The sequence below is a fragment of the Wyeomyia smithii genome, chromosome 3, assembly GCF_029784165.1.
Source record: "Wyeomyia smithii strain HCP4-BCI-WySm-NY-G18 chromosome 3, ASM2978416v1, whole genome shotgun sequence".
Classification (NCBI taxonomy): domain Eukaryota; kingdom Metazoa; phylum Arthropoda; class Insecta; order Diptera; family Culicidae; genus Wyeomyia; species Wyeomyia smithii.
This window is the reverse complement of record NC_073696.1, coordinates 274,829,662-275,071,700: the sequence shown is the minus strand read 5'-3', so window position 1 is coordinate 275,071,700 and position 242,039 is coordinate 274,829,662. Positions and strand designations below refer to the sequence as shown.

Here is a 242,039-nt window from a genome sequence, read left to right as displayed (position 1 = left end):
CGAGAATGACCTTCTGGTACCTCGTATGCCCCTTGTGTCACGTTGGTCGAAACACTCTCTGTCCTCCTTGATGGCGATGCTGATAGGCATCATGCCGGACAAGACACAGATTGCATCGTATGACACCGTACGATACGCACTCGCAACTCTCAGGCACATGAGCCTGTAGGTACTTTCCAGTTTACCACGGTAACTGTTAGTACCTAGCGCTCTGGACCACACTGGCCCACCATACCTAAGTATGGACGAAACCACGCTGGCAAGAAGTCTTCGCTTGCTGCCATAAACCGCTGAGCTATTGGACATCATACGAGATAGTGCTGCAATAGCCGATGAGGCCCTCTTACAGGCATAGTCGACGTGACTCCCGAACGTGAGCTTGTCGTCCACCATAACCCCCAAGAGCTTCAGGGATCGCTTCGAGGTGATGGTGCAGTCTCCGACTCTGACCACCGCCTGTTGCTCCGATTTACGGTTGTTCACAACCGTGACCTCCGTCTTATGATGCGCGAGCTCCAGTTTCCTGGAGCGCATCCAGTCTTCGACCTTGCGTATACAGTGCGCGGCCGTCAACTCGACCTCCTCGATAGACTCGCCGTAAACCTCCAGCGTTATGTCGTCTGCAAAGCCGACGATCACAACCCCTACAGGGAACTTGAGTTTCAACACTTCGTCATACATGACATTCCACAACACCGGGCCCAGGATAGAACCTTGCGGAGCTCCTGCGGTAATTGGGACGCACTTCTGACCCTCCTCCGTGTCGTAAACAAGTACTCGATTCTGGAAATAATTTTCCAGAATCTTGTACAGCGACACCGGTACATGGATGCTCCTGAGCGCGAGCGCTATGGAGTCCCAACTGGCACTATTGAACGCATTCTTCACGTCGAGCGTGACGATTGCGCAGTAGCGTATTCCCCTTCTCTTGCGCTGGATTGCTACTTCCGCCGTCTTGATGACGGAAGAGATTGCGTCCAGCGTGGACCTGCCCCTCCGGAAGCCGAACTGGTTACTTGCCAGACCGTGTACACCCTCCGTGTACCTCACCAGTCTGTTGAGGATGATCCTCTCAAGCACCTTGCCCACGGTGTCCAGTAGGCAGATAGGCCTATACGCCGATGGGTCCCCTGGCGGTTTCCCAGCCTTCGGCAATAAGACCAGTCTCTGCCGCTTCCACCTGTCCGGAAAGAGACAGTCATCCAGGCACCTCTGCATGACTGCCCTGAACAGCCCGGGGGCCGTTTTTATCGCCAGGCTGATCGCCAGGTTAAGGATACCATCCGGTCCCGGTGCCTTGCTCACCTTTAGGGATTTGGCGATCACGATGAGTTCCTCATTCGTAACCCTTGCCTCCTCCCCTGCCTCGACACGGCTATCGTCGCTCACGGATTGGATGCTCGGCAGGTTGGCCGACCATCTCTGGTCTATGTCTGAGATACTGGAACGTCGGACGTGAGACTCGACCGCCGGAGGCCAAGGACTTGGCTCGTGGCGTGGAAAGAGTCCCTCGATGATACGCTCCAGCATCGCTGGTGATCGCTCTGCAGGCGCCAGCGCGCCTTTAGTCTTGGCCATTACGATCCTGTGGGCGTCACCCCACGGATTTGTATTGGCACTCGCACATAGCCTATCGAAGCAGGCCCTCTTGCTGGCCTTTATCGCACTCTTTAGCGTCGATCTTGCTAAACTGAATGCTGCGCGGCGCTCTGTCCTCTCTTCTTCGTTTCGCGCACGCTGCATCCTCCGTCTTGCACGGAGGCACGCACTGCGAAGGTCGGCTATCGCGTCCGTCCACCAGTAAACCGGTGGCTTTCCATTCCTAGGTTGGCGAGTCCTAGGCATGGTGGCGTCGCACGCTCGCGATAGCATAGCAACTAGTTGGTCAGCAGTCGGGCGGAGCCAACTGCCCCCCTCGCGCTCCCTTCTCATTGCCTCTTCGAATACCTCGGCATCAAAGTGCGATGTCTTCCACCCGCGAACGGTCGGAGTGTTGGCTCTACCCGTCGCTTGCCGCCTCTCGTTGTTGTCTACACTATAACAGACCGCGTGGTGGTCGCTATTAGTGTAGCCATCGTCTACCCTCCAGTTCTTGATCAGTCCTGGGCTGGAGAACGTCACGTCGATGATCGACTCCGCACCATTCCTGTTAAATGTACTTTTGTTCCCAACGTTGGCCTGATCTAGGTTGAGCTTTGGAAAAGCCCCCAGCAGGATCTGGCCCCTCTGGTTCGTGAAGCGACTTCCTCACTCAACAGCCCAAGCGTTGAAGTCGCCCCCCACCACCAACGGCGTTAGGCCCGTTAGCTCCATGGATAGGAGGTCGACCATCTGGGTGAACCTTTCGGTAGACCAACGTGGCGGAGCATAGCAACTGCAGTAGAACACTCCGTTCACCTTAGCAACTACGTACCCTTCTTCTGAGGTTGAGACAACCCCCTGAACCGGGAACTTGCTCGTCGTACATATGGCCGCCAAACTGGACTCATCCGCAACCCAATTACCGTTTCCGGGAGGGATGCGGTAGGGATCCGATATGACGGCGATGTCCGACAACGACTCAGTGGCTGCTTGGTGTAGCAGCTGCTGAGCCGCGAAGCAATGGTTCAGGTTCAGTTGCGTCACCCTTACGCCCGTGGTTTCGCAGCCGGCTTACCGGAACATACCATGCACTTGAGAGACTCCACACAGTCCTTTGCTTTATGGCCTGCACCTCCACATCGCCTGCACAGCTGGCTCCTATCGGGCCCCTTGCAGGTCCAGGACTTATGTCCGCCCTCAAAGCACCGGAAGCAAATGTCTGGTTGTTGTAGTATGCCCAGAGGACATACAGACCAGCCGACCTTCAACTTGCCCTCTTTCAGGGCCAGGTTAGCGTCCGCCGACGGTAGTCGGAAGTAGCTATCTGGGTCCCCGCCGGACCTTTGCGGAGGCGGATTGACTCCTTAGCCATCTCCACCCCGCACTTCGCTTTTAGGGCTTGTGCAATGTCGCACCCCTCAGTGATTTCGTCCAGGTTTTTAAGCTGGAGAGTCACTTCTGAGGTGAGTGCCCGCACTTGCACCTCCTTCCCTAGGACCTTTTCAGCTACCGTTGTTCTTGGCGTCCTTCCGGAGCTCAAGTATCATCTCGCCAGTGCGAGATCGGCGGATACTCCGCACATCCGCCCCCAGATCCTTGAGCTGGGTTTCCCCCCTCATCTTCTTCAAGACTTCTGAGTACTTCGACCCATCCGTCTTGAGTATGAGGGCATCACCCCTACTCCGCGCCTTTTTGACCTTTTTTGGTCCTCTGGCCGCTCCGCCATCATGTCGCGTCGCACCTTCCCGACGCTTCCTACCCTCTACGGTAGTCCAAGGGTTGCCCGTAGCCTCCACCTGTGCCTTTTCCGCGGTGGACCTTGAACCGGTTGGCGTGTGTTCCCGTGGGAGTAGCACGACCAATCGTTTCTTGGTGTTCCCGGGGGCCGTTTCCCCCGGGGACTGCCTCGTTCGCTTAGCGACCTGCCCCGTGGAGCAGACCGACGCGAACGAGGGGGCGTCTGTCTGCACCTCTTTAGATGCAGTCACCCTCCCGGTCCTGGCCGCTTTCTCGGCCGCCTTCACCCGAGCTACGAGTTCTTCGTGCTCCTTTCTGGCTTCATCAATGGTGCTCCAAAGCAGGAGGAGGCTCTGCTTCAGGTCGCCAGCGATGTTTCGCCTGTTCGCCAAGAACTCGATTATGGCATCGAGTTGTTCAGACAGCACCGCCACTCTTGGCCACGTGTCCATACACCTTTCGACGGCCTTGACTAGCAAGGGACCGTCTACCGAGATGTCTGGTGTGGACACCGACGGATTCGCCGTTTTTCCACCTCCAGACTTCGCCGCATCCGTCTCCGCCTTCTTCTGCGGAGACCGCTGGATGCCACCTCTTGCGAAGGGATTTTGTCCATGGTGGAGTAGTCGCCTATGTGGTCCCATGGTGGTCTATGCCGAAGCAGTGAGGTGTCAAATAAACTATTTAAAAACTAAAACCCAAAATTGACTGAATGCTTTCCTTCTCGCCCAGGTTGACTGACTTTTTCTGAATTTATGTTAAGTAAACAACATCACTTGAACCGTTCACAACTCGACTACATCGTCCAGACTTGATATCTTGCCGAAGTGATACGGCAACTCTTTGCGATAGACCGTCGGAGACGGATCGGGCATGATCTTGGGCTTGCGTGTCTCTTCCATGGAAGCCATACTTGTGAAAGACACGCGAACCACTTTCCAAAGCACTAGGTTGAAGGCCAACATCAACCCGCAAAAGCCCCCTGAAATGAAAGGATACGGAATATCATTTACCCTCCAGGTGTCTGGTTAGTTTGTTATCTACAGGAGATTTGGTTAGATACTATTAACATAATTAAGCAATCACAATGATTACTCACAGTACTGCCACTTGGCGATCACACGATAGGTGACCTTGTTGCTGCCAACGGCAATCGTAATCGCAGCGGTTACACTTACTAGAATCCCAAGAAAATCCGTAACCATATAGAGGGCAAATAACTCTTGCCGATTACGGAGTGACCCAACCAGCAAACCGAGACAGTTAACAACGTATATAACCGCTAGAGTAGTACCGATAAACAGGACTTCGCACGCATCGCATGTCAAACAATGCCTGAGTCACACCTGAAAATTTATTGGCATCCGATGGGAAGCTAAGTTGGTCCATGTTCTCTCCATTGACATTGTTTGGAGTGTAATTATACGCCTGATCGGTAGTGTTCAACTCGAGAATAGTGTTCTCCTCTTCGGGATAGAATAGACCCACCACCATAATGACCAGCTGCGGCGAGAAGGCGAGGCAAAGAAAAATCGATGTGGCTGAATGTTTTGTCGGAAAACAGTTCGGGGTACAGTTCTACTAACCAGTTTATAGATGGCAATCCCGATGACGTTATTACGATTTTGAGAGGTATGACGATTTCGCGAATCTTATCGATTAAACGCTTTTCTTTTTCTTCTGTCATTTTCAAGGCCTGATTGTTCTTTAACTTGGTTTGGTTCAAAACAACACTTTTTTTTCTAGCAACTGTTAAATGAGATAAAAGTTAACCTTCTGAAGTCACAGTAAGGACTTCATTTAGGCGTCGCAAAAGCTGTAGCAATGAATGGAACACGATTTTGGGAGAGCAGAGCATTTCGCACGTGCTACGGTATCGTACCAATTGTTGGATACAGTTAGGTATGAAGCAGAAATATATTTGAAACGGAGCGTCGTTCAATTTTGCTGAAAAGTAACTATTATTATTAAAGATCTTTTTCTTTTTCGTACGAAAGCGAAATATTACTAACCCTTTTCTCTGCCCATTTCATCTACTACAAACTCAGTACCAACATTAGACGATTCCATCAATTCTCGCTGTTTCCCTCTTCAAGGACGAATTAGATTTGTTGCGGAACCTAGGTCAAGCATGGTTTCAATAACTTAAAACTGACTGAAGCGTACACCTCTCTAACTTGGATTTGACGTAAGAAAATTATTCTGTCAGTTGTGGATCATCCATCTTGTAAACCGCATTGGTACTTTCCAACAAAAGCCTCAGTCTAAAAAACCTGGTGCGGGAGAACTTTTTGTACCCGACCTCGGCTAGCGTACTTCCTGGATGGCTGCAACTTTCACATTTTGTTTTTATTGTTACTTAAGAGATGTCTGTGCGTTGCCTATTACACGCATTTATGCCAAGCTACAACAAAGGCTCGCCGTCTCCATCCTTTTTTTTTTTCATTCGATGGAGGTGCTGGGTGTTCTACACTAAACATATTTCATGTACTACCTGGTCATCGCAGTCAACTGTGTACCTACAGGGCAATTCCGGTGTTAGCGCTACGATCCGATTGGCCTGGCAGAGAGCGTAGCAATTCCAGAGGTGTCACACGAATGGATAAGTCACGACACATCACTAATCACTAAACACGTGGCTTTGACAGGTCTTTAGAATTGGGTTTTTGACGTAGGACTACGTCTAACCGCACTATATTGAGATACATTCTGAGAAAACTAAAAACCAAGGTGTAACGCCGGAATGAAAGATTTCAAACGGTAATACTTGTGTAACCACATGATGGATTACAATGATCAATATGTCGTTGGATTGATAAAATGATGGACATTTTTGTGATACTTCAGTGATCATTATTACTTAATTGTTCAACAGTGAAAATTAGTGAAAACTTTCAAGATCGAATTTCCCCTACAATGAACCAATCACGTGCGCGCATGCCTGGCACAGACTTCATGAGTAGACACAAACCATGGCGCATGTAAACGTAAAATTGATTCTTGAAATGCCACGTCGTGATTGATTTTTTGTTACGCTTTCGGACATTTTAAACAACTATTCCATTTGAAATACAGCTTCGAAAAAGTATGAATATCCTTGGTTGGATGAAATTGAATTAACTATTCTTATACATTTTTCAAAAGTCTTGAAAAAGACTGTTTCTGAACTGCTTGATAAAGTTGTGTGCTGGGCTTCGGCAGATTCCTTCGCTGCAGCAAATTTGTTTACTACAAGTACTGCCCTTCCAAGCATAGTTGTCCCAGCGTGCATAAGTTTTTTTGTAGAACATGGGACTACTATGATTGGAACGGCAGAGTAGCCTTTCGACAGCCCATCACTTTCATCACAACTATTTTTCTCCGTCTCCAGTGTTAGCGCTAGAATCAGTCAAATGATTAGAGTTCGTTGTCTAATCCGAACAGGAACATCCAGCGTTCCACTAGCTCCAAACAGAAATGCTGCGACCGCGACGCGCACAGGTCTAGCTCAAAATGCGAAATGACTGAACGCGCGGACGGTTCTTTTCCTTTTATACTCGCACACTGGCAACTGATAAGCTCCGCCCGGTTTAATTTTTCTTTCATTTCCTTAGCTGCATATGTTCCCGCAATCACACGCAATGAGAAATTATCTCAAGCAATCTGCGGCGGGACAAATGAATTCAATTTAAGTTTTGATTTATGACGGCTTGCCACTGCTCGTCAGAACCCCCAGAAACGATTTTAAAACACTAATAGCCATGAAATTCGATTTTGATCTTACATTACAACAGTATTGCTGCCGGTTGAAACAAGCTAGCGCACCGTTTCTGAAGCAAAACGAACCTGTTATTAAAATCAATGATTTGAGCATGTAAAAATCAAAGATGTGGTAATTCTAGTTTTCTTTCCTCTTGCTCACTGTGTTGTGTGTCAATGAACGATTACTCGGAGTAGTCCTACGTCAATAATGCGGTTGTGTGTCTGATTTAACCTTCTACTTTTTACGACAAAGTTAGGGTAGATCTGCTTAATATAGACCACTTCCTTTAGGGGACCACCTAAACTTCTTACACCAAATAACACATTATAAATATACTTATTATGATTTGAGCCGTTGCGAACGAGAGTGGTCTAAAGACCATTTTTTTTTTCGAAAATGAGTTTTTTGCATATTCCGCATCTACACAAAAAACTGTACTAGGGAGATCAAAAATGTTTCAAAAAATCAAACTTCAAAGGTGATTTCTACCATGTTGAAATTGCGTCCGAAACAGAATGGCCATTCTGTTTCGGAACAGAGTGGTCTATGTACATAAATCGGTGTAATACTATCATGTAACACGTAACATGTCGCATATCACATGTGATAAGTAACATGTCACTTGTTCTGTACATGTCACACGTAATATGTAACATGTTACACGTAATGTAACACGAAAAATGTAACATATAAAATATTATGTAATATGTAACATTTTGTGTTACATGTAATGTTACACGTGACATCTTACATGTGACATGCTATATGTACCATATAACCTGTGACACTTGCCATTTTGTACGAGTTACCGTCATTTTTTTTGTCTTTTACCAGGTTTGTTGACATAGACCACTCTGTTCCGAAACGATTCAAGGATTCCAGTGAATACTTAAGTTACGAACGCGATTGAGAAGCTAAAAGCCCAACAACAACAAATCGCAGCAACCCTGGCTGCGATGGAAGTTTAACAACAACAATAACAACAACAACAACGTGCTACGATTATTCGCACCCCGCGAGTTGTATCGAGAGCAAGTACAGTTGAAGCCACCTGTAATTCTTGCGTTAAATGCTTTGCCACGCCAACCAACCCGGCGCGATCATCAATAACAAAACCTTCCACTCTGCAGCAGAACTCAGCGTACTACCTATCGATGCGATAGCACCGAGAGTGCCGATTTAGCAGAATGGGCATAATGACCCTTGGACAGCTACGACGACGACGACGGCGACGACGACAATCGCGAGCAGTGTAACATTTTATAAGTAAAATAAATCATTATTGTTTTAACTCGTAAACGTAGTAGGTCGTCCTCACGTCAATCCGAACATTAATTGTTGCAAGCTTATAACTGGCGCAGTCGGTTTAAGAACTGTGTTTGATTTCGTTCACGTGTGTTTGTTCCTGTCAGCAGTGCTTCTCCGAGGGAATATCGGAATCGCCAAGGACGCCATCGACGGTTTATCGAAGGATTGAGGACAAACCCGTAGAGACGACACCAAACACAATCACTACCTCCAACTCAGACGAGAGAACATCGTCTTTTTGTAAGTAATTTTTTTTCTTAACTAAAACTAGTTTTACCCTAATCAGTGCTAGAATTAAAACCGAGTGTGTATCAATTGCGCGTGTGCGGTTGTGAATAAATAAATCAGCCAGAAATAGTAACGAAAGTTTCTAATTTTTCTACACTAAATCCGAAATCCGAGAATCCGAGTAATGCTCGATATCAACCAAATTTGACGCAAAACCAATACGGGGCAGCAAGACGTCAAGTTGTAGCAAATAGGCCATATTTCCAACAACAACCACCAGTTAATAACGTCCCCGTACCGAAATTATTTAACCCAAATAATCAGTCCGGATCACGGTTCCCTCCCATTAAGCAGGAAAAAGCACTTCCTCCCAATTCTCGTCAGACTAAATCAAACTATTATAATAATAACCCACAAATAAATATGCATTGCGAATATTTTAATCCACAACATGAAGAATACACAGAAGAAGAAAATAAACCAGAGTATCTCGGAGAAGAGCTAAATTTTCCTCCGGAATTAGAGCAACAAGAGATGAATGAGTTTTCTTCCTTACCTGGAGATTCTCTCCAAATCCAGTCCTCCGCTTAAGCTTCTGATCGATACAGGAGCTAACCAAAATTATATTTCCCCAGAGTTCGTACCCCTAAAATCAGTGCGACTGGGTCCCTCTCACAAAGTTAAAAATTTAATTGGCTCTTACTAAGGCTGTGCGAGATTTCGAATGATTTCGTATAATTTCGCAAAACTCGAAATTTTCCGAAATTTCGCGAAATTTCGGTTTCGCGAGATTACCGGAAAGTTTCGTTGAATTTCGCTAAACTCCGCCTAAAATTTCGCGAAATTAAACTTCTAATTTCGACGAGTACGAAATTTCGCGAAATTTCGGACCAAATTTCCGATGCGCATTATTACATTATTTTCTGGGTTGTGCTCGTTGCGACCATAAATTTAATTGAATAAATCTCAACAGATATTTGGTTTACTGATAAAAGTCAGATATAGAAGACGAAAAGACCACGTGGTCTTTTTTCTGACTTATAATTTATTATTGCCACCAAGAATATAGCTTTCGCATTTTTTTTTTTTTTTGATTAATAAATTTATTTGACACGACTTGATAATTCATAAATGTCACGGAAAGTTTGCGATTTGTCAGCAATTATGGCATTTACTTCTACAGAATAATAATTCTATTTTGCAATGCGTCAGGGTTTGTGACATTTTCCTGGAAGTATATTTCAATACTCAACGATCGGCAAAAAAATCAACGCCTTGGTCTTAAAAACAATATATATGACCTGGATGCTCGTGAACAGAAGGAAGAAAGAAAGATGTTTATATTTTGTTCGACATTCAAAAGCCATTGTACAATTTATCGTAGATGATCAAACTGTTCAAACAAATTTTATTTATTTTTATACTCAACAACAAATTGTATTGAAAATGATTCTGAATATACTCAACAGAATAGCGTATATTAATTACTTTCAGGTAAGGAAATCATTATAGGGTATCGAACGTCTTCGTCAGTGGTTTTCTTCGGCAGTTTTTCTGCAGCGATCTTATTTAAAAGGGGGCCGAAGAAAACTACTGACGAAGACGTTCGATACCCTATTTGTTAAAGACAGTGAAATATTATTAAAAATTAAACAACCATTATCTTTTTTTTATTTTTGTTTTTGAGAAAATGATATTACCGAAAATTCTATTTACAATTTGCGCAATTACTAATAATCAGTTTTCTTTGACCTTCATTTTTTTATAAATTTTTCATACTTTATTGTACATATATTTGTAGAATGAGATCATAAATCAATTCTTTTATGAAAATCAGAATGAGTAACATTTTGCTCTTCGGAGTTTCTGATTGTTTTTACTTAGACATGGCGTTTCCTTTTACTTTATTTATCTTTATTTGTTCTGGAAAATTTAGGATAACAGGCCTATCCACAATTAGTATTAAAATACAATAAAAATAAAAACAACGAGATTTGAAGAATATTTAATTATTCAGTTACGGTAATAAAATAGTACATTTTTGAAAGGCCCGTTCGTCATACATTTTAGGCAAAAAATTATAAAAAAAATTATCCGTATTGCGAACAGGAACAGTCTGATTAGAATTGCTTTTTCAAAGTTTTTACCAAACATGTATAATCAGACTATTTTTCGTTAGGGCACTTGGCAAATAAAAAGACCACCTGGTTAAAGTTGGAGGGGGACTGGGGGAGGGGGCTTTCCAAACGACCACGGGGGGGAGGGGGGTAGTGGGAATAAAAGGGATCAAAATATCACCACGTAGTTTAGGAATGGCCCCAAATGCATTTTATTATTTTTGGTATCGCTGAAACTAACAGGTCATTTTTTTAGGACAAAATTATTTTCTACAACTTTACCAGAGACACTAGTTATGCCAGTCAAACAAATCGATTTAGCTGAAAAAATATTTCTAATCTCCAATAGAGCACTCTGTGTATAATTGAAATATTTTTACAACCGAAACAGTTTGTTTGATTGGCATAGTGTCTCTGGCAAAGTTGTAGATAAAAATATTGTCCTTCCAAAAATAAACACGCTGTGAAAAAACAAAATTGTTTTGAAAAAATATAACTTTTTTTCTTTATATCTTCATCGCTGCGGTATTTTTCCTGTAATTTTTATACAAAAAAAAAATAGATTTTTTGAAGAATAAGCTTTTTCATATTAGTTTTAATATTTCTCTTACATTTAAAATAAATGAATTTTTTAGTGTTCTTTTATCGGAGAGATAAAATTACTATCGAAAACTTTGCCGAAGACGTCAAACTGATCAAAACACTTTTGGCTCTGAAAATATTTGTAATCACAATAATCCTCCCAAAATAGCATTTTAAATAGCTTCTCAGCCTATAGAAACATCTATGCAAAGTTTGGGCCAAACCAAAAATGACAAAAAATATTGAAACTGGACATTTTTTGTCGAACTGCTCAGTTAAAAATCTACTTTAACTCATTTAAAAAACTGCGCAAAAATATTGACAACTTCAAAGTTTACAGAATAGTTAACTTAAAGTTTGTTTTCCTCGAATTGATGAAGATGTCACTTGGTCTAATCTGACTAAACGGCGTCAAAAAAAAAATTCAATAACACTGGTCGACAAAAGCGAAAAAAAGTTTCCCTAAAGCTCAAAATGGTTGTCCTTTTTTCTCCGTGTTGGGTATTTTCGTCACTGCGACCATTTTTTTTTTTAATAGGGGGGGGGAATGTTTGTTATGATTTATTTATGTACTAATATCTATTCAGAATTATTATTGTGTGTTCTGCCACAAATGGTGACATTTCAACAACATGCAATTGAGGATTGCAACGATTTTTGTCGGAATTTGTTGATAATTTGGCTTGACATATTTTCTAATGTTTCTACATTAGTGAGCTTATGTAGCTCGTTCGTGCTAAACCAGGGAGGACGCTTCAAAATCATTTTCAAAAGTTTATTCTTAATCCTTTGATCGTCACTGCGACCAATTTTTTGATATTTTGTGACATACATGGTTGCTTAGGGAAAAACGCAGTCAAGTCTTTGAAAAAGTTATCTTTGCTAGGGACACCAAAACTCACAGGAATGGTTGACAATCTACCTACCATCTCTCATGTTTTCCAGTTTGAGCTCTAAGACAAAACTTGGATTTTGAATAATGAAAGTGCTATGAAAGAAGGATTACTATTTTAAACATAGTTTCATTCAAACCAAAAGAATCAGTTCAGAAGTTTATTAAATCATTATTTACAAAGATATTTCAAGTGTGTACTTTAAATCATTTGTATCTATCGCGCTTTTTTTACCTGCAATATAATTAATATAAATGAATAGGTATAACCTTCAAGATTATAGTTTTCCATTTTTGATATTCCCGTCATTGCACATAAGACGGTCCCTATATAAAAGAGTGGCCAAAATTACCAAAATGCGAATTTCCTATTCAGGATGTTTTGAGCACATGATTTTGTAGTATTTTATCTATACTTTCATAATTTTTGAATGAAATCTTGATACAAAAAACGGTTCATGTTGAAAAATGCCTTCAAAGTTACCTATTTCAGAAACGGAGAAAAATAGTTTTTCTGAATATTTTGGAATATATAAAAACCTACTAAAGCTATCATGATATGTTCACATATGATTGAAAGCTTATTAAATTAATTCCCTAAAACAAAATGGGTAATGGATTTCAACCCTACAGAGTCAGTCGCAAGCCACATTGAAAATATGCGTAATTTTCCTAATTTTGACCATCAAAAACATTAAATGTAAGCACGTGTAAGCACAGCACCTGATAGTGTGTCTGAGAGCCCTACTTGTGCTCTTAAGAATATGTGTTTAAAACTTGCGGAAAATTTGCGTTTTGGTAGAAAAAGATGATTAAAAATTTTCCATTTTTTTGCAATTTTTGAATTTTTGGGTGATTTATTAACAAAGTTTTTCGTATATTAGAGCAATTTGGTACAAAACACACATGAAATTATTAGATTAATTGGTTCATTTTTCTGAATATTTTGGAATATATAAAAACCTACTAAAGCTATCATGATATGTTCACATATGATTGAAAGCTTATTAAATTAATTCCCTAAAACAAAATGGGTAATGGATTTCAACCCTACAGAGTCAGTCGCAAGCCACATTGAAAATATGCGTAATTTTCCTAATTTTGACCATCAAAAACATTAAATGTAAGCACGTGTAAGCACAGCACCTGATAGTGTGTCTGAGAGCCCTACTTGTGCTCTTAAGAATATGTGTTTAAAACTTGCGGAAAATTTGCGTTTTGGTAGAAAAAGATGATTAAAAATTTTCCATTTTTTTGCAATTTTTGAATTTTTGGGTGATTTATTAACAAAGTTTTTCGTATATTAGAGCAATTTGGTACAAAACACACATGAAATTATTAGATTAATTGGTTCATTAGAATATACGTTGTTTAAAACATATGTTAAAAGTTTGAGTAAAATTTGGGTTTTTGTAGAAAAAGGTAATTTAAAATTTTTAATTTTCTATGTAATTTTTTGGAGTTTTATGAAGACTTATCAACGTATGTCATAGCAATTAGGTTCAAAAATATACTGGAAAAACTTAGTTTGATTATTCAGTTGTACACACTTAAGTAAAAAAATATTTTTTTCATTTTGTTAGAAAAAAAATGGTTAATATTAGCAATAAATTGGTTTTCGCGTGTATCGATGTTTTTTTACCAACCCAAAGTTTTTTTCTGAAATTTATTTTGTTTACCCATTACAACATCGCTGAAACAGGTACTAGACGAAGCAAATATTTGCTATTTTTCAATACAGATTTTATTTGCAAATAAAATCGTACCGAAAATAGCAAATATTTGCGTCGTCTAATACCTGCTTAAGAGACTTAGCGATTATTCATGTGAACTTAACCTTAACCTTAACCTTACTTAACCGAATATAAAAATGAATTATTATCCCAAAAATGATTCCCAGTGTTTGTTTTATGAAAACACGGCCATGAAACACCACACGCAAACTTCTCTCACCATACACAAATATAACTGCCAGATCTAAACAAATGGTTTGAGCTTGCATTTGGGCATTTACTCGCCAGTTAGGCCGTTTACATACTGGCGCGTCCTGCGTTGCGGAGACGGTTCGCCTTGCCGTGAGTTAATGTACAGCGCTAAGCAGAGCTGTACATTAACCCACGGCAAGGCGAACCGTCTCCGCAACGCAGGACGCGCCAGTATGTAAACGGCCTTACAGCCGAAGTAGAAGCTGTGTACCGGATATGTCGGCATACAGCATAAACAAATGGAGGTTCTCATGGTCGAACTTTACAACACTGCAGTCAGGTGTTTCATACACGAAATTGCATTGAGTTAACCGTCAATCTCACAACTACTCCCACGCATAAACCCGCAATCTCACAAATATTATCATACTCTTGAATCATGCGGCTCATATGTCTTTTATGGCTGACTGATTCTAGTTCATTCCTTTGAGTCGGTCTGATTGCTTGTGTATGTGGAGGAAACAAGGTTTTATGTGTGCTTTATAGTTCTGAAGTTTTATTCAAGTGTTTTACGAAGAAGCGAGCTTGTCTAACGAGGAAGTTCATAAGATCGATTTAGTGAGTTTGTTCATACAACCTAGAACAGAAAATGTTATAAATGATTGCATTTAATTGATCAAGCACCGTTTTAAAACAGTTTTTAACAAACAAGATCATAGAGAATTGTATCAACATTTGCTGGCTCTACAATCGAGATTTGCTAAATCGTTTCGTCTTCAGTAGTTTTGTTTGAATTGAATTGCTTTACAACTTTACTGAAAAAACCATATCTCTTGAATGCTCCTATCAAAAGTTAAATTCGTGCGCAATCTCTGCGGACAAATCGCGAACTAACTCTCAAAGCCATAAGAAGCGTTTTACTATTATGTGCATCTTTGCTGAAAACAGTAATCGTTTATCTCGTTCCACAAACGAGTTATTTACGTTTATTCGAAAACCAAGACATTTGCCTTATTTTACGTGGTTCATAAACAGCCCCATGTCAGTACAAAACTTTTTTTTATATGTTATAATCATCTGCAATGGAAAACCAACAATTTGGCACAAAAAAATGAATTTTGGCCGGAAATTTCAATTTTCCGACCATTGTGCATTGTCGGTTTTTCGATATCTGATACCTACGTTACTCTTCGTCACCAGGTAAGCATCTTGTGATTCAAATCATTGGGTTGCTATGTTTTAGAAACATTTTTTATATTTTTCGAAATTTCGCGAAATTTCGCGAAATTTGGAGACCAATTTCGTTTCGTCTCGAGAACTCGAAATCCACCTTGATTTCGTTTCGACTAATTTGGCGAAACCGAAATTAAGGGTTAATTTCGTTTCGTTTCGTTTCGACACCAGAAAAGCCAGTTTCGCACACCCTTAGCTCTTACAATATAGAACAGTACACACTCTTCAACCCTTTTTCTAAACAATGTAAGGACGTTGCCTGTCAAAAATTCTACTTATTCAAATTCCACAGGTTCTTTGACGGCCTAATTGGTATGCAAACCCTACACGAGTTAGGATGCATCGTGGACGCATCAATTAATAGTATCATATTGGACAACACCGTCATACCTCTAAAAAAAAGTTTCCCGATACGTTACAGTTGAATTTTCAAGAATCATCACCCAATATTTTTGTTCCGTCTGGATTATACAGCATCGAGCAAGGTAAAGCGAACTTGCTTTTTGTCAATGTGAACCGGGAACCCACAATAGCAACCATCGACTATGGAAGCATATTGGCCGAGGTAAACAATTTCGAGAGAGTAACTTTTCCATCTAAATATCCTTCCGAAGCAACCAAAGTAATTTGGCGGATTGAAGACGAGGTGCGATCTGATCACTTGAACGTAGAGGAACGCTCTAAATTAATCCAGATACTCCGAAAATTTCCCAAGGTTTACGTTTAAACATTCGATAAATACTTGTGATGAAATACCAATATATACTGAAAATTATAGATACCCTTTCATACACAAGGAAGAAGTGCAGAAACAAATCAGCAAAATGCTTAGCCAAAGCATCATCAGACCGAGTACATCGCCGTGGGCTTCCCCCATATGGATTGTACCGAAAAAGGCCGATGCATCAGGCAAGCAAAAGTGGCGGCTGGTCGTCGACTATAGGAAGTTGAATGCCAAAACTGTAGACGATAAATATCCTCTGCCGAATATTACAGGAATATTGGATAAATTGGGCAAGTGCCAATATTTTAGTACATTAGACCTAGCCTCTGGCTTCCATCAAATTGAAGTGAACCCCAGAGATGTACCGAAAACTGCATTTCAAGTTGAACATGGCTTATACGAATACCTGCGTATGCCATTCGGTCTTAAGAACGCACCGGCTACCTTCCAGCGTGTTATGGACCATGTGCTCAGAGAGCTTATTGGAAAATGTTGTCTAATTTACATGGACGACATTATTGTTTTTTCAACCTCCCTCCAGGAGCACATTGAGAATTTAGAAAAAATTTTAAAAGCTTTCGAAAAGGTGAATCTTAAATTACAACTTGACAAATGCGAGTTTCTCAAGAAAGAAGTCGCTTTTTTAGGCCACATAGTCACAGACCAGGGTGTTAAACCAAACTCCGATAAAATTGAAAGTATTAAAAAATGGCCCTTGCCAAAAAATCAAAAAGAACTCAAAGGATTTCTTGGAATTCTGGGATACTATCGGAGGTTTATCCGCGATTTTGCCAAGATTACTAAGCCCCTTACAGCTCAACTACGTAAAGGAGAAGTGGTCGAGCATACACCATTATTCGTTAAAACTTTTGAGAAGCGCAAGGAATTGCTCACGCAAAGCGACATCCTCCAATATCCTGATTTCAATTCACCTTTCGTCTTAACCACAGATGCAAGTAATTTTGCCCTCGGAGCAGTTCTATCCCAAGGCAGTGTAGGAAGAGACAGACCAGTTGCTTTTGCGTCTAGAACACTAACTAAGACCGAGGAGAGGTATTCCGCCATAGAAAAAGAGCTTCTGGCGATTGTCTGGGCGACGCAGTACTTCCGACCCTACTTGTTTGGAAGGAAATTTACCTTATATACAGATCACCAGCCACTAACCTATGCACTGAACCTGAAGTCGCCTAACACCAGGTTGGTTAAGTGGAGATTGAGGCTTCTAGAATACGATTTCGAAATCAAGCATCGCCCAGGGAAGCAAAACGTGGTAGCTGATGCCCTTTCCAGAATTACCCACGAGGTTAACGCGAACGAAGAGGATTCTACGGACGAGAATTCCTTGTATTCCGCCAACTCAGATCCGCCGAACCTCATTGAATGTACTGAGAGACCATTAAATTTTTGACGTTGACTAACGTCTATATCGAAGTTAGGCCCCTGAATTTGAAAATCTAGTAATTCAACCAGGGAAAACCAGAGAAAAGTGGTCAGGTTTTGAGCGCTTATTTTGCAGTCATCTATAATCAGGTTTTCGAGGTTTTGGCATCAATCGATCAGAAATTCTTTTACGGTTAAATTTATGTAACAAAAACAAACTATTGTTTGAGATACACTATTGAAAAATTGGTAATTAATATCGATTGTCTAAATCATACCGCGCAGCCAATCACTACCTCTCTTCCCAAGCACAGTCGACACTAACGGATACAATCGATCTGACTTTGTTGTTATTGTTGTTGTCACTTTCTGTTTCCGATGTTTATGCTGCTGCTAGCGGAAAAAACCTTGCAAATATGCATCTTTTTGTTGGTGTTAATTTTACGACAGCGGCCGGCGCCCCATCATTCTGATTCCAAAACCGCACCAGTGACATGCGGACGCTAGGTGATAGCAGCTGAAAGGAGGAAATACAAAATAGTACCGATCATCTCGTGCCGGTTTCACCCGTAATGCTGGTGGCTTTAGTAGTAAATGGCTATTGAAAAACACTTAAATGGCTGGAGTTCTGGACGGACTAACCAGGAAACTATAATCGGCAACTGGCACCTTTTGGTGCCTCGAAATTTTGGTACAAAAGCGGCTAATTGAATTTTCTGTTTTACCAAGTGCTGCTGCTAGCGGAAAAAACCTTGCAAAAATGCATGTTTGTGTTGGTGTTAATATTACGACAGCGGCCGGCGCAGCTTTCAAGAAACATTTGTCTCTACCATTCCATCATCTATGTAGCCCCTCCTTCTTTCTAATTATCTGACGAAACCTTGGTATAAAACGTATCGTTCGAACATTTCACCCCATCAGTTTCATTATTAAACCGTACCGGATACATACGGACGCTAGGTGTTAGCAGCTAAAAGGAGGAAAAACAAAATAGTTCCGGTCATCTCGTGCCGGTTTCACCTGTTATGCTGGTGGCTGTTAGTAATAAATAGCTACTGCGAAATACTAAAATGGCTGGAATTCTGGACGGACTACCAGTAAACGAGAATAATCGGCAACTGGTACCTTTTGGTGCCTCGCAGTTTTATAATAGAAGCGGTTAGTTGAATTTTCTGTTTAACAAAATGCTGCTGCTAGCGGAAAAAACCTTGCAAAAATGCATGTTTGTGTTGATGTTAATTTCACGACAGCGTTAGCAGCTGAAAGGAGGAAAGACAAAATAGTACCGGTCATCTCGTGCCGGTTTCACCCGTTATGCTGGTGGCTGTTGGTAATAAATAGCTACTGCAAAATACTAAAATGGCTGGACTTCTGGACGGACTAACCAGTAAACGAGAATAATCGGCAACTGGTACCTTTTGGTGCCTCGAAATTTTGTTACAGAAGTTTTGTAAAAGAAGCGTTGCAATTCCCTCTACTATTTGCTTCAATGGAATATTTTCTTTTATAAGAATACGGTAGTCAACGTCATGCGGTCGTGTCTTGAATACCACCCTCCTACTTTTTTTTTTCATAACCAAATTATTCTCAAAATAGGAGAGGATGAGTCAGAAGTATTCGAAACTGTTTTCCCAAAGGTTTATCGTCGAACAATAACTAAACTTCACTTCGAAGTCCCTGCCCTAATTAAGATATTCAAAGACCACATGGATACAAAAAAAACAAAATTGCATAATGTGTCCCGAAACAATGTTAACTTCAGTTCAAGAAGTCTATAGAGATTACTTCAGTAGATACAGAATATTTCGAGCAAAAATATCTCGGAGCATATTAATCGATATCCCTGACGAAGTTGAACTGAACCTACTAATTGAACAAACCCATGAAACTTCACATCGGGGAATCAAAGAAAATCAAGCAGAAATTCTGGGAAGGTATTATTTTCCCAGAATGAAAGCAAAAATTAGAAAATATGTGCTTTTGTGTGAGACGTGTAACAAAATAAAATACGAAAGGAAGCCCTATCGCATCCGACTAGGGGAGACGCCTATTCCTAAGAAACCATTGGAAATTGTCCATATGGACGCTTTCATATCACAGCCGTGTATATTTCTCTCAGCTGTCGATAAATTCTCAAGGTTTGGAACTTTAATCCCTGTTAAATCCAGGTCTATTCCGGATATAAGAAGAGCGCTTATCAAATACCTGTCACTTTATGGGCAACCAGGTTTAATCGTTTCCGATAATGAACCAGCCCTAAAATCAATTGAAGTTCGTGAAATGCTAAATGACTTGAACATCCAACAGTATTTCACACCAGTGAATAATAGCGAGACAAATGGTATAGTTGAACGTTTTCATTCAACTTTGATCGAAATCTTTCGGTGTAATAGGCCAAAGTATGACTATCTCTCTCTTAAAGAAATGTTCCAACTAGCCTGCACACTGTACAATAATGCTATCCATTCGTCTATCAATTTGAAACCACGTGAAGCATTTTTTGGAGTCAAAGACGGAGAGGAGAGACCTCTCGACCAAATTGAGTTAATAAGAGTCCGTAATGAATTTTATGATAAAATTACTGCCACTAACAAAGAAACACAGGTTAAACAGCACATGTATCACAATTCTACAAGAGAAGACCCACCAGTTCTCGAAGAAGATCAACCTATTCTCGTTAAGTGCCAAGGTATCAAATCGAAACGGAGGGATCGATTCGAACTGAAAATTGTAGATAACGATGGACACCAAACGCTCCACGACCAGGACGGGAAAAAGATTCATAAATCAAACCTACACCGGATTAGGAATTAATATTCTCTATTATTCTTTTCAGACATTGAAACCGCAAACCAGTTACGATATACCGTTCTCACTCTATATCATACAACTGGCTAACATAAAAGATGAAGAGATATCACACAGATCATCTCACTTCAATGGTAGACAAACCTAACTCTCTGGAACGGAATAATAATAATAAAAAAAAAATGGTTGTGCCCTATAATAATACCTTCTCCTCTTACCATTTTAGGTTAAAAAGTAAACTTTACATTGGCAGCTTGCTACCCTACGTCTAAGTACTTTTACACGTCTGTTACATCGAGCCTAATACAACTCTCACCTTCAGATACCTTTGAATGCCTAGATATAAAAAAAAGTAAATTACCATTGTATGTAGATTTAATAAACAAAACGAATGACTAACTCCAACTAACACTAATCAAAATATTAAAAGCAAATTTATGATCGTATCCTTTGATTTAATCAATCAAAATTAGACGCTCACGAACGAAAGCAATTATACGTTTTAAATTACAGGAAAATGCTACGAAGCTTACTGAAAACATGGTTCCTCTTGTCGATTCCAGTATACTGTAGTTCAGAATTAGATATTGTTAACCTTCATAATAACCCAATCGTTCTTACCAAACAAAACAACTGTAAATTACAAACCGGAACCATTAAAATTATTCATCCAATCAATCTACATCAAATCGAAGAGAGCATAGAACTACTGACTACAAAATTTTATACACAACTAACCCCAACTAACCCAATGAACGAGGTCGTTAAATATCGGATCAAGAAGCTGTATTCATCCCTCTACGCGTTGAAACCGCAACAAACGCATCGACACAAGAGATGGGACTCATTAGGCGCTGCGTGGAAGTGGATTGCCGGATCGCCCGATGCACAAGATCTACAGATCATTAACTCTACAATGAATGATATCATCGATCAAAATAACCAGCAATACAGAGTTAACGAAAACATCAACAACCGGATTTCGAAACTGACGCAAGCAATCAATCAAATAGCCAGCGCTCTAAACCCCCAGAATGGATTGGACGTTATGCAAGCAATTACCACAATGTTGAACATGGACGTCATTAATGAACTCCTCGACAATATCCAGGAAGCAATCACCCTCAGCAGAATTTCCGTTATTAACAACAACCGCTCTTCAATACCAAGGAGTGAAGATAAATTTTCCGGACGAAGCCCTACAGTTTGTTACTCCAAAAATTGCCGTGAAAGAAGGAGACTTGTTGTACATACTCCATGTTCCAGAATTGAAAAACGCAACAACTACAATTGTGAGGATATACCCGCTGATCGTAAATAATCAAATGATAAAATCGTACCCAAGCCACATTATACGGCGTGGGCCAAAACTTTTCGAAACAGATAAGCCCGAAGACTTCGTACAGAGATCATTCCACACTAAAGAATTCGAAGATAAATGTATTAGACCACTAATACTGGGAAAACAATCACATTGTACCTCAGTTCACAAAAATGAAACTACCCAACAGCTAATAAACGAAAACACCTTATCAATTTCAAACGCTAAAAATCACACACTAGAATCCAATTGTGGACCCGATAATAGAACCATCACTGACAATTTTATCATCAAGTTCGCGAACTGTACGGTTAAATTCAATAACCATAAATTTCATAATTCGGAAACCATGGTGGATACATAAATCCTGCATGGAGCATTCCACAATATTTTGATCGATTGGACCATTCAAAACCAACCTAATATAAAGGAAATCCCCGACACAGCCATCAACAATAGAAGGAAGTTAGACCACGTTTATTTGCAACAAAGTAGCCTTCGCTTCAATCTATGGATAACGTTTGGAGGAATATCTCTTTCGACAGCGATTTGCTTCATTATAATAATCCTCATTCTGAGAAACATCAATCCTTGCCTAATGTTCAATTTTAGGAAAAAGCAGCAACCAAATGTCGACCCGGGACGGCTCGAACTTGAGGAGGGGGTAGTTACGAACGCGATTGAGAAGCTGAAAGCCCAACAACAACAAATCGCAGCAACCCTGGCTGCGATGGAAGTTTAACAACAACAACGTGCTACGATTATTCGCACCCCGCGAGTTGTATCGAGAGCAAGTACAGTTGAAGCCACCTGTAATTCTTGCGTTAAATGCTTTGCCACGCCAACCAACCCGGCGCGATCATCAATAACAAAACCTTCCACTCTGCAGCAGAACTCAGCGTACTACCTATCGATGCGATAGCACCGAGAGTGCCGATTTAGCAGAATGGGCATAATGACCCTTGGACAGCTACGACGACGACGACGGCGACGACGACAATCGCGAGCAGTGTAACATTTTATAAGTAAAATAAATCATTATTGTTTTAACTCGTAAACGTAGTAGGTCGTCCTCACGTCAATCCGAACATTAATTGTTGCAAGCTTATAACTCATATATGAAGTCAGAATGGTCTATGTACATTGGTGAGATAAAATCGCAAAGAAACTGTTAATTTTATGTATCCAAATGTTAAACCACTTCATAACCTTTATATTAGAACATTTTGTTTGAAAGAATCCGTTGAACAGAATTTTATTCAGAGATTTTTCGAAAATTGCTTCTCCTGAACAATTTGCTCGATGGCACATAGACCACTCTGGTTCGCAACGGCTCATTTGTGCTTTGACAACTTCAATAATGTTCTTCATTAGAAATGTTGCAACAGACGTTTACTATAATATTCTTCATTAAAGTTGTATAAAATGTCATTTAATAACAGCTACCTGGTTTGCCATGGTATGTTAACGTTTTCATAGGAATGGGCTTTACCAAAAACTGTAATGGCATCTCACTTTTCAAGCGAAACTGATCAGATTTTTGATGAACGGGTAGGATAATAGTGTCTTTAAAAAATAAGAAATAAATTTTACTAGAAAAAACACTTAAAATATTGAAAAAATAGTGGCCCAAATAAGGGTGAATATAATATTGTTTTCCTTATTTTGACATGCTTCATTTCGAGCAAGAGCAAGAGCTATCATCGATATAACGCCGCGAATCATAGTTACCATAGTAACCATAAATTTGTTATGATCGTGTTATTGTACAAAATTGCTGCTAAAATGGTAAAAACGCCGAAAATTGGTAAAAAATATAATGAAGCATCTGTTGCTGAGTGTCTTCAAGCAATTAAAAGTGGTGTTTCGACTAGAGAAGCTTGCAGGCGCTACAATGTTCCACGATCCACCGTAATGTTCCGTGCAAGCAGAAAGTGGTCAGGAAAACCACGAAGAGGTAAACCAACTGCATTGACTGCCTCGGAAGAGGATTCAATTGTTCGTTGGATAACTCGGATGGCACGTAAAGGATTCCCTATTACGAAAACTACAAGACTTATCTCAGAAAACCCTAGTCATTCGGACTGCAAGATGGAAACCGGTATGTTGACACAATAGTAAACTTTTATGTTGTTCAATGCTATTGCAATATTCCTTGCGACATTTTTCTCACTAACGTGACTCCCGTAATAGGACTTCATTCACTTCACTCTGCTTTCACCGTGAAGTGACTCCCGTAATGGTACTGTAGATTCATTGAACGCCATCCAATACTCTCAGTGCGTAAGCCATAGTTAGTTTCATCAGCGGTAGCTACGGCTCAAATTAGGAAACTGTTGTGGTCCAAATGAGGAAACGGTGGCCCATTAAAGGAAACTGAAGCGATGATTTATTTCTTTTATTACAAGAAAATAGAGGTATTCACCTTCATTCTTGTTTACGTTCGTATCCAACATTCGTACGAAAGTATGGATTCGAATGAGTTCGGAAATGCCATTCTTGTATTCGTACAAAGACCATACGAATCCATTCGTATCGCATACGAATGCGATACGTATGCGAAACGGGTGGATGTCTATACAAAGAAGGTTGGTGTCTAGACTTAAGGGTTAGAAAAGGTTTGAACATAAGGAGGGAGATGTCAAGTGTGTCAAGCCGGTTGAGCGAGGCTCCTGACGGCAAACCATTTTTTAATTGGATAAAAAATAAATATGTTTTTATAATAGTTTGCATAATGAAAAGGTCTTTTTTTGAAAAACATTGACAGTTAACGTATGCATAAAATGTAAGATAAACGCGGCTACAAAAATTATCATTTCCGGAATGAAATTTATTTGGCGAAATATGAAATTGGAACCAAATTTACGAACTCCGATGCAAAAACATAAGCACGTCAAGGGCCAGCATGATGCGATAAAATTTCTGTTTACATTTTTTGTGCAGTTTGGATTGTATTTTGTAGGCAGTTTATTCTGCTTAATTCTGGTAAATATGTTATAATTGAACGTGTCCTCAGGTGAAAGCCGATAGATTTGAATTGTGATTCGGCAGGAGTGATAGTTTTTTCTTATATAGGCGACTAATATGCATGGCCGATAAGAAAATCATCCTGGTCTACAAGCGGCCTGAATAGCAGGTAAGTTTGTTAATGGAAATGATTACTTCCACTAGCCGAAACTGAAACAGATACCGATTTTGTTGCAAATTATGGTGGCGAACCAGCCTGTGACTGAAAGCCACCTTAATAAAGTTGAAAAAAAGTTGCAAATTTGTGTGCTGCTGTTTTTAAGAGTTTTTTTTTGTTACAGAACAAACAGGTCGAACCTACAGACGACGACATTCTTCATCTAGATTCAGGTCCAGATCGCAATCTCGACGTCGCACAACGTATGGCAAAGATGGGTCAAATGTTAGCGATGATGTGAATGATCTCATGATGGCTTGGTTGCTGCTGCTGCTACTCGAAAAGCCACGCAAATGGCAAGTACAAACAGCGCGGAACAACAGGACAAAAAAGATGACATTACTGCACGGGTATGTTGTATCTATTTGTTAGTAATTTAAACGTTACTCATTTTTATTTAAATTTTGACCGTTTCAGTTATTCTTGGAAAGTGCTTCAAGACATCCTGGATCAGGCCAGAACTGAAGCTGATGCCGATATTCTTGCGAACTTGTGTGCAGCTAGTGTCACGGCCGGTGGTAGTCTGGCTGTCTCTACCCCAAAAAGGGCCTAGTGAACGAAGTTGTGTCCTAGTGGATTGATGTGTGATTGTAGCGAATAGGGCTTTATTACAGAAGAGTCGACTCGACTCGCCCATGTATTTCAAATTAGGCAAGTTGCTCTTAGAAGTTACTGTAATATGGCCCTATGATGTGAGAATTCTCGTCATGTACTTTGTGAGTAGAAGATGATGAAAAATAAAATACAGTTGCTAAACCATATTACTTGAAGCTTTCCGCTCTTTTAAGTTAACTCCTGTCCGTAAACTCTATTGTATTATATATATATATATATATATATATATATATATATATATATATATATATATATATATATATATATATATATATATATATATATATATATATATATATATATATATATATATATATATATACATACATATATGCCCTTTTTCAAGTATTTAGGCTTTGAATATATGGAACATTGCCAGTTTTTTTTATTAAGAAGGTGTCTAAGCTTTTTCGCCGTCTCAGGAAACTCATTCAAGCGCGGTTCAGTTTACTCTTGAAGAGGGCAAGTTAACAGATATTTCACGCTCTATTATCTTTGCGCCCGAGATGACTATTTCAATACTACGGTTTCAATGACCACATGTTGTAAGAGTGAAGGGTTTGTATGTGTCTCGTGATGGCCCTCTGCTTAGAACAGTGGTTCCGGGGTCCGCGGCCGGCAAGGGGGTCGCGAGGCTCATCTAGGGGGGGCGCGAAGCTCTTGGTAAATTTGACAGGTAATTAAATCATCTTTCTTGGTATCTCTGTGAAAGCGGATTTTCAACTCTTCTGCGTATTAGAACCGAGGCGTGAAACAAATTAGGCTTGCAGGACGATATGAGATTGGAAAACGCAGTCTCATATTGCAAAATTTGTATAAGAAATTCTTTTGGGGGGCCTCGAAGCTCCTTGTGTTTAGCAAAAGGGGGCCGCAGAGCCAAAAAGGTTTGGTTGGAGACTTCGTTCGCGTTTTTTCTTCACTCCAATAGTTTTTCAAGCGCATAATTCATCATATCACAAAACCAATCTGTTATAATTTTTGCTTTTAGTCCAATTGCCAAAAATTTGCGTTTGGCGTACGGTTTGTTGTATGTAATAATTTTAAGCTATCATGTTTAACGAGGTGACACCCGCGAAAATTATATACATTTTTTCGTATTGGTTGCAAGATAATTATAAGCAACCTGGGGGGTGTCACTTAGTCAAGCCAAGTCAAGTCCTTTTGATACTTGTGGATGATGCAGAGGATTTCTCGGTTTCTAGTAGCAACTAGTGTTAAACTGATACTTCTGAAACCCGCGGTTTTATTTTCACATATAAAGATCGGCGGTTGTTGCACACTAAAATTGGTTTGCAACTCCCAGGTATATTTTTAAGGTTCCTTGTGCAATTAGAGCTGATCCTGGTTAATCGCGGGCAGCGCTCGAGCAATCAATATGCTTCGCTATGCTAGTTAATTAAGATGCTTGTCCGAAGGTGGTGCTCATTTACATTAGTGAATGATTACCACATTTGAACAAGCAGCAAAAAATAAACTAGCATAGCCTTGCATTGTTGTCGTTATTGTTGTTGTAGTGCCAAAACGCCGTTCAATGAAATCATCATGCGTCTCCGTTGGAAAGTCACTGCATGATGGAGTCGCACCTGATACCAATAAACAATTTTGTTGATTTATAGCCTAGTAGGCGGATTTTAGCTGAATTTTAGCTTAATATGTATATGGATGTAATTAGTGGCACTAAAAATTAGCTAAACTACTAAACTAAACTGAAAACGATTTTTATGTAAAATTTCCTGAGGAATCCAAATAAATCAAACGGTAGGGTCTCCTGGGTCTGGAATCCTTCAAAACGGAGAAATTCGGTTGGGATAATGATTTACGCCGTTATTGTTGTTTAAAGTCCAGTTTGGAATTTTTCCTTGAAAGGCCCATTCATTACCATCAATTTGATGTCGAAAAAGTTAAAATCGATCAAACGGGTCAAAAGTTACAAATTTTTGAAAATTGCAAATTTTTAAAAAAGTTGATTTTTTGAGCCATTTTATTTCAGTAAGTGCCATACTAAGGACCAAATAAAAATCAGTTTTCAACTTCGTAGACTACACACATTTACTTTATATGTACTATATAAATGTGGTTTGGTAAATCATTTTAATGTTTATAAAGCATCTTTATCTCGATTTTTCATGAGGATGGTTCAGTTTTGAGGGTCGAATTGGGTTGAAATTTTGTACAGGTCATTTCTTTAAATTCGATTATGGAATTATTCAAACATGTCATTGCCACCCCAATATATATATGCATCAGGAGAATATTATTTTTCAATGCATGACACTAACAGAAGACGTCATTGATTTTAATTCGACAAATTAGATAGAACAAATGAAGCGTTGATAGTTATCTGAACATGAAGAAATGAGAAACAAAAAAGGTTGAAATTTTAAAAAATGAGAAAATTTATTAGACAGAACGGTTTATTTGATAGTCTTCGACATGTCGTCCAAAAAAAATATAAATCGTGAGAAAAAATAAAATGTTAGGGAAAGAAGACAAACCATTTAATTAAATTAATTAAATTTAATTACCTAAAAAAATCCGCCTTTTTTAAATCTTTTCTATAACAAAAACTACACACTTTTAGCTAAACAACGATAGTTGACTGAACTAAAGAAATAAAAAATAATTTTTTTTTTCTCTACAGAACTAATTTTTTTTTTTGAGATGGCAAAATTATTATCTACAGCTTCATCGAAAACACTATATGGAAAACGAACCTGTTTTGACTCTGAAAATATTTTTATCATTAATTGATAGGTCCTCGGGTCAGTCAATTGGATTCATATGTTCATTCTGTTAACGAGAAATCTAACTTTAGGGGTATTTCCTCAGTCGACTTCCTAATGACTATTGTAATATTTGAAGACTATTATAGTCATTAAGAAGTCGGGTTAGGAAAAAAGTCAAAACGGTTTTTTTAATCGTCATAGTGTGTAAAAAATTAAAAGAGTTTTTTTTCTGACAAATTTTTATATTTACATTTTTTTAACTTGTTGGTTACTGTTCTCGAGTGAGTAGTTTTTCAATGTCATATAGTGTAATATTGTCCTAATGTAAATCAATTTGTACGTAAAATGTGAAATATATTTTAGGCCCTGATGATGGTCCCATAGAAGGACCGAAACGTTGGTGATGAGCAGATAGAAATCAACGCAATTCATTAGACTGCAAGCCGAAATATAAATCCCTTAAATAATACATCAATTCCAGTCGAAAACTTAAGTTACTATTTGATGATAAAATTTGCAAATATCTGGGGGTGGGGTGTTTTGTTATAAAGCTACGTGATTATCTAAAGGAAGGGTCTTGATTTTGTGACGAAATGCTACGATGGGGGAAGGGGGAGAGTAAAAAAACCTAGAAAAGCTGCGTCATTTATGGATGTTCCCTAACACCATGAATGAAATTATTCTCGAAATTGTTGAAATTGGAAAAAGAATCTAAAGCTTAACTTTTTTTATACACGGACTAATGGCTGACAATCCCACAAAACTAACCGTCACAGTCGACAAATAGATCTCAAAATTCCCCTCAAAAAAACTTCTTTTATTTCTCCATTCTGATTTTTTTGTCAAAAAATTTTGTTTTCATTATTTATGGATCAGTTGCTTGATTTATTGGACAGTACTTTGAAAACTTTATTACTAATAACTGAGATAAGATAAAAAAGGCCTCGTGCAAATGTATTCAAAAACACAAAAGAAAAAAAAATGAAGCTGAAAGAAACAAATTTAAACTATTAATTTTGACATATTTCAGTATTTTTGTACCATTTTTCAATATTCTACAAGCATTATGACGCGTTCGTTCTACCGAACAGTTATTTGATACGTGATCTCGATTTGTGACACGTGATCTCTGGATGCCAATCAAACTTCAAATTCCTTTAGCAGTAGGAATCGAAAGTTTCGTCGTCTCGAAAGAAATCCCCATGCAAAGTTTTAACTCAATCGGACTTCGGGAAGTCGTCCTTTATAGCGGTGAAAGTTTCACCTTACCACTCTCATGCAGAGTCACAAACCAACACTATTCATTTGTAAAAAACGTAATGTTCGTGTGTATCCTGAATATTTTAAAATTTCAAAAAAATCATATGTTTTTATTCACACATTGGCCTACTGTGCGGTAGAACGAACAGTAAAAAACTCGGTTGTGGAAAATTGGGAAGAAGTTTTTTCACTTTTTTTTCTTGATTACAACAATACAACAATACTACAGTCATACCTCGATATAAGGCAACCTCGATATAACGTAACTCGATATAACGTAACTTTTTAAATTGAAATTGAAAATAAATGATACAGCAACTGTTTTGGGCTATAAATTGCTTCAAAAAAATGTTTGTAGTATGTTTTGGAACCAATGCGAAAATTGTCCAAAATGGGCATAAGGAAGGTTTAAAAATACTAATAGGTGATGGAAAATATGTTTTCACGCATTCTTCAGTAACAATTCAGTCTTGCATCAATTAAAAAAAAATTGTTTGCTTGTTGAAATTTTCTCTAAATGGGCATAAGAAAGGTTTGAAAATACTGATAGGTGATGTAAAATAGGTTTTCGCGCATCTGTAAGTAACAACCAACAGTCTTGCATCAATTAACAAAACTTTTTTTTGCTTGTTGAAAATTTTCCTGAATGGGCATGAGAATGGTTTGAAAATACTGATAGGTGATGGTAAATAGGTTTTCACGCATCTTTGTGACCTCTTGTATCAATCGAAAAAAATATTTTTTTTGCTTCTGAAAATATTTCTAAATGGGCGTGAGAAAGGTTTAAAAATACTGATAGGTTATGGAAAATAGGTTTTCGCGCATCTTTGAGTAACCATTAACAATCTTGCATAAATTGAAAAAAAAATGTTTTGCTTCGATATAACGTCATGAAAATAAAAATAAAGTTGCCTTATATCGAGGTATGACTGTAGTACATAACGGATTAATTTTAAGTTTCTCAAAAATAAAATTTAAAAGAAAAACAACTTTTATCTTCGTAAATAGAAAGAGTATTTATTAAGAATTTTGTTAGTCAAAAATGACACATGAGCTTTTTTTAAGTTATTCAAACGTGAGTAAAGTTTAATTTAAACCAAGAATGGTCGATATTCGACGTTAGCTCATTTGGCATAGTTTTCATCTTATATACTAAGCGCTGTTATATTATGCTCTATGAAAAATATGCTCTATACAAGCAGAATAATGGTTGATAGCCATAGTGGCCGGTAGTTGCTACTTCGGAGGCCTCAACGATAATTGTTCATCCAGTTGCTTTAGTGGCGCCGACCACTACCAGAGCCGCCACCACCACTGTTATCGATAAAATTGTTCCACGATTTTCAATTTGATTGGTAACCAAGTCGTAAAAGTCGTTATTTTAAAAAATTGTCTTCGACAATGCCGTTCATGGGTGGTGGTCCTTTTATGAATATGAACAAACTGTGATTGGCATGGTGGGTGGCACGTTAGATGGCATACTGTTTTTCACCTGCAAAAACAACACATGAAACAGCAATAAGATATGTATTATGACAATCAAATACCGTCTGTAATTATTTTGTATCCTTATCAAAATCAAAGCCCTGTCTGTCTGTCAGTCAACACCCAACTAACGAATGGCAGGTTTCGTCAGCAAACCAAACAAGCCGAAATATCCTCACAATTTTTTGAGAATTGTAACAATTAGCGGTACATTCCGCTGTAATCAGCTCCTACGGCACTGGCCCCCATAAAACGTTGATATTGGTGTGATCGACGAACTTGGAGGTATTTCAACCGGTGGATCTAAAATGCAAATGTTTTAGTTAAAAGAAAGTAGTTTTTTTTCTATCAAGTTAACCTTTTTGTAATAATTTCGGTGTCGCCAACGGTCCTGCATCCTGATCACTGAAATAGGTCTTTTTGCTCATTAGACCTGCCTTGTAAATTTTAATAAGCCATCGTCAATCAGTGATGCAACAACTTTGCTTGTTCGTTGGGTTAAACGTATAAACATTCGCCGTTTTCGTGGGGGAATAATCTAGTATGACGTTTCAACTAAGTTTACTGGCTTAAAGGATATTGCTGATAGCACTAACAAAACGATTCAAATATCCGGCAACGATTTCAGCAAATTTTTTCATCACTCAACCCTTCACTAGAAAAGAAACTTTGTCCAATTTATCCGATTTTCTTCACACGAAATAACCAAAACAACTCGCGGCGATGGCGATTCACAACTTTCGATTGCCTTTTCATTTTAGCAAATCGAGTAGCACAAAAGTTTTTTATTTAACAGTTCACTAAAAAACAAATCTTCTTCGGCTTATTCGATTAAAAAAGAAAAACAATTTACATAAAACAGCAGAAAAACGAGAAAAAACTACCGGCGCCGGCGATTCGTAAAGCGATACGTACAGCGATTCGCAACTTTTGACTGACGTTTACGAACGAGAGCAAAAAGAATACGGATACGCATACGTACGTAAACAAGAATGACACGTTCGTACGAAAGCAACGATGTTCGAAAGCTCGAATTGGTTAGAACGAATCGGATTCGTATGTGTTCGTATCGCATTCGTACGCCGCTGCTGCTTTCGTACGAAAGCGATACGGCCGTAAACAAGAATAAGGGTGATTATCTTGTTGTTTCTCATGCAAAAAAGATGATAAACATGTTACTTCATGTTTATACATAATGAAATACTTAATTTAGTTTAGATATTTCGGCTTTTTCTTGCAAAATTTGCAGCTCGGCTACTAAGTGGTCCATTAAAGGCAGTTATACCCTATCTAGGCACTGCCTACTGCACGCACTTGTACCTTGCTGCCATGAAGGCTGGGCGACTCCATCATTTTTTTTCATTCGATGGAGGCGCATGGTGTTTCATCATCATACGCACCAGTGCAAGAGATTACAAGATAAAAAGGCTGAGAGAAGAGGGTGAATAAAAACAAAACTAAACTACTTGGTAGTAATATTGCTTGTTTTGTTTTATTCTTCAACTAGTCCTACGGTTTTTGTTTTTCATGTTGCTGTCTTCTGTTCACTCAACTTGGACCGTGCGTGAATCGCGGAGAATTAGCACTGATGCTGATGCTGTTACCTATTTTTGATAGTTTTCTTTTTTTTTGTCAAAGTTTCGGTAGTCCTTTTTTCCGTTTTGCTGTCGTAAGAACATGTTGCCTTAAAAGGTTCTCCAGTGTGTAAAGTTCATGTGCAGTCTATTTAGTATTTGTATTTTTTTTTGTTTCGCTTTTTACTTTGTTCGGTAAATTCTATAATGTTCAGAGCGACTCCGCGTGTGTGCTAATTACAGCTTTGCCATGCTTACAATACGATGCAGATTTTTGTTGTTTTTTTTTTTTTTTGTTTCGAAATTTTATTTACCCGATTCGAGTGTTACATTATGAGTAGATGAGTATGTGTTTGTGTGTGTATTTTGTTATAACTTTCTTATACACGAGGTGGTGTAACTTTGAAGCGTAAAGGTAATACGTTTTCCAGTAGTTTAAGGGTTTGTTCGTTTAGAATTATTGTTTAGTTTATTTGTTTCTAAGCAGAGGATATTTTAGTTTACTGTTCTTGTTAACATTTCGTAGCTCTCTAAATAATTAGGTTGTTTTTTTCTTCTCTATATTTAACAGGTTAGTTCTACAAGTGAGTGTGAGTGGTATTCAATGCGTTGCGTTCGCCAATAGATAACCTACCATGTACGTGTACGTGTGTAAATATACATCTGGAAGACTATATAACAATAGATTATAGATGAAACAGCAGTTGGTTAGTTCTCGAGGAGAACTCTGTATTACGTGAAATATCTGCAACAGCAAAGAACCTAGGGAAACAAATTTCCTAAATACTACTAACAACGAGGCGCTAAAACGAAGGCTACTAGTGTTTACTGTTTTTTTTTTGTGATACAATAGTTCACTGTGTTGAGATTTGGCACATCTAAGTCGTTCGAAATGTGCATCTATGATGCACAAACAATTTGTTTTTTATTTTATGTTTTTCTTTCGAATAGTTTTCTACGATGTGTCTTCATTGAACTTAGTTGTTCGCTAAATGTGCTAAATGTAACTCCTAGTGAGATCAACATCAAAATCGTTTCTGACTAGTGCACTTTTCTCAGAAAGATACTCCCTAGGTTTAGGCAACAGGCGTAGTTAGGCGCAATGATTTGATGAACATCTGACTTATCTAGATAAGTTATGGTATTTTATACTCAGTACTGATTCGTTAGCTTTAGAAGTGAATATGATTGTTCAGCGCATGATAAATCGGCGAAAACTTTCTCTTTCTTCCTGCTAGATTCGAAACTCAGAAGCGGCTTTCAAAGAAAAAGAAAATAAAACAACCAAAACGTCAAATCAATAAATGATATTCTCTATATTACTTACTATTATGATTCAGTAAGACGACTTGCTGCTTTCCGACATGCTTAAAAACGAACAAATTCCCTTAACAGTGAGTACACTGATGGTTAATTTTTTTTTTCTTAGAAACTTAACCTCAACTTTGAAATCGAACCCTGCTCTCACACATCTGCCCGCGGCTTAACATAAATCCCTAACAAATACTAACATACCTGTCTAGCAACGATAGCCGCAAACGCGCGTGCGTTAGACGGCAATTAGAATATAAACAAAATGAAGTAAAAAAACAAAACAAAATTTACACAAATTTAAGCAAACGTTTAAACCTTACACCGAAAAAGCAAAATAAACAATGCTTGGCTTGCTTCGGTTTCTGACTATGATAACTATTTTTATTCCAAGCGCGGCTTCGCGTCAACGACGCGTTAGTTTTTTGATTTATTGTTAACGTACAGCATCCACTAACCACTAAACTTTAAACTAAATCATGCTTGCTTCCGTCTTACTACTCTTCACTGTAAATGTGTGTTGCGTGTGTGTGTTTTTTCCAGATTATCATTTGTTTTTTTTTTCTAAGCTTCTACTCACATCTTACCCAAACTCTTACATCCGTTTTCACCCTTTTACAATAGATAGCATGTAGAAAAAAATCGTTCTATAGTTCTAGTAAAAATCATAGGCGCGAGTGACTAAGTTCATTTTCTATGAATTTTTCTGTTTTCTGTTTTTTCAATTATTAGCGTTATCCACTGACAACGGTCGTAACCTAACGGCTAAACTAAACAAAGGGACTCGTAATCCACACTCTATAATAGAAAAAACAAAACGCAAAACACTAGCTCTATCTAATGTTTTTCCTTTGTCTTTACACTAACGGCTTAAATAAATAATAACTTTTTCAACAGAAAAAAAATGCAATTTTGGTTTGTTTGAAGTGTACAAAAAACTAGTTCTGCAAAATTCTATTATTTCTTTTTTGCTTTCTCATCTTCCATCGGTAGAATGTCAACAATGTTGGAATTTTCAGTGCCAAACTTTGTGGTAAGTTTTAAATATTTTCTACAAGGACATCTAAACCAAAGCCGTCGCGATTTCCTTTTTTCCTCCGACTGAAATATGCTTCGTTTTTTGTTTCGGCTTCCTCATTCCTCCCTGCACAATTTTATTTAGTTTTTTTTTTTACAAACATTGGGGATTTCAGCAAACTAGACTATGAAGTTGGCAAACCCATCTCCGATTTTTGTGAAACTTTGGGAGTTTGGTGACATTGGAAATTTAAGCATTTTTTCAAGAGCAAAATCTAAATTTTTTACTCTAAAGCTATGGAATCTATGAAAATTGATAATTCGATTTAGAGTGCCACCAACTGTAGCCAAACTAACAAAGTTTCATGTTAGAGGGCAGCAACCAACGGTTAGCTGGATTGGCGTAAAATCCCTTTCACAACGCAGGATTCAAGCTTAGGAAATAAATGAGTTATAATTTCATGTCGTACTGTCGAGTTCAAGCGAAAAGTTTCCTGTACTATAAACGTCCAAACGTCTAATGTGAAAAAAAATGGCTTCCTGGAAGTGTGATCCGAGTAGCCACTTTTAAACACGAAACACATTTGAACGAAAGGGAATTCTACGACTCAACTGACTCAGTTATCCCCCGTAGCTTCAACCAGGCTTTAGCCCCGTGGTATCTCTACTGCTCGGTACCGACCGCACCTTGCGACTCCCGGGACGATGCGTCGAGGCCGGAGCGTCGCCTTTCGGCACTATATTACCGTACCCAGGAGGCCTTCTTCTTGAACTTTTTCAGCATCCTAGCCGACGAGGGTTTGCTCTTCTTTGGCGGCGACGGCGACGAATACTGGCTCAGATCATCCGGCATGTAGTAGTTTCGGAACGGTGGCTGAGCCGGCTGACTAGCGACCACGCTGCTGTAGCCCGACGGAGGCGTACTCTCTGTGGACGCTTGCTGGTACGGTGACTGGTGACCGGAATCGTACGGCGTCGATGCAGGTCTTTTCAGCGATGACGACGGCGTTCCGGACTGACTGGTGGTAGATGAGGCATAATCGGTAATACCGGCCAGATTGAGTAGCGCATCAACACCGGCCTGACGACGCTGCTCTTCCAGATCATCCGCTGCCGGCAGGTTTTGGCTGTTCACATAAAAGACACAATCAGTAACATATGTGTCATTATTAATGGAAACTCTTCGAACCAACCTTTCCTCACTGCTCTCGTAGGCAGCATCGGATAAAGTTCCATTGCTGATATTGTCACTGTTGGCTTGACTCGAGCGACCACTAGCTCCGGATGTTTGGATGCCACCACCTGCTGAGTAGGTATGATCTTCGCTTGGCGAAGTAGTAATTACCGGTGGAGTTCTACAAAATCAACAACGGTTAACAAAAAATCCACAACTAGAATGCAATAAAACCTACCCATTCTGGAATCCCTCGGTGAAAATTTTTGGTCCGTGCTTCAGTGCCAACATGGCAGTCGCTGCATTAACATCATCGATCGTGTCTGCACTCCAGTCGCGACCAGCCGCGTCATTTGTCTGAACGCCCGACGCAGCACCCACAAAGACAGCACTAGCTATTGCTTCAGGCGGAGGAGGTCCACCGTGAGGGTGATGAAGATAAGTCACGTGGTAGGGTCCGTGGACCGAGGAAGGCTGCGGTAGATCGCCATCATAGTCTATTGGCGTCGATGATCGACTGAAGTCATCTCCATCCAGATCCGGATGTTGCAAACCATGCAGATGATGCGCATGAGCTCCATTCTGAGCCTCCCCTGGGGCTAAACGACTAGCGAGGTATGGAAAGTTGTCCTGCCGGAATAAGCCAAATGTCATACCCCAACCATAATCTTTACTGTAAATAAACGTACCTTGGAATAGCTACTGCCAACACTACTGGTGGGACTATCCGTAGATCGTTGATGCTGCTGCTGTTGTTGCGCTTGCATCGCCTTATAGGTTGTCTTATCAATTCCCGATCCAGAGTGGAAAGGTGACCGCGACAGAGCCTGAATCAAATTGGGCCGGTACTGGGGCTCCACCATCCACAGGGATCCTTTTCCCAGGTTCTGCAAAGACGAGTCCTATTTCAATTGCAGGGAATTTGAAAATCCATTTCGAAACAAATACAATCAGAAACCTACCGCCGCTTTTTCCACCTTCTGGAAACACTTGTTCAGGGACAAGTTATGCCGCACGCTGTTCTTCCACCCGGTCGGTGCCGTTTTGAAGTACGGAAAGTGATGCACAATCCAGGCGTAGATTTCCTTTACCGGGAGTGCCTTTTGCTGACAGTTTTCGATCGCCATAAAAATCAGTGAACTGAATCGAATTGAGAAAAAAGGTAAATTAACACCTCTTTGAAGCATTTTCCGTATTCAATAACTTACCTAAAACTGAACGGTGGCTTACTGTGGACGTGAACCTGCGGATCGTATGGCACGTTGGTCGGATGTTTCGACTTTGGAGGTGATAGTTTTGCGGGTGAATGTTGACCACTGCCGACGGATGTTGGCTGCGGGGACGAAAGCGATGGCGGCGGCACCAGTGGATAAATACCGGTCATGCTCCCGCTGCCGTTCATATGCTGGGGCGAAAGTGGCGGAGATGACGGGGGCTTCATGGTGGTCAGCGTTCCGTAGTTACTGCTGTAGTCGTCGTTGCCGGCGTTCGTCGGTGAAACAGCCAGCTGATAACCATTCTTGACTGGTGCCGAAGGATACGGGCGATCTTCGACGATTTCACCTTCTTCGTATTTGATTGCACTAGGGGAAGAAGAGGAGCTCCGCTATAAAATAGGTGTTTGGGAAGAATAATTTGTGGACTAACCTTGGCTGCTGTTTAATCGGGGTAACGTAGGAGTTGCTGACCTTTTTGAGCTGTTTTACGTGCTCCTCTCGCAGGTACTTCTTGTGAAAGTGCTGATGAGGCGTACTATTGCCACTGTTGCTTCCGCTGTGAGCCACTGGTGGGGCAACTTGGCCAGAGGAGCCAGCCGGCGAAGGTGCAGAGTTGTACAGTGACGAACTGGACGACGGAGGTGAAGAAGAGGACGCACAGGAAACCGTCGATGAGGGTGATTTCAGCTCTTTCTCTTCACCGCTGATAACCGGGTATTCGACGATGGTTTCGCCACTGATTGTGGTGATGGTTCGCGCATTTCCGTGGCCCAATTGGAACGTGTGGTGACTGGTAGCGGTCGTTCCGGCCGGAGCTGTTCGTGCAACGGGATGGATTGTTTCCGTGCAGTAGACGCCTATGCTCTGAAAGGTGAAGAAATACAATCATTTTTTGGTACGATGAAAGTGAAGCCACAACTAACCTGATCGGATGACGAGTTAGCGGAGGACGTATTGTCCTCCGAGACACTAGAATCTTCGACAAAATCACTGGTCGGAGAGAGGTGACCGCCAACCTGGCGGCTGGGGCTGTCCGGTAAAGAAACGGGAACTTTTGATAGGTTTATACCTGCAAGAGAGAGTGGTTTGTTTCTTAGTATTTTATTTTGTTTAAGATAAATTTTTATCTAGATTTAGATAAATAACAAAAACGGCATTGATTGAATCGGTAATACTTCTTCTTCTTCTTCTTCTTCTTCTTCTTCTTATTCTTGAATACTAGAGCTGAGGTGACTCGTGCTATTCTGTTTTATTTGAAACAGACTTCGCAGCCAACTGTTACACTAACACTAACATTCTCTCCCAAGCCGGGGTTCGAAAATACGACGACTATCTTGTTAGGCCAGCAACGTACCTCGAGGCCAGCTGCGAGATAACTTGAAGACTTGAAACTGACTTGAAACCAGGCTTCGAAATGGTCACGGTAGAACCACTTTTCATTGCGATAATCGTCTTTTTCTTACTCTGACGCTACCAAGGCTCGCTGTCTGAATACATTCTTAAACAAAAATGTCGAATGAGTATCGCCATCACGACGTTATTTTCCTAAAACGTATTTTGACATTTTTTCTAGAAATGAGAATTACGCACGTTGAGTGCGTGTATTCTGGAGATTATTTATATCATTGATCTTGTAATAATATTTCTCAACATAAATGAACGAAGTAGACAGAAAAAGGCCGAAATAACATCGCTAAAAGATTGACAGTGTGCATCTCTTCGATACGCGAGTGTCGTTTGACTATCCTTCTCTTTCTGTGAGCTGAGCGGCGATGGTTTGGTTATTTAACATTTACGAGCGAAAGCCGACAGTGACGCACGCTAAGGAAGCGAGATCAAATGAAAATGGTGACCGTTTACAAGCCTGCTTGAAACTAACTATGTACAAAACGTTGTCAATGTTTGTGCAGTTCGGAACAGTTAGAATAACACGGTGCTTCCACAGACCGTTATTATAAAAAAAATGCACCAAAGAATCTGAGTACGCCATTCGATTCGTTATGACGTCCAGAATCTCTCGTCAAAATTTCAAAATCATCGTACGGCACATTTTTGAGTAATGCCCTATTGAGGGTCGTAAAGTACAAAAAAGTGATATTAACACGACGAATTACTCAATGTAAAGCACGGTTTTCAGCCATAATTTCATGAAACAACTTCCAAAATAGTTTCTACACATTCCAAGTATTATATTTTAAGACGTTTACAATTGGTGGAAAGATTTATTTCAAAATCCCAAAGTGCACAGTGGTCTAAATTCGAAAAATTGTGATCGTTCTAGATTTGACTATGAAAAATTGATTTTATGTACTCAATGTCTTCAGCAAAATTGTTTCATAGAACAAGGCCTTACTTTTGGCGTTTTTGGTTTTTCGATCAATCCACCTAACAGTTAGATAAATAAAATATTTTTCTAATTTCCAATATACCGGATTGCTTCCTTCAGCAAAGTTGTGGAAAATTTTATAATAAAAACAATTGCTGAATACTGCGATGTCCTATCTGTACGTTGAACACGACAAAATAGAGTTTTTTGCGGAACACCCCTCCTTAAAATCAGTTTTTTGTCTATAATTTCGTCTGTAGTGGTCAAAACAATGCTAAATGTTCTAAGAATTTATGCATTCAACTAAGTTTTCTTCAAGACTTTGTAAAATTTATTGTTTTGACAACAGGACAGGATCATATACCTTGCAATAGAAAACATACTATTTGGCCTATACAAGAGCCTGTTTCAGCCGGATCCGCTCATAATAGTTCTAGACAGCGACAACAGCAGTCGTCCTTCCTTAGCAGCAGCACTAGCCCTGTGGTTGGTCACCAGGTCTCAGGAGCAGCGCGGTTTTTCTCAGCGTGTGTCGCCAGACAGCCATTATTCCCCCCGTGTTGGGGCAGCATGAAGATTGCCATCAGGAAATCCAATTTCGGAAATCAAAATGCCTTTTTCAAGGCAAATAAACAAGTCATTGAAAGTTAATAGTTTTTGTCAACGCAAGCAAGCATTCTGTGTTGCATCCTAGCAATTCAAATTTGTCGCACCCGTCTAATTTACTGAATGTGAAATAGCTTCCACAGTGCATGTTGTCCGTGTATCTTAATTCCACCAATGTTAGGGCAGCTCAAAGGTTGGAATTAGCAACCGATTTTGAACCGCAACATGCTTTTTTCAAGGCAAATAAAAAAATAATTGAAGGTTAATAATTTTCTGGCATCAACACAAGCAGACATTCTGTGCGGGATGCAATCAAATTCTGTTGTAGTTGTCTAATTTTCACTTTATTTAGTAAACTCCCCACTGTAACGGCAGCGCAAACGCTGCGATCAGCATAACCGACATTGAATAATAAATTGCCCTGTTAGAACGCATTCACAAAAGCAGTTAGTTCGACTATGCAGAGCTAATATGAAGTCGATTCAATCAATCAGTATAAACAGAACTTCGTCGTCTCCCAGCTGCCAAGTTGCAACATGATGCAACACGCAACAGCGAGCAAACGAAATCGCTTGATGTTACAAACCGCAATAAGATACGGGTTAAAACCGTTGCGTGTGTGAGAGCACCATCGGTGTTTATTCGCTGGATACACTATCTACTGTCTAATGAACGCAATAATCTGCTTACAAGCGACACGGGAACGGGAACATTTTCTTCAACAAAGCTGCGCAACACGACACAGAACATGTTGTTTTGTTGCTTCAATGAGAGTGCTATCGGTCCGGCTCGACAAGAAATCATTTTTGTGCATCCGTGCTACGAAACTGAGGAAAAACTTTAGAAACTGAAAAAAGAGGTGGAGCTTATCAAATGATCGCTCTGAGCCGGAATGAAGTCACACATATTTTTCAAGTTGTGTCATTCCACCACCTACGAAAAATAATTCATTCCTATTTTCATCCCTATATAAGAGCCTGTTTCAGCCGGAGTCGCTCATAATAGTTCTAGACTGCGACAACACCAGTCGTCCTTCCTTAGCAGCAGCACTAGCCCTGTGGTTGGTCACCACGTCTCAGGAGCAGCGCGGTTTTTCTCAGCGTGTGTCGCCAGACAGCCATTATTCCCCCCGTGTTGGGGCAGCATGAAGATTGCCATCAGGAAATCCAATTTTGGAAATCAAAATGCCTTTTTGAAGGCAAATAAACAAGTCATTGAAAGTTAATAATTTTATTCAACGCAAGCAAGTATTCTGTGTTGCATCCTAGCAATTTAAATTTGTCGCACCCGTCTTATTTACTGAATGTGAAATAGCTTCCACAGTGCATGTTGTCCGTGTATCTTAATTCCCCCAATGTTAGGGCAGCTCAAAGGTTGTAATTAGCAACCGATTTTGAACCGCAAAATGCTTTTTTCAAGGCAAATAAAAAAATAATTGAAGGGTAATAATTTTCTGGCATCAACACAAGCAGACATTCTGTGCGGGATGCAATCAAATTCTGTTGTAGTTGTTCAATTTTTACTTTATTTAGTAATCCCCCCACTGTAGGGGCAGCGCAAAGGCTGCGATCAGCATGACCAACTTTGAATAACAAACGGTTAACGTTTATTCACTAAAAATTCATCCAATTCAAAACAGGTTTTGTCTGAGTACAATAATTTGCACAAAAAGACATTAAAAATTTTACCGCATTATTAGACGCGTTTCTCCAGTCATGCCTCGTGAACGTGAAGGTTCCCTATCACAGACATAGATTTCGTGCTCCAGCACGTTACAACACGTGGAAATCGTCTTTTTACTAGTCCTGCCCATAATTCAAAAATTGGCTAATATGCCATTTTTACCAAAATCGAGAAAACAGTTTCTCGTGATGGTACACACCCTAAACAAGGTCCCTACGGAAGCCGATTGTCAAAAAATGCATTTGGGAAGGCAGCAAACGTGAAACAATTTTGGCTAATATCCAGAATAATTGAGAATTTGGCCAAGATCTAATATCCAATTTGAACCTGTGGCATGTTCACGAACCAGTGTATTATTACTGAACTGTGTTTCTTCTAACTTTCGAAAGTGTGTTGTAGCTTGGTGGTTACTGGCGACAGGTGAGCGATCGTAAGGCCATTGCATCAAATTTGACTTTTTCACGAAGAATATTTGATGCTACAAGAATTTATTTGTTGTACTGCGAAACCCAATGATCAAAACGTGTGACTGTTTCCTTCTGTCATAAACCTTAACATTTAAAAAAATGATAATTAGCTCTTTGATTAGGAGTATTATTAATAAAGATAAGATTCAGATTTCATTTTGTATTTGATGAGAAAAAATAGGAAAGTGGATTGTGAGATTACCATGAATAATAATATTTTCGTTATATTATTATATTGCCGCACGTAACAATTGTCTCGTCGTCCTTTTCATCCTCACTTGTGCTTCCGTGTTGTTTTATTGAATTTAAAACCATTTGCATCACCAACGAGTACGATATAATTCACATCGTATGGATATTAGCCGAATTGCACACCGTTTTGTCAACTGACCTTTCGTTTATAATTGAAAAAAAAAACGGCTACTGTGTTAAAAATATGTGGCGGATGGAATTTTTCTACAGATTTCTCTGTTTCAACTCAACGGCAAGGGTCCAGCATATATGAAGGGTGACATACTCAATAAAAAAGTTGTCATGAGCAGTCAAAATATGTTGTACCGATAAAAAACTTTCAAAGGCGTTTTTCTCGATTTGATGCCTACGGCATATTAGCCAATTTTTGAATTATGGGCAGTAGTGCAACATTTCTTGGAAGTGTTTTATTATTCTCGGGTAAGAGACTACGAGTGCATTTATTGCATTTATTGAGAAATCCATCGGAAGTGTATTCAGTGCTATGTCTAAATATATGAACGCCAAATACAGGCGTGATGCTCGGAAACGCGCGAAGGACCAGCATGGGGGAAGTTCATCGAAGAAACCAAGTATCAGTACGGAGGTCAATTTAAAAGCAGCCAGAGGTAACACGTGTCCAACCTCTGGTTGGGACGCTGGAGAAGGGCCTTCTACTAGTGGTAGTAGAAATCGAACCATTTTTAGGACAACCAAACAAATGAATTGAAGATTTAATATTTTCTTGTTCTGAGCTTTAACCAAAAGTTAATTGTCTTAATTTGAATTCACATGTACATATAACTCTGACTGTTGAAACTTGTTTGCGCCGCAAAGAGTTTGTACTTTTCCTGTTCAGTGAGGTCGTATTTATATGTGCAAACTGAAATTGAGTAGTACTTCAACTTCGTTTGCACAGAATTTTCAATACTGCCAATGAGCGGTCAACATTTATTTACTAGGAAAAATGACTGACACGCAAGCAGCCGGGTTATCTTTCTTGTAGAAGTATTCCACTTCAACCTTGCGGTCGTGGCTTTGCACACAACCTTCCTGTGATTTTTTTATAATAACGGTCTGTGGGAGCACCGTGATATACCTATTTGGGAACTACAACAAAACAAAACCGACAGTAATTCGAAAAATAAGCTGTGCAGATCAAAGTATGCTTTGCTACTAACTTACTAATCTAACCGGCTCTTATCATCAATTGACATGTCTGTAAATAGTTTGAAACAAACTTCTTTAGGACGGATATGGTCATTCCCTTCGACAATCGTGGAATGCTGTTCACAGGTGTCGCTACTGAGTTGCAGTCAGTCATCTTAAAACGTTTAAGAAATTCATCGATGTAACGCTGTTGATCCAAAATTACTGCATCTTCATCACAGGGGATCCGCATGCCCAAAATTTGTTTCGCTTCTCCGAGATATTTCATGTGAAATCTTGCCTTCAATTGTCTTTTCACGGACTCTACCCATTTTGGCTGGTTGTAGAACACCAGAAAATCATCAACGTAAACAGCAACAATAATCAATAATGCCGTCATCACAATTTCGTAGTACACGCACGGATCGAAACTGCAGCTTTAAGGCGCTGCACCGATCCGTCGGCGTTTGTTTTCAACTTATAAACCCATTTGCATTTCAGCGCCATTCGCCCTAGAGGAAACTCAGTTAAGTCCCAGGTTTTGTTGTTTTTCAAGGACCCGAATTCTGCTACCATCGCTTTCTGCCACGACTGTTAATCGCCGCAGCCTATTGCCTCTTCAAATGACTGGGGCTTGTAAATTTCCTGTTTTCACGGGATGTTTTAAAGAAAATAATCGCTGCGCCTGACCACATTGTGTGGATCCTTTTTTTGCGGAGGGATCGCTGGAGCTGGAGAAGACACCGTCACCACGATATCGTTTTTTGCTGCCGAAACCGACTATGGCAGCACCTTCGGTATCACCAAACGTGCTGTCGAGATCCGACTCGTCATCGCGGCTGTTATTGTTTAGCGTAGCGGATGCAGAAGTCACGGCTTCTTGATCGACTGGACTACAGCACTCTTACTGTACCCAATCCTCAACCAACTCAGCTGATTCGTTCGCAATCGATGACATCTCGGCTGGTATCCGACAAAAAACCCTGATTCGGATTTCACATCACATTTCTCCCTTTTGACTTTAGGGACATGACACATTACCTTTGCGCCGAATACTCGCAGCTCAAAAAGGTCCACCAAATACTGTCACTGGAGTCACAGTTAACCTCTTCGTCGGGGATCGGTTGATCAAAAATCCAGCAGTCGGACTCCGTTACACTACTGATTTTCACGTCATGGGGGATTTTGGCCTTAACTGCATCCGTGATAATCTTGGTCCCAGACGCCTTGAGGCCCATAATCATAGGCTCGTACCAATTTCAGAGAGCTTGTGACTGGTCAACATCAGCTGACTTCCCAAGTAACACGGTTAGTCTTTAATAAGTTTAGGTAATTGCTATATAACGAATCTCGTCACTATAACAATAACGTATAAACTTGTATACAACTTGTTAACAACTCAAAAAGCGCAAGGGGCGGAGCCAATATAAAACATATATTAAACTTCCAATGAATTGTTCACACGACTTATATAAAACAACTTTATAACGACTACAACCACCACTCTTACATTTCCAGTACCAACAAATGGTGGCCTGTTATTAATAGGTCATAAACAAATTGCACAAATGAGTTGAAATTTCACTCGCTGATGATTGTTTCTAATACATACAAAACAGATGACGCACGAAAATAATCATGGCTCTTCATTTGAGAAATTATCAAGACAATTCATTGATAGAATAGGGTGTTGGTATAGTGATTAAATACAATAAATCTACGTGCGATTTCAGATTTGTCGTGAATATTTGCCTTGTACTTCGTTAAAATTTACAATATGATAGTAATCAATATCTTTTTTTTTTTAAATTTGAAATAAAGAAAAAGTAACAGATGAATTCTAGAGAAATGAGCCTCAGGTATATATTTTCGATAGGATTATATTATGAAACGTGCCTTTAGCACAGAAAAATGGTGTTGTATATTATTTTAGCACGCCGCTTGCGCTAACGAGGCAGCCATGTTGATTATTAGCATTCGTTGAATGGGTACACCGATTGCCCAAAGATTTTGTCCGTTATATGACCACTATCTATAAAGTTTATTTCGGTAAAAATATTGCAAAATAATTGAAAAAAATGAACATTGAAACATCAAGGTGAACTAAGATGTCATGCACTATGTACTAATTATTTGAACTTTCTTACTCTTTTAGCAAACCACGCGAGGAGTAATTTCTGCCACAATTTGGAGATGGAGCGAGGCTATATAAAGCTAATACAATCAATAAAAAAATCGCCTTCACCATCTTGATTATTGTAGTAGAAAAAATAATGTAAAAACTCTTAACTAAACCACGCATTGAGTAATATGTTTTGAAACTTAAGTTAAACAGAAATATTTAAACATTGATCTGAGGTTATTAACGATGATCAAAATAATAATAATAAAACCGAAGATCGTTGAGCAAGACAAAAAAAAAGATTGAAACAAATCATGGCCGATCAAATCAAACAATTTTCTTGTTTTAAGTAAATTGAATGATAAATTCATTGATTATAATTTACTGTCAAATTTATTATTTATGTTTAATCAAACAAAAATTCCCTGGGTGTTTAAATATTTTATATAATTTTGAATATTATAACAGTATTTTTGATCTGCACTGTATTTGATGAAGAAGAAATAGTTCACACCATAAAATCACATTTACAACTGATTTAAAACTGAACAACAACTTTTGCGGCCATTTTTCAATTTTGTCTCCACTCTACGTTTTGCTGTCAAACACACATTCACCACTGTTGTCTCTCTTGCATTCTCAAGAAAAAAAAACGAGTTATAAACATGTTATACATCAGTTTTTACAGCAAATCGTAATGTATTTACTACTTCAACTTGTTATTTCGATTTAAAACATCATTCCGATTTAAAACATCAATGCTAGTGAATTAAAACCCAATGTTTTTCCTGCAACTTATTTATGACTTATTTATAACTTTACCCTTTCATTTTTTTCGTAAAAGATGTTGCATGTGTTACTTGGGTTACGTACTCCTCCATAGAACTGCACTCGAACAAGCCGAATACTGGTCAGTTTCCGCAACAAGCCAATTCTTCTGGTCATCCCGTCATCCTGGAATGCATTTTTCAAGTGCTCTCATGTCACTTATGCCGTTTCAGCACCTTGAACCAGACTTTGTCTCGTGTAACAGCGTCCCAAGTGCCTTCTCGAATCAAGAGCATCTTGGTGGCAAACGCCCACGTAGTTTTCCCGTCAACGAAGTCGTTCCGTCGCTGGTAACGTAATTCCACCTGCCGCACGAAACCTGGACCCAGTCCTTCCACCATCCTGTCTTCGGTTAGCATTTCTGTTATTACCAATTTCATTCAGCGACATTTTTGAAAAATATCTTGAGTTTCTCAACTTCTCACAGTGTGTGAAAAAATTTTCGCTTTTGTTATTTCAGTTACTACGCAGATTTAGGTCATTATGGAGCTAGCGTGGCTGTGCCCATAACCTAATAGAAACACGTTTAGTTTGCAGCAACTCTTAGCCTGTATTACACTCTTTGACCAGAAGGTCAAATATTTGACCATTAGACAAAGAGTGTACTACAGGCTTTAGAGTGAAGTAGTTTATTAAAAAACAAAGTCATGGCTTACTACTAACAGATTAAAAAATGCTAGAGTAAGCTCCTATATTGAAACTTAAAATGAATTCGGGTGCACCAGCGAGTTGTCGGCGAATTAGCTTATATTTAATTAATCTACAGCCAACTCCCCGTATCTGAATATTCTATATTTTGATATATCCTCTTAACTTGATAGTTCCGTTTCAAAATAACATGCACTCACAATCTTGTAGGGGAACTGCTCCATTATTCATCTCAGCCCGTATATTCATCTCATTCAACATGTAAACACAATTGAAAACACACAGTGCGTCTTGAACTGTCCTACAGATCAGACGTTTTTTCGGTTGCTTGTGGACTGGTCTTTGACTGCCTATAGCTTCAAAGTTTGTGTTTTGTCAGTGTGTCTTTTAAAGACTACCTGAAAGTTATCTCCCATCAGTCTTTCTCAAGACTACCTACTTTTAAATTTAACATTTGTTTTAACTTTTTTCGTATCACCTGAAATGGCTGGACGGAAAAAGAAACCTCGCATCGCTGCGGGGAGGAAAAGAGAGGCATCTCTTTCTGACACTTCGAGTGTCTGTAGTGACAATCCTTTTGATATTTTGCCTGAGCAAGAAGCTGGTGAAATGGAAGTTACCAATAATGAAACTATACAAAATATAAAATCTTTAAAAAAGGAGAAAGTTCCACCTATTGTGGTAACTATTTCTTCTGAATTTAATATATTCAAAAAGGAACTTTCAACGTTTGTTTCTGACGTTAAAGTTACCTATCAAATTGGCCGAAGAGGTGAATGCCGCTTATTAGCCGACTCAGTAAAGGGTCGTGATCGTCTTGTTCAGTATTTAACTGACAAGATGTACAAATTTTTTACATATGACACCAAGAACGCCAAGCCGTTCAAGGTTGTCTTGAAAGGTCTCACCAACGATCAAACCGTTGATGAGATCAAACTTACTTTAACAGAATTACTTGGCATAGCCCCTACCCAAGTAATTCTAATGAAACAAAAATCACGAGCCGAAAACAGTCAGAGAACTGGAATTTCCCTTGTTAATTATTTAATTCATTTTAACCGCAATGAGGTTAACAACTTAAAATTTTTTGAAAAAGCACATGCATTGTATAATGTGCGTGTAAAGTGGGAAATTTATAGGAAGTATGGCGGAGGTGAAAAGCATATCACCCAATGCCGTACTTGCCAACGTTATGGCCATGGTTCCAAATTCTGTAACATGGACCAAAAATGTCTTAATTGTGGAGACTCTTCTCACAAAAAGGACACATGTCCTGTGAAAGAGAGTAAAAATTTTCGCTGTGCGAATTGTAACGGCAACCATATGTAAAATTTTTATCAATGCCCAGTCCGTTTAGCAATTGTTAAGGCAAGGCAAGGTAAACAAAATTCAATTTCTCAATTAAAACCAACTTCAAAACAAAATTCTCCAAGCGTACCAGTGACGCATAGTTTACCTACTCCTTTGCATACCCGTTTAACTTATGCACAGGTTACAGGTAGTTCGAACATTATACCGCCTAGTGTTGGTAGTTCGAAAATGACCGTTAATATGGGTAAGCAAAACACGCTAGAAAATAATTGTACACCTATTACTCCAGCTAATATTGCTGCCGAAAATATTTTTTCTAATGTCAACTGCCTGGGGCCTATTACGGCAGGTAAACTTTCTTTTTTGCAACAGACAATGTTCGATCTTATGAACGCCATGTTTAAGGCAAAATCAATGTTTGAAGCCATTCAAATAGGCACAAATTATACTATTTAAATTGTTTCTAATTTAAAATTTAGCAATGATTTTAAATAAAACAATTAAAATATTAAATTGGAATGCTCGCTCATTGAAGGCCAATGAGAATGAGCTTTTTAACTTTTTAACAGTAAATAATGTGCATATTGCAATTATTACTGAAACATTTTTGAAACCTAACATAAAATTAAAATATGATCCCAATTACGTGGTTCATAGATATGATAGGATTCAGGGTTCCGGCGGTGGAGTTGCAATTGTTATTCATCGCCGAATCAAACATCGTGCTCTTCCCCATCTTGAGACGAAAGTTATTGAAACTTTGGGAATTGAAGTTTAAACTGAACTTGGGATTTTATTTATTGCCGCAGCATATTTACCATTTCAATGCACACGCGAACACAAAAATTATTTTAAAGGTGATTTACAAAAACTCACCAGAAATCGTTCGAAATTTTTCATAATCGGCGATTTTAACGCTAAACATCGTTCATGGAATAATTCTCAAAGTAATTCCAATGGCAAAATTTTATTCAATGATTGTTCTTCAGCATACTATTCTATTTTGTCTCCGAATAGTCCTACATGCTTTTCTTCTGTAAGAAACCCTTCAACAATTGATTTGGTGCTAACAGATCAAAGTCATGTATGTAGTGATTTGATCACACATGCTGACTTTGATTCTGACCATCTTCCAATAACTTTTTCTTTATCACATGAATCAGTTTTAAACCCTATGAGCTCTGTTTTTAATTATAACAAGGCTAATTGGGAAAGATACAAAACTCATATTGAGAGAAATTTCAATAATGAGCTTGATTTGCAAAACGAAGTGAATATTGATTCCGCTTTGGAAGCATTAAAATGTGCAATTGTTGATGCCAGGAATTATTCTGTTCCAAAGGCTCAAGTGAAATTTGATTCATCAATAATCGACGAAAATCTTCAACTTCGTTTGAAAAATGTCCGCAGACGTCAATATCAACGTTCTCGTGACCCTGTTTTCAAAACTATTTATAAAGATTTACAGAAAGAGATTAAACATAGATTTACTCTTCTGAGAAATCAAAATTTTGAGACTAAAGTTGAAAAATTAAAACCATATTCAAAACCATTTTGGAAGCTGTCGAAGATTCTTAAGAAACCTTCAAAGCCTATTCCAGTTTTAAAAGATGGTGAACGTTTTCTTGTATCCAATGAACAAAAGGCTCAAAGACTTGCTCAGCAGTTTGAGAGTGTTCATAACTCAAATTTGAATTTTGTGAGTCCAATTGAAAATGAAGTCACACGTCAATTTGATTTAATTTCTTCCCAGAATTTTTTACCTGCAGAAATAATTGAAACTAACTTGAATGAGATTAAATCAATTATTAAAAATTTCAAAAATATGAAAGCACCTGGTGACGATGGAATCTTTAATATACTAATCAAACATCTCCCTGAGAGCACAATGGAATTTTTAGTGAAAATTTTCAATTGCTGCTTCAAAATTGCATATTTTCCCAAATTATGGAAAAATGCAAAAATTACTCCCATTTTAAAACCGGATAAGAACCCAGCTGAAGTTTCAAGTTATCGACCAATCAGTTTGCTTTCTTCAATAAGTAAACTGTTTGAGAGAATTATTCTTAACAGAATGATGTCACACATCAACGAAAATTCAATTTTTGCAAATGAACAGTTTGGATTTCGCCATGGGCATTCCACAACTCATCAATTGCTCAGAGTTACTAATATGATACGAGCTAACAAATCTGAAGGTTATTCCACTGGAGCTGCTCTTTTAGACATAGAAAAAGCATTCGACAGTGTTTGGCATAAAGGTTTGATTGCGAAATTGCAAACTTTTAATTTTCCAATTTTCCTAAGCAAAATTTTAAAAAATTATCTTACTGATCGAACTCTGCAGGTTGTCTATCAGAATTCAAAATCTGATAGATTTCCTGTCAGAGCAGGTGTACCTCAAGGTTCAGTCTTGGGTCCAGTCCTGTACAACATATTCACTTCAGATCTCCCTGATTTGCCTCCAGGATGCACAAAGTCATTGTTCGGCGATGACACAAGCATTTCCGTAAAAGGAAAAAGTCTTCGTGTCATATGCAGTCGATTGCAGAAAAGTTTAGATATTTTTTCTTCCTACTTGCAAAAGTGGAAAATCTCTCCCAATGCTTCTAAAACTCAAATGATAATTTTTCCGCATAAGCCTAGGGCTTCTTTCCTCAAGCCAAACAATAATCACGTTGTCAAGATGAATGGGGTTATTTTGAGTTGGTCCGACAAGGTTAAGTACTTGGGACTAATTTATGATAAAAAACTTATTTTCAAAGAGCGCATTGAGAGTATACAAGCCAAGTGCATAAAATATACGAGATGTTTATATCCTCTCATTAACAGGAATTCTAAACTTTGTTTAAAGAACAAACTTTTGATTTACAAACAAATTTTTAGACCAGCAATGCTTTATGCTGTACCGATCTGGTCAAGTTGCTGTTCAACAAGGAAGAAAACGCTCCAAAGGATTCAGAATAAAATTCTGAAAATGATTTTGAAGCGTCCTCCTTGGTTTGGTTCACTCGAATTACATAGACTTACTGGTGTTGAACCATTAGAAGCTATGTCAAATAAAATTATTAACAACTTTCGACAAAAATCGTTGCAATCCTCAATTGCTACGATAAGCTCTCTTTATAGCCAATGAGTTAGCAATTAAGTTAGTTGTAAGTTTACTTCCCCTTTTCTGACAAGTAGGTTTAAATCCCTACGAATGATAAGTCCTAATTGCGAAAGCAAACAAATCCTAACAATTAAAATTACAAATTTCTAACAGTGTTGAGAAGTCACCATTTGTGATTGGACACACATACTCATTATTTACTAATATTTATCATAAATACTTAAGCTACTAACAAATCCCCCCTTAAAAAAAAAAAAAAAAAAAAAAAAAAACAATTGAAAACAGGAAAAAAACACATATTTTCTTCTTAAACTAATCTGCTAATTCATGAAATGGATTCTTCTTAGTTCACTTTAGACTCCTCATAAAGTATAATCCTCAAAAAATCACTTAGAAGCACTAAATTTGATATAATAGTCAGGCATCTGCACTCGAAAACTCATTTATTTCAATCATCTACATCAGAAAACAAAATTCGCGCATTGTTCTGTACGGCTACAACGGGAGTCGTTCAGTAGCCAACCAAAGTTTTTTTCATCAATAGCGGACCATTTTTTATTTTAATCACTAAACAAAATCACTCACAACACTAAGAATACTTTAATCTTTGAAATGTTCACCTCAAATTTCCTAAAACAAGCTTGAATTAGCAGAAATATATGAGATAAATTTCTGCAATTCCTAAATTTCAACTGTATGTATTTTCATCTGTTTTCACTGCGTTGAAGAAAATCAAGAGTTGCCAAATCAGTTTCTGTTAATACGAAAAAATCATACTGAAAATGTTGAATTATTCCGACATAATTGAATTAAATCTACAGCACTGTAGTGGTTACCTAGGTTACCAATTTTTCACGTAAACAACTGCAGCGGATATCTAGGTAACGTACTACGACGGGCTGCGGCTACGTTCATTCATGATAATGTGATTCATTCATGATTAACAGTGAGATGGATATAGGGGCATTGTGAGATGAATAATTAAGCAGTGATTCAAGTTTTGAGATGGATATGGAAGCGTTGTGAAAAATGGTTTGTTTTACGAAATTCAGGATAAATCTAGCTAATTTCACTAAATATACAATGCTAAACGATTTCATAAGGGCACATAAGCATATTTAGTCGGCTTAATGAGATGAATAATGGAGCAGTTCCCCTATCTCGAAATTTCGAAAACATTAGGAAACATAGTAAGCTTTTGCTATGAAATTTTTCTCTCGATATCTCGAAGAGTCATTTCTCGAAGCACTGTGTCGACCATAACCAAGGACAAAGATAAATAGCTTTAGAAGAAACATGTGGAAGGACGGCAAGTAGGAGCGATGCATGAAGGTGTTCGTAGGCAAAACTGGAAGCCGTAAGGTTTCTTTGTAGGGTGTGTTACTTTTAGGACAAGCTCATGACTTTACTCGAGACCTCGGAGTTTCAAATTCAAGGGACGTTTGGGGTGGCTGAATAGATTCACTAATCGTCAAAAACTTTCTTTCAAGAAGCTTTGCGAGAAAAGTGACAGTGCCAAATATATGCCGAACATTGTCGCCTTCTTAATGCTATAGTTTTTAAGATATTCAAAAAAATCTAATGTTTTAGATTAGTCCAATATAAAACTTTGTATCCCCAAACCAAGAAGAGATAGCAGAATAGTGTAATTTTGGCCAGGTTTTTGTTCTATGTACTCTTATGTGCGATAACACACTTTAATGAGAAGTTGTGACATCAACAGCAACTTGAGATCAACATTAGAAAACTAGAACAAAATTGCTCTGATAACCGTACATCATCGGTCATTACCGCTTGGTTTTCCCGATTAGTAAGAAAATTTTACCATTACTTCTTAACGACAACCTCCAACAGAGATAGACTTGAAACTGTTACCACTGTTCTGACCGATTTTCGTTCGTGTAAACGATTGCCACTAGCTTCGTTTCAATCGCCAGAACAAAGAGCAATACAGCACGACAAACACGGCTGGAGTGTATGTTTATATGTTTACCATAGCCATTATCATCATCATCACAGCTCGCACCGATTCGGCCGCAGTAATATGTGCGATCATAAATAAACCGTGACAAGAGAAGCCACTCCGCTAATAGATCAATAATGGCCAAATAGTTTTGCTCCCTTCTCTTTGCTGCTCGCTTTGTTCGTTCTCACCGATTGACTGTTATACTTTATGTATGCATATAACTGGCTGTTGCCAGTCATCATCATCGACCGCAACACACAACAACCATCCGGCGGTGGATCCTTGACAACAAACGACAAAGTCATTGACTGACTGCACACGGCCGGCACGGTTGTTGGGTGTCTCCCAACGGACAGAAGAACCATCCGACAAGAAAGTCTACCGTGCGGCCAACAACCTTTGTCTATTTCGGCCGCGTAAACCAGAGAAACAATCTGCTCGGGAAACTATTTTCGCAATGGCACGCATCACGCTGCGTTGCAAGGCATTCAACGAATAAACAAAAATATATACAACAAAAGTACCACTTTACTTTTCGCTGCAGAATCCAAATCGTAGCCGCACCGGCTTCTGGCAGTTGGCAGATTTGAATCTGCCTGCATACGCTCTGCATTGTACGGTGGTCGCCATTTTACAGTAAAAATAAATCAAAATAGGAACACATTCCTACGCTCTGCAGCGGTTTGCATTCTGATGCGTACTCGTTTAAGTACACACGATGTTTACTTGCCCGTCTGGGACAGACTCGACAGTGGAAAGTGACTCGGTACTTACCTTTGAGAAGATTCTTGTCGTGCAGCCACGTGAGCGGCGTCAGTTCCTCGTCTGCGTTGACAACAACCCCAGCGCCGCTGGCCGTTAGCACCGTCGTTGTGCCATTCCGCAGTGGATGATGATGGCTGTTATGCTGATGGTTATGATTACTTCCGCCGTAGCTGTGACCAATGATGTGACCGCTACCGGGTCCGCCAGTGACTCCACCGCCGCCGCTACCTCCGTTGCTAGTGATGATCACGTTATTATTCAGCAGATCGTGCTCGGCGCTGCTCATGTCCATCTGTTCGGTAGCGAGCAGGACAATGTTACCGACACCGTTCATGCCGTCGGTGGTCGCTGTGATTTGGAAGGTAACGAGAAACAAGACAATTTGGTTAGTGAAAGTTAGAATTTATACATTGCTAGTTCTAGTTTGGTAAGTCAACCGAAAATGTTTTTCTTATCATTTAGTTCTCTTGTTTATTTAGCAGAGGTTGCGATCTCATGAATCACTTTCATTATAATGGAGCCACTTTAGTAACGTGTTCGGCAAACACTATCACACGATGTGTCAAACATTTTGGGTTTAGGTTGACCTCATCGGTCAGTTCACATTTTCCCAGAACGTTTAAAGAAGAAACATGCTGATTGTTATTCACACGTCATCCAACAATATTATAAGTTAAATTTTCTCCAAGCATTATTTATTTATAAATATTGAGTAATCTTTAGTCTTCAAGCTGGAAATTGAGAAACCTAACCTCACTTTTTTGACAGTTCACGGAGCTTTTATGATCCGTACTTGTGAAACTTTTTTTTAATACCTAACTTCCCTGCTCCCTGTATATTAAAACCGAACTTTCTCTTTGTCTTTTTATATGTCGTATTCATTTTCAACTCATACATGTTCTCATACTGTTTTCAAAGCTGCAAAAACGTGATCGTAATTATTTTGACCCAGAAAAAAAGATTTGAGAACCGTCGTGTCTTATAAAAAGTTGTTCCATTAATTATTCTCCATGCTATAGAAGTTTAAACGTTGTGAACACTTAACAGTGAGAAATGACTTCACTTTAACTATTCTCATTTTGGAATATAAAAATCCACTATGTTTAGCACAGTTGTAGCCCATCTCAAAAGAAACAACTTTGTTGAAGACATTATACTTCTATATATCTATTTGAATAGAGTTTTGTTTTTTTATTGTTTTTTGTTTTCTATAGATTACCCCTAAAAATCTTTTTTTTAATTTAACTTTGTATAGTTATTTTCTACAATTTTTCAATGTTCTACGATATTGTTTGCTCTAACGACACATACAATTTCTTTGAAGGAGGTTCATTTTTATTTCACAAATTCCTTTGGTTATTTCTCGAAATAATACACTAATTTAAACTAAATAATATTTACTCAAAAAAATATTTTAGAGAGGTAGCGCCTTCAGCAAAGTTGTTTCATTAATCATTCTTCATTTAGAAGTTGCAGTTTCGTGATTAAACAATCTAAAACTGAGAAATGGATTTTATTCTCCACATTTTTGCACATAAAAATTTACATTGTTCAGCGAAGTTGTAGCACATTATATAAGAAACAGCATTGTCGAAGGCATCATACTTCTCTCTGCCAATCAAAATTAACAATTGTGGTGTTTTCTTTAAAATGCCCCATAAAATCATGTAATCAATATATCGTGATTTCCTAAAATTTTTCGATGTTTTACAAAGTTGTTTGCTATAATAAAACACAAACGTTTTCCGAAGAAAGTTTTTTTTTATATTAATTTAGTTATTGAAGAGTTTTATTAAAATAATGCACTAATTTACATTCAGATATCTACACCGAGAGAATGCCAGAGTCAGCGAGAGACAAATGTCTATATCTGGATGGAACGATGTTTTACTTACGCTTTATTACAGAAATGGTTTTGTCTGCAGATACTTGTAGATTATGTAGATATCTGTTAGTAAATTAGTGCATTATTTCAATGAAATTCGTCAATAACCAAAGAAATATGAGAGATAAAAATAAACTTTATTTTATGAAATTGTTTGTTTTGTCATAACAAACATCATTGTAGAACCTTGAAAAATTGTAGAAAATCACTACTAAATGTGATATTGGAAAAATTGATTTTTAGTGGCAATGTATAGAAAACTTCACAAAAGTCTATTCAAATAGGCAAATAGGAGTATGGTATCTTCGACTAAGCTGTTTCTCATGGAATGTGCTACAATTATGCCGAAATTCACTTCGAATTTCTATATGCAAAAATGAAAAAAGTTAAATTGGATTAATCACAAAATTGCAACTTCTCTAAAATGGAGAATAATTCTTTGCTGAACTTTGCTGAAGGCACTACGACTCCAAAACCTATTTTGCTTGGTCAAATTAATTTCGTATTAGCTTTGAAAACAGTGTGACATGGTTTATTTACTCATAAGCCTTGTTCCGGATATTTTTCTAAATAATTTTCATATGGCCCATTATATATGACCAAAATAAGGAAATGATCCCAAATTGAGCTCAGAATGGCCAAAATCGCCTTCTAAAGGCCAGAAAAGGCCGAAAAAGAAAATTATCCCAAATTGAGCTCAGAATGGCCAAAATTGCCTTCTAAAGGCCAGAAAAGGCCGAAAAGAAAATGATCTCAAATTGAGCTCAGAATGACCAAAATCGCCTTCTAAAAGCCAGAAAAGGCCAAAAAAGAAAATGATCCCAAATTGAGCTCAGAATGGCCAAAATCGCCTTCTAAAAGCTAGAAAAGGCCGAAAAAGAAAATGATCCCAAATTGAGCTCAGAATGGTCGAAATCGCCTTCTAAAGGCCAGAAAAGCCCAAATAAGAAAATGATTCCAAATTTAGCTCAGAATGGCCAAACTCGCCTTCTAAAGGCCAGAAAAGGCCGAAAAAGAAAATGATCCCAAATTGAGCTCAGAATGGCCAAAATCGCCTTCTAAAAGCCAGAAGAGGCCGAAAAAGAAAATGATCCAAAATTGAGCTCAGAATGGCCAAAATCGCCTTCTAAAGGCCAGAAAAGGCCGAAAAAGAAAATGATCCCAAATTGAGCTCAGAATGGCCAAAATCGCCTTCTAAAGGCCAGAAAAGGCCGAAAAAGAAAATGATCCCAAATTGAGCTCAGAATGGCCAAAATCGCCTTCTAAAAGCCAGAAAAGGCCGAAAAAGAAAACGATCCCAAATTGAGCTCATAATGGCCGAAATCGCCTTCTAAAGGCCAGAAAAGGCCGAAAAAGAAAATGATCCCGAATTGAGCTCAGAATGGCCAAAATCGCCTTCTAAAGGCCAGAAAAGGCCGAAAAAGAAAATGATCCCAAATTGAGCACATAATGGCCGAAATCGCCTTCGAAAGGCCAGAAAAGACCGAAAAAGAGAATAATTCCAAATTAAGCTCAGAATGGCCAAAATCGCCTTCTAAAGGCCAGAAAAGGCCAAAAAAGAAAATAATCCCAATTGAGCTCAGAAGGGCCAAAATCGCCTTATAAAGGCCAAAAAAGAAAATGATCCCAAATTGAGCTCAGAATGGCCAAAATCGCCTTCTAAAAGCCATAAAAGGCCGAAAAAGAAAATGATCCCAAATTGAGCTCAGAATGGTCGAAATCGCATTCTAAAGGCCAGAAAAGGCCAAAAAAGAAAATGATCCCAATTTGAGCTCAGATTGGCCAAAATCGCCTTTTAAAGGCCAGAAAAGGCCAGAATAGAAAATGATTCCAAATTTAGCTCAGATTGGCCAAACTCGCCTTCTAAAAGCCAGAAAAGGCCGAAAAAGAAAATGATCCCAAATTGAGCTCAGAATGGTCGAAATCGCCTTCTAAAGGCCAGAAAAGGCCAAAAAGAAAATGATCCCAATTTGAGCTCAGATTGGCCAAAATCGCCTTCTAAAGGCCAGAAAAGGCCAGAATAGAAAATGATTCCAAATTTAGCTCAGATTGGCCAAACTCGCCTTCTAAAGGCCAGAAAAGGCCGAAAAAGAAAATGATCCCAAATTGAGCACAGAATGGCCAAAATCGCCTTCTAAAGGCCAGAAAAGGCCGAAAAAGAAAATGATATCAAATTAAGCTCAGAATGGCCAGAATCGCCTTCTAAAGGCCAGAAAAGGCCGAAAAAGGAAATGATCCCAAATTGAGCTCAGAATGGCCAAAATCGCCTTCTAAAAGCCAGAAAAGGCCGAAAAAGAAAACGATCCGAAATTGAGCTCATAATGGCCGAAAGCGCCTTCGAAAAGCCAGAAAAGGCCGAAAAAGAAAATGATTCCAAATTTAGCTCAGAATGGCCAAAATCGCCTTCTAAAGGCCAGAAAAGGCCAAAAAAGAAAATAATCCTAAATTGAGCTCAGAATGGTCGAAATCGCCTTCTAAATGCCAAAAAAGAAAATGATCCCAAATTGAGCTCAGAATGGCCAAAATCGCCTTCTAAAGGCCAGAAAAGGCCGAAAAAGAAAATGATCCCAAATTGAGCTCAGAATGGCCAAAATTGCCTTCTAAAGGCCAGAAAAGGCCGAAAAAGAAAATGATCTCAAATTGAGCTCAGAATGGCCAAAATCGCCTTCTAAAAGCCAGAAAAGGCCGAAAAAGAAAATGATCCCAAATTGAGCTCAGAATGGCCAAAATCGCCTTCTAAAAGCCAGAAAAAGCCGAAAAAGAAAATGATCCAAAATTGAGCTCAGAATGGCCAAAATCGCCTTCTAAAGGCCAGAAAAGGCCGAAAAAAAAAATGATCCCAAATTGAGCTCAGAATGGCCAAAATCGCCTTCTAAAGGCCAGAAAAGGCCGAAAAAGAAAATGATCCCGAATTGAGCTCAGAATGGCCAAAATCGCCTTCTAAAGGCCAGAAAAGGCCGAAAAAGAAAATGATCCCAAATTGAGCTCATAATGGCCGAAATCGCCTTCGAAAGGCCAGAAAAGGCCGAAAAAGAGAATAATTCCAAATTAAGCTCAGAATGGCAAAAATCGCCTTCTAAAGGCCAGAAAAGGCCAAAAAAGAAAATAATCCCAATTGAGCTCAGAATGGCCAAAATCGCCTTCTAAAGGACAAATAAGAAAATGATCCCAAATTGAGCTCAGAATGGTCAAAATCGCCTTCTAAAAGCCAGAAAAAGCCGAAAAAGAAAATGATCCAAAAGTTGAGCTCAGAATGGCCAAAATCGCCTTCTAAAGGCCAGAAAAGGCCGAAAAAGAAAATGATCCCAAATTGAGCTCAGAATGGCCAAAATCGCCTTCTAAAAGCCAGAAAAAGCCGAAAAAGAAAATGATCCAAAATTGAGCTCAGAATGGCCAAAATCGCCTTCTAAAGGCCAGAAAAGGCCGAAAAAGAAAATGATCCCAAATTGAGCTCAGAATGGCCAAAATCGCCTTCTAAAGGCCAGAAAAGGCCGAAAAAGAAAATGATCCCGAATTGAGCTCAGAATGGCCAAAATCGCCTTCTAAAGGCCAGAAAAGGCCGAAAAAGAAAATGATCCCAAATTGAGCTCAGAATGGCCAAAATCGCCTTCTAAAAGCTAGAAAAGGCCGAAAAAGAAAATGATCCCAAATTGAGCTCAGAATGGTCGAAATCGCCTTCTAAAGGCCAGAAAAGGCCAAAAAAGAAAATGATCCCAATTTGAGCTCAGATTGACCAAAATCGCCTTCTAGTGGCCAAAAAAGAAAATGATTCCAAATTTAGCTCAGAATGGCCAAACTCATCTTCTAAAGAAAAGGCCGAAAAAGAAAATGATCCCAAATTGAGCTCAGAATGGCCAAAATCGCCTTCTAAAAGCCAGAAAAGGCCGAAAAAGAAAATGATCCAAAATTGAGCTCAGAATGGCCAAAATCGCCTTCTAAAGGCCAGAAAAGGCCGAAAATGAAAATGATCCCAAATTGAGCTCAGAATGGCCAAACTCGCCTTCTAAAGGCCAGAAAAGGCCGAAAAAGAAAATGATCCCAAATTGAGCTCAGAATGGCCAAAATCGCCTTCTAAAGGCCAGAAAAGGCCGAAAAAGAAAATGATCCCCATTGAGCTCAGAATGGTCGAAATCGCCTTCTAAAGGCCAGAAAAGGCCAAAAAAGAAAATAATCCCAAATTGAGCTCAGAATGGTCGAAATCGCCTTCTAAAGGCCAGAAAAGGCCGAAATAGAAAATGATTCCAAATTTAGCTCAGATTGGCCAAACTCGCCTTCTAAAGGCCAGAAAAGGCCGAAAAAGAAAATGATCCCAAATTGAGCACAGAATGGCCAAAATCGCCTTCTAAAGGCCAGAAAAGGCCGAAAAAGAAAATGATATCAAATTAAGCTCAGAATGGCCAGAATCGCCTTCTCAAGGCCAGAAAAGGCCGAAAAAGGAAATGATCTCAAATTGAGCTCAGAATGGCCAAAACTGCCTTCTAAAGGCCAGAAAAGGCCGAAAAAGAAAATGATCTCAAATTGAGCTCAGAATGGCCAAACTCGCCTTCTAAAAGCCAGAAAAGGCCGGAAAAGAAAATGATCCCAAATTGAGCTCAGAATGGCCAAAATCGCCTTCTAAAAGCCAGAAAAGGCCGGAAAAGAAAATGATCCCAAATTGAGCTCAGAATGGCCAAAATCGCCTTCTAAAGGCCAGAAAAGGCCGAAAAAGAAAATGATCCCCATTGAGCTCAGAATGGTCGAAATCGCCTTCTAAAGGCCAGAAAAGGCCAAAAAAGAAAATGATCCCAATTTGAGCTCAGGTTGGCCAAAATCGCCTTTTAAAGGCCAGAAAAGGCCAGAATAGAAAATGATTCCAAATTTAGCTCAGATTGGCCAAAATCGCCTTCTAAAAGCCAGAAAAGGCCGGAAAAGAAAATGATCCCAAATTGAGCTCAGAATGGCCAAAATCGCCTTCTAAAGGCCAGAAAAGGCCGAAAAAGAAAATGATCCCCATTGAGCTCAGAATGGTCGAAATCGCCTTCTAAAGGCCAGAAAAGGCCAAAAAAGAAAATGATCCCAATTTGAGCTCAGGTTGGCCAAAATCGCCTTTTAAAGGCCAGAAAAGGCCAGAATAGAAAATGATTCCAAATTTAGCTCAGATTGGCCAAACTCGCCTTCTAAAAGCCAGAAAAGGCCGAAAAAGAAAATGATCCCAAATTGAGCTCAGAATGGTCGAAATCGCCTTTTAAAGGCCAGAAAAGGCCAAAAAAGAAAATGATCCCAATTTGAGCTCAGATTGGCCAAAATCGCCTTCTAAAGGCCAGAAAAGGCCAGAATAGAAAATGATTCCAAATTTAGCTCAGATTGGCCAAACTCGCCTTCTAAAGGCCAGAAAAGGCCGAAAAAGAAAATGATCCCGAATTGAGCTCAGAATGGCCAAAATCGCCTTATAAAGGCCAGAAAAGGCCGAAAAAGAGAATAATTCCAAATTAAGCTCAGAATGGCCAAAATCGCCTTCTAAAGGCCAGAAAAGGCCAAAGAAGAAAATAATCCCAATTGAGCTCAGAATGGCCAAAATCGCCTTCTAAAGGCCAAAAAAGAAAATGATCCCAAATTGAGCTCAGAATGGCCAAAATCGCCTTCTAAAGGACAAATAGGAAAATGATCCCAAAAGCTCAGAATGGTCAAAATCGCCTTTCAAAGGCCAGAAAAGGCCGAAAAAGAAAATGATCCCAAATTGAGCTCAGAATGGCCAAAATCGCCTTCTAAAAGCTAGAAAAGGCCGAAAAAGGAGATGATCTCAAATTGAGCTCAGAATGGCCAAAACTGCCTTCTAAAGGCCAGAAAAGGCCGAAAAAGAAAATGATCTCAAATTGAGCTCAGAATGGCCAAACTCGCCTTCTAAAAGCCAGAAAAGGCCGGAAAAGAAAATGATCCCAAATTGAGCTCAGAATGGCCAAAATCGCCTTCTAAAAGCCAGAAAAGGCCGGAAAAGAAAATGATCCCAAATTGAGCTCAGAATGGCCAAAATCGCCTTCTAAAGGCCAGAAAAGGCCGAAAAAGAAAATGATCCCCATTGAGCTCAGAATGGTCGAAATCGCCTTCTAAAGGCCAGAAAAGGCCAAAAAAGAAAATGATCCCAATTTGAGCTCAGGTTGGCCAAAATCGCCTTTTAAAGGCCAGAAAAGGCCAGAATAGAAAATGATTCCAAATTTAGCTCAGATTGGCCAAACTCGCCTTCTAAAGGCCAGAAAAGGCCGAAAAAGAAAATGATCCCCATTGAGCTCAGAATGGTCGAAATCGCCTTCTAAAGGCCAGAAAAGGCCAAAAAAGAAAATAATCCCAAATTGAGCTCAGAATGGTCGAAATCGCCTTCTAAAGGCCAGAAAAGGCCGAAATAGAAAATGATTCCAAATTTAGCTCAGATTGGCCAAACTCGCCTTCTAAAGGCCAGAAAAGGCCGAAAAAGAAAATGATCCCAAATTGAGCACAGAATGGCCAAAATCGCCTTCTAAAGGCCAGAAAAGGCCGAAAAAGAAAATGATATCAAATTAAGCTCAGAATGGCCAGAATCGCCTTCTCAAGGCCAGAAAAGGCCGAAAAAGGAAATGATCTCAAATTGAACTCAAAATGGCCAAAACTGCCTTCTAAAGGCCAGAAAAGGCCAAAAAAGAAAATGATCCCAATTTGAGCTCAGATTGGCCAAAATCGCCTTCTAAAAGCTAGAAAAGGCCGAAAAAGGAGATGATCTCAAATTGAGCTCAGAATGGCCAAAACTGCCTTCTAAAGGCCAGAAAAGGCCGAAAAAGAAAATGATCCCAAATTGAGCTCAGAATGGTCGAAATCGCCTTCTACAGGCCAGAAAAGGCCAAAAAAGAAAATGATCCCAATTTGAGCTCAGATTGGCCATAATCGCCTTCTAAAGGCCAGAAAAGGCCAAAATAGAAAATGATTCCAAATTTAGCTCAGATTGGCCAAACTCGCCTTCTAAAGGCCAGAAAAGGCCGAAAAAAAATGATCCCAAATTGAGCACAGAATGGCCAAAATCGCCTTCTAAAGGCCAGAAAAGGCCGAAAAAGAAAACGATCCGAAATTGAGCTCATAATGGCCGAAAGCGCCTTCGAAAAGCCAGAAAAGGCCGAAAAAGAAAATGATTCCAAATTAAGCTCAGAATGGCCAAAATCGCCTTCTAAAGGCCAGAAAAGGCCAAAAAAGAAAATAATCCTAAATTGAGCTCAGAATGGTCGAAATCGCCTTCTTAATGCCAAAAAAGAAAATGATCCCAAATTGAGCTCAGAATGGCCAAAATCGCCTTCTAAAGGCCAGAAAAGGCCAGAAAAGGCCGAAAAAGAAAATGATCCCAAATTGAGCTCAGAATGGCCAAAATCGCCTTCTAAAGGCCAGAAAAGGCCGAAAAAGAAAATGATCCCAAATTGAGCTCAGAATGGCCAGAATCGCCTTCTAAAGGCCAAAAAAGGCCGGAAAAGAAAATGATATCAAATTAAGCTCAGAATGGCCAAAATCGCCTTCTAAAGGCCAGAAAAGGCCGAAAAAGAATATCAACAAAGACAAAAAAAGAAGATTAAATATTATGCAGAAATGATTATACAGATATGAAATACCCGAAAAAAATAGAGATAGTCAAATAAAAGGGGGAGGGGTTTCAAAAAACTAATAGTGGGAGGGAGGCAGAAAGGATTCAAAATAATGGGAAATTTAAAAAAATTATAAAGAACAAAACTGGAAAAATAAGACCGGTGTAGAAAGAGGGAGGGGGATTCTAAGGGCAAAAAGGGGTGCAAAAAATAAGAAGGGGAGAGACTCATACAGAAAATTCAAATAGAAAGAAGTAGAAAGAGGAGGGAGGATAACATTTAAAAAAAAGCGGGAGGGTTTTCGTATAAGAACTTAGATGACTGAGAGAGTGATGAGACAGAAGATAAGTGAAAATCTTCACAAAAACACAAAAAAACTAGAAGAAAGGCCGAGAAAACTAGTATTTTTTCTAAATACAATTAATACTTTTCCATTCAAATTTAATCTCAGGAATTGCCAAAATTCTTATGATTTTAGCATTCAAGTTATCAACTCATGGCCATCTATAAGGACAAAATCTCTTAATCTTTTTTCTTCTTTCATTTCAGCAGAAAAAACTAGCTCGGAAAATTACTGAATAGTGGAAAAGTCAAAGCCATGAGGAAGGTTTCATTTTAGTAAAAAAACGCGAGTCACACAAAAAATTATCGAAATAAAATAAAAGAGAATAGGATTTTACATTACATTTACATTATTATGCCTATTCTGATTTGGGCAGTTAGATTTCAAAAATCTATTATTTATCTCACAAAAAAGGGATCATAGATTAGGACTGTTTGATTTTAAATGAAATATATACGTATATAATTCATATTCTTACATTTTGATTGAGGTAGTGACATTTGAAGAAATTAATTATTTATCTCGGAAAAAAAAAAACAACAACAAAAAAAAACAATTTAGATAGGTATTGTTTCATTTCAAAAACCAAAAAGGTATTTTTATGTTTTTATCATTTGATCGGGGTAAATGAATTTTGAAATTTAATTATTCATCTCGAAAAAATAAATCCAAAAAAAAAAACAAAATAAAATAAAAAGTTTTGTGGACAGTAAAATTTTGAAAAACCAAGAGCCATATTATTCAAGAAAAAGTCTGTGGACCACGCGGAAGGCGCTGGAGCAAAGGTGTGCAGTATCATCAAGTTCTTTCCCAATAAGAGTAATAAATTTTATCTTTATCTATTTTATCATCGTTGAGTCAACACCAATGATAGCGGACAGATTCTTAGAAATCATATCTGGCAACACTGAAACTTAAAACTGGAATATCGTTTGGATTCCTTGACTAATTTTCTTCAAAATGCAGTTTTAGAGGTGTTCATTGATAGACAACATCCGGAGCTTTAAAAAGCTTAGAAAAAAAGATTGCTTAAAATCAGAGAAATTTTTACTTATTTTTTTTTTCAAATGCTATAACTCGAGTTTTGCTCATTATAGCTCGGAGTGATAAGTGTTTTACAAGTGAAATTTTCTCAGAAATACGATGAAATTATTGTATTTTAAATTAAAATATAATGCTTTGCCGAAAAATGCAACTAAATTATTGAATTGCAAAAAAAAATATTGCTGGTATCATTAGCGTATGGTATTGTTATTTTATTTTGGATTTCTTGACTAATTTTTCCAAAAATAAAGTATTAGTTTATTTCAATATTTTATGTTTTTGAAGCCATAATAAAAAGAAAATAAGGATTTAAGACAACAAAAGGCACTTTCACCAAAAGATGAGATGGTTTTACGAAGTGAGGGGTGGTTCAATTGTGACATTATTTCAATCTCCAGAATTAACAAAAAACAGCCGTGTAACACCCTCTTAACATCCAGTACTACCTTCGAAGAATGTACTTAAATTACCCCTCTCCAACGCCGAACCGACAGGTCAAGCCACTTACATCCCACCAGGAAAATTGCACATCCAACAGCACTGAGTCGGTGCGATACTGTGAACAGCGTTTGGAATGCTTGCTGAACAATGACCTCTCATCGAAAGGGAATCGGAAAACGGAAACCAACGACGAGAAAAAAACATTCAGTTACTTTCCAACTTACTTATATAATTTTCGCCGAGATGTCCTTGCTGCAGTAGTACGAGCTTGGATGGCACTGCCGCCGTAGGCTGAGACGTCTGCGGGGTTGGCGCCACCACCGTCGTCGTCGATGTCGATGTTAGACCGTTGCTATGGGCTGTTGCTATGCTGCTGGCGCTGATGAGTGTAGCACTGGGAGCCGGGTTCGACGCGGGATGTAGCAACTGATGGTGGAAGGTTTGCCCCAGGTGATGGGGACTACTATGGCTACCGTTTACGGTAGTGGCACCAGTAACCGATGGCTGTGCGTAACTATGGATCGGGATGCTGCCGGTGCCGTTCGCGAGTACCGCGTGGCCGTTATGGCTAGCACTAAGGTTTATGGTGTAGGTATGATTGTTGCTGCTGTTGTTACTGCCGTTGCTGCCACTAATTATGATATTGTTGTGGTTCTTAAAACTAGTGTTATTGTTGATGATTATGCTATGATTACTGCCGACACTACCGGCAGCACTGATTGCACTACCGCTGGTGTTGGTGTTGCCCTGATTGGAGCCGTTGCCAGAGGCAATGATGTGATGTTGTTGCTGCTGCTGCTGCTGCGATTGTTGATGCTGATGCGCCAAATGTTGCTGCAGGATAAGCTGATTGCCTTCCAACGGAATCGACGAAAGCACCATACTGGAGCCGACAGACGGCAATGCGTCTAACTGTTCTGAGTTTGAACCAGGCACTGACAAGGATTCCACTGTAAAATGTCCACCGATTACTGTTCCACCTCCACCGCCACCACCACCACCATCACTATCGTTCCGGGCAGCAGGATGTCGCTCCGGGGACATTCTGGAATACGAAAGAGACAAAAAAATGAAACATTAAGCCTGAGTGGAATGCAATTTAAAAACGATTTGCTGCAAAAAGAGTTGCGAAAAAGTGTCGTCACTCGCGCCGTAATTAAACATACTGCCTCTAACACAGCCTGTCTCCGGCTGGCAGGCGGACGAAGATTTGCAAATGGACATTGAAACTGCGAAAAAATGAATCGATTTAATAAAAAGACGTGAATCCCGTTCTAACGCTTTTGCTCTCCGTCCACTCACTTCGTTGTGGTGGTGTATTTTCGACAAATATGTTAATGTTTCATTCGTTCCATCACTCTCCACTTGTCTCTGTGTTGGTATGTATGTATTCATTTGCCATTCGTTTCACCGCTGGAATAGATTTGTTTATTTCTCAACATTGTTTATTTCCTACTCTCGCACACCTACACTCGGGTTGCTAGCTTTTCATGCTAGCACATTTTAGCACAAAAACGCCCTGATCACAACGATGTGGGCCGCGGTGCTGTAGGTCATAAACAAACGGGGACTGCGAGCCTACTTGTCAAAAAGCTTTGGTTGCCCTGACGATGGTCGCGTAACAATAAACAGAACCGCAACGCTTCCCCTTTCGAACTCAACAACGACAACGACAACGTCAGCGTGATACGATGTGATGTGGGAAAGGACGCTCTTCTCTTCACACTCATCACCAGTGCCACTTGACCTTGACCTTCTTTCCTAGAGACGGAAAGCCACACTGCAGTTTGTTGTTACCGTTGTAAAGGTTGCCTAGGATCACCGACCAAACATCCGAGCTTCCGCCCGCTGGGGGTGCTTCAGTATGTATGTCACTTTTTTTCGCGAGGCTATTTATTCACGCTAGTTGTTTACGTTGGCAACCAATGCGCGAAGATGACCGAGCTAAATTCGTACCATTTTGGGAAATTGACGAACGTTCGCTAAACCGGTTTACGTTCGCAAAATATAAGCTTTTTTCCTCCCTTCCCTCTTTGGGTTTCTCATTTCATTACACAAAAAAGTGTGTGCATTGTAGGTTCGATCCCTAATTTTCCTGCACATCTATTGGTTACTTTGAACATTGTTGTCGTTGTTTCGGGGCCAGGCATAATGTCAGCAATCATTCGCTCTGGTATGAAATTTAGATTGATGACAAGTCCTACCAATCCAAGTGAGCTACTCGGGCCTCTAAGTCATTCTCCGGTAGGCTCGTACAGAGTACGGGGCATACTTTGTTTTTCATCAATCTCACAACCTGAGGCGTAAGTAAGGTATAATGATATACAAACTGCGTGCAAAAAATGAAAAAAAAAACGACCGAGCCTCAATAATAAAGAGAAAGGTCGCTACGTGCAAGAGCAGGTTTTCGCTCTCAAACTGGTTCAGAAATGTTGTGTGATTTGTTAAGTAATTTGGGATGCTTTTAGACTCACCACGATACCCGGCAGGCTGTGGCAGCAGAAATGGAAATCGCTCGACCACACGCGGTCCTTTTACGGAGGCTTTTCTCAAAAATTTGTGCATTAAATATAGGTTTTTTTACAAGAATTATGAAATTTTTGTTAGAAATGAATAAAATGTATATTAGCCATTTAACATAATATATACGTATATAGAACTATTTTGTATGACGTTGACGCAAATTGCTTGTTGTAAAATGCCCAGATAAACAGAAAACAAACACACGACAAGAGTGAAAAAATATGCTTTAGAGCTCAAACTAGAAGTAAATGACAGATTATAACTTTTTAATCGTTGCTGTCAATTTTGATGCCCCTCGCCGCCTCCTACCATAAACAGCTTAAAAATACACTTAGGCCTTTTATTAGAAGACATTTAGTGAACTCACAGAGTTCACTGAAACCCGAGAAGGTGCTGCTAAACGATGAAGTAAAGTGGAATCCCTCGAATGAACAAGGTGAATATAGCTAGAAAGGGTCTAAATTTTACTCACCTTGAATACAAACTTCAAGTTACAACAGTTTTGCACCTAAAATCAATCACTCAGTTCGTTACATGACTAGGACAGCAACCACCTCCGAGCTATAATCTTAGCAGCGAGCTAATAAGTGTTAAAAGACACAAGCTTATCAACAGACAAAAAGGCTGAAAAAAACTATCCTACGTTACACAATTCCGTTGCCACAGTAACCCACTGGGTAGCTCCACGAAAAGCTGCTCCACTTATACACGAGCAATTCCCGTAACTACGTGGATATGGAACCACTAACCGAGCTGCCGTCCTCTTCCCGCGGCAGTAGAAGCAGGTCAAGCAGAGGGTCAGGGATGGCGCTGGGTCCGCCTTATTAGAATATCAAAAGAACCCGTTCAAGTGCCGGGGTGCACTTCCCATAAACTGAACACCCGGTACATGGCCTTCTCGGATGATGAAACGACAGTCAGTAGAAGGAAAAGCATATACCGAAGGTGCACATGCAGGCGACAAACGCTAGCGCGCGCCTGCAAGCTATACCCTACTCACGGCATGAGCTCTCTTGCATGCAAGCGCACTAGCCAGAAGTAAGAGGCGACAGATGTATGTCACAGGAAAATCAAAATACTAGAAGAGGGGCTAGGCCAGGATTGGGCTTAGCAATAGTGCCGTTCCTCGAGGATTACTTATTTTTCCTCGGAAAAGTAGACTGAAACTGGAAGCACAAAAAGTGGTATCCATGCGATGAAAAACTACAAACAAAAGCTGAGCTTTTGTTTCTTTTTCGCTCCTGTAGCTCGACCTGAAAGCATGTGGCGCATTAGAGAATGCATTATTCAACGTCGTGTTCTCATATAATCATCTACAGACGAATTGAGCCCGTTTTTTCCTGTTCAATCGTGCACTTCGATCCTACCTATCTATGATGAATCTCTCCAATACCAGCGCACTATAATATTACGCTTGAGCGGCCATTTGGGTTTAATGAAATTTTCAATAAAACAAAAACGGTTCCGCAGCACAATTTGCGACAGCGGAGACGAACGACGGCGAGGCTAGCGACGGATGAACACGGCACTAGTCGCAAATTGTTTATAATTTCAAATCAATCACATTCCACGTCACGGCTGCTATACGAGATTTTTGCAGCACCTAGGTATGCGTTTGCCCGCTTGTTCCGGTTGAAATTCGTTTGGCCAAAGGAGGCGTTGGTTGATGGCGCCTGTCAAAAGCGGCTCATTTTTCGGCTTTTGCTGTCATCGCCTACTCGTATGCTTTCTTGCTCTGGAGTAGTGCGGGGTAAAAGCATCTGAAAACATCGTATGATCATGACACATTATAGTCTAACAAATTGGGCTACCTCCCTAACCTAACTTTAAGAATTGGTTTGACGCTTAGGTGTGAACTTTTGCCCCGCAATACCCTACGGGTTCAACGGCGCAACGTTTGACCTTCAGCCGGAAACTGACGGAAGTATGTAGCACTTGGTTTGTTTGTTTTCTCTAGGTCGCTTGGTCGACCGCTTTCGGGTTGTCATAGAGATTTCAAGCAAATCCTCGCGATCGATCGGGTTGGATGCAGTATAAGAGTTGGATAGAATTCTTTTTCAATTCACAGTTACATCATTCAAAGCGTTCAAAATTCGAGTAGTAAAATCCATAATAAACAAAACTTATGTAAACAAAGTGCAGTTTGACGAATACACTATCAATGCGGTTACCATGACATGACAGTACTACCAACAGAAAGCTCAAACTCTTTTCTACCAGGCAAGGCCGCTCCTCGATGGCATAACCTCAAATCACAAATAGCTACGGTTACACTAGGCCTGTCAAGCAGTGACATAAATTGTTCCTGTCCTAACAAGTTCCTAGTTAAAACTTCGATTTGTGTATACATACATAGAACATACGAGTAAATATGCAACATTGTTGCTACAGAAACAGGTCGGGTTAAACAAATACCCACCATTGGCACTAATGTGTGCGGTTCGGTTGACGCACTAATCAAAGGCTTCTTCTGTTGTACGTCACAACATGAGAATTGCATGAGAAAATAAAATATGAAGGAGAATCCAGAATTCCACGAGGATTTGTTAAGATGAGTCTATCTTGTATCATTATTGCTAGCATGATCGACGGTAATAAAAAGCTGGATTAGTTACCTAAAATGGGGCGGAATTTTGATAAGTTTGACCTGTTTCAAGCTAGGAGGTAGCGATGGCTACGGTTGGTGATTTGGGTTCAATGATGCCATTTCTCTGAGATACTTTCAAGTCCAATTTTTATTATCATTACATCATGATTCGGATAAAAAAAAGTACCATTTCGAAATGGAAACAAATAATCAGTGGCTGATACGTTTGTAACTAGGCCGGAAAATTATTGATTTTTTCTTCTACACGTGGAACTATCTCCCATTTCAATATGGTTGTGAAAATGTTAAACATTATCCGAGAAAGCAAAATTCCAGAACGACCAACTCTTCCGAGGCTTACAATTATACTCAAAGCTGATATTTGGATAGACTCCAAATAAATGATTTGATTGTTACCACAATATAATATAATTCATATATTAAGAAAGATGTCGGTTGGCTTTATCGCAAACTGCGATAATCTTAATTCGACATCTATTTTCTGTGAACAAAGTAAGCGCTGGGTTTTTCATGTTATTAATCTCGCGAGCTATGCATAGTTGAGAATTTCAGTAGAGACGGTGGTAAAAGAGCTGTGCAGCGTCTATACTGTTTCCAATCCGTTGAAATTAGACTTCTAAAAATATATCTGCAGGAATTATCCTTATGATTTGAATCAGTTTAAATCCGGAATAATTAGTGATTTAACAGCAGCGCTCCTAATGATCATATTAAAAATAACTGATGGGATCGGCACAACCTGGTAATACTGACAACGCGATGTATTTCATTGAAAAGAACTTCAATCCAGTTGGAATCTACAATTCCACTCAATCGAGAAATTTGGGTAATTGTCAAGCAGAAACCTGCAGAAAAATGGTAATGTGACTAGCCTATGATGCAGAAATAGAGTGATTGTGGAATAAAAGGGTTGCTCATGTTCATAATTCCAGATGACGAACGACGGTTGTTATGAATTTTTGTCATTTTAGATATTGGAGTGAGATAATAAAGAAAAAAATTCAAACATTCGAGTAGTTTCTGAGACAACTTTTGTTAGAAATTTAATGACTTCAGTGGTAGCAGACGGACTAAATTTACATTCCCAAATACATCAAAGTGCAGCAACACACCTTGAAAAAAGCGAATAACGTGCTAAAAATACAAATGTATGCATAATGCTTTCCTCCTCATGTTGTTTAATTTTGTTGAATCATAAAACGATAATTCTAGAGATAATTTTGCTCAATAAGTATTAAGTGATATCAAACGCTGCCGTTCCGTCAAAGGGGTTTAACCATTCCAGAGATTTTTTCTAGGAACTGTTGACAGGGCGATAATGTGCAATCAGGTTTACAGCAGACGTTCTTAGACCTCCGACAAAAATTTACTACTTTAACGACCACTTCTTCGAAACTGTATGCCCTATCAAAAACATAAACAATTGAATAACTGCATCACATTTTTCCTCAAATCATTTTTACTACCCTTTTTTATGTGTAAGCCCAACCCAGTGTTGCCAATTTTATTACCTGTCTCGCCCACACGTCCTAAAACAGCGGCTCCACTGACCAAAACGGACAGTTACCGCTAATTCCCGGGGCTGAGTTCATCCCGATTTCACTAGCACTACTGGAGGCGGTTGAGTTAGCAGTAATAGAGGGGAAGACAGCGCCGTTAGCGCATCGCATCGTCCGTTCGGCCGTCGTCGGCAGGCAGCCACCGCGACAGTAAAGTGGCGGCACTGGTGGGAGTACAGTGCAACCAACGCCATCAACCGCTGCCATTCGGTCGATGATTATTTTTAGCTTCTTTCCTATGCGCCATCGCATCGGCGAGTTGACTCATAATTTGTAGCTTGTTTTTTTCTCTGCTCGCAATCCTGTTCGGCTCCTCCTCTAAGATTGTTAGGCATCGATCCCGCCCGGATAGGTGGAATCTAATTGCACCACGTTGTCTTCGTATTCATTCGATCGCATTGTTTATTTTATGGTTGAGAAATTAAATTTTAAACCATTGCCGCACGCAGCAGAATCTCGCACTAACTGACTAAGAAATCCGCACCTGCTTGCCCATAAATAACGATGCTGGCTACTGGTTCTGTTCTCGTGTTCGCTTAGGCATAAACAATGTTGCCAAATTAGAAGATATAGTGTGGTAATCGAGCCAGTTGAGATTATGTCACTGCTGTCTGCTGCAGTGGAGTAACCCGGCGAGAACTTGTTCCTTAATTGGGGTGAGGAAGGGGGCAAAAGGGTGTCTAGAGTGACGAAAATCAATGATGTCACACTCACACACTACGTAAGTAGGGGAGGATTGTACAAAACGCACCAGTTAAGCATTTGCGCGATTTACAGCGCTTCATATCATTTCAAAGCGACATTGAACGTGTAGGATGATTGTAGGATCTATTTATTGTATGTTTATGACGAAGTTTTTTATAGAATACTCGATTTCAATGTCTTTTTTGGTAAAACATACCATTGCCGCCAAACAAGCCCGTGACCAAAACGCACCACAACAAAGGTCAGTATGCTCCAGAGCAGTAAGCTAATATGCCACTAGCAAAAATCAGCACGCGAAGTGAGAAGCGCTTGAAGTCTCGAAAGTAAAATCGAAAATAATAGAACATGCTCTAAGCTGTCAAGCAATCTCCTACAAGCTCTTCATAGTGCATTCTGCCCTAATTTTAGTTTTGATTGTTTTTAGGTAAAAGTTGACGAAAGTGAGTGAAATAATTTGAAATACTCATAGTATTATAAACTCCAAAAGTTTAAAGGTTAGGGAAACCATAGTTTTTCGTATTATTTACAAGTCATTCAATCAAAAACGCTTAAATAAAATTCATGAATAATTACATGTTGGACAGAGCCACAGCCAATTGCACAGTTTTTTGAGTATTTTAGTCATTACGGCACACTTTATCTATATGAGAACTGTAGAGAAGCTGGGTTTTTATGAGAAAAGCGAAAAATTTCGTCATAAAAAGCCACATGTGTAAGTATTTTGGGGAATTAATAGCATGGGCCATCTTACCCAACTGGTGCGTCTTGTACGGTTCTCCCCTACCGTCGTCGCCGTCGTTGTCGTATGCAGAATGCTTCGGTGGAAGGAAAATTTCGCTTCACCTTTTACTGACTTGCAACTATGTACCGAGCGAGTGTGGTTTACTGCTTATGGGCACAAGCCACTCGCAACAATCGTCCTCTGTATGTCAAAGTGTGACCGCGGGCTCCGCTTGACGGACCAACTACAGACTGCTGTAGTCAGAGATGCCAGATATACAGACAAATCTGTATTACACAGACTTTCTGTGTTGCGATACAGACACGCATAAGCCTACAGATTTTATACAGACATTTAGTATAATACAGATATTACACAGATATCTGATATTCTACATAATGGTTTTACCAGTATACACAAAAAAACGAACACAAAAACCAAAAGTCACTGTAGCCGTTGCTGGAAAAAGTGAACTAGGAACTGAACACTTTGCTGAACATATTAATCTTGCGTTTTTGAGAGTGAAATCATGACAACGGGAATCGAGTCAGGCTATCGGGGTTTTTATCGGCCCCGTGGGCACTAATCTGCCTGTTTCGCCCCCAGTAACAAACAGCTGATTGTCTCGATCGATTGCCATGCAGGTTATATTGGTGAAAAGACCGTTTGTTCTATTCGGAGCAATATCCAACGTTGAAGAATTGCTTAAAATGTCCCAAACCTTGAAGGTACTATTTTTATAACCGCGAGACTTCTGCCATCATGTATCAGTTTAGCTACATTACGACGAACGACGATTTTTATCACGGGAAAGACTCTTACTTCTATGTGTTACTTAGATTTAAAAGATAAATTAGTTATCGATTAATCTACCAACTATGATAGACTCGAAAAAGAACAATCAAAACAAGCAATAAAACAAAACAATCTGACAGGTCGACAAATATTTAGGTATCAATGTATCGGTAACTTTTTTTCGCAGCGGTATACAGACTTATACAGACATTTTTATGGATTATACAGACTTGCCAAAAAAAAGTCTGGCATCTCTGGCTGTAGTTCTGTGATGAATTTCGAAATAATTTTTCTCTTCCTTTTGAAAAGAGTGCCTTGACTTTTTACTCCGTTTACTTTTAACTGCAGAGCAGGGTTGGGTCAAATGCAACCCTTTAACTGACGAAAAATAAGTTTTGGCAGTTCTCCCTTGGGCACGGAATCACATGTTTCTAGTGGTTCGAGAAAACGCGTGACTTAAGCAAACTATTTTTTTTTTCGTTCAGATATTTTCTGTTGATTATGTACACACAATACAAGTGGCTGAAAGTTTGCGGTCGCACAAAGACAACCAATTACCAGCAAGCGTGATAAGCCCTTGCTGCTTCTTCTTTTTCTACAGCTTTCGTATTTCCCGTCTGTAGGGTTTCGATTAGATACGGAGTGTTTCCGAGTCTAATCCCAGTAGAGTTGATAATAGAGTTGCATGCCACATCGAAACTGCTAATCCCAGTAGCAGATATGGAAACTGGCACGCAGTTCTAATGCGTTGTTAAACTAGCGATGGTGTGAAACGGAGTGCCCGAGTGAGGGCCGCTACGGTTAACCGCGTTTGTAAATTGTTAGCTCGAATTTGATTAAATTGGGCCGTGACTGCACACAACACCACCTAGCAAGAGAAGAATGGGACCTCCATCCCTCGATGGGGAAGAAGGACGCAGATGTAGAAACCGGAAAGTGAAATGCCGATTGCCATCATTATCACCATAGTGAAAACGATATATTCCATAAACAATAACTAACACAATGTAAGCAGGTAGCGCAGCACGCATACAGAGCCAGACAACGGGTAGTTTTGTGTGCGAGTGTGGGTACTGGTAAAGGTGATCGCGCAACAATGCCCACACCAATATGCACATACCGATGCGCGGAATGGTCTGCGGTAACGGGTCTGTGGCGAATGCGGCGGAGTCAACCGAAAATAGCTTGATGCTGCTGCCGCTATTGAGCGTCGCCGTCGCCATCGTCGTGCTGTCGTATTGCAGAACAGGAGTAAACAACAAATCTTCACTAGTAAACTGATATAGTTATGTCGTTCCTATTAACATACTCTCCGTTCTGCTTGTTTCGTGTCACGCCGTTATCTACAGGCAGGCTTGTAGATGATTTACTTGTCTTTTAGAAAGGTATAGCAATCACCGTACCGGATATTTCGGTTTGAACTTTTTAATTCTTTATTTTACTCTAAGCTCTTTTATGCTACTCCTTCTACCTACGCACTTGTTCTTTCTGTTTAAGGCGAAGCGGTTCAGAAGCCACAAATGGCCGACTTCGAGCCACCACTTCGAGTTTTCAGAAGCACAAAACTCGATAACAGGTAATGCGTTACCTGTAGAAACGCTATTTTATGTTGGCTGTGATGGAGCAAACATAAAAAAGCGTTTTCACAGGGAACGCGTTGTTTTTTTCCTAGTCCATTGAGGTGACTTAATGGACACAGACTTTGCAACCTACCATAAGCATGTAGGAGAATTGCATTACGAATCTGGATTTGAACATACCAGCATATTCTATTCCAACTAACAATAAAGTTCGTATGAGAAAGACCAAATTATACCGCTAGGTGGACTAATTTGATTTTTTTTTTTTCAGAAAACGCCACTGCGGAGTTTTCATCAGCGGCGCCGTCATCAGCATCATCGTCAGTATTCGGCTGATAGTCGTCAACAGATAGACGGCCGGAGACGCTGCTTGCTTTTGCATATACAGACGACCGTTGCCATGTTTACATACTTGATACTGGCGTTGCTGCTGCTACTGCTGCTGCTGCTGCTAGTGGAGAGCATGATAACGGAGCAGCCGAGTCGCAAGTGCCTGCCTACTGAGTTTGCTGGTGCGGTTCAATGAAATTTTATCAAGCTTTAACCAATTTAGCTGGTCGTGGCAAACACGTTGCCTAGTTTGCGGTCGGCGTTTGGTTCCCATTGCTTATAATTTATTGCTTCTTTCCCTTTCCGAAGTTGAGGTTTTGTTCTCTAGTGCCGCTCTGCCACGCAGTAAGTTTGTTGTTCAGCCGAAACTGACCGAAATTTCTGACAGTTGCCAAATCAGTATACTAACTCTTCCTTTGCATTATCCTCGTCCTCCTCACTGAGTACGGGTTGTGCTCGAGGAAATTCCAAACCTGCCAACTTATTACATCATATGTCACCTTCGCAATCTGTGGTGCCGCACAAGTAAATCTGCGAGCACATACATGCACACATACCACTCTAAGTACAGGTACAGTAAAGCAATATAGTGTTTGATCGAGAGCTCGAACGAAATCGAGTGGAATGACGTATTTGCGTTTTATTCCCCAGTACTACATGAAGCTACTTTACACATGGAATATCATCCACACACACACACACACGAGCGTCCTAATCGTGGCCGGCGCTGTTGATTCTTCAAGCCTGCTCAACTATTCGAAGCAATAAACGGTTTACCAGCAGTCTGGGTTTTTTCTCCGATAAAACACGGTACCTGTGCGCCAGCTTGAAACAGAGAACCAGTGCACGAGCATGTCAAAATTTGCATGAACACCCCTTTGCCACCTCGGTGGGGCGTATCTCCAACTAGGTCATCCTCGTCGCTACCGTCGTCGATATGGTCGCTAATTAATAACTTTGCCCGATTGCAACTGTGTTCTGGTGAACATCAGCATACGAACGTGCAAACACGTGCCACGTCTCAACTTTTTCGTCGTCCTCTCTGTGCCCCTGTTAATAATCATGTTTGTTATTTACCTAAGCTTGCAGTTCGCGGAGAGCTGCAGCTCACGGGAGAACACGTTTTCGGACTTGTAAGAAGTTCAAGCATAAAAAATAAAACACATAATTACCGTTTTCATGATATCCATAAAACGCAATCCGTAAGCGAATCTGGATATTGCTCTCGCTGTGGCGTATGTGTATGTACGTGTGTTTGTTTAAGTGCTGCGGGTTCCGTCTTCTGTCCGGACAGGTTTCGGTTTGTTACTGCGTAGGCAAGTGCGAAAAAACTTTCCGAATGTGGCACGCTTAATCATTCAACATCGACACAACAGAGGCACACATACACGGCAGACAACATCAAACTACTGTCAATTCCAATCAATTAAAAACAAGCAAACACGTATTGCACTCTAAATCAAACTAGGCAAACACTGAAACAGATACTTAGTTTTTCTTTCTTTGAATTCTCACTAGTTCGCCAAATCATTAGTAGCCCTACAAGGCGTTGCTGTTAACCTCCATTTACGTAAAAGTCTACGGTAAAACGCTACACGTACCCTCTGACAAACAAAAGTACGAATATGTCACTGCATACTTCCTTTTGACAGCTCCTGAACTGTTATCCAATTTTCTAAATATGGACGCTTCCAGTCAGTACTATCCTGGCTTTCAATTTTCGACAAACACTGGCTAAATTCCACACTTAACACAAATGACAAGTGTACGTGTCATAAACCACACTGTGTGTCTCTTTCACCCGTTTTCCTTTCTCACTCTCGAAACGTTGGCAAGAATAGTAGCCGTAGAAAAAAATCACCACACGGCAGGGCCAACTGCGTCGCCAGCACACCCCCAGCAAAGTTTCGATTACTCAACACTGTACAAAGAACCCAGTTCCGGTGGTAAACCAGAAAAAACCGAGAGAATAGAATTGAGAAAAAAAAACCACGCGGAACAACCTTCAACTGTAACGATGCGTAACACTTAAAAATTCTAACAACACTAACGGAAACTCATTAGACCTTCTCTTCAGTGCTCGCCTCGAGCTTCTTCCCGAATCAGAAAAAAACCGTTTTCTTCTTCTCACATATTGATTCCCCGTCGTCGTCGTCGTCGTCGTCACCGTTCCCCGCCTGCCTTTTCAACAACACGAACGATTCGCGTCTTCTTTGCCTACCGGGGGAGACTCTCTCCGCACAACAACAAAAAATTGGGTGGAGCGCACGGCACAACACTGTGTATCGCACACGGGATACATTCGCACTCGAGTACGATCGAAACTGAAATGAATTGAAAAATTTATGTTTACCCTCGACTAGCTTGCCTCGCTTGCTCGACTACGAAGGAAAACTCAACCGAATTCCTACATATGCAGTCGAAAAATAACACACCAACACCATCTGGCGTCCATTACTGTGAATAGTGCCACTCAACATCACGATGACGACGACGACGAGGTCGGGTAACTCATGCGTCGTTTGTGTTTGTTCCGCCCGGCACAGCTGATAGTTTTAGTAGCAAACGGCGGCCAGACGGACCACAATCAGCTGTTACCATAGCGACCGCCTTGTTTACATCCTCCCGGTCCACCCCCTATGCTGAGCATAGATCGGTAGGATGTTGGTTGTGTGTTGGTTACGGCGTCGCGCAAAGAAGTAAACAAAGCTTATTTGTGTGTCTGCGTGTTCGGGATTAGTAGGTGTGAAAGCACATGACACCTGTGCACCGGCGCGACGAAAGCGACCAGGAGCGGCGTGACCTCGAAAATTTTCCCGATGAAAGCTTTTCCACTACTAACTAGTAAGCAGTGTAAACAAACCCCGCGTCTTGTTTACCTTGGTTACGAAACATAAATCGCTTCATATGGTATAGAAATACACCTAGGTAGAAAAAAAGAGCTTTGTGATTACACCTTTCCGGTGTATTTCGCATACGGCAGTGTGTGCGCCCGGTGATGCATCTCGTTTTGTTGCCACTTTTCAATCTGGCTGGTAGGTGTGCGATACGGTACCTACGTTGTTCCAGTCCGCGGGGTTTACCGATACCGATACGGGCGAATTTTCTCCTTCACCGTTAAAAGACGCAGAGGCTCAACTCGAAGTCGACACGCGTACAAGTATGTGCGCATGCAAGAATGAAACGGCGACTCACTCACTGGCGGAACAGGAAAAACTTGAGCCATGTGTGTGAAGAGCACTTGAGCTGGGATTGAAAAGCGAACGAAAATTTGTCTGTCGAGTTTAAATGGGTGCTGCATGGTGGTGTTTTTTTTTCTTCTACTGTTAGTCTCGTTAGCGTTGAAGGTAGTTTGGATTTTTTAATCTCGTCACTGGAGCTGACTTATGTAAGCTTCGCTCCAAGGTTTCGTGCAATCCAAGATCTAAGAACACGTGCTATGACGTAAGCAAGCTATTAAAACTAAGTTTGCTTTCGTCATTCTACTTGGTCGTGATGCGGTAATACCTTGCAATCGAATCTATCGTGTCTGATCCCCATCCTGATTCCATCCTTTGCCTGATCAGCAAAGGCCTAAATTCTGGTATTCCATATTTACCGATGTATTAACATCGTAATGACCGCTCATCAACAACACTGGTCAACAAATGCTCAAATAAGTTGCCCTAAAATGATTATAGCGTTCTAACCATTCCCGCGAATTTTGGTGTATGTGCTCGCCGGGTTCGTCGCTTCTACGTCGGTTCACGGAATAACTCATTTAAGTCTCTGAAAAAGTTATCTTTGTTAGGGGCATCAAAATTCACAGGAATTGTTTTAAAAGCTATAACACTGGTAAACAAAGGTTTTAGCCTAGACTGCCGTGATATGACATTGTGATGTAGATCCAAGTGATCAGTTTTTCACTCAAAAACGAATGAATTTCTCGCCACTTTTGTATTGAAATGGGTACCAACGTCACTTTTTTTTTGATTTTTTACAACGTACGAATAAGTAACAACAAAAAGGAAGATACCAAAAGATAGATCTTCGAATAATGAACAAATTTGCATTAAAACCCCATATTCGAAAAAATGGTCTTTACGTCACTTTGTCATCTCACGGCAGTAGAGCTCCAACTGGAACAAAATGAAAGATTATAACTCTTTAACAGTTTCTAACTTCTGCATACACTAGAGGCTCCAAACTTCACATGAATAGGTAAAAATCTAAAATTTTACTATTTTGAGCTTCAATGCAACATTTTTTTTCGCTTTTGTCGTTTTTTTTTCAGTTTATGGTTTAAGAAAAAAGCTCTGTTTACCAGTGTAATTTTCAAGCACTTGCACTTTCATTATATAAAACTTGCATTTTCAATTATATAAAGTTTTGCATCAAAATATGATTATCTTTTCAAAGTTAACCCATTCCCGACGTCAGGTGCCGTATGGCATCACCTGACATCTAAACTTGGATTACAGCTTAAAGATTATACTTAATATCTTTAACGATAGAAGTTTTCAAAACGGTCGAGGAGATCGATTTACAATATGCAACACAGTTTGTGTCAATTGTACATATAATTGATGTGTTGCAGAATATTTTTCGAGGTGAAATCTGATGAAAGATGAATGAAAGAGTATAGCTTTTCAACCGTTTCTGTGAATTTTGGTGCCTTTAGCAAGCTCGGAAGTGCGTCATAAGGCCGCATAGTAACTACTCGCCGGGTTCGTCGTTTACTTACGGACAAACAGCATTTAAGTCGCTGCAGTTTTTCTGCACTTACAACTTGGCCGGGGGCACCAAAACTTACAGGAACGGTTCAAAAGCTATAATTACTCATTTTTTTCCAGCTTCAGCTTTAGAATTTTTTTCGCTTTTACCGACCAGTTGTCAACACAGGGTGGTCCCCATGTTTCTGTGGTCAACACAGTTTGGTCCCCGTGATTCTGTGGTTAGCGATGTTGGTCGGTTAGCCTTCTCATACGGTTGTAATGTCGGGCTCGATTCGCGATCAGGTTCAAGCTGGAAATTTTTTCGATTCAGCACTGGGGCACGGTGTATCGTTGTACTTATACTACAACATGCAAAATGTGCCAAAAACAATACCTATAACGAATTCTCTCAACTAATCTAGTTGATCCAGATCGCTATTAGCCCTTCAGGCTAGCGTGCGATATTGTTGTTGTCGACACAGGTTTACCTTAGAACTCAAACTGAGTAAAATAAAAAATTTTAGCTTTTTAACCGTTTCTGGGAATTTTGGTGCTCCTAGCCAAGTCGGAAGCGCGTAAAGTCTTGAGAGACTAAAATAAAACTTTTTTGCAAGAATTCATAGATGTGACGAACCCTTAGATCAATTATTCTGCAGCTTTTTAACGCACTTCCGAGCTTGCTACGGATACCAAAGTTCTCAGAAACCGTGAAAAAGCTATAATCTTTCATTATTTCTAGTTTTCGCTTTTGTCAACAATTTTTCCCAAAACTCAAACTGAAAAAGAATGAAATAACGTAGTTTTTTTAACCGTACCTCTTAATAATGGTGCCGTTAGACGGTTCGGGAGTGCATCAAATCTTCAGAGACCTGAATGAAGTTTTCCCGTAAAAAAGCAAAACTTTGGTGCTACATTTCGATTCGGATCTCGACCTTCTCTGTTTATTATATCATACACAGACTTCGCAGCCCACTGTTTGGTTTATAGGCGCTACGATCCTACTAACATTACAGTCTTCTCTCCCAAACCGAGACTGGCTTGTTAGACCAGCATCGTACCTCGGAACAAACTGGGAGCTTTTTAAAAGTTTTCCCGTAAGCAAACACAAAAGCGACGAACCCGGCGATCAACTACTCTGTGGCCTTTTGACGCACTTCTATCTTTGCTAGAAGCGCTGAAATTCACAGGGAAAAAAATTAAGGGAAAAAAACAACTCCTTGTTTTTTTTTTGTAAGTTAAAATTTTATATTCATTTAGATTTATTCGCAGTAAAAAAGAAAGTTTTTCTCACAGTTTATAGTTTTTCCAAGGCTGCAACTGTTCCAAAAAATAGAACAATAGCTTTTCAACCGTTCCCGTGAATGTTGGTGCTCCTAGCCAACCCGGAAATGCGTGGAGTCTTCAGAGACCTCAATGATGTTTTCCCGCAAGCAAACGTAGAAGCGACGAAACCAGCTAGCAATAGCTTTGTGGGCTGACGACGCTCTTCCGAGTTTGCTAGGGCTCCAAAATTTTCAGGAATTGTTATAAAGCTATAAATTTTTTGTTGTTATCTCCGATAAAGCGCTTTTCAGCAATTCCGACGCGAATTCCGAATTCCAGTGGATTGCGCTCGTTCTATGCAGTCGAGCTTGTTGGCTAACTTCATACCGAAGCTTCAGTGTGCGAATGGTTTTATTCATGCACTCACCACACGCTTTTGTACTACACAACTGCTAGTTTACCAGTTCAAAGCTTTAATAATCGATTGGGTGACCGGCCGTGCCACTCGCTATTGGGTTGATAGAGACACTGGAGGAAAAATCTATGATAGTGAAATGCCTTCTTATAACTGAAGAATCACAAAAATATTCAGAGATATTGAATATTGAGACCGTACCGTACTGCATCAAATTTCGAACACTTAAGCTATGATTTAACGTTTTGCACTAAAAAATCAACGAAAAATCAACTTTCTTATCGATGCTAAAGATTTAGCATGTTGGTTATTTTATTGTTGTTTTTTTTTTTCTGTAGAAGCCTATGACCACTGCTACCATTAGTTAGTTATTGTGTTATACTCCGCGTTAATTTTTATGCACTGTCAGTTCGTTCCATCACTATGGGTATCAGTGATAGTCGCACCCAGACTTTGCATTTCACCCCAAGAAGGTATGACCTCTTTGATGAAGTTCCTTACCTTCATTAGTTCAGCAGACCATATCTCGTTAGGCGTGAGGATACCTTCCCAAGAATACGCTGAATTAATGCGCTGCATTGCCACAGTAAGTGTTCCGAGGTTTCTACTTCAAAATTACAAAAACGACATAAGACATCTGTCAGTTTACCTGATTTTTAAAGGTGATACTTACTCGGACAGTGCCCAGTAAGTAGGCCAGTTAACGTACTCAGATCAGCTTTATTCATACTGAGTAGGTTTCGTGTGATTCTTTTACATGGTGTAATAAATAGTTTAGATTGCCTTGCTTTGGAGTAAGCCTTCCAGTTTGCATCAATCATCATTGATTCTCAGCCTTTTAGCTCAGATTTCAAACAGGATGAAGATACCCCACAGAATGGCTCCGGCCCGACGAATGCAGTTGAAGAACCAATTCTTGCTAAGAGATCGGCTTTTTCATTTCCTTCTATACCACAGTGACCAGGCACCCAGTATAGATTGACAACGTTTGTTACAGTTAGTTGTCGTAGGGATTGAATACAATCCCATACCAAATTCGACTGACATGTGTATGCTTTTAATGCATTGAGAGATGCTTGACTACCTGAGAAAATGCAAATATTGGCATACCTATATTTCCTATCCAAGCAAATACTTGTGCATGTTAGAATGGCATTCATTTCCGCTTGAAAAACTGTGGGCCACTGCCCCATTGGAATTGATATATTGATTCCTGGTCCAGTGACCCCAGCGCCTGTAGACTCGCCCATTTTAGAGCCATCTGTATAAAATATGACTGATCCAGGACGAACTTTGGGATCTCCTTCTTCCCATTCACTGCTATTGGTTTCAATCACTTTGAAAGGAACATTGAAGTTAGTTCCAGCGTCCATCCAGTCCACACTCATGGTTATTAACGTGTTCAGTTGGAAATCTTTGAGGATTCGTAGATGTCCCTTTAGATCCCCTTCCTGAAAAGTTTTAACACCTTTTTCGGCTTCAAGTTGTACATACTGATGTAAGGGTAGAAGATATAAAAGAACTTCTAAGGCTTTGGATGGTGCACTGGCCATTGCTCCTGTTGTTGATAAGCATGCCAGACGTTGTAGTTTATCTAACTTCTTCTGAGCTGATAATTGTGAAGTTTTAGGCCACCACACTAGCGAAGCATAAGTTACTCTGGGTCTCACTATTGCCGAGTATATCCAGTGAATCATCCTCGGCTTGAGTCCCCATTTTTTGCCAAATGTATTACTGCAAGCCCAAAGAGCGTTGCTTGCTTTTGAGATTGCATACTCTAGATGGTCGTTCCAGTTGAGCTTATGGTTAAGCGTAACACCTAGGTACTTAGTTCGCTTGGATAGCACCAACTGTGTATCTCCCAACTTGAGAGTTGCAATATTATACTTTCTATTTCTTGTAAATGGGATTATGACTGTTTTAGAAGGATTTTATTGTTGTTGCGAATAAGTGCAAAATTTATGTGCACACGATATAGGGTAGGGAACGGCTTAAGCAGTAGCGCCTATTTTAATCAGTCGAAGAAAACAGGCCTCAAACTCCTGCATTTTGATCAATATCGACAATTTCAATGATGGAAACGAAAACTTTGATTGTCTATCTGTCTTACGAATATAAGAAATACCGTTAATCACAAAGAAATCTGTGAACAATTGCAATTGAAACAAATCGACCTATACCTAGCAGTTGTAAGAGGATTGCATAATGAATTTCATACAATTTACTTTTTCGTGACAGTTAAAATTGTCTATTATGAAACACGAAATCGTTGAGTAGGAAAGAATGATAATGTCAAATCAAATCCAAATTAAAATGTTCCTTACAGCAACTCTGGTTTTTAAAATCTGGCTCCGGAACGGTTTAAGGAATTGGGTATTAACCCTCTTGTGCCCAATGCCGCCATTTGGCGGGCTTCAGTCAAACCTTTAAAAAGCTTCAATAGATACTTAAAAAGTGTTTATAATGAATAATAGTGATTTTACCGAAGCCCGTCTAGAAATAATCTTGGGCACTAGAGGGTTAAACACGAACGCAGTTTTGACTAAATGAAAATTCGCCAAAAAAATGGCACATACAGTTGGGTTGAACAAAAACATGGGCAACACGTTGATGATTTTTTGAGCCTTGAGATTTTCTAATGTTTATTGATTGCAGTTGCTTGAATCGCTTAACAGTTGGAAAGAAGGTCAGTGCAGATCGCATTTTATTATTTATTCGTATATGAGGCGATATTGAGTTACATATTGCACCAGAATCTATAAATAGAGTTGGGTCAACATTGAAGACAATAAGTGACATTATATACGATTTACAGGCTCATACGATTTAGGGCGTTCAGCAGTACTAGATAAAATTCGTTGACACGCAGCATCGTTAAATGACTCTGAGGATAGAGAATAGGAGCAGTGATTGGATCATTGGATCATTACCGTGTTTCGTTAAGTCTGCGTGAATAGCTTTCAAAGTTTTCGTCACTGAATTAACGTTATTTTTTGTCAGTTTAACCGCTAATATCGTATTTTATATGCGCACATAGTGAATTGCAACTGTTTCCTGGTTCAAATATCGTGAAGTTTTATAATATCATTGGTTTGATCCCGCTAACTGATAAATCGTATTTTTGATTCGGCCGCTATTGTTGCTTCCAGCAATAACAACATTCGTTAAATACTGCTACCGCTTGCTGAACCAAAACAGAATGGAGAAAACACTGTGCGGTGAGTGCAAACTGGCTGTAAATGATTTGGAACCCATCCGTTGCGGCTTCTGTGAAACTTGTTTTCATATCAACCAGCAATGCTGTGGTATCAATAGTCGTCTCTGTAAAGAATTTCTAGCGCAAGGCAAAATAATATTCATTTGTCCGTCCTGTCGTGAGGTACTGAACGGCCGATCTGTTTGCGCTTATGTGACAGAGTTGCAATCAAACCAATCCTCACAACCACAGCCTATTGCCGATTTACCAGCGCAGGTTCAGAAGCTCTTTGATGTCGTCGATAAATTGAGCAGGAAAATTGACAATATGCCCCGCACATCGGTGATTGAGGATCCAATGCTTGGTACATCTTCTGCTTTGTCTACTACGCCTGTTTGGCCAATAAAAAACGCAAAACGTCGTCGTACTGAACCTATCCATATCGAAGCCGATCGTGGTGAGAATAACATTGATCTGAGTGATTTATCAGTACCTTCAATTGTTCCCGTCGCTGCAAAGAACCGTTTTTGGCTATATTTATCTGGTTTGAATCCTAAGGTCACCGACGGTGACATACAGAAAATCATTTCGCGCTGTTTGCACACCACTGAGCCTGTTGTTGCCGTACGGCTCGTGCGGAAAGGTATTGATACATCGAACCTCTCTTATGTGTCTTACAAAATCGGCCTGGATCCAGATTTGAAAAATGTTGCATTGGATCCGGCTTCATGGCCTACTGGCATGCTGTTTAGGGAGTTTGTTGAATTGCCAAAAAATTAGATTGTGATTTCGCCTGCTGTGCAACTAATGCACATGATTTAACCGACAACGTAATAAAACTGCAATTTTATGTCCATGAGACTTTCGACGGAGACCACTTTCTGCCAACTAATGTTCCTGCCGCTGATGTTTTGGACCCGGGACACCCTTTAATAGGCACTATGGAAGCCCCTGACCCCTCCGCCACAGTCGCGCACTCTGCTGAGATTCGCCATCGTCATCGTCCCGGCCCTGCGGTCGGAGTGCGGCAAGGGGGCTTCCAGCCTGCTGCTTCAGGCATGTATAGTTTAAATTCTGAACAATTGGTACCTGACCATCATTCAAGTTTCAGCATTCCGAACAATCGTCATGATATAGGAAACATCTGGTTAAACTATCAGAATGTGCGGGGACTGCGAACAAAAATCGACGATTTTTTTCTGCACACTGAAGACAGCATGTACGACGTCATTATGCTCACTGAAACTGGCCTAGACGACCGCATCCATTCACCCCAGCTTTTCGGAAACTCATATAGTGTTTTTCGGTGCGACAGGAACGCGATAAATAGCACGAAACGTTCCTTTGGAGGTGTTTTGATTGCTGTGAATAAACAACACCCGTGTACTCTCTTTGAGCCTGCACACGGACGGCATTTAGAACAGGTATGCGTTCGAGCGAGTATTCGTAATAAGAAAATTTTACTTTGCACTGTGTATATTCCACCGGACAAAAGTAACGATGCGTCAGTCGTAGATGCACACATTGCTTCTGTTCGTGAATTTCGTGACAATAGTCCTCCCGATAGCATAATAATTGTTTGCGGCGACTACAATCAGCCTCGAATTGCCTGGAACTTATGCAACGGTGTGATACAGCATACTAGTTCGGCACAGCTTTCTGCAACAAATGCAACTTTGATTGACGGCATGGATTTCATTAATTTATGTCAGGTAAATTTACAACGTAATCATCTTGGCAGACTGTTGGATCTGGTTTTCTGTGCTAGTGACAGTAACGTGTTAGTAGACAAATGCGAAATGCCGCTGATTGAACCTGATGTGCATCATCCCCCACTATTAATTTCGCTTCCCATTACTAACTGTTCAGCTGCTTCACAAATGTTCGTCCCGCCTATTACGCGTGATTTGAACTACCGTAAAATCGACTTCGTTGCCTTTTCTGCGTATCTCTCGAGCATTGATTGGGCTAGGATGTTCGAGACAGAATCGGTTGATAATATGGCTGAGCATTTTTGCGATGTTATCCGTCAATGGTTAAGTGAAAATTTGCCTTACGTGAAGCCCCCCCCTGCACCAGCATGGGGCAACAGCTTGCTGCGGCGCTTGAAACGGATTCGCAATGCATACCATCGTAAACATCGCAGATGGCGGACCGTTCAGAGTAAATACGATTTTAAGCGTGCCAGTGAAAATTACCGGCGACTAAACGCTAGTCTTTATAAATTATATGTTCTGCGCACCCAGGCTAATTTGCGAAGAAACCCGAAAAAGTTCTGGAGCTTCGTAAACTCGAAGAGGAAAAGCTCTGCAATACCGACGGAAGTGTTTCTTGATGAATCTAAATCGTCTACCGAAGCTGATGCATGTGAGATGTTCGCCACGTTCTTCTCGTCGGTTTTTGCTTCCGATCCTGTTCCTACACGATCCGTCGAAAGTGCTATACAGAACGTTCCGAATAATTGTGTTGACTTAGATGTCTTTGAAATCACTCCAGAAATGGTCATCACGGCTGCTAAGAAATTGAAAACGTCATATTCCGCTGGGCCGGATGGGATTCCAGCTGTAATATTTCGCCGATGCGCCGAATTGCTTGCTGTGCCACTATGCCGCATCTTCAATGAATCCTTCGCATCAGGAAAATTCCCGGATATCTGGAAAAACTCCATAATGTTTCCTGTTTTCAAAAATGGTGATCGTAGCAACGTAAAAAATTACCGCGGCATCACCAATTTATCCGCGGGCTCGAAGCTTTTTGAAATTATCGTAAGTGCAGCTATACAACGTAGCACTAGACACTATATTTCATCTGACCAACATGGTTTTACGACTGGCCGCTCCGTCACTACGAATCTCCTAGACTTTACCTCTAGTTGTATTAACGAAATGGAACGCAAAGCGCAGGTGGATGTGATATACACTGATCTGAAGGCTGCTTTCGACCGCATAAATCACCGGATACTTTTAGACAAGATTTTACGAATGGGTGCTTCGCAACAATTTGTGAAATGGCTATGCTCATATTTGTGTGGTAGACTAGTGCGAGTGAAATTAGGATCACAATTATCACCTCCATTCACCAATAAATCTGGGGTGCCACAAGGCAGTAATTTGGGACCACTACTGTTTATACTATATTTCAACGACGCTGCTGCTGTATTAGGAATTGGATGTAGGCTTTTTTATGCTGACGACCTTAAAATATTTCTGACGATTCGTTGTATCGAGGATTGTCATCGTCTTCAGGAAATGATAAATTCGTTTGTGTATTGGTGTAAATTGAATTGTCTGACAATCAGCATTGCTAAATGCAACGTAATAACCTATCATCGTATAAAATCGCCCATTAAATTCAATTACCAAATAGATGGCCAGGCTCTGAATAGAGTTGAGTACGTGAATGATCTTGGCGTGACCCTCGATTCAAAACTGTCTTTTGATCGTCATCGTACTATGATTATTTCAAAAGCCAATCGCCAGTTAGGCTTCATATCAAAAATTGGACGTGATTTCAAAGACCCATACTGCTTCAAATCCCTCTATTGTGCACTTGTCCGTCCTATCCTCGAGTCCGCCAACCTTGTTTGGATGCCACACCCGCTTTATTGGAGTATACGATTAGAACGTGTGCAGCGTAGGTTCATACGTATAGCTCTTCGAGACTTACCTTGGCGACAACCTGACAATCTTCCAGCGTATGCAGACCGTTGTCGTTTACTCAATCTGGATACCTTGGAACGCCGCCGCAAGGTACAACAGGTATTATTTGTGGCAAAGTTGTTGAATAATGAGGTAGACTCTCCAAAACTCTTGTCGTTGATAAATTTTCGTGCGCCGCAAAGAGCCCTTCGACCATCCTCACTATTAATCAATCACTCTCATCGTACGAACTTTGGTCACAATGAACCCGTTGCCTCGTGTATTAATATGTTTAGTCGTATAGAAGAACATTTTGAATTTGGTGAGCCTTCGCAAAAATTGAAGAAAAAGCTAGTAAGGATAAGTTTTTAATATTATATACATATATACCTAAGTTCATTAAGACTTCGAGTCAGATGAAAATTATACCAAAATAAACATAATAAACAAAATCATTATTGGGGGTTCGAGGCTGAACACGGCCTTGTAAAATATAATAAAGTGAAATGCCGCATCCAACCGCAATAATTGATACATACCAAAGACTGTACTACGTAAATGATACGCGACTTGTCATTAGAAAAAATATAAATAAAATTTTGCAACACTATTTTATGTTTTTTAGTATTTGGAAAATTAAGGTTGTATATAATGCAAAATTTATTCGCAGTACAGGTTACACACTGCTGCGTTTCAGTTCGTAGAGCATCGTAGTAGAATCATAATACCGGAGAAACGGAATTGTATGTATGCTTAAATTATGGCAATAGAAAATTGTGCTAAGTAGCAAACAGAGTTGTTCATAACTCAGATTTTATGCAAAAGGTAATTGTGTAGTATAATTATCAAAAGACACGCCTATTCACATAACCCGAATAAGGTGCCGTTTCTTCTTCTTTTGAAAGCCAGGGTGGGCCACAGTGCCAGCTGTTGTTTGATGACAAATTGTCTGTCGGATTGTTGGTTCTGTTCAGGTGATTCCAGTTGTAGCCGTCGGTAAGTTGCTGAATTTCAGCTCCACGATTCCCGATAAAGGTTTGCCAAGTGTTTGGTGGTGTCTGAATCCAATGAAGAGTGACAGTTGAGTCCGAGACCAGAACCAGCATCCGCATCCGCAGCGCTGCCGAAACCTTTGGCGTAGTCTCGCCTCCAGTTGTACAGCACAGAGAGCGGCAGACTAAGCCGTTTTAGTGGAAAACGCGCGATTTTGTAAACAATTTTGACTTGCCCATACCTCCCGGTCGAACGAGCGTAAATGCTGGACCCATACCCAACTTCGGACGCATCCGCAAAAACGTGAAATTGTGACGTACCGAGGGACTTTGTAGCCTTCAAAATGTGGCAGCTGTGTCGAAAATTCTTCCCATTTGGTCGCAATATCCACCGAAACGAGATAGTCCCAATCGACAGTGGAAAGCAAACGATGCTTCATTTTGATTTTCGCCCATGCTACGACAGGCATGACAGGAGATACCCATCCAAGTGGGTCATATAGTTTCGCAATCGCAGAGAAGATTTTCCGTTTTGTCCAACAAAAGTCGTTAGTAATTCGTTGTACTTCGATGTAAAGCTGATTTGGTTAAGTTTTCTACCCTACTCCGAACGTTTTGATTGTCTGATCCGGATCAAAATGCAACGGGGTTTCTCCTCCTAGTGTTTCAGTGGGCAAATTCTTTAAGACTTTCAGACAGCTTGCACTTCATTTCCGTAGATCGAAAGCTCCTTCCGCCAATAGGGCTTGAATTGCTCTTTGTAGTGGCATTGCTTCTTCGACCGTGTCAGCCCCCGAAAAAAAGCGTTCTTATAAAAGTTTTCTTCTACGACCTTGGCTCCAAGTTCATACTTTTGGCCGCTGTCCACAGCCAATTGCTCCAAAACACGAGTAGCGAGAATCGACGAAGGAGGCAAACCGTATGTGACAGTCTTTAGCTCATATACCTGGAATGGATCCGAAGAGTTGAAGCGCCAGATGATACGTTAAAGCGAAGTACCGTCTAAGTGAACCCGAATCAGCCGATACAGTTTCGCATCATCTGCGACCAAAGCTATGGCATGTTTTCGAAAGCGCAGCGTTTCGGACCAGTTAGTAGAGCGTCGTTGTGGGAGAAGTTGATAGAAGTTTCAGCAGAATTATCGTAGACTACCCGTACTTTCGTTGTAGTACTCGGTTTCTTGGAAACCGGATGGTATGGAAGATAACAAACCGTTTTACCTTCGTCGAGACTATAGTCGTCCACGCTTCCGATACCGATCCTTCATAAAGTCCCCGTACTGCGATCGTAGGTTTGAATCATTTTCCAGCCGTTTTTCAGTCTGTAAAAATCGTCTCAAAGCACTCCGTTTTGATTCACTGACCAGTTTGGCAAAATTTATGTGCAGGGTAGCGCACAATGTATCTGCCAGTTTCATCTCGTATAAAGGTGTTCACGAAATGTGTTTCGCAGTTCTTTCCCCCTAAGAACGAGGGGTTTTAACCGCTATCCAAAGCTTCTCGATCTCCTTTTTAAGAGAGTCTAGCTTTGAATGTCACAACCAGTTTTGACTTCTTCATGCATTTAGCTTCGTCGGCCACCGTGTTGAATAATACTGGAAGCGTATTGTCGAAATTTTGCATCTGCAGCCGACCACCATCACGTACATGAAATTTGTGAAATTGCTGCGCACCCACGATTAAATCGATCGGTCTCAGAGATATCCAATATTGAGAGAAAAATCGGTTATTTTGCTTGTGTTTGATCGTGTCGTTGGTAAAGCTTTCGACAAATATGGTAACTAATGTGTCTCGGCTAAACAACGCCTACCCTTACCATTGCTACCAGGCCTATTAAAAGACACCATCTTTTCATGATGGTGAAGTCCAAGGCAAAGTCTAAGGCAAAGCCTTCAATATTTTCTTCTTGCATCCTGAACTTCTTTGTAAATTGAATTTTATATTTATTTGAATTTTTTGCAGTAAAAATTGGTTTTTCAATGTATATTTTTTATAAGGCAGCATCCGTTCTCTATAAATAAATTTAAAAATTTTTTTCTGTAGAACCAGAGGTTTCTGAGTTACAATAATTTGAGAAAAGTCATTGCTAATACACATACACCCTTTTAAAATACTACAAGGTATACAGCCCTAGGGGTTGTATGGAATGGTGACGTAGGACTAAATATTTAATATATGCTAAACTAAATATTATTATATGCTGCGCTTAACTGTTCATAGGTAACACTACCGTTTATTTTTGATAATCGTTATTTTAAAACTAACGATGCATGAATACATGAAAATTTTACACTAGTAGTAGTTGCGAAAATTCTCATAACTCTTATCTTCAAGCATCTATAGTTCTAAAAAGAACCGATTCCATAATATTCAGTTAAAAATTCGTGCTACAGAACGCTGATAATCGCACCTTGAATATTTTGAGTTGACTCGTATGTTTCCTCCTGTCTGACACCCGGACATGATTTTGCCGCCAGCACTGTCGAAGCCGTTGCCGTCCCCAACGCAGCTGAGGAACTCCAGCCAGCGACCCGCAGTCGCTCCTGTCCTACCGTAACGCTCACCGCCGATGCTTCATCCGAACTAAAAATATACTACCAGAATACCAACGGCCTCAGGACAAAAATTGATCAACTGTTTCTATCATCCACTGAGTTAGACTACGACGTGTACGTGTTCACGGAGACTAATTTGGACAATCGCATTCAATCTTGTCAGCTCTTCAACAACGATTTTTGCGTTTATCGTGTTGATCGTTGTGCCTCTAACAGTCAGCGTCAATCGGGCGGAGGCGTGCTCATAGCCGTAAAGCGGTTATACGCGTCATCTGTTGTCCAGCTCACGGCTGCCGAAAACATTGAGCATCTATGGGTAAAAATCGCCATAGAGCCACTGCCACTTTTCATTGGTGTCCTGTATTTGCCACCAGATAAAAGCCGAGACATTAACTTTGTGATGCTTCATATTGATGCTGTCTCTGAAATCAGCAGAAAGTTTAGCGATATAGGAAAACTCGTCTTGCTGGATGACTTTAACCAACCGCGCCTAGCTTGGAATAGTTCTGGTAGCGGGTATGCCTTTGTTGATCCTGTACAGTCACAGATTTCCTTGGCCAGCCAATCCCTTCTCGATAACATGGCGTTCCTCAGACTACGGCAGCATAATTTAATACGAAACAACTTAGACCGTGTTTTAGATCTCGTATTCTCCAGCGACTCCGTTATAAAGGATGGCGCCGTCTCTTTAGCTGTTGAGGAAGTTGTACCAATTGATCCTTATCACCCACCTCTTTGCTTCACTGTTCTTTGTGAGCCTACTGTTTCTTTCCACCAAGATATCGATCTGACTGAACGTGACTTTCGTCGTGGCGACTACGACACTCTAAACGAATTGCTGTCCGAGGTTGATTGGTCTGAGGTGATTCAAAATTCTGACGTTGACTGCGCAGTTAGCTGTTTCAATCGTACTATTCAGAATTGCATCGTTCAAGCTGTACCGCTAAAAAGGCCGCCGAAAAACCCTGTATGGTCCAACAAGCACCTTCGCATCCTGCGTCGACGGCGCTCCAACTTGCTGAAACAGTATTGCCAGCATAGAAGCTTGTATGCGAAGCGACAATTTGACGAGGCGAGTCGAACCTACCGTGGTTATAACCGTTTCCTATACAAAAGGTACGTGAGGCGAAGAGAGGAGGATCTCCGGCGAAACCCTAAACGTTTTTGGAGCTTTGTAAACTCGAAGCGTAAAGAGAATGGTCTTCCTATTCTGATGCACCTAGGGAATGTTAATGCCGCTTCTACGGAAACCAAATGTGCTCTTTTTTCTCAACAATTTGCTAGCTTGTTTGAAAACCGGGTGCCCACTGCGGAGGAAATAGACATCGCTGTCAGTCTAGTACCAAGAGACGTGATAGATTTCGACGTATTCAATATTAACGCTACGATGGTTGGAGCTGCATTACAGAAACTGAAGCAGTCCTATAAGCCAGGCCCCGATGGTATTCCCTCTTGCATCTTCAAAAAGTGCAGCGCTTCTCTGACTGCTCCCCTCCAGGCGATTTTCAATAGATCACTTCAACATCAAGTATTCCCATCGGAATGGAAGATTTCCCATATGCTGCCGGTGCACAAGAAAGGCGAAAAGTCCGACATCGCTAATTATCGTGGCATAACCTCTTTATCAGCTGGATCAAAATGCTTCGAGATCATCATGAAAGATATGCTATTCAGCTCTTGTAGGAGTTATATCAGCAATGCTCAACATGGATTCTACCCTAAACGCTCCGTGGACACTAATCTGTGCGAGTTCACATCATTTTGTATCGGTGCAATGGATGGTGGAGCTCAGGTTGATGCAGTATACACCGACATCAAAGCCGCATTTGACACCGTTAATCACGATATCCTCCTTGCTAAGCTGCATCGTCTTGGAATGTCCGACAATATTTGCAGCTGGCTTCGCTCATACCTGAGCAACAGACAGCTCTTCGTAAAAATTGGATCAACAGTATCTGAAAGCTTGACCCCCTCCTCTGCCGTGCCTCAAAGAAGCAATCTGGGTCCACTGCTGTTTGTGATATTTTTTAACGACGTGACGATACTTCTTGCGAATGGTGGAGTACTAATCTACGCTGACGATTTGAAAATCTACCTGATCATACGAAATGAAGCTGATTGCAGAGAACTCCAGAAGCTACTGGATAAATTCGTTCATTGGTGCAAGTCAAACTTCCTGGTAGTGAGTGTGGCAAAGTGTTACGTGATTTCATACCGACGACTTAAAGGACCTATCCTATACAACTATGTCATCGGTGATCAGATACTCGAACGGGTTGACGAAGTCAGGGATCTTGGAGTATTGCTTGACTACCAACTCACATTCAAGCTGCATTATTCCGCGATAATCCAAAAAGCCAATCGTCAACTAGGTTTTGTTCTGAAAATGGCAAGCGACTTTATTGACCCCATCTGCTTACGTGCCCTCTATTGTTCCCTAGTTCGTTCGATACTCGAGTTCGCATCGGTCGTCTGGTCACCTTATGAAGCTGTGTGGAAATCCAGAATCGAATCTGTTCAGCATAAATTTGTCCGTCGTGCGCTAAGAAGACTTCCATGGCGCAATCCCAACGACCTGCCCCCTTACGAACATCGATGTGCCCTATTGGGTATAGAGCCACTGGAGTCCCGTCGAAATATAAACCAAGCTGTGTTTGGCGCTAAAATACTGCGTGGATAAATCGATAGTGCCTGCTTGCTGGAGCGCATGAGAATTTATGCTCCCGCACGTGTACTGCGTCCACGGCAACTTATTTTGCCAGAACCGAGGAACACCGTATACGGTGATAACGATCCAGTCAACACAATACGGAGACGTTTTCAAGAAGGCTATCACGTTTTCGACTTTAATGTTTCTTGTGTCAGTTTTAGACAACGCTTGCTAACTGTATTTTTAACTTTAGACTAGTTTTAAAACCATTCGTTAAAACCACGATGTCAGATGAAATTTAAATCAATAAATAAATAAATAAATAAATAAATAAATGCAGCTCTCGTTTCTCAATGTCGCGTACCTTTAACAGCTGCACTGCTCTCGCTTATGTGTAACAAACTAAACTGAAGCTGAATTTTCTACACGCAGTCTTTTGTATCGAGTTCAGAGCAGATTTTTGCAATTAAGGCGTGGCTACGTAGCTTCGAGAAAGAGGAACAAACCAAAACACCTTCGATACTACTGAGTGATTTTCATAAGCATGAAAAGAAAGGTTTTGCTTTCCCGATGCGCAAATCACTCTGGTTCTTAGATTAACTAATTTTCGTTTCTAACATTTGACTGATAACGGTGTTCGAGTGAACACAAACAAACAATTAAACCGGAAAATCACTCAATTTAGCAGTGCAAATTCTTGAAATGAGGGTTATATCTTGTTGTGATAAACTATTCATAGGTAACACTACCGTTTATATTTGGTGCGTCCTGGTCGTTATTGTAAAAATGATTATTTAGAAATAGATAAAAATTTCACACTAGTAGTAGTTGTGAAAATTCTCATAACTCTTATCTTCATCATCTTATAGTTCTGAAAAGAACCGATTTCATAATCTTCAGCTCGAAATGTAGCTACAGAATGCTGATGATCACACCACCACCGGTAGCATCGATTATTTTGTTGGCCGCGTATAAAATTTGCTCTCCGCTGTGCCCTTCAGCAACTGTGCCAGCAAAACATCCTGCAGCGTACGATGGTTATTGTTGCTGCCGGTGCTGAATACAGGTAACATGCTCCGCGGTGCCTAAAAGTTGACTCGTATGCAGCTCTCGTTTCTCAATGTCGCAAAGCTTTAACAGCTGCACCGCACTCGCTATAGTGGAACAAACTAAACTGAAGCTAAATTTTCCACACACAATCTTTTGTATCGAGTTCAGCGTCGATTTTTACCATTAAGGCGTGGCCACGTAGCTTATAGAAAGAAAGAGAAACAAACCAATACATCTTCAATACTACTGAGTGATTTTCATAAGCATCAAAAGAAAGTTTTTGCTTTCCCGCTGCGAAAATCACTCTGGTTCTTAGATTAACTAATTTTCGTTTCTCATGTTTGACTGATAACGGTGTTCGAGTGGGCACAAACATACAATTAAACCGGAAAATCACTCAATTTAGCAGTGAAAATTCTTGAAATGAGGGTTATGTCTTGTTGTGATAAACTATTCATAGGCAACACTACCGTTTATTTTTGGTGCGCCCTGGTCGTTATTGTAAAAATGATTATTGAGAAATAGATGGACATTTCACACTAGGAGTAGTTGTGAAAATTCTCGTAACTCTTATCTTCAAGCATTTATAGTTCTAAAAAGAACCGTTTCGATAATCTTCAGCTCGAAATGTATGCTACAGAATGCTGATAATCACACCACCACCGGTAGCATCGATTATTTTGTTGGCCGCGTATAAAATTTGCTCTCCGCTGTGCCCTTCAGCAACTGTGCCAGCAAAACATCCTGCAGCGTACGATGGTTATTGTTGCTGCCGTGTGCTGAATACAGGTAACATGCTCCGCGGTGCCTAAAAGTTGACTCGTATGCAGCTCTCGTTTCTCAATGTCGCAAAGCTTTAACAGCTGCACCGCACTCGCTATTGTGGAACAAACTAAACTGAAGCTGAATTTTCCACACACAATCTTTTGTATCGAGTTCAGCGTCGATTTTTACCATTAAGGCGTGGCCACGTAGCTTATAGAAAGAAAGAGAAACAAACCAATACATCTTCAATACTACTGAGTGATTTTCATAAGCATCAAAAGAAAGTTTTTGCTTTCCCGCTGCGAAAATCACTCTGGTTCTTGAATTAACTAATTTTCGTTGCTAATATTTGACTGATAACGATGTTCGAGTGAACATAAACAAACAATTAAACCGGAAAATCACTCAATTTAGCAGTGAAAATTCTTGAAATGAGGGTTATGTCTTGTTGTGATAAACTATTCATAGGCAACACTACCGTTTATCTTTGGTGCGCCCTGGTCGTTATTGTAAAAATAATTATTGAGAAATAGATGGACATTTCACACTAGGAGTAGTTGTGAAAATTCTCGTAACTCTTATCTTCAAGCATTTATAGTTCTAAAAAGAACCGTTTCGATAATCTTCAGCTCGAAATGTATGCTACAGAATGCTGATAATCACACCACCACCGGTAGCAACGATAAAATATAAAATTTGCTCTCCGCTGTGCCCTCCAGCAGCTGTGCCAGCAAAATATCCTGCAGCGTACAATGGTTATTATTGCTGCCGTGTGCAGAATACAGGTAACATGCTCCGCGGTGCCTGGAAGTTGACTCGTATGCAGCTCTCGTTTCTCAATGTCGCAAAGCTTTAACGGCTGCACCGCACTCGCTATTGTGGAACAAACTAAACTGAAGCTGAATTTTCCACACGCAGTCTTTTGTATCGAGTTCAGCGAAGATTTTTACCATTAAGGCGTGGCCACGCAGCTTAGACAAAGACAAACAAACCAAAACACTTTGTTGAGTCAAAATATGTAGGCAGTGGAATTTATTTCGTCAATGTTATTGTTATCTGTGCTTGGGAAGCAAGCCAAGAACAAGGGAAATGTATGGGAAAGCTTGACCTTGGAACTTTTCACCTTTTTCCACCATTAAGCAGTAAAGCAACAATGTTGAACATAATATCAAAAAATTGTTACACATTTTATCTATCCACCGAAATATAAATGACTAAGATGCATTAAGTCGTTCGCTTGCTATAACCGCTTGAAATCTGACGCAACATTTGCCAGTTTCATTTTCATTTTCACAAAGTGTAATCTAGTATAGAAAACAAAGACGTAGTCCTACGTCAAAAATATTGTTGAGTCTAAAAAAATTGTCTACCCGCGGAAAATGCTTATTTAAATCGAAAATGATCGACATTCGATGAAAGGTCATTTGGCGTGGTTTAGCTCTAAAATAACTTTTAATGTGTCGGTAATACAAAAAAATTTCTTCTTCTTTTTGTGTAACAAAAATGCCAACCTAGAAATTTAAATCTTCCTCATCAAGTCCCCCTATTTGAGAAGAATCACAGCCCAGTTAATCGTAACTGAATATTTTTTCAATGCATTTTGCTCAGAAATTATACACAAATAGCATGTGGTTATCAATTAGTTGATTTGATTTTCTGCAATGGTTTTAAAAAATTTTGTCGATAAAAACTTTAAAATTAGACCAAATTTTTCAAATTGAACTTTGCTGATAATTTTTTTTTTTATTCTAATTATTATTAATAAAATAAAGGCCCAATCGCAGAGAGCATAACGGGGCCGAAATTTCTGTTGGAGTAGGGAAAAGCCTGCTTGAGTAGAATCAATAAATATTTCTGCTCGAACAGGCATAAAAACCCTCTCATCTTTTCATATATAACAATACAATTACAAATAAATAACAAATCACAGCACTTAAAACTAGAAAATCTTCAAAAATATGATTCTTGCAGCTTTAAGAGTCCAAAATAATGAATTCAGGAGCATTCACATTCTAGTTGAGCCCGTTGAGCACATAAAATCTGAAAAGAAAACAAAAATGAACTAAATAGGCACATCAATGAATTTAAGAAAGGAACATAGAAGACGCATATAAGGGAAATCTCAATTTGCTAAGTCATCACGAACAGGGACATTAGGTTGCTTATTCCGAGCTTTAAGAGAATTTTCTAAATTCGATCTAGCTTCACGATATAATGGACATGACCAAACAACATGTTCAATATCGTGGTAACCCCTTGCCACAGGTGCAAAGGTGATCCTCTGTGAGTCCTATGCGACGAAGGTGAGCATTGAACCAGTAATAAGCTGAGACATCACACAAATGAAATCACGACCTACGTCCAATTTCTGGAACCAAGGTCTTAAAGAAACTTTAGGAATAATGGAATGACACCATCTTCCTAGTTCCCCATTGTCCCAAGAATTTTGCCAGTTCATGAGCGACCCTCGACGTATAGAACCAAAAAATTCATTAAATTGAATAGGTCTTTCATATATGTCACCATGTACCGTGCCGAACTTAGCTAATGAATCTGCCATCTCATTGCCCTCAATTAAAGAGTGAGAAGGGATCCATACTAATGTAACTTGTGATGCAATTTCGGATAAAGTACTCAAATGGTCGCGTATTCTATTTAAAAAATACGAGAAGAGTTCTTTAAACTTTTTATCGATCGGAGAGCTTCAACAGCACTGAGGCTGTCCGTGAAGATGAAGTAATTGTCCATAGGCAAATTTTCAACAATACTCAATGTGTATTGAATAGCAGCCAATTCTGCGACGTAAACAGAAGCAGGGCTTTCGAGTGTGAAAGCGACGGATAAATTATTGTTATAAACACCGAAACCGGTAGATCCATTAAGAAAAGATCCATCAGTATAAAATGAATTATTGCAGTTTATATTTTGATATTTTTCACGAAATAGATTTGGAATCTGTTGTATACGTAGTTGATCTGGGGTACTACGAATTTCATTCAACATGGATGTATCAAAAAATAAGTTAGAATCAAAAGTATCTAATGAGTAAATATTATTTGAAGAATGTGATGCAGGGTTAAAATTTTGAGACTTGTAATTGAAATATACAGTCATGAAACGAGTTTGAGATTGAAGTTCCACAAGTCTTTCAAAGTTATTTATTATCATTGGGTTTGAAATTTCACTTTTCACAAGAATGCGAGAAGCGATAATTAAGAAACGTTCTTTTAAGGGGAGAACGCCCGCTAATACTTCTAAACTCATTGTATGAGTTGAGTGCATACAACCTAAAGCAATGCGCAAACAGCGATACTGTATTCGTTCCAGTTTTATTATATGAGTTTTTGCGGCAGAACAAAAACAAAAACATCCGTATTCCAGTACTGATAGAATTGTAGTTTGATAAAGTTTAATAAGGTCCCCTGGGTGCGCTCCCCACCATGAACCAGTTATTGTGCGCAAAAAGTTAACTCTTTGTTGACATTTTTGAATTAAAAATCGAATATGACTTTTCCAAGTGCATTTTGAGTCAAACCAAACACCAAGATATTTGTGAAATAAAACTTGAGCTATGGGTTCTCCCACTAACATAAGTTGGAGCTGAGCTGGTTCATGTTTTCTAGAAAAAACCACGAATTCAGTTTTTTCAACTGAAAATTCTATACCTAATTGTATCGCGCAATTGGTTAAGTTGTTCAAGGTATCTTTTAAAGGTCTTTGTAAATCGGATGCCCTGGGACCTGTGGCAGAAATCACTCTATCATCAGCAAATTGTCTAATAGTACATGAATTTGCCAAACAGGCATCAATATCATTAACATAAAAATTGTAAAGTAGTGGACTTAAACATGAACCCTGTGGAAGACCCATGTAACTTAATCTAAACGCTGACAAACTACCATGAGAAAAGTGCATAATAGATTGTATGAAAAATTATTGAATTTGGGAGGAAGTCCTTTTTGATGAAGTTTATCAGAAAGGACATTTATAGAAACAGAATCAAAGGCTCCTTTAATGTCTAGGAATACAGAAGCCATTTGTTCTTTTTGAGCAAATGCAAGCTGGATTTCTGTTGAAAGTAATGCAAGACAGTCATTTGTTCCTTTAGTTCTACGAAAGCCAAACTGGGTATGTGATAATAAATTATTACTTTCGACCCAATGGTGTAAACGATATAAAATCATTTTTTCAAATAATTTACGAATACAGGAAAGCATCGCAATAGCAGTGTTCCAAAGAGTACTCATGGATGTTTCTCTAGAAAGCTCATTAACAAAACGTCGCCAATAGCTACGTTTTTTGGCTTTGATCAAGTTTTTGAACATGGATTCTAGCTTTGTATATCGTACAAAGTCTTCGATTTTTCCTTTTTTCCGAAAAACCTTATACACCCTAGATTTTTTTATGTAAATTTTTGAGCACTCTTTGTCCCACCAAGGAGTAGGAGGTCGTCTTTTAGTTGAAACGCCAAGATATTGTTTCTTTTGGGCTAGTTTTGCGGAATTCAAAATTAAACCCGCAAATAAATCATATTTTTCAAGTAGCGGAAGGTGTTGTACTGCCTCTAGAGCTTCTGTAATTTTTGTTTTATAAATTTCCCAATTAATATTTGATGTAAGGTCATACGGAATTTCGACTGATGGAGTAATTTTTGGCCCTTTGTTAATTGAAATTAAAATTGGTAAATGATCACTACCATGAGGATCGCAAACAAGCTTCCAGGTGCAATCCAATCGCAATGACGTTGAACATAATGATAAATCTAATGCGCTTGGACGAGTCGGTGGTTTCGGAACACGTGTCATGTCTCCATTGTTTAAACCAGTCATATTGAAATTGTCACAAAGATTATATATCAAGGTGGAGCGATTATCGTTGTAAGATGAACCCCAAGCTACACCATGTGAGTTAAAATCTCCCAATATTAAACGCGGTGAGGGTAGAAGTTCAAAAATGTCAGAGAGCATTCGTTGTCTGATTAGTTAGAGGGATATATACAGAAGCAATGCAGAGATCTTTGTCATGTATTTTAATTTGACAAGCTACAGACTCGATGCCTTGAATTGAAGGTAAGTTAATTTTATAAAAAGAATAACATTTTTTTATCCCTAAAAGTACACCTCCATAAGGAGCATTTCGGTCTAATCGTATGATATTGTGATTATTGAAATTGAGATTGATATCTGAAGTGAGCCATGTTTCACAAATAGAAAACACATCACATTTCAAATTATTAATCATAGCTTCAAACGAATCTAGTTTTGGTATGATACTCCTGCAATTCCATTGTAAAACATGTATAAAATCATTAGTTTCGGACGATAAGTTAGTCATCGAAGGATATTAATGTTGAAATGAGGGGCCATTGAAAGGTAAGCTGCATTAAAAATGTTTTGAAAACAGGGAGTAGTGAAAGAATAATTTTTTTTAGAAGGTCCGGTATGTTTAATGATTCAAGGATCCAATTTATTACAGTAGAAAATTTCAGAATTCCTGATTTTGTTTGATTAACTGAAGGTGTGAATGAGTTATTACAGTTTTTGGGTGATAGTGGTGGGTATTCTTGTGTTGAATTTAGGTTTAAAATTTTAGGAGGAGTTTGATTCAAATTTTCAACATCATGATTGGATTTGGGAATATTAACTTTTTTATTAAGTGTTATTTTAGGACCTTTGTTGGGAAGTTTCGGAGGAGAAAGATTTTTTCTTTTTCTAGACCCACCAGGATTAGAAAAGGAAGGACCAGCAAGAGGAATGTCACAGTCTGTCTCATCAGAGGACAATAAATCATAAATATTTGAAGAAATGAGAGTACTTGCTTCGGATTTTTCGAGGAGATAAGAATAATTACGTTTAGAGTGGTCTTTTAGAGACCGTTTCATTTTATTTTTATGATGAATGTATAATGAATGTATAATGAGAAGTATGGCCTAGCTGTTTGCAATTGATGCAGTTCATGACTCGTGGAATATATAGGCGAATAGGCACGAGGACATTGTGAATGGAGATGTGAGATGGTAAAGCAGATCCGGCAAAAGTGACACGGAATGAATCTGAAGGGGAATATATTTTCTTTCCTTCTACAAAGGATACCGATCTCAATTGTTGACAATCGAGAATTTTAACCGATGGAATTGAAGAGTTTTTGAAATACCCAAGTCCGTCTTTTAAAAGACATTCACTGGATAAGCTGGAATCGGTTACAACACCGTCAATTTCTACATCTCGTGCGGGAACATAAACATGATATTCCCTGGTAAAAAATTCTGATGTAGCAATTTTATTAGCTTGAATAAGGTCCGTAGCCACAACTCTCAACTTGTTGGGCCTGAAATTTCAGTGATGGACTTGAAATGAGACTCTAAGTCCTTGGATATCTGAATAATGTTTAAGGGCTTTGATTTAGGCCCTATTTTAGGTCGGAAATAAATAATGAATGAACCAGTCGATCCGTCTGGATAAAGTTTAACGTGCGGGGGAATTGAGGCAACAGAGGATAGAGGGTCAGGAGGTTTTGGAGTGGCGGGAACAGGATCGTTCAAATTTTTCTCATCCACTTCCATTGTGTGTAATGCACACTATGGCAGGGCAACAAAATATGGAAATAGATTATAAATAAATGAATTAAGTCTTATACTTAGCTGTTATAAAGTTACAGAATTCTTGATTTCTATATAGCTTGATGAACTTGAGTTGTTCCTAATCTCTTGTAATCATCAAACCCCTGGAGAACTTTGAACAGGGTATCCTGAAGAGCTGTGAAACTTGAATTGTTCAGGATCACTTGAAATATTCAAACTCCTCAAAAACTCTGGTCACGGTATCCTGCAGAACTGCAAATCCTGTTATTTCCGATATTGAATAATACTTTAGATCTGGAATTATAAGAAAATTTAATGACGGTAGCAGCTGTAAATAAATGCGACACTTCCCAAGCGAAGGTTGCTGAGCTTGATTCAATTTGCTGATAATTGTTAACAAAATATTGTTGTTCATAAAATTTAAATTTTTATTCCCAGTTCATTAACTTTTGACGAGGAGAGTGAATTCGAAATCTAGAGTCTCAAAATCATCGTATCCTTCGAAATCTCTTCAATGAAGCAAAATTCATTGACACAGACAATTTCCTTCACTTTAAGAAAGGAATCCGTGCATAAAGGATAGCGACAGGAAAAAAAAGCAGTACGCCACCACCGACGGATGATTTCCTCTAATAAATCGACACATTTAGACACAGAGCCGGCAAAAATGTCGCGAATGAGTTTGCAACTGATACGTGCCAAATTAATTTCACCGGCCGGTTCAAATTGACCACGGTGCGTTCCCTTCCCTCCCGTGTACACCGTCACCGTGCGTCTTTCCGATCCCATTTCATTCGCTGTGAGGCGAGAATAGGCGTTGAAGAATTTGTCTACATAGCCGTCCATTTGAAATGATTGATTGTTTGCAGGGTGTTTTCTGGTTGGCCGAATTTGGTCCCACTACTGGTTGCCGGTAGGCCGCACTCATCGAGCGGACAGTGCAACTCCATTTCCCAGTGCACAGTAATGTGCGGCTTAGGAACTGTTAACCGGCAGTAAAAGCTAGACATAGACGTTGTCGTATTCGTCGTCGATCGGTTGTCTCGGGGCACTCGGGTTGAGCAATGGGTGCAAAGACTCCCCCATGCCCCGTACCGACTGACGCGATGCGACGAATTTCGGTGAATACTTTGCGCGAGAATGCGAGATGTGTAGCATAGATTAAAATGTTGTTTTAATTTTAGAAATAGCAGTTCAGCTGTGAAAGTGTCATCTTCTACCCAAGCGACCGCCTACGTACCCGCGGCGGTGGCATGGCGAGGCGTGCAAGCGACGCACTTAAAATACTAAGTGGTTGGCATTCTTCTCCCAGTCTCTCTCTCTCTCTCTCTCTCTCTCTCTCTCGGCCCGGATGATGGATCGAGCCGGTTGAAGCCTGTCCGCAATTTCAACAATTTAATCGGCCGGTACAGCTACCGTCTCTAATAGCTATTTTTTGTTTGACTGCGTGTATTTTCAACAGTCACCGTGCTTATGGATCGCCTAATTGATGAAAATTTTCTACCTCCTAGAATTTATACGTTACGCAGTTGCTTAGATGATTATTGCACATTTTTTCAGGAATGTATTACTTAAAATATCCGGGAGCTACACAATTTTAGTCAATGTGGAAAATTTGTATTCAATAAATAAACAATAAAATATAGTTTTCATAAAAACTTTTTCAAGCATGCAAGATTGCTCAACTTACTGATGTCACCAAACTGACAAAGTTTCAATGAATTGTGAGAGGGCGTTGAAAACATCATAAACGAATTTGCTTAAAATCCTTCAGATGAGATCATTATGAAAAAGATGAAGAAAAATCATTATGAAAAACAACAAAACATTCATCCCGTTGTCAATGTGGGGTAACCTTAGTGATGACGAATTTTAAACAAATTTCCAACACCTGCTAGTTACACATATTATTAGTCCCGAATCATGATTTTAATGATGAAACTGACTTCCTATGACATTTCGCTCCCTAACACCTTAACGGCAGTAATTAGTAACCAACAGTAACACACCAACGGTTGCTGCCATGAAAATAACAGCACAAAAAAGGCAAAAATTAACGACCCTCGACCGTTCTCGGTTCTCTGGTTCCACGTGGTTTCGACGCGACCGCCAAGGGACTGCAATATAATAGTTCGTATTGCATTCACACAGACGCCAACTTTTGACATATATATTTTATGCTGCGTGGGCGCTAACGACGGCGAAAGTTGCATTTTGGTGCCCAAGATTAACGATTATTGGGAAATAGTACATTAATTTCCCAAATTGCTATCAACGTCTCGAAATTGCCCCGCGGCAAAAGTTTTGAACCGCTTTCAGTTTGTCTTGCAAGCGAAGTAGGCAGTGTTACATATTTTGTAAACTAATTTTATTTCTCTAGAATGCGAAAGATGAATTTCCAGTCGTGCAAATCCGGGCAAATATTTATACACTGGAATCGGCAAACAAACAAGAGCATCAGTTTCTCGTTGCTGCAGTTAGTGCCGGCTAAAAATTTGGTGGGCGGATGAGAATGAAGACGTTCTGTGCATATAAACAAGTATCGTACACAGTCGCTGCTGCTCTATTCTAGGGGTGTCTCTTGCAGGGCGATTGATGAACTTTTAAATGTAATCTGAATCCATACCTGTCGAGTATACGCTTTACTTTAGACTGTTTCCTGACATTTTAAGTCTTAACAGTTTTATTTTTTTAATAATGTAGAGACACCCTTTACAGGGCAGCAGCATCGACGAAAAAACAAACAAGAAACTGAAAGAATATGGCAAAACAAAAAAAAAACAGTGCGTGGGTTTGAAGCGGTTTAACGATTTAAAACCGAACAGTGGTGGCTTTACGCGGGGGAAATTGTTTCAGAAAATTTCTTTTCCGCACAGTTTGTTCTCTTCACGCAAATTGTGGTACAGATTATAAACAGATCTAGCAACCCTGTCGCTACTGAAGGCAGTATCTCGTGACTTACTCCTTGACCAGCGAATTTTTTTCCGAAAGATATGTCATATGTCTAAACTATATCATTTCAAATTCATCTCGTCTTTGCAGCTTCACAGAGCGAATGAATTGAAGGTTTGTTCTTGCTTGCCCGCTACCATGGGACCGCTGGCATGTAGACAGCAGCAGCAGCCTCAAGCGTCAATAATGGCGATAGGGTGGGTAGCCGGACTAATTAATTCAACCTAGAGCCAGTGCCCGGACGGATTATCTTATTTTAGACATTCCCGGGTCAACGGTACTCAAACACGGACAGAAACAACTTGTCGTAAACTGCCGCCATAGATCGCCATGGGATCTCACCGGATAAACCAGCTTTCAGTTCTTTTTGTGTGATGCAGTTTCCTGTTTTTGAAATTGTATGTGTGTTACATGAGTTTGTTTCTCACATGAAAATACTTGCATTAAATGTCTCTCTTCGAGACAACTAATAAACATGCGTCTCCATCGACTACAACTTGATGGAGATGCATGATTAACAACTTATAAACCAACCCGAATTAGTATGCATCTGTCACTCACGACAAGGCCTGCTTGATTTACTTTTATCACAGATTCCCATCTACGAAATTGACGAAATTAGATCACGCTGCCCGCATGGCGCTGTCCTTCGGGCGTTCAATCGTCGCTCGGTCGTTCGCTTGCCCCGCTAGCGTCGGTACCTACCACGTTTTTTTACAGGCATGATAACTCCTATCAGAGACGGTATTAACGTCGCGTAGCCGTCACGGGTTTAGCCTGCTTTGTAACAATAAAATAAATTGGAAAATAAAGCCAACTAAGAAGCACACATGCGGTTTGGTTCACACAGACACACACACGCAAACCTGCAGCCGAAATAATCAGTCCAATTTATTAGCGCACATCGACGAGTAAAGCGACTAGCCACTCACACTCCGTTGATAACGAGCGCTTGTGTAGAGTCGTTGCGATAGCAGCAAGCTGCGCGTACGGCTTGGAAATTGATTCAGCTTGTCAAGCAGGCAGTGATTTGCTGATTGCCTGGTTGAAGGTTCAAGCCACAATAGCGAAATGAAAATAACGTAAAAAGTGGAGAACCCGAATGCGTGCTTCCCCAAAGCTGTACTGTTGTTTGCATGGTAAATTATTATTATTGACAAACTCATGAGGCGAATTGAGGTTATGCACTCGCGATGATTAGGCTGTTCAATATCTAGTGAGAATGTATTTTTTCCAGCGCTAAATGCATGCGCAGATACGCACAATAAACTGTTGTTATTTGAAAGAATGACTTTATCATGACATTCGAAACTAACACAGAGAAGCCACGCTAATCATTGAACGAATTATGTAGAATTAAATTATAAAAACTTACATCATAAAAGCTCTTTAAACCAAATCGAATCTAGAAAAAAAAAAACAAAAAAAATTGAATAAAAATTGTTTTAGCATATTTAATCTAATTATTATCATCGTTGAACCTTCGCTAAAATCGAAATGAAATTTACATTTTATCAGTAGCACGAAAAAATCTTGTAAACCTAAGAAACAACAACAAATCGCTACTAATAATTATAACAACAACAACATCCAAGCAGTCGATGATAAGCCCTTCAACACACTTTGCATGTGTCTGTGCATGGCAAGCGAAAAAGAAAAACGACGCTCACTCTGGCAGCGCATGATAAGAATAATTCAACGCTGCGATTGCGAACGCTACCAACAGCGTCCCCACCTTCATCTGAGACGCTTCAGCGAGGTGGAAAATAATCCAGAAAAGGCTAAACACCTTGTAGGGGAATGTGGAGCGCGCTCTGCGCTTTTGAGTTCACTATACGAAAAAGGAACTACAGCACCATCGGGTTGACTTGTTGCTGCTTAAGTGTAGTAAAAAGGAGAGAATCAGAGATAGTGACCGCAGACCCACGAGTTGTAAATTACGTCAGTCATTCGCTGCGGATCACCGCTATATGGCCGCGATGAGTGATGAATGTTTTCCCCCGAAATTGACCATAAAATGTCATGTCATTTTGCATGTTTTACGAGAACGGAAACGTCGCCGTATGATACCGAAGGTAATTATTGCAGCTGTGTTATTTTTTTCTCGCAGTCTCAGTAGGCAATATGTTTGTATCTCGTTATGAGGTATTCTATTTCTCGATGACGGCAATACTCGAGGCCGTCATCGCAGTAGCACGTGAAGATGAACGATGAAATCCTCTTGAAAGCCAAAGTGGAAACGGGTGATAGCAACACTCGACCAAGGCTTAGCTCAGTCCGCGGCCTTGCCGGTCATACACGCGAAACGATTTTTTTCGAAAAGTAAAGATAACAAATGGTGAAGTTAAATCAGAGCAAAGAAGTACTAATTGCCAGGTCAGACATCGGCCAGTTGCGCTGGATGGGTTGTTTGAGTTGTTCATTATCGTGCTACGACTACCGTGAACCACTTTTGGCCAGATCTACTGACATTTGATGGCGGACCGGTTCCGATGTATCCCGTGCACGGTTGGATGCTAAATAAAGCTTTTATATGTATTGGCTGAAGTGTCGAGAACATGTAAATGACACTGAAAAGCTATAAATATCGAAATTAACAACATTGTGTTCAACGATTTGACATCGCAATGTCAGAATTGTAATCAATTTGACAACACTTCGGTAGTGTAGCCAGAACCTGACAGAATAAGTGACGGACAAGTGTTTGAAGTTGGTCCCAAACGTTTAGTTCAAACTCAATACATAAGCGGAAAAAAATTACGAATGGCCTCAAACTGACACTTTTGACGTGAAAAACAATCAGCTAAATACGCAACTAATTTGAGCATAACCTCAAAGTTAATCCACCTAACAGCAAAGGTATTCCTGCCTCATCTAACCTCATATCATACTTACTACTTGAGGTTGTTTCGGAATAACATCACGATTTCCCCGAACAACAACAAATTCAGTCAGTAATCAGCGTTCGGATACTCGGATGTATGTTTATCGCCACGCGTTAGGATGAAGGGGGATGATCAACCGAACCCAGCTCACTTGACACTTGCCCGGTCATTAATTTCGGGTATGGGCGGATAAACGCTCGCCTAGCACAGTGCAAGAGTTGATAATGACGGACGGCGAAAATGTCCGCCGACTCAGCAGCTAATATCGCGTGAAAGGTTCAGGGGAAAATTCGTGCCACTTGTCGTTGGGAGGATTGAATTTCATTTTCCGCCTGTGAGCGGAGGAGATATGTCAATGTTATTGGTTTTCATTGGAATTCTTGCTTTGCAGAATGCGTATAGAATTCGCATTTTGACAGCGGCCAGTTACGTAATTGAGTACTAGCGAAACAAGTCATGGCCTTCTGCAATTGAGTGTTTGGACGCTCGTTTCTGCCTGTAGTATAGGAAGATGTCCCAGATTAATGCATATTTTGCTAATTTTCATGACAAATTTCTGCTCAAACCTGCATTGAAGCATATTTTTTCAGTCTCTTGATAATTTAAGTTTTCACCACTGAGGTGAATTTAAATATTTTTCTAGATGCATAATTAATTTTCATTTTGAGTTTCATTAAAAAGCTTACTTAACATTCATAGTTATTTATTGTTTAGTTGCGTTACTAATAGTTTTTTTGTGTATTTTATATTAACCTTTTATTGTTACCCTTTTCTAAAGTAATTCTAGAATTTGTACTGAGCTTGTAATACTTTCTGATTTCTACAATCTTAATGGCGTTTCTCTTTGTCGTTAGGATAAAAAACTGTGAAATGATTACAGGAGGGTTGTGTGCAAAGCCACGGCCGCAAGGTAGACGTAGAACTACTCAACAACGTTTGAATCATTCATTTGGTGGTCCTAATTAGAAAGGTTTTAAAGATCGAAGCTTTTTTTTTGCTAAAGCAACTGATTATTGAGAATATTTCGACCTTCGTTTAACCCTCTAGTGCCCAAGTTAATTTTTAGGCGGACTTCGGTAAAATCACCATGAATCTTTATAAATATTTTTCAAGTATTTATTGAAGCTTTTTAGAGGTTGACTGAAGCCCGTCTAAAGGCGGCACTGAGTACTAGAGGGTTATGTATGAAGAAACTGCTTAATTTTCAAAAATTTATTTGGTTGTCTTGTCACTTTTACCTTTTTTTTGACACTTTTTTGTTTAATTTAAATCGAATATGATCGCACTTCTGATAACAGAGCTGCTGGCCTGTGATTTAGATTGCCGGAATCTAGAGTGCTTGTATGGTTGCCCTAGATGCAAGATGCAAAGAATCGCATTCCATGTTGGCAACTGGCGGAAAAAGACTGATGAAGCTCTCACACACGCGAAAGTATTTAACTCGTATTGAGTTGCGGCTAGCAACGGCAAGCGATTTCTTTTTTTTTTTTTGAGTTGGATAGAAACAGACAGAAGAAGATGCAGCGCACTCTCAGTTACGCAACAGTTGATTACGCTGTTACGTTTTGCATATTGCAGCTGTGCGGCTGGGTGATAGCAAAACTTTGTCTGTGCAGTCTAGTGATGGACTACATTATATCACCGTCGCAGCATTGGTATAGACGTTCGCATAATCGATATACAATCTGCATTTGGGTGGATGCGATTGTAATTTTCCAATCGATTAGTGTAAGAATGATAGAAATCCGTTGTAAATAAATGGGTTAGATAAAACATAATTTTAAGGCCAAACTAACGAAGAAATAGGTTAAAAAAAACAAGATAATTAATCACCCTCAACTAATAAAAAATAATAAGTAAAAATAGATTCTAAAACATGATTCAAGAAGAGTCACTTATACTAATTGGGTCAAAAAGTGACTGCACTAGAGAATTGCAACAAAACTCGAGCCAGAATAGTCTCATAGTTACTGAGCAAAAAGAAATTCCACTCTGAGGTTGGACTGCAGCGGGGCTGCATTGCATAGTTCGACAAACGAGACCGTAGTTGCAACGATACTTCACGGCTATTTATACCAGCAGACATCTGTCAATGAGACACAGCAGATCACACGATCACATGCCGGGCTTGGTTTCGAACAAAACATCGATCTTGGTTGCGACAACGTAGGCGACGGAAGCGAAGATGGCTAACGTGAAGGCGCAACACCAGAACGCTTCGAATTTTGCGATCTATACATCGTTAATTGGAGCAATAAATATATCACCTAAATAAACATTAACCATACTTTACACAGCTTTTTGCACAGAAACGCACATCGAGAATCGGCTTAGAAAATATCGTTGCCACCTGTTTATTTTTATCATTCTCGGTCGCTCTTATACTGCACAAGCGCCATCTTTGGAATACTTGTTAATTTGTTAAAACTATAGCCTTGTACTAGTGTTTACTGCTCCACAAATAATTGGTATGCTAATCAGTTACCATAGCTACGAAGAATTGCAATCTATGTCAACGGTCGTTAACTTTTTCGCTATGATTTGTCACTTGACGTTTTGTTATTTAGACTCAGCAATCTATAAAAAAAAACCTTGATAATTTTTATGACCATGCCACGGTGCCGACTTCGTTAAGCCTTTTCCCCTGCTCCTCTTCTCCGCAATTGTTAATCCGTCCAAGGCATAATAATTTTGTTTGATTTTACCGGTCCGATGGCTGGCGGAATGACGCTAATCTTCTCACGAGCATACAACTTCGTATCGCGCTCTTTCTCTACTGGTGACGCGCCGCGACAACCACCGGGATGAAATGAAGCGACGCTAGAGCACGTTGCAAACAAATACCTTACACCGGGTGCTACTGTGGCAATAAAATTTAAAAAGCTAATCGTCTGCATAGCAGATCCGCTAGCAAACAAACACAAATGAATACCGGTAGCGAGAGTCGAGTTTGATGGGGTTGTTAAACACGCTAAGCTAAGGGCGATTATAGTCTTCGAATTGAAAAAAAAAAATATTTATTGCAGCAGTTTCAGAGCAAAAACACCAAAAATCGAAGCAATCACATCTCGATCTCCCATCAGTAGATTTATTTTCGATCACCCGTAAAGGAAATCAGATGCGATGCTGCGACCTCGCCCCGGACGGCATTTGCGACCGCGATCGCATGTGACTTTGTTAGTCTGCGCTTTCAGTCCGTAATATGGCCCATTTGTACATAAATTCCAATCAATGCGCTACTGCTACTGCTATTGAGTGAATCTTCTGAAACGCACTGCGTCACGCCGGTTGTGCGGCGGTCGTTCCCTTTCTTCTACTGCTGGCCTTTTGCCGGCGACCCATTGCGTGGTGATCTCGAAGTCTGCATATTATAAATGAAAAATTGGGTTTGAAAACCTGGTTCGTTGACACTCGAAAAAAAGTGAGAGTTTTGAAATAATTTCAAGTTTCACTTGGAAAAAGTTAATTCACAATTGAGAGCTCTTTATATTGCAACATTTACTGTTTGACATTGGCGTTATAAACATTTGTTATCTGGCTTTACGCTTTGCTGCACACGACACAGATATGTAAGGGGCCGTCCCTAAACCATGTGGTCATATTTTGATCACTTTTTATACCCCCCCGTGGTCTTTCATGGTCTTTTGACCAAACCCCCCCCCCCCCTTTGCGACTTTAACCATGTGGCCTTTTCATTTGTCAAGTGCCAAATATTCGCTTAATTTTTTTGCATTTTTATTATTAAACTTTCAGTACATTCTATATTTCTAAAATGCAAAAGCTTGGTGGTAACCAGGCTGCGATAGTTTATTGAGGAGTCTACTACCACCAGTGACCATACTAGGGAGAGAGACAGACGTATCTCCCGATGCAGACGTGATTTCCCTGCTCGAATGGATTCACCGGGAAAAACGGAACTCCAATTTCTGTTAAATAAAAAGGAGTTTCTTTAAGTTGCTACCAGTATAACGAATCGTATCGTCGTAGCAAATTTTTCGATATTTTATCAGTTATACGTACCGTTTTATGCACTAATATAAGTTATTCAAGTTTTGGTATTATTTCGCAAGTAGACATTGTAAAAACTGGATAAAATCTACACTTTTTTGTGAAATAGGACGTTTCTTAGTAATTGTGCATAGCATTTGCACAACCAAAACACTATCAACTTACCGCCAAAACACTTCGTTAAGCCGTTTGTCATTGCTTGAGACTGCAAACTACGCAAACCAACAACCTGCAAAGCAAATGGAACGATCTCGAGCCAATGCATTGTGATTTTTGCGAGGCCTTTTTGCATATAATCCAAAACTGTTGGGGAATAAATTCCCGCGGATTAAAGATCGATCTGAGTAATCTTTCCGTTCCGTCTATTGTTCGCAATGTAAAAAAGTTCTGGCTATACCTATCTGGATTGAATCCTCTCATCACGGACAACGACGTGCAATTATTTGGTCTGATGACGCTTGCAGTTCGTATATCAGTAGTAGCGCTGCACTTTTTGACGGCATGGATTGTTTAATCCCACAACAAGCCAACCCGCATGCTTGATCTGGTCCGTATGCTTGATCTGGTCTTTTGTTTTGCGGATCATCAATTGGCGATTGATGTTTCTGTTACCCCGCTACTTTTCGTTGATCTCCATCACTCGCCCCCGGTGCACCCACAGACCGTTATTACCAAACAAAAAATACCATCAAAACGGGAAACGCCAGTTTGTTCGTTATGATGTCCTTTATCACTGGGTAATTTTTTGAAAAAATCTTTGGTAGCATTTTTGAGTTATGTCCGTTATGTCCGCTATGTCCGTTATGTTAAATGGCATAGGAAATTCTTACACACTGGACCAGTTATTGGTTTTAGTCTCTCAGATTTCAATGGTACTTTGTAAGTATAGATATTTTGCCTACCTATGAGCAATTTGCATAACCAAAAAACAAGTTTAAGCTTTGAAAAGGGCGTAACTTCTTAATTTCAATTTAAATTATATTAGTGAGAGGTCACTCAACCAAATAAAACTTTACATACACATAAACAATAAACGGTAAATAGTTAGATCCATTTCAACACAGTTTTTCGGTTGCAGAATTCTACTGCGTGTACCGAAGAAAAGGTTGAAATAAAACCATTACCCAAAAATAAAACATTTAACTACGCCACTGTGATACCGCCACGGAAACTTGAGAATAAACGTTTACTAATTGGCATAATGGTCGAGTTTGGTATTTTGGAGTTTACAAAGAATAAATTCATCCTTGCTGCACCCCCTTCCTTCCCACGCTCATGAGATAGACAAAATCTATTGCTTTAGGATCTCTATGTAATTAATTAAATAATTAATTAATAAATGATGACATAACTCATATAGCATAGATGAAGAAAAAAAACTCATATAGCAAAGTCTCAGATTAAACTGTAATGCCGTGAAACCCCGCCTCATGCCGGAATACCTTTGTAAAAATTTGCACAGCTATCGTGGAGGAAGTTTTTGAGTTTACAGAGAACATATACCCCCCCCCCCCTTGCCCACGCTAATGAGACAGAGCAATACCCACATGTTTATTACAGTTTTTACTCGAAAACCCCTAAGTGCAAATTTCCACAGTTGTCGGTTCAGTAGTTTCTGAGCCCTTAGGAATTAGGCAGACATATAGACAGACAAACAATGACGCCTACTATGATTCAAATTTTTCGCAAACTTTTGACATTCCTGTCAATTTTCAACGCCTACTACAGTTTGCAGTTTTTTTTTCAATAATCACAACATAACATGAAATAAACTTTTGACCGCTGGATTATTAATGTTTTATTAAGATGAAGAAGTTACGCCCTTTTCAAAGCTTAGGCTTGTTTTTTGGTTAAGCAATCCGCTTGTAGGTTTTTCTGCAGCAATCTTATGCAAAAGGGGAAAAAAATTACTCTGCACACTCACATCGAGACAAAAACACTGACATTTGCCAAATCAACTGTGTGTATGCTTAAATGTTTCCGAGAATAAACGACCATTAGTTGGGAGTTTCAGAGTAAGCGTCGTAGGAGAACTGGAGATATTGGCTATTACGTAGAACCCAGGATTTTTGGATCGGGATATAAATATAGTGCTATTAATAGTACTGTCCGAAGAGTTCGTCTCCGAGGACGCTACCGTTACAAATAAGACAATAGATTCAATGTTATTCAAGCCACTACCGACAGGAAATAGTTCAGTAGTACCGTGAATAGTAGGTTGATATCATCAAAAATAATATGACTGAGTTTTCGAAGCCAGATGTTAAGTTCAACTTTCAAAACTATCACCACAACTCTCAAAACAAACAAACTATGAGCTCTCTAAGACTGTATACTCAACAAAATGAGCAAAATAGCATTGGGATTTTTAGAAATATCTTCGAGCTTGTAACGATCAGCTAATTTGGAAAATTGCCTAAAAAACGCATTTGAAATCTGTGTGAAAAATTATTTAGATCACAAACAACGTCGAGAGTTGTTCAAAAGCAGACAGATCAACGTTAGGTTTGCCTACCTTTCGTGTCACATTGAGAGATCGAATGTTTTCCATCAGCCAGAAGAGGTTAGCTCGCACGACAGGTCGGAAAACTAGATTTTTTTTTTGTTTTCAACAGATTGTATGTAGGTTTGCCACGTATGAGCAACCTAGCCAAAACTGAACCAAATGCTATTTTCACACCAAGCATTTGTAAACTATTGTGAACGGGGCAAAGCGCGGTGATGCGTCGTAAGTTGGGTTTTGCCTGCATTCATCAACAGTTACGGTTCGGTATGCCCAAACATGTGATCTAGATATTTAAAAATAAAACGTCGCTCAAGTAGAGTAGTGCCATGCCCAATGATGCTTGTTCGGTTCGTTCAAGCGAGAAGCAGCAAGCAAAACCAGCGCCATCGGGCAGCAAAACGTGATGGGGATTATACGGTGTTATGAGAGACTAGAGGTGTTGTGTGTTCGTATGTGATGTCATCTATTGGACCCGCTGCTGCTACTCATTCAGTCATTCGGATTCATGGATTCAAAGCACCAAGCTCCAAGTGGGCCAACTCTGCTTAACAAGAAGCATGCCAGTTACATAGATCACCATTAATAATCGAAAGGTATTTTCGATCATAGCTTAACCTGGGTATTTTCTTCGAACAAAGTAATTGAGAAAATATCAAACGACCTCACTCAAAGTGAATATTAAATGCAAAAAATGCAGCTCTATCATAAACAAATTCAAATAGACGGTTGCAATGAAAAAAATAGCAATGAATATAATATTTTTATTAGGAACGGTTCAGGTTGTATTGGCTAGTCGAATTATTTCCGAATTCTCTCGTATGTCCGACTCCACGAGACTCCAATAAATTAGCCAAACTAACAAAAGACTTTTCTCACATGAAATCCGAAACCTACCTTTTTGGTCCACTCTTGATACATTACCCTATTAGAAGAAAATTCTCACCTGTTTTTTTAGCTCGTTAATTTACTTAATACCGTGCTGGATCGAAACCCGTACAGTATCGAAATCCGTACACCTTGATGTTTTTCTTCAGTTTTAAGCATTATGAAAACGAAAATTCATATGACAGTTACATGTACATATCCGTTGAACTGTTGGCCTTCTGTTAAAATAAACTATACGCCAGTAGGCCATGAAATAAAAATATTAAAAATGAAAAATCAATCGTGTATCGGCGTCAGTTGTCATTTCGTTGTATCGTTAAAGAATTTACTAAGGAAACGTTCTTCAGATAAAAACGATTTTCAAGTGGGAAATAAGTGTTTTACTCTGTGAATCTTTTTGAAATTGATGGAAAAGATAAGTCTTTGTCATTTTCGAGCTGTATATTGTCTAATAAATAGTGTAAGTTGTATTTATTCAACAAAAACTGTGCCGTACGGATTTTGGTTCTTGTTATTTGCTTGAGTCGAAATCCGCACAGCGTGTGTATAATGCATATATTGTTGAACTTTCTTCTTGTTTTCAGCATATAATGAAAGAAAACAAGTATAAATATACGGCAAACAATTTGGAAGGAGCTGTGACTGAGGTGCGCAAGGGAAAGTCGTACCAGGAAGCTTCGAGAACTTCCGGCGTTCCAGTTATTACGAAACGCTACGAAAATTGCTCTATTTCAGCTGATTTATAAAAAATAGAAAACCGTGCTGAACTTTAGGAACCAATTGATCCTAAAAATATATTTATTCGAAAATTTAAAGATGAATTATAAATAAAAGATGTTCATTTTTGTACTTCTATATCCATACGGATTTTGATTTATTGTTGTATGGACTTTGATCCAGGCTATATCGCGTGTGTGCGGATTTCGATTCAAAAGTGTACGGGTTTTAATTCAGACAAAAAACTGTGTACGGATTTTGATTCAAAACATGTTCTATTTCAACATGATTTTTTCGAGTTTCGAAGTGATTTTAATCATTTTGCTTGAAAACAGTGATAAAATATAAGTAGACCTATAAGTAAACATGTCAGTTGAAAGCAATATGTGATTTCTTGATTTTATATTGACCGTCGAAGATTATCATGTGCTTAGGTGTACGGATTTCGATCCAGCACGGTACCAGTTCACGATTTTATACTGACTTGTTTACACTCTCCTAACTGTCAGTTGAAATTTCCCGAAAGTCGATCAAACAAACCATGCTGCTTCGATCGATCCTTTTAGACACCGATTATATCCGTTTGCTTGTGCGACAAAACTCGAATCAAGTTTCACAGTGGTACCTAAAGCCCCTTGTCATCGTATTGTTTATAATCGCTTGGACCAACCACCGGACCCTTTGCAACCCGAACCGGATAAAACCTAAGCTAGCCACTCGTTCACTTATTCACAAATAGAAAAACAACTGAATCGCTCTCCATGTGCACAATCAAACCACTTCAACAGCATACATTGCAGAGAAACTAGCATCACAAACAAACAAACACAACACTCACCGTCGTCGTCGTCGTGGTTGTCGTCGACGTTGGGCCCCTCTGATGATGATGCCAAGCAGTCAACGCGAATAAACTCTTTTTAAATTTATAGCATTGTTTGATTAATTTATCGCGCCTCGGTGGTCGGAATTGAAGAGACGCGAGCATTAAACTGCCGGTCGGGCCGAGACTTGCAGCAATCCGCTTCTTGTTTTTTTACTGTCATATTTGCTTGGCGTTTTGTTTGTCGATTCAGCGCCGGGACGCCATTTTCCGAGGCGAGGCGGTATGTATAAATGGCTGAATGACGTCTTCTTTTAACTATATGGTTGCAGGCAGAGCGTCGAGCAAATCATTAGCAGCCTGGTGAAGCTAGTCGAAACGGTTTTTAATTTGCCTACGTAGTCGTATTAATGATTTGGTTTCTACTGAGTTCTCATTCGTACTTACGCTAGAAGCGAATTCGGAGTTAAGCCCTGCAACTCTTGTTGTTTTGGTAGAATGCGTGGGCAAAACTGAACGCCATGCCAGCTGCTCTCACATCACGCTGTGATATATTTCCCGTGCGTCCTCCCACTTCATAAACTGCCGGCTCTGCTGCCGCCGCATCAACGACGATGGAGACATCCCTCTAGTCGTGGGTTGTACGTAGAATACGTACGGCAAACAGCTTATGCAAGGAACGGCTAACCGGCCGCTCATAAAAAGAATGTAAATAGGTCAGAAAATGTGAAAATTCCTGTTTTCTCCTGCTTTCCCATGAGATTGTTAAACCCATGAAACGGTAACCATCCACACACACGCGGTCTCGTGACTTGTGCGAGAGGTTGCGACGACGGGACGACAGGTAGGGGAGAGCCGTACAAGACGCACCAGTTGGGTGAGATGGCCCATGCTATTAATTCCATAAAATACTTAGACATGTGGCTTTTTATGACGAAATTCTTCACTTTTCTCATAAAAATCCAGCTTCTCTACAGTTCTCATATAAAAAAGTGTGCCATAATGACTGAAATACTCAAAAAACTGTGCAATTGGCTGTGGCTCTGTCCAACATGTAATTATTCATGAATTTTATTTAAGCTTTCATGATCAACTGACTTGTAAATGCTACAAAAAACTATGGTTCCCCTAACCTTTAAACTCTTGGAGTTTATAGTACTATGAGTGTTTCAAATTGTTTCACTAACCTCCGTCAACTTTTACCTAAAAACAATCAATATTAAAATTGGGGCAGAATGCACTACGAAGAGCTTGCAGAAGATTGCTTGACAACTTAGAGCATGTTCCATTATTTTTTATTTTACTTTCGAGACTTCAAGCGCTTCTCACTTCGTGTGCTGATTTTTGCTAGTGGCATATTAGCTTACGGCTCTGGAGCATGCTGAGCTTTGTTGTGGTGCGTTTTGGTCACGGGCTTGTTTGGCGGCAATGGTAATTTTTACCAAAAAAAACATTGAAATCGAGTATTTTATAATAAACTTCGTCATAAACATACAATAAATAGATCTTTCAATCATCCTACACGTTCAATGTCGCTCTGAAATGATTTGAAGCGCTGTAAATCGCGCAAATGCTTAACTGGTGCGTTTTGTACAATCCTCCCCTACCGCCCCGACTCGAGGAAGGCAGAAGCATCCTAAATGAAATCGGTTTTTCAAGCCGGTGGCCGTGCCCGACACCATTTTGCTGTCTGATGATGATGATTCTGAAACAACACCACAGACGATGTAGACGCAACTCTGTTGCTCTAACGGAACATGACAAATTCGAGACACGTTTTGAGTTGTTCTATTCCGAAACCGTGAAATGACAAATGAGCTGAAGAAAAATATATAGCAGACGAGGTTTAAGACTAAAGTGCTAATCTGCCAGCAACAATAATAATAACAACTCGTTGGCATTAGACTGATTAGCTGATCACGCATGAACAAGAGCTATTTGAGAGCGAACCGAACTACACTGTACTACAGAAGAACTAAATAAAGTCATAATAACTTTAATTATTCATTATTGTTTGTTTACATAACTGCATGTCAATCTGGGTGAGCTTTGCGGTTTGGAGCAGTTTATCAACATACCGAGGGCATGCCTATACCAACTCCAACTAACTTCAACACAAAACTAACACGAAGTGTGATTGTACGTTCAGAAGTTTGTGTGTAAACTATTCGTGCATACTAAATCAAAACACCGTAGCGGAGAAACTGGTCGTTGTGTTGTGAATAGCAGTGGCCTTATCCGGCCGGAGACGTCGACTTGAACGCAACCTGTACCCAAGGGTGTCACGTAGCGCCGCTCTTATTGATTGGCTTTTCGCACCACAGCCAAAACTCGTTCGATCGAGAAAAGTAAACAAATGTTTTAATGTTCATCGTACTTTTTTTTAATTGTTGGCCTATGACAAGCCAAAATTTGAAAAAATGGTAATCCATCGAAGGTTTTAGCGAACTAGCATCATTGCAAAGAAAAAAACTTACACATGATTGTTAGATTCCAAGCAATACGCAGATTGATGTATTATTTAACTTATTAAAATCTTGATATTTTAATTGTCTATCCATTGAATTTGTGGTGTAATAATCGGTTATGAAAATTTTAAACCTGGTTTAGGTTACAATAGTTGAAGAGGCTGTTTATAAAACACGACCGCAAGGTTAACGTAGAATTACGACAGTCTGTCTTATGTCGATGATTCTTTTTCAATCGGTTTGGGAATACTCTCGATTGAAATTAATCAATTTACTGGTGTGAAGCGGTGAATTTCTGTAATAATTCGGCTAAAAGTTGTCAGTCAGCCAAACTGAGAGATTTTAGTGTTGAAAGACAGCGAACGGTTCAGTTAGGCGCGAACAATAGTGCTCAACTTCCTTCGAATACTTGTTCCCAACATATAAGTAAACCAGCCTTACAATTATCGAAGCTAAACAAATACTTTCAATATTTCCAAATTCCTGCTTTATTACTACAATATGATGTTCAACATCTGACTATTGTAAACTAATGTATTCATATTCACCTGCGTAAATCATAAATATCGATAAAACCTTGTTTGAGTGCATTATACAAAATAAGTGAGATACCTTTCCAACATCATTTGCTGTAATCGGAAAAACTTTTTGGATGCTATTCAAGTGCTGCCGCAACTTCCTATCATACCAACCACCTTTTACGATATTTTATACTGCTATCTAAATTCCCCATGCTATGGGTGCCATGTGCGCTTATATAATTTAAAACGCACAAAACCTGCTCATACTACCGCACTCTTCCGATATTCCTAATCAGCTTCGCTGACATCTCCTCCTACAACTTCACACAGCGGCGCAACCTTGGCCCTAATAAACCGTATCTTTGGCGACGGTTTTCTCTCCTCACCGCGCCGGCAAACGTGACTTCCCGTCAGCATCCTGTAGTCGAGTCAACCTGCTATCACACAGCAGAGTGGGCCGTCATTGCGCAACCAGCCAGCAAAATCATCCCCCATCTAACCCATATTTCCACAGCCTCGGGTGTAACAAATCTTAATTGTTTACACAACAGACCCCATACTCTGCTCACAACACACTTAACTGGAATCAGTTTTCGTGTTCTAGAGGTACACGCGCACTACGATAATTAGTAGCCAAGCGTCCTCCATTTTCGATCGAGTAGCCTTCGACTTTACTGTGTGATCACCGGTTCAGAAGCAACAGTGAAGAAAAAAAAACAACAATGGCTACTGCGCTATGGCACAGCTTTCTTGCTTCACGGCCTGCATGTCTTCCCTCAATCTAATAATTCTTTAACCCGTCCACCATCCGACCGCCACTGCCACCCACAGTAACCAACCCGACTACAGACGACCCAAATATAGGCTACACACATTGCATTCACATGACTGTATCTACTTTTCACTGTTTGTTTCTCGCCTCGGATGGGAGTGAGTGTAAGAGGAACTTTGCGGTTAGATTAGGGTGGCTCACAAATCAGAAAGTTTTTGGCTTGAGGTACAACGTGGAAATTAGGTTTCATTACCTGATTTACTGTCCATTGCGTTTTATCACATGGTACACTGCTAGGGCCAAGGCAGCCTAACAGTGCGAAGGCCATCCCGAGCATCGTTTGGGGCCTAAGTCTATTTATTGATTCATGTTCAAAGGTTCTTTATGTCACTGGTGGTGGTTTTCAGTTTGTTTCCTCTTCTTTGGAGCGCGTTCTTTACCGTCCGAAAGCCGTTGTACAACACCATCGGGGTGTGTTATCTAATAATAGTTGTCTAAATCAGATTGTTACACCACCATTCCGACAGCAACAAACGATGCATACCGAGACAATTGATAAGCAGGTAACGAATCTAAAGTTGGACACAATCCGACAAGTTAACATGACCGAGCATTCCCATCGATGTAATACAAGATTTCGTTTTACCATCATTGTTAAGGGGAATATTGTTCTTATTTTTATTGACCAATGTTTCCTCAATTTATTCGATTATATTCAATGTTTTTTCAACCCGATTTTCTATCGCCAACATATTCGTTCGTTATTAAGCATGACCAGACCGGATGGCAATCGGCCAAAATATTAGGAACGAACACTCCTCGGATAGACAGTGAAACACCAATCAAAATCAAATTTGTTAGTCACCAGTCACATAACTGTGGTATGAAAGAGCGTGGTCGAACGAACGTCGATTTATTATGTTGACATTTGGAGAGTATTTTTTCATCAGGACATTAGGCCAAAGTGTAAACAACCAAACATGACAATAGTTCGGTTGCTAAGAAACTTCAAGTTAATGTTGATAATTGATTTTCTTTCCACCCAATCATGGACACCTACTGCTACATTTATCACGATAAAACTTAGTATCCCTTCATAAACTTTTTCTTGTTTTTTTTTTAATAAAAGTAAAATATTTGGTGATAAATTGAAAGAAATTTGTAAATTTTAAATATTTTGAGAATGGGGGGTTATCATCAAAATATCCTATGACTAACCGAGAGATACTTAAAAACAAATCTAAGAATTCTTAATTATCAAACCTACCACAGATTTTTTAGCCGTCCAATCTCACCGCTGTATTATTTACATTAAGTAAAAGCTACTCAACGCTAATAGAGATAAAGTAGGTGGTTGTATCCAAGAAACGACCGCATAACGTAGAACTACGCACACATTTTAACAAATGCAATGTTGAGAGTGTTCAATTAATGAGTCATAACGTCAAATCAATCGGCTCAAATCAAGAGAATCTTTATCAACTAAATTTATCAGCGTTTAGAGAGTAAGAGTCAATTTGCATCAATCTCCATACTTCTCACATGCTAAGCAAACACTCTACCAACTGAGGTACATCCATGACAACTGAAAAAACACACACTAAAAAAGCTGTTTTCACATTAAGAAAATTAGACGGCCGCGGCAGAGTTTGATTGCCAGGATCCAGCATAGGACGCTCGTGTTGTTGGCAAAATAAGCTTCATCGCGAGGGGGGAGAAAGCCAAAGCCGCCAACCGGCAGATCGAAACGCTTGCTGCTACCGCGCTGCTGCTGAGATATGTGACCAACCAGTAAGTGTTTTGTTAAAGCCGAAAACAAATTCGGAAAGCCAGCTGATACTGTCACAATTTACTACACTACTGTCCCACTATGCCCAAAAGAATGTAAGAAGCTTGATTAGAAGCATAGCCCAAAGAGTGCATTCCCGACTAACTGAGTATACTATTCTGTCGACCTTTCTCGGGAAAGTCAGCACGCAACCAATCAGTAAATGTCGTAAATTTTGGTTTAACCAGCTTTGACATTTTCAAATAGTACAATGGTTTACATGATCAAGCAACAATTTTCTGCGTTTGGTCAGATGTGTGTATAATTTTCCAATCAATTGCCGCAAAAATAAAGCAAATCGGTTTACAACAAACCGACCTATACGCATTTGTAAAGGAACACATTTTGTCCCATTTTCTTTAAAAGTGTTTAATTTTACGCCCCTATGTAGTATACTAAAAAAAGCCGCAGTTCTACGTCAAAAAACATTAAGTTTATTTTCTCAAAAATTGCTCGGTGATTGCCTCTTCATAATCTTTTCATAATCTAACCTCTCCCGGTACACCCGATTATAAAGCATGAGTCATTTAAAATCTGGACACACTGTTTATTTAAGTGCAGCGCCCTTAGTTGTCAGATCTGAATTAAAAAAAAGCTGTCAATTTTTATTTGGAATATTTCCTCTTTCAGAGTTGAAAAGTTCGTCACGATTCATTTTGTTTCCAGGAAGTTCTACTTAATGGAAGCCGCAACCCGAAGATTCACTTTGGATAATTTTTTTTGTTCATCTACCGTGCTGGATCGAAATCCGTACACATAAGCACATGATAATCTTCGACGGTCAATATAAAATCAAGAAATCACATATTGCTTTAAACTGACATGTTTAGTTATAGGTCTACTTATATTTTATCACTATTTTCCAGCAAAATGATTAAAATCACTCCGAAACTCGAAAAAATCATGTTTAAATAGAACATGTTTTGAATCGAAATCCGTACACAGTTTTTTGTCTGAATCAAAACCCGTACACTTTTGAATCGAAATCCGCACACACGCGATATAGACTGGATCAAAGTCCATACAACAATAAATCAAACTCCGTATAGATGAAGAAGTACAAAAATGAACATCTTTTATTTATAATTTATCTTTAAATTACCGAATAAGTATATTTTGAGGATCAACTGGCTCCTAAAGTTTCACACGGTTTTCTAATTTTTGATATCAGCTGAAATAGTGCAATTTTCGTAGCGTTTCGTAGTAACCGGAACGCCGGAACCTCTCGAAGCTTCCCGGTACGACTTTCCCTTGCGCACCTCAGTCACAGCTCGTTTAAAATTGATTGCCGTATATTTATACTTGTTTTCTTCCATTTTATGCTGAAAACAAGAAGAAAGTTCAACAATATATGCATGATACACACGCTGTACGGATTTCGATTCAAGCAAATAAAAAGAATCAAAATCCGTACGGCACAGTTTTTGTTGAATAAATACAACTTACACTATTTATTAGACAATATACAGCTCGAAAATGACAAAGCCTCACCTTTTCCATCAATTTTAAAGAGATTCACAGAGTAAAACATTTATATCCCACTTAAAAATCGTTTTTATCTGAAGAACGTTTCCTTAGTAAATTCTCTAACGATACAACGAAATGACAACTGAAACCGATACACGATTGATTTTTCATTTTTTATATTTTTATTTCATGGCCTACTGGCGCATAGTTTAATTTAACAGAAGGCCAACAACTCAACGGATATGTACATGTAACTATCATATGAATTTTCACTTTTATAATGCTTAAAACTGAAGAAAAACATCAAGGTGTACGGATTTCGATACTGTACGGGTTGCGATCCAGCACGGTATATCACTTACTATGACATGATCAATAGATTTAATGACAGCCGAAGCATCGTCAGGAAGATTCGTCTGCGTAGAGGAATTCGATTTTTATGGTCAAAGTAATCAAACTAAAGCGAAATTTAGTGGCCAAAAGATGTGTTCAGAAGTTGTACAGGGCAGGCTTGTAAACGGTCACCATTTTTATTGGATATCGCTTCCTCAGTGTGCGTCACAGTCGGCTTTCGCTCGTAAATGTAAAATAACCAAACCATTGCCGCTCAGCTCACAGAAAGAAAAGGATAGTCAAACGTCACTCGCGTATCAAAGAGATGCACACTGTCAATCGTTTAGCGATGTTATTCCGGCCTATTTCTGTCTACTTCGTTCATTTATGTTGAGAAATATTATTACAAGCATGATGAGTAGATACATGGTGTAACGATTTGATCAAAAAATAGGTGCGCGGTGAGGTAGGTTTTTTGCACTGGAGGGATGGAGACGAGACGTCGCTAAGTGACAGCTAGCAATTTTTCGAATAACAACAGTCCATTTGTTTTCGGTGTCTCTTCAGTTGGATAATATATTTGTGCGATATTTTACATTTATCTCAGACTAAGAAAATGAAAAAAAAAGTGACTGGATTATCTACACTCTAGAGCGTACGGTCAAAAAACTCATCAAGAAAGACACCGAGGAAAAGCTTAGTTGCGGTTGTATTACCCTGTTGCAGGTATACTGAATAATTCTTCATCTTTTGTGTTGTAGATTTTCAGCAAGTCAGCTAAACTAACCGCGTTTCCTTGTAATCAGCGGAATATACCAAGCTACAGGATAGTTAAAAAAAGTATGAAAAAATTGAATCGTGATGGGACTAATTTGCTGATTTTTGATCTGTGAATATTGATTGAACTCAACGAGACAATTCCCAACAAACATTTTTGTTGGATAACGGCTTGTTAAGCTATAGTTCAGCTGAAATCCACTGAATAATAGCTTATTAAGCTGCAAATCAACGAAATTGTTTGCTGGGTTGAGACTTAAGGAATACAATTTCCATGTAACTGTCTGCGAACTGTTTCAGTTATAAATTTTTCAGTTGTGAAGATAATGAAGAAGAAACCTATCGATGGCTTCACCGAAAACTTTTTGGAGTTTTGCTTAAAATCTGCTTCCAAATATAAACATTTGTTATATTCCCTGTGCATCTTTTGTTATTTTGTTTTAAAACAAAGAAGAAAAAAGTAAAAATAAATTTCACAGTACTGAATATTTTATTAAATACTATGGATTTATCGGTACTAACTTAAAGAAAAATAGTATATATTCCGGAACGACCCAGCTAATTTTTTGCGTTACATCCTTGTCGCAGATTTTGGATTTGTACAGTATCATTTTTCAAGATGAAACGGCCCGGTTGATCATCCTCTGTTTTTTTTCTGGTAAGCAGGTAATAGCTAATTTCTCCTTCCGGTTATGGATTTTCGATTGCTTCGAATTCCTGCGCAGATTCAATGCGGCTATGATCCGGCGCAACATGGATAACTGAAGCACATACCTTGGGGGTTGATTGTATGTGGTTAAATTCTACTACTGATTTACTAAAAATAAACGCGAGCAAACCAAATTCCTCCGGTTGCGAGACTTACATTTCGACAACTGTAGAGTGCTACTTGCCACGATAGGTATCTTATCATTAATCCCAGCCAAATTATATGATAATTTCAGTCCATCATTAAGTGTTTTATAGACTCAATTTATCAAATTTACTGCAGCTGAAAATTCAATTATTATTATTATAAACAAACCGATGCCATGTCAACTGATTTTTCAACATGGCTGACTATGCGTTTTGACATACCGTTGCACCATGTATCTATACATCATGATTACAAGATCAATGATAGAAATAATTTCCAGAATACACGCACTCAACGTGCGTAATTCTCGTGATGGCGATACTCATTTGACATGTTTGTTCAAGAATGTATTCAGACAGCGAGCCTTGGTAGCATCAGAGGAAGAAGAAGACGATTATCGCAGTGAAAAGTGGTTCTACCGTGACCATTTCGAAGCCTGGTACAGGGTGTTCAATAAATTCGAGACAACTTTTCATCGTGCTGTAGGTGCGCACCATGTGCATACTGTGTATTGGAATTGGTGTCAACCAACCAACCAACGATGTCGACTTGATGTCATTTGTTGTTTGTTTACCACGCACGATGAAGGAGTACCGTGACGTCGTAGAAAAGTACTTTCGCAGCACGCATGTCATAAGTTCGTGTTTTCTAATGAGAAACTCTTTGTATTGCAATAGCCGTACAATGACCAAAATGATCGGCTGTGGACATAACTTTGGCCAGCATTCCTTTGCCCCACGTGAATATCTCAAAGCGCGCGTCAGTGATGGTTTTGGGGGGCCGTATCCAGGCGTGCGAAGCTCCCATTCTAAAATCAACGCCGCGTACTATAAGACCGAGGTTCTGGAGAAGCATTGGAGTGATTTTCTCAATAAGACTTTATGGCCCCGGATCCTTTGGACTTTTATGTATGGACACAGATGCTAGTCAAGTAGAGCTAACATGCATGAGAACTATGGACCAAATCAAGGAGCTCATTTCCAATATCTGCGAAGAGATGCGTGCCGCATGCGATTCTTTTGAGAAAGGTCTCAAGCTCATCATACAGCACAAAAAGAGGGTGTTCCCAGCTAATATGTCCTAAGGGTTCTCAAAAAAAATGTTCAACACTTTTTCAACGTGGTTTCTAATTTATTGAACACTCTGTGCAATGGAATTCTTACGAAGTACCAAGAATGTATCCTCATGAACGACGAAAAGTACCTTTTTATTTTAAATTATTTTTTTTTATTTTTAGCTTTTTATCTGCGTGTCGTAGTGATTCTCACAGGGTTCAATGTGGGTGTCGCAGTGTTCCTCACAGGGCTCAACACGCTACTCACATCTTCAATATGAGTTCCAATACGCACAGCCTAGCTGCAAGGAATCGGACAGGTCACAGGTTGTGGTTAACGAAACGGCTTCCAGATATGGAGGCTTGGGGCGAGTATAATGATTAAGTACCCCCGAACAAGCAGCAGGAGTTAGTTAGGGCGAGAGATGCGTACTGGACTCTATACACACTTAAAACTGGATCTCGAGCTCGGCAAAAAAACATCCGAGTTAACTCGGCAAACTTTGGATTCAACCGGTATTTCAGAAAAAAAATGCCGGTTGCCGACAGTTGTCAGATCATTTTGCCGAGACTTCGTCCAAAAAACTAAGCTTGACGAATCTCGTCTCTATTTTTTGCCGAATTTATCGTTAAACACTGTTGATGCCGAGGTCAGCAAAAACATTACTGGTATCTCGGCACAAATTTTACTCGTTGCCGTGTTTCGGCAATACAGGTGTCATTCTCATGAACGAGTTGCCGCCATTTTTCTTAGTGCAAATTTATGCGTGTTACGGGTGAGTAAACAGGAATCGGATACAAGTTTGGCTGAAATTTGTGCAAATTACAAGTGTTTATAATCCGGTAGCCGAAAAAAATGTAGTACAGTTTGGGGGGAAGTGGCTGGAACTCAAAAAGTGTTATTTCAAATCGTGTGAATACAATATTTTATTTGTTTGAGGGATAGGCATTAGACGTAATTTTAGATTAGATGTTTAGCTCAATGCCCTACTGGCGAGCAAGATAAAGATAAGTATTCAAGATTTAGTATGAATAAATTTCTTTACTTACTCAAACTCATCGATCTTTTAATTTATCTTTTGAAAGAAAACTACCTGATTCACAGCAAAACTATTTTCTGCGATTGGATTCCACTGAAAAAACGGCTCTTTACTGTGCCGAACATTCAGCTTATATAACCGAAAGGTCGTTAGACTGGTTTGCCGCTTCTCGGCTGGATTTGCCGAGAGCACAGTTAACTGTGTACCGCGATTCTCGGCATAAAATGACATCTGTCAAATATTGGTTTTCCGAGATTCTCGGCAAAAGAGATTCAGCCGAGATTCGGCGAAAATTTTTAAGTGTGTACAATCTCTCCTAACGACTCCTAAAAGGCAAGTCGACGCCGCTATAAACGTCTCTGCGCCTGTACTCCAGGAGAAGCGGCCCAAGAAGCGTTTGTACTCCAGAGGAGCGGCTGAAGTAAGAAATGCGATTTCTGATCAGCCTCGTCACAAGACTAGCTATCGTCATTCCAGTAAGTTGACATGGTAAAAACTTACTAAGTAACTTTTAAACTTACTAAGTACCTTTACTACGAACATTCAAGGAGAAGTAACGGATCGCAACAATCAGCAACGACCTAGGCGACGAATAAAGGACACCGATTGGAAGTTCGAAACATATAACTGTAGATCGCTAAACATCCCGGATGGCGACAGGATCCTACTGGATCAGCTGAACCCCGTCACTGCAGGAATTTTGCCGCAAAAGGGAAAATGTACGAAGGATGTGTGGCCACAGGGCCCAGTACTACCAAAGCGGCGGTGATCAAGTGGCAGGCAGGATGTGTGTATTGAGAATTAGAGAGCCAGTTCTTCAGCTCCCCTTGGATTGGTAGTCCGAAGTGCATTTTTCCCCTGCAAGGACATCCACAAAGCCAATTGAAAATCACCTGACCAATGAACAACAAACCAAATTACGAGCATCAAACCATTACCTGAAGGTAAAGATGAGAGAGGAACGACAGGACCACGATTCTGAGACGTAAAAGCGCTAGCAGGAGGATCGTGACCATGAAGAGATAGAAAAGCTATTCACTGCTAATGATACGCGAAAGGTCTACGAAAAAATTAACCAATCCCGTAAAGGCTGCCGCAAGCCGCCTTTTGCAAGGATGTGGAAGGTAATCTCATCACGAATGATAGCGAGGTGGTCGAAATGTGGAAGCAGCATTTCGATGAACTTTTGAATGGTGATGCAACAAACAGAAGCAGAACTGGAACGGACCTGGGAGTAGTAGATGACAGGGTATCAGCGAAATTCAGCGGAAGATTGGGAGGCTGAAGAACAACAAAACCACTGGCAAAGACAGCCTGCCGGATGAGCTCTATAAACATGGTAAAGAAACACTTACTAGAGCACTGCACTGGGCCATCTTTAAGATCTAGGAAGAGAAAAACTGCCGGAAGAGTGGATGGAGAGAGTCGTTTGCCTCATCTATAAGAAGAGCGACAAGCTGGAGTGCTGCAACTATCGTGGCATTATGCGCATAAACGCTGCTTATAAAATACTCTTCCAAGTCCTATTCCAACGTCTAATACTTTCAACCAGGAGGTTTGTGGTGTAGTACCAGGCGGGTTTCATGGGAGCCCGCGCAACCACGGACCACATTTTGCAAAAATGTAGTGAGTACAACGACTTATCGACTTAACGGCAGCCTATGATACAGTTGTTCGAGAACAGGTAAGGCAGATCATGCAAGAGAACGAGGATATTATCCTGAATAAACTGACGCGGCTGATCAAGGCTACCATAAATATGTGTGATGTGGCACGTGCGTGTATCGGGGATTTTTTTGTTAGGGGATTAGAATTACGTTGTGCATTAATGTGAACTTTTGTAATAGTAAAAAGTAAAGTAAAGTATCGGGGATACTCTTGAGTCCCTTCGAGTAATGCCGAGGATTGAGACAATGCGATGGACTTGTTCTTGGAAAAATGGATTCTTCGCCTATAAACACTTGAAACCGCAGAGCTTACAACGATATATTGCCGTTCCAAGCATATTTGTCCCAGCATGCATAAGGTTTGTGTAGAACATGGAACTACTATGATTGGAACGGCAGTATATTGCAATGCATCTTTTTTTTTTTTTTAAGGGGGGATTTGTTAGTAGCTTAAGTATTTATGATAAATATTAATAAATAATGAGTATGTGTGTCCAATCACAAATGGTGACTTCTCAACACTGTTAGAAATTTGTAATTTTAATTGTTAGGATTTGTTTGATTTCGCAATTAGGACTTATCATTCGTAGGGATTTAAACCTACTTGTCAGAAAAGGGGAAGTAAACTTACAACTAACTTAATTGCTAACTTATTGGCTATAGAGAGAGCTTATCGTAACAATTGAGGATTGCAACGATTTTTGTCGAAAATTGTTAATAATTTTATTTGACATAGCTTCTAATGGTTCAACACCAGTAAGTCTATGTAATTCGAGTGTACCAAACCAAGGAGGACGCTTCAAAATCATTTTCAGAATTTTATTCTGAATCCTTTGTAGCGTTTTCTTCCTTGTTAAACAGCAACTTGACCAGATCGGTACAGCATAAAGCATTGCTGGTCTAAAAATTTGTTTGTAAATCAAAAGTTTGTTCTTTAAACAAAGTTTAGAATTCCTGTTAATGAGAGGATATAAACATCTCGTATATTTTATGCACTTGGCTTGTATACTCTCAATGTGCTCTTTGAAAATAAGTTTTTTATCATAAATTAATCCCAAGTACTTAACCTTGTCGGACCAACTTAAAATAACCCCATTCATCTTGACTAATTGTTTGGCTTGAGAAAAGAAGCCCTAGGCTTATGCGGAAAAATTATCATTTGAGTTTTAGAAGCATTGGGAGAGATTTTCCACTTTTGCAAGTAGGAAGAAAAAATATCTAAACTTTTCTGCAATCGACTGCATATGACACGAAAACTTTTTCCTTTTACGGAAATGCTTGTGTCATCGCAGAACAATGACTTTGTGCATCCTGGAGGCAAATCAGGAAGATCTGAAGTGAATATGTTGTACAGGACTGGACCCAAGACTGAACCTTGAGGTTCACCTGCTCTGACAGAAAATCTATCAGATTTTGAGTTCTGATAGACAACCTGCAGAGTTCGATCAGTAAGATGATTTTTTAAAATTTTGATTAGGAAAATTGTAAAATTAAAAGTTTGCAATTTCGCAATCAAACCTTTATGCCAAACACTGTCGAATGCTTTTTCTATGTCTAAAAGAGCAGCTCCAGTGGAATAACCTTCAGATTTGTTAGCTCGTATCATATTAGTAACTCTGAGCAATTGATGAGTTGTGGAATGCCCATGGCGAAATCCAAACTGTTCATTTGCAAAAATTGAATTTTCGTTGATGTGTGACATTATTCTGTTAAGAATAATTCTCTCAAACAGTTTACTTATTGAAGAAAGCAAACTGATTGGTCGATAACTTGAAACTTCTGCTGGGTTCTTATCCGGTTTTAAAATTGGAGTAATTTTTGCATTTTTCCATAATTTGGGAAAATATGCAATTTTGAAGCAGCAATTGAAAATTTTCACTAAAAATTCCATTGTGCTCTCAGGGAGATGTTTGATTAGTATATTAAAGATTCCATCGTCACCAGGTGCTTTCATATTTTTGAAATTTTTAATAATTGATTTAATCTCATTCAAGTTAGTTTCAATTATTTCTGCAGGTAAAAAATTCTGGGAAGAAATTAAATCAAATTGACGTGTGACTTCATTTTCAATTGGACTCACAAAATTCAAATTTGAGTTATGAACACTCTCAAACTGCTGAGCAAGTCTTTGAGCCTTTTGTTCATTGGATACAAGAAAACGTTCACCATCTTTTAAAACCGGAACAGGCTTTGAAGGTTTCTTAAGAATCTTCGACAGCTTCCAAAATGGTTTTGAATATGGTTTCAATTTTTCAACTTTAGTCTCAAAATTTTGATTTCTCAGAAGAGTAAATCTATGTTTAATCTCTTTCTGTAAATCTTTATAAATAGTTTTAAAAACAGGGTCACGAGAACGTTGATATTGACGTCTGCGGACATTTTTCAAACGAATTAGAAGTTGAAGATTTTCGTCAATTATTGATGAATCAAATTTCACTTGAGCCTTTGGAACAGAATAATTCCTGGCATCAACAATTGCACATTTTAATGCTTCCAAAGCGGAATCAATATTCACTTCGTTTTGCAAATCAAGCTCATTATTGAAATTTCTCTCAATATGAGTTTTGTATCTTTCCCAATTAGCCTTGTTATAATTAAAAACAGAGCTCATAGGGTTTAAAACTGATTCATGTGATAAAGAAAAAGTTATTGGAAGATGATCAGAATCAAAGTCAGCATGTGTGATCAAATCACTACATACATGACTTTGATCTGTTAGCTCCAAATCAATTGTTGAAGGGTTTCTTACAGAAGAAAAGCATGTAGGACTATTCGGAGACAAAATAGAATAGTATACTGAAGAACAATCGTTGAATAAAATTTTGCCATTGGAATTACTTTGAGAATTATTCCATGAACGATGTTTAGCGTTAAAATCGCCGATTATGTAAAATTTCGAACGATTTCTAGTGAGTTTTTGTAAATCACCTTTAAAATAATTTTTGAGCTCGCGTGTGCATTGAAATGGTAAATATGCTGCGGCAATAAATAAAATCCCAAGTTCAGTTTGAACTTCAATTCCCAAAGATTCAATAACTTTCGTCTCAAGATGGGGAAGAGCACGATGTTTGATTCGGCGATGAATAACAATTGCAACTCCACCGCCGGAACCCTGAATCCTATCATATCTATGAACCACGTAATTGGGATCATATTTTAATTTTATGTTAGGTTTCAAAAATGTTTCAGTAATAATTGCAATATGCACATTATTTACTGTTAAAAAATTAAAAAGCTCATTCTCATAGGCCTTCAATAAGCGAGCATTCCAATTTAATATTTTAATTGTTTTATTTAAAATCATTGCTAAATTTTAAATTAGAAACAATTTTAATAGTAAAATTTGTGCCTATTTGAATGGCTTCAAACATTGATTTTGCCTGCAACATGGCGTTCATAAGATCGAACATTGCCTGTTGCAAAAAAGAAAGTTTACCTGCCGTAATAGGCCCCAGGCAGTTGACATTAGAAAAAATATTTTCGGCAGCAATATAAGCTAGAGTGATAGGTGTACAATTATTTTCTAGCCTGTTTTGCTTACCCATATTAACGGTCATTTTCGAACTACCAACATTAGGCGGTAAAATGTTCGAACTACCTGTAACCTGTGCATATGTTAAACGGGTATACAAAGGAGTAGGTAAACTATGCGTCACTGGTACGCTTGGAGAATTTTGTTTTGAAGTTGGTTTTAATTGAGAAATTGAATTTTGTTTACCTTGCCTTGCCTTAACAATTGCTAAACGGACTGGGCATTGATAAAAATTTGACATATGGTTGCCGTTACAATTCGCACAGCGAAAATTTTTACTCTCTTTCACAGGACATGTGTCCTTTTTGTGAGAAGAGTCTCCACAATTAAGACATTTTTGGTCCATGTTACAGAATTTGGAACAATGGGCATAACGTTGGCAAGTACGGCATTGGGTGATATACTTTTCACCTCCGCCATACTTCCTATAAATTTCCCACTTTACACGCACATTATACAAAGCATGTGCTTTTTCAAAAAATTTTAAGTTGTTAACCTCATTGCGGTTAAAATGAATTAAATAATTAACAAGGGAAATTCCAGTTCTCTAACTGTTTTCGCCTCGTGATTTTTGTTTCATTAGAATTACTTGGGTAGGGGCCAAGTAATTCTGTTAAAGTAAGTTTGATCTCATCAACGGTTTGATCGTTGGTGAGACCTTTCAAAACAACCTTGAACGGCTTGGCGTTCTTGGTGTCATATGTAAAAAATTTGTACATCTTGTCAGTTAAATACTGAACAAGACGATCACGACCCTTTACTGAGTCGGCTAATAAGCGGCATTCACCTCTACGGCCAATTTGATAGGTAACTTTAACGTCAGAAACAAACGTTGAAAGTTCCTTTTTGAATATATTAAATTCAGAAGAAATAGTTACCACAATAGGTGGAACTTTCTCCTTTTTTAAAGATTTTATATTTTGTATAGTTTCATTATTGGTAACTTCCATTTCACCAGCTTCTTGCTCAGGCAAAATATCAAAAGGATTGTCACTACAGACACTCGAAGTGTCAGAAAGAGATGCCTCTCTTTTCCTCCCCGCAGCGATGCGAGGTTTCTTTTTCCGTCCAGCCATTTCAGGTGATACGAAAAAAGTTAAAACAAATTTTAAATTCAAAAGTAGGTAGTCTTGAGAAAGACTGATGGGAAATAACTTTCAGGTAGTCTTTAAAAGACACACTGACAAAACACAAACTTTGAAGCTATAGGCAGTCAAAGACCAGTCCACAAGCAACCGAAAAAACGTCTGATCTGTAGGACAGTTCAAGACGCACTGAATGCGATGGACTTACTTGTTCGCTTTTCAAAATCACCTTTGAAGATGTTATACGAAGAGTGGGACACGAGTGGTACGATTTTCACGAAGCGGGTTCAGCTTAAAGGCTTCGCTGATGACTTCGACATCATGGCACGAAACTTTGCGACGATGGAGGAAACCTACACCAGACCAAAAGCGGAAGCTAAGCGTATTGGACTGGTGATCGATGCGTCAAAACCAAAGTATATGAAGGGAAGAGGCTTTAAGGAGAACAATGTTAGCCTCCCACCCCCACGGTGATGAGCTGAGGTGGTAGACGAGTTCGTGTACTTAGGATCGCTAGTGATCGCCAACAATACCAGAAAGGACATCCGGAGACGCATTCAAGCGAGAAATCGTGCCTACTTTGTACTTCGTAAGACGCTGAAATCCAATCAAATGTACCTCAGCGCCCTTGGAGTTTTCGAATGGAGCTGCACACGCTGCTAGGAGAAACCCTCATTACGCATCTGGTTAAAATTAACAGAATGCGATGGGCCGGAGCCCAACACCGAGTGGAATGGGGCCGACTTTTTGATACAGCACGGACCACCCCGGCTCTAGTCTGCTAGGTAAGGTAACGAATTAACAGTTCCTGCGAATTTTCATGCCCCTAACCGGAAGTGCGTTAAAAGACCACAGAGTAATTGCTCACCGGGTTCGTTGTTTCTTCGTTTGCTTACGGAAAATTATCACTGATGTCTCGGAAAACCCTAGAGCTTCAACGACTGGGTAACTGTTAATAAGAGGTTTAAGAAAAGTGGACAGGTGACTCGGCATGCGACCGAAATAAAAAGATTCTGAAAGAAAATGGCCACTCAGAATAGCCAACAGATTATCCAAGTTGTATTCGAAGAAAAGTTCAAAATTTTGTTAAAACAAAATCAAAATATTTTGACGTGGGACTACGTCTTTCTTCACTATACTAAGGTACATTCTGGGAAAACTAGATTGAACATGTAACGTTTCTAGTTGGCGGAATGGAAGATTTTAGATGCTAATAGCGCTCAAACAACTATTCCGATTTCAATACTTTATATACCGTTGGAAAGCTAAAACATACAAGATTTGTATAACATGATAATTCAGTTACCATTTTATTATTACTCCGTGAAAATTGCGGGAAAGTTTGAAGGTCGAATATCCACAAACATTTTTCATACGATTGGTATATTTCCCTAACGCAGACTTCAAAAACATAGACGAAATGATTTCACGCATTCAGTTATTGGCTGGCAGTGCCAGCCAATTGGCATCGCATTCATCACCCAACGTAAACGACGAAGAAAGAAAGCAGAGATGCTTCCACGTGATTGGTTCTTCCCCCAATCACTCAAGTTCCCCACACTGAGTGACACTATAAAAGGACATTTCGTGTTGAGAGAAGCTCATTCCCTGGTCGACCGCCAAAGCGAACAGTTCGGCTTGCCTTCGATCTGAGTTGGACCCCACCAGTGGTAATCTAATTCAGATATCGTTGTTGGAATACAGCCTGAAACTGGACGTGATCGGCACTGGGGACCATTATGTGTTAGTATGTGTGTATGTGTATGTGTATGTGTGTGTGTGAATGTGTGTATATGTGTGTGTGTGAATGTGTGTGTGTGTGTGTTGTGTGTGATTGTGTGTGTATGTGTGTGAATATGTGTGTGAGTGACGTGTGTGTGAATGTGTGAGTGGCGTGTGTGTGTATGTGACTGGCGTGTGTGTATGTGTGAGCGGCGTGTGTATGTAAGTGGTGTGTGTACGTGTACGTGTGTAAGAAGCGTGGGTGTGTCTGAGGAGCGTGTGCTTGTGAGTAGTGTGTGTATATAACGTGTGTGTGTGTGTGTATAACGTGTATGTGTGTGCAAAAATGCTTTCATCCGAGGTAAATTTATTCATGACAGAATACTTTTATAGGCAACAAGTTAATTATTTTTCTTATTAGTTTGTATGCTATGGTTTATGACAGGTAAATGTGTTTTTGTGAAGTGTTCATGGATTGTTGTGTTTGGTATTTGTACGTTTGGTGTGTGTTATATACTATGGCTATGGCAGAATTAAATCTTTACACCCACAATAGTCCCACGTCAAGCCTACGTTTGGGCTCTCAAGCACATACCCTTTAACTTTTTTTCCCTATTCAACATTTTTATTTCATTATCATTGCTCCGTGATCCTATTTTTTGAGTCCAGATAATTAATGACTGACGCTTTATGCATTCAATTATAGCGATAAAGGCCCGAATACACACACGGCGTAATGATGCCTTCTCCATACAAATTAAAAGGCGTAATCGCGCCTTCCGTTGGGACGCCTCTCAACCAGAACCTTCTAGCTGTGCCTTTTAGTGGAGAAGGTAGTCGTCCGCGCATTCAGCTGCGTACTTGACTGCCTTCCGGCTAGACGCATCGTACCTTCCACACGGTCTTGTGTCGCCTTCTTTTGGCGAAGGTGCTGGCAACGCCGTGTTGTATCATTTTTCGCCTGCTGATGATTCTAGAAGTGTGTTGCCTTATTTTTTCTTCCAACAAACATAAACAAACATGAATTGGGTGGCATGACGATAAGAAGGTTAGCACACGGCGGGGATCGAGACGGCGTGATTGAGCTTTCCGTGTAGACGAGCGGAAGGTGTTAGATGCTAGAAGGCACACTCGAAGGTTTCAGGAAGGTACTGACAATTTTCGTCAGGAAGGCGTTGTCACGCCGTGTGTGTAATTGGGCCTTAACGACGATTAATTGCCCAAAACGTCTGAATTTTTCGCAACGTAATTTACTAAGTAACCAAAACATCAATTCGCTCACAGAAATTTAAATTTACGATCGTCTAGCGCCATGTAAATTTTTTTAGCAAGAAAAAAATATATTTTGAGCGTTTTAAAATTTGCACAATCATGTTACTAGGCAGGCTCTTTTTCGTTTACTTCGATCAAGTGACCCTCATGCCATGGCATACTATCAGATGCAGAACGGTCTCTGTCGAGTTTATAATACCACAGTGCAAATGAAACGAAACGATGCGTCGTCGTCGTTGTTGTCTAGGTAGCGCTGAACCTCTCTCTACCATGGAGGTTCATACATACACGCCACCTACAGCGCAGACGGTAAGTAGTTGTGTAGCTGTTGTGTTGCGTTTTACTAAAACACAAGATTGTTTACTGCGCTGCTACGGTGTATGTTAATACAAACCAATTGTTATCTGGTTCATCTAAATTTATACCTAATAACAGTGGCGCATGAAGATGACAGGTTTGAAACGGGAGCTAAAATTCATTCAAATGCCATAATTCGGATGGAAAATGTTCGAAAGTCATCAGTTATACCGAATATTCTAACACGCAAAAACTGGCGCTCAACCTTGAAGTGTGTAGCCTTACTGTTAGCGTATTTCTAGACTATCATGAGTTCGATGAGTTTGGTTATTTATTCATACTGCGCCGGAGTTTTATGTACGAAAACGTACACGAGCAATAACGACGCTTCATTAAATTCAACAAACTGCTAGATTTACATAACCTCACCGGCAACCAGTTTCGTTGTCGTCGTCGACGACTTTGTAGCCGCTGAGAGTCGATACAGGTCATGACCACCACATCGAACGAAGATCGCGCTAGAAGCACCCGGCCGGTACTCTTTTTGGCCTGATCGATTGCTCCGATCAGAACTAGAAAAGCGAAGCAGCTAGATACCGTTCCGATCATTAACTGCCATCTCATCGACGTGTGCGATGCTATGTGGCGCGTTACCAAACTCACCTTCGAGTTAGCCGTGCTTTTTTCACACCCTGCATCACCATCATATTGATACCGACATGCAACCCATACAACTGTGCTTGATTGCAATTAAACGGCTGAACGCAAATAATAATAAATAGCTTTGCGCTGTGGAAAAAAGCCCGATGATACATTATTCGAAAATGTTCCTCTAGTCTGAACACAAGCCTCCGCGTGCAATCGAAAATGGCGTCCAAGCACCGCTAGCACGTGGTTTCGAATGACCACGACATATCTCAGGAATTGAGTCTTCGGTTAGACAATAAAAAGAATTAAATTGAATCGTAAAACAACTATTATGTCTATAGTTCAGTTTTCAATCTCAAAGATTGCCAGCCACACATCCATAAATCACGAAAAAAGATTGAGGATGTGACTACTTCTGCTCTAGTTTTGTTTTATTTGTTTTCATCTAAATACCCGCATCGTTCACCTTCGTTGTGTTACAAGCTGTCAGTTGAGTTGTTCCGAGCTGCGTCAAAAAGAGCTACACTCGCGAAGTTAGCCGTCGGCCATATTGCGATGCGTGTGCCACATACGCCGAACACAACAAAATCGACGTCGGCAAATATGTTTACACCATCAGGAAGCAAACAATTGTTCCTCTTTGCCGTTCCGTGCACCGCAGCACCGATTGCTTACTTCCAAACAATTCAGTCCATCGCGAGCTGTCAGGTAGTTGTCAATTCAATAAAAAAGCAAACATGGCGACCTAATCAGTCAATGATGAATAATGATCACAGCTTTTCAATGCATAATGACTGCGACAATTTTTTGTCAATTTTAGTACGGCCAATCACGCGTAAAACAAGTCTAATAATAACCACTCATTGTCAAGCAGGAATACAACATGTAATACAAAAACGATCGTTCAGTGCAGTGTCGCCGATGTGTTAGTAGACGACGGAAACTAGACCGTCTAATCAACGAAACGAAACAAACACTATTTTCACCCAGCTTAGCCAAGAAAAATTCCAATACATACCGACCAGCCTCGCTAGCTCGTATTGGTTTAGGTTAGTGAGTTCCAAGTTGCCATGGCAACCGCGATTGTTAACTGCTATGATGCAGTTCTTTTGCTTCGTGAAACACTCATTCGATCGCCACATATACATTTACCGTTACGCACTCAAACGAAACCGAAAACCGCAGGTTCTCTCGCGGAATGATGTTGTAGATTCTACATGCTCCGTTTTTCTTTTTTTTTTTGTAAACAAATCCCAACGGTAACTCACGAGGTTACGGTCAGTTAGGTGAATTTCTCGCTGCATGTGGCTGAAACATACACCACCCTGGGGACAGCTATCATATGAAAAAACTAGACTATTACTAAATAGTAGGCGCTATCTTACTCATCGCAAAACAAATATGCATACACTGAGATGACGAGTCGACAAAATGCTTTATTTTTAATTGAATGTAATTGTGAGAAAATATTTCTCGGTACGACCGCTGCTATAATGGCGTCTGTTTCCGATTGATTTGATTGCTGCGAATCTGTCATAGGGTTAACTATACTATAATTTTAAGCAAACCGGGTTTTCAGGTATTAACCAGCCATCAAATTAAAAGCGATTCATTTGAAAAGTCTCGTGTTTGATATGACATACACACCAATACGTTTACGAATGAGTATCCGTTATGAGCGCTTAAATTATCAATTAAGATTGCTTTCGGTAGAGCTATCATCCGATTAACGAATTTTCACTGTACTGAATGTTGAATTAACGTTAGTCTACTGTAAAAATTTAAGCGCAACAATCGTTGACAACTGTCACAAATGAAAGCCAAGGCAAGAACAAAAAAACTAAATACAAGGTGAATTCCAAACCAAAAACCTCCGCCTAATCAGGTCACACAGTTTTTCTCCCAGAGACGCGGTTTATGACGCACAGCTGCGGTGCGTGGAACTCTGTGCTTACATGAACGTCTATTAGCAGCCCGAAGCTAGGGAGGGGGCCAAGCACGTCTGTTTCCTTGCTACCCCACCCTCAGAGTGCGCATCTTCTCCGGCAGTTTCACTTTTCTTGTCCAATAAAGCCTGGCAAATTATGACGGCCAATGGCCAGGGTGGTGAGCTGTCGGTTTTTAAAATAAACGCAGGAAGTGTGAGCAACTTACCGGCCGATCTGGGACACTTTCGGGCGCACGCGATGCGCTGCAGTAAACAGATGGCTGCAGGGGGAGCAAAGAAAGGAAGAGAAAAGAAAAAACATTTCGTCAGTGCAATGCAGGAGATGGAAAACTGTACAGCAATCAAATATCAAATCTGGCATGGCTAACAAGCCGACTAAATCGTATCGTATCGAATTTTGAATGTAAAAAATGTCAAAGTTCATCGATTGTGCCCCTTCTACAGAGGTCGTATCCTGCTTCGCAAACGTCAGACGACAGTTTTCTATACGAGAATCAACCCTTAACAGCTTCTTACTCTTCCTCTCGTCAGCAGTTGTTAGAACAAACGGTTTAGGTCTACTTTCCGATTCCCACTATTTCCACCGCATAGAGTTGCTTTTTAATTTAATGCTTCCTGCAATTCTTCACTTTATCTAACTTCCCGCATAAATGCATTCTGTGCAGGGCACTCTGCTCGAGTCCCCACGTGTCATCCACTTATGTATACTTTGCTCTCCCCAACTCTCCTGTTCTACATCTACGACGGCACCGGGGTGAACAATATAAACATGTTGATGTTACTGTTTGGCACTACGCGAAGGCTACTGTGTTGCGAGCGAGTTGATGATGACGATGATGTTACATAAAAAGAAAACAAACATGGCGTCCCAACCGGCACAGCAGTCGCCGCATAGACAGAGATAGGGCGAATGCTGCCGCTTCCCATCACTAATCACTGGTGTTATTTACAAGCGAGCTTCGCCGTGGTATCCCACGTGCGTCCCATTGTATGGTAGGCATTCGCCCTCCCAACACTTCATTAGCATTTTTGTTCGACAAGTTTTTTTCGAAAATAAAACAAACCACGTGGTAGCATTGAGGAAAAACGTGGCACCGACTCCATCTTTTGTACTCGACGGAAACCACTACTAGAGTGGCGTTTTTTTCCTTTCCACAATCGGTGCAGAAATTAACTTTAGTCAAAGTGGCGAATTCGCAAAAAATAAATCTTATCTAGTCCGCTCTCTCCCCACCAGTGGCGAAGCTATATAGCGCGTGAAATGAGGAAAGAATTTCAAGGTCAATTTTTTGTTTGTTTTTTTTTTTTCCTTCATATCAACAGTTTTTATATACGTACAAGCTTATACCTCTCTTCGCGACGCCAACCCCATCTAGATAGACGACGTCAGAGAGACATTTCAAAGCAACTGGTTTAATCACGAAATCAAATGGCGATATCGAGAGCGAACAAACAAAAGCGCTGCTCACATTATGTTAAATTTTTTCCGAATCTCGATTGTGTGGAAAAAATCTCATATTTTCAAACAATCTGTTGATAAATCTTATCTATCAGGACGTTCTTTTCGATTGATGTAATTCTTGAACATCAGTTCTATTCACACCGTGCGCTTCAACATATTGCAAACTATCAATCGATTTTGACAGAATACACGTGTCAAACAACGCATTGATCACAGCATGCGATAAGTTGAACAAATTTTTTTGACAGTTCAAAGTATTTAGGTAGTGTTAGAATTCAAAATCGAATCGTTTTTACGTCGACCGAACTTAAATTTAATTTCGAGGTAAAAAGTGATAAAGATTAATTCTACACGCAAAAGTTGAAGTCTTGTACAATCATTGTGTCTTCCCGATTCGCACAAATGTTGCACAGAAATCGCACAATAAATGTGTGAAACGCATAACGCAACAGTTGTACTGCGAATACATTGACATAGAATGAAATCAGAATATGTATCATATACCGACACTTTATTTCCCACGTCGAGTGTATTAGTGGCTAGACTAGATACATCACATACAATTTGCAGGTTGCTCTTTCGCTTCTCTTTCGGTTCGGATTGCGACGCGCAAGGCGATATCTCGTTGCTTCAAGAAATGAGCGAGACACCCGTGCTGTTGTTAGTCTCACTCATACTGTCGGTGCGTGCTTGCTGCTATTCAGAGGAATGCATGAAGAAGAAAAATTATCTCGAAAGCGTGTGTGCAAAAGACTTGAAAAGCGTAGCATTTGTCTCGTCCTCAAGCAGAAAGGAGGAGAATAATTTTGCTTCTCGCTCGCTTTGCAATGCTGCTTGATACCAGTTGAAACTGTTTAGGTGTAGTAGTTTGGAGCTGCCACATACATTGGAGAAACGCTAGAGCATTAATTGCGTTATGCCCAACACGCAATCATTGTACTGGTTCCGAATTACATCAAAAATTGCGCTAAAAACGCACAATTTTGTACTGGTTTCGCACCATCCAACTTTTGCGTGATGCATTCGATAATTTACTGTAGCATGATCGAATCAAATTTAACGAGAACTACAATCCAAACCTTTAAACATATAAATTGTCAAATGACATTATCATGCGTTGCCATTATTGATATATTAATTTATTAAATAAGCGAACAGCAGTTCTGAAACCGCCATGAAAAATGGTTTTATATTGAATAACGACAGTAGAGATCCTGACACTACTATTGCTTAACTGGAAATTTCATCGATTGAGTAGAAAAGAGATCAAGACAATTTCTTCTTATGATACGCAATACGAATGAAAATAACAGTAACGAAAATCGTCCACTTCCAAATTCTTGAAACTCGGTTAATTCCAACGATTTGTCTCATTTTTTCATCAATCGATTGGAAAATTAGATAAAATTCCATTTAATTTCGAGCAATCAGAGCTGAAAACAAGATCAAATATCATCGAATGTGGGTACCCGAATATCAACTCCACACGTCATTTAGAATTTCAAGATGGTGACTTCCGGTTTCGAGAAAATTGACTAAAATGACCGAATACCACCTAATATAGATATTTTCAGAATAGAGATGACACTCAGTGAGCGAGAATCAACTTCAGAGGCCATTTCAAAGTTCAAGATGGTGTCAACTGGTTCCTTGAAGACAGCGTAGAATGATTGATTACCACCTAAAACAGGTGTTTCCCGAATCGAAATGATGCCCAGAGGCCGTAAATAAATATCAGACGCTATGTTAAAATCCATGGTTGCGACTTCCGGTTTTCGGAAATCTGCATAAAATAAACAAAAACAAATAGATAAATAAGTAAACAAATCGACTCCAAACGTCATTTTGGAATCCAAGATTGTATCTTCTAGTTTACGTAGAACAGCCTCAAAATGAGTTGAAAAAAAAACAGGACTACAATTTCCCGCTTTACATTGTCAAATTGAATCATCACAATCGAATTTATTGCCTAATCTATCGGCAGAAATAAATTGACACGAAACAGGCTGTCGTAATTCTACGTTAACCATGCGGTCGTGCCTTATACACAACCTCTACAACCTTTTTTTCACTATTAGCGCATTATTTTCCTATTGCAATAAGAATAGAAACCAAGTTTTAAGGCTTCATCAGTTTTCTTATTTTTTTTTTTTTTGAACTAGTTCATTAAGGCAGACAATGTGTGCAGCAGGGTAAGCGAAAAATAAGCGAACCGAAAATATGATACAAATTTGGAAAAACGCATCCCGACGGGACTCGAACCCGCAATCTTTTTGTCTCTGGCATGGTGTTTTGACCAATTAAACCAACGGTGACGGTGGTACGGTTTGTTTTGAATTAGTGCCTTGAAGAAACTTCTTGTCACTCAATTGTTGTCTATTACAGGCCTTCTTCACCCAACACCTTGAAATATTTCAGTTTCTACTTGCTGGCGCTGATTATTTTCGCTCTGTTTATTATTATTTATCTATTATTTTTAATCCTTTTTTCAGTTTTTTTTTCATTCTCTGATGTACTTATACTCTGATATTAATTTTTAATTCCTGCCGAACTTTCACGTGTTTTGATAAATTGTTTACATCACTAAAAAAGTATAAGTCTAAGTGTGCCAACTGTGTAAAACAGTTTGATTTTAAAAAAAATTTGTTTACTTAACATTTATATTTTAGCAAGAATAAATTCAACACCAATTCGGTGCAGGATACATCAACTCTTAGTCGAAGTACAAACGTCATGACTTTCACTGTTAAATTCATCCCTGAGTTAGAATGTTTACCAAATTATCAATTTTGAGATTTTAATGTTATCCTTCGGTTCATATTATTAGATTCTGATTGATACGTGCATCAAAAACGCATTGAATAGATTTGATAACCACTATTTAGGGTTTATAATTGTATAACTTCCGACAAAAATCATGAGTGAGATGATGAGTCAACTTAACTAACTTAGGTTATTGATAATTTATACTTTTCAACTATCAGCCATGCAATCTTTCACTAGGCATCATATTTAAATGTAGAAGTAAGATATTTTTGCTCGTATGTTTTCTAGGAGAGACTTCAACTCTCAAGTTTAAGGAACGAATAAACAAATAAATGGAATCCAAAACACTTTTGTACAAAAATAAATTATTTTATGGACCACATATAAAAGTCACGAACGGTAGTACACAGACAACTTCTGCTGCTCCGGCTTGGTATCGTGCGGTCTATCGGTTGCAGTCGTATCTTGCAACAATTTATCCGAGCCGGTCTTCGCCGGCCATTACACCACCACCGGTGCAGACGATCCACATACCTTGCGTTATTTTGGACGCAAAATTTGGCACTTTCTCGGTTACGAGAGGAAGGAAAAAAGGCAACGAAAAAACACATATGCGAGCACATTCTTCGCTGACATTTGGCACTGCAAACAGACAAATATGGGTCAAATCACGCTCCCAGACTGAGCATCTTTGATTAGTCAGACCGTAATGAATGCTGTCAAATAAAAATAACACTGTCTAGTGGATCCGCTTCCACATTGCAGTGAATTACGATTTGGTTCTGATGGCGGACATTTTCCACGATCGTAACTGCAGTTGCATCGCGATTGATGACGATGGAATGCAATTGCCGCATTGGCGACGCAGAAGATGAATATGAAGTGATCGAGACAATCAATTCACATTTCGTGATACCGTGTTTATCCAACAGTTTTACAATCATTGAATTAACTTTTTATTATATCCAAAACTTCATTGCTACACTTTGTAGTCTCGAACGCAATCAAATACGCCTTTTTTCATTCTTTTCCTAGTTAGCGTGAGGAATTCGTCATCAATGGTGCACACAAATCGTGATATATTTCGCAGTTAGAACTGATACAAAATGTAGCAATTTCTCAGTTAGCAACCTAATTTTCACTTACCTTTTCGATCTCCACCCGGCGTTAGCGTCCAGCAAATCAATTAAACCTGCAACCAGAAAATCGGCACAATTTTGCACACCACAAACACTTTTCCTGCTGTACAGCACAAGTGCCTACTTTAGCTCGAAGTCGAATGTTGGAGCCGCTTCTTCTGAGCCGACGAAGCGCGAGTGCCCCCGAGATGCCTATACACACGGACGGCTCTGCAACGGTGTGCTGCTGCCGTATAGTACACACTTCACGCCAGTAGAAATAGTAGGCCCTACTTGCCAGAGGTCGAGGGCGTGCAAGGAAGTGAGGGCGACGCACGGCATCCACGACTAATGGAATCTCTATTGAACATTCATTGAATTTGCTGTTTCTTGGCTGGCCAGGGCTATGCTTCCAAACTCAGATCCACTTGCAGAAGCGATTACTTTTGTTGATATTCTGTAGAAGCTGTTTCACGCTTCTGATCATCGTGTTATTATTGACGCTGCCAGTTTCAACTAGGGCACTACGACACACATTTTGCAAACCTGTGTGCGTGGGTTTGCATGATGGCATCCTAGTAGGTGTGCGTTTCGCGAGAGTGGCTAGAAAATAAACAACAACAAAACATTTTCATCGTCGTGGCGTTTGCACTCCCACTGTCAATATGGCGTTTTGAAGGAAAGAAAGAAAACCGCATGGTTTTCTAGGTTATTGCCGAATCTGATCGTCATGTTCATTTTTGGCCCGTCACAAGTTAAAAAATGACGCATTGTATCCGAGGTGATGGTTACCACCGGCAGGAAAGACCTTGCGGGTGGAGGGACGGATTTGTTTATGTCTGCCCTGTCTGCACACACGTGTACACATATAAGGACATTTTAAGCGTTTGAAATGTATCAAAACAAATAGTGAGCGTGGCCTGAGATTTTCTTTAGAGCAGTGACGTGACATGACCAGTTTCTGTCGTGCAACATGAGTTGCGTATTTGAATTTATCGTTTTCAGTAATATGGCGTACGTATTGCCTAGGTGCTGCATCTTACTCTTTGTTTTAAATAAAATTGCAATGTTGATGGATAAAACGGAAAGAGGATGAAAAAACCTAACGGTGGCAATTAAATTCCATGAGTCATTGGAATGGCCTTGTTATGTTATGTTATTTTTGTAAGACACACAAACGAAAAGGTAAATTAGAATTCTGGTCCGATGATTTTCGGTTAAATTACAAAATTGTCTTCAAAATCCGTTTTACAACAAATAAATTTGTAAACTTTGATTCTACAATATCCGAATTATGAGTTATAAATTAAATTTATTTCAATTTTTAAATCCTGAATGTTCAAGCAACGTTCTACTCGTGCACTTACGAGTGAATGATAATGTGATTTTGATCATAATCATAATTTTGTTCTCCTTCCGGTGCTATGTAAAAAAACTGAAACATGATTTAAGGCCATCAAAGCACAATTCAGTTTAATTAGTTCGAGCATATTGCGTCCCAACACGTTTTGCCTGATTGAATCGTAATTATAGTCAAACAGATTGAAGGTCCGAACAATACATAGCAAAATTTTACACGGAACAAATCAGGGAATGTTAATTCTTCGATAGTTGCTACAATCGAGTCGAGGGCCCCCTTTTTCTGTATGCCTAAAGGGCAAAAGTGCCACTGTGACAGGACGGTTTGTCTTTTGTGGCTGGCCCCGATTGTTTTACACAGATTATAAGATGCTCGAGCTCATTGATGGAGTTGAGCCAGTTGGTTGTAAGCCTGTGTCCCAATTAGAAACTACATGGTTGATGAAATCAGTGACCGTTTTGGGATTGGTACTCCATACCTGGTATGGGACCATCCACATAACACGTGGACAGCTTTGAGGGGGAGTCTGTGTGATGTCCACGGCCCATACAAAATTTTTAGAATTTATATGGGCGGTTGTCCGAAGGGGGGTGGGGTTAAAATCGTTAAAAAACTGTCCACGTGGTATATGAATGGCCCCTATGGAGTTAAAAGGTAACTTCCGAAGAAGTTGAACCTAGACGAAGCAAAAGCCAAGCAGATGCGCTGAACTCTCAGGTTCAGCGTTGCAGAACCGGCAATTGTCAGTTAAAATTTTTTGGCGAGTTCAGGTCCAATGAATTGCAGAGCAGATCCTTCTCTTGCTGGGTTGTCGGCTTGTTTATTTCCTTCGATTCCGCAGTGACCGGAAACCCAAAAAAGCATAGCATGGTATGTCTATAGTTGCATTATAGCTATATCGTACTAGAGATGTATATTACCTATACCTCTGCTTGAAAGACGGTTGGCCACGAGGTAGTAGTCCTTATACCTGGTCCGTCAATCCCTGATCCAGTTCGAGCCATCCGTGTAGAAACGGATGGTGCCTGATGAAAGACGGAACGTCAATGTTTGACTTCGCTTCCATCCAGTCCGAGCCTGTTGTTAGTTGTTAGATTGAACTCCTTCAGGATGCTTAGATGGCCCGTTAGGTATTTCTTTGCAGCCTTAGTGCACCAAGCTCTACCTCCTTCTTCACATGGAGATGCAGAGGCAGTAAGCTGAACATGGCTTCCATGGCTGCAGTCGACATTGCGCGCAGGGCACAAGTAACTGAAAAACAGCCCAATTGTTGAGCTTTGGTAAGTTTCGCCTGGGCTGTCGTTTCATTTACCTTGGGCCACCATACAAGGGCATTGTAGGTGGCCGAGCAATGGTGATGTGAGATCGGAGCGCTAGCTGTGATTTCCGCCCCCAGGTCTTGCTGAGCAGTGTACTGCAAGTCCGGATAGCTGAAGTTGCCTCCTTGATAGCGTAGTCTAGTTGTGCAGTACAGTTCAGTATCCAGAATGATTCCAAGATATTTGCATGCATCCTTCGCTTGGCAAAGAGTATAATGACTGTTGTAGCTGGGTTAACGTTAAGCCCTTCTTCTAAGCGCAACTGAGAGGTGGCGTCAAGAGCCACTTGCATACAATCAGATAGAGTTGCCGAACAATAAGTTCTATATCATCAGAATAACCAATGACTTCGTAGCCTAGCTGCGATAGCTTGGTTAGGAGAGAAAACTCCTCCCTGAGGATACCCTTTCACTGCCTCTACCGTGACAGACCTATCTCCAAATGCAGCTGTGATCTTCCTGCTAGAAAGCATTGCTTGGATTAAGTTCATTGCACTGCCTCTTTATATTTCAGTTACTTCTCGATCTTCATCACTAGGCAGTGCAAAGCGGTTTAAGTAGATTTACCTTGAAGATTTGCATATTGATGCTTATGCAAGGGTAACTCCTTTAGAAACTCGCTGCGGATGTAGTTGTCCGTATTTTTTCCATCAACTTGAGTAGAGTCGAATTTAGACTTGTAGGTCTGGAGGCTTTGGGCAATGTTTCGTGTTTTTGCCCGGCTTTGGTATGAACACTACCTTCACGTTTCGCCAATTATATCCAAGAGTCAAGCTCGAAAAAAGCTGATGATTTTGGACATGATGAGCCCGTCCGATTTTTGCAGAAGTTTAGTAGCATGCCATCCGGTCCTGGAGACTTCAACGGCTCAAGAGAGCTTAGTGCCCAGTTGATACTAGCCTCCGTGAACAGTCGACAAGCGACCGTGAACAGTCGAGTTTCATTAACGAAAAGTTTGCAGCAAAAGCTTCCGTGGTCCAGTCCTGTAGGTCACTTGCTGCGATGTCCACTTCAACTGGAGTTCGATTATTTTTCTCTGGATTCCTGGAGTTCTTCGAGAGGGGTAGCCTCGATATAAAATCTGATGGTCTGAAAAGCTGGGTTCATCAGAAACATACCAGTCTTTTACTTTCTCCTTTATCGAGGCGCTACATAGAGTGAGATCTAAACCTCTTGTCTAACAGCATTACTAAAAGTTGGGTCGTTCCCTACATTGCATACATTAACAGGTAGAATCCGCTATCTCCAAGATGAAATTTTCTACGTCACCCAGCTCAGATGGAATACCATCCTGTGTCCTGAAACGATGCACGAGCTCATTACTCCAGCCATTGACGTTACTTTTCAACAAGTCTCTCCGTGAAGGCAAATTCCCCACCAGCTGGAAATTGTCAATCATGTTCCCTGTGCATAAAAAAGGAGAAAAGCAAAATATTGCAAACTATCGCGGCATAACGTCATTATGTGCTTGCTCCAAAGTATTTGAGATCGTTATGAATGAAGTACTGTTCTCGAGCTGTAAAAACTATATATCAGCTGACCAACACGGGTTTTACCCCAAACGATCCGTTTCCACGAATCTGGTTCAGTTTACTTCATACTGCCTACGTAATATTGATGCCGGTTCTCAGGTTGACGCAATATATACTGATCTAAAAGCTGCTTTCGATAGAGTTGATCATGGCATATTGCTTCTAAAATTAAGTAAACTTGGTATCTCCGATGGTCTTATTAGTTGGTTCAGGTCCTATCTCACGGACAGACGGCTTTGTGTCAAGATCGGATCCGTATCATCTAAAAGCTTCTCCAACATGTCAGGCGTACCACAAGGAAGCAACCTCGGTCCACTTCTGTTCTCAATATTTATCAATGAACTGTCGATTTTACTGCCACCGGGATGTCGGCTGTTTTATGCGGATGATGTAAAATTATACAAAACTGTGAAACGCATCGATGATTGTCATGTGCTCCAACAATGGATCAACATTTTCGAAGAATGGTGCTCGAGAAATCTTCTAACGATTAGCATCAATAAATGCAATGCAATAACGTTCCATCGAAATCTGAACCCAATCATTTACAACTACAGCATTTCCAACCAACCTCTTGTACGAGTTGACCACATTCGAGATTTGGGAGTAATACTCGATTCTGGACTCTCATTTCACCTTCACTACGACAAAATAATTACTAAAGCCAACAGACAGCTCGGATTTATGTTTAAAATATGTAACGAATTTTGCGATCCTCACTGTATGCGGTCGCTGTACTGTGCTTTAGTGCGCTCGATTTTAGAGTCCAATGCAGTTGTGTGGTGCCCATATCAGCACACTTGGAAAAACAGATTTGAATCAGTGCAGAAGAAATTCGTAAAATACGCTCTTCGACGTTTGCCATGGCGAGATACAGTGAACTTGCCACCATATGAACACCGGTGTAACCTGTTGGGTCTAAGCACACTAGAACACAGGAGATTCGTTGCTCAGGCTGTTTTTGTCGGAAAAATACTGAAAGGAGACGCTGATTCTGAGCAAATTCTGACGCAACTTAATTTTTACGCACCTGAAAGGACTTTACGGCAGCGGGATTTTCTCTCTCTCGATGCCCGGCGTACGGAATACGGTCGCCATGAGCCGATCCGTTTTATGGCTACCAGCTTCAATGAGGTCTACCACCTCTACGATTTCAACTTCTCTAATGCGGCATTTCAACGTAAACTTCTGAATAGAGGGCGAGAACTTCAATGACGAGAATTTTACGAAATTAACTATAAAATTAATGATAGATTTATACTGACTGACCAATCAAATCATGTAACTTGTTCTTTTTTTTTGTATTCGTTCTTGATTATACTTTGTAAATGATTTTGTAGAGTAAGAAAAGATATGAGGTTTTTATGCCTTTTTGAGTAACATACTGTGACTCAAAAGGGCTTTTCCTCATCACGAAAAGTTCATTGAGGCATATTTAGCCAGATGAAAACATCAAATAAATAAATAAATAAATAAATAAATAAATAAATAAATAAATTAACATTGATAGAAGTAAGGTAATCAAGCAGGTACTCACTTTGTGTGTTGACATCCGAACTACCCCAGACTGCATGGTGAGTGTTGGCATCGCAACCGACGAGAAGCGGCTTTTGATGCACAATGCACAATGGGTGTGACTTCGGATGGCCGTTAGCCGTTGGGACTTCCACCGTAATGGCAACCAAATCCCGTTGAATGAACCCTGTAATGAGAACAAATTAAATGTTTCTGTTCAACAGAATTACAGTCCTAAGATTCGGCTTGGTTCGCAATAGATCAACTAACCTTTTGCGTAGGTTAAGCCAAGGATCCTGGTTTCGTGGACACATGATACCTGGATCAGCGCTACGAATTGCTGATCCTTGGTGAATCTCCTGCAAAAAACTCTAGAAGCGCCCAGCGTATATTGCTCACGTTGTTGACGACGCGTCCTTCATCGGATCTTGTTGAGTTCCGATTGGCGGACCGGTGCCATCAGCGGTGATACTGGGTTGGGTTGTCTGAGTTTCCTCAGTATCAAGCTCCCGTTGCAGTAGACGGTAGGCGACAGAAATGCGACTCTCACGTATAGATGACGATGTGCGGCTCTAAGGGTCGCGACTGGTCAGATGCTCACGCTTACTCCTCTTTCAATTTTACGGCAGAACTTTCTTCGCTATCGCGGGAGTGCATAGTACTGGTGGTAGCGGGGCACTCCCAAAGGGAGTCTACCCTACCTACCCTGCTTTTGCACCAGAGCCTTTCGCACAGGTGTTAGAGGACGTCTACCAACCTGCCGCATGCGCGCGCTGCGTGTTCTGTGCCGCCATTCGGTGGATCTACTACCCAAATCTCAATACTTAGATTCGACAAGCTTTCACGCTCTCTATCAGCCACCGTGTACTTCGTTTTGGTATAGTTGATGCTGAGACCAATTCTCACTGCTTCCCGTTCAAAAAGCATGGATGCATTCATTTCCACTTGTAACCTGTGCGGTTACAATTTTAGCATCGAGTGGAAAATTTACTTAATTATGTGTAACGCTGCAAGAGCGTGTACGCGTAAAAATAACCCTAATTTTGGGTCCTGCTGCGAGAGAGTGTATAAGTGAAAATTACCCGCATTTGGACACTCCCGCAGCAGCGTGTACTTGTTATGACAGTTCTCACCACTTGCGCTGAATATCGTTCACGTAAATTTGTTTAAATTCGTTCGTTTTTTCGTTTGTGAACGATATTGTCGCGTTTAGTAGGGCCGATAATTTTTTATTTATGTTTGTGAATTAATGTTTAGGGTTAGATAGGCCGGAATTTCCCTCTAGCTGTAAAAAGGTGATGTGCTGAATGCTGACTTCGACGTCACGGCGGGTTTGTTGTGGTCGGCAACAGAGGCATCCATCGCGGGAAGAGTTCAGTTTAGCCTCGACCACGGTACGACACGCGTCGTTTGGTTTACGTTTCTGTGCGCGTTTTTTTCACTGTTAGATTTTTACAGTTTTTGTCTCGCAAAAAGCGAAGGTTGTGCCGCTTTGTATTGTGTAAGTCCAACGAAGGTTGTTCCGTTGGCCCGTGGATCGTGTGCTGCTGTTGTGTGTTGCTCGCCGGATTGGTAAGCAGTGTTTGCTACCCCGGCTAATCAACAAGGAGCGGAAAACACCACCCGCCGAAGACCATCGTTGCAGCTGCTGGTGGATGCCGCTATCTCGGGAGCAGCTCGGAAGAAGCACCAGATGTCTCCATCAGAAGAATAGGAGAAGCCACTTACGACAGCTGGAGGAAATAAACCCGATAAGTTTTTGTCTATTTATTTTGTTTGTGTCCACCTTCAGTGTTCTAGCAAAAATCCGAAAGTCCGTTAGAAGTATGGCCGCCCTGTAAGGGTTTCGCCGGGCAAATTTTCGTGTGTACAGGGTGACCCCCTGTTACACACTGCTTAAGTGGTTTTGATAAAATGGACAAAATTTGCGATTTTTTATAAATTTACCTGCACACGCACTGACGAAACTACTCATGCAGCATCAATCATTGTAAGCCATAGTCAAACTCCGTGATGGCCGTGATGGCGAAACAGTGAAGCTACTCCGTTCAGAAGTATGCGCGTTCAGAGAGCGGTACCCCGCCGCGTCGAAAATCGACATCGTGCGGCAGTTTATAGACGCTGGATACGCCCATTCCGGCATCTGCGACATCTTGGCACTATTGAACAACAATCGGAGCATCAAAAACCCGGTTCCGGGCGCCCGACGATTTTGAGCGATAAGAGGTTTCAAAAAATGCTGAAGAGGAAGACCGAGGGAAAAGAGGCTACATCGCTGCGTGCGCTTGGCCGGGAGTGCGGTGCAACCGATCAAACACTGAAATGTACCTGCTTAACATGGACATATGTGTCAGGAAGCGACAGTCCCGTTCACTGGTCTCGGAGCAGCGGCAGCGGCTGAGTTAGATTTTTGCAACGTGGCGGTGGTGATGGACAACGAGACCTATCTCGCCCTGGATGGCAACGACTGGCTGGGCATGTCGTATTTTATTTCCCCCTACGAAGGAAGTTAGCTCCGTTTCATTTCCTTCACCAGGTTCCCTAAAAAGGTGCTGATGTGGCTGACAATCACCGTGAAGGGAATGTCAAATCCGCTTTTCTTCCACTCGGGACTGGTCGTGGAAAGGCAAATTTATAATACGAAGCTCCTGTCGGAAGTTTAATGATAACTGAAATACCATAAGGGCGAAGACGCGGTATTCCGGCCGGATCTGGCGTCGGCCCACTACTAGAAGTGATCGTTGGAGGAGATGGAGCGGCTGAATATCGATATGGTACCCAAATCGGTGAACTCGGCCAACGTACCCCAGCTGCGTTCCATCAAGAATTATAGGCAAACCTGGAGCGCAAGATCTACTTCAACAATTTTGTCGCGAAATTGAGGAGGAATTAAGAAATAAAACAAAGAACTCAAATCATGTCTAAACGTTTTCGTCTGCCATGGCGAATGTTTCGGTTAGCTGCCGGAAGGGCGTAGAACTTTTTTGCAAGTAAGCAAATATAAATACCTTCCATGGAAAATTTATCAAACTCAATTATATGTCTTAGCTTTCTTACCACGATTTTTTATCACCAATCATGACAGACAGATGTTTTGTTATTTGCATCAAATTTTGTGAAACACGTGATACGATTGGAGTAAAAATATGAACAATCGTTTGATTTCGGCGCAATTATCAAGATTTTAAATCCGTGCATAAAACCTTTCTTGAGGTGCGGTAGGACTTCTTAGTTTTTGTTCTTAACATATACATACCAACAGTAGCGAACCGCTTTTATTTAAAACTTTTATTACAAACAACCAACTGCCCGCGAAAAGGAATCCGCTCATTTAGCATACAACCGAATCCCAGTTGGCACCTCGTAGTTGTTAACTTCGAGCAGATCGATCAGTTGCTTCGCGAAATCCCCCGTTATTTTCATCTCAGCGTCCTCGGCTTGCAGGCGATGAAACAGTCCAACCGCAGCCTCACAGTCATTGTCCCGCACGTACTGCTTCAGGATGAGCGCCAAAAAGTCTGCCTCTCGTATATTGGCCAACCCCCGCGAACACTTTGCCAATCGCAGCACAACGTCCAGCTTGCCAGAATTGATCAGAAACTCGCACTGCGTCATAATGTACTCCTGATTGATGTGGGTCTCTGGGTTGATGAGTATTCGGCGTAGTTGTGCTTCCGTGCCGGCGTCGGCTAATGCTACCAGGAGGGTGTTGTTAGTATTTACGGAGCCATGGATACCCGAACCGACACGGATCACCTCAGCGAGCAGTTTTTTCGCCATTTCCGGAGGGATTTCGGGATCGTTAGAATTTGTCAGCCGCACAAGAATGGTGAACACTTCAAGCTGCAGCGGTGTCTTCCGATGTTCGGTAGCTATTCGCAGAAACTCGGTGACTGCGTTTAGGATTTGATTTTTGAGTAGATATTCTCGAATGATTGGACCTAGTAGGGCATTCTCGTAACCGCAGTAACCAAGATCGATCAGGAATTGCAACATTTCCGAGCATTGGTTGTGTTCCGATTGCGCGTTGCTACCTGCAGCGTACTGTGCTGTGTTATTCAGTAGATTCCATATGTTTTTGTTGGCGTTTCCTGGGCGTATCGTACCCGAGGATGCACGCTCCTTGAGAATGCCTCTTGCTTTCTCTAGAAAGCCATTTTCAACCAGTAGTGCTGCGAAATCTACAATTTTGTGATCATCTAGCAGGAAACCCGGATAAGTTTGTTTGATTTGCGCCAGCATTCTACCCGCTTCGTCGACATTTTTTAGCTTAACACTTAATTCAAGCAGAGAAGCCATCAACCCGGAGCTTAGATCAACCTGCGCTTGGTCGCACTTTCGTTTCAGTTCAACGGCCCGTTTCAGACGATTCTCGCGAATGCACAGCTGTAGCAAGCGGCGTAGAACCCCTCTCGCATTCATCTTTTTTTCTTCAAGTTCAGTTAGATGACACTCTAGCTCTGCATAATTCATGTCTCGAGGGTGAACGTATATCGAATCGGACATCTCGCGGGACGATAATCCCAGTTGATCATCTACCAATGATTGCAACAACCTGTCCAACTCAGCACCTACCTGTTTGGTTTTCGATAAATGATTTCTAAGCACGTTCGCGCTCATTCTACTAATTCGCAGATTGGCCCTTTCATACTCCTCCAGAAAGCTTTTCAAAAATACCGTATCAAATTTGGTGTTTCTGTTGCTAATTATCTCAATTAAAAGTTGTCCTGCCAGATCGTGCTTCGGGTTTTGAGCTTTTTCTGTCAAATTTCGCAGCACGTTCGAAATTCGCCGCAACTGGTCGCTATTTTTTCCTTGCTGGGATTGCAAAACCAGTGGATAGACCATAGTTTGCGTGTTAATCTTAGTCGGATAAAGTTTAATTATTTTGGAAACATCATCAAATCGACTTTGGTACAGCAAGTGTGTCACGAATGGGCTCATAAGCACGGCCGCTTTCACTCCTCGGTCGTCAAGCACTTTGAAAGCCATCCGTACATCCTTTAACGTGATCGATAGCTTCGGCAGGACGAAAACCGAAAGTGTTTCCTCGTCGGGAGTCGTGTCCAGGCTTTGCATCATTTTTAAGACATCGAGCACTCCAGACTCACCCTGTCTATCGAAATTTTGGACAATCAGAGGCCAGAAATAATGAGGTCTGAGGTCTTCTTGCTGGCGAAGAAGTGTTAAAAATTTAGGTAACGAATCGATCCACGATTTAGAAGCACAATCGCAGGCCACATGCAGTGCCCGTGTATTCCTATTAGTTCTAACGAGAAACTCCACAAATGACGCGATCTCTTCGAAGGGTGCTTTAGTTTTAATCATTTCAAAGATTAACGAGGTTGCGTAGCTATCGTAATTGTCACTAGATTTGAACCTTGGAACTGGCAGTAAATTTATCAAATCTTTTATCTGGGCAAACCGCTTGAGGCCTAGTAGTTCCGAGCAAACATTCCTTAGTGCTGGATCAATTGTGATAGCATTTAAAACATCTGGTGGAAGTAAATCTAACAAAAGCGCTACAATTTCATTTTGTTTTACCAACAAAGCCTCCTTGATAGCTTCTAAAATGTGTTGCTCTTTCAAAATCAATCCATGCTTTTTGATTATTTCAACTGCTTCGTCCACCTGTTTGTTTGTTAGCCTTCCAACCAGTAACTCGCCAACAATATTACTATCCAGTTTAACATTCTGATCGGTAATTTCATCAAGCACTGTCTGCACAGCAGACAAATCTCCTGCTCTAAAATAACCCCGAACCAGCAGACTAACAAACTTACCGCTCGAGCCGAAACCCTCTTCACGTGCCTCAGCAATGGCTTCATCCATCTTCGCAATATCACCACGTTCAGCAACTGCTCCCAATAGTAGCGCGTAGAACTCTTCATCTTTGCTCACCTTCACCCTATTGATGAACTGACCAACGTCTTCACCGTCCAAATTGATACCATTGTCACGGTGTACCTGTAGCAAAACTTTCCACCGATTTAAGGTTGCCGTGTCCCCGCCGCCAGCCATAAACCAAATAGATTTGAACAATCGCATTCGTACCTCGGCCGTTTGCTCCATCAGCAAGCGACCACAGCAGCTCAATAGAAAATCGTACGCATCAGCTGTGATAGCTTCCGGCTTGGCTAAAACCTGGTTGAGCTTGTCGAGTGGTATTCGCCGGTACGTACGAGCATCTCTCGTCAGTTCTTCCACCAGCATGAGTGTATTTTTTTCTAAAATTTATAATTTGAATTACTAGATATAGAACAATTTTAAGCGAAGATCGTACTAAGTGACCCACCTCGTTTTACTGGCTTTGCTCGGGTTCCATTGAACCGGCATATGTGACTGTTTATTGTAACCGCCGGCAGCAAAACATTTCGGCAGCTAGTTTCATATCTGCTTCGCCGTATTTCCGCTTGTTGTATTACACTACGCGAGAATGTTCTGCTGACACTGAATGGTCTTAGCGAAAGTGCCGGCTTAGTTAACACATTTCGAAGAACATTCATTCTTGATACATTCATTTGGCGAATGAAAGTTATAATTAACAGGTTTTTAACACTATTTTTCGATACGATTACATGAGCACTGGTGATTTTGTTTTGATTTTGCTCCAAATTCTGCTAATGATGACAGCAAGAAATGTCATAGCAAAACGTGATGCAAAGTGTATTCACATATTGCGTAATATAGCATTAGAATGATGCACATCCAGTTTCGATTCAAACGAAAACGACAAAAAACTTTGTATTTCATAAATATTTAAAATTATGTACCAGAAATGGATACCAAAGCTCATACCTTAGTTAGTTAATTGATTTAAATTTATTTTACATACATCATCGGTAACATTCTCCAACTTTCTGACGAAGTGTGAGGTGATTGAAAGGTGGAAGCAGTACTACGACGAGAACCTTAACGGCGATGCAGAGGAGGACGACGACAAAGTGATAGTAGATCTCGGTGTACGCGCAGATGACGACAGAATTCCAGCGAGGAGAAAACAACAAAGCAGCTGGAGCTGACCAACTCCCCAGTGAACTGTTGAAACACGGTGGTGAATCACCGCGCTACACTAGGTTTTTACCAAGATTTTGGAAGAGGAGGTAGTACCGAAGGAGTGAATGAAGAGTACAGTGCCCCATCTTAAAAAAGGGCGACAGGTTAGATTATTGCAACTACCGTGCAATCACGCTGCTGAGCGCCGCCTACAAGGTACTCTCTCAAATTTTATGACGTCGATCACCACCGTTTGCGAGGGAATTCGTGAGTCAATACCGGGAAGAATTTCTGGGTACCCGCGCCACAAGGTTCTACAGAAATGCCGTGAATACAATGTGCCATCATTTGTTCATCGACTTCAAGTCGGCGTACGACATAATCGATCGAAATCGACTATGGCAGATTGTACACGATCACAGTTTCCCGAATAAATTGACACGGTTGGTCAAGTCGACAATGGACAGAGTGATGTGCGTAGTTTGAGTTTCGGGGACACTCTCGAGTCCATTCGATTCTCGACGAGGGTTGCGACAAGGTGATGGATAATCCTGCTTGTTATTTAATATTACTTTGGAAAGTGTAATACGTAGGGAAGGTATCGACACGAGTGGCACGATATTCAGGAAATTCGTTCAGCTCTTTGGATTCGCCGATGACATCGACGTCGTAGCACGTATCTCTGAGAAGTTGACGGAGACGTACATCAGACTGGAGGCTTAAACCGGACGAATTTGATTGGCCATAAACGCATCGAAGACTAAGTACATGAGAGCAAGAGATTCCAGAGAAGCAGTATCAACACCCACCACGAACTGATATTACCGTTGATGAAATCGAGGTGGTAGACGAGTTCGTGTACTTGGGCTCACTGGTAACTGCTGACAAAGACGCCAGCAGAGAAATTCGTCGACGTCTTATGGCAGAAAGTCGTGCCTGCATAGGACTCCGGAGGACACTCCGCTCGAACAAAATCCGCCACCGTACGAAGTTAACCATCTACAAAACACTGATCAAACCGGTTGGCGTTTTCGAACGGAAGGTGCTGCGTACCATTCGTGGTGGAGTGCAGATGGCAGATGTATTTTGGTGGAGGCGGATAAACCACGAGTTACATCCGCTATTGGGAGAACCACTCATCGTTCAAACGACGAAAATCGGGAGACTACGGTAGGCTGGGCGACAAGGCACGCAGAGAGCAAGGTGGCTCGATCAGGTGGAAGACGACTTGCGAGGCCTCTGCAGACCACATGTCTGGCGAGCTGCCATGGACCGAATTGAATCGAGACCACTTCTTCAAACAGTAAGGGGCACTACGGCCTGAAGCTGTTTAGTAAGGTAAGGTAATAAATTATCCAAATACCACTGGAAAGCATGGAATACGGCATATGATGAATGGAAGTTGTCGTACAACCGGTATGAAGTTAAAACTGTTGTACAGAATAATTAACCCTTAAGGTTTTATCAGCCAAATCTCGAAGATTTTGTGACTGTCATTTTCATCTTACCAGCATCAAACGTTGAGATCAGTCGAACTACCCAGTTTATACCAATAGTGATGTTATTTTGCACATTGCCATACAAACATATAAATTCAGTTTATCTGCAACCGTGGACAGCTGGTCCATACCCAGTAATATTAACGATATCACCAGTTCAAGTCCAGTTTTCTACATGAAACGTTTGATGAAGTGATACCAAATATAGACTCTACGCATTGTTTTCAATCAAAAATCATAAAATAGACATGAAATATTATGGGCTTCGACGATTCTTTTTTAAAATACTCTAATCTACTCGACTTCTGTATTTTTCTGGCTAGTGTTTGTAATTCTACATAATTTATTTTCCGTTTGATGACACATCATTCACCAACTATATATGTACGTTGCGTGAAACTTGTTTAACACAATTTTACAACGATAGTTTCAAGTGATTATACAAATTTGAAGATTTTTTAGCAATAGGGTTCTTTTCTTGTATTTATCTTATACATTGTATCAGGCACCCAAGCGCGCCTGGAATATCGCGTGCCGCCACTCGCAACCAAACACCTGATGTAGTTTCAGTGCGTGTTACCTATTGTAAAAAAAGTAGGAGGGTGGTATTCAAGACACGACCGCATGACGTTGGACTACGGTATTCTTATATTCCATTAAAACAAATAATAGAGAGAATTGCAACTCTAGTATTTGCTGCAATTTTATCTAACAGTGCATTTCTGGATGCTGAGACGTTAAAACGTTATAAATAATAATATATACTAAAAGAATGGATATCTTTTATTTAATCGCTGTCATTTCATACATATTCGAATCAACCCTTTGTTTGCTGCACTACCAAGACAATCATTTAATTGAGCGAATTGGTAAAATTTTCCTATCTAAGCAAAAAGCAAACTTTACGAAACTATCTGAAATTGGAGCCCAGAACCGAAAATTTTAAATTTGAAAATTGTTTGACATTTAATCGATAAAACTCATACTAGGTTAGTTCCAGCCCAGCGTATAACTTCATGTATTTGAAAAAAAAAAAAAACGTTTGGTTCAATAACTCAATATAGTAAGAGCTCAATCACACGTTTTTCGGTAGTTGTTATCAAGGTTTGGGCGAGTGACAGGAAAATATCTTAACTTCTTCAGTTGTGATTTAGAGCATTTCTAATTGTTTTGTTATTTTTCACGATAGCGACAAGTTTGTTTCTTTCTCTGTGTGCGAGAAACAAAATCAAAACCGCGCACCGAGAAACAAAAACGAAAATTTAATGAATGCTCATTGAGAAAACTTGCAACTCTTTTTACCAATAATTTATGATACACAAAAGAACCCGTTTTGATCTAAATCAAATTTCTAGTAAATAAGTGTTGATCATTCATAGGTAGTAATTTTTCCTCGATGAATAAAGACTGGCTGAAGAAGTTAAAATCGATGCTGTAAAATCAAATTCACAACTGTGTTCGTTAAGACGTTTTAATATTTTCAATGACAATAATAATCTTCGATAAACTCCCGCTATAGTTATTCACACACATGCTATAACTATCTAAACACGCGTTAAAACTATTCATACACACGCTGTAGCTATAGCTATCCATACACACGCTATTCCTTTCCATACATCCGATACAACTATCTATACACACGCATAAGCTATCCAACCATGTGCTATTACTATCCATACATACGCTATAACTAATCATTACACACGCAGCAGCTATCCACACACAAGCTGTAACTATCCGTACACACGCTGAAGATATACACGCAATAGCCATAATATGCTACACATGCTAGTGTCTTACACACGCTATAGCTAGCCATACACACGCAACAGCGCCATCCTTATCATCGCAAATGTCATAGCAATACAGATGCACATACGCTATATGTGCACACTGCACACACACTAAATGGCGGTAGCTTTCTGGCTGTTTTCACCAACGATATCTGAATTGGATTACCGCTGGTGGGGTCCAACTCAGATCGAAGGAGAACCGAACTGAATGAAGAAATGCAGCGTCCCACTACCTCCGCCGCTGCTGCCTGATACCACCGCTCTGGTTAGGCTGCAGCTCAGTTTGGCCGCTGGAATCAGCCACCGCTGCTGATTATACAAGACCGGCCTGGTGGCCTTTCACTTGTTAACTGATGACTGCTATGAGACGACACAGACTATTATATAGCCCAAAGCAAAAATCCATCCGCGAGCAAACAAGAAGCGAGCTTGTGATTGGTTGAATGTGCACGACTTTTAACACAACTTTTAACTAGTTTAGTATCGAAAACATATTTAAATTATTATATGTCAATCTTGCGCAATATTTCCCCTATCAATCAAGCCATTGGTGTTGTTGTGAACGATACCACAGGGCATACAGTTCGCTCTCCGGGATCAGGCAAAACAATCACCAGCACACAGTTGGCTGCCCGGGATCAGGCGAAAAAATCACCAGCGCTGACGTTATCACCAGTGGCGCACCAGCCAGCAGAGCGACCGCGAGAACAATAGAGAAGGTGACGGTGCAAGATCAGAAGTGGTGATTGTAGCGCAGTGATTTGCAGCGAAATTTATACAGGCTAATAAGATAGCACAATTTTTACATTCATTTTCATTAAATTAAGTAGTTCTAATCTAATAAAACTCGAAATAAGTAAGTCACATGAAAACGGTATTGGGAAAAATTAAATTAAAATAAAAATATAATCTTTTAGGCATAAATAGACTAAAAGTAGTCTTGGAAAATCTTTGATAGATTAAATCGGTATTCAACCTATGTGAGTAAAATTAATTGAAATTCATTAAAACCCAAATTTATTGATGCACAAAAACAGTTTAAAATAGGATACAAGTTGCATTGGCGCTACGGATCTGTAACGGCATTATCTATCTGCAGGAGGAAAGGCAAATTTGGGTTTGTACACTATAATTGTAAGTCGAAACATTTATATCTTTAATTATAAGTAACTCAACCTAAATAAATAATTTGTAGCTTTGATCAGCTCCAGAAGAAGTGGCTGATTTCAATAACTTATATTTCTACAACCCGAACAAAATCAAAGAATTATAACCTCAAAGGATGGATTCTGCCGATGAGTCATCATGTATGCTATGCGATGCCCCCAATAGTGCATGTGATATGGTACAGTGTGATTCTTGCCATCAGTGGGCGCATTTTTTCTGCGTCGGGGTAACGAAGGCAATTGAAGATCGTGACTGGAACTGTAAAAAATGCACTAAAGAGTTGCTGGTTCCGAAAACGAACAAACAGTCGAAAAGGACTGGAAGCCAGAAATCCAAAAGTGATGGAGGGTCTGAGCACGAATTGAGTACGTCTTTCGCCACTTCATTACGAAAATTGGAAGAAGAGCAACGAATTAAGGAAAAAGAAATGGCAGAGGAAATGATTCTTCAAGAAAGAAGGTTAGAAATGGAGAGAATATTAAAGGAGAAAAAAAGACAGATGGAGACCAAACTTCTCGAAAAGCGATTGTCACAAGAAAGAGAATCGAAAAAGCAGCAATTGGAGGAAGAGCGGCAAATGTTAGAAAGACAGTTGGAAGAAGAAAAAACGTTTTTGGAGGAAAGGAAGAATATGCAGCAAGAATTTCAAGCAGCGAAACAGATGATTGCAGAGAAGTACGTTAGGCAAGGCATTACATTAAATAAAGATAGACATGAAGAAAGGGATATGTTTCTTGGCGAAAAGATTGATTTTTGGATGCAAAAGCAAGGAGAAAATTCAAGACACGAACCCAAGAAAGGTGTAGAGGAGCAAAATTGTATTGATGAAATTGAGGCAGAAGACAGCGATCAGAATTCTGAGGGAAGTTCTGTGGTGAGTTACCATGATGATGTTCCGGAAAAGTACAGTACAGAGGAAACGCGAAACCGAAATAGAATTCGACAGCCTACGAAATTATCTGCAGAACATATAGCAGCTCGCCAGGCGATCTCGAAGCACTTACCCGTGTTCAAAGGCGAACCGGAGGTGTGGCCAATATTTATCAGTAGTTTCGAATTTACAACAGAAGCCTGTGGTTTTTCAAACTTAGACAACCTCAAACGACTACAAGATAGTCTGCAAGGGAATGCTCTAGAGGCGGTGCGTAGTAGATTGGTACTTCCAAGTTCAGTCCCGGACGTCATAGAAGACCTTCGCCGATTATTTGGGAAACCGGAAAAGCTGCTGAAAACCCTTCTCACAAAAGTACGCAATTCGCCAGCACCTAGAGCCGATCGTCTGGACACATTTATTCAGTTTGGGCTGACAGTAAAACAACTTTGCGACCACTTGGAAGCGGCAAATTTAAAGGAACACCTAAGCAATCCAATGTTAGTTCAAGAGTTGGTGGAAAAACTTCCTCCCAACTATCGGTTAGACTGGGTCCGATTCAAACGAGGGAAAAATGGAACGCCCCTCAGGATGTTTACTGACTTTATGAACGACATCGTATCCGACGTGTCCGAGGTGACAGAGTTTGTTCCTCCTGGTGTATGGGAATCGTCATCGCCGTCGTTCAGTAAAGCGAATACAAAACGGAAGGAGTTTATGCATGTGCATAATGCTGTATCCAGCAGAACCGAAGATCATTCAGACATTAAAGGAGTCAAACCATGTTGGGTCTGCAGAAGAACAGATCATAAACTCAGATTCTGCGACGATTTTAAACGGATGTCCTTGGTTAACAGGTTGAAGGTGGTAGAGAAAAATAAATTGTGTACGCTTTGTCTTAACAATCATGGGAAAAGTACATGCAATTTCAAAATTCGCTGCAATGTTGGTGGCTGCCGAGGCGGTCATCACCCATTGTTACATCGAGTTGAAGCAGCCGTTCAGATTTCAAATGTGAAATGCCACGCTCACGATCGAATAGGTCGATCGGTTATTTTCCGAATAGCACCAATTAGCCTACATTTTGGCGATCGCGTCGCCACCCTTCTGGCATTCTTTGATGAAGGGTCATCTGCTACGCTAATTGAGGAATCGGTGGCAAAGCAGTTGAATATTAAAGGAGTTGCAGAGCCTTTGGTGGTTACGTGGACTGGAAATGTTAAAAAATATGAAAATACATCAGTAAGAGCTAACGTAAAATTGTCTGCACAAGGATCTGACACCATGTTGCCATTGACAAATGTACGCACTGTGAAACAGTTAATGTTGCCTGAGCAAGATCTACAGTCTCAAGAACTAACAAATCGATACCCGCATCTTAGCAATATTCCCGTGGCAAATTATGAACGTTCTAGGCCCGGAATAATTATAGGTTTAGATAATTTACACATTTTCGCACCTCTTAACTCGCGCGTCGGTCCAGCAGGAGAGCCAATCGCTGTGTTCACGAAAATAGGCTGGATGATATACGGGCCTGAACCCCGGGAAACGACTGCAGAAGTAAGCCTGAATTTTCATTCATACGAAGCGATAACGAATGAACGGCTTCACGATCTAATTCGAGAACAATATGTTGTAGAAAACTTAACCACTCCTTTCGAAGGCTTATTGGAATCTTCGGAGAATCAACGAGCACGAGCAATTCTCAAAGCCACTACAATTCGCGTTGATGACCGTTTCGAAACGGGTTTGCTGTGGCGTGCTGATACGCGCCATTTTCCTGACAGTTACCCAATGGCTGTCCGAAGATTGATATCATTGGAGAAAAAGCTGGACAGGGATCCAGAATTGTTTCAGAGCGTACATTGGCAGATTCGAGACTACGTAACAAAAGGTTATGCGCACAAAGCTACTGAGAAGGAACTAGTGGAGTCGCAACCTAACAGTATTTGGTACCTTCCGCTGAACGTGGTACGAAACCCACGAAAACCAGGAAAGATTAGATTTGTTTGGGATGCAGCAGCCACCGTAAATGGGATTTCATTAAACAGCGAGCTATTAGCGGGTCCAGATATGCTTCAGTCGCTGCCAGTGGTCATCAATCGTTTCCGGGAGCGACGGATTGCCTTCGGAGGCGATATACAAGAAATGTATCATCAGATACGCATTCGCTCTGACGACAAACAAGCCCAACGTTTTCTGTTTCGCTCCAGTCCGAACGACAAACCGGAAGTTTACGTCATGGACGTCGCAACTTTCGGATCTACCTGTTCTCCCTGCTCAGCCCAATTTATCAAAAATATCAACGCAGCGGAGTTTGCTGAGGAATTTCCGGAGGCAGCTGCAGCAGTAATCAACAATCATTACGTTGATGACTATTACGATAGTGCCGATTCTGTAGATCATGCTTACAAGATCGCAAGGGAGGTTAAATATATACACTCTCGCGGCGGTTTTCATCTAAGGAATTGGGTTTCCAATTCATCGGAATTTCTTGAAGCCATGGGGGAACCAAGCAAAAATTCTGCTGTTCACTTCAATCGAGATAAAAGCACGATGGTCGAACGGGTTTTGGGAATCATGTGGGACCCATCAGAGGATGTGTTTCGTTTTTCAACTACAGTTCGGGAGGCATATAAACCAGTGCTTCATGGCATCGAGAGACCAACAAAAAGAATAGTACTTAGCTGCGTGATGTCGATGTTTGACCCTCAAGGTCTTCTTTCCCCTTTCACCGTGTTTGGAAGAATGTTGATTCAGGATCTATGGAGAACCGGTTGCGACTGGGACGATCCAGTTGATGATAGATCCTATGAGAAATGGACACGTTGGACTAAAGTATTGCCGCAAATTGCTGCCATCAAAGTTCCTCGGAGTTATTTCGGTGTATCAAAATTGTCCGAAGTAAAGAAAATTCAACTTCATATTATAACAGATGCAAGTAAAGGAGCGCTAGGGTGTGTTGCATACTTTCGAGCGATTGTGGAAGGAAATGTGCGATGCGTGCTGGTGGCAAGCCGCGTGAAAGTCGCACCTTTAAAACCTGTCTCTATCCCTCGTCTAGAGTTGCAAGCAGCAGTCATAGGAGCCCGGCTGGCATCCGCAGTACGAAAAAATCATTCTTTCGATATTGAAACGCAATTCTTCTGGTCGGATTCAACCACTGTTCTCTCGTGGATCAGGTCAGACCATCGTCGTTATAAAGAGTACGTAGGACATCGCGTGGGTGAAATTTTATCCATCAGCCGGCTGCCTGAATGGAAATGGATTCCCACAAAACTGAACGTGGCCGATCAACTGACGAAATGGACTAGGGACCCGGAGATGAACGCTGCTTCCACTTGGTTCAATGGACCAGATTTCATGTACCTTGGAGAAGAAAACTGGCCGAAGCAAAGGGCGGTTCAGGCTGAAACAGAGGAAGAAATGAAGGTGCATCTTATGATTCACGATGTTGAGGTGCCAGCAGCAGTTATAAAAGTCGAGCGTATATCAAAATGGAACATCTTGGTTCGAACGTTAGCAAGCGTCTATCGGTTCCTGTCGAACTGTAAAAGGAAAATAAATCGTTTACCACTAGAAACGTTGAGAGCTTCGCTTAGACAAGCGAATCTTCTAAAATCAATAAAATATCCAGTAGTAATAACCCCCTTAAAACAGCAAGAACTAGGAAAGGCAGAACAGACGCTTTTCAAAATGGCACAAATTGCTGTTTTTGAGCCTGAATTTAAAATTCTCAAAAAGAACGCAGAATTACCAATGGAAAAGTGGTTGAAGCTAGAAAAATCTAGCTTGCTTTATAAACTTACTCCGTTAGTCGACGGCCAAGGAATTATTCGTTCTGAAGGCCGTACTGGTAGGGCCGAGTTTTTGCCATTCGACTTAAGGTTTCCTATCATACTACCAAAGGATCATATCATTACAGCAAAACTCGTCCAGCATTTTCATGAAAAATTTGGACATGGTGGGCGTGAAACGGTTAAAAATGAACTTAGGCAGCGTTTCTTGATACCGAAAGTAGGAGCAGTAATTGCAAAAGTTGCCAAGACATGCGTTTGGTGTAAGGTAAAGCGAAATCACCCGGCGACTCCTAGAATGGCAGCTCTTCCTGTTCAAAGACTTATGCCCTACCTGCGCTGTTTCAGCTACGTGGGCGTGGACTATTTGGGGCCGTTCACGGTAGTTGTGAACAGGCACAGTGAAAAACGGTGGATCGTCTTATTTACATGTTTAGTAGTACGAGCAGTTCATCTGGAAGTAGCTCATTCGCTGACTACACAATCCTGTCTCATGGCAATTCGCCGTTTCATCTGCCGACGTGGTCCCCCCTTAGAATTTTTTTCTGATAATGGGACGAACTTGAAGGGTGCGAGCAAAGAGTTAAAGGCGAATATGCAGGCAATTGGAGAAGAGAGTGCCAATGAATTCACTTCAGCTCGTACGAAGTGGACATTTAGCCCCCCAGCTACCCCCCATATGGGTGGGGTGTGGGAAAGACTTGTCCGGTCAGTAAAGGCAGTCTTGTCAGTTCTAGATGATGGACGACGATTAACAGATGAAGTTTTATTAACATCAATAACCGAAGCTGAGGATATAGTGAACTCGCGTCCTCTTGTCTACGCATCACAGGAATCGGAGGAGGCGTTGACACCAAATAATTTTCTTCGGGGAGTGTCCCCCAATGAACCACGGCAAGGAACACCCCCCACGTATCCGGCAAAAGCTTTGAGAGATTCATTCCATCGATCACAGCAGTTGACTGAAGAAATGTGGAAAAAATGGATTCGTGAATACGTTCCGTCAATTAGTGGACGGTCAAAATGGTTTGCTGAATCCAAAAATTTGCAAGTAGGCGATCTTGTATACGTCGTAGAAGGTAATAAACGAAAGTGTTGGGTCCGTGGAATCGTCGAAAACCCAATAGTGTCGGGTGACGGGAGAGTTCGGCAAGCGTGGATTCGAACCAATAGCGGTCTCTGCAAGCGAGCAGCGACGAACCTGGCTGTCTTAGAGATAACTGATAGTGACACTGAACCGGAAGTGGCCTCCGGTACAGGATCACGGGCCGGGGCATGTTGTGAACGATACCACAGGGCATACAGTTCGCTCTCCGGGATCAGGCAAAACAATCACCAGCACACAGTTGGCTGCCCGGGATCAGGCGAAAAAATCACCAGCGCTGACGTTATCACCAGTGGCGCACCAGCCAGCAGAGCGACCGCGAGAACAATAGAGAAGGTGACGGTGCAAGATCAGAAGTGGTGATTGTAGCGCAGTGATTTGCAGCGAAATTTATACAGGCTAATAAGATAGCACAATTTTTACATTCATTTTCATTAAATTAAGTAGTTCTAATCTAATAAAACTCGAAATAAGTAAGTCACATGAAAACGGTATTGGGAAAAATTAAATTAAAATAAAAATATAATCTTTTAGGCATAAATAGACTAAAAGTAGTCTTGGAAAATCTTTGATAGATTAAATCGGTATTCAACCTATGTGAGTAAAATTAATTGAAATTCATTAAAACCCAAATTTATTGATGCACAAAAACAGTTTAAAATAGGATACAAGTTGCATTGGCGCTACGGATCTGTAACGGCATTATCTATCTGCAGGAGGAAAGGCAAATTTGGGTTTGTACACTATAATTGTAAGTCGAAACATTTATATCTTTAATTATAAGTAACTCAACCTAAATAAATAATTTGTAGCTTTGATCAGCTCCAGAAGAAGTGGCTGATTTCAATAACTTATATTTCTACAACCCGAACAGGTGTTTAGAATCTGTTCAGTGGTAATGATAAAAGAAGCATTTTAAAACGGTGTTGAAACACCTGTTGCAGCTACCGAAAGCGAGCTCGTTATTGGTTGAAAGCTGTGAGACTGTTTACAAAGTCAGATCGGTTGTATCCGTTAGTGTCGACTGTGCTTGTGAAGAGAGGTGGTGATTGGTTGCTCGGTATGATTTAGACAATCGATGTGATTTATCAATTTTTCAATAGTGTATCTCGAACAATAGGTTATTTTTGTTACATAAATTCAACCGTAAAAGAATTTCTGATCGGTTGATGCCAAAACCTCGAAATTCTGAAAAGAAATGACTGATGTATAAGCGCTCAAAACCTGACCACTTTTCCCTGGTTTTCCCCGGTTGAATTACTAGATTTTCAAATTCAGGTGCCTAACTTCGATATAGACGTTAGTCCAACGTCAAAACGAAAAAAAAACACACTAATAGCGACGTCCTGTATTTTGTGACGTGTAACGAAAAAAAACTCGCAAAATTTTCAGTTCAAAGGTTTAGGATCGAAGTAGTCCAAATCAAACATTCGCGAAAAATTTTTCATTCTCATTTGATCGGCCGAGCCGTTAAGAAGCAAAACTTTTATAGCGAAGTAGTTTGAAAATATATTTTTGAAGAAATCTTTTGTCTAGAAGACAGTTCATCAACCAACTCAACAAGTACCAAATTTGAATTTTCAAACTTATCATGGATTCAAAGGTAAGTTTACTTATCAACTTTCAAATACGTGAGTAAGTTTTTTCTTCGTCGAGCAGAGAAATCAAAGTCAGGACTTTGACGAGGAGCCTACGGATGCGATGAGAAGACGTGGACGCCGTTCTCGTTCACGATCACGCTCTAGATCCAGGGCAATGTCCCCACGTCGCGAATCACCGAGGCGCCGTTCCAGAAGCCGTCGCCGTCGTAGCCGCATGTGAGAAAAATTCACCGAAGGCTACAACCCAGAGGTCGAAAGAATAAAAATTTTTACAATGTACACCTCTAGTGAATTTAATATTTGTAACATATTCGAAATAACCATTTAACTTAGCAACAAGTAGTTTGTTACTGTTAGCAACGGTATATATGGGATCTTCTGATATTTCGTTTTCCACTTTGCACGGACAAATACTTTCACTTACCACTTGCTAATATTAGTGACAGACAAGTACTTTAAAAATAAGGAAATCAATTATTTTATTCAAAAAATAATTACCAACAATATCTGTGCTCGTCCTACATTACTAAACATACGCATAAAATAGATCCTGCGGTAGCCCTAGTTTTAATTTTAACATGAATAACTGCATCTTGTTTGTATTTTTATATTGTTTCGTCACTGTACATAGTTAGAAGCAGCCTGTCTCGCAATACGTATCTTTACTAAGCTTGTGCTCTGGCTAGTGTTTCAAATCTACTTAAATAGCAAAAACATTAAAACAAAAGAATTTGTTGCATTTTTTTTTTGTTTCAAAACTCGCAGTCTTTTCTATGATAACAATCTGCATAACAGAAAGTTTCATCCCTTTTGTGGCGTTGCGAAATGTTGCACTAACTACATATACCAAAACATAGAATCCAGAAAAAAAAACATTTAAATCAAATTTAAATCAATTATCACAATCGAGTCTTACCGCTCATCAAACCATTCAATTCCGTTCAATTTTTGTTTTTACGTTCTTCCAATGGATTTTTTTTTGTCTAATTACTGTTGGAAAAACATTTGTCGCAAACACGCACCTCGTTCAGCCACCCACGCTCAGGCACGGGTCGCTGGTGTTTTGAACATTCGGCACAAACGGCATTCCCGCAGGCTCGGCAGTGATGTCTCCGTCGGTCGATGGCGAGAAAGGAGGACTGTGAGGGCGACTGTGGGGATGCCGGGGTTGTGTTACCGGTCACACTCCGCTGCTGAACGGTTTGCTTGCCATTGAGTTCCTCTGGGCAGCCGAACACCAACTTGCATGAGTGGCAGTGGGGAGCTTCGGAGTCTGGAACCCAATACGAGGGCCGTGCGGATTCTTTGATGAAATCTGCAAAAGCACAAAAGTGAAAACAAGTTGAAACATACGCTGTTACTAAAACAAAAACTTTAACGCGCATAAACCTTTTGGATACTCCACAACTGCACCGATTTTGCTAAACGTATTGCAGACCGCTTCGGCCAACTTTCGCGCAATCACATCGGCCTCAGCATCTCCCGTAGTGGCACCGTTGTTGTTGTTGTTGTTGATGTTACTGCCTGCAGAAGATGTCGTATCCGGTTCAGTATTGCAGCTAGTGACTAAACAGGATAGCAGAAAGATGACGTAGGGAAACGTGAGCAGAGTTCCGGTGGATGATCTTACCTCGAGGGTTGACGATCTCTGTCGTTCCGTTGGACCGTTGTAACTTCATTAGCTCATCCCGGCAACCATTGCAAACCCGTACTGGATAGTCCCAGCCGCGCCCAATAACAGGCATTTTGTGCTTAGAACATGCGTTGCAGAATCCCTCTCCACAGTTGCGGCAGTGATGCTTCTTCAGCTCGAGCCGTTCGAAGTTGCAGATGCAACTCTTGCAGTGCTAAAAAATTCGTCCCCAAAACGATTAGATGTGGGCTCGGTTAGAATGGTTCTAGAAAAACCTACAATAATTTCACTGTCTGGTCGCCAGTAGGTGGGGCGAATTTTATCCGTCATCCAGGATTTGATCGATTTTGTGGGCTGTTCGCCGAAGCTAGCCAATGTATCGGTGATATAGGTAACGCTGTCCAAGACTAGTTGAGCCGAATGAGTCGGACCGCGGGTCTGTAGTCCACCATCACTCCAGATATGCACGATTTCGGGTCTACGTGGACGAAAATTAATCCATATTAGAGATATAATGTAAATGCAACCACTACTACTTTTTTCTTCTTCAGTTTTGAATTCTTAACTCAATCTAATATTTACCTGACCGACGTTTGCTCCGGTGGCTTGTTTCCGTACCAGTGCTGCCGGGAGCGATAAATCTCCCCACAGTACGGACACTCAATAACCGATCCACTCCAGGCGTACTTGGCAAGCCCCAACCAGGAGGAATCGTTGTTAGTTTGAGTTTTGATATCGACAACCACCTGTCGGCCGTTCACGTAGCACTTATTGCACAGGTAGACTTTGTTCTCGAACTGGTGCTGGTATTTACACGTGCTAGCACATTTGTGGTCCTCCTTGTAGTCGAGGTGACCCATCGATAGCTGGCAGCGAATTTTGCAGCTTTTACATTTCGTCATGCAAGTGAAATACTGCTCCGGGAAGATGTGGTTCGAAGCAGATGACAGTTCTCCGTTAAACTTTGCATTCAATGCGTTGAGTGCCTCGAACACGAGCGTAGGCTGCCTGGGGGAACGTACGGTTGTGTTTCTCAGCTCACATATCAGTGCATTCCTAAGCGAATCGAAATTCGTCGGTGGCTGACTTGTTTTGATCCCGACATACCGCAGTGAGCTGTATGCCGTCAACTCGAGCTTTGACCTACCAAATCGTTCCCTAATAATGTCCTCTTCTTTTCTACCCTCGTCGTCTTCCTTTAAAACTTCGGTATTGAGCGTTTCATGGAATATTATAACCGCAGGTCCAAGCGATTGCGGGGAACTGGATAGGGCCAGCTTATGTAGGGCAGTTGAAAAGTATTTGGTGAACGCTTTCGAAGCCATTCCTAAAAATTCGTACATATCCGTTCGGAGTCGCTCCGATCGCGTCCGATAAACAATAATATCCGATATGGCTAGAACCTTCAGTAACATTCTCGTTTGTCGGTACTTGTTGCCCGTTTCACCCAATAACCCCTCAGTATCTAGGCAGATTACGTTGTTATTCGGATTAAACGCAGCCCAAATTCCCATTGTGCAGCTACTTTGTTCGGCTGAAGTCTTGAAAATTTCATGTCCGTTAAAAAAGGCATGATTAAGTGTGTGACTTTTGCCATCGCCGGTGTTTCCGAAAACAGAGACTACCTTGATTTTGGCATCTGCTGCCACACCCAACTTTTTGCAGAAATCTTCTCCAGATTCGAGCTGCAAGTTCTCCTTTTCGTCCATTAGCAGGAAACTCATGGCACGTTCATCCTTTGGGTCATCATCAACCTTATAAATATCGAGCGAAACCATCGGCGGCACATCGGATATGTTGATACCGGAACCCGAGATCACATCCGGTTGAGGCGAAAATCCACCCCTGTTGATCTGTTGGGAGAGGGAAGATAGGAAAAGAAAAGTTCTTACGTTATCTACTGCGGTACTGATGTTTGTTTGCCTTTGCGAACCACAACGTTGGACGTCACAAAAACGGAGGTTTGGCTTGATGGAGCGTTCGTTCAGAGTGAGAGAGAGATAAGTGTACGACACGCTACCAGCTGGTAATCACCGGATTACCGATCGACGGCCATCAGTGTGGGGCAAAGGCACAAAGCAAGCTGCTTTGATAAGGATTGCCTAGTGCGCGGTCGCTCATCATCTGATGTAATTTTTGTAAACTCTGCACGGAAATTGCGCCGTTCACATCGTATTTAGGTCGACCGTTTTTGTTCTACCTTAATTTAAAAGCAACCGAATTACTAACTCTGAGCCCTCCAATTTTTGGTAAAAAGTTAAACACTTACCTTCCGGCCCATTTTATTAGGATGCGATTTGTCGACCGGTTTCGTGCGAAACTAAGAAGGAACTGATGATCGGCTCTAGTGGAGAAAGTACTGACCGCAGGCAATCTTTGTTGAACAAATATATAGCTAACTGCAGTAGTATGCTATTTGCAAATAGGTCGATGTTGCAACAACAACAAAAAAAAACAATACAATCCTTAAGGCAAACGAAGTGAAGAAAAATATGTGCTTTTGAATGTGTGACGTTTTCCCTTAGTTGGCACTTCATCGAAGAACACACCTTAACGGGTATGGATCGGGGATATTATGCTTGAATACTACTGATATTTCCCCACTTGAAGATTTATTAATAGAGGACAGCAGTATCAGCGTCTCATCGCTAGTTTCAAATCTACCTAACTTTGCTTGTTGTTATTATTATATATAATAGAATTTTGCAGAAAAACACAAGAAAATGTGAAAAATGCTCAAAACGTTCAAAAAATCAGGAGCAACAAAAATGACAAGGACAATTCTCGTCAGTCTATGTCAATCTTTATGTCCTGGTTCACCAATCTCCCTATTTGCACCCCTCGTCTTCTAGTTCCAACCGGATTTAGAGCGAGCCCCAATTTTTCAGGGTAGCTATCCGGCATTCAAATTACATGCCCAGCGTACCCTTCCAGCTTTGTACATTTTCTGAATACTGGGTCCGCCGAAGAGGCGCGCAAGCTCCGTACTCCTGCACAACCGTCAAAGATGGTTCTTAGCAACTGGCGTTCAAAAAATCCAGGCGCTCGCAAATCCTCCTACGTTCTGTACATAATACACTTGGTGTGGATACTCAGGTTTTGCGACCATAGTTTATTTAGGGAGCCCATAGTAGGCACGACTCCTTCCAATCTCCCGGTTGGCCGAGGTATGCAAACTCGTCGAATGAATACGAGCATTCCTGTCGATTGCTACCGTATTGCACAATCGTGCCCTGCCGTGATCGGATAGGCTTACATATACATACTTTGTTTTGGACGTATTAATCTTCAATCCGATCCTATCGGGTATACTGGTCTGCCACTGTCTCAAGTTGTTAAACCCCGCCCGTCTCATAACACCTTCTAGCGCAACATTAAACATTAGGCAGGAGAGACAATCACCTTATCGTAACCTTTGTGGGACTCGAAGAAGTCTGATGCTCTACCCGAAATCCTCATAAAACACTTCAGGTTTTGCCGGCAGCCCTGAAAAGCCATTTGCGTCAAGATTTTACCACAGCTCTTGTCGGTTTATTGTAACGTATGCGGATTTAAAATCGACGACAAGATGGTGTGTAGTGACTCCAAACTCGCGGCACTTTTGGAGGATTTGCCGCAGTGTGAAGATTTGACGCCCTCCCAGCTGGTCTCGAAGCACGATACTGACCTAACAAGCCAGTCGTCGTATGTTCGAGTCCAGTGAAGGAAATGAAATTAGCAATGGGCGATATTGTATCGGTATCGGAAATATCGATACTTTTGAGGCGATATTTCGATTTTTTGGATCGATACACGAGCGTCCGATATTCGACCGTATCGATACTGAAAACCGCGATATTTGTATCGATATTCTTTTATGCATACAGACCAGCTAGCTGACATCGCGCATCTCAATGTGTACACGAGATCACCGCCACTTTTCATACGCTATGTTATGCTGTCTGTCAGTGTCAGTGGAGCCCACACATCGTTGAACCGCTGCGATGTTAGCTGCGATAAAGCAAAGCAAACTGGATTGAGATGCCAGCTAGTTGATACGAGCTGGAACCACTGAAAAGCTGCCACTGTCAGTATAAATATCGCACAAGTCTATTTGCACTAGCAAAACTTAGATGGAGAAATAGGTAGAGAGAATGTTGTGAGCCAAACGAACTGTCAAAATTCGAGCCAAGCGCAGTATAGGGCCAAATTCGAAATTTGTTTTACTTAAGCCACACATTTAAAGCCCATTCGTTGTTTTGCTTTCGTCTCGATTAGACGCAAATTGTTCATCTCCGTTTGAGTTTGCAAAATAACAATACACGAGTTATCGTACGGGTGTTTTTTTGTCGATTATTTCTTGTGCTGCGCGATAACAATAGCCGGTAGTTTATCGGCAGAAACATCTTCTGCACACTGGTAGGGGCAGGCTACCCCGCCAGTGATCCGATACGCAGCTGATATATCAGCAAGAATAATTCTCCCGCACCGCTGTTACCCCGCTAGCAGCACGGACCATCATACGATCGAGCGAGTGGAAGTCAACTACAAGTGGCATCTACAAGGTCGCGTGTAGGATACGGCCACTGTGTCACAACACGAAGCTGGATCGTCATTGTTTGTTCTGCGGAGACGCTCGATTAATCCTACTATCAGCCGTGAGGTCGTGACTTAGACGTTCGGTGAAGTATTCACTTTAGAATTTTTATCATTATTATTAATAGTATTATTATTGTTATTATTATAATTATTATTACTATTATTATTATTATTATTATTATTACTATTATTATTATTATTATTATTATTATTATTATTATTATTACTATTGTTATTAGTATTAGTATTACTGCCTTTTTTTTAAATTTTGATCCATTGTAGTTTTAAAAATTGTTTTTAAAATTTAATAGCAACTATTTGACCCCCCCCCCCCCCCCACATTCGAATATTTATCGTTTGTGTGCGGTAGAGCGTAACGCTCCCGCAAAATGGACGACATGCAGGTGCAACTATTCCTGGATGTGGAAACAACTGGGGAAGAGATTGAGATCTCCCCCATCAATTCCCCTCTACCTTCCCCGCTACCTAGCCCCGTACCAAGGGTACCGGCAACACGGGTAAAGCTTACCCAGATGCTTCGAAAGGTCCGTTCGTAGTTTACTTCAGGCCCATAAAGAAGCCTCTAAATATAATTCAAATCGGCAAGGACCTGGCAAAACAGTTTTCGGACGTAACCGAAATTACAAAGGTTAGACCGAACAAACTGCGAGTTGTTGTGAGTAGCTTGAAGCAAGCAAACGCAATTGCTAGCTACGAGCTCTTCACGAGAGAGTACCGCGTGTACATCCCTGCCAAGGACGTGGAGATCGACGGTGTGGTTACCGAAGGAAGCCTCACGGTCGATGACATTTTGCGTCACGGGGTTGGCTGCTTCAAAAACCCCCTGATTCAAGATGTAAAGATACTGGATGTCAAGCAATTGCATTCAGTATCCATCGAAGAAGGGAAGAAGAAATTCTTCCCTTCGGATTCCTTCCGTGTAACATTCGCCGGATCCGCACTGCCGAACTACATCTCTTTGGACAGGGTTCGTCTGCCTGTACGCCTGTTCGTACCGCGGGTCATGCATTGCCAAAACTGCAAGCAGTTAGGTCATACAGCCACCTACTGCTGCAACAAGGCACGCTGCAGCAAGTGCGGAGGCAATCATGCTGAGACCGCTTGCAGTGAGGATACTGAAAAGTGTCTTATTGCGAGGGAACTCGGCATGACCTTTCGGCGTGTCCCGCGTACAAACAGCGCGAGGAAAAAATAAAGCGTTCCCTCAAGGAACGATCAAAGCGCTCTTTCGCAGAAATGCTGAAGAGTGCTGAGCCACCCTCGACAGGAAACATCTTTTCCTTTTTGCCAACCGATGAGGGTACATCTGACGATCCCGTCGAAGGGTGTTCTTATGCCATGCCAGAAGGATCTAGGAAGAGGAGAATGATCAACTCTCCTAATCTTTCTCGCAAAGGTCGCAAGATAACCCCTAGCGGAATGACCAATAAGCCAACACAAAAAGGAAGCGGTGAAGAAAAACCGAAGCAAGTACCTCCCGGTTTTAATTTTAAATCAAACCAGGAGTACCCACCGCTTCCTGGGGCACCAAAAACCCCTCGGGCACCCATTTCTCGATCAGAAGATAAAATAGAAACCGGGGTCATAAAATTTTCTGATATTGTGGACTGGATATTTAAAACATTCAACATACCAGATCCCCTACAAAATATTCTTCTTGCCCTTCTTCCTACAGTGAAAACCTTTTTGATGCAACTAGCAGCAACTTGGCCCCTCATTTCAGCTATCATATCTTTCGATGACTAATACGGCGAAAGAGGTTAGGAATTTTATCACTGTATTACAGTGGAATTGCAGAAGTATCATCCCCAAATTCGATCTATTTTCTCATTTAATAAATACATACAATTGTGACGCATTTGCGCTCTGTGAAACCTTTCTCAATTCAAACGATCAACTCAATTTCCACGATTTTAACATTATTCGTCGAGATCGAGACTCACACGGTGGAGGGGTACTTTTAGGGATTAAAAAGTGCTATTCCTTCTTCCGAATCGACCTCCCCTCGATCTCGAATATTGAAGTCGTTGCCATTCAAACGAATATGGATGGAAAAGACCTATGCCTTGTTTCGTTATATATGCCTCCATCCGCGCGGATTGAACAGAAGCATCTCACTGATATAGCAGAGTTGCTTCCCGCGCCTTTTTTGATATTGGGAGATTTTAATTCTCACAACAGCGAACACGCTATGGGGGTCGCTGTACGACGACAACCGATCTTCTTTAATCTGTAACTTGATCGACGACTTCAATATGACAGTTTTGAATACTGGGGAAGCGACACGTGTACCTAATCCTCCAGCACGTGAAAGCGTGCTTGACCTATCCCTCTGCTCGACATCACTAGCGCTAGATTGCCGGTGGAAAGTAATCAACGATCCCCACGGTAGTGATCATCTTCCAATCGTTATATCAATTGCTAATGGTTCAACTCCCCCGAACCCAATCAATATTTCCTACGACCTTACACGTAATATTGATTGGAAGTGTTATGAGTCTATTATAGCGCAATCTATCGAGACTCACGAGGAACTTCCTCCGGAGGAAGAATACGCGTTCTTAGCTGGCTTGATAATCGACGCCGCGACTCAAGCTCAGTCGAAACCGATACCCGGGGTAACGATTAGACAGCGCCCTCCCAACAAATGGTGGGACAAAGAGTGCTCTGAGCTGTACGCGCGAAGGTCCGCGGCGTATAAGGACTACCGGGAGTACGGCACTGTCAACCTGCTTCGAAAGTACGAGGCACTGGGCAGGCAGATGAAGAGCTTAGTAAAGGCGAAAAAACGCGGGTACTGGCGGCGGTTCGTAAACGCGTTGTCCAGGGAAACAGCGATGAGCACTCTTTGGGATACCGCCAGGCGCATGCGGAACCGTGACGTTTCGAATGAAAGCGAGGAGTATTCAGATCGCTGGATACTCGATTTTGCCAAAAAGGTCTGTCCAGACTCTGTACCGGAACAGAAAACCTTTCGCGACGCGTTATTAGTAACTACGGAAGAGCCTCCATTTTCGATGTTGGAATTTTCAATGGCTCTCCTGTCGTGCAACAATAAGGCTCCAGGGTTAGATAGAATAAAATTCAACCTGTTGAAGAACCTACCCGACTCTGCAAAAAGACGCTTGTTGAATTTATTCAACAAGTTTCTTGAGCTAAATATTGTTCCGCATGACTGGAGGGAGGTAAAAGTCATTGCTATTCGGAAACCCGGGAAACCTGCCTCTGATCACAATTCATATAGGCCGATTGCGATGCTCTCTTGCCTCCGGAAATTAATGGAGAAAATGATCCTCTTACGGTTAGACAAATGGGTCGAAACAAACGGTTTACTTTCAGATACTCAATTTGGCTTTCGCCGGGGCAAAGGGACGAACGATTGCCTAGCGTTGCTTTCTACTGAAATTCAACTAGCCTTTGCTCGAAAAGAGCAAATGGCTTCTGCGTTCATGGATATTAAGGGGGCTTTTGACTCTGTCTCTGTAGAAGTTTTAAGCGCGAAACTTCATTCGCAGGGACTTTCACCATATTTGAATAACTTTTTGCTCAATTTGTTGTCAGAAAAGCATATGTATTTCTCACATGGCGATTCGACAACTTCCCGAATTAGTTACATGGGCCTCCCCCAGGGCTCATGTTTAAGTCCTCTCTTATATAATTTTTACGTCAATGACATCGATGAATGTCTTGCAAATTCATGCACGCTAAGGCAACTTGCAGACGATAGCGTTGTATCCATTACTGGTGGCAAGGCTAGCGACCTGCAAGGACCATTGCAAGATACCTTAGACAATTTGTCTGAATGGGCTCTTAAGCTGGGTATCGAATTCTCTCCGGAGAAAACTGAGCTGGTCGTTTTTTCTAGGAAGCATAACCCAGCTCAGCTGCAGCTCCTACTAACGGGTAAAACGATCTCTCAGGTTTTAGTCGCTAAATATCTCGGGGTCTGGTTCGACTCCAAATGCACCTGGGCTTGTCATATTAGATATCTGACACAAAAATGCCAACAGAGGATTAATTTTCTTCGTACGATTACCGGAACTTGGTGGGGTGCTCACCCAGGAGACCTTCTAAAGTTATACCAAACAACGATATTGTCAGTTCTTGAGTACGGCTGTTTCTGCTTTCGCTCCGCCGCGAACACGCACATTATAAAATTAGAGAGAATACAATATCGTTGTTTGCGTATTGCCTTGGGTTGCATGCAGTCGACCCATACGATGAGTCTTGAAGTGCTAGCGGGTATTCTTCCGTTGAAACATCGTTTTTGGAATCTCTCTTACCGGTTGCTAATTCGATGCACAGTTATGAACCCATTAGTAATTGAAAATTTCGAGAGGTTGGTCGACCTTCAATCTCAATCCAGATTTATGACTTTATATTTTGACTATATGGCTCAAGATATTAATCCTTCTTCATACGATTCCTCCAATGTCGCACTTTTAGCTACTTCTAATAATGCTATATTCTTCGACACCACCATGAAACAAGACATTTCTGGTATCCCGGATCAATTGCGACCCCAAGAGATCCCTAAGATTTTTTCCAATAAGTTTAAACATGTTAGTTATGATAAAAGCTTTTACACTGACGGATCTAATCTAGATGAGTCCACTGGCTTCGGTGTTTTCCACGAAAATTTTACCGCCTCCTACAAACTCGATGCTCCTGCTTCCGTGTACGTCGCAGAACTTGCTGCTATTCAGTACTCTCTTGGAATCATCGAAACCCTACCCATAGACCACTACTTCATCTTCACAGATAGTCTCAGTGCCATTGAGGCTCTGCGATCAATGAAGCCTGTGAAGCACACCCCGTATTTCCTGGGGAAAATACGGCGGTTTTTAAGTGCTTTAACAGATAAAAATTACCGGGTTACCTTAGCGTGGGTTCCTTCTCATTGCTCGATTCCGGGTAACGAAAAGGCTGACTCTTTAGCTAAGGTGGGTGCTATTGACGGCGATATTTATGAAAGACCAATTGCTTTTGATGAATTTTATAGCATTTTGCGTCAGAGAACACTCAACAGTTGGCAATCATCATGGAACTCAGATGAACTGGGACGGTGGCTACATTCCATTTTTCCTAAGGTATCGACGAAAGCATGGTTCAAGGGGTTGGATGTAGGTCGGGACTTCATTCGCGTGATGTCCAGACTTATGTCCAATCACTATACGTTAAACACGCATCTCTTTCGTATAGGGCTTGTAGACAGTAATCACTGCGTTTGTGGCGATGGCTACCATGACATCGAGCATGTTGTTTGGTCGTGTACCGAATACTGTGGTGTTAGGTCCGAGCTTATAGATTCCCTTCGGGCCCGAGGAAAACAACCGAACGTACCCGTTAGAGACATTCTGGGAAGCGGTGATCTCCAGTACATGACACAGCTATACGTGTTCATAAAACACGCTGGTATTAAAATATGAAACTCTTCTATCTATTTGTTAGATTACCATTCCCGCTACACGCTGAAAGAAGATGATACACTAAGCTGGAGACACCCAAACGAAGACTCGGCATCTTCATATTCACGCAGACACCTCATTTCAAACTGCTCAAATAGAACATCACTGCTTAGCCATGTACAAATAAATAAATCGTATAACTCAATATAGTTGAAATCAAAATTGTAACTCCCCTCCTCTCACCTTAAATCCCCACTAGCTCGTAGTCGGCCGCGAGAATAAAGAAAAGGCCTCCCTCTTTTCCCTGCTAATTTAGAATTTAAAAAAAATGTACTTGGCTCAGTTAAACATAAATTGTATCGTGCCGTGTCAAATAAACTATTTAAAAAAAAAAAACATTTAAAGCCAAAAAGGAGTGCTCAATAATAACGTGTTCCCAAATACTTTCAAAAAAAGGCATAGCTCTACGTTGCATTATTAAGCCACAAAACTTATATTGTTTCTCTGACAATTGATTAAAATATTGTTTGTTTACATTTATACTCAGCTTCATTTGTTTTTATTTGAATTAATTCTACTTTCTGCGTTAAAATGCATCCACAAACCCCTCAAACGAAATTCAACGTTATCAGAAATGATGTTTGGCTTCGATTTAGTTGGGCTATAACCCAACGAGCGGGAACCCAACTTAAACGTAGCCCAACTAAACATAGCCCAACGAGCGAAATTTGACTGTATTTCAAAAACAAATATATGAGTTTTCTGGTTACACTGTTCAGATCGAATATAGACCATTTTGCGAACTGAAAGGTGTCACGAATCCTGCTGATATTGATGCTGCTTTTACGTGCGTTATGTCAGCGGTTCCGAGCTTTCTGTCAAAATTTCATTCATGAATTGATTGCAGAAACGTCTCGTGAAATGGTCTATTGGCAAGCGGAAACTAACTCATGCTTTCCGTCGACACAAGTTAGAATACAAGTGAAAAATAAAATTGCAATATTAATTAGCTAGAAAAATTCAGCGGTAGATTACACTATCTTATTTTCGCTGACATATCTAACTTTTTTATGTCATCAACTTCCTCATCAATTAATATGGAAGTGTGTCAATAATTTATACAAATAAGACGGGAGCTTCACAGCCCATTGGGCCAGTGAATACAAATCTTGAAGATATAAGTTGTTTAATTCATTTGTTTGTCAAAGCTCAGAATTTCTGCATTACCTGTATGTATTTGTTTGTGAAGTCATTTGATTCATGCTGCTCTAGAGAATGCGAATAGATACCAGAAAAACAACAAAAAGTCGGCACATCAAATTTTCATTGCTGGAAACCACCAAAATTTTGCTGATTTTTGGTGTGCTGTGCTTCCAGCAATCTGTTCAGCAAAATGAAATTTGCTAATTATTCAGTAATGCTCAATTGCATTAAAGTGACAGGTCGTTTGCTGCATGTTCAGTAAAATTATTAAAAATTATCATTTCAACTTTTAGGTTCATCTAGCCCAACAATGACTTAGCTATGGTCCCATATTCGCTATCAGGAGCTTAGCGATGATCCCGTACCAGCTGCACAGCGATTTGGCGCGTTTTACTAATGACAGCATGACGTAAATTTTTTGCCATATCAATTCTTTTGCTGGATTCCAGCAAACATTCATTTACTGTTTTCATTTCAGCAAATAGTTTTGCTGTATTTTCGCGAATCACTGAATCGATTACTGGTTTTCAGTAAATGTATCATTGTTTCAGTTGAAAACCGAAATAATGACTCGCGACTTTCGATTTTTCAACCTTATACACAATGCGCATAATGTCGCATCCAGTGCGCTGTATAGCGCATCTGACGCGCAATACAGCGCACTAGATGCGACACTATGCGCATTGTGCATAACAGAGTTGCCAATAAAATTTTTAATTGAACTGGAAGAATGCTGAAGAAAAAACTGGAAAAAACTGGATTCCAAATAAATTTGCAAAATACCTAAAAAATAAATTGTCCGAGAGCTTTTCTGTGATGGTTTTTGAATCCAAAATAAGTTTTAAATAGAGAAACTTCGGGATTACTTTTTGTTGAAATTGTAGACTGCAAAAATAGCAAAGCCTTGGTGCTACATTCCGAATCGGAACTTGACCTTCTGTTTATTATACACAGACTTCGCAGCCAACTGTTGGATGTACAGGACAATTGCGGGGCTAGCGCTACGATAATATTGACACTAAAGTCTCTCCCGAGCCGAGACTCGAACCTACGACGACTGGCTTGTTAGGCCAGCATCGTACCTCGAGACCAACTGGAAGGTTTGAAATTGTAGACTGAAAAACTTCATTTACAGCATCAAAATTACAAATTGCGCAACCAGTTCATCGCAAAATCAAAAAATTGATGCTTTATTCATTTATTTTAACTTTGAACAAAAGAACGGGTGCAACGTTTCCTTACGTTACATCTGTGAAGTTTAAATTTCAATTATCTCTGAGACCGCTATCCCTAGGTGTCTAATTATTCGAACAATTTTTAACTGCTACGCCACCGAAATAAATTTGGAGAATGTCGCCTTTATATAATATCTATGAGACGGATTGTTTTTATTTTTATATAACATTAACCCATCATTGCACTTAATTGTTTTTCTTCAAGATCTGATAAAACCAATTTGTTAGGTTTAGAAAAAAGCTAAGATTACTTGCCTTTTTCATCTCAACCATGCAATACGATTTTTATTTTGGCCGTGTTTCGTGCGAGAAGATACAATACTGAAAATACTGTTGAGAATTGCTACAATGACTCATCAATCCACAAAATTTACGTTCTAAAAATATTTCCAAACCAGTCGGAGCTTGAGTGTCCAGAATATCTGGATAAAACTGGCAGATAAACAAAAAAAACTGGAAGACTTTGGGAATAAACTGTTTGACTGGATCACTTGAAAAAAACTGGAAGAATCCAGTTTAAACTGGAACATTGGCAACTCTGGTGCATAAGGTAAAAAACTCGAAAGTCGCGAGTCGATATTTCGATTTTCAACTGGAACAATAATATCAAAAATTCAATAAATAATCTCAGCTATTGTATCGATACTTCTGGTATCGATACTTCTTGACCGATATTTTGGGTATCTCGATACTTTTGGTTCCTCGGGTATCGATACTGAAGTATCGATACTCTCCGTCGTATCGCCCAATGCTAAATGAAATGATTTTGAGCTGATTGTTTTTTCATCTTGAGTTGTGCACATCATGAAGTGCACAGTTCATGACTAAAATTGTATCCTCTCAATACGTAATAAAATGTTGGTGCCTTGGTCACTCGGAGATGACAAATACAACAGTTGACTACATACGACTCTGAGAATAGAGTGATGCGCGTTGCTCCGTTGTAATTCTCTCTTCGTACGTGGCGCATCGTAGGAAAAAAACGATAGCAACAAGCAAAAGAATAATTGAGAGTCCCATAAATGTTGGTTGGATTGCATCTCGCATCGCAGTGACGCAGCAGCGATGATGCGGTGCGGTGATGATGGGAGGGAGAGTAAGTAGTTCGGAAGGTATTTTTTTCAGCAGGTTTTCTATAGCAGCCAAACAGATACCAAAATGTGCTATGTTTGTTACCGAGAAATCATACGTTTGTTGTATTGCGTTGCGATTTCGTCAATGACATTACTCACTAGTTTTTGTTATGATTAGTGAATGGAATATTTTCCTCATACTAATTTGGGTAGTAACGTTATGGAAGAGTGAGAGGGGATGGAGTTTTGAAATCTTTGAATAATGCTTGACTTGCTTTTGAACTGGTTTTGGATGCATTATTGCAGATTTTGATACTGCATTTTCACGTTTCAGTGCTGCGATTTTCAGGTTTTAGTGCTGTATGCCAATTGTGTTGAACCGAATATATTTGTACAGAAGTACAGAAATAACACCGAGAGGTAAAATAAGGCTTCTTTAGCAAAATCTTTAGCAAAATTTTGTAGAGGTTTGTAGAATTATCATTCTTATTGAACATATGCTGGCAACGACATTTTTATTATCACTGGACTTGTTTATTCATACTAAATTCAACAAGGAACTTGGAATATAAGCATAACAACTCAAATCTTTTTTTCCCTTCCTTTTCAATTTTCTATATTTCTGAGTACAAATGACATAAAGTATTTACAGATCAAATTTGTAACGGCTAATTTAACAAACATATTTACCCTAGTAAAAATGTTATGCAACTTAAATCCAAACAAAATATGGCAAGTGTTTTTTACGTCTAATGCCTGATTAATACCTGATAAAATCTGCAATATTTTGCAAATCATTAAAACTTTTTCTATCTTTCACAACAGTTCGAAAAACATAGAGGAGAAACAATTGGTATGATAAAAAGCTCATCGAAGCTTTTTTCCTGATTGGTCTGATTTCAATTAGTCGAATGTTCGCGGAATACCAGTTCAAGAAACACTAGTTAGGGCCAACAATAGTGGTCTTAAAAGGCTTCGCGCTCATTCCATAGCCTTCCGACCGAAAAGCATTGCCACAACGATTATAAGGTTAGTTTCAGAGCTATATGCTCTGTACTGAAAAAAGTTACAGTTTGAACCTTTGTTTTTATTTGTTTTGGAAGTATTCGAACTGTTATTAAAATTTGTATACACTTGTAACAGTAAGGAAAAAATTCTTAATACATATTTAGAAGAAATTTGTTATGTAAGTTCTCCGTACGTCACAATTGAATCAGTTGTAACACAACTAATAAATATGTTACCAAAATCGATGGTTCGATTTTGGTAACATATTTATTTGCTTTCATTGACCACAGGGGGTTTGTTTCTGAAAAGTTGGTTGGGTTTGTAACGACAGATGTTGTTTGGCCATAATGGGTCAAGTAGGAGAAACATGCTGTTAGTGATAAATCAAACGGGCCCGTAACATCAAAATTGCACAAAAGCTTGAAAACTCCGAAATTCAAAGAGTAGTAAATCTAGAATTTGTTTATATTAAAATGTTGATCTGACTTAACACCAACTAATTATATGTAAGAAATTACCCATCGTGAAAAAGTTGAAGAGGTTGTTTATTAGACACGACCACAGAGTTAACCTAGAATACGACAGCCTGTCTTAAGTCAATGTATTTCTTGCAATAGGTTTGGGAATACACTCAATGGGGTTAATCAATTTAATGGTCTCTCTGTTCCAGATGACGTTTACCTCTACAGACGGCACCGGTAACGACAAAGAACAACAGCAGAAGCTATGTGCAGCAAAACAGTTTCACTTGACACCATATCCAAAACAAGAATGAAATTGTATTGTTTTGTGGCTGTCTTTTGTATCAAGTTGCACTGAGAAAGCTTAATTTAGGCAGTGGCTACGATGAGGGCCAATAGTGCATTCCCGGTAACCTAGGTTTAATACGAACAATTTTCTACAGTTTGCAGTAGCGTAGATAATTTTAAAACTGATCGCTGCAAATAGTAGGACTTGAACGAAAAATTATGTGATTCAGGTTCACTGGCGCAAACATTCTTCAAATAAATGTTAAAATACACTCAGTAAACTTTGAGGCTTAGCTGAAGTCAAAAGAGGTTAATAATGTTTGTCAATGCCATTTATTGACAACTGAATATTGTTTTTTGACATGGCAAATTTTTGATTTAGTTCTGAATGATTTACTGTGTAAAATCAACATGAGATTATTTATTTGAAACAATATATGATATTTTTTATCGCTATACTGCTAGTCACGCACGCTATATAGCTAGCCACGCACGCTATAAACATGCACAGACATGCTATAGACATGCACAGACACGCTATAGACAAGCACAGAAACTATATAACCATGCACACGCAAGCCACGCACGCTATAGACATGCACGCGCTATATAGCTAGCCACGCACGCTAGCGACACACGCTATAAAAATTCACACACGTTATATATGTGCACACACCCTTTATATATACACCCTGAAAGATGGTGGCTTCTCAAACCACCTGGCGGTGCGAGTCTCATTTAATTTCTGGCTGTATTCACCCAACGATATCTGAATTGAATTACCACTGGTGGAGTCCAACTCAGATCCAAAGGGAGCCGAACTGAAAAAGTTAGGTTCTGCAGCTAACCACTACCGCCGCCGCTGTTGCCCGCTGCTGCTCCACGTCGCCTTTGCCCACTGCCATCGCTGCTACTGTCCGCCGCTGCTGCCTGCTGCAAGTAAACTGAGATTGCTTGAGGAGAAGCAGTCTCTTATATAGCCCAACGAGTGCATTCCTGGCTAACTAGGTACTCCATTCTGTCGTCCTTTTTAGGGAAAGGCAGCAAGCAACCAATCAAAGGTCGACATTCACGTTTCGACAAGGTTCAACAATTTTTAATAGTACAATAGTTCGAACAGTCAGATTACAATTTTCTGCATTTGGACGGTTGCTTAACCCTTTCCCGCTCATGGTGACTCTAGAGCACCAAGAATTATAATCACCATATCTTGACATAAAGTAGTTTGTTGTGCTTACGATTGTTCTATAAACTTTTATATGCTGCCTCAGAGCATCACTGGGCTTTTTCTTCAAAATACTACAGTTGACAGTAATTTGAGTTAGTCTACAAAGTGTTCAGCTTGAATTTTCTCGTGAAGCTATAAATTTCAAACATAAACCTTGTGAGCGTTAGAGGGTTAAATGATTTTCCAATCGATTTCTGCAAAAATGACGGAAATCGGTTGAAAACTGACTGAGTTTAGAACGTTTGAAATTGGACAATTTTCGTGACGCTCTCCATGTTTTCGGTTTTCGAAATTGGATCCCTGTATTGAAGTTGAACCCCTATATATGTTGCCGTAAGACGTATTCTACGTCAAAAAAATCAATTTTGTCAATGATCAAGGAACAACTTTATTTGAAATAAAAAAGTCTCTCTCTCTCCAGCTCGGGGAAAACTAATAGTGTCAGAAGGATCGTAGCTCTAGCTCCGCAATTGTCCTGTACACTCAACAGTTGGCTGCGAAGTCTGTGTATAATAAACAGAAGTTCAAATTTCAAGACGGAATGTAGCACCAAAGCATTGCTTTACATTATCAATACACAAAATTTAAAATTGTTAAAAAATTGTTTAAGTTAATATTTCCGAAATCTCATTTTTTGTTATGAAAACACTATAAAAGGTTAGCTAAATATTTGTTGTCTGATCATGGCAAACTGAGAGAGAGAAAGTTACGATGGCAGTTCGTAACGTTAATGACTTTTGGCCGATAGCTACAATTTTCCACCGCCGTGCACCGGAAATTGCCATTCTCCGCCACAAACATTTGCCGAACTTTTTCGGATACATTATTTTTTCTTAGCCCTTTGTCCATCTTGACGCCTTATACCGACAAAAGCTTCTAACCAACTAGCAATTTGCACTTGCGCTTGCACCTACCAGCTACCACAAAAAAAAAAACCCGTTGAGTTGAGTGAGAGTAGGAAAACACGAACTCTCTTTCTTGAAAAAAATCACAGGAGGGTTGTGTGCAAAGCCACGACCGCAAGGTTGAAGTAGAATACTTTTACAAGAAAGATAATTCGGCTGCTTGCGTGTCATTTTTTTCTTGTAGTAAATAAACGAACGTAAAGTTTTCGAACGTTGTGAAATAATGGAACTGGAAAAATAGTTGTGACCTAATTATTTCCAGGTATACCATTCTACAACGTTCGAAAAATTTTATTTCGTATGTCGTAATACGAATGTACGAAAAATACATTTCATTCATTCTGGTCTCGCCTTTATTTTCAGTTCCTACAGATTTTCTCAGTTTCGTAACACGGATGTACAAAAACGATTTCTTGTGGACAATCTGTCGAGCCGGACCGATAGAGCTCTTATTAAGGCAACAAAATAACATGTATTGTGTCGTGTTGCGCGGCTTGGAAGAAGAAAATGTTCCCGTCCCCGTGTCGCATGAATGCAGATGGTTGCGTGTTTGATATTGCCAATGGCAGACATGAGTATGAAGGTCGAAATTCTGCTGTGATGTCAAACTATAACCACAGACAAACAGACGTGCCTCTTCGAAAAAAAATCTTTAAAAATCTTCGTCCTTATTCGGAACGTTACACTCGTGCGCCACCATGTGAGCTTATTGCCTACTAACTTATTTTCGTAAAACGGTTTTTGTCTTTGCTAATGGGTGTGCACGTTTGCTTGAATCAACACCAGCGGCACGCTAGATTATGTGCACACTTGCCTATAGCGACACTAGCGGCATTATTGCCCACTAAGCAAAATAATCGTTATGTTTCTGGTCGATGAAATCGTCATCGAGTGGCACGTCTGGTTGTCTGTACTATAACCGTCTTCTTCAAGACGTTACATCCTTGTTAATGAAGTGTTGTGAATTTTCTAAAACAGACTCAGCATCGTGAGCACTTTTTTGTTGGAAATCGGATTTGTTTCGTATATACCGCTTGTTAAGCACAGTATCAAAAAATCGTAATAAACATCACACTGCTGTGCATTTGCAGCAGCATCAAACCTCAGTTACAGTTTATTAATAACCATTCATTATGCTCTTCCAAATACATTTAGTAGCCTTGAAAAAGGCCGATGGCTGCAATTGCAATTTTCATTCAATTATTGCATAAATGCTTCATGGTCAAATATACCCGCTGCAACTGCTACGCTATCCGTAGCCATGCCACAGTTGTGGCCGCTATACGCTGCCATTTGTATCCTCTGCCCCTGCATCACCTGGCCCAGCTGCTATCGATGCTGAGATCCGCTGCAACTAGTGCGCTATCCATTTCTATGCCACATCTGTGGCCGCTATCCGCTATCGCTGGTATCCACTGCACTGCTACTGCTGATGCTGAAGGATGACTGCTGTTGTCGCTGTCTAGAACTATTATGAGCGGCTTCGGCTGAAACAGGCTCTTATATAGGCCAAATAGCATATTTTAAATTGCAAAGTATATTATTCTGTCGACCGTGCTTGGGAAGCAAACATATAACGACCAATCAGAGGTCGAATTTTTCGTTTTGACAAGGCTCACTATTTTCAATAGTACAATAGTTTGAATAATAAAATCACAATTATCTTCGTTTGGGAAGAATCTTAGAAGATTTTCCAATCTATTGCTGCAAGAACGAAGGAAATCCATCGAATACTAAGCGATTTATTAGCATTTGAAATTGGACATAGTTTTCACTTTTTTCGGTTTTAGATTTTCATTTCACATCCCTATGTAGCCGAACTTACTGAGAGAAGTATTCTACTTCAAAAAATCCCCATCATTGAGTAAATATTTACGATCCAATTTCTCTTATTCATTACTTGTTCATAACGCGACTAACTTTATATTCTCAGCTGTGCACATAGAGAATAACATATATTGCGTGCTCCCACGATGAAAAGTACATCGTAAGAAGGAAGGCGAAGAGAGTGCACCAGTAACGATTTTTTTTATATGGTGCTCTTTTGTGATCTTCGTTATTCACCTACCATGGAGGTCTGTTTGCAAATGTGCGAAGAATAAGAATAACTCGCACACTGACGACAATGTCAACGCATCATAGGCTTGGTTTATACGTATTCATTAGTCGCTAGAAGCGAATTTTCGAGTCCCGGCTCGGGAGAGACTTTTAGTGTCAATAGGATCGTAGCGCTAGCCCCGCAGTTGTCCTGTACACTTACCAGTTGGCTGCGAAGTATGTGTATAATAAACAGAAGGTCGAGTTCCGTATCGGAATGTAGTACCAAGGCTTTGCTTTGCTTCTTAAAGATTTGGTCAGTCGTAGACCGTCCTTCCATGAAGCCGGCCTGGTAACTTCCTGCAAAATTGCTGGCTAATGGTGACAAGAGTGAAGATGACTTGGGAAAACACTTTGTAGGCGGCATTCAGTTAGGCAGGACTGTGATCGCTCGAAAGCAGGCTAGTTTGTCCTTGTATATGGGGCAGATAACCCCTTTTTTCCACTCCTCCGGTCCTGTCACCCGGATCTCCACGATCAGCCGATGCAGCGAGCTGGTCAATTTATCGGAACCCATTTTTCATACCTTCCGCTCCGATGCCGATCTTTTCGGACGATTTGTTGCTCATAAGCTGCCGGACTGCAACAATAAACGAATTGTTGGGGATGGCACATTATCATCGTCCATTGCACCGGCCACGTCTCTTCTGCTCATGTTGTGGTCTCCTGCTTGCACGTAATTCAATGCCGTGAAACGTATATCAGTCCCATCTGCATTTTCGTCGATTTATAGTTAAGGCTATTAGCGGTTAGAATCGTCAATGCTCTTTAATATAGTTTGTTCTGTAAAGTTGGCAAAAAATATCAGGTCAGTTTGTCCCATCTAGAAAATAATCGCATACCAGTCTCTTCTGGATACTTTTAGCAATAACGCTTGTATTCTAAGTTTGAATGCTTTTTCCCACAACATTGCATTGTTGTTAAGTAAAACTACACGAGTGATAGGAAATAGCCGGATCAAAACCGAGACTAACTTCAACGGAGCAATCGACATACGCGTAACAACCACGTATCAGACCTAACAAGGACATTTTGCATTAGATTTAACAATATTTTCACACTTTCAAAATAAGTCACTTCCAGGAAAACAAACAACTTTGATGACTGTGAACAACAACAAACTGATTCTGTCTCAAAGGTCATAAAGACCAAAACTAATAGGCGTATTTTTTACATGCTGTATTACAAAATAATCGCATATCAGTCCTATAATCATGGGCGCAACTACGGGGGGGCTAGGGGGGGCTTCAGCCCCCTCTAGAAAGTGTTTAGCCCCCCCCCTAGAATTTCCCAGAGAATGATTGTATTTAATATAAATACATTCCATACTACTTATCAGAGCATCATAATCAACACAAAGTGAGATGTCGTCATTCATTGGCTAAGAACTAGTTCTGCACCCAGGATCGTTTCTCAAACCTAGCTCTCTTACTCATCTTACCAGTCAGATAAGAGCTGTAGTAACTCGTGCTGTATCAAGAAGTTGTCGCCATTTTACTTGGTTTTGGGCTGTGTTTCACCAGTTCCTGCGCCCCTTACTTTCTGGTGCCGGTAGGGTTTGCTGCTATTGTCTTTCGCCAGGTGCGCAATTGGGTTCTCTTCAAGCAGCGCTTGTAGCTAATGGTTCATGCGCTGTCGCCGTTATCCGTCGTCCGTTTGTACTCCACCGTAGATAGTTCAAAGCACCTTCCGTTCGAAAACACCAAGAGGACTTCCGTAGATGACCACCGGTTATGTCAGGGTTTTGAAGTTTTTCGTATTGAAGTAGTCATGTCCGATCAGCACTGTGATTGGTGTGTACGTATGTAATGTCTGAGAAGAACAGGCCGTCGATGAGAACGTGGTCAATTGTTTTGCTGTACGTTGGTCGAGGAAAGAAGGGACTTTGGACTGCCAGCCCATGGGAAGCTGCGAAGTTGGTGCATAGCTGGCCGTTGTCGTTCGTCACGGTGTACAGGCGGTGCGGGCCGATCACCGGCTTATATAAGTCTTTCCTTCCTTTCATGTCCCCAATGACGATCTTGATATCTCTACGCGAGCAGCTATCGTAAAGTTTCTCCAGCTGTGCGTAGAACGTTTCTTTCTCTGCATCAGGTCTTCCTTCGTGAGGGCAGTGCACATTTGGAATGGTGTAGTTGTAGAACCAGCCTTTTATTCTCAACAAACATAACCTGTCGCTGATTGCCTGCCACTTCATCACACGACTCTGCATCCTGCACAGCACTATAAAACCGCTACCAAGCTCATTGGTTGTGTCACCGCTTTGGTGGTACTGTGCCTGTGCTTTCACAAATCCACCGTAACTTCTCTCCTTTTAGGCAAAGCTCCTGGAGCGCAACGATGTCGAAGTGGCGGGATTCTAGCTGATCCAGCAGAATCCAGTCGACATCCGGGGCGTTGAGCGATCTACTGTTACATGTACCGAGCTTCTAATCGTCGTTCTTATTTCGTCGGCTGGGTCATTGCCTATTGTTCCGGTTCGTTTTAAATTCTTGATTCTTCGTAGTATGTTTAGTAGAGCTGCGATGCCTAGTCTCGCGACGGGGCTGGCGCCATAGGTGTAGCTGGCGAGACACCGCATTTCATAGTTCAGCCGTTCGGTCCGGATCATTCGCTGTTTGAGCCAGTGGGGTTCAGACAAGCTGCTCTTTAAATAGAACAACTACCCCTTTCCTGTCAGCATACGACCAAGTTCCCACCGGTTCACCGGCTTTCCCTTGGTTGCTCGTATCACAGTCGGTAACACGTGGAGGTAGGAATAGGGCATTATGCCTTGAACCACACTGGGGTCTATTTTATTCCAACTAGTACGGGTGTGCTGTTAAAAAGCACTGCCCAGCCGTTTACCAAACCTGGCTCTCCTCAATATCAAATCAGTGTTGCTGAAAGAGGTTGGCGTTGACGCTGTGTTCAAGATATTCAGTACATCTTCGGAGATTCTATCCCGAAGTGATTTTTTCTGCTGTTACGACACTATTTTAAGCGTTATTAAATAAGCATATTAAAACTCCTTTTCCTGTTTTTTAAAATTACCTACATGAAAACTAGCCCCCCCTAGAAATGTTCCTTAGTTGCGCCCATGCCTATAATTACATTGTAATTCTTATGAATTGATTTTTTTATAAAACAAAAGTATCAAAAACATTAAAACCCATCAATCTGAGAAGAAAACATATCAATATTGGAAGCGGATTGTATTTTATTGAAATAAACATTTCAGTTCTTCTATCGCTATTTTCTCCGTTCGATGATTTCGCAGATGGGCTGATATGCGTTTCACGGCAGTTTAGGTGCTCATCGTAGTGCTGTTTTCACCTTTCCATCACCTCATGATCATTAGTCAAATTACCTCCCTCTTTATCCGGATGCGTTGAGTTCTTAGCAGAGTTTTCGTGTTTCGTGTGTGCGGTGTGTAGCTGCTCGAGTTCTTCGCATGTCTTCTCTTCCTGGCGGTGCTATTTTCCTTTTGAGAGTTGGACTTGCTGCCTCGGTCTCAGTCTATATCGCTCGCGTTCTATATTGCTTCGTTTTTCTCGTCCAATATCTGCTAGCAAAAAAAAAATCAAAGCCTTGGTACTACATTCCGATTCGGAACTCGACCTTCTGTTCATTATACACTGACTTCGCAGCCAACTGGTTTAGTGTACAGGATTATTGCGGGGCTAGCGCTACGATTCTACTGACACTAACACTCTCTCGAGCCAAGACTCGAACCTACGACAACTAGCTTGTTCGGTCAGCATCGTACCTCGAGACCAGCTGGGAGGGCGTCAAATCTTCACACTGCGGCAAATCCTCCAAAAGTGCCGCGAGTTTGGAGTCACTACACACCATCTTGTCGTCGATTTTAAATCCGCATACGATACAATAAACCGACAAGAGCTGTGGAAAAATCTTGACGCAAATGGCTTTTCAGGGCTGCCGGCAAGACCTGAAGTGTTTTATGAGGACTTCGGGTGGAGCATCAGACTTCTTCGAGTCCCACAAAGGTTACGATAAGGTGATTGTCTCTCCTGCCTAATGTTTAATGTTTCGCTAGAAGGTGTTATGAGACGGGCGGGGTTTAACAATTTGAGACAGTGGCAGACCAGTATACCCGATAGGATCGGATTCTTCGTCAAACCACTCGTTACGTCGATTCGGTTGCACGTGTCCCAGGATTTCCTCTGCAGCACTGCTGATAACTGTTTTATCAGGGTTCCAGCGATCTTCTAAAGGGGCTTCTTCAGGCTCACCCTCTTTTGACAGCGCAGCTTCGAGAGATGACGCGTACTGCGAGATTATATCATGTCGGGTGACGGTATCGTATGTTATTTACAGTGGACAGGACTAGGTAGTGGTCCGAATCGATGTTAGCGCCTCGACGCGCTCTGACGTCGATAATGTCCTAAATGTGCCAACCATCTATTAAAACAGGGTCGATTTGTGTTTCTGTTCGATTTGGTGATCTCCAGCTGAATCTTCGGTGGACGTTATGCTGGAAAAAGGTGCTACGTATGGTCATGTTCTTGGAGGTGGCGAAGTTGATCAACCTGATGGCATTTTCATTCGTAAAATTATAATACGTAAAATAATAAATACAGTCAGGTTTTTTTTTACGCGGGGGATACGTACCTCGTAAAAAAACCCGGGTTAATTCAAAAATCCGCGTAAAAAAAACACGTTTTTTAAAAAATCCGCGTAAAGTAGTCCAGCAAGAAGGGCTTTAGAAAAAACCCGAGACACTCTAGAACCAGTATTTAATACAGTATTTAATTGTCCTTTTTGACGGTCATTCCGGATCTTTCGGTGGGCGGAGAGTATTTTTTGGACTACGTCTATTACTAGATAAACACATAAACGTTTCTGGTTCCAAACCCACGTTAATACGGAAATTCGTGAAATTTTTTTTAACTAGCGCGGTATCGCGTAAAAAAAACCGCGTTTCAAAAATTCCGTAAAAAAACCGCGTTAATTCAAAAATCCACTTTGGTCGAACAAAAATTATTTATTTACTACAACATATCAACTTGTCTATTAAACAAGCTAATTTTTCTCACTAGTCAAATGTAATACATAGATATCAACGCTGCTTTATCTCATAGTCCAATCTGTATTAAAAAATTATACAGCTGATAGACAAGCAAAGCTTTATTTCTGTTGCTCTATTTCCTGGTGCCAAAGCGCACCAAGTGCTAAATGTTAAGATAGTATCAATATGAAATGCTCTGGTATTTTGAAGCGGGTATTGTCTAATTTTATTGATTTAACGTATATTGACCCAGTCCTGACGTTTGTTACAAGAAAAAAATTAATATTATTTGAAAAATATCAAATGGAAATAAAATGCACTTGGTTCGGTCTGGCTCAAGAAGATCTTGAAAAAAAGTGATGTGCCCATTGAAACGAAATTCGGCTCTACAAAAACCACCTGGCTGTTTATTTCTCTAATTCTGATGACAGTCGTATTAACGAGCTGTCCGAAGCGGAGAAATCAGTTACTGATTAAAATAAAGCGCAAAGTTAACTTTTAAATCACAAACAATTGCTTTATTTAGATACCATGTCTGTGTTTATGGTTCACTCTGGTCGAACGCAATTTCGTTCTTTTTACAAAGTGCAACAGAGATTTTTTACTATAACACGGCTATGAACTGTTCAAATGATTTCATTCTTAAATGGAACATAGGTCATCAGTTTGCACATCCACTGGTGCTAATAACTCAATTTTTAAGAAAATGGTGCTTGGCTCGGTCTGCTCGCACGCCGACCATGTCATGTCAACGTGAAAATGTTGATGTAAGAATATAAAATTAAAAATGTTGAAGCTGAAGCAAGCCTTGAGTTTTAGCAATTATTATTACATGTCAGAAATACAGTTATTCATATTCTAACCACTACCAAAGACAGACGTCTTAACTAACCCTGCAATAGGTTATGGGCCCAGTCAATGCTAGAAAATGACTACGAGTTCAAATAGCACTTCAAGTTCCAACGGAGTTTCCGGATCATCCAACGTTCCAGCCATTGAACGTTTGAGAGGACGTGAAAACTGGTCGTCATGGAAGTTTGGTGCGAAAACTTTTCTTCAGCTGGAAGGCCTCTGGGATGCCATCAAGCCGAAGATAAAAGAAAACGGAACCATTGAGGCGGTAGATGAGCGAAAGGATTTACAAGCCCGATTGAAGCTAATCTTGCTCCTTGACCCTACAATCTATGTCCATATCGAAGACGCGGAGTCAGCGCGTACGGCGTGGGACAAATTGGAAACGGCGTTCGAGGACAAAGGACTCTCCCGGCAGATCGGATTACTCCATAAGCTCATCAAGACGAATTTGGATTTGTGCGACTCGATGGACGAATATGTAAATCAGGTGATTTCGACAGCGTATCAGCTGAATGGCATCGGGTTCAAATTGTCGGATCTCTGGGTTGGTATGATTCTGTTGGCTGGCCTTCCAGATGAATACCGTCCCATGATCATGGCCTTGAAAAATTCCGGGGTCGCCATAACGGGTGACTTCGTGAAAACCAAACTTCTTCAGGAGCAACCATTGCTTAGCAGCAAGAAAAACAGTCAGGCCTTCGCAACCAACAAACGAAATGAAAAATTTTCAAAGCAAGTGAAACAACCAACTTCTTCCAAGGGCCCGAAGTGCAGGAAATGTGCTCGATTCGGTCACATCGCCAGGGACTGCAAGGACGGAAGGAAAGGTGAAACATTTCACACGGTGCTTTCTACGATTTGTAAGGAGGACAAGAACGACTGGGTTTTCGATTCTGCGGCGTATGCACACATGACAAGCAATAGAGAGCTCCTAACAAATCTCGAACAAGCGCATGGCAAAGTTGTCGCGGCTAATGGTGGCACGATGGATATCGTTGCCTGCGGAATGGCAAATCTTAAACCATTGTGCAGGAATCTTCAGGACGGTGTTGTGGTGAGTGACGTGCAGCTTATTCCTGGGTTGACTGCGAATCTTCTGTCAATTAGCAAAATTGTGCAGAAGGGATATTCCGTGATGTTCAATAACAATGGCTGCAAGGTTTTCAATCCCAACGACGAGCTGGTGGCAACAGGAAGCCACTCCAACAATCAATTCAAGCTAGACCAAGCGGTGGATAGCAAACAGGTTTTGTCGTGCACCGTTGCTGGAAGTCTTGATCTCTGGCACAAACGGATGGGCCATCTTGGTATCAGAAATTTAAAGAAACTTGTTGGTGGCTTGGTGACTGGTATTTCATTGAATGATGAAACTGATGCTACGGACTGTCGTGTTTGTTCGATGGGTAAGCAATCGAAGCTGCCGTTCCCAAAAGGTGGATTTCGTGTGTCCGAGGTACTACAGCTGGTTCATTCAGATATTAGTGGACCGATGGAAATGAACTCGATCGGTGGTAACCGTTTTTACATCACATTTATCGATGATAAGACCAGACGCATCTTCGTGTACTTCCTAAAAACCAAATCAGAAGCGGAAGTGTTAGCAGTATTCAAAAACTTCCACGCCATGGCGGAGCGCCAAAGCGGAAAGAAGCTCAAAGTGATTCGGACTGACAACGGTAAGGAATACCTAAACAAAGGTTTCCAAGGTTACTTACAGAAGGAAGGTATCCGACACGAGAAGACCAACGATTACACACCCGAGCAAAACGGCTTGGCAGAGCGCGCTAATCGAACAATCGTAGAAAAAGCGAGGTGTCTCTTGTTCGAAAGCGGACTATCGAAAGGATTTTGGGCAGAGGCTGTGTCCACAGCCGTTTATTTAATTAACCGATCGCCTACGTGTGGTCACGACCGAACCCCCGAGGAAGCATGGAATGGAAGGAAGCCCAACCTTTCACATGTTAGAGTTTTTGGGACTAAAGCTATGGTCCAGGTCCCAAAGCAAAAGCGGCGTAAGTGGGACCCCAAATCCCACGAGTGTATACTGATGGGATTCGATGAAGAAACCAAAGGCTATCGTCTGTACGATCTAAAAAAGAAGACTACAATCAAGAGCCGTGAAGTCGTTTTTCTGAACGAAGGCGTTCCATCCGAAGCAGCGTGCCCCGAAGCGCGGCGTGTAAAGCCATCATATGTTAGACTGGACATCGAAGATCCGGTTGAAACCGTGCTTGAGCCGACACTTTTGACTGCAACACCCTGCGAATCGGAATCAGAAGACGAACATGATGAAGGTGATTTAGAAGACGATAGCGAAACCAGTTCAAGTACCTTGACTGATCCTGTGCTCCCTTCGCGACAATTTTCACAACCACCTAGGTCAAAGGTGTCGAAGCGCAGCGAACGGGAGCACGTTCTTGCAGGCAAGTACAATAACATTTATGTTGATAGCACTGGCCTCCCTGGTACCTCACTTCCACAGTCAACCCCTGATAAAGACTCGAGCTCGGACTCAAGCGACTTCGCTGGTTTTTCCGATGATGAAGGCATCAACGATGGTTTCGTGGCAGTGATATCGGGCATGAATGACGAATTCGGCAACGATCCAGTCTCACATCAGGAAGCGCTAGCCTGCGACGATAGTGATGCTTGGAAGCGTGCTATGCAGGAAGAATTTGACGCCTTGGTGGACAACAAAACTTGGACTATCACTTCGCTACCGAAAGGAAGGAAGGCAATGAAGTGCAAATGGGTCTACAAGACAAAGCGAAACGCTGAAGGCAATGTTCAACGGCACAAGGCACGTTTAGTCATCAAAGGTTACTCCCAGCGAAAGGGGGTAGACTACGATGAGACGTACGCTCCCGTCGTTCGGTATAGTTCGCTGCGGTACCTTTTCGCCCTGGCAATCAAACACGACCTTATGATTGACCAGATGGATGCAGTGACGGCTTTTCTACAAGGCGATCTCGATGAAGAGATTTACATGGAGCAGCCTCCATGTTTCACGGACGATAATCAAAAAACGATGGTGTGCAAACTGAACAAGGCATTGTACGGCTTGAAGCAGTCAAGCCGAGTTTGGAACCAAAAACTCGATGCGGCTCTTCGACGTTTTGGCCTGAAACCAACACAGTACGATCCATGTGTATATATTGGTAACAAAGGAGGCAAAATGATGATTGTTGCAATATACGTTGACGATCTGATGATCTTCTGCAACGATCCAGCATGGAAGTACAAACTAAAGCAACATCTCTCTAGCTGCTTCCGGATGAAGGATCTTGGACAAGCGCAACACTGCCTTGGAATCCGAATCAGAAGAGCCAATGATTCCATCAGCTTGGATCAGGAAGCCTACACAGAGTCGATTCTGAAACGGTTCAACATGGAACGATGTAAACCAGTAAAGGTGCCGATGAACAGCAGTGAGAAGCTTACAAAAGAAGCGAGCCCGAAAGATAACAATGAATCCACTGCTATGAAGGACGTTCCCTATCAGGAAGCAGTCGGGTGTCTCATGTATTTGGCGCAGAGCACTCGACCGGATATTCTATTTGCAGTGAACACTCTTAGTCGGTTCAACAACAATCCCGGGGTCAAACATTGGAACGCAGTGAAGCATGTTCTGCGTTACCTATGTGGAACTTCCGGTATGAAGCTGATCTATAGAAAGGATGCAGATTCTAGCGTGGTCGGTTATTGCGATGCTGACTGGGGAGCGGATCCAGATGAAAGAAAGTCCACAAGTGGCAACATCTTCATGGCACAGGGCGGTGCAATCTCGTGGATGTGCAAGAAGCAATCAACAGTGGCGCTCTCAACGTGTGAAGCCGAATACATGTCCGTTTCGACTGCCGTGCAGGAGGCATCTTGGTGGCGTGGTCTGTCAGCACTTTTCAATAAAAACAACGATGAACCGATTGAGATCCGATGCGACAACCAAAGCTGCATTGCGATCGCGAAAAATGGTGGTTATAACCCGCGCACGAAGCACATTGACATACGCCACCATTTCATAAAAGACGCTCTTCGCCGTGGTGTGGTAAACCTGACGTACATTAGCACAGAGGAGCAAATTGCGGATGGTCTCACCAAACCACTGCAACAAATGAAGTTTGAAGAAAGTTGCAAGTTGATGGGACTCTCTGCGGCTTGAGGAGGAGTGTTGAAGGTGAAGCAAGCCTTGAGTTTTAGCAATTATTATTACATGTCAGAAATACAGTTATTCATATTCTAACCACTACCAAAGACAGACGTCTTAACTAACCCTGCAATAAAAAAATATCACAAACGTTAGAAATGTCAAATTGTCAAAGTAAAATTAAATAAACAAATATAGTTATATACTTTTGAGGTCTTTGTTACTAGCTGACTAAGTTATAAAACTTAAACCTAAGTAGCGGTTCATCATCCTTAGCAGTTCGACCCATTTGCAGTAGCGCATAAACGTCAGATTAAGAAACCATTGCTCATTTCAAAGTGTTTGCTCCGTTTCAAGGTGTTTGTTCCGCTTTGGCGTCTACTTAACTTCAGCGAAAAAAACACCAGTATCAACCGCGTTGTGGAGCTTTTCAAACGAGTTATTTCTGCGCTACAAATTTATCCCCCGGTAGCAAACACACTATTCACAACAGCAGTTGAGCTGATAAAATGAACCGAGTATTCCTCTCCTCGTATGTTCGTACTTTTATGACACCTTCACCAAAGCTCCTGTACCCTGCTTAGCAGTTCATATTGGTTATTTTATTATCACCTCATCCATAAAACTGTATAGTTTGCCTGCAAACAACGGAAACTGCTCGATGTTGGGCCGAGATTCAGGCACGTGATTGCGGTAGGTAGCGCACGTAACAAAATAAAAACACAGCAGAAGGCCAACAACATCACAACTGAGATCGATCCGCCAGCAAAACACACTGCACCCCGGTGGATACCGTTCCAAGAAAGTGGCTAGTCTATTGATAAGTAATCGCTAAGTTCAACCGAGAGACCACTCACAAACACTGACAATAACACCACTATCACACAGAAGAAAGTCCCGCAGTTTTCTAGCCAAACAGCCAAGATAAGCGAATGGCGAAAAACGAAATCTGTTCATGAGTTATTAGCAGCAAAACCCCAACGAAGCGAATTTGACTGTCTCACGTATGGTTGTGTTTCGTTTATGTTCCGTCAAAAATACCTCCGCTGATAATGGAGTCATTGGGTGCAACCAGGGGCCTATAAACGTCAACATTTTGCCTACCAATCATAAATTCATCACGGCGGTAATATTTCATTTCAAATGCTTACAAAACTTATCTTATTCATTGAAAGTGCACATGGTACTGAAAACAAATGTTGAGCTCTTGTATTTTCGCATCTAAAACGCCATTTACACGAGAATAAGTCTACCGACAAAATGGGACGTTTACTCTATTTCACTTGTTTCAGGGCAAACCAACCAAAAAGTGGGTACCAGAATCAATGAGTGGTAGATGGAAAATGTATGGAGTTTGACAGCCACAAGAGCCCCCTGGGTGCAACCGCAACTAGAAACCACCATGTATACAAACAAAAGCTACGAAGGTCACCACTAGTGCGTTTAGCCGTGCGCAGGATTTTTGGGTAGGGGGGGACTATGATAGTTATGGAACTCCTATGTCAGGACCTTAAAATACTGTTTCAATCTATGCCAAATGTCAATGGCTACACAATGTTCATGGAGGACACTACATAATGCCGCAATATCCCAGTATGGGCCTCACACTGGAATATCCCAACTGTCGGTCACTATTCTACATTCTGATCTAACAATTTGACGTATCTCCCCCGTGCACATGGCTCTGTCATCCCTAGTGCGTGAAGGCTAAAACAGCTACATAGCGACCATGTCAACTCGGAGAGGGAGTGTGTGAATAAGTGATTATTTCATTTATAAATCGGCTGGTGTTTATTTCTAGCCGGAAGAACGGGTAAAGTGAGAGTAATCTGACTATCGCAGAAGCCGAACAGCACAGACCCACATACAATGTGAAAGGGGGCCCGCACTGCACCATATTAGAAAAAATATCATCATCTACAGCTGCTGCCGTTGTCGTTTGTGTGATGAGATTAAAAGTGTAAAATTGCACAACGTATTGCGTTTTGTTAACGATCGCAGCTAGGAATGTCTACCCACTCTCCGGCGGCAAAACATCGAGCGTCGTATGAATTTATTATTCGCCGTTAAATTACAATCGAGAATATTAACAAGCGAATCGATTGAAATTCAAAATGCTTCGTGCTTCACTCTTGCCGTTGTAGAAGTTGCTTCAAGTCAGTTCTTCCGATTCTTCAATGGATCGTTTTTTCAAGACCAGTAAAGCACCTCCTTGAAAGCAAAATGAATCAAATTAGTACTGTTTTGCTTGGTAAGCTTCTTTTTGCGATCGCAACACTATACCTACAGTGAACGGATATTGGAGGGGGCGGGGCTATTGTTTGTCAAGGCCAGCCGTTCTAACAGTTGCCTAAAGAATATACAACAGCTGATCGCATACATTAGACTAACAATTAGCTTACCTTATCAGCCAACATCGTCAAGCTGTCCCCTTCTGCCTCTTGCATCATTTTGTGGCCGGAATTAGCTAACCCGAGCCGAAGTCGAAGTGTTCAAGTCGGCCAACTCAGCAGAAAATTTTCTCCTTCTCCTTCGACAGCTTTGGCCAACCCCCGTTGTTGTTTATCCTCCTGGGTAGTTCAAGCACGAATAAAATTAGCGGCTGCTGCGATTCGACCGAACAAAGAACATGAGCGTAGAATTCCGTTCTCCGTGAGAAGATAAACATAAACACCGCACAGCAAAAAACAAGGCTCTGCTCTCGCGATCGTTTTATGTGATTTTTAATCGTTTCACTTCCTTTCGTCACTGCTCCTCTGCTTCTTCCAATCTTCCAATAAACAATAAACCGATCAATTCGTGAAAAAAACACACACGCACACGTTTTTTCTTCGACCAAATTTGGGCTGTTTCCCAAAGCCACGAAACAATTTTACTTTGCAACGCACTGAAAGTAAACAATAAATTGTTTATTCACAAAACTACTGATAGTTTCACGCACGAAGCTACATTAACTGACGAAATATGCATACGCCGTGACTAAGCGCGCTACGCTGCTCTGAAAATGATAAGAATTTTACGCCCGTGCTGGTAGCAATGGGCGATATTGTATCGGTATCGGAAATATCGATACTTTTGAGGCGATATTTCGATTTTTTGGATCGATACACGAGCGTCCGATATTCGACCGTATCGATACTGAAAACCGCGATATTTGTATCGATATTCTTTTATGCATACAGACCAGCTAGCTGACATCGCGCATCTCAATGTGTACACGAGATCACCGCCACTTTTCATACGCTATGTTATGCTGTCTGTCAGTGTCAGTGGAGCCCACACATCGTTGAACCGCTGCGATGTTAGCTGCGATAAAGCAAAGCAAACTGGATTGAGATGCCAGCTAGTTGATACGAGCTGGAACCACTGAAAAGCTGCCACTGTCAGTATAAATATCGCACAAGTCTATTTGCACTAGCAAAACTTAGATGGAGAAATAGGTAGAGAGAATGTTGTGAGCCAAACGAACTGTCAAAATTCGAGCCAAGCGCAGTATAGGGCCAAATTCGAAATTTGTTTTACTTAAGCCACACATTTAAAGCCCATTCGTTGTTTTGCTTTCGTCTCGATTAGACGCAAATTGTTCATCTCCGTTTGAGTTTGCAAAATAACAATACACGAGTTATCGTACGGGTGTTTTTTTGTCGATTATTTCTTGTGCTGCGCGATAACAATAGCCGGTAGTTTATCGGCAGAAACATCTTCTGCACACTGGTAGGGGCAGGCTACCCCGCCAGTGATCCGATACGCAGCTGATATATCAGCAAGAATAATTCTCCCGCACCGCTGTTACCCCGCTAGCAGCACGGACCATCATACGATCGAGCGAGTGGAAGTCAACTACAAGTGGCATCTACAAGGTCGCGTGTAGGATACGGCCACTGTGTCACAACACGAAGCTGGATCGTCATTGTTTGTTCTGCGGAGACGCTCGATTAATCCTACTATCAGCCGTGAGGTCGTGACTTAGACGTTCGGTGAAGTATTCACTTTAGAATTTTTATCATTATTATTAATAGTATTATTATTGTTATTATTATAATTATTATTACTATTATTATTATTATTATTATTATTACTATTATTATTATTATTATTATTATTATTATTATTATTACTATTGTTATTAGTATTAGTATTACTGCCTTTTTTTTAAATTTTGATCCATTGTAGTTTTAAAAATTGTTTTTAAAATTTAATAGCAACTATTTGACCCCCCCCCCCCCCACATTCGAATATTTATCGTTTGTGTGCGGTAGAGCGTAACGCTCCCGCAAAATGGACGACATGCAGGTGCAACTATTCCTGGATGTGGAAACAACTGGGGAAGAGATTGAGATCTCCCCCATCAATTCCCCTCTACCTTCCCCGCTACCTAGCCCCGTACCAAGGGTACCGGCAACACGGGTAAAGCTTACCCAGATGCTTCGAAAGGTCCGTTCGTAGTTTACTTCAGGCCCATAAAGAAGCCTCTAAATATAATTCAAATCGGCAAGGACCTGGCAAAACAGTTTTCGGACGTAACCGAAATTACAAAGGTTAGACCGAACAAACTGCGAGTTGTTGTGAGTAGCTTGAAGCAAGCAAACGCAATTGCTAGCTACGAGCTCTTCACGAGAGAGTACCGCGTGTACATCCCTGTCAAGGACGTGGAGATCGACGGTGTGGTTACCGAAGGAAGCCTCACGGTCGATGACATTTTGCGTCACGGGGTTGGCTGCTTCAAAAACCCCCTGATTCAAGATGTAAAGATACTGGATGTCAAGCAATTGCATTCAGTATCCATCGAAGAAGGGAAGAAGAAATTCTTCCCTTCGGATTCCTTCCGTGTAACATTCGCCGGATCCGCACTGCCGAACTACATCTCTTTGGACAGGGTTCGTCTGCCTGTACGCCTGTTCGTACCGCGGGTCATGCATTGCCAAAACTGCAAGCAGTTAGGTCATACAGCCACCTACTGCTGCAACAAGGCACGCTGCAGCAAGTGCGGAGGCAATCATGCTGAGACCGCTTGCAGTGAGGATACTGAAAAGTGTCTTATTGCGAGGGAACTCGGCATGACCTTTCGGCGTGTCCCGCGTACAAACAGCGCGAGGAAAAAATAAAGCGTTCCCTCAAGGAACGATCAAAGCGCTCTTTCGCAGAAATGCTGAAGAGTGCTGAGCCACCCTCGACAGGAAACATCTTTTCCTTTTTGCCAACCGATGAGGGTACATCTGACGATCCCGTCGAAGGGTGTTCTTATGCCATGCCAGAAGGATCTAGGAAGAGGAGAATGATCAACTCTCCTAATCTTTCTCGCAAAGGTCGCAAGATAACCCCTAGCGGAATGACCAATAAGCCAACACAAAAAGGAAGCGGTGAAGAAAAACCGAAGCAAGTACCTCCCGGTTTTAATTTTAAATCAAACCAGGAGTACCCACCGCTTCCTGGGGCACCAAAAACCCCTCGGGCACCCATTTCTCGATCAGAAGATAAAATAGAAACCGGGGTCATAAAATTTTCTGATATTGTGGACTGGATATTTAAAACATTCAACATACCAGATCCCCTACAAAATATTCTTCTTGCCCTTCTTCCTACAGTGAAAACCTTTTTGATGCAACTAGCAGCAACTTGGCCCCTCATTTCAGCTATCATATCTTTCGATGACTAATACGGCGAAAGAGGTTAGGAATTTTATCACTGTATTACAGTGGAATTGCAGAAGTATCATCCCCAAATTCGATCTATTTTCTCATTTAATAAATACATACAATTGTGACGCATTTGCGCTCTGTGAAACCTTTCTCAATTCAAACGATCAACTCAATTTCCACGATTTTAACATTATTCGTCGAGATCGAGACTCACACGGTGGAGGGGTACTTTTAGGGATTAAAAAGTGCTATTCCTTCTTCCGAATCGACCTCCCCTCGATCTCGAATATTGAAGTCGTTGCCATTCAAACGAATATGGATGGAAAAGACCTATGCCTTGTTTCGTTATATATGCCTCCATCCGCGCGGATTGAACAGAAGCATCTCACTGATATAGCAGAGTTGCTTCCCGCGCCTTTTTTGATATTGGGAGATTTTAATTCTCACAACAGCGAACACGCTATGGGGGTCGCTGTACGACGACAACCGATCTTCTTTAATCTGTAACTTGATCGACGACTTCAATATGACAGTTTTGAATACTGGGGAAGCGACACGTGTACCTAATCCTCCAGCACGTGAAAGCGTGCTTGACCTATCCCTCTGCTCGACATCACTAGCGCTAGATTGCCGGTGGAAAGTAATCAACGATCCCCACGGTAGTGATCATCTTCCAATCGTTATATCAATTGCTAATGGTTCAACTCCCCCGAACCCAATCAATATTTCCTACGACCTTACACGTAATATTGATTGGAAGTGTTATGAGTCTATTATAGCGCAATCTATCGAGACTCACGAGGAACTTCCTCCGGAGGAAGAATACGCGTTCTTAGCTGGCTTGATAATCGACGCCGCGACTCAAGCTCAGTCGAAACCGATACCCGGGGTAACGATTAGACAGCGCCCTCCCAACAAATGGTGGGACAAAGAGTGCTCTGAGCTGTACGCGCGAAGGTCCGCGGCGTATAAGGACTACCGGGAGTACGGCACTGTCAACCTGCTTCGAAAGTACGAGGCACTGGGCAGGCAGATGAAGAGCTTAGTAAAGGCGAAAAAACGCGGGTACTGGCGGCGGTTCGTAAACGCGTTGTCCAGGGAAACAGCGATGAGCACTCTTTGGGATACCGCCAGGCGCATGCGGAACCGTGACGTTTCGAATGAAAGCGAGGAGTATTCAGATCGCTGGATACTCGATTTTGCCAAAAAGGTCTGTCCAGACTCTGTACCGGAACAGAAAACCTTTCGCGACGCGTTATTAGTAACTACGGAAGAGCCTCCATTTTCGATGTTGGAATTTTCAATGGCTCTCCTGTCGTGCAACAATAAGGCTCCAGGGTTAGATAGAATAAAATTCAACCTGTTGAAGAACCTACCCGACTCTGCAAAAAGACGCTTGTTGAATTTATTCAACAAGTTTCTTGAGCTAAATATTGTTCCGCATGACTGGAGGGAGGTAAAAGTCATTGCTATTCGGAAACCCGGGAAACCTGCCTCTGATCACAATTCATATAGGCCGATTGCGATGCTCTCTTGCCTCCGGAAATTAATGGAGAAAATGATCCTCTTACGGTTAGACAAATGGGTCGAAACAAACGGTTTACTTTCAGATACTCAATTTGGCTTTCGCCGGGGCAAAGGGACGAACGATTGCCTAGCGTTGCTTTCTACTGAAATTCAACTAGCCTTTGCTCGAAAAGAGCAAATGGCTTCTGCGTTCATGGATATTAAGGGGGCTTTTGACTCTGTCTCTGTAGAAGTTTTAAGCGCGAAACTTCATTCGCAGGGACTTTCACCATATTTGAATAACTTTTTGCTCAATTTGTTGTCAGAAAAGCATATGTATTTCTCACATGGCGATTCGACAACTTCCCGAATTAGTTACATGGGCCTCCCCCAGGGCTCATGTTTAAGTCCTCTCTTATATAATTTTTACGTCAATGACATCGATGAATGTCTTGCAAATTCATGCACGCTAAGGCAACTTGCAGACGATAGCGTTGTATCCATTACTGGTGGCAAGGCTAGCGACCTGCAAGGACCATTGCAAGATACCTTAGACAATTTGTCTGAATGGGCTCTTAAGCTGGGTATCGAATTCTCTCCGGAGAAAACTGAGCTGGTCGTTTTTTCTAGGAAGCATAACCCAGCTCAGCTGCAGCTCCTACTAACGGGTAAAACGATCTCTCAGGTTTTAGTCGCTAAATATCTCGGGGTCTGGTTCGACTCCAAATGCACCTGGGCTTGTCATATTAGATATCTGACACAAAAATGCCAACAGAGGATTAATTTTCTTCGTACGATTACCGGAACTTGGTGGGGTGCTCACCCAGGAGACCTTCTAAAGTTATACCAAACAACGATATTGTCAGTTCTTGAGTACGGCTGTTTCTGCTTTCGCTCCGCCGCGAACACGCACATTATAAAATTAGAGAGAATACAATATCGTTGTTTGCGTATTGCCTTGGGTTGCATGCAGTCGACCCATACGATGAGTCTTGAAGTGCTAGCGGGTATTCTTCCGTTGAAACATCGTTTTTGGAATCTCTCTTACCGGTTGCTAATTCGATGCACAGTTATGAACCCATTAGTAATTGAAAATTTCGAGAGGTTGGTCGACCTTCAATCTCAATCCAGATTTATGACTTTATATTTTGACTATATGGCTCAAGATATTAATCCTTCTTCATACGATTCCTCCAATGTCGCACTTTTAGCTACTTCTAATAATGCTATATTCTTCGACACCACCATGAAACAAGACATTTCTGGTATCCCGGATCAATTGCGACCCCAAGAGATCCCTAAGATTTTTTCCAATAAGTTTAAACATGTTAGTTATGATAAAAGCTTTTACACTGACGGATCTAATCTAGATGAGTCCACTGGCTTCGGTGTTTTCCACGAAAATTTTACCGCCTCCTACAAACTCGATGCTCCTGCTTCCGTGTACGTCGCAGAACTTGCTGCTATTCAGTACTCTCTTGGAATCATCGAAACCCTACCCATAGACCACTACTTCATCTTCACAGATAGTCTCAGTGCCATTGAGGCTCTGCGATCAATGAAGCCTGTGAAGCACACCCCGTATTTCCTGGGGAAAATACGGCGGTTTTTAAGTGCTTTAACAGATAAAAATTACCGGGTTACCTTAGCGTGGGTTCCTTCTCATTGCTCGATTCCGGGTAACGAAAAGGCTGACTCTTTAGCTAAGGTGGGTGCTATTGACGGCGATATTTATGAAAGACCAATTGCTTTTGATGAATTTTATAGCATTTTGCGTCAGAGAACACTCAACAGTTGGCAATCATCATGGAACTCAGATGAACTGGGACGGTGGCTACATTCCATTTTTCCTAAGGTATCGACGAAAGCATGGTTCAAGGGGTTGGATGTAGGTCGGGACTTCATTCGCGTGATGTCCAGACTTATGTCCAATCACTATACGTTAAACACGCATCTCTTTCGTATAGGGCTTGTAGACAGTAATCACTGCGTTTGTGGCGATGGCTACCATGACATCGAGCATGTTGTTTGGTCGTGTACCGAATACTGTGGTGTTAGGTCCGAGCTTATAGATTCCCTTCGGGCCCGAGGAAAACAACCGAACGTACCCGTTAGAGACATTCTGGGAAGCGGTGATCTCCAGTACATGACACAGCTATACGTGTTCATAAAACACGCTGGTATTAAAATATGAAACTCTTCTATCTATTTGTTAGATTACCATTCCCGCTACACGCTGAAAGAAGATGATACACTAAGCTGGAGACACCCAAACGAAGACTCGGCATATTCACGCAGACACCTCATTTCAAACTGCTCAAATAGAACATCACTGCTTAGCCATGTACAAATAAATAAATCGTATAACTCAATATAGTTGAAATCAAAATTGTAACTCCCCTCCTCTCACCTTAAATCCCCACTAGCTCGTAGTCGGCCGCGAGAATAAAGAAAAGGCCTCCCTCTTTTCCCTGCTAATTTAGAATTTAAAAAAAATGTACTTGGCTCAGTTAAACATAAATTGTATCGTGCCGTGTCAAATAAACTATTTAAAAAAAAAAAACATTTAAAGCCAAAAAGGAGTGCTCAATAATAACGTGTTCCCAAATACTTTCAAAAAAAGGCATAGCTCTACGTTGCATTATTAAGCCACAAAACTTATATTGTTTCTCTGACAATTGATTAAAATATTGTTTGTTTACATTTATACTCAGCTTCATTTGTTTTTATTTGAATTAATTCTACTTTCTGCGTTAAAATGCATCCACAAACCCCTCAAACGAAATTCAACGTTATCAGAAATGATGTTTGGCTTCGATTTAGTTGGGCTATAACCCAACGAGCGGGAACCCAACTTAAACGTAGCCCAACTAAACATAGCCCAACGAGCGAAATTTGACTGTATTTCAAAAACAAATATATGAGTTTTCTGGTTACACTGTTCAGATCGAATATAGACCATTTTGCGAACTGAAAGGTGTCACGAATCCTGCTGATATTGATGCTGCTTTTACGTGCGTTATGTCAGCGGTTCCGAGCTTTCTGTCAAAATTTCATTCATGAATTGATTGCAGAAACGTCTCGTGAAATGGTCTATTGGCAAGCGGAAACTAACTCATGCTTTCCGTCGACACAAGTTAGAATACAAGTGAAAAATAAAATTGCAATATTAATTAGCTAGAAAAATTCAGCGGTAGATTACACTATCTTATTTTCGCTGACATATCTAACTTTTTTATGTCATCAACTTCCTCATCAATTAATATGGAAGTGTGTCAATAATTTATACAAATAAGACGGGAGCTTCACAGCCCATTGGGCCAGTGAATACAAATCTTGAAGATATAAGTTGTTTAATTCATTTGTTTGTCAAAGCTCAGAATTTCTGCATTACCTGTATGTATTTGTTTGTGAAGTCATTTGATTCATGCTGCTCTAGAGAATGCGAATAGATACCAGAAAAACAACAAAAAGTCGGCACATCAAATTTTCATTGCTGGAAACCACCAAAATTTTGCTGATTTTTGGTGTGCTGTGCTTCCAGCAATCTGTTCAGCAAAATGAAATTTGCTAATTATTCAGTAATGCTCAATTGCATTAAAGTGACAGGTCGTTTGCTGCATGTTCAGTAAAATTATTAAAAATTATCATTTCAACTTTTAGGTTCATCTAGCCCAACAATGACTTAGCTATGGTCCCATATTCGCTATCAGGAGCTTAGCGATGATCCCGTACCAGCTGCACAGCGATTTGGCGCGTTTTACTAATGACAGCATGACGTAAATTTTTTGCCATATCAATTCTTTTGCTGGATTCCAGCAAACATTCATTTACTGTTTTCATTTCAGCAAATAGTTTTGCTGTATTTTCGCGAATCACTGAATCGATTACTGGTTTTCAGTAAATGTATCATTGTTTCAGTTGAAAACCGAAATAATGACTCGCGACTTTCGATTTTTCAACCTTATACACAATGCGCATAATGTCGCATCCAGTGCGCTGTATAGCGCATCTGACGCGCAATACAGCGCACTAGATGCGACACTATGCGCATTGTGCATAACAGAGTTGCCAATAAAATTTTTAATTGAACTGGAAGAATGCTGAAGAAAAAACTGGAAAAAACTGGATTCCAAATAAATTTGCAAAATACCTAAAAAATAAATTGTCCGAGAGCTTTTCTGTGATGGTTTTTGAATCCAAAATAAGTTTTAAATAGAGAAACTTCGGGATTACTTTTTGTTGAAATTGTAGACTGCAAAAATAGCAAAGCCTTGGTGCTACATTCCGAATCGGAACTTGACCTTCTGTTTATTATACACAGACTTCGCAGCCAACTGTTGGATGTACAGGACAATTGCGGGGCTAGCGCTACGATAATATTGACACTAAAGTCTCTCCCGAGCCGAGACTCGAACCTACGACGACTGGCTTGTTAGGCCAGCATCGTACCTCGAGACCAACTGGAAGGTTTGAAATTGTAGACTGAAAAACTTCATTTACAGCATCAAAATTACAAATTGCGCAACCAGTTCATCGCAAAATCAAGAAATTGATGCTTTATTCATTTATTTTAACTTTGAACAAAAGAACGGGTGCAACGTTTCCTTACGTTACATCTGTGAAGTTTAAATTTCAATTATCTCTGAGACCGCTATCCCTAGGTGTCTAATTATTCGAACAATTTTTAACTGCTACGCCACCGAAATAAATTTGGAGAATGTCGCCTTTATATAATATCTATGAGACGGATTGTTTTTATTTTTATATAACATTAACCCATCATTGCACTTAATTGTTTTTCTTCAAGATCTGATAAAACCAATTTGTTAGGTTTAGAAAAAAGCTAAGATTACTTGCCTTTTTCATCTCAACCATGCAATACGATTTTTATTTTGGCCGTGTTTCGTGCGAGAAGATACAATACTGAAAATACTGTTGAGAATTGCTACAATGACTCATCAATCCACAAAATTTACGTTCTAAAAATATTTCCAAACCAGTCGGAGCTTGAGTGTCCAGAATATCTGGATAAAACTGGCAGATAAACAAAAAAAACTGGAAGACTTTGGGAATAAACTGTTTGACTGGATCACTTGAAAAAAACTGGAAGAATCCAGTTTAAACTGGAACATTGGCAACTCTGGTGCATAAGGTAAAAAACTCGAAAGTCGCGAGTCGATATTTCGATTTTCAACTGGAACAATAATATCAAAAATTCAATAAATAATCTCAGCTATTGTATCGATACTTCTGGTATCGATACTTCTTGACCGATATTTTGGGTATCTCGATACTTTTGGTTCCTCGGGTATCGATACTGAAGTATCGATACTCTCCGTCGTATCGCCCAATGCTACGTGCTGGAGTCAGCTTCGTGTTTTCTTTTTTCACTGTTTCGCCTTTGTGGCTGACGTGCAGAGATGCCAGACTTTTTTTTGGCAAGTCTGTATAATCCATAAAAATGTCTGTATAAGTCTGTATACCGCTGCGAAAAAAAGTTACCGATACATTGATACCTAATTATTTGTCGACCTGTCAGATTGTTTTGTTTTATTGCTTGTTTTGATTGTTCTTTTTCGAGTCTATCATAGTTGGTCGATTAATCGATAACTAATTTATCTTTTAAATCTAAGTAACACATAGAAGTAAGAGTCTTTCCCGTGATAAAAATCGTCGTTCGTCGTAATGTAGCTAAACTGATACATGATGGCAGAAGTCTCGCGGTTATAAAAATAGTACCTTCAAGGTTTGGGACATTTTAAGCAATTCTTCAACGTTGGATATTGCTCCGAATAGAACAAACGGTCTTTTCACCAATATAACCTGCATGGCAATCGATCGAGACAATCAGCTGTTTGTTACTGGGGGCGAAACAGGCAGATTAGTGCCCACGGGGCCGATAAAAACCCCGATAGCCTGACTCGATTCCCGTTGTCATGATTTCACTCTCAAAAACGCAAGATTAATATGTTCAGCAAAGTGTTCAGTTCACTTTTTCCAGCAACGGCTACAGTGACTTTTGGTTTTTGTGTTCGTTTTTTTGTGTATACTGATAAAACCATTATGTAGAATATCAGATATCTGTGTAATATCTGTATTATACTAAATGTCTGTATAAAATCTGTTGGCTTATGCGTGTCTGTATCGCAACACAGAAAGTCTGTATAATACAGATTTGACTGTATATCTGGCATCTCTGCTGACGTGCGAAAGGAGATATCGAAGATTTCATTCGATAAGTGAAATACACTGTGAATGCAGTTTACCATGAACACGATGAACACCAACATGAAGTTTGATAACATCGGCAGATAGTAGTGAAGAATAAAATCTATTTTTGTCTACTTATTAATTATTATTGCGAATTAATTTTCAAGGCAACATAAAAGGAATCATGTTTTGTACAATTGTAGTTTTTTCCGCTCGTTTTGTATTAGCGTGTCTATGTTAGACGCTGAACATGGAATTTTACTTCAGCAGTTTATTTTTGCCTTGACAACCGTATCGTAACGATTGTAACGCCATGTCTATCGATCTGCACGCTTATTTGAAAAAACTTATTCCGGTCGAACTTCTGAAAGCGGGAAGCGAGCGGCAGCATCATGCGTCTACCAGATTAGAGTGTCTGTCAAAAAATTTATAGGCACTCTATACCAGTTCATACTGAGGATCTGGGTGGAAGGTCTCATATACCCAATCTATGAGAAGGGCTATCGACTGAATTGTTGCAACTATCGAGGCATTACGTTGCTCAACTCCGCTTATAAAGTGCTCTCCCGTATCATGTTCTTCATCTTCAGATTGAGACCGTTAACGGAATCCTTCGTCTGCGAATACCAGCCTGCGACAAATTTTCGATAAGTGCCAGGAGTATAACTTGCAGACTCATCATCTGTTTGTGGATTTTAGGGCGGCATACGACTCAGTTGCTGTTCAACACAGCTTTAGAAGGTGCAATACGAAGGGTAGGTGTGCAGAAGAGCGGCACCATCATCACCAAGTCCCCCTTTCTAGGCTTCGCGGACGACATTGATATAATTGGTGTTAACCATAGAGCAGTTGACGAGGCCTTTACGGCTCTCAAAAAGGAAGCTGCGAGAATTGGTCTCACCATAAGCGCTACCAAAACGAAGTACATGGTGGCCGGCAGAGAGCGCGGTAGTTCTGCGGGTGTTGGTGCTGCGGTGGAGATGGATGGGAAAACCACAGACTAACAGACATAACACTTCGAACAAATTTTTAATAAAATCATCGGTTGAATGATTCCAGTACTTTACGTTCGTAACACTAGCACCATCTGCTGTCATGTTCGCGCTGCGCCTCGTACTTCGACAACAGCGCCAGCATTACTGTATGTGTCAAATGGGGAACTACAAAATATGTATGAGATTGCCTGACAGCGCCACAGACGACGTTGTCGCGCGATGACTGTCATTCGGTTGATAATTTGATATTAACGTTTTATGCGGGTTCCAGTGTTATGTCTGTTAGTCTGTGCATGTAGTTTATTATCATGTCATAATGAACACTGTTGGATTGGCATAACTGTTTGAATCCATATGAATTACAGCTGTTTGTTCATTTAACAATCTTTTAAAACAACTGTAAACTGTTCCACCAATTTTTTTCAATGTATTTTTAACAGTGGTGGGCACCATTCCGCTAATTCGCTAATTCGCTAATTAGCGACGCTAAAATTCAGTTAGCGATTTATCGATTTCGCTAATTTTTGAGCTGGTTAGCGAAACTGTTAGCGTCGCTAAAGTTTTGGCCTTCGAAACGCTAATCGCTAATTCGCTAAATTTTGTAGAGAAGCGACAATAGAAATATTTAGAAAACTGTGAATTGCTGATGGCGTACGTAAATTGCTTCGAAAGATGAACATACTTTAATGCGAAAGTTACGTTTGTCAGTTTTTTACCCTAGAATGGAGTTCCAGTTATCGTACAAGCCACAGGAGCATTTTGAAGAACAAGGTACAAGATCTTTGGTAAATTGCAATGCGCTTGAAATTCTGACAACTTTGGTTCTACTTTTTCGATTCAGATAATAATTGAATTTTTATGAAAACATTCCTAAGAGTATTTTCAATGCAAGCTAAACAACTTTTGCTATTTTTGTTTTTACAAAATCAAATATGAATACCGTTTCGTGAACCCCTTACTGTAAATAGCTTTAAAAAGTAATTGTTTTCGTTTGTTCAACCAAAAAAGATCAAAGTGGTCCAAATCTTACAAAACACGAGCAATAAATATAACGATATGACTATTTATATATTGAAAAGTTAGCGATTAGCGATTAGCGAAAGTTCCGCTAATGTGGGTTTAGCGCTTAGCGTTTAGCGATTATCGAGCTAAATTTTCCGGTTAGCGACTTAGCGATTAGCGTCGCTAAATTTTCGATTAGCGGTGCCCACCACTGATTTTTAATAATAGAAAATGAGTGATTTGCTATATGAATTGGGTTGTTTAGCTATTCACGGATTCCTGATATTTATATATGAGCTAAAAGAGAGTGTTATTTTCTGAGCAAACGTGATTTTTCAAAATTTTATATCATTGTCCTTCGATTTTTAAAAGAAGAATAAAAATCGCTCCAAATCGCCACAATGACAGTTGGTATATGGGCGAGCTATCATTGTAACGATTTCGAAAAATTGAAGAACAACGATAGAAATTTTTTTAAAATCACGTTTTGCTCAGAAAATGCAGATCTTTCGGATGATATAAAAAACTGATATAGCTAAACAACCTAACTCCATAGCAAATCACTTAACTTCAACATGATTTTTTTTACTGTGATAGCTCGGCTCGGACAGCGCCAATACGTTATATTGTTGTTCTGAACGTAACGCCCGCGACAGCACTCATAAATGTCTAAGACAAGACGTTACAGATGGTCACCGTTACATTCAATCAATTTGAACCGGCTGCTGATTGGCTGAATTCGATAACGCAATCGTCACGTAGAAAATACAACGAGGTTACTTTTCACTGTAAAGCAGTGATGCTGGAGAGTCATATTTTAGCTATTATAATTGTTCATAAATAATGATGCAATGATGCAAGGTACATGATATTACCGAGTAATGTATTTCACTGTTATAACTTTAAAAATGCATTGATTAATCGTTTATTACTATTTCGGTTGAAGTCCAAGAAACTTAGAAAGAAAAAATTTGAGTACCAATAAAATTAGGAAGAAAAAATTTGATAGTAGAAGTATGCTTTATTGAAAATAAAATAATAAATAAGAGTTGAGTGTTATTCGCCTATATATTGCAATTTTAATTTGTTTTATTTTCATTGACCTGCAGAAGTTGTTAAAAATAATAAGTCTGCCATCAATGGTATGGAACGTTCAAAAAAATTTCGACGGGGATGACGGCCGTTACGAAAATAAAAATAAGAAGCCAGCTGTCGCGTCTTATCTTAGATAAATGTGTGGGAAATGAAGAAAATAAAACTTGTTTGTTGTTCTTCGAAGTTCGAACTGTCACTACACTATAAAAAAATGTCACGATTACTTCAAGTATTTTTGCACTTGACTCAATTCGTCTCATCACACTGCAAGTTGAAGTGATTTAGTGTTGATTTCTTAAAGATTACCACTTTCCAATGAAATGATCTTGCGTTGAAAACAGGTTAATGGAAATCACTATCATATTATAATGAATATCTCTTGTATTATCACCACTGTTTAAATCAATTGAATTACGGCTGAAATTCAAGTGAAACAAAAATAGTGACGATGGCGAACGGTGCAAGCAGCACGTTTACCCAGCGAACAAAAATTTATTTGAACGTAAGTTTTATTGAATCATTTAAATTCAAGTAACAATAAAACGATACTTTTACAGATCCTGAAATCGATTGCATCGATACAGTGATAGGGATCATCTCTAGAATCATCTTGTTATTAAATTAAAAATCTAAAATAAAATATAAATGATAAATCTAAAATAAAAAGGAGTTTCTTGAATTTATTGTGAATTTATATAACTAATCAACTGACCGACATTCAGTACCTCATACATAGGCATATCAACAAAGATGAACATAACAACAGAAAATAAAGTGATTTGCTGTTGGTTTCATCGTTCTTGCATTAATATATTTCGAAAGATTTTCATTCAACTTTGAAATGTTGGGCAAGTAGTGCAAATTCAACCGCAAATCACTTTACTTCGACGTGATTTTTATTTACAGTGTAGCAATGGGCAATCTTTGAAAAATAATCGATTTTCCCAAATCGATTAATCAAATTCAATAACAGCGATTTATAAGAAAATCGTGCCTGAAAAATCGATCCAACAAAAAATCGATTTTTGTTCGGTATAAGCTTTTTGCGACCTTTTTTGGCTACTATTATGGAGATTTTGTTTTGTTTGCGTTTTCTGGTTTATCAATCATTTTCAACGAGTTTTCGTATACAACATCTACTAACGATACGGCATTTTTAGTTTAATGCCATCTTTTTTTTACCGCGTGTACTCTTTTGGCGGTTTTTTTCTACTAAGAATTTTCGCTGTCGCTTATCCCATAGACCATTTCAAGAGACGTTTGTGAACTTGATTCATGAACGAAATATAATGCACGTGAAAGCATTATCAACATCAGCAGGATCCGTGACACCTGTCAGTTCGTGAAATGGTCTATTTTTTCGGATGCACTAAGAGCAATCCAAACCTGTATAATTGGGTTGTTCAGCTATTCACGGATTTCCGATTTTTATATATCATCCAGAAGAGTGTAATTTTCTAAGCAAAACGTGATTTTTTAAAACTTTATATCATTTTCTTTCGGTTTTTCAATGAGATATAAAAATTCGCTCTAAATCGCTACAATGACAGTTGGTAGATGGGCGAACTGTCATTGTAGCGGTTTCGAGCAGATTTCAAGCAGTTTTAAATCGTGATTTAAAAAGCGAAGGACAATGATAAAATTTTTTTTTAAATCACGTTCTACTTAAAAAATTTATATCTTTCAGATGATATAAAAAACTGATATAGCTGAACAACCCAATTCATAAAAAAATCGGAACATCCGCAGCCAAACGCAAATAAACAAAAATGGCGAGCGCGACACTATGCAGAACAGAATACAGCACGCTATATACACGACCATTCAATTCAACTTTTGCAATATTTGAGTTAACGAATACCCCGCGCATATGTCTTTTCTACCTAAATCAAAAAATTGGTGCCTGATAGTAAACACCCACAACGATAGTAAACAACGTCCCTACGGAAGCCAATTTTCAAAAAGTGCACTTGCAGAGGTAGCAAATATGAAATAATATTGGCTAATATCTAAAATGGTAAATTCAATATCCAATGCAATGCAAAATTTCAGCTCAATCGGAATTCAGGAGTATTTGGTCTAAATTCCACTTTCTCGACTTATGAAGAAAAGCACAGTTTGTAATAGTTTTTTTTGTGCCAAATGTCTTATGCCTTGTTCACACTATAGCAGATATCACGTGACATCGCGTATCTTGTAACAAACAAACATCTAGTTTTCACGGAAAATTTGGAGTATGGGATTTGAAATCAAGATTAGCGATACTACATCATGTGAACGGATTATTAGAAATGTATAAAACGTCGAGGTCGGGTGTTATCCAAAAAATCGAAATTTTGCTAACTGTTTGTGAGGGCGAAACTTTAAACACTACTTCTAAATACGTCTACCTTCGAGACGGTCTTGTGGTCTGGTAATTAGGGGCGTCAGGTAAGCGATCGTTAAATTGTTGCATCGAATATTGCTGTTTTACGAAGAATAATTGCTGCGACTTAAATTTGTTTTTTGACAGCAAAAACAATGTTAACGATCCTATGATTGAAAATTGTAACTGTTTCCGTGTTGAGAATATTTACATTCTAAGGCATGCTATTCAGTTCGAGGTGCAAACTTGTCTCGTCGTTCTTTTCATCCTCGCTAGGGATGGGCGAACGGCTCACGAGCCGTTAATATTAACTGGTTCTTAGGAAAGAGCGAAAGAACGAACGGCTCACGCAAAAGAACCACGGTTTTTTGGGCGCACCAGAACTGTTTGGTACGCGCGAACCCGAAGTTTACCGAGACAACACGAACTGTCAACGCTCGTGAATCATTGTGAACCACGAGTCGGTTCAGAGCCGCTCTTGCAAAAGAGCCGTTTCGCCCACCCCTAATCCTTGATATATTTCACAACGCATGCGTATTAACCAAATTTCATACGGGTTTGTCTATTGATGTCGCGTTTACAAAGGCAAAAAAATGGTTACTGCGTTAAAAATACTGGAGGGACTTAATTTGGCTGCGGATTGTTCTTTTTCAACTTGACGACAAGGTTATCCAGCTTCCCTAACCTACAGAAAACGTCAAAATGGGCTGCGTGCACTATCCGCCATGACCGCTCGTGGAAAGCTGGATATGCTGGGACCTTGTGGGGGTGGTGACATACTCATGAAAAAAGTTGTCATGGACGTAGACAATTGTTTGAACCAACAAAAACATTTGAAATGCGTTTTTCTCGGTTTCATGTCTATTGAATTTTAGCCCATTCTCCAACTATGGTCATCCCGGTAAAAAATTGACACATTTTTCAGATCAGCGACCGAATTCCGAGGACACACTTCTTCGGAGAAAAAAAAAGAAATGAAGAAATTTTCTTCTCTTCAAAGAAAAGAGTTCTCGGAATTCGGCCGCAGATTACGTTAGCAACAATAAATGCAATCACTATTGTCTTCAATCCGCTTTGCACACATTTATTTTTCAGGCGAAAAAAAAACGATCTTACCATCCAAAGGATCGATTCAGTAGAAAATCGTGCGCATAAAAATCAATTCAAAAAATCGATGAGTCGACCCGAAAAGATCGATTTTGCAAATATCGAATCGATCTTGCCCATTGCTAACTGTCACTCCTGTCACTTCTCCAAAAACGATCGTTAGATCAGCAGGATGGCAGTATCGTTTGTATAATCTGGAATCGGGATTCAACAATAACAATACATAATGGCAAAAAGTGAAAATTGAATCAAATTAAGGCAATAAATGTTTTACTTAAGATCCAACGTTCAACAAACGAATATCAGCTCATAAATTGTTTATAAAACTTTACTATTAAAGCCACAATGAATCCTAGCCGCACCGCGGTAAGTAAACCAGAAACATAACCCTAACAACTGATAATGCAATAGGTTAAATGCTAACCCCTTTCATGCTTGCAGGATAAACTCCGCTCACTGATAAAGGTGACAACGCTCGGAGCAGCTGTCTTCGGCTTTACTTGTCTGTGCAAGGGAAACGAAAAATTCTACGAGAACATATTTATGCCCATCGTAAGGCTCATTCCACCGGAAACGGCACACCATCTGGCGGTTTTTGGACTGAAGCTGGGATTGCTGCGACCGGACTATTCGGATCCCGATATACTGCGTACCCGATTGATGAACATGATGCTGAACAATCCGGTTGGAATCGCTGCCGGTTTCGACAAACAAGGTGAAGCGGTCTGCGGACTGCATCAGCTTGGTTTTGGTTTCGTAGAGGTCGGATCAGTGACCCCAAAGCCGCAACCAGGCAACCCAAGGCCACGGGTATTTCGGTTGAACGAAGATAAGGCAATTGTGAATAGGTTTGTAAGAGGTAGTGATAACGGAGAAGAGTTTTTTTTATTTGTTTTGTGTTGTTATCAGGTACGGATTCAACAGTGATGGTCACAAAGTCGTCTATGAGCGGCTGAAAGAAGCTCGTAAGGCTTGCGGCGAAGACGTTGTCTTAGGTATTAATTTAGGCAAAAATAAGCTTTCGAAAGATGCGATTCGGGACTACGTGAAAGGGGTGAAGAGATTTAGTAGCCTTGCCGATTATCTGGTTATAAATATTAGTAGTCCCAACACGCCTGGTCTGCGGACAATGCAAAATAAAAGCACCCTTCACATTTTGCTAAGTGAGGTTTTGAAGGCACGGAGCTCTCTGCCGAAGTCCGACCAGAGGCCCATCATGGTAAAACTGGCACCGGATTTGTCTGATGAAGACGTTCAGGAGGTAATCGGTGTTGTGAGCAGCAAAGAATGTGCAGTTGATGGGCTAATTGTGTCAAATACCACTATCGAGCGGTCACCTAGTTTGAAAAGCATTAATGCGGGTCAACTAGGCGGGCTAAGTGGGCAGCCGCTGTACCAAAGATCAACGCAGCTGGTGGCAAAGGTGTACAAGTGGACTGAAGGCAAGATTCCGATTATCGGAGTTGGTGGAATATTCAGCGGACGCGATGCGTATAACAAGATTCTGGCCGGTGCCAGTGCGGTTCAGCTGTATACGGCATTCATTTACCATGGACCACCGATTGTGATTCGAGTCAAGCAGGAACTGGAGCAGCTGCTGATAGCGGATGGGTACGACAGTGTACAGCAAGCTGTCGGCAAGGGGGTGGATCAATTTTTATAGTGTTGATTATCATGATTCGAAGAATATACAGTTCTAGAGATATATATATTTTCAAAACAAAAAAAATCAGTTGATTATTCCAACCTAACTAAACTACTACATTCCAACCCATATTACCATATTACTAAACTACCATTACTAGTTTGGTATTTCAAGAAAGTGTTTTCATACTTTGGTGAGACTTGGAAAAGTGTGCCGGATTTTGGTTTCATTTTGCTAATATTTAAACAGTTGAGAAGCACTTCGGTATTTTTTGCTGAATTTTTGTTAGACCGACGAGTTTTCCCAGTTTTCCATATTAAACAGCTACTGATATTCTCGAAGTAAGTATACCATTTTTCAGTGTATTTCGGTTATTGTTTTGAATGTTCAGAAAGCTGGCAACACTGATTTTCCACCCCGCATTAATATTGAGTTCCGCAGACAGACTGCGCGTGAGTGACCGCCGCTGTCAAAATTTAGCATAATTTGCGAAAATATGTCAAACGTTTTGGTGTTAAGTGAACTTATTTTATTAAATTCACCGTAAAATTTCGCTATTTCACGCATTTATCGTACATCAAACTATGCGCTAAAAATTTCCCCGTCCAAGTGAAGTGCGCTTTCCTGCCAACAATCATGTCACTCTTCCGGAAACCGAAAAAACCGATCCAGCGACGCGTCTTCAGCAGCTATGATGACGAAGAGGATTCTGCCTCCTGCGTCAGTGGCAATTCTGCCCCCTCCGCTCAGCAGGATAATGGTACCCGAATGGAGATGGACTCATCCACACCACCGCCGCCCCCTTCGATTTCTCTGAAATCATCCGCTTCATCCTCCCGGAAGGACAAGAAGCACTCGAAGGGTAGCACCTTGGGCTCCCAGCAGCAGCAGCCGGTTGGGACCAAGCTCGGCTCGAAAATGTCTTTGCTAAGTTTCGAAGATGAAGGTAACAACGATTTCGACATGGCCACGAGAGAGATGTATAATTATTGTGTGACAAATACGCTAATTGCTTTGTTTCAGGAATGAATGTTTAGTAGATAGTAACACTGGAATTACAAAATCCTCAGATTCTTCACAAGATTTTGCTTTAATTGGGTCACTTGTTGAGAGTCAGACACAGTTCCAATGTGTGCTTGACGATGTTTCTCTAGTTTATTCTACTGGGTTAAACTTTTATTGTACCCCAAACTTTCGAATTGTTAATAATTTGTTTTCGGGATGCCGATGAGTAATTAAAATGTGTCTATGTTATTTTATTTCAGAAGTAAAAGTGTCTATGACATGCTCAAACTCTGCAAATTATCGGTGTATCAAAATTTACTATGTTAACGAGTTTTTGGCTTTCCTTTTTGTTGTCTTTAACAATCTCGGTTGTGCTGTACTGCCAAGAACCTAATGACATCAAAAACACAAAATTTGTTCTTATTACGAAAATTTTTAAGGTCCTTCGATTTACTAGGGAAAATGTTTACATTGAAATATTCATACGGGGAAAAATGATATCAGTAGTTAAAATGTTAACCAAATGTCTAGCAAACAAAACTTGTTCGAATAATAATCAACAACTGTGACTACAAAATCATCATCAAATTTCAATTTTTCATCTCGTTTCAAAAATAAAATCGCTCGAATCAACCGAACCGTTCAACTTACTCAGAGGAAGGCGAAGTGTTCCAGGTGAAGAAGACTTCCCAGAGCAAAAAAGTGATGAAAAACTTGGACAAGGAGCGTCGCCGAAAACGCCACGCGGAGAAGAATGGTTCCAAAGAGAGCTTCGGCGGATATTCGTCTTCCGCATCAACGAAATCTAGCAAAAATGGCAAAGACTGTGGCGCTGCAGCAGCGGCTACTGAAGACTCTTCTCATAAAGATAAATTTAAAAAGGAAAAGTGTGAAAATCCTAGTTCTAATATCCAAACAGAAATACGCACAGACGACTTTGTGGTAAGGTTATTATTATTCAATTTTCTACCATTCCACCCACTATTCCAAGTTTTTTGTCGCAAGACTTTCGACTTATTCGTTGTTACGCCTTGAAATTATTTCAAACATTCAAGAACAGAATTGTTCAATTATGATAACCTGTAGCTAAACAAAAAAATCACATGCTTTTGCTATTACGCGCACAGAAATTGCCTGACAAGAAAGAAAAAGCCAAACAGAAAGCTGCAATCGAAGACCCCGACAAAACGATCGGTGCTCGGTGGCATGATGCTTTCTCCAGGCTTAATGACACCGCGAATGAAAAAAAAAAGTCCTTTCGATGATTCTAATTTGCGATACGTTTTTATTTCTTCTCATCTCCCATCCCTTCCTTGAAACCAATCGAAATCTAGCTCGTGGTCAAGAAATCCGATCCGGATAATGTGATCCTGAATGGGCGGGCGGCTCTGTGTGCCGGCCGAGATGACATGTCCTCTGAGGGTGAGGAGGACCCACCGGATGAGGATTCGGCCGGTGAAGGGCATCACCATCGGTTCGCGAAGCCTGATAACTTCAAGATGTATCTGGAGAATGGAGTGATTCCGGATGCGGCCATGATACATGCCGCTAGAAAGCGCCGTCAGAAGGCCAGGGAACAGGGTGAGTAGACCTGCACACAGGAGAGTCAATCGGAATCAGTAATGATTCGTATTTTCTACAGGTGATTTAATACCAGTGGAAGAACCGAAAGAAGATAAGAGCAAAAAACGTGTGGTACGTGAAGATGGTGCTGGAGACGGATCGGACGAAGATGATGACCGGATCGACATGGCAGCAATTACTGGGGCAAAAGAACGCGAAGAACGCAGAGAGCAGTTTTATTCGGTCCAACGTGAAGGTACTTAAACTGTGCTGTGTCATTGTTACTTTGAAAACTTATCACTGTTTTCGTTTTTATTTTAGATTCTGCGGAGGAATCGGATGTTGAGTCAAAAGAATGGGAGAATCAGCAAATCCGTAAAGGCGTCACGGGAGCGCAGTTGGTATCGGCCCATCAGGAATCTGTTATATCACAATACATGATTCAAGGTTTCAGTCATTCATATCAAACCGAAGAACAACCGCTTTCCACGGCAGCACTGCTGGAACAAGCGTACGCTCGTAGTTCCGGTCTGTCCAAGGCAAACACAAAAGCAGCTTCCGCTGGGTTGATTTCACGAGTTGCTACCAGCGGCAAGCAAGATCAGAAGTCGGGACCTCGAATGCCACAGGAAATTTTAAAGCAGGTCACCGAGCGACTTCAAACGACCAGAGAACTAAACTACAAACATATCGCCGATATCGAACGAATAGTGCAAGAGGTTAAGGTCCTCAAGCTGGACCATCTGCAAAGTGAACAGAAAGCCCCGGCTGCTGCGGCGAAATATCGATTCTACCAGGAGGTGAAGTGCTATGTTAACGATTTGGTAGAATGTTTGGACGATAAAATGCCCCAGATTGTGGCATTGGAGCAGCGCACGCTAAGCACAATGGGAAAATATTCCAGCATGCTGATCGAACGGCGCCGGCAGGATATGCGGGACCAGGCCAAGGAGATGGCCGATGCAGGCAGTAAGTGATGTTTTTATTGAAAACAATCCTATTTTTAATACCGGTTTTAAATCTCTTTTCTCCAGAAACCTTCAAGCGTCAGCACGACGACCCCGATCGGGTGCGACGGGCCGCGGAACGTGAAGGACGTCGAACACGCCGAAGGAGAGATCGCGAGAAGAACGAAACGGCCGATTCCCACCTGGATGGAATGTCCAGCGACGATGAGGTAGCGGACATCGAAGTTCAGCAGTACCAGACAAACATGAAGGACATCGCCCTGGAAGCGTTTCACGTACTCGACGACGCTAGCGAAGAGTACAGCGATATCGGTTGCATACTGGCAAAGTTCCAAAATTGGCGTGAAACCGAAATGGATGCCTACAAAGATGCATACGTTAGTCTCTGCCTGCCGAAGATCGTCGGACCGCTAATTCGGCTGCGGCATGTTCTGTGGAATCCGGTTAGCGGTCATGATGACTTCGATTTCGAGCGAGAAGAGTGGTACCGTAGCTGCGCCCTGTACGGACGCCAGCCAGGCGAAACGGAAACCAGTTTAGCCGAAGATCCGGATGTACGTTTAGTACCTACGCTTATTGAAAAAATTGTGCTTCCCAAGCTGACGGCATTGATAGAGCAAGTGTGGGATCCACTGTCCACCACACAAACGTTGAAGCTCGTACGGTTGATCAACCGTCTTAGTCGAGATTATCCTTCGCTGAGAAGAACCTGCAAACAACTGAGAATGCTCTTTCAAGCAATACTGGATAAACTGAAACTGGCAGTTGATAATGACGTCTTCATTCCGGTTTTCCCCAAACAGTAAGCTAGATTATCTATAACTTAAAAAACTCTGCATTTAATGGTTCACATTCCCTTCCCAGGATGCAAGAGGCCAAATCGTCCTTCTTCCAGCGACAGTTCTGCAGCGGCTTGAAACTCCTGCGTAACATCACCTGCTGGCAGGGTATCATTGCGGACGGTCCACTGACCGAGTTGGCAATCGGTTCACTATTAAACCGATATTTACTGAACGGGATGCGCGTCTGCACTCCGGTGGATGCCCTTAACAAAGCGTCTATGATCATGTATACCTTACCGCGGGTTTGGCTCACCACCGGATCCGCCATCGTCCAAAGCATGAGCCAGTTTGTGGCGGTGCTGCGCCACGTTGAAGCCCAACTGGATTCGTCGATTGCCGGTCACGGGTTAGTGTTTGCTTTTTTCTCATTGGAGTACCGCAGAACTAATCTTTTTTCTTATTATCTCCTCAGGGAAATAATCAAAAAGGTCCAGGATATCTTATCTAGCTTGCACGTCACTTAAAGATGCGGGAGGAAGATCACCGTTGTTCTACGATTAGCTTAGATTAGCCTTTTAAAATGATTATTACCAATCTCAGATGATAGAATTCTCCAAATTGGATAAAAGTTAAACACAGACAGTCAAACGTTAAAAAGAGTAGCAGGTGTTGCTTTAGATTCGGTTAAGGTAGAAAAGTTTCACCGTTGATTTTACAATGGTCACGGCTCCAGGTAAGTTTTTTTTTCTTAGTTTATCTATAAAAAACCAACGTACAACGGCAGCGTATATTCTACCTTACCGGATGTAAATCCTTCCCTGTTCTTAGAAAGTAAAAAGTCTGATTCTACATCACAGACACTCACCTAGTTAATGCAATATGGTGAAACTTGACACCTAGATATTTCACTTTTCGAAATCTGGCGAAAGGTGCAACTAATTGTTATGACGTTGAACGCGGACTGTTAGAATCAAAAGGACCGAGAATCGAACTGTTCGAGATTTTCCAAATCGTGAATGTAATTTAACTTAAAGTTTGGTTATATCCATTAACATCGCTTATCGTGTAATGATGCGATTAGTTGTTATTGTCGAAAGAAAAGTGCCCTGAAAAAAATTTAGAGTAAAATTTAGAGGGAAATTTTCTTAACTAGTTGAGGCCAGTCGATGTTTCCTTCGAGAATGTCGAGAAGTAACATTATATAGATCCTCTGTTGACTTGCTTGCCAAATTCATCAATGCACAGCCAGTAGACAGGGGCTTGAGGTTTTAAATGGTGAGTTGGCAACTTGGAAGGAGTCATATGATACAATAGATGATATAATAGACTGCCAGCTGAAACATGGACACAGCTGGTTGGCGTTGCTTGGGCAATGTTGTAATTCGACAATAGCTAAGTGAGAAGGTGCGACGCGATCATTGGCGCGTTAACCATATTCCGGTGGCAAAGGAACTGCTTCGCCAACCCGAGCGTCTGTTCACCAAAATATTGCGGCTCGAAACAGCGTCTGATCTCCATATTAGAAACGGTTGATCAGCAGATCGCTATGCTTTCACGGCTGCGACAGAATCATATATGATTAACTCAGTTCATACAACTTCAAAATCGTAGCGTTACTGGAACTTTTCTGGTCGGGATAGAAGGTATGAAAGAGCGGAAGGAGCGGATTTTTATCAGAGCTGTGGTACCACCAACAAGCTAAGGAACGGCGTTAATGTACTAGGTATTCTGGAATCAGTGCGAGGATGTGTAAGTTGAGATTTAAAGGTCGGCTCTTCAACTATAGCATCATCAACGTGCACTGCCCACACGAACGACGAGAAAGAAGCGTTCTATGTGCAGCTGGAGAAGGTGTATGATAGCTGAACGCAACGGAACGTTAAGATCGTCATCGGTGATATGAACGCTCAGATAGGACAGCACGCATCCATCATCCACAAAGCCACCTGGAGATCACCTGACTTACAACTTGTAAGTTACAAGTAGAGAACGAAATGGACCACGTTCTAATCAACGGAAAATTCTTGTCACTTACCGCAGTGCGAATATAGATTCGGCCTCGTTGCTATATGCATGCGCTCAAAACTTTCGCACGAAAATTCTACGAGAAGCTGAACAGGTCCCGCAAAGGCTATGTGTCAAGCCAATTTTTTCACAACCCTGGACGGCAACCTTCTAACGGAAAAGTGTGAGGTGATTGAAAGCTGGAACGGCGAAGTAGCAAAGGACGACGACGAAGTGGTAGTATATCTTGGTGTAAGCGCAGATGACGACAGAATTCCAGCCCCTGGCGTCCAGAAGGTAGCTTATGCGGCCGTGACGCGCATCGCCACGGCCGCATAAGCTAAACTTAAAACCTTACACGCGATTATCTCGGAATAGTGTTTTCCGAAAAATGACTTTGCCTTGATCCTGATTGCGGAAAAACTACTGAACCGATTTCCTTCATCTTGTTTTTTGAAGTAGAATACTTCTCTCAGGCAGTTCGGCTATATAGGGATGTGAAATGAAAATCTAAAACCGAAAAAAGTGAAAAATATGTCCAATTTCAAATGCTCATAAATCGGTTAATATTCAATGGATTTCCTTGGTTCTTGTAGCAATAGATTGGAAAATCTTCTAAGATTCTTGCCAAAAGAAGATAATTGTTATTTTATTATTCACACTATTGTACTATTGGAAATAGTCAAGCCTTGTCAAAACGAAAAATTCGACCTCTGATTGGTCGTTATATGATTGCTTCCCAAGCACGGTCGACAGAATCATATACCTTGCAATTGAATACATGCTATTTGGCCTATATAAGAGCCTGTTTTAGCCGAAGCCGATCATAATAGTTCTAGACAGCGACAACAGCAGTCGTCCTTCCTTAGTAGTAGCACTAGCCCTGTGGTTGGTCACCACGTCTCAGGAGCAGCGCGGTTCTTCTCAGCGTGTGGCGCCAGACTGCCATTATTCCCCCCGTGTTGGGGCAGCATGAAGATTGCCATCAGGAAATCCAATTTTGAACATCAAAATGCCTTTTTCAAGGCAAATAAACAAGTCATTGAAAGTTAATAATTTTTGACAACGCAAGCAAGCATTCTGTGTTGGATCCTAGCAATTTAAATCTGTCGCACCCGTCTAATTAACTGAATGTGAAATAGCTTCCACAGTGCATGTTGTCCGTGTATCTCAATTCCTCCACTGTTAGGGTAGCTCAAAGGTTGCGATCAGCAACCGATTTTGAACCGTTGCGTGTGTGAGAGCACCATCGGTGTTTATTCGCTGGATACAAAAATCCTATGCGAATTGTGGAATAATTCGTCTGAAGAACATCAGAGAATTGAAAAACTGAACTGAAAGGCGTGGCCTATTTCGTAGCACCCTTCGACTATAAAAGAGTGTTTCTGGGAAATCTAGTTACATTCATTAGTCGGAAGGTGAGTTGGATCACGTTGGTCACCACGTCTCAGGCCTCTGCCAGGCTGAACGCCAACGCGAGCGATCGGGCGAGATTTTTGCCGTACATTAGCCGGCACTCCCTCTAATGGAAAATTTGGATCATTTTGTTCAGAAGAATATTACTGTCGGTAATATTACAGAGATGCGATTGCATTATATCCGATATGTAATTGAACAATTGTTCTTTTGAGAACAAATAAAACACTAAGTTTGAAAAGTTAATAGCTTTGGGTACCAGTAGCAGTATGGTAACAGCCTCAGCGGTAGGTGCAGCCGGTATTTCCCTGAGGCCGATATTATAAGGAGTAAATGGAAGCGGCACGGCGAAACAGTTCGGGTGTGCTTGGACGCGCGTCATTTTTCGTTGTTGATATTATTCCCCACATGAAACGACGCGCTTTCGTACGATAGCGGCGGTATTAGCGGTAGATGCATTTGCCAACACTTACACCAGTAAAGCCGTGTCTAATTTTCAATGTGAAAACACTTTTCTATTGTGTTGGCCGTGCGCATTAGGCCTCTGCCAGGCTAAACGCGTTTGCACTGAAAACAAAATACTCATAAGAGCGATCGTTCAAGGACACGGCACACTTCTAAACTAATGAAATAATATGAGTTTTTTGATTTCGGTTGACCCGCTGAGTCTCTATCAGGATCACCGCAAGCTTCTGCAAAAAATAGCGTTTCGGGGAAACGGCCATTACTCCAGTAATAATTGGTATATCTCGAAATCAAACGTATTTTTTGTTGTTGATAAACTGTACTTCCAGAAAAATACCCCTTTGATGCAATGAAAATGGTGCTATGCACTTAAAAATAGATTCAAACTTCCCTCATTTTTCTCGACCAAAAAGGTATATACCCCTTAAAGAGGAGACCGGCCGGCTGGCAAACAATAAAGCAGCTGGAGCTTACCAAGCTGTTGAAACACGGTGGCGAATCACTTGGTCATTGCCAGGATTTGGAAGGAGAAGGTAGTACCAGAGGAGTGGATGGAGGGTACATCGGGCCCCATCTACAAAAAAAGCGACAAATGCAATCACGCTGCTGAACACCGCCTACAAAGTACTCTCAAATTTTGTACCGTCGACTATCGCCGTTTGCGAGGAAGTTTATGGGGCAATACCAAGCGGGACTTATGAGTGCCCAGGCCACCATGAAGCAAATGTTCGCTTTTCGGCAGGTCCTACAGAAATGCCGTGAATATAACGTCGATTTTGAATCGGCGTACGACACAATCTATCGAGATCAGCCAAGGCAGATTATGCACGTTTGTGGGTTTTCGGATAATCTAACACCGTTAGTTACGGCAAGGTGATGGATTATCGTGTTTGCTATTCAATATCGCTTTGGAAGGTATGATACGTAGGGCTGGTATCGACACTCTTTGGCTTCGCCGATGACATTTGATATTATAGGAGAACCCTTGAGAAAATGACGAAGACGTGCATCGGACTGAAGGCTGAAGTTGGACGAATTGGACTGGCCATAAGCGCATCGGAGACCAAGTACATGAGAGGAAGAGGTTCCAGAGAAGACAGTATCAACCTCTCACCACGAATTCATGAAGCGGTGATGATATCAAGGTGGTAGATGAGTTCGTGTACCTGAGCTCACTGGTGACTGAGACAACGACACCAACAGAAAAATTCTTCGACGTGGCACGAAATTGTGCCTACTTTGGACTCCGGAAGGCGCTCCGCTCGAATAAAATCCACCGCCGCACGAAGTTGACCATCTATAAAACACTGATCACTAGTCATCTACGATGCACGTGGAGGATAACCCAAACCTTAGGGTTTTCGAATGGAAGGTGCGGCGTAACATCTCTGGTATAGTGCAGATGGAAGATGGATCATGACGAAGACGGATGAACCTTTAGTGGCATTAGTTACTATGAGAACCACTCATCGTTCAAATGGCTAAAATCTGTAGACTACGGTAGGCTAGGCATGTAGTAAGAATGTCGTACAACAGCCCAGTGAAAATGGTTCTCGAAAACGACCCGACTGGGACGAGGAGCGCAGCGAGCAAGGTGGCTTGATCAAAAGGGAAGACAACCTGCAGGATCCCTCAGACAACATGGTTGGCGAGCTTCAGCTATGGACCGAATTGAATGGAGACGAATAACTCTTCAAACAGCAAGGGACACTTTGGCCTGGAGATGATTGATAAGGAAGGCACTGTAATAGATACTCTTTATTACGTTGGAGAGCCAAACAATCGCGTATGGAAGTGATGATCTTGTAATTCATCTCTCGAAACAACGTGTTTGTTTAGCCCATCAAGCTCGTGGTTGTGGAGCGACGTTGAAAAAATCCGTGTTAAAATTCCTAGATTGTTACAGCATAGAAGTAAAATCCCTCGGTAATTCTCGATGTTATCACGATTGATGCATTTTTCCAAAGGCTAGGAAACGACCCCTGCAACAAAGAACGGTTAAATATAGAGGATATCGGAAACGAAAGTGAGCGCGCAGTGTTGCTAAAAAAATCAAGTCGCTACCGTAAGCCGCTCAATATGAGAAAGATAGCTACCAAGATCAGAACTAACTAGAAAACTGGTACCATGGCTAGGTTGAGACCGGAAACGTTTTTAGATGAACTTTGTCCAATTGCGAAGAGATTTCAGAGTTGCGTTCATCTACGTTGCGCTTTATTGTGCCGAATGCTGAAAAATATCTGGGAAATTCATATTTTTATTTTAGGGAATATCAGGGAAAATCAGAGAATTTCATTTCAAAAACTACTCAGCATTAATAGAAAGTCGCAAAAATTAATTCAGTGGGTTTTTAGAGATTCTAAGCTCAATTTAGGATCATTTTCTATTTTGGTCTTTTCTGGCCCTTGGAACTTAGTTTGGGATCATTTTCTGTTTTCGTCTTAAAAAGCCCTTTCAGAGGAATTTGAGTTCAATATGGAAATATTTTCTATTCTTGTCTATAGAAGGGCTTTCGAGTGGCTCTGAACTTAATTCCATGTTATATTCTGGCCTTTTCTGACCATTCTAAGGGGTTCGGTTTCAGAGATTCTGATATGGGATCATTCTCTATTTTATATCTTTTTGATCTTCAGTAGAAATTTTCGGCGATATCGAGCTTAATTTGAGATTGTTTCCTTTTTAACGTTTTCTACTGTTTCGTGAGCTCAATTCAGGATCATTTTCAGCGAAGTGTTGGTACCTAATCTTCACATAGCATCGCAACGGGCCATCATCTTGAGTCAATTGATACGGTGCGGTTGCGTTTGCGGCAATTTGACAGTTAGCTCATACATTTTCTGTCAACTTAGCATCAACGCAACGCATAAGGAATCTTTTGTGCTTGCTTTACGTTGGTACAGCCTTACGCTTCTGAAGCGACCAATCCTTTTTCGGGGTCCGATTTTTGAAGTAGAATACTTCTCTCAGGAAGTTCGGCTATATAGGGATGTGAAATGAAAATCTAAAACCGAAAAAAGTGAAAAATATGTCCAATTTCAAATGCTAATAAATCGGTTAATATTCAATGGATTTCCTTGGTTCTTGTAGCAATAGATTGGAAAATCTTCTAAGATTCTTGCCAAAAGAAGATAATTGTTATTTTATTATTCACACTATTGTACTATTGAAAATAGTCAAGCCTTGTCAAAACGAAAAATTCGACCTCTGATTGGTCGTTATATGATTGCTTCCCAAGCACGGTCGACAGAATCATATACCTTGCAATTGAATACATGCTATTTGGCCTATATAAGAGCCTGTTTTAGCCGAAGCCGATCATAATAGTTCTATACAGCGACAACAGCAGTCGTCCTTCCTTAGTAGTAGCACTAGCCCTGTGGTTGGTCACCACGTCTCAGGAGCAGCGCGGTTCTTCTCAGCGTGTGGCGCCAGACTGCCATTATTCCCCCCGTGTTGGGGCAGCATGAAGATTGCCATCAGGAAATCCAATTTTGAACATCAAAATGCCTTTTTCAAGGCAAATAAACAAGTCATTGAAAGTTAAAAATTTTTGACAACGCAAGCAAGCATTCTGTGTTGGATCCTAGCAATTTAAATCTGTCGCACCCGTCTAATTAACTGAATGTGAAATAGCTTCCACAGTGCATGTTGTCCGTGTGTCTCAATTCCTCCACTGTTAGGGTAGCTCAAAGGTTGCGATCAGCAACCGATTTTGAACCGTTGCGTGTGTGAGAGCACCATCGGTGTTTATTCGCTGGATACAAAAATCCTATGCGAATTGTGGAATAATTCGTCTGAAGAACATTAGAGAATTGAAAAACTGAACTGAAAGGCGTGGCCTATTTCGTAGCACCCTTCGACTATTAAAGAGTGTTTCTGGGAAATCTAGTTACATTCATTAGTCGGAAGGTGAGATGGATGGACCGTCCACAACGTTGACAGCAGTAGCAGCAGATATCAGCACTCAGCAGTAACAGAGTATAGCAGCGGGTTGCGCCTGTGGCTGCCTTCAAATTAAACAAATCACTTGCCCTGTGGTTGGTCACCACGTCTCAGGCCTCTGCCAGGCTGAACGCCAACGCGAGCGATCGGGCGAGATTTTTGCCGTACATTAGCCGGCACTCCCTCTAATGGAAAATTTGGATCATTTTGTTCAGAAGAATATTACTGTCGGTAATATTACAGAGATGCGATTGCATTATATCCGATATGTAATTGAACAATTGTTCTTTTGAGAACAAATAAAACACTAAGTTTGAAAAGTTAATAGCTTTGGGTACCAGTAGCAGTATGGTAACAGCCTCAGCGGTAGGTGCAGCCGGTATTTCCCTGAGGCCGATATTATAAGGAGTAAATGGAAGCGGCACGGCGAAACAGTTCGGGTGTGCTTGGACGCGCGTCATTTTTCGTTGTTGATATTATTCCCCACATGAAACGACGCGCTTTCGTACGATAGCGGCGGTATTAGCGGTAGATGCATTTGCCAACACTTACACCAGTAAAGCCGTGTCTAATTTTCAATGTGAAAACACTTTTCTATTGTGTTGGCCGTGCGCATTAGGCCTCTGACAGGCTAAACGCGAAAAGTGGCGCGAACCGATTCTCCCGGCCGTAGGTCAATGTACAGCTGTAAGTAGAGCTGTGTAAAAGTATTCTACTTCAACCTTGCGGTCGTGGCTTTGCACACAACCCTCCTGTGATTTTTTAGCATAATTTTGCCAATTGTTGTAAATTTTTTATGGCGTTTGGTTGAATAAAATCTAGCCTATGACTTTAGTTAACTGTCTAAGTTTTCTAGAAATCAATTGAGAGAGCACCTCTTTTTTGAGAGAATTATTAATTCAAAATTTTTAAGATTTTTGAAGGTAATCTGGGTGAAAGCTATACAGCTGTTGTTCCCACACCTCCGGTGCCAAGATTAAAAGTGTTGGGCATGAGCGATCAATATTCCTCAGATGTCTTCATTGACTTTTTGAAAAGTCAACATGAAGACATTAAAATTGGAGATGTCAAAGTCTTGCGTACGTATGAAAATCCACGTTTCACGTATAGCAAGTACAACGTTGTGATAGAAGTCGATAAAAAGACTTATGAGTGTTTATGATCCGCGAAAAAAGTAAATGTTGGGTGGGATCGGTGCCCTATAGTTCCAGCGATAAATGTCCTTAGATGCTTCAAATGTGGAGAATTCGGCCACAAGAGTACAGATTGCAAAAACCATGAAACGTGCTCTTTGTGTAGTGAGCATCATAGAACTTCGGAATGCACATCCACTGTATTGAAATGCGTTAATTGTTCTAAATACAATAAAGATCGTTAAATGGATCTGGACGTTAACCATGCTGCATCTAGTTCAAAGTGCCTAGTTTATAAAAAATTGTATGATCAAACAAAAGGCAGCCTGCATTTCAATAAATAGCAATCAGGTTCCAGGAATGTGTGTAGCTTAGATATTATATATTTGAATATTGCTGGTCTCTCTACAAACTACGTAGCTTTACGTCAGATTGTAGAGTTGAATCGTCCATTTTTAGTTTTTTTTGTCAGAAACACACATAGTAGATATCGATGCATTTGATCAATATTCTATTCCGGGATACAATATTGCTGCCTGTTTGTCACATTCTAGACATACTGGAGGGGTTGCTATTTATGTCAAAGAATCAGTACAATTCAATGTTTGTTTCAATGAAGCAATTGAAGGAAATTGGTTTTTGGGCATAACAGTGGACCGAGGCATGAAGGTTGGTAACTATGGTGTAGTTTATCATTCCCCTAGTTCTAGTGATCAGCGATTTTTGCAAATACTAGAAAACTGGTTTGAGTTATTTGTGGATAGCCGCAAATTTAACGTGATTGCTGGTGACTTCAACATAAACTGGCGTGATAGCTTTAATTCAAGCCATTTGAAGAGATTAATAGAGTTTTGCAATTTAAAACAAGTTGTTACTGAATATACGCGTATTTCTAGACACAGTAAAACTTTAATTGATCATGTTTATACAAACTTTGATTCTGTTCGCGATGCAGTAAATTCTGAATTGAAAATAACCGATCATGAGACTCTTGTTATTACTGTAAATCAGAGTAAAAACAGTGATGATAATTTAGTTGAACTAAAATGTTGGAAAAATTACTCGAAACGAAAGGTTTCGGATCTTGTCGCGAGAAACGTGGATTTCCCATTATCGGGGTGCCTTGATCATAAAACCGATGTTCTCAATAACGTCTTAAAAACGTGTACTAATCAGTTAGTGGAACAAAAGTTTGTTGTTGTGAAGAACTCCAACAAGTGGTACACTTTGGATCTTTTACGTCTTAAACGTAAGAGAGATGGATGGTATAAAAAGTTTTGTAGAACAAATAGTAATGATCACTGGCGTAACTATACGATGGCGCGTAATATATATTCTCAAACTCTTATCAAAACACGGAGCGAATATATACAGAGGAAAATTGAACATTATAAAAATAATAGCAAAGAGTTATGGAAAATATTAAAGTCATTGTTGAAACCTGGCGTTTGCAAATCGCGGTCCATAACCTTTAATGGCACAGAAGAACGATCAGAACAAGCAATCGCTTCTAAGTTCAATAGAACATAGAACTGAAAAACATTTGTTTTTCAATGCAAAAAACGGCTGGAATCGATAACGTTAATGCAAAAGTGATTCAAGATTGCTTTCATGTCATCGGACACGACCTCCTTGGCCTAATCAATAAATCGTTACAAACTGGGCACGTGCCACGAGTTTGGAAGGAATCTTTGGTGGTTCCTATTCAAAAGGTTGCTGGTACGAGTAAAGCCGAAGAGTTTCGTCCCATCAACATGTTGCACACATTAGAAAAAATTTTAGAACTTGTTATCAAAGGCCAACTTTTAAATTATCTTAATATGAACAGTTTGTTAATACCAGAACAATCAGGCTATCGGGAAGGTCATTCTTGTGAAACTGCGTTGAATTTGGTGTTAGCGAAATGGAAAGAAAATATTGAGCGTAAAGAAACTATTGTTGCAGTGTTCTTGGATTTAAAACGCGCTTTCGAAACAATTTCTAGGCCCTTATTGTTACGAACAATAAAGCGCTTTGGTATTACAGGTACTGCATACAAGTGGTTTGAGAGCTACTTGTGTGACAGAACTCAAGGGGACTATTTTTAATGAATTTACATCTTTTCCCATGGGAAACATTCTTGGAGTACCTCAAGGAAGTGTATTAGGGCCCATTTTATTCATAATGTACATTAATGACATGAGACAAGTTTTACGTTTCTGTGATATTAACCTTTTTGCTGATGATACTGTACTGTTCATTGCAGCTAAAGATCTCGATTTTGCTATTATTCGCTTGAATGAGGACTTGTGTTCGCTGAGTAGATGGTTGAAATTCAAACAACTAAAACTGAATATAAGTAAAACTAAATTCATGGTTATTTCGCGCAACCGTGTTACTGAAAATGTCTCTGTGGAAATTGACAGCGAGACACTTGAACGCGTACGTGAGATGAAATATCTTGGCGTGACTATTGATGACAAACTCAAGTTCAATATTCATATTGACAATGTCATCAAGAAAATTGCCAAAAAATATGGAATTCTCTGTCGTTTGAATAAAGAGTTGAGTACTTTTAGCAAGATTCATCTCTATAAATCAATCATCTCTCCCCACTTGGACTTTTGTTCTTCCATTTTATTTTTGGCAAATGAAACTCAAATTTCGAGGTTACAGCGTTTGCAGAATAAAGTTATGCGGTTAATTTTGAGATGTAGTAGATTCACTTCCTCGGGCTTGATGTTGGATGCCTTGCAATGGTTATCTGTGAAGCAGCGAATTGTGTTCATGACGATGGTGTTCATTTTTAAAATAGTTAACGGATTGCTGCATCGATATTTGTGTGATCGAATTGTGAGAGGAAGTGATATTCATAGAAACAATACTAGAAACGCGACAGAAATTCGAACACCAAATTTTATTTTTGGAGCTTCGCAGAATTCATTATTTTTTAAAGGAATTAAAGTGTTCAATTCGATGCCTACACAGGTCAAACGTGCAGCAACGCTACTTGAGTTCAAGAGACAATGTATTTCACACGTCAAAGCTGTTTTTTAGGCAGCTAAACAGAAATGTTTTACAATTCACGCGCTAAATTGACGAAGTTTTCATAACGGATGATTTTATGTGGACTTTGACTGTAAAAGCCTTTTAGTATTTATTTAAGCATTGTAAAAACTATTATGTTCGTCCCGATGATAATGATGGATTTTGTATTTAATGTAGTAGTAAAAAATAAATAAATGAGAAGTCTACAAAGGTTTGAGAATCGTTACACAGATATAATTGACTACCTTTCTTAAATTAATATATGACATGAAAAATAAAGTTTTTTTTTATTTACATACATACAGATGTATTATGCTGATGTATGTTATGAAAATTGAGTTTTTGTGACACAATAAAATTTTAAGTAGTTGGTCGAAGCAAGCCATGACCGAAATCGGACGCAAAAATTTTTCGCTCGCATGTTATATCGGAAGAAAAATTGTTTAATTTAGTTGTGCATGTTCGTTATAGATCGCGGAGTGAGTTTATTTTCTAAATTTAAAATTGTTTTTTCTTGGAAAAGTTCGCGGATGGTTGTGCGAGGCCGTGATCAAGATTGGCCAGCTGGTACCTGCTTTGAAATCATCACATTGTTTGGTGATTTTCGGTTATTTTACACCTAAAGAATTGATAAATATATATACAGGTGTTCTATTGAAATGTGCTGAGTGCGAAAAGTGTGAAGTTCCACAGAAAAAAGTGAATTTAATTGTGAAAATTGAATTATAATTGCGTTGCTTTTTAGATTCACCAAAGTATTTATTTTTTCTTGTTTTTTTTTTTTCTATCGCTGTCT

The 242,039-nt window shown here is 40.4% G+C and overlaps 6 protein-coding genes and 2 long non-coding RNA genes across 20 annotated transcripts; 4 read left to right on the top strand and 4 right to left on the bottom strand.

The window, feature by feature from the left end:
• The first annotated feature begins 24,251 nt into the window (after window positions 1-24,251).
• On the top strand, window positions 24,252-25,532 carry LOC129729596 (uncharacterized). The gene is made up of 3 exons (XR_008728706.1): window positions 24,252-24,714; window positions 24,887-25,112; window positions 25,180-25,532. It is a non-coding gene; the product is annotated as an uncharacterized LOC129729596 (long non-coding RNA).
• Window positions 25,533-33,714: 8,182 nt separating this feature from the next.
• Window positions 33,715-148,140, bottom strand: LOC129729594 (uncharacterized). 5 transcript variants are annotated; one of them, XM_055688282.1, is made up of 13 exons: window positions 147,695-148,140; window positions 142,527-142,580; window positions 108,588-108,617; window positions 65,867-66,687; window positions 54,365-54,703; window positions 38,065-38,210; window positions 37,572-38,005; window positions 37,133-37,507; window positions 36,887-37,064; window positions 36,614-36,826; window positions 36,163-36,554; window positions 35,944-36,105; window positions 33,715-35,877 (listed from the first exon to the last, which is right to left on the bottom strand). In XM_055688282.1, exons 3-13 carry the CDS (start codon window positions 108,590-108,592, stop codon window positions 35,493-35,495), a joined length of 3,450 nt encoding a protein of 1,149 aa, XP_055544257.1. In that variant the 5' UTR covers window positions 108,593-108,617; window positions 142,527-142,580; window positions 147,695-148,140; the 3' UTR covers window positions 33,715-35,492. The 5 variants fall into 5 exon arrangements, with proteins under 5 accessions (XP_055544257.1, XP_055544262.1, XP_055544259.1 ...); XM_055688287.1 differs by having other exon boundaries at window positions 36,614-36,811; XM_055688284.1 differs by lacking the exon at window positions 108,588-108,617.
• Window positions 148,141-156,653: 8,513 nt separating this feature from the next.
• On the bottom strand, window positions 156,654-160,007 carry LOC129729595 (leucine-rich PPR motif-containing protein, mitochondrial). The gene is made up of 2 exons (XM_055688288.1): window positions 159,687-160,007; window positions 156,654-159,618 (listed from the first exon to the last, which is right to left on the bottom strand). The coding sequence occupies exons 1-2, from the start codon at window positions 159,910-159,912 to the stop codon at window positions 156,719-156,721; spliced, it is 3,126 nt and encodes a 1,041-aa protein (XP_055544263.1). The 5' UTR covers window positions 159,913-160,007; the 3' UTR covers window positions 156,654-156,718.
• A 4,244-nt stretch (window positions 160,008-164,251) lies between these two features.
• Window positions 164,252-172,502, top strand: LOC129729590 (uncharacterized). Of its 5 annotated transcripts, none has more exons than XM_055688276.1 (3): window positions 164,252-164,662; window positions 164,720-172,225; window positions 172,282-172,502. In XM_055688276.1, the coding sequence occupies exon 2, from the start codon at window positions 164,965-164,967 to the stop codon at window positions 170,983-170,985; it is 6,021 nt and encodes a 2,006-aa protein (XP_055544251.1). In that variant the 5' UTR covers window positions 164,252-164,662; window positions 164,720-164,964; the 3' UTR covers window positions 170,986-172,225; window positions 172,282-172,502. The 5 variants fall into 5 exon arrangements, with proteins under 5 accessions (XP_055544251.1, XP_055544249.1, XP_055544252.1 ...); XM_055688274.1 differs by having other exon boundaries at window positions 164,252-164,816; window positions 164,878-172,225; XM_055688277.1 differs by having other exon boundaries at window positions 164,252-171,219; window positions 171,277-172,225.
• A 172-nt stretch (window positions 172,503-172,674) lies between these two features.
• LOC129729591 (zinc finger FYVE domain-containing protein 1-like) lies at window positions 172,675-178,357 on the bottom strand. Of its 4 annotated transcripts, none has more exons than XM_055688279.1 (7): window positions 176,126-178,355; window positions 175,780-176,056; window positions 174,439-175,709; window positions 174,136-174,334; window positions 173,854-174,070; window positions 173,613-173,789; window positions 172,675-173,538 (listed from the first exon to the last, which is right to left on the bottom strand). In XM_055688279.1, the coding sequence occupies exons 3-7, from the start codon at window positions 175,632-175,634 to the stop codon at window positions 173,207-173,209; spliced, it is 2,121 nt and encodes a 706-aa protein (XP_055544254.1). In that variant the 5' UTR covers window positions 175,635-175,709; window positions 175,780-176,056; window positions 176,126-178,355; the 3' UTR covers window positions 172,675-173,206. The 4 variants fall into 4 exon arrangements, with proteins under 4 accessions (XP_055544254.1, XP_055544255.1, XP_055544253.1 ...); XM_055688280.1 differs by having other exon boundaries at window positions 175,790-176,056; XM_055688278.1 differs by lacking the exon at window positions 175,780-176,056 and having other exon boundaries at window positions 176,126-178,357.
• A 26,370-nt stretch (window positions 178,358-204,727) lies between these two features.
• LOC129729592 (uncharacterized) lies at window positions 204,728-206,417 on the bottom strand. Of its 2 annotated transcripts, none has more exons than XR_008728704.1 (3): window positions 205,774-206,417; window positions 205,655-205,721; window positions 204,728-205,582 (listed from the first exon to the last, which is right to left on the bottom strand). It is a non-coding gene; the product is annotated as an uncharacterized LOC129729592 (long non-coding RNA). The 2 variants fall into 2 exon arrangements; XR_008728705.1 differs by having other exon boundaries at window positions 205,659-205,721.
• Window positions 206,418-223,421: 17,004 nt separating this feature from the next.
• On the top strand, window positions 223,422-225,002 carry LOC129729589 (dihydroorotate dehydrogenase (quinone), mitochondrial). The gene is made up of 3 exons (XM_055688271.1): window positions 223,422-223,659; window positions 223,735-224,141; window positions 224,203-225,002. Exons 1-3 carry the CDS (start codon window positions 223,639-223,641, stop codon window positions 224,954-224,956), a joined length of 1,182 nt encoding a protein of 393 aa, XP_055544246.1. The 5' UTR covers window positions 223,422-223,638; the 3' UTR covers window positions 224,957-225,002.
• Window positions 225,003-225,404: 402 nt separating this feature from the next.
• LOC129729581 (PAX3- and PAX7-binding protein 1) lies at window positions 225,405-230,328 on the top strand. Its single transcript, XM_055688253.1, has 8 exons — window positions 225,405-225,884; window positions 226,599-226,885; window positions 227,278-227,524; window positions 227,586-227,762; window positions 227,828-228,475; window positions 228,541-229,276; window positions 229,339-229,662; window positions 229,729-230,328. Exons 1-8 carry the CDS (start codon window positions 225,575-225,577, stop codon window positions 229,778-229,780), a joined length of 2,781 nt encoding a protein of 926 aa, XP_055544228.1. The 5' UTR covers window positions 225,405-225,574; the 3' UTR covers window positions 229,781-230,328.
• The last annotated feature ends 11,711 nt before the right edge of the window (window positions 230,329-242,039 follow it).

Coding starts and splice junctions, on each gene's coding strand:
- LOC129729590 (XM_055688276.1), top strand. CDS start 164,965: ATGGATTCTGCCGATGAGTCATCATGTATGCTATGCGATGCCCCCAAT.
- LOC129729589 (XM_055688271.1), top strand. CDS start 223,639: ATGAATCCTAGCCGCACCGCG. Junction 223,660..223,734: donor TGAATCCTAGCCGCACCGCG/GTAAGTAAACCA, acceptor TCATGCTTGCAG/GATAAACTCCGCTCACTGAT. Junction 224,142..224,202: donor GATAAGGCAATTGTGAATAG/GTTTGTAAGAGG, acceptor TGTTGTTATCAG/GTACGGATTCAACAGTGATG.
- LOC129729591 (XM_055688278.1), bottom strand. Junction 174,071..174,135: donor GACCAGACAGTGAAATTATT/GTAGGTTTTTCT, acceptor CGAATTTTTTAG/CACTGCAAGAGTTGCATCTG. Junction 173,790..173,853: donor AGAGATCGTCAACCCTCGAG/GTAAGATCATCC, acceptor TATCCTGTTTAG/TCACTAGCTGCAATACTGAA.
- LOC129729581 (XM_055688253.1), top strand. CDS start 225,575: ATGTCACTCTTCCGGAAACCGAAAAAACCGATCCAGCGACGCGTCTTC. Junction 225,885..226,598: donor GCTAAGTTTCGAAGATGAAG/GTAACAACGATT, acceptor CAACTTACTCAG/AGGAAGGCGAAGTGTTCCAG. Junction 228,476..228,540: donor GGAGATGGCCGATGCAGGCA/GTAAGTGATGTT, acceptor TCTTTTCTCCAG/AAACCTTCAAGCGTCAGCAC.
- LOC129729594 (XM_055688282.1), bottom strand. Junction 54,704..65,866: donor TCTCGGCGAAAATTATATAA/GTAAGTTGGAAA, acceptor TCCAAATCACAG/CGACCACCGACGGCATGAAC. Junction 36,106..36,162: donor ACCGAGGGATTCCAGAATGG/GTAGGTTTTATT, acceptor TTGATTTTGTAG/AACTCCACCGGTAATTACTA.
- LOC129729595 (XM_055688288.1), bottom strand. CDS start 159,912: ATGAATGTATCAAGAATGAATGTTCTTCGAAATGTGTTAACTAAGCCG. Junction 159,619..159,686: donor AGCAAAGCCAGTAAAACGAG/GTGGGTCACTTA, acceptor TATAAATTTTAG/AAAAAAATACACTCATGCTG.